The sequence below is a fragment of the Salmo salar genome, chromosome 13, assembly GCF_965601325.2.
Source record: "Salmo salar chromosome 13, fSalSal1, whole genome shotgun sequence".
Classification (NCBI taxonomy): domain Eukaryota; kingdom Metazoa; phylum Chordata; class Actinopteri; order Salmoniformes; family Salmonidae; genus Salmo; species Salmo salar.
Window position 1 is genome coordinate 5,478,899 of NC_138303.1, and position 288,358 is coordinate 5,767,256.

Below are 288,358 nucleotides of genomic sequence, written 5' to 3' on the forward strand. Positions count from 1 at the left end.
AGGTTCTACAGTAGTATAACAGGTTCTACAGTGGTATAACAGGTTCTACAGTAGTATAACAGGTTCTACAGTAGTATAACAGGCTCTGTAGTAGTATAACAGGTTCTAAAATAGTATAACAGGTTCTATAGTAGTATAACAGGTTCTATAGTAGTATAACAGGTTCTACAGTAGTATAACAGGTTCTACAGTAGTATAACAGGCTCTATAGTTTAACAGGTTCTATAGAAGTATAACAGGTTCTACAGTAGTATAACAGGTTCTACAGTAGTATAACAGGTTCTATAGTAGTATAACAGGTTCTACAGTAGTATAACAGGTTCTACAGTAGTATAACAGGTTCTGCAGTAGTATAACAGGTTCTGCAGTAGAATAACAGGTTCTACAGTAGAATAACAGGTTCTACATTAGTATAACAGGTTCTACAGTAGTATAACATGTTCTATAGTTTAACAGGTTCTACAGTAGTATAACAGGTTATACAGTAGTATAACAGGTTCTACAGTAGTATAACAGGCTCTACAGTAGTATAACAGGTTCTACAGTAGTATAACAGGTTCTATAGTAGTATAACAGGTTCTATTGTAGTATAACAGGTTATATTGTAGTATAACAGGTTCTATAGTAGTATAACAGGCTCTACAGTAGTATAACAGGCTCTACAGTAGTATAACAGGCTCTACAGTAGTATAACAGGTTCTAAAGTTGTATATCAGGTTCTACAGTTGTATAACAGGTTCTAGAGTAGTACAACAGGTTCCATAGTAGTATAACAGGTTCTATAGTAGTATAACAGGTTCTACAGTAGTATAACAGGTTATACAGTAGTATAACAGGTTCTATAGTATAACAGGTTCTATAGTATAACAGGTTCTATAGTATAACAGGTTCTATAGTATAACAGGTTCTACAGTAGTATAACAGGTTCTACAGTAGTATAACAGGTTCTACAGTAGTATAACAGGTTCTATAGTAGTATAACATGTTCTACAGTAGTATAACAGGTTCTACAGTAGTATAACAGGTTCTACAGTAGTATAACAGGTTCTACAGTAGTATAACAGGCTCTACAGTAGTATAACAGGCTCTACAGTAGTATATCAGGTTCTACAGTAGTATAACAGGTTCTACAGTAGTATAACAGGTTCTACAGTAGAATAACAGGTTCTACAGTAGTATAACAGGATCTATAGTAGTATAACAGGTTCTATAGTAGTATAACAGGTTCTATAGTAGTATAAAAGTTCTATAGTAGTACAACAGGTTCTATAGTATAACAGGTTCTATAGTAGTTTAACAGGTTCTACAGTAGTATAACAGGTTCTACAGTAGTATAACAGGTTCTACAGTAGTATAACAGGTTCTACAGTAGTATAACAGGTTCTATAGTAGTATAACAGGTTCTATTGTAGTATAACAGGTTCTATAGTAGTATAACAGGTTCTATAGTAGTATAACAGGTTTTATAGTAGTATAAAAAGTTATATAGCAGTACAACAGGTTCTATAGTAGTATAGAAAGTTCTACAGTAGTATAACAGGCTCTACAGTAGTATAACAGGTTCTACAGTAGTATAACAGGTTCTACAGTAGTATAACAGGTTCTACAGTAGTATAACAGGCTCTACAGTAGTATAACAGGTTCTATAGTAGTATAACAAGTTCTATAGTATAACAGGTTCTATAGTATAACAGGTTCTATAGTAGTATAACAGGTTCTACAGTAGTATAACAGGTTCTACAATAGTATAACAGGTTCTACAGTAGTACAACAGGTTCTACAATAGTATAACAGGTTCTACAGTATTACAACAGGTTCTACAGTAGTACAACAGGCTCTATAGTAGTATAACAGGTTCTATAGTACTATAACAGGTTCTACAGTAGTATAACAGGTTCTACAGTTTAACAGGTTTACAGTAGTATAACAGGTTCTATAGTAGCATAACAGGTTCTATAGTAGTATAACAGGTTCTACAGTAGTATAACAGGTTCTATAGTAGTATAACAGGTTCTACAGTAGTATAACAGGTTCTACAGTAGTATAACAGGTTCTACAGTAGTATAACAGGTTCTACAGTAGTATAACAGGTTCTACAGTAGTATAACAGGTTCTACAGTAGTATAACAGGTTCTACAGTAGTATAACAGGTTCTACAGTAGTATAACAGGTTCTACAGTAGTATAACAGGTTCTACAGTAGTATAACAGGTTCTATAGTATAACAGGTTCTATAGTATAACAGGTTCTATAGTATAACAGGTTCTATAGTAGTATAACAGGTTCTACAGTAGTATAACAGGTTCTACAATAGTATAACAGGTTCTACAGTAGTATAACAGGCTCTACAGTAGTATAACAGGCTCTACAGTAGTATAACAGGCTCTATAGTAGTTTTACAGGTTCAATAGTAGTATAACAGGTTCTACAGTAGTACAACATGTTCTATAGTTTAACAGGTTTACAGTAGTATAACAGGTTCTATAGTAGTATAACAGGTTCTATAGTAGTATAACAGGTTCTACAGTAGTATAACAGGTTCTACAGTAGTATAACAGGTTCTACAGTAGTATAACAGGTTCTACAGTAGTATAACAGGTTCTACAGTAGTATAACAGGTTCTACAGTAGTATAACAGGTTCTACAGTAGTATAACAGGTTCTACAGTAGTATAACAGGTTCTATAGTAGTATAACAGGTTCTATAGTAGTATAACAGGTTCTATAGTAGTATAACAGGTTTTATAGTAGTATAAAAAGTTATATAGCAGTACAACAGGTTCTATAGTATAACAGGTTCTATAGTAGTATACCAGGTTCTATAGTAGTATAGAAAGTTCTACAGTAGTATAACAGGCTCTACAGTAGTATAACAGGTTCTATAGTAGTATAACAGGTTCTACAGTAGTATAACAGGTTCTACAGTAGTATAACAGGTTCTACAGTAGTATAACAGGTTCTACAGTAGTATAACAGGCTCTACAGTAGTATAACAGGCTCTACAGTAGTATAACAGGCTCTACAGTAGTATAACAGGCTCTACAGTAGTATAACAGGTTCTATAGTTGTATAACAAGTTCTATAGTATAATAGGTTCTATAGTATAACAGGTTCTATAGTAGTATAACAGGTTCTACAGTAGTATAACAGGTTCTACAATAGTATAACAGGTTCTACAATAGTATAACAGGTTCTACAGTATTACAACACGTTCTACAGTAGTATAACAGGCTCTATAGTAGTATAACAGGTTCTATAGTACTATAACAGGTTCTACAGTAGTATAACAGGTTCTACAGTTTAACAGGTTTACAGTAGTATAACAGGTTCTATAGTAGCATAACAGGTTCTATAGTAATATAACAGGTTCTATAGTAGTATAACAGGTTCTATAGTAGTATAACAGGTTCTACAGTAGTATAACAGGTTCTACAGTAGTATAACAGGTTCTACAGTAGTATAACAGGTTCTACAGTAGTATAACAGGTTCTACAGTTGTATAACAGGTTCTACAGTAGTATAACAGGTTCTACAGTAGTATAATAGGTTCTATAGTAGTATAACAGGTTCTACAGTAGTATAACAGGTTCTACAGTAGTATAACAGGTTCTATAGTAGTATAACAGGTTCTATTGTAGTATAACAGGTTTTATAGTAGTATAACAGGTTTTATAGTAGTACAACAGGTTCTATAGTAGTTTACCAGGTTCTATAGTAGTATACCAGGTTCTACAGTAGTATAGAAGGTTCTACAGTAGTATAACAGGTTCTATAGTAGTATAACAGGTTCTACAGTAGTATAACAGGTTCTACAGTAGTATAACAGGTTCTACAGTAGTATAACAGGTTCTACAGTAGTATAACAGGTTCTACAGTAGTATAACAGGTTCTACAGTAGTATAACAGGCTCTACAGTAGTATAACAGGTTCTACAGCAGTATAACAGGTTCTACAGCAGTATAACAGGTTCTATAGTAGTATAACAGGTTCTATAGTATAACAGGTTCTATAGTATAACAGGTTCTATAGTATAACAGGTTCTATAGTATAACAGATTCTATAGTATAACAGGTTCTATAGTAGTATAACAGGTTCTACAGTAGTATAACAGGTTCTACAATAGTATAACAGGTTCTACAGTAGTATAACAGGCTCTACAGTAGTATAACAGGTTCTACAGTAGTATAACAGGTTCTACAGTAGTATAACAGGTTCTACAGTAGTATAACAGGTTCTACAGTTTAACAGGTTTACAGTAGTATAACAGGTTCTATAGTAGCATAACAGGTTCTATAGTAGTATAACAGGTTCTATAGTAGTATAACAGGTTCTATAGTAGTATAACAGGTTCTACAGTAGTATAACAGGTTCTACAGTAGTATAACAGGTTCTACAGTAGTATAACAGGTTCTACAGTAGTATAACAGGTTCTACAGTAGTATAACAGGTTCTACAGTAGTATAACAGGTTCTACAGTAGTATAACAGGTTCTATAGTAGTATAACAGGTTCTACAGTAGTATAACAGGTTCTACAGTAGTATAACAGGTTCTATAGTAGTATAACAGGTTCTATAGTAGTATAACAGGTTCTATAGTAGTATAACAGGTTTTATAGTAGTACAACAGGTTTTATAGTAGTACAACAGGTTCTATAGTATAACAGGTTCTATAGTAGTATACCAGGTTCTACAGTAGTATAGAAGGTTCTACAGTAGTATAACAGGTTCTATAGTAGTATAACAGGTTCTACAGTAGTATAACAGGTTCTACAGTAGTATAACAGGTTCTACAGTAGTATAACAGGTTCTACAGTAGTATAACAGGCTCTACAGTAGTATAACAGGTTCTACAGCAGTATAACAGGTTCTACAGCAGTATAACAGGTTCTATAGTAGTATAACAGGTTCTATAGTAGTATAACAGGTTCTATAGTATAACAGGTTCTATAGTATAACAGATTCTATAGTATAACAGGTTCTACAATAGTATAACAGGTTATACAGTAGTATAACAGGCTCTATAGTAGTATAACATGCTCTATAGTAGTTTTACAGGTTCAATAGTAGTATAACAGGTTCTACAGTAGTACAACATGTTCTATAGTTAAACAGGTTTACAGTAGTATAACAGGTTCTATAGTAGTATAACAGGTTCTATAGTAGTATAACAGGTTCTATAGTAGTATAACAGGTTCTACAGTAGTATAACAGTTTCTACAGTAGTATAACAGGTTCTACAGTAGTATAACAGGTTCTACAGTAGTATAACAGGTTCTACAGTAGTATAACAGGTTCTACAGTAGTATAACAGGTTCTACAGTAGTATAACAGGTTCTACAGTAGTATAACAGGTTCTACAGTAGTATAACAGGTTCTACAGTAGAATAACAGGTTATACAGTAGTATAACAGGTTCTATAGTAGTATAACAGGTTCTATAGTAGTATAACAGGTTCTATAGTAGTATAACAGGTTCTATAGTAGTATAACAGGCTCTATTGTAGTATAACAGGTTCTAAAGAAGTATAACAGGTTCTATAGTAGTATAACAGGTTCTATAGTAGTATAACAGGTTCTCCAGTAGTATAACAGTTTCTACAGTAGAATAACAGGCTCTTTAGTAGTATAACAGGCTCTATAGTAGTATAACAGGTTCTATAGTAGTATAACAGGTTCTATAGTAGTATAACAGGTTCTACAGTAGTATAACAGGTTCTATAGTAGTATAACAGGTTCTATAGTAGTATAACAGGTTCTAAAGTATAACAGGTTCTATAGTATAACAGGTTCTACAGTAGTATAACAGGTTCTACAGTAGTATACCAGGTTCTACAGTAGTATAACAGGTTCTATAGTAGTATAACAGGTTCTATAGTAGTATAACAGGTTCTACAGTAGTATAACAGGTTCTACAGTAGTATAACAGGTTCTACAGTAGTATACCAGGTTCTACAGTAGTATAACAGGTTCTATAGTAGTATAACAGGTTCTATAGTAGTATAACAGGTTCACAGTAGTATAACAGGTTTACAGTAGTATAACAGGTTCTATAGTAGTATAACAGGTTCTACAGTCGTATAACAGGTTCGATAGTTTAACAGGTTCTACAGTAGTATAACAGGTTCTACAGTAGTATAGCAGGTTCTACAGTAGAATAACACGTTCTACAGTAGAATAACGGGTTATATAGTAGTATAACAGGTTCTATAGTAGTGTAACAGGTTCTATAGTAGTGTAACAGGTTCTATAGTAGTATAACAGGTTCTATAGTAGTATAACAGGTTCTATTGTAGTATAACAGGTTCTATAGTAGTATAACAGGTTCTATAGTAGTATAACAGGCTCTACAGTAGTATAACAGGCTCTACAGTAGTATAACAGGCTCTACAGTAGTATAACAGGTTCTACAGTAGTATAACAGGTTCCAGAGTAGTACAACAGGTTCCATAGTAGTATAACAGGTTCTATAGTAGTATAACAGGTTCTATAGTAGTATAACAGGTTCTAAAGTAGTATAACAGGTTCTATAGTAGTATATCAGGTTCTACAGTAGTATAACATGTTCTACAGTAGTATAACAGGTTCTACAGTAGTATAACAGGTTCTATAGTAGTATAACAGGTTCTATTGTAGTATAACAGGTTGTATAGTAGTATAACAGGTTCTATAGTAGTATAACAGGTTCTATAGTAGTATAACAGGTTCTATAGTAGTATAACAGGTTCTACAGTAGTATAACAGGTTCTATAGTAGTATAACAGGTTCTATAGTAGTATAACAGGTTCTGCAGTAGTATAACAGGTTCTGCAGTAGTATAACAGGTTCTTCAGTAGTATAACAGGTTCTACAGTAGAATAACAGGTTCTATAGTAGTATAACAGGTTCTACAGTAGTATAACATGTTCTATAGTTTAACAGGTTCTACAGTAGTATAACAGGTTATATAGTAGTATAACAGGTTCTACAGTAGTATAACAGGTTCTATAGTAGTATAACAGGTCCTATAGTAGTATAACAGGTCCTATAGTAGTATAACAGGTTCTATAGTAGTATAACAGGTTCTATAGTAGTATAACAGGTTCTATAGTAGTAAAACAGGTTCTACAGTAGTATAACAGGTTCTATAGTTTAACAGGTTCTACAGTAGTATAACAGGTTCTACAGTAGTATAACAGGTTCTATAGTAGTATAACAGGTTATATTGTAGTATAACAGGTTATATTGTAGTATAACAGGTTCTATAGTAGTATAACAGGTTTTATAGTAGTATAACAGGTTCTATAGTAGTATAACAGGTTCTACAGTAGTATAACAGGTTCTACAGTAGTATAACAGGTTCTGCAGTAGTATAACAGGTTCTACAGTAGAATAACAGGTTCTACAGTAGAATAACAGGTTCTACAGTAGAATAACAGGTTCTATAGTAGTATAACAGGTTCTACAGTAGTATAACATGTTCTATAGTTTAACAGGTTCTACAGTAGTATAACAGGTTCTATTGTAGTATAACAGGTTCTATTGTAGTATAACAGGTTCTATAGTAGTATAACAGGTTCTATAGTAGTATAACAGGCTCTACAGTAGTATAACAGGCTCTACAGTAGTATAACAGGTTCTAAAGTTGTATTTCAGGTTCTACAGTTGTATAACAGGTTCTAGAGTAGTACAACAGGTTCCATAGTAGTATAACAGGTTCTATAGTAGTATAACAGGTTCTACAGTAGTATAACAGGTTATACAGTAGTATAACAGGTTCTATAGTAGTATAACAGGTTGTATAGTAGTATAACAGGTTCTATAGTAGTATAACAGGCTCTACAGTAGTATAACATGTTCTACAGTAGTATAACAGGTTCTATTGTAGTATAACAGGTTCTATTGTAGTATAACAGGTTCTACAGTAGTATAACAGGTTCTACAGTAGTATAACAGGTTCTATAGTAGTATAACAGGTTCTACAGTAGTATAACTGGTTCTATAGTAGTATAACAGGTTCTATAGTAGTATAACAGGCTCTACAGTAGTATAACATGTTCTATAGTAGTATAACAGGTTCTATAGTAGTATAACAGGTTCTATTGTAGTATAACAGGTTCTATTGTAGTATAACAGGTTCTATAGTAGTATAACAGGTTCTATAGTAGTATAACAGGTTCTATAGTAGTATAACAGGCTCTACAGTAGTATAACAGGCTCTACAGTAGTATAACAGGCTCTACAGTAGTATAACAGGTTCTAAAGTTGTATAACAGGTTCTACAGTTGTATAACAGGTTCTAGAGTAGTACAACAGTTTCCATAGTAGTATAACAGGTTCTATAGTAGTATAACAGGTTCTACAGTAGTATAACAGGTTCTACAGTAGTATACCAGGTTCTACAGTAGTATACCAGGTTCTACAGTAGTATAACAGGCTCTACAGTAGTATAACAGGTTCTATAGTATAACAGGTTCTATAGTATAACAGGTTCTATAGTAGTTTAACAGGTTCTACAGTAGTATAACAGGTTCTATAGTAGTATAACAGGTTCTACAGTAGTATAACAGGTTCTACAGTAGTATACCAGGTTCTACAGTAGTATAACAGGCTCTACAGTAGTATAACAGGTTCTATAGTAGTATAATAGGTTCTATAGTAGTATAACAGGCTCTATAGTAGTTTAACAGGTTCTATAGTAGTAGAACAGGTTCTATAGTAGTATAACAGGTTCTATAGTAGTATAACAGGTTATATATTTTGTATTACAGTCTCTATAGTAGTATAACAGTATTTACTCTCTCCAGTCTGGTAGACCTGGTGTTTTCAGTCTCTATAGTACTATAACAGTATTTACTCTCTCCAGTCTGGTAGACCTGGTGTATTCAGTCTCTATAGTAGTATAACAGGTTATATAGTACTATAACAGTATTTACTCTCTCCGGTCTGGTAGACCTGGTGTATTCAGGTTATATAGTAGTATTACAGTATTTACTCTCTCCAGTCTGGTAGACCTGGTGTATTCAGTCTCTATAGTAGTATTACAGGTTATATAGTAGTATAACAGGTTATATATTTAGTATTACAGTATTTACTCTCTCCGGTCTGGTAGACCTGGTGTATTCAGTCTCTACAGTAGTATAACAGGTTATATATTTAGTATTACAGTGTCTATAGTAGTATAACAGTATTTACTCTCTCCAGTCTGGTAGACCTGGTGTATTCAGTCTCTATAGTAGTATAACAGGTTATATATTTAGTATTACAGTCTCTATAGTAATATAACAGTATTTACTCTCTCCGGTCTGGTAGACCTGGTGTATTCAGGTTATATAGTAGTATTACAGTATTTACTTTCTCCAGTCTGGTAGACCTGGTGTATTCTGGTTATATAGTAGTATAACAGGTTATATAGTAGTATTACAGTATTTACTCTCTCCAGTCTGGTAGACCTGGTGTATTCAGTCTCTATAGTAGTATTACAGTATTTACTCTCTCCGGTCTGGCAGACCTGGTGTATTCAGTCTCTATAGTAGTATAACAGTATTTACTCTCTCCAGTCTGGTAGACCTGGTGTATTCAGTCTCTATAGTAATATAACAGTATTTACTCTCTCCGGTCTGGTAGACCTGGTGTATTCAGTCTCTATAGTAGTATTACAGTATTTACTCTCTCCAGTCTGGTAGACCTGGTGTATTCCCATGACAGCAGCTGATCCAGGGATCAGAGCCACTGTTGCTCCGTCTGGTACCTGAGGAGAGAGAACATGTACTTTAGCAGATCTCATCAGTGTGTGTAGGGGGGTTGTGTGTGTGTGTGTGTGTGTGTGTGTGTGTGTGTGTGTGTAGGGGTTGTGTGTGTGTGTGTGTAGGGGTTGTGTGTGTGTGTGGGTGTGTGGGTTTTGTGTGTGTGTGTGTGGGGGGGGGGTTGTTTGTGTGTGTGTGTGTGTGTGTGTGTGTGTGTGTGTGTGTGTGTGTGTGTGTGTGTGTAGGGGTTGTGTGTGTGTGTGTGTGTGCGTGCGGTCTGGCACCTTGTAGTGTTGCAGCGTGTTGAGTTTCCTCCAGCGCCCCTGGAAGACCGCTGTGACGTCATCGTCTGACAGAGTCAGGTGACCTGCCTGCCCCGATCGCCATTCTGACCAGACAAATCACATTTACGTCATATCATTGATTAAAAACAACCCCTTCAGGACAGAACGTATAGGTCTATGTTTGAACCCTGGTTACCTGAACGTTACGAGACTGTGCTAGCCTGGTAAGCTAACGCCTAGCGATTAGCTTGGGAAGCTAACGCGATTCTTCAGGTCTCAGGCAAGGTTACCCTGGAGCCTGGTTCAAACAACCATCTCAGACCCAGATGTCTGTTTGCAGAGTTTCCTTGTATGAATGGTGCTTTACAAACTAACTGGGTTCAGTATTCCTTACTAAAGGTTCTGGAAACCACTGAGGTCAGAACTGGTGTGTTGACCACAATCAAAACAGCACATTCATTAGAAGAGTTTTTGCTATTATATTCATTGAGGTAACAAAAGCCAGACAACTATTCCCTGATCCTTACCCAGGCCCCTGTCCCTTACCCAGGCCCCTGTTCCTTACCCAGGCCCCTGTTCCTTACCCAGGCCCCTGTTCCTTACCCAGGCCCCTGTTCCTTACCCAGGCCCCTGTTCCTTACCCAGGCCCCTGTTCCTTACCCAGGCCCCTGTTCCTTACCCAGGCCCCTGTTCCTTACCCAGGCCTCTGTTCCTTACCCAGGCCTCTGTTCCTTACCCAGGCCTCTGTTCCTTACCCAGGCCTCTGTTCCTTACCCAGGCCTCTGTTCCTTACCCAGGCCTCTGTTCCTTACCCAGGCCCCTGTTCCTTACCCAGGCCCCTGTTCCTTTCCCAGGACTCTGTTTCTTACCCAGGCCTCTGTTCCTTACCCAGGCCTCTGTTCCTTACCCAGGCCTCTGTTCCTTACCCAGGTCTAGTGAGTCTGCAGCAGGTCTCTGTGAGAAGGGAGCTCCTTTATATATCTGGTCTAGGATCTTGTCTTTGACCTGTGTGATGGTGTCGGTGTCCAACACCTTGACCGGACACGGCTGCACCTCCACACCACCCTTCACCACCAGAGTCTGACCAGACAGAGGAGATAGTGGTAAAGAGTTAGAGAGAGAGGGTAGTGTCTGAAATGGAACCCTATTCCCTATGTAGTGCACTACTTTAGACCAGGGACCCTATTCCCTATATAGTGCACTACTTTAGACCAGAGCCCTATAGAACCCTATTCCCTATATAGTGCACTACTTTAGACCAGAGCCCTATGGCACCCTATTCCCTATATATAGTGCACTACTTTAATATCAGTGGATTTAAGGTAGAGTCAGTTGTCTTCATACGAATACAGGTGACTTCTCTCTCACAGACATCAGCCACAACAAATCTATTTCAAAACTGTTCAGAGAGAGACGTACGATAGAGCAGTAGTCGATGTCCTCTCTCAGTAGATGGCTGTCGTTCAGGGTGCGCTTGGCTTTCCCCGTCACAGCATCTACTGGTCCCTTATCCACCTGGTACTTGATGGCTCTGTACAGCATATACAGGGGCTCCCCAGCCACCTCCTACAGGGGTACACAGTAGGAGAGTCAGATACACACATACAGTGGGGGAAAAAAGTATTTGATCCCCTGCTGATTTTGTACGTTTGCCCACTTACAAAGAAATGATCAGTCTATAATTTTAATGGTAGGTTTATTTGAACAGTGAGAGACAGAATAACAACAAAAATATCCAGAAAAACACATGTCAAAAATGTTATAAAATGATTTGCATTTTAATGAGGGAAATAAGTATTTGACCCCCTCTGCAAAAAATGACTTAGTACTTGGTGGCAAAACCCTTGTTGGCAATCACAGAGGTCAGACGTTTCTTGTAGTTGGCCACCAGGTTTGCACACATCTCAGGAGGGATTTTGTCCCACTCCTCTATGCAGATCTTCTCCAAGTCATTAAGGTTTCGAGGCTGACGTTTAGCAACTCGAACCTTCAGCTGCCTCCACAGATTTTCTATGGGATTAAGGTCTGGAGACTGGCTAGGCCACTCCAGGACCTTAATGTGCTTCTTCTTGAGCCACTCCTTTGTTGCCTTGGCCGTGGGTTTTGGGTCATTGTCATGCTGGAATACCCATCCACGACCCATTTCCAATGCCCTGGCTGAGGGAAGGATGTTCTCACCCAAGATTTGACGGTACATGGCCCCGTCCATCGTCCCTTGGATGCGGTGAAGTTGTCCTGTCCCCTTAGCAGAAAAACACCCCCAAAGCATAATGTTTCCACCTCCATGTTTGACGGTGGAGATGGTGTTCTTGGGGTCATAGGCAGCATTCCTCCTCCTCCAAACACGGCGAGTTGAGTTGATGCCAAAGAGCTCCATTTTGGTCTCATCTGACCACAACACTTTCACCCAGTTGTCCTCTGAATCATTCAGATGTTCATTGGCAAACTTCAGACGGGCATGTATATGCATTCTTGAGCAGGGGGACCTTGCGGGCGCTGCAGGATTTCAGTCCTTCACGGCGTAGTGTGTTACCAAATGTTTTTTTTGGTGACTATGGTCCCAGCTGCCTTGAGATCATTGACAAGATCCTCCTGTGTAGTTCTGGGCTGATTCCTCACCGTTCTCATGATCATTGCAACTCCACGAGGTGAGATCTTGCATGGAGCCCCAGGCCGAGGGATATTGACAGTTCTTTTGTGTTTCTTCCATTTGCGAATAATCGCACCAAATTTTGTCACCTTCTCACCAAGCTGCTTGGCGATGGTCTTGTAGCCCATTCCAGCCTTGTGTAGGTCTACAATCTTGTCCCTGACATCCTTGGAGAGCTCTTTGGTCTTGGCCATGGTGGAGAGTTTGGAATCTGATTGATTGATTGCTTCTATGGACAGGTGTCTTTTTTACAGGTAACAAACTGAGATTAGGAGCACTCCCTTTTTAAGAGTGTGCTCCTAATCTCAGCTCGTTACCTGTATAAAAGACACCTGGGAGCCAGAAATCTTTCTGATTGAGAGGGGGTCAAATACTTATTTCCCTCATTAAAATGCAAATCAATTTATAACATTTTTGACATGCGTTTTCTGGATATTTTTGTTGTTATTCTGTCTCTCACTGTTGAAATAAACCTACCATTAAAATTATAGACTGATAATTTCTTTGTCAGTGGGCAAACGTAGAAAATCAGCAGGGGATCAAATACTTTTTTCCCCCACTGTATATATATGACAACAAACACAAGCATTTCGCTACACCTGCAATAACATCTGCTAAACACGTGTAGGTGACAAATACAATTTGATTTGACACATTTATGTGGCGTCAGGAAAAGTTTTCAGCTTCAAACACACCTTGAGGAAGGAGTAGAGACAGATGGACATCCAGTTGGTGAGCATCTTCTCCACCACTGTCTCCGTCCTGAGAGAGAGGGAGGGAGGGAGGGAGGGAGGGAGGGAGGGAGGGAGGGAGGGAGGGAGGGAGGGAGGGAAGGAAGAGGGAGAGAGAGAGAGAGAGAGAGGGAGGGAAGAGAGAGAGGGAGGATAGAGAGAGAGAGAGAGAGAGAGAGAGGGGAGGGAGGGAGGGAGGGAGGGAGGGAGGGAGGGAGGGAGGGAGGGAGGGAGGGAGGGAGGGAGGGAGGGAGGGAGGGAGGGAGGGAGGGAAGAGGGAGAGGGAGGGAAGAGAGGGAGGGAGAGAGAGAGGGAGGGAAGAGAGGGAGGGAGAGAGAGAGGGAGGGAAGAGAGGGAGGGAGAGAGAGAGGGAGGGAAGAGAGGGAGGGAAGAGAGAGAGAGAGAGAGAGAGAGAGAGAGAGAGAGAGACAGAAAGAGGGAGGAGAGAGGGAGGGGGGGAAGAGAGAGAGAGAGGGGGAGGAGAGAGAGAGAGAGAGAGAGAGAGGAGAGAGAGAGGGATGAGAGAGAGAGAGAGAGAGAGAGGGAGGAGAGAGGGAGGAACAATGTAAAAGATAGAGGCATGGTACTGAGCTGAAGTCTGGAATCTAGTCTTCACACCTCAAAATAACTTATTCATCATGTACCCAAGGTTCACCCAACCACCTCTGTTACACGGGTTGGTCAAGGCCGTGTTAGCCCACTGAGCTAAAGAGCCCTATGGGCCATGGACAACGGGATTCACTATATATAGACCCTGGTCAAAGGGAGTTCACTATATATAGACCCTGGTCAAAGGGAGTTCACTATATATAGACCCTGGTCAAAGGGAGTTCACTATATATAGACCCTGGTCAAAGGGAGTTCACTATATATAGACCCTGGTCAAAGGGAGAGTTCACTATATATAGACCCTGGTCAAAGAGAGATCACTATATAGACCCTGGTCAAAGGGAGTTCACTATATATAGACCCTGGTCAAAGGGAGTTCACTATATATAGACCCTGGTCAAAGGGAGTTCACTATATATAGACCCTGGTCAAAGAGAGTTCCCTATATATAGACCCTGGTCAAAGAGAGATCACTATATAGACCCTGGTCAAAGGGAGTTCACTATATATAGACCCTGGTCAAGGGGAGTTCACTATATATAGACCCTGGTCAAAGAGAGATCACTATATAGACCCTGGTCAAAGGGAGTTCACTATATATAGACCCTGGTCAAAGGGAGTTCACTATATATAGACCCTGGTCAAAGGGAGTTCACTATATAGACCCTGGTCAAAGGGAGAGTTCACTATATATAGACCCTGGTCAAAGGGAGAGTTCACTATCTATAGAGATATTTCAGATGTAACCTGTGGTTCAGTTCCACCAGGACCGACCTGCGCAACATGAGTTTGGGGTTCTTGGCGACGTATTGCTTCACCAGGTCCCCCAGTAAGGTCTTCATGACATCAGTGAAGTACTCCAGCTGGTCGTGCAGGGCCATGGTCAGGAGAGACGCCACGTAACCACGGTCACGCTGGGAGAAGTTCTGCTGGGCCTCTAGGGTGTGGATGAACTGGAGTGGGGAGGAGGAGAAGAGGGGGAGGAAGAGGAGGGGGAGGAAGAGGGGGAGGGGAGGGGGAGAAGAGGGGAGGGGGAGAAGAGGGGAGGGGGAGGAAGAGGAGGGGGAGGAAGAGGAGGGGGAGGGGAGGGGAGGAAGAGGGGGAGGAGGAGGAGGGTAGGGGAGGAGGAGGGGGAGGAGAGGAGGGGGAGGGGGAGGGTAGGGGAGGAAGAGGGGGAGGAGGAGGAGGGTAGGGGAGGAGGAGGGGGAGGAGAGGAGGGGGAGGAGGAGGGGGAGGAGGAGACGAGGGGGAGGAAGAGGGGGGAGGAGAGGAGGGGGAGGGTAGGGGAGGAGAGGAGGAGGAGGAGGAGGAAGGGGGGAGGAGAGGAGGAGGAGGGGGAGGAAGAGGGGGAGGAGGAGAGGAGGGGGAGGAAGGGGGGAGGAGAGGAGGAGGAGGGGGAGGGGGCGGAAGAGGGGGAGGAGGAGAGGAGGGGGAGGGTAGGGGGAGGAGAGGAGGGTGAGGAAGGGGGAGGAGAGGAGGAGGAGAGGAGGAGGAGGAAGAGGGGGAGGAGAGATTAGGGTTTGAGAAATCTTTGTTTGTTGGTCACAGAAACGTGCTTCGCTAGAAACTCATTCAAACTGCAGTGAATGAACGTTTCTGGAAATCTATTTAGACAGCAGCAGCCCGAGTATCCCAGTCAGCCTGGAGTGATGCTCACCCTGATAAGGAACAGTCTGTTGTTGAGGAGGTTGTTGAGTTGTCCCAGCCCTTGTTCTACTGTCTGCCTGCGGGACTCTGGCAGGTCCAGGTTCTGACTCAGTGGAGCCCCCCTCTGGCCGGGGAAGAACACGCGCTCTGCATATGTTTTATAGTCCAGGAGAGGAATACCTGGTCCACCCACATCACTACTCAGATCCATCATCTCTGTCATCAGATCTGGAGAGGAGAGGAGAGGATTAGAGAAGATTAGAGAGGAGAGGATTAGAGAGGAGAGGATTAGAGAGGAGAGGAGTAGAGAGGAGAGAATAAATTAATCCTGTCTGTAAAGGAGAATGGTCCTGGTCCCAAATGGCACCCTAACCTCTCTACAGCAATACTTAGGCCCGGGTCACTCTCTTTGGGCCCCGGGTCACTCTCTTTGGGCCCCGGGTCACTCTCTTTTGGGCCCCGGGTCACTCTCTTTTGGGCCCCGGGTCACTCTCTTTTGGGCCCCGGGTCACTCTCTTTTGGGCCCCGGGTCACTCTCTTTTGGGCCCCGGGTCACTCTCTTTGGGCCCCGGGTCACTCTCTTTGGGCCCCGGGTCACTCTCTTTTGGGCCCCGGGTCACTCTCTTTTGGGCCCCGGGTCACTCTCTTTGGGCCCCGGGTCACTCTCTTTTGGGCTCTCTTTTGGGAGAGAGAGTGACCGGGGCCCAAAGAGAGTGACCGGGTCACTCTCTTTTGGGCCCGGGTCACTCTCTTTGGGCCCCGGGTCACTCTCTTTGGGCCCCGGGTCACTCTCTTTGGGCCCCGGGTCACTCTCTTTTGGGCCCCGGGTCACTCTCTTTTGGGCCCCGGGTCACTCTCTTTTGGGCCCCGGGTCACTCTCTTTGGGCCCCGGGTCACTCTCTTTGGGCCCCGGGTCACTCTCTTTGGGCCCCGGGTCACTCTCTTTGGGCCCCGGGTCACTCTCTTTGGGCCAGATAAATAGGGTTCCATTTCAGAGGCAGACTCTATTTAACTAAACAGGTTAATAGGAGTATGTAGTTTACCTGTGAACTCCTTCCTGCACTGGTCTCCCACATTGATCTCCAGAGTCTCCAGCTGAACCAGCACCTTCTTGTAGTCTCTCAGAGCCTGCTTGCTCTTCCTCCTGCACACAGAGAGAAACACTTATTTCATGTCAGTGATAACATCTCACCATTGAACCCCAAATACACTGCCATATTCTGGCCCACTGTGTGTGTGTTCGTGTGACTAACCTGTACATGAGGATAATGACCAGCACCACTAGGACCACCACAGTGGCCCCTGCAGCCAGTCCCACCTGGGCAGCCAGCGGAACAGGTGAGAGGTCTTCTGTATCATACTGCACTGTACCCAGGTCTATGTTTAGCTTCCCCATTACCACCTAGAGAGAGGGAGAGAGGGGGGAAGAGCGAGGGATAGGGAGGAAGAGCGAGGGAGAAAGAGCGAGGGAGAGGGAGGAAGAGCGAGGGAGAGCGAGGGGGGAGAGGGAGGGAGGGAGGGAGAGGGAGGGGAGGAGGGAGGGGGGGAAGAGCGAGGGAGAGCGAGGGAGGAAGAGCGAATGAGAGGGGGGAAGAGCAAGGGAGAGGGAGGAAGAGCGAGGGAGAAAGAGCGAGGGAGAGGGAGGAAGAGCGAGGGAGAGGGAGGGAAAAAGCGCGAGGGAGAGGGAGGGAGAGCGAAGGAAAGGGAGGGAGAGCGAAGGAGGGGGGGAAGAGCGAGGGAGAGGGGGAAAGAGCGAGGGAGAGGGGGAAAGAGCGAGGGAGAGCGAGGGAGGAAGAGCGAGGGAGAGGGGAGAAAAGCAAGGGAGAGGGAGGAAGAGCGAGGGAGAGCGAGGGGGAAGAGCGAGGGAGAGGGGGGAAGAGCGAGGGAGAGGGAAACACACTCATCAACTGATTTTAAAGTAACAAAAAAATCCCATGACTGAAACTTAAATCGATCTCAGACCGATTGTCTGGGGCGAAGTTAATAACCTCCCCTTTCATGTAAGAAAGTCACGACCATCATTATTTTAAGGAAAGAGAATAATTTTGTTTGACCAATTCCAGTCCCCTTGCTTAGCTATTCCTGGGTCCTCCCTGGGATCACGTTTATATAGAGGGACTGAGAAGCTCAGTTCTGACGACTTTTTAAAATGACCTTCTACTTCAAAATAAATATAAATAAAATGATGCTGAGGACTATTTAAAATATAATTTCCACTTCCAGAATGAGCCCAATAACATATTGGTAAAATTACGTTAAAGGAATAGCTCAGGATTTTGGTCATGAAATCCTTTCTCTACTTTCCCAGTCCGATGAACTCACGGATACCCTTTTAATGTCTCTGCATCCGTTACGAAGGAAGTTCGAGGTAGTTTAGCATGCTAACAGTTACCATAGACATCCAGTTATTGCGCTAACACTAGTTAGTACCTTCCCACTGCACCAAATACCCAAGTTTCAAACTCCTAATTATCCTTACACCTCTGAACACCGAAAAGCTGGTTTCTCCACCGACTGCTGGATAAAGGGGAAATCACAGGGTGTTAACAACACACACCCTCTCTTTATTGTCACAGCTCAGAGTATCGTTATAAACGTGCTCCGTAGCCATTTCCATGGCTTGGTGCGACGAATACAAGTTTTCATTTGTTAGCTACAGGAAAATATATTTTATAAAACGACAGCCAATAGAAAACACCCGCCAATTAAATCTTGTACCTTTTTAAAAGGGAAGTGATATGTCGGTTTTCAAACTGGGTTCATTTGATTGGTCATTTTCAACCGTCACTTTTGGTTTTGTTCGTTCGATTGGATCATTAACCTTTCAAACACTACGCCCTCCCCTTCTATTCCCATGCGTTTGATTGGCTAATGAGTTTGTGCCAGTGTTTCATGAAACTACATTTCCATCAAAACAGAATCTCTAAGTGCGTCGCTCCCAGCAGAGACGGAAGAGGAAGTGAGATATCTCATCTTCTCGTTCATATACAAGTAGACCAGACCCAGCTGCTATCGCATTGTTGTCTATGGAAGAGTCACCCCCTTTTTTCAAACGGTAAAGGGCCCGAGTGAAACATCTTCATTTATTCAACATCTTTGTCAAATCAGCCTTTCATTTTTTTTTGTTCTTTGATCTCTATTGCATTTGTTTCATTTGTTTTAAGTGTGTCGCTTCAAACAGCTGAATGAACAATCTTTTGGGTTACAGACAATATATTTCACAGCGGTTTAGACGGCACAATGATTCTCTACACTAAACCTTCTTGTTTTGTCACAAACTGAAAAATTAGGAAAACAATTACAATGTTTTATCAACCAGGAAACGGCAGAGCGATGTCTGCATAGTGCATCTTTAAATGGAGTTTGAATTGAAGTTAGATTTTATATTGGAACTTTAATAGATGAATATAAACTACATTAACTTTATAGTTCCTCATTCTAATTAAGGCGGTTTACAATGTAACTAGGTTACAGACCTACTAAATACACTAGGTTACAGACCTACTAAATACACTAGGTTATAGACCTACTAAATACACTAGGTTACAGACCTACTAAATACACCAGGTTATAGACCTACTAAATAAATATATGAACTAGGTTATAGGCCTACTAAATACACTAGGTTATAGACCTACTAAATACACCAGGTTATAGACCTACTAAATACACTAGGTTACAGACCTACTAAATACACTAGGTTACAGACCTACTAAATACACTAGGTTACAGACCTACTAAATACACTAGGTTACAGACCTACTAAATACACTAGGTTATAGGCCTACTAAATACACTAGGTTATAGACCTACTAAATACACTAGGTTATAGACCTACTAAATAAATATATGAACCAGGTTATAGACCTACTAAATACACTAGGTTATAGACCTACTAAATACACTAGGTTATTAGCCCTACTAAATACACCAGGTTATAGACCTACTAAATACACTAGGTTATAGACCTACTAAATAAACATATGAACTAGGTTATAGGCCTACTAAATAAACATATGAACTAGGTTATAGGCCTACTAAATAAATATATAAACTAGGTTATGGGCCTACTAAATACACTAGGTTATAGGCCTACTAAATACACCAGGTTATTAGACCTACTAAATACACTAGGTTATTAGACCTACTAAATACACTAGGTTATTAGACCTACTAAATACACTAGGTTATTAGACCTACTAAATACACTAGGTTATAGACCTACTAAATACACTAGGTTATAGACCTACTAAATACACCAGGTTATAGACCTACTAAATACACCAGGTTATAGACCTACTAAATACATCAGGTTATAGACCTACTAAATACATCAGGTTATAGACCTACTAAATACATCAGGTTATAGACCTACTAAATACATCAGGTTATAGACCTACTAAATACACTAGGTTATAGACCTACTAAATACACCAGGTTATAGACCTACTAAATACACTAGGTTATAGACCAACTAAATAAATATATGAACTAGGTTATAGACCTACTAAATAAATATATGAATTAGGTTATAGACCTACTTGCACAGCTGCGCCTAACATGCTTGAAACTCCAGTAACTGTATTTGTAAAACACTCGCACAATGGAAGGAGTAGAGAGATAAACGTGAGAGCAATGGAAAGCTGGGATACCCCTCTTATGCCATAACACATTTACCAAAACTGCTTTCAAAAGTGTTTTCCTCGATTGCATTAAGAATGGTTGTGGACTGACTGCTTGTCAGAATACACGTTTCCCTTCCTGTGGCTTTCGTAACTTAACTGTGCCTCAAGGTGAATAATTCTCTCACATAGAACACACAGCAACAAGCCAACTAGGTAAATAGGTAAACTATTATATTATGAGGTTGTCTGAGTTTGTCTTAATGACGACATTACATGTCGCACTGTACAGTATCCTGAGTGATAAAGTAGAGGCTTTGAGTGACTTTACTAGGAGCTACAGTAGGCTATACACTAGATGTTGGAACATTGCTACAGGGACTTGTTTCCATTCAGCCACAAGAGCATTAGTGAGGTCGGGTAATGTTGTTGGGCGATTAGGCCTGGCTCGCCGTTCTGCGTTCCAATTCATCCCAAAGTTGTTCGATGGGGTTGAGGTCAGGGCTCTGTGCAGGCCAGTCAAGTTCTTCCACACCGATTTCAAAAAACCATTTCTGAATGGACCTCACTTTGTGCACGGGGGCATTGTCCCGCTGAAACAGGAAAGGGCCTTTCCCCAAACTGTTGCCACAAAGTTGGAAATACAGAATCATCTAGAATGTCATTGTATGCTGTAATGTTAAAATTTCCCTTCACTGGAACACTCCAGAGAACGTGTTTCCACTGCTCTGAAGTCCAATGGTGGTGAGCTTTACACCACTCCAGCCGACGCTTGGCATTGCGCATGGTGATCTTATGCTTGTGTGCTCTGCCACGGAAACCCATGATGCTCCCAATGAACAGTTATTGTGCTGACGTTGCTTCCAGAGGCAGTGTGGAACTCAGTAGAGAGTGTTGCAACCGAGGACGGACGATTTTTACATGCTACACACTTCAGTAATTGGCGCTCCAGTTCTGTGAGTATGTGTGGCCTACCACTTCTCGGCTGAGCCGTTGTTGCTCCTAGATGTTTCCACTGCACAGTAACAGCACTTACAGTTGACCCGGGGGCAGCTCTAGCAGGGCAGAAATTTGACAAACTGACTTGTTGGAAAGGTGACATCCTATGACGGTGCCACGTTGAATGTCACTGAGCTCTTCAGTAGGGGGCCATTCTACTGCCAGTGTTTGTCTATGGAGATTGCATGTCTGTGTGTGTGTTCAGTTTTGTACACCTGTCAGCAACGGGTGTGGCCGAATCCACTAATTTGAAGGGGTGTCCACAAACATTTTTTACATTTTAGTCATTTAGCAGACACTCTTATCCAGAGCAACTTACAGTAGTGAATGCATACATTTCATACATATTTTTTTATTTATTCATTTTTTCATACTGGCCCCCCGTGGGAATCGAACCCACAACCCTGGCGTTGCAAACACCATGCTCTACAGTAGACTAACCCCTAAGGCTGTGTGTAGATACGGTAGACTAACCCCTAAGGCTGTGTAGATACAGTAGACTAACCCCTAAGGCTGTGTGTAGACTAACCCTAAGGCTGTGTGTAGATACAGTAGACTAACCCCTAAGGCTGTGTGTGTAGATACAGTAGACTAATCCCTAAGGCTGTGTGTAGATAAGGTAGACTAACCCGTAAGGCTGTGTGTAGATACAGTAGACTAACCCCTAAGGCTGTGTGTAGATACAGTAGACTAACCCTAAGGCTGTGTGTAGATAAGGTAGACTAACCCATAAGGCTGTGTGTAGATACAGTAGACTAACCCTTAAGGCTGTGTGTAGATACAGTAGACTAACCCTAAGGCTGTGTATATACAGTAGACTAACCCCTAACCCTAAGGCTGTGTATATACAGTAGACTAACCCCAAAGGCTGTGTGTAGATACAGTAGACTAACCCCTGAGGCTGTGTGTAGAAGCAGTAGACTAACCCCTAAGGCTGTGTGTGTAGATACAGTAGACTAACCCCTAAGGCTGTGTGTAGAGACAGTAGACTAACCCTAAGGCTGTGTAGATACAGTAGACTAACCCCTAAGGCTGTGTGTAGATACAGTAGACTAACCCCTAAGGCTGTGTGTGATAAGGTAGACTAACCCCTAAGGCTTTGTGTGTAGAGACAGTAGACTAACCCCTAAGGCTGTGTGTGGATACAATAGACTAACACTAAGGCTGTCTGTGTAGATACAGTAGAATAACCCCTAAGGCTGTGTACATAAGGTAGACTAACCCCTAAGGCTGTGTGTACATAAGGTAGACTAACCCCTAAGGCTGTGTGTAGATACAGTAGACTAACCCCTAAGGCTGTGTGTAGATACAGTAGACTAACCCCTTAGGCTGTGTGTAGATACAGTAGACTAACCCCTAAGGCTGTGTGTGTAGATAAGGTAGACTAACCCCAAAGGCTGTGTGTAGATAGAGTAGACTAACCCCTAAGGCTGTGTGTGTAGATAAGGTAGACTAACCCCTAAGGCTGTGTGTAGATACAGTAGACTAACCCCTAAGGCTGTGTGTAGATACAGTAGACTAACCCTAAGGCTGTGTATATACAGTAGACTAACCCCTAAGGCTGAGTATATACAGTAGACTAACCCCTAAGGCTGTGTGTGTAGATACAGTAGACTAACCCCTAAGGCTGTGTGTGTAGATACAGTAGACTAACCCCTAAGGCTGTGTGTAGATACAGTAGACTAACCCCTGAGGCTGTGTGTAGATACAGTAGACTAACCCCTGAGGCTGTGTGTAGATACAGTAGACTAACCCCTGAGGCTATGTGTAGATAAGGTAGACTAACCCTTAAGGCTGTGTGTAGATACAGTAGACTAACCCCTAAGGCTGTGTGTAGATACAGTAGACTAACCCCTAAGGCTGTGTGTGTAGATACAGTAGACTAACCCCTAAGGCTGTGTGTGTAGATACAGTAGACTAACCCCTAAGGCTGTGTGTGTAGATACAGAAGACTAACCCCTAAGGATGTGTGTGTAGATAAGGTAGACTAACCCTAAGGCTGTGTGTAGATAAGGTAGACTCACCCCTGAGGCTGTGTGTAGATAAGGTAGACTAACCCCTAAGGCTTTGTGTGTAGATACAGCAGACTAACCCTAAGGCTGTGTGTAGATAAGGTAGACTAACCCGTAAGGCTGTGTGTAGATACAGTAGACTAACCCCTAAGGCTGTGTGTAGATAAGGTAGACTAACCCCTAAGGATGTGTCTATATACAGTAGACTAACCCCTAAGGCTGTGTGTAGATACAGTAGACCAACCCTAAGGCTGTGTATATACAGTAGACTAACCCCTAAGGCTGTGTGTGTAGACACAGTAGACTAACCCCTAAGGCTGTGTGTAGATACAGTAGACTAACCCCTAAGGTTGTGTGTAGATAAGGTAGACTCACCCCTAAGGCTGTGTGTATATACAGTAGACGAACCCCTAAGGCTGTGTGTAGATACAGTAGAGTAACCCTAAGGCTGTGTATATACAGTAGACTAACCCCTAAGGCTGTGTGTGTAGATACAGTAGACTAACCCCTAAGGCTGTGTGTAGATACAGTAGACTAACCCCTAAGGCTGTGTGTAGATACAGTAGACTAAACCCTAAGGCTGTGTGTAGATACAGTAGACTAACCACTTAGGCTGTGTGTAGATACAGTAGACTAACCCCTAAGGCTGTGTGTGTAGATAAGGTAGACTAACCCCCAAGGCTGTGTGTAGATACAGTAGACTAACCCCTAAGGCTGTGTGTGTAGATAAGGTAGTCTAACCCCTAAGGCTGTGTGTGTAGATAAGGTAGACTAACACCTAAGGCTGTGTGTAGATAAGGTAGACTAACCCCTGAGGCTGTGTGTATATACAGTAGACTAACCCCTAAGGCTGTGTGTAGATACAGTAGACTAACCCCTAAGGCTGTGTGTGTAGATAAGGTAGACTAACCCCCAAGGCTGTGTGTAGATAGAGTAGACTAACCCCTAAGGCTGTGTGTGTAGATAAGGTAGTCTAACCCCTAAGGCTGTGTGTAGATAAGGTAGACTAACCCGTAAAGCTGTGTGTAGATAAGGTAGACTAACCCCTAAGGCTGTGTGTAGATACAGTAGACTAACCCCTAAGGCTGTGTGTAGATACAGTAGACTAACCCCTAAGGCTGTGTGTAGATAAGGTAGACTAACCCCTAAGGCTGTGTGTAGATACAGTAGACTAACCCCTAAGGCTGTGTGTAGATACAGTAGACTAACCCTAAGGCTGTGTATATACAGTAGACTAACCCCTAAGGCTGAGTATATACAGTAGACTAACCCCTAAGGCTGTGTGTGTAGATACAGTAGACTAACCCCTAAGGCTGTGTGTGTAGATACAGTAGACTAACCCCTAAGGCTGTGTGTAGATACAGTAGACTAACCCCTGAGGCTCTGTGTAGATACAGTAGACTAACCCCTGAGGCTGTGTGTAGATACAGTAGACTAACCCCTGAGGCTGTGTGTAGATACAGTAGACTAACCCCTGAGGCTATGTATAGATAAGGTAGACTAACCCTTAAGGCTGTGTGTAGATACAGTAGACTAACCCCTAAGGCTGTGTGTAGATACAGTAGACTAACCCCTAAGGCTGTGTGTGTAGATACAGTAGACTAACCCCTAAGGCTGTGTGTAGATAAGGTAGACTAACCCCTAAGGCTGTGTGTAGATACAGTAGACTAACCCCTAAGGCTGTGTGTAGATACAGTAGACTAACCCCTAAGGCTGTGTGTAGATACAGTAGACTAACCCCTAAGGCTGTGTGTAGATACAGTAGACTAACCCTAAGGCTGTGTATGTACAGTAGACTAACCCCTAAGGCTGAGTATATACAGTAGACTAACCCCTAAGGCTGTGTGTGTAGATACAGTAGACTAACCCCTAAGGCTGTGTGTGTAGATACAGTAGACTAACCCCTAAGGCTGTGTGTAGATACAGTAGACTAACCCCTGAGGCTGTGTGTAGATACAGTAGACTAACCCCTGAGGCTGTGTGTAGATACAGTAGACTAACCCCTGAGGCTATGTGTAGATAAGGTAGACTAACCCTTAAGGCTGTGTGTAGATACAGTAGACTAACCCCTAAGGCTGTGTGTAGATACAGTAGACTAACCCCTAAGGCTGTGTGTGTAGATTCAGTAGACTAACCCCTAAGGCTGTGTGTGTAGATACAGTAGACTAACCCCTAAGGCTGTGTGTGTAGATACAGAAGACTAACCCCTAAGGATGTGTGTGTAGATAAGGTAGACTAACCCTAAGGCTGTGTGTAGATAAGGTAGACTCACCCCTGAGGCTGTGTGTAGATAAGGTAGACTAACCCCTAAGGCTTTGTGTGTAGATACAGCAGACTAACCCTAAGGCTGTGTGTAGATAAGGTAGACTAACCCCTAAGGCTGTGTATATATACAGTAGACTAACCCTAAGGCTGTGTGTAGATAAGGTAGACTAACCCGTAAGGCTGTGTGTAGATACAGTAGACTAACCCCTAAGGCTGTGTGTAGATAAGGTAGACTAACCCCTAAGGATGTGTCTATATACAGTAGACTAACCCCTAAGGCTGTGTGTAGATACAGTAGACTAACCCTAAGGCTGTGTATATACAGTAGACTAACCCCTAAGGCTGTGTGTGTAGACACAGTAGACTAACCCCTAAGGCTGTGTGTAGATACAGTAGACTAACCCCTAAGGTTGTGTGTAGATAAGGTAGACTAACCCCTAAGGCTGTGTGTATATACAGTAGACGAACCCCTAAGGCTGTGTGTAGATACAGTAGAGTAACCCTAAGGCTGTGTATATACAGTAGACTAACCCCTAAGGCTGTGTGTAGATACAGTAGACTAACCCCTAAGGCTGTGTGTAGATACAGTAGACTAAACCCTAAGGCTGTGTGTAGATACAGTAGACTAACCACTTAGGCTGTGTGTAGATACAGTAGACTAACCCCTAAGGCTGTGTGTGTAGATAAGGTAGACTAACCCCCAAGGCTGTGTGTAGATACAGTAGACTAACCCCTAAGGCTGTGTGTGTAGATAAGGTAGTCAAACCCCTAAGGCTGTGTGTGTAGATAAGGTAGACTAACCCCTAAGGCTGTGTGTAGATAAGGTAGACTAACCCCTGAGGCTGTGTGTATATACAGTAGACTAACCCCTAAGGCTGTGTGTAGATACAGTAGACTAACCCCTAAGGCTGTGTGTGTAAATAAGGTAGACTAACCCCCAAGGCTGTGTGTAGATAGAGTAGACTAACCCCTAAGGCTGTGTGTGTAGATAAGGTAGTCTAACCACTAAGGCTGTGTGTAGATAAGGTAGACTAACCCGTAAGGCTGTGTGTAGATGAGGTAGACTAACCCGTAAGGCTGTGTGTAGATACAGTAGACTAACCCCTAAGGCTGTGTGTAGATACAGTAGACTAACCCCTAAGGCTGTGTGTAGATACAGTAGACTAACCCCTAAGGCTGTGTGTAGATAAGGTAGACTAACCCCTAAGGCTGTGTGTAGATACAGTAGACTAACCCCTAAGGCTGTGTGTAGATACAGTAGACTAACCCTAAGGCTGTGTATATACAGTAGACTAACCGCTAAGGCTGAGTGTGTAGACTCATTAGACTAACCCCTAAGGCTGTGTGTGTAGATACAGTAGACTAACCCCTAAGGCTGTGTGTAGATACAGTAGACTAACCCCTAAGGCTGTCTGTAGATACAGTAGACTAACCCCTAAGGCTGTGTGTAGATACAGTAGACTAACCCCTGAGGCTGTGTGTAGATAAGGTAGACTAACCCTTAAGGCTGTGTGTAGATACAGTAGACTAACTTTCAAGGCTGTGTGTAGATAGAGTAGACTAACCCCTAAGGCTGTATGTGTAGATAAGGTAGACTAACCCCCAAGGCTGTGTGTGTAGATAAGTTAGACTAACCCTAAGGCTGTGTGTAGATAAGGTAGACTAACCCCTAAGGCTTTGTGTGTAGATACAGTAGACTAACCCTAAGGCTGTGTGTAGATAAGGTAGACTAACACCTAAGGCTGTGTATATATACAGTAGACTAACCCTAAGGCTGTGTGTAGATAAGGTAGACTAACCCGTAAGGCTGTGTGTAGATACAGTAGACTAACCCCTAAGGCTGTGTGTAGATAAGGTAGACTAACCCCTATTGATGTGTGTATATACATTAGACTAACCCCTAAGGCTGTGTGTAGATACAGTAGACTAACCCTAAGGCTGTGTATATACAGTAGACTAACCCCTAAGGCTGTGTGTGTAGATACAGTAGACTAACCCCTAAGGCTGTGTGTAGATACAGTAGACTAACCCCTAAGGCTGTGTGTAGATAAGGTAGACTAACCCCTAAGGCTGTGTGTATATACAGTAGACGAACCCCTAAGGCTGTGTGTAGATACAGTAGAGTAACCCTAAGGCTGTGTATATACAGTAGACTAAACCCTAAGGCTGTGTGTGTAGATACAGTAGACTAACCCCTAAGGCTGTGTGTAGATACAGTAGACTAACCCCTAAGGCTGTGTGTAGATACAGTAGACTAAACCCTAAGGCTGTTTGTAGATACAGTAGACTAACCCCCTAGGCTGTGTGTAGATACAGTAGACTAACCCCCAAGGCTGTGTGTGTAGATAAGGTAGACTAACCCCCAAGGCTGTGTGTAGATAGAGTAGACTAACCCCTAAGGCTGTGTGTGTAGATAAGGTAGACTAACCCCTAAGGCTGTGTGTGTAGATAAGGTAGACTAACCCCTGAGGCTGTGTGTATATACAGTAGACTAACCCCTAAGGCTGTGTGTAGATACAGTAGACTAACCCCTAAGGCTGTGTGTGTAGATAAGGTAGACTAACCCCCAAGGCTGTGTGTAGATAGAGTAGACTAACCCCTAAGGCTGTGTGTGTAGATAAGGTAGTCTAACCCCTAAGGCTGTGTGTGTAGATAAGGTAGACTAACCCTAAGGCTGTGTGTAGATAAGGTAGACTAACCCCTGAGGCTGTGTGTAGATAAGGTAGACTAACCCCTAAGGCTGTGTGTAGATACAGTAGACTAACCCCTAAGGCTGTGTGTAGATACAGTAGACTAACCCCTAAGGCTGTGTGTAGATACAGTAGACCAACCCCTAAGGCTGTGTGTAGATACAGTAGACTAACCCTAAGGCTGTGTATATACAGTAGACTAACCCCTAAGGCTGTGTGTGTAGATACTGTAGACTAACCCCTAAGGCTGTGTGTAGATACAGTAGACTAACCCCTAAGGCTGTGTGTACATAAGGTAGACTAACCCCTAAGGCTGTGTGTATATACAGTAGACGAACCCCTAAGGCTGTGTGTAGATACAGTAGAGTAACCCTAAGGCTGTGTATATACAGTAGACTAAACCCTAAGGCTGTGTGTGTAGATACAGTAGACTAACCCCTAAGGCTGTGTGTAGATACAGTAGACTAACCCCTAAGGCTGTGTGTAGATACAGTAGACTAAACCCTAAGGCTGTTTGTAGATACAGTAGACTAACCCCCTAGGCTGTGTGTAGATACAGTAGACTAACCCCTAAGGCTGTGTGTGTAGATAAGGTAGACTAACCCCCAAGGCTGTGTGTAGATAGAGTAGACTAACCCCTAAGGCTGTGTGTGTAGATAAGGTAGACTAACCCCTAAGGCTGTGTGTGTAGATAAGGTAGACTAACCCTAAGGCTGTGTGTAGATAAGGTAGACTAACCCCTGAGGCTGTGTGTATATACAGTAGACTAACCCCTAAGGCTGTGTGTAGATACAGTAGACTAACCCCTAAGGCTGTGTGTGTAGATAAGGTAGACTAACCCCCAAGGCTGTGTGTAGATAGAGTAGACTAACCCCTAAGGCTGTGTGTGTAGATAAGGTAGTCTAACCCCTAAGGCTGTGTGTGTAGATAAGGTAGACTAACCCTAAGGCTTTTTTTAGATAAGGTAGACTAACCCCTGAGGCTGTGTGTAGATACAGTAGACTAACCCCTAAGGCTGTGTGTAGATACAGTAGACTAACCCCTAAGGCTGTGTGTAGATACAGTAGACTAACCCCTAAGGCTGTGTGTAGATACATTAGACTAACCCCTAAGGCTGTGTGTAGATACGGTAGACTAACCCCTGAGGCTGTGTGTAGATACAGTAGACTAACCCCTAAGGCTGTGTGTAGATACAGTAGACTAACCCCTAAGGCTGTGTGTAGATACAGTAGACTAACCCCTAAGGCTGTGTGTAGATACATTAGACTAACCCCTAAGGCTGTGTGTAGATACGGTAGACTAACCCCTAAGGCTGTGCGTAGATACGGTAGACTAACCCCTAAGGCTGTGCGTAGATACGGTAGACTAACCCCTAAGGCTGTGCGTAGATACGGTAGACTAACCCCTAAGGCTGTGTGTAGATACAGTAGACTAACCCCTAAGGCTGTGTATAGAGACAGTAGACTAACCCCTGAGGCTGTGTGTAGATATAGTAGACTAACCCCTAAGGCTGTGTGTGTAGATACAGTAGACTAACCCCTAAGGCTGTGTGTAGATACAGTAGACTAACGCCTAAGGCTGTGTAGATACAGTAGACTAACCCCTAAGGCTGTGTGTAGATACAGTAGACTAACCCCCAAGGCTGTGTGTAGATACAGTAGACTAACCCCCTAGGCTGTGTGTAGATACAGTAGACTAACCCCTAAGGCTGTGTGTGTAGATAAGGTAGACTAACCCCCAAGGCTGTGTGTAGATAGAGTAGACTAACCCCTAAGGCTGTGTGTGTAGATAAGGTAGTCTAACCCCTAAGGCTGTGTGTGTAGATAAGGTAGACTAACCCTAAGGCTGTGTGTAGATAAGGTAGACTAACCCCTGAGGCTGTGTGTAGATACAGTAGACTAACCCCTAAGGCTGTGTGTAGATACAGTAGACTAACCCCTAAGGCTGTGTGTAGATACAGTAGACTAACCCCTAAGGCTGTGTGTAGATACATTAGACTAACCCCTAAGGCTGTGTGTAGATACGGTAGACTAACCCCTAAGGCTGTGCGTAGATACGGTAGACTAACCCCTAAGGCTGTGCGTAGATACGGTAGACTAACCCCTAAGGCTGTGCGTAGATACGGTAGACTAACCCCTAAGGCTGTGTGTAGATACAGTAGACTAACCCCTAAGGCTGTGTATAGAGACAGTAGACTAACCCCTGAGGCTGTGTGTAGATATAGTAGACTAACCCCTAAGGCTGTGTGTGTAGATACAGTAGACTAACCCCTAAGGCTGTGTGTAGATACAGTAGACTAACGCCTAAGGCTGTGTAGATACAGTAGACTAACCCCTAAGGCTGTGTGTAGATACAGTAGACTAACCCCCAAGGCTGTGTGTAGATACAGTAGACTAACCCCTAAGGCTGTGTGTGTAGATACAGTAGACTAACGCCTAAGGCTGTGTGTAGATACATTAGACTAACCCCTAAGGCTGTGCGTAGATACGGTAGACTAACCCCTAAGGCTGTGCGTAGATACGGTAGACTAACCCCTAAGGCTGTGCGTTTATACGGTAGACTAACCCCTAAGGCTGTGCGTAGATACGGTAGACTAACCCCTAAGGCTGTGTGTAGATACAGTAGACTAACCCCTAAGGCTGTGTGTAGATACGGTAGACTAACCCCTAAGGCTGTGTGTAGATACGGTAGACTAACCCCTAAGGCTGTGTGTAGATACGGTAGACTGAACCCCTAAGGCTGTGCGTAGATACGGTAGACTAACCCCTAAGGCTGTGTGTAGATACAGTAGACTAACCCCCAAGGCTGTGTGTAGATACAGTAGACTAACCCCTAAGGCTGTGTGTAGATACAGTAGACTAACCCCTAAGGCTGTGTGTAGATACAGTAGACTAACCCCTAAGGCTGTGTGTAGATACGGTAGACTAACCCCTATGGCTGTGTGTGTAGATAATGTAGACTAACCCCTAAGGCTGTGTGTAGATACAGTAGACTAACCCCTAAGGCTGTGTGTGTAGATACAGTAGACTAACCCCTAAGGCTGTGTGTAGATACGGTAGACTAACCCCTAAGGCTGTGTGTAGATAAGGTAGACTAACCCCGAAGGCTGTGTGTAGATACAGTAGACTAACCCATAAGGCTGTGTGTAGATACAGTAGACTAACCCGTAAGGCTGTGTGTAGATACAGTAGACTAACCCCTAAGGCTGTGTGTGTAGATACAGTAGACTAACCCCTAAGACTGTGTGTAGATACAGTAGACTAACCCCTAAGGCTGTGTGTAGATACAGTAGACTAACCCCTACGGCTGTGTGTGTAGATACAGTAGACTAACCCCTAAGGCTATGTGTAGATACAGTAGACTAACCCCTAAGGCTGTGTATAGATACAGTAGACTAACCCCTAAGGCGGTGTGTGTAGATAAGGTAGACTAACCCCCAAGGCTTTGTGTAGATAGAGTAGACTAACCCCTAAGGCTGTGTGTGTAGATAAGGTAGACTAACCCCTAAGGCTGTGTGTGTAGATAAGGTAGACTTAACCTAAGGCTGTGTGTAGATACAGTAGACTAACCCCTACGGCTGTGTGTGTAGATACAGTAGACTAACCCCTAAGGCTATGTGTAGATACAGTAGACTAACCCCTAAGGCTGTGTGTAGATACAGTAGACTAACCCCTAAGGCTGTGTGTAGATACAGTAGACTAACCCCTAAGGCTGTGTGTAGATACATTAGACTAACCCCTAAGGCTGTGCGTAGATACGGTAGACTAACCCCTAAGGCTGTGCGTAGATACGGTAGACTAACCCCTAAGGCTGTGCGTAGATACGGTAGACTAACCCCTAAGGCTGTGTGTAGATACAGTAGACTAACCCCTAAGGCTGTGTATAGAGACAGTAGACTAACCCCTGAGGCTGTGTGTAGATATAGTAGACTAACCCCTAAGGCTGTGTGTGTAGATACAGTAGACTAACCCCTAAGGCTGTGTGTAGATACAGTAGACTAACGCCTAAGGCTGTGTAGATACAGTAGACTAACCCCTAAGGCTGTGTGTAGATACAGTAGACTAACCCCCAAGGCTGTGTGTAGATACAGTAGACTAACCCCCTAGGCTGTGTGTAGATACAGTAGACTAACCCCTAAGGCTGTGTGTGTAGATAAGGTAGACTAACCCCCAAGGCTGTGTGTAGATAGAGTAGACTAACCCCTAAGGCTGTGTGTGTAGATAAGGTAGACTAACCCTAAGGCTGTGTGTAGATAAGGTAGACTAACCCCTGAGGCTGTGTGTAGATACAGTAGACTAACCCCTAAGGCTGTGTGTAGATACAGTAGACTAACCCCTAAGGCTGTGTGTAGATACAGTAGACTAACCCCTAAGGCTGTGTGTAGATACATTAGACTAACCCCTAAGGCTGTGTGTAGATACGGTAGACTAACCCCTAAGGCTGTGCGTAGATACGGTAGACTAACCCCTAAGGCTGTGCGTAGATACGGTAGACTAACCCCTAAGGCTGTGCGTAGATACGGTAGACTAACCCCTAAGGCTGTGTGTAGATACAGTAGACTAACCCCTAAGGCTGTGTATAGAGACAGTAGACTAACCCCTGAGGCTGTGTGTAGATATAGTAGACTAACCCCTAAGGCTGTGTGTGTAGATACAGTAGACTAACCCCTAAGGCTGTGTGTAGATACAGTAGACTAACGCCTAAGGCTGTGTAGATACAGTAGACTAACCCCTAAGGCTGTGTGTAGATACAGTAGACTAACCCCCAAGGCTGTGTGTAGATACAGTAGACTAACCCCTAAGGCTGTGTGTGTAGATACAGTAGACTAACGCCTAAGGCTGTGTGTAGATACATTAGACTAACCCCTAAGGCTGTGCGTAGATACGGTAGACTAACCCCTAAGGCTGTGCGTAGATACGGTAGACTAACCCCTAAGGCTGTGCGTTTATACGGTAGACTAACCCCTAAGGCTGTGCGTAGATACGGTAGACTAACCCCTAAGGCTGTGTGTAGATACAGTAGACTAACCCCTAAGGCTGTGTGTAGATACGGTAGACTAACCCCTAAGGCTGTGTGTAGATACGGTAGACTAACCCCTAAGGCTGTGTGTAGATACGGTAGACTGAACCCCTAAGGCTGTGCGTAGATACGGTAGACTAACCCCTAAGGCTGTGTGTAGATACAGTAGACTAACCCCCAAGGCTGTGTGTAGATACAGTAGACTAACCCCTAAGGCTGTGTGTAGATACAGTAGACTAACCCCTAAGGCTGTGTGTAGATACAGTAGACTAACCCCTAAGGCTGTGTGTAGATACGGTAGACTAACCCCTAAGGCTGTGTGTGTAGATAATGTAGACTAACCCCTAAGGCTGTGTGTAGATACAGTAGACTAACCCCTAAGGCTGTGTGTGTAGATACAGTAGACTAACCCCTAAGGCTGTGTGTAGATACGGTAGACTAACCCCTAAGGCTGTGTGTAGATAAGGTAGACTAACCCCGAAGGCTGTGTGTAGATACAGTAGACTAACCCATAAGGCTGTGTGTAGATACAGTAGACTAACCCGTAAGGCTGTGTGTAGATACAGTAGACTAACCCCTAAGGCTGTGTGTGTAGATACAGTAGACTAACCCCTAAGACTGTGTGTAGATACAGTAGACTAACCCCTAAGGCTGTGTGTAGATACAGTAGACTAACCCCTACGGCTGTGTGTGTAGATACAGTAGACTAACCCCTAAGGCTATGTGTAGATACAGTAGACTAACCCCTAAGGCTGTGTATAGATACAGTAGACTAACCCCTAAGGCGGTGTGTGTAGATAAGGTAGACTAACCCCCAAGGCTTTGTGTAGATAGAGTAGACTAACCCCTAAGGCTGTGTGTGTAGATAAGGTAGACTAACCCCTAAGGCTGTGTGTGTAGATAAGGTAGACTTAACCTAAGGCTGTGTGTAGATAAGGTAGACTAAATCCTGAGGCTGTGTGTAGATAAGGTAGAGTAACCCCTAAGGCTGTGTGTAGATACAGTAGACTAACCCCTAAGGCTGTGTGTAGATACAGTAGACTAACCCCTAAGGCTGTGTATAGAGACAGTAGACTAACCCCTGAGGCTGTGTGTAGATACAGTAGACTAACCCCTAAGGCTGTGTGTGTAGATACAGTAGACTAACCCCTAAGGCTGTGTGTAGATACAGTAGACTAACGCCTGAGGCTGTGTAGATACAGTAGACTAACCCCTAAGGCTGTGTGTAGATACAGTAGACTAACCCCCAAGGCTGTGTGTAGATACAGTAGACTAACCCCTAAGGCTGTGTGTGTAGATACAGTAGACTAACGCCTAAGGCTGTGTGTAGATACAGTAGACTAACCCCCAAGGCTGTGTGTAGATACAGTAGACTAACCCCCAAGGCTGTGTGTAGATAGAGTAGACTAACCCCTAAGGCTGTGTGTGTAGATAAGGTAGACTAACCCCTAAGGCTGTGTGTGTAGATAAGGTAGACTAACCCTAAGGCTGTGTGTAGATAAGGTAGACTAACCCCTGAGGCTGTGTGTATATACAGTAGACTAACCCCTAAGGCTGTGTGTAGATACAGTAGACTAACCCCTAAGGCTGTGTGTGTAGATAAGGTAGACTAACCCCCAAGGCTGTGTGTAGATAGAGTAGACTAACCCCTAAGGCTGTGTGTGTAGATAAGGTAGTCTAACCCCTAAGGCTGTGTGTGTAGATAAGGTAGACTAACCCTAAGGCTGTGTGTAGATAAGGTAGACTAACCCCTGAGGCTGTGTGTAGATACAGTAGACTAACCCCTAAGGCTGTGTGTAGATACAGTAGACTAACCCCTAAGGCTGTGTGTAGATACAGTAGACTAACCCCTAAGGCTGTGTGTAGATACATTAGACTAACCCCTAAGGCTGTGTGTAGATACGGTAGACTAACCCCTAAGGCTGTGCGTAGATACGGTAGACTAACCCCTAAGGCTGTGCGTAGATACGGTAGACTAACCCCTAAGGCTGTGCGTAGATACGGTAGACTAACCCCTAAGGCTGTGTGTAGATACAGTAGACTAACCCCTAAGGCTGTGTATAGAGACAGTAGACTAACCCCTGAGGCTGTGTGTAGATATAGTAGACTAACCCCTAAGGCTGTGTGTGTAGATACAGTAGACTAACCCCTAAGGCTGTGTGTAGATACAGTAGACTAACGCCTAAGGCTGTGTAGATACAGTAGACTAACCCCTAAGGCTGTGTGTAGATACAGTAGACTAACCCCCAAGGCTGTGTGTAGATACAGTAGACTAACCCCCTAGGCTGTGTGTAGATACAGTAGACTAACCCCTAAGGCTGTGTGTGTAGATAAGGTAGACTAACCCCCAAGGCTGTGTGTAGATAGAGTAGACTAACCCCTAAGGCTGTGTGTGTAGATAAGGTAGACTAACCCCTAAGGCTGTGTGTGTAGATAAGGTAGACTAACCCTAAGGCGGGTGTGGTGCCCCTGAGGCGGGATACAGTAGACTAACCCCTAAGGCTGTGTGTGTCGAGCACCCGGCGGGGGTAAGGTAGACTAACCCCCAAGGCTGTGTGTAGATAGAGTAGACTAACCCCTAAGGCTGTGTGTGTAGATAAGGTAGTCTAACCCCTAAGGCTGTGTGTGTAGATAAGGTAGACTAACCCTAAGGCTGTGTGTAGATAAGGTAGACTAACCCCTGAGGCTGTGTGTAGATACAGTAGACTAACCCCTAAGGCTGTGTGTAGATACAGTAGACTAACCCCTAAGGCTGTGTGTAGATACAGTAGACTAACCCCTAAGGCTGTGTGTAGATACATTAGACTAACCCCTAAGGCTGTGCGTAGATACGGTAGACTAACCCCTAAGGCTGTGCGTAGATACGGTAGACTAACCCCTAAGGCTGTGCGTAGATACGGTAGACTAACCCCTAAGGCTGTGCGTAGATACGGTAGACTAACCCCTAAGGCTGTGTGTAGATACAGTAGACTAACCCCTAAGGCTGTGTATAGAGACAGTAGACTAACCCCTGAGGCTGTGTGTAGATATAGTAGACTAACCCCTAAGGCTGTGTGTGTAGATACAGTAGACTAACCCCTAAGGCTGTGTGTAGATACAGTAGACTAACGCCTAAGGCTGTGTAGATACAGTAGACTAACCCCTAAGGCTGTGTGTAGATACAGTAGACTAACCCCCAAGGCTGTGTGTAGATACAGTAGACTAACCCCTAAGGCTGTGTGTGTAGATACAGTAGACTAACGCCTAAGGCTGTGTGTAGATACATTAGACTAACCCCTAAGGCTGTGCGTAGATACGGTAGACTAACCCCTAAGGCTGTGCGTAGATACGGTAGACTAACCCCTAAGGCTGTGCGTTTATACGGTAGACTAACCCCTAAGGCTGTGCGTAGATACGGTAGACTAACCCCTAAGGCTGTGTGTAGATACAGTAGACTAACCCCTAAGGCTGTGTGTAGATACGGTAGACTAACCCCTAAGGCTGTGTGTAGATACGGTAGACTAACCCCTAAGGCTGTGTGTAGATACGGTAGACTAACCCCTAAGGCTGTGCGTAGATACGGTAGACTAACCCCTAAGGCTGTGTGTAGATACAGTAGACTAACCCCCAAGGCTGTGTGTAGATACAGTAGACTAACCCCTAAGGCTGTGTGTAGATACAGTAGACTAACCCCTAAGGCTTTGTGTAGATACAGTAGACTAACCCCTAAGGCTGTGTGTAGATACGGTAGACTAACCCCTAAGGCTGTGTGTGTAGATAATGTAGACTAACCCCTAAGGCTGTGTGTAGATACAGTAGACTAACGCCTAAGGCTGTGTAGATACAGTAGACTAACCCCTAAGGCTGTGTGTAGATACAGTAGACTAACCCCCAAGGCAGTGTGTAGATACAGTAGACTAACCCCCTAGGCTGTGTGTAGATACAGTAGACTAACCCCTAAGGCTGTGTGTGTAGATAAGGTAGACTAACCCCCAAGGCTGTGTGTAGATAGAGTAGACTAACCCCTAAGGCTGTGTGTGTAGATAAGGTAGACTAACCCCTAAGGCTGTGTGTGTAGATAAGGTAGACTAACCCTAAGGCTGTGTGTAGATAAGGTAGACTAACCCCTGAGGCTGTGTGTATATACAGTAGACTAACCCCTAAGGCTGTGTGTAGATACAGTAGACTAACCCCTAAGGCTGTGTGTGTAGATAAGGTAGACTAACCCCCAAGGCTGTGTGTAGATAGAGTAGACTAACCCCTAAGGCTGTGTGTGTAGATAAGGTAGTCTAACCCCTAAGGCTGTGTGTGTAGATAAGGTAGACTAACCCTAAGGCTGTGTGTAGATAAGGTAGACTAACCCCTGAGGCTGTGTGTAGATACAGTAGACTAACCCCTAAGGCTGTGTGTAGATACAGTAGACTAACCCCTAAGGCTGTGTGTAGATACAGTAGACTAACCCCTAAGGCTGTGTGTAGATACATTAGACTAACCCCTAAGGCTGTGCGTAGATACGGTAGACTAACCCCTAAGGCTGTGCGTAGATACGGTAGACTAACCCCTAAGGCTGTGCGTAGATACGGTAGACTAACCCCTAAGGCTGTGCGTAGATACGGTAGACTAACCCCTAAGGCTGTGTGTAGATACAGTAGACTAACCCCTAAGGCTGTGTATAGAGACAGTAGACTAACCCCTGAGGCTGTGTGTAGATATAGTAGACTAACCCCTAAGGCTGTGTGTGTAGATACAGTAGACTAACCCCTAAGGCTGTGTGTAGATACAGTAGACTAACGCCTAAGGCTGTGTAGATACAGTAGACTAACCCCTAAGGCTGTGTGTAGATACAGTAGACTAACCCCCAAGGCTGTGTGTAGATACAGTAGACTAACCCCTAAGGCTGTGTGTGTAGATACAGTAGACTAACGCCTAAGGCTGTGTGTAGATACATTAGACTAACCCCTAAGGCTGTGCGTAGATACGGTAGACTAACCCCTAAGGCTGTGCGTAGATACGGTAGACTAACCCCTAAGGCTGTGCGTTTATACGGTAGACTAACCCCTAAGGCTGTGCGTAGATACGGTAGACTAACCCCTAAGGCTGTGTGTAGATACAGTAGACTAACCCCTAAGGCTGTGTGTAGATACGGTAGACTAACCCCTAAGGCTGTGTGTAGATACGGTAGACTAACCCCTAAGGCTGTGTGTAGATACGGTAGACTAACCCCTAAGGCTGTGCGTAGATACGGTAGACTAACCCCTAAGGCTGTGTGTAGATACAGTAGACTAACCCCCAAGGCTGTGTGTAGATACAGTAGACTAACCCCTAAGGCTGTGTGTAGATACAGTAGACTAACCCCTAAGGCTGTGTGTAGATACAGTAGACTAACCCCTAAGGCTGTGTGTAGATACGGTAGACTAACCCCTAAGGCTGTGTGTGTAGATAATGTAGACTAACCCCTAAGGCTGTGTGTAGATACAGTAGACTAACCCCTAAGGCTGTGTGTGTAGATACAGTAGACTAACCCCTAAGGCTGTGTGTAGATACGGTAGACTAACCCCTAAGGCTGTGTGTAGATAAGGTAGACTAACCCCTAAGGCTGTGTGTAGATACAGTAGACTAACCCATAAGGCTGTGTGTAGATACAGTAGACTAACCCGTAAGGCTGTGTGTAGATACAGTAGACTAACCCCTAAGGCTGTGTGTGTAGATACAGTAGACTAACCCCTAAGACTGTGTGTAGATACAGTAGACTAACCCCTAAGGCTGTGTGTAGATACAGTAGACTAACGCCTACGGCTGTGTGTGTAGATACAGTAGACTAACCCCTAAGGCTATGTGTAGATACAGTAGACTAACCCCTAAGGCTGTGTATAGATACAGTAGACTAACCCCTAAGGCGGTGTGTGTAGATAAGGTAGACTAACCCCCAAGGCTTTGTGTAGATAGAGTAGACTAACCCCTAAGGCTGTGTGTGTAGATAAGGTAGACTAACCCCTAAGGCTGTGTGTGTAGATAAGGTAGACTTAACCTAAGGCTGTGTGTAGATAAGGTAGACTAAATCCTGAGGCTGTGTGTAGATAAGGTAGAGTAACCCCTAAGGCTGTGTGTAGATACAGTAGACTAACCCCTAAGGCTGTGTGTAGATACAGTAGACTAACCCCTAAGGCTGTGTATAGAGACAGTAGACTAACCCCTGAGGCTGTGTGTAGATACAGTAGACTAACCCCTAAGGCTGTGTGTGTAGATACAGTAGACTAACCCCTAAGGCTGTGTGTAGATACAGTAGACTAACGCCTGAGGCTGTGTAGATACAGTAGACTAACCCCTAAGGCTGTGTGTAGATACAGTAGACTAACCCCCATGGCTGTGTGTAGATACAGTAGACTAACCCCTAAGGCTGTGTGTGTAGATACAGTAGACTAACGCCTAAGGCTGTGTGTAGATACAGTAGACTAACCCCCAAGGCTGTGTGTAGATACAGTAGACTAACCCCCAAGGCTGTGTGTAGATACAGTAGACTAACCCCTAAGGCTGTGTGTAGATACAGTAGACTAACCCCTAAGGCTGTGTGTAGATACGGTAGACTAACCCCTAAGGCTGTGTGTGTAGATAATGTAGACTAACCCCTAAGGCTGTGTGTGTAGATAATGTAGACTAACCCCTAAGGCTGTGTGTAGATACAGTAGACTAACCCCTAAGGCTGTGTGTGTAGATACAGTAGACTAACCCCTAAGGCTTTGTGTAGGTAAGGTAGACTAACCCCTAAGGCTGTGTGTAGATACAGTAGACTAACCCCTAAGGCTGTGTGTAGATACAGTAGACTAACCCCTAAGGCTCTGTGTAGATACAGTAGACTAACCCCTAAGGCTGTGTGTAGATACGGTAGACTAACCCCTAAGGCTGTGTGTAGATACGGTAGACTAACCCCTAAGGCTGTGCGTAGATACGGTAGACTAACCCCTAAGGCTGTGCGTAGATACGGTAGACTAACCCCTAAGGCTGTGCGTAGATACGGTAGACTAACCCCTAAGGCTGTGCGTAGATACGGTAGACTAACCCCTAAGGCTGTGTGTAGATACGGTAGACTAACCCCTAAGGCTGTGTGTGTAGATAAGGTAGAGTAACCCCTAAGGCTGTTTGTAGATACAGTAGACTAACCCCTAAGGCTGTGTATAGAGACAGTAGACTAACCCCTGAGGCTGTGTGTAGATACAGTAGACTAACCCCTAAGGCTGTGTGTGTAGATACAGTAGACTAACCCCTAAGGCTGTGTGTAGATACAGTAGACTAACGCCTGAGGCTGTGTAGATACAGTAGACTAACCCCTAAGGCTGTGTGTAGATACAGTAGACTAACCCCCAAGGCTGTGTGTAGATACAGTAGACTAACCCCTAAGGCTGTGTGTGTAGATACAGTAGACTAACGCCTAAGGCTGTGTGTAGATACAGTAGACTAACCCCCAAGGCTGTGTGTAGATACAGTAGACTAACCCCCAAGGCTGTGTGTAGATACAGTAGACTAACCCCTAAGGCTGTGTGTAGATACAGTAGACTAACCCCTAAGGCTGTGTGTAGATACGGTAGCCTAAGGCTGTGTGTGTAGATAATGTAGACTAACCCCTAAGGCTGTGTGTGTAGATAATGTAGACTAACCCCTAAGGCTGTGTGTAGATACAGTAGACTAACCCCTAAGGCTGTGTGTGTAGATACAGTAGACTAACCCCTAAGGCTTTGTGTAGGTAAGGTAGACTAACCCCTAAGGCTGTGTGTAGATACAGTAGACTAACCCCTAAGGCTGTGTGTAGATACAGTAGACTAACCCCTAAGGCTGTGTGTAGATACAGTAGACTAACCCCTAAGGCTGTGTGTCGATACGGTAGACTAACCCCTAAGGCTGTGTGTAGATACGGTAGACTAACCCCTAAGGCTGTGCATAGATACGGTAGACTAACCCCTAAGGCTGTGCGTAGATACGGTAGACTAACCCCTAAGGCTGTGCGTAGATACGGTAGACTAACCCCTAAGGCTGTGCGTAGATACGGTAGACTAACCCCTAAGGCTGTGTGTAGATACGGTAGACTAACCCCTAAGGATGTGTGTAGATACGGTAGACTAACCCCTAAGGATGTGTGTAGATACGGTAGACTAACCCCTAAGGCTGTGTGTAGATACGGTAGACTAACCCCTAAGGCTGTGTGTGTAGATAAGGTAGACTAACCCCCAAGGCTTTGTGTAGATAGAGTAGACTAACCCCTAAGGCTGTGTGTGTAGATAAGGTAGACTAACCCCTAAGGCTGTGTGTGTAGATAAGGTAGACTTAACCTAAGGCTGTGTGTAGATAAGGTAGACTAAATCCTGAGGCTGTGTGTAGATAAGGTAGAGTAACCCCTAAGGCTGTGTGTAGATACAGTAGACTAACCCCTAAGGCTGTGTGTAGATACAGTAGACTAACCCCTAAGGCTGTGTATAGAGACAGTAGACTAACCCCTGAGGCTGTGTGTAGATACAGTAGACTAACCCCTAAGGCTGTGTGTGTAGATACAGTAGACTAACCCCTAAGGCTGTGTGTAGATACAGTAGACTAACGCCTGAGGCTGTGTAGATACAGTAGACTAACCCCTAAGGCTGTGTGTAGATACAGTAGACTAACCCCCAAGGCTGTGTGTAGATACAGTAGACTAACCCCTAAGGCTGTGTGTGTAGATACAGTAGACTAACGCCTAAGGCTGTGTGTAGATACAGTAGACTAACCCCCAAGGCTGTGTGTAGATACAGTAGACTAACCCCCAAGGCTGTGTGTAGATACAGTAGACTAACCCCTAAGGCTGTGTGTAGATACAGTAGACTAACCCCTAAGGCTGTGTGTAGATACGGTAGACTAACCCCTAAGGCTGTGTGTGTAGATAATGTAGACTAACCCCTAAGGCTGTGTGTGTAGATAATGTAGACTAACCCCTAAGGCTGTGTGTAGATACAGTAGACTAACCCCTAAGGCTGTGTGTGTAGATACAGTAGACTAACCCCTAAGGCTTTGTGTAGGTAAGGTAGACTAACCCCTAAGGCTGTGTGTAGATACAGTAGACTAACCCCTAAGGCTGTGTGTAGATACAGTAGACTAACCCCTAAGGCTGTGTGTAGATACAGTAGACTAACCCCTAAGGCTGTGTGTAGATACGGTAGACTAACCCCTAAGGCTGTGTGTAGATACGGTAGACTAACCCCTAAGGCTGTGCGTAGATACTGTAGACTAACCCCTAAGGCTGTGCGTAGATACGGTAGACTAACCCCTAAGGCTGTGCATAGATACGGTAGACTAACCCCTAAGGCTGTGCGTAGATACGGTAGACTAACCCCTAAGGATGTGTGTAGATACGGTAGACTAACCCCTAAGGATGTGTGTAGATACGGTAGACTAACCCCTAAGGCTGTGTGTAGATACGGTAGACTAACCCCTAAGGCTGTGTGTAGATACGGTAGACTAACCCCTAAGGCTGTGTGTAGATACGGTAGACTAACGCCTAAGGCTGTGTAGATACAGTAGACTAACCCCTAAGGCTGTGTGTAGATACAGTAGACTAACCCCCAAGGCTGTGTGTAGATACAGTAGACTAACCCCTAAGGCTGTGTGTAGATACAGTAGACTAACCCCTAAGGCTGTGTGTAGATACAGTAGACTAACCCCTAAGGCTGTGTGTAGATACGGTAGACTAACCCATAAGGCTGTGTGTGTAGATAATATAGACTAACCCCTAAGGCTGTGTGTAGATACAGTAGACTAACCCCTAAGGCTGTGTGTGTAGATACAGTAGACTAACCCCTAAGGCTGTGTGTAGATACGGTAGACTAACCCCTAAGGCTGTGTGTAGATAAGGTAGACTAACCCCTAAGGCTGTGTGTAGATACAGTAGACTAACCCATAAGGCTGTGTGTAGATACAGTAGACTAACCCCTAAGGCTTTGTGTAGATACAGTAGACTAACCCCTAAGGCTGTGTGTGTAGATACAGTAGACTAACCCCTAAGGCTGTGTGTAGATACAGTAGACTAACCCCTAAGGCTGTGTGTAGATACAGTAGACTAACCCCTAAGGCTGTGTGTGTAGATACAGTAGACTAACCCCTAAGGCTTTGTGTAGGTAAGGTAGACTAACCCCTAAGGCTGTGTGTAGATACAGTAGACTAACCCGAAGGCTGTGTGTAGATAAGGTAGACTAACCCCTAAGGCTTTGTGTGTAGATACAGTAGACTAACCCTAAGGCTGTGTGTAGATAAGGTAGACTAACACCTAAGGCTGTGTATATATACAGTAGACTAACCCTAAGGCTGTGTGTAGATAAGGTAGACTAACCCGTAAGGCTGTGTGTAGATACAGTAGACTAACCCCTAAGGCTGTGTGTAGATAAGGTAGACTAACCCCTAAGGATGTGTGTATATACATTAGACTAACCCCTAAGGCTGTGTGTAGATAGAGTAGACTAACCCTAAGGCTGTGTATATACAGTAGACTAACCCCTAAGGCTGTGTGTGTAGATACAGTAGACTAACCCCTAAGGCTTTGTGTAGGTAAGGTAGACTAACCCCTAAGGCTGTGTGTAGATACAGTAGACTAACCCGAAGGCTGTGTGTAGATAAGGTAGACTAACCCCTAAGGCTTTGTGTGTAGATACAGTAGACTAACCCTAAGGCTGTGTGTAGATAAGGTAGACTAACACCTAAGGCTGTGTATATATACAGTAGACTAACCCTAAGGCTGTGTGTAGATAAGGTAGACTAACCCGTAAGGCTGTGTGTAGATACAGTAGACTAACCCCTAAGGCTGTGTGTAGATAAGGTAGACTAACCCCTAAGGCTGTGTGTATATACAGTAGATGAACCCCTAAGGCTGTGTGTAGATACAGTAGAGTAACCCTAAGGCTGTGTATATACAGTAGACTAAACCCTAAGGCTGTGTGTGTAGATACAGTAGACTAACCCCTAAGGCTGTGTGTAGATACAGTAGACTAACCCCTAAGGCTGTGTGTAGATACAGTAGACTAAACCCTAAGGCTGTTTGTAGATACAGTAGACTAACCCCCTAGGCTGTGTGTAGATACAGTAGACTAACCCCTAAGGCTGTGTGTGTAGATAAGGTAGACTAACCCCCAAGGCTGTGTGTAGATAGAGTAGACTAACCCCTAAGGCTGTGTGTGTAGATAAGGTAGACTAACCCCTAAGGCTGTGTGTGTAGATAAGGTAGACTAACCCTAAGGCTGTGTGTAGATAAGGTAGACTAACCCCTGAGGCTGTGTGTATATACAGTAGACTAACCCCTAAGGCTGTGTGTAGATACAGTAGACTAACCCCTAAGGCTGTGTGTGTAGATAAGGTAGACTAACCCCTAAGGCTGTGTGTGTAGATAAGGTAGACTTAACCTAAGGCTGTGTGTAGATAAGGTAGACTAAATCCTGAGGCTGTGTGTAGATAAGGTAGAGTAACCCCTAAGGCTGTGTGTAGATACAGTAGACTAACCCCTAAGGCTGTGTGTAGATACAGTAGACTAACCCCTAAGGCTGTGTATAGAGACAGTAGACTAACCCCTGAGGCTGTGTGTAGATACAGTAGACTAACCCCTAAGGCTGTGTGTGTAGATACAGTAGACTAACCCCTAAGGCTGTGTGTAGATACAGTAGACTAACGCCTGAGGCTGTGTAGATACAGTAGACTAACCCCTAAGGCTGTGTGTAGATACAGTAGACTAACCCCCAAGGCTGTGTGTAGATACAGTAGACTAACCCCTAAGGCTGTGTGTGTAGATACAGTAGACTAACGCCTAAGGCTGTGTGTAGATACAGTAGACTAACCCCCAAGGCTGTGTGTAGATACAGTAGACTAACCCCCAAGGCTGTGTGTAGATACAGTAGACTAACCCCTAAGGCTGTGTGTAGATACAGTAGACTAACCCCTAAGGCTGTGTGTAGATACGGTAGACTAACCCCTAAGGCTGTGTGTGTAGATAATGTAGACTAACCCCTAAGGCTGTGTGTGTAGATAATGTAGACTAACCCCTAAGGCTGTGTGTAGATACAGTAGACTAACCCCTAAGGCTGTGTGTGTAGATACAGTAGACTAACCCCTAAGGCTTTGTGTAGGTAAGGTAGACTAACCCCTAAGGCTGTGTGTAGATACAGTAGACTAACCCCTAAGGCTGTGTGTAGATACAGTAGACTAACCCCTAAGGCTGTGTGTAGATACAGTAGACTAACCCCTAAGGCTGTGTGTAGATACGGTAGACTAACCCCTAAGGCTGTGTGTAGATACGGTAGACTAACCCCTAAGGCTGTGCGTAGATACTGTAGACTAACCCCTAAGGCTGTGCGTAGATACGGTAGACTAACCCCTAAGGCTGTGCGTAGATACGGTAGACTAACCCCTAAGGCTGTGCGTAGATACGGTAGACTAACCCCTAAGGATGTGTGTAGATACGGTAGACTAACCCCTAAGGATGTGTGTAGATACGGTAGACTAACCCCTAAGGCTGTGTGTAGATACGGTAGACTAACCCCTAAGGCTGTGTGTAGATACGGTAGACTAACCCCTAAGGCTGTGTGTAGATACGGTAGACTAACGCCTAAGGCTGTGTAGATACAGTAGACTAACCCCTAAGGCTGTGTGTAGATACAGTAGACTAACCCCCAAGGCTGTGTGTAGATACAGTAGACTAACCCCTAAGGCTGTGTGTAGATACAGTAGACTAACCCCTAAGGCTGTGTGTAGATACAGTAGACTAACCCCTAAGGCTGTGTGTAGATACGGTAGACTAACCCATAAGGCTGTGTGTGTAGATAATATAGACTAACCCCTAAGGCTGTGTGTAGATACAGTAGACTAACCCCTAAGGCTGTGTGTGTAGATACAGTAGACTAACCCCTAAGGCTGTGTGTAGATACGGTAGACTAACCCCTAAGGCTGTGTGTAGATAAGGTAGACTAACCCCTAAGGCTGTGTGTAGATACAGTAGACTAACCCATAAGGCTGTGTGTAGATACAGTAGACTAACCCCTAAGGCTTTGTGTAGATACAGTAGACTAACCCCTAAGGCTGTGTGTGTAGATACAGTAGACTAACCCCTAAGGCTGTGTGTAGATACAGTAGATTAACCCCTAAGGCTGTGTGTAGATACAGTAGACTAACCCCTAAGGCTGTGTGTAGATACGGTAGACTAACCCATAAGGCTGTGTGTGTAGATAATATAGACTAACCCCTAAGGCTGTGTGTAGATACAGTAGACTAACCCCTAAGGCTGTGTGTGTAGATACAGTAGACTAACCCCTAAGGCTGTGTGTAGATACGGTAGACTAACCCCTAAGGCTGTGTGTAGATAAGGTAGACTAACCCCTAAGGCTGTGTGTAGATACAGTAGACTAACCCATAAGGCTGTGTGTAGATACAGTAGACTAACCCCTAAGGCTTTGTGTAGATACAGTAGACTAACCCCTAAGGCTGTGTGTGTAGATACAGGTAGACTAACCCCTAAGGCTGTGTGTAGATACAGTAGACTAACCCCTAAGGCTGTGTGTAGATACAGTAGACTAACCCCTAAGGCTGTGTGTGTAGATACAGTAGACTAACCCCTAAGGCTTTGTGTAGGTAAGGTAGACTAACCCCTAAGGCTGTGTGTAGATACAGTAGACTAACCCGAAGGCTGTGTGTAGATAAGGTAGACTAACCCCTAAGGCTTTGTGTGTAGATACAGTAGACTAACCCTAAGGCTGTGTGTAGATAAGGTAGACTAACACCTAAGGCTGTGTATATATACAGTAGACTAACCCTAAGGCTGTGTGTAGATAAGGTAGACTAACCCGTAAGGCTGTGTGTAGATACAGTAGACTAACCCCTAAGGCTGTGTGTAGATAAGGTAGACTAACCCCTAAGGCTGTGTGTATATACAGTAGACTGAACCCCTAAGGCTGTGTGTAGATACAGTAGACTAACCCTAAGGCTGTGTATATACAGTAGACTAAACCCTAAGGCTGTGTGTGTAGATACAGTAGACTAACCCCTAAGGCTGTGTGTAGGTACAGGTAGACTAACCCCTAAGGCTGTGTGTAGATACAGTAGACTAAACCCGAAGGCTGTGTGTAGATACAGTAGACTAACCCCCTAAGGCTGTGTGTAGAGACAGTAGACTAACCCCTAAGGCTGTGTGTGTAGATACAGTAGACTAACCCTAAGGCTGTGTGTAGATACAGTAGACTAACGCCTAAGGCTGTGTAGATACAGTAGACTAACCCCTAAGGCTGTGTGTAGATACAGTAGACCAACCCCTAAGGCTGTGTGTAGATACAGTAGACTAACCCCTAAGGCTGTGTGTAGATACATTAGACTAACCCCTAAGGCTGTGTGTAGATACGGTAGACTAACCCCTAAGGCTGTGCGTAGATACGGTAGACTAACCCCTAAGGCTGTGCGTAGATACGGTAGACTAACCCCTAAGGCTGTGCGTAGATACGGTAGACTAACCCCTAAGGCTGTGCGTAGATACGGTAGACTAACCCCTAAGGCTGTGCGTAGATACAGTAGACTAACCCCTAAGGCTGTGTGTAGATACGGTAGACTAACCCCTAAGGCTGTGTGTAGATACAGTAGACTAACCCCTAAGGCTGTGTGTGTAGATACAGGTAGACTAACCCCCAAGGCTTTGTGTAGATAGAGTAGACTAACCCCTAAGGCTGTGTGTGTAGATAAGGGAGACTAACCCCTAAGGCTGTGTGTGTAGATAAGGTAGACTTAACCTAAGGCTGTGTGTAGATAAGGTAGACTAACCCCTGAGGCTGTGTGTAGATAAGGTAGAGTAACCCCTAAGGCTGTGTGTAGATACAGTAGACTAACCCCTAAGGCTGTGTGTAGATACAGTAGACTAACCCCTAAGGCTGTGTGTAGATACGGTAGACTAACCCCTAAGGCTGTGTGTGTAGATAATGTAGACTAACCCCTAAGGCTGTGTGTAGATACAGTAGACTAACCCCTAAGGCTGTGTGTGTAGATACAGTAGACTAACCCCTAAGGCTGTGTGTAGATACGGTAGACTAACCCCTAAGGCTGTGTGTAGATAAGGTAGACTAACCCCTAAGGCTGTGTAGATACAGTAGACTAACCCCTAAGGCTGTGTGTGTAGATACGGTAGACTAACCCCTAAGGCTGTGTGTAGATACAGTAGACTAACCCATAAGGCTGTGTGTAGATACAGTAGACTAACCCGTAAGGCTGTGTGTAGATACAGTAGACTAACCCGTAAGGCTGTGTGTAGATACAGTAGACTAACCCCTAAGGCTGTGTGTGTAGATACAGTAGACTAACCCCTAAGGCTGTGTGTAGATACAGTAGACTAACCCCTAAGGCTGTGTGTAGATAAGGTAGACTAACCCCTAAGGCTGTGTGTAGATAAGGTAGACTAACCCCTAAGGCTGTGTGTAGATAAGGTAGACTAACCCCTAAGGCTGTGTGTAGATAAGGTAGACTAACCCCTAAGGCTGTGTGTAGATAAGGTAGACTAACCCCTAAGGCTGTGTGTAGATAAGGTAGACTAACCCCTAAGGCTGTGTGTGTAGATAAGGTAGACTTAACCTAAGGCTGTGTGTAGATAAGGTAGACTAACCCCTGAGGCTGTGTGTAGATAAGGTAGAGTAACCCCTAAGGCTGTGTGTAGATACAGTAGACTAACCCCTAAGGCTGTGTGTAGATACAGTAGACTAACCCCTAAGGCTGTGTATAGAGACAGTAGACTAACCCCTAAGGCTGTGTGTGTAGATACAGTAGACTAACCCCTAAGGCTGTGTGTAGATACAGTAGACTAACGCCTAAGGCTGTGTAGATACAGTAGACTAACCCCTAAGGCTGTGTGTAGATACAGTAGACTAACCCCCAAGGCTGTGTGTAGATACAGTAGACTAACCCCTAAGGCTGTGTGTGTAGATACAGTAGACTAACGCCTAAGGCTGTGTGTAGATACATTAGACTAACCCCTAAGGCTGTGTGTAGATACGGTAGACTAACCCCTAAGGCTGTGCGTAGATACGGTAGACTAACCCCTAAAGCTGTGCGTAGATACGGTAGACTAACCCCTAAGGCTGTGCGTTTATACGGTAGACTAACCCCTAAGGCTGTGCGTAGATACGGTAGACTAACCCCTAAGGCTGTGTGTAGATACAGTAGACTAACCCCTAAGGCTGTGTGTAGATACGGTAGACTAACCCCTAAGGCTGTGTGTAGATACGGTAGACTAACCCCTAAGGCTGTGTGTAGATACGGTAGACTAACCCCTAAGGCTGTGCGTAGATACGGTAGACTAACCCCTAAGGCTGTGTGTAGATACAGTAGACTAACCCCTAAGGCTGTGTGTAGATACAGTAGACTAACCCCTAAGGCTGTGTGTAGATACAGTAGACTAACCCCTAAGGCTGTGTGTAGATACGGTAGACTAACCCCTAAGGCTGTGTGTGTAGATAATGTAGACTAACCCCTAAGGCTGTGTGTAGATACAGTAGACGAACCCCTAAGGCTGTGTGTGTAGATACGGTAGACTAACCCCTAAGGCTGTGTGTAGATACGGTAGACTAACCCCTAAGGCTGTGTGTAGATAAGGTAGACTAACCCCTAAGGCTGTGTGTAGATACAGTAGACTAACCCATAAGGCTGTGTGTAGATACAGTAGACTAACCCGTAAGGCTGTGTGTAGATACAGTAGACTAACCCCTAAGGCTGTGTGTGTAGATACAGTAGACTAACCCCTAAGGCTGTGTGTAGATACAGTAGACTAACCCCTAAGGCTGTGTGTAGATACAGTAGACTAACCCCTACGGCTGTGTGTGTAGATACAGTAGACTAACCCCTAAGGCTATGTGTAGATACAGTAGACTAACCCCTAAGGCTGTGTATAGATACAGTAGACTAACCCCTAAGGCGGTGTGTGTAGATAAGGTAGACTAACCCCCAAGGCTTTGTGTAGATAGAGTAGACTAACCCCTAAGGCTGTGTGTGTAGATAAGGTAGACTAACCCCTAAGGCTGTGTGTGTAGATAAGGTAGACTTAACCTAAGGCTGTGTGTAGATAAGGTAGACTAACCCCTGAGGCTGTGTGTAGATAAGGTAGAGTAACCCCTAAGGCTGTGTGTAGATACAGTAGACTAACCCCTAAGGCTGTGTGTAGATACAGTAGACTAACCCCTAAGGCTGTGTGTAGATACGGTAGACTAACCCCTAAGGCTGTGCGTAGATACGGTAGACTAACCCCTAAAGCTGTGCGTAGATACGGTAGACTAACCCCTAAGGCTGTGCGTTTATACGGTAGACTAACCCCTAAGGCTGTGCGTAGATACGGTAGACTAACCCCTAAGGCTGTGTGTAGATACAGTAGACTAACCCCTAAGGCTGTGTGTAGATACGGTAGACTAACCCCTAAGGCTGTGTGTAGATACGGTAGACTAACCCCTAAGGCTGTGTGTAGATACGGTAGACTAACCCCTAAGGCTGTGCGTAGATACGGTAGACTAACCCCTAAGGCTGTGTGTAGATACAGTAGACTAACCCCTAAGGCTGTGTGTAGATACAGTAGACTAACCCCTAAGGCTGTGTGTAGATACAGTAGACTAACCCCTAAGGCTGTGTGTAGATACGGTAGACTAACCCCTAAGGCTGTGTGTGTAGATAATGTAGACTAACCCCTAAGGCTGTGTGTAGATACAGTAGACGAACCCCTAAGGCTGTGTGTGTAGATACGGTAGACTAACCCCTAAGGCTGTGTGTAGATACGGTAGACTAACCCCTAAGGCTGTGTGTAGATAAGGTAGACTAACCCCTAAGGCTGTGTGTAGATACAGTAGACTAACCCATAAGGCTGTGTGTAGATAAGGTAGACTAACCCCTAAGGCTTTGTGTGTAGATACAGTAGACTAACCCTAAGGCTGTGTGTAGATAAGGTAGACTAACACCTAAGGCTGTGTATATATACAGTAGACTAACCCTAAGGCTGTGTGTAGATAAGGTAGACTAACCCGTAAGGCTGTGTGTAGATACAGTAGACTAACCCCTAAGGCTGTGTGTAGATAAGGTAGACTAACCCCTAAGGCTGTGTGTATATACAGTAGATGAACCCCTAAGGCTGTGTGTAGATACAGTAGAGTAACCCTAAGGCTGTGTATATACAGTAGACTAAACCCTAAGGCTGTGTGTGTAGATACAGTAGACTAACCCCTAAGGCTGTGTGTAGATACAGTAGACTAACCCCTAAGGCTGTGTGTAGATACAGTAGACTAAACCCTAAGGCTGTTTGTAGATACAGTAGACTAACCCCCTAGGCTGTGTGTAGATACAGTAGACTAACCCCTAAGGCTGTGTGTGTAGATAAGGTAGACTAACCCCCAAGGCTGTGTGTAGATAGAGTAGACTAACCCCTAAGGCTGTGTGTGTAGATAAGGTAGACTAACCCCTAAGGCTGTGTGTGTAGATAAGGTAGACTAACCCTAAGGCTGTGTGTAGATAAGGTAGACTAACCCCTGAGGCTGTGTGTATATACAGTAGACTAACCCCTAAGGCTGTGTGTAGATACAGTAGACTAACCCCTAAGGCTGTGTGTGTAGATAAGGTAGACTAACCCCCACGGCTGTGTGTAGATAGAGTAGACTAACCCCTAAGGCTGTGTGTGTAGATAAGGTAGTCTAACCCCTAAGGCTGTGTGTGTAGATAAGGTAGACTAACCCTAAGGCTGTGTGTAGATAAGGTAGACTAACCCCTGAGGCTGTGTGTAGATAAGGTAGACTAACCCCTAAGGCTGTGTGTAGATACAGTAGACTAACCCCTAAGGCTGTGTGTAGATACAGTAGACTAACCCCTAAGGCTGTGTGTAGATACATTAGACTAACCCCTAAGGCTGTGTGTAGATACGGTAGACTAACCCCTAAGGCTGTGCGTAGATACGGTAGACTAACCCCTAAGGCTGTGCGTAGATACGGTAGACTAACCCCTAAGGCTGTGCGTAGATACGGTAGACTAACCCCTAAGGCTGTGCGTAGATACGGTAGACTAACCCCTAAGGCTGTGCGTAGATACAGTAGACTAACCCCTAAGGCTGTGTGTAGATACGGTAGACTAACCCCTAAGGCTGTGTGTAGATACAGTAGACTAACCCCTAAGGCTGTGTGTGTAGATAAGGTAGACTAACCCCCAAGGCTTTGTGTAGATAGAGTAGACTAATCCCTAAGGCTGTGTGTGTAGATAAGGGAGACTAACCCCTAAGGCTGTGTGTGTAGATAAGGTAGACTTAACCTAAGGCTGTGTGTAGATAAGGTAGACTAACCCCTGAGGCTGTGTGTAGATAAGGTAGAGTAACCCCTAAGGCTGTGTGTAGATACAGTAGACTAACCCCTAAGGCTGTGTGTAGATACAGTAGACTAACCCCTACGGCTGTGTGTGTAGATACAGTAGACTAACCCCTAAGGCTATGTGTAGATACAGTAGACTAACCCCTAAGGCTGTGTATAGATACAGTAGACTAACCCCTAAGGCGGTGTGTGTAGATAAGGTAGACTAACCCCCAAGGCTTTGTGTAGATAGAGTAGACTAACCCCTAAGGCTGTGTGTGTAGATAAGGTAGACTAACCCCTAAGGCTGTGTGTGTAGATAAGGTAGACTTAACCTAAGGCTGTGTGTAGATAAGGTAGACTAACCCCTGAGGCTGTGTGTAGATAAGGTAGAGTAACCCCTAAGGCTGTGTGTAGATACAGTAGACTAACCCCTAAGGCTGTGTGTAGATACAGTAGACTAACCCCTAAGGCTGTGTGTAGATACAGTAGACTAACCCCTAAGGCTGTGTGTAGATACGGTAGACTAACCCCTAAGGCTGTGTGTAGATACGGTAGACTAACCCCTAAGGCTGTGTGTAGATACGGTAGACTAACCCCTAAGGCTGTGCGTAGATACGGTAGACTAACCCCTAAGGCTGTGTGTAGATACAGTAGACTAACCCCTAAGGCTGTGTGTAGATACGGTAGACTAACCCCTAAGGCTGTGTGTAGATACGGTAGACTAACCCCTAAGGCTGTGTGTAGATACGGTAGACTAACCCCTAAGGCTGTGCGTAGATACGGTAGACTAACCCCTAAGGCTGTGTGTAGATACAGTAGACTAACCCCTAAGGCTGTGTGTAGATACAGTAGACTAACCCCTAAGGCTGTGTGTAGATACAGTAGACTAACCCCTAAGGCTGTGTGTAGATACGGTAGACTAACCCCTAAGGCTGTGTGTGTAGATAATGTAGACTAACCCCTAAGGCTGTGTGTAGATACAGTAGACTAACCCCTAAGGCTGTGTGTGTAGATACGGTAGACTAACCCCTAAGGCTGTGTGTAGATACGGTAGACTAACCCCTAAGGCTGTGTGTAGATAAGGTAGACTAACCCCTAAGGCTGTGTGTAGATACAGTAGACTAACCCCTAAGGCTGTGTGTAGATACAGTAGACTAACCCCTAAGGCTGTGTGTAGATACAGTAGACTAACCCCTAAGGCTGTGTGTAGATACGGTAGACTAACCCCTAAGGCTGTGTGTAGATACGGTAGACTAACCCCTAAGGCTGTGTGTAGATACAGTAGACTAACCCCTAAGGCTGTGTGTGTAGATACAGTAGACTAACCCCTAAGGCTGTGTGTAGATACAGTAGACTAACCCCTAAGGCTGTGTGTAGATACGGTAGACTAACCCCTAAGGCTGTGTGTAGATACGGTAGACTAACCCCTAAGGCTGTGTGTAGATACGGTAGACTAACCCCTAAGGCTGTGTGTAGATACGGTAGACTAACCCCTAAGGCTGTGTGTAGATACGGTAGACTAACCCCTAAGGCTGTGTGTAGATACGGTAGACTAACCCCTAAGGCTGTGTGTAGATACAGTAGACTAACCCCTAAGGCTGTGTGTAGATACAGTAGACTAACCCCTAAGGCTGTGTGTAGATACAGTAGACTAACCCCTAAGGCTGTGTGTAGATACAGTAGACTAACCCCTAAGGCTGTGTGTAGATACAGTAGACTAACCCCTAAGGCTGTGTGTAGATACGGTAGACTAACCCCTAAGGCTGTGTGTGTAGATACGGTAGACTAACCCCTAAGGCTGTGTGTAGATACAGTAGACTAACCCCTAAGGCTGTGTGTGTAGATAAGGTAGACTAAACCCCAAGGCTTTGTGTAGATAGAGTAGACTAACCCCTAAGGCTGTGTGTGTAGATAAGGTAGACTAACCCCTAAGGCTGTGTGTGTAGATAAGGTAGACTTAACCTAAGGCTGTGTGTAGATACAGGTAGACTAACCCCTGAGGCTGTGTGTAGATACGGTAGACTAACCCCTAAGGCTGTGTGTAGATACAGTAGACTAACCCCTAAGGCTGTGTGTAGATACAGTAGACTAACCCCTAAGGCTGTGTGTAGATACAGTAGACTAACCCCTAAGGCTGTGTGTAGATACAGTAGACTAACCCCTAAGGCTGTGTGTGTAGATACAGTAGACTAACCCCTAAGGCTGTGTGTAGATACAGTAGACTAACGCCTAAGGCTGTGTAGATACAGTAGACTAACCCCTAAGGCTGTGTGTAGATACAGTAGACTAACCCCTAAGGCTGTGTGTGTAGATACAGTAGACTAACCCCTAAGGCTTTGTGTAGGTAAGGTAGACTAACCCCTAAGGCTGTGTGTAGATACAGTAGACTAACCTGAAGGCTGTGTGTAGATACAGTAGACTAACCCCTAAGGCTGTGTAGATACGGTAGACTAACCCCTAAGGCTGTGTGTGTAGATACGGTAGACTAACCCCTAAGGCTGTGTGTAGATACAGTAGACTAACCCCTAAGGCTGTGTGTGTAGATAAGGTAGACTAAACCCCAAGGCTTTGTGTAGATAGAGTAGACTAACCCCTAAGGCTGTGTGTGTAGATAAGGTAGACTAACCCCTAAGGCTGTGTGTGTAGATAAGGTAGACTTAACCTAAGGCTGTGTGTAGATAAGGTAGACTAACCCCTGAGGCTGTGTGTAGATAAGGTAGAGTAACCCCTAAGGCTGTGTGTAGATACAGTAGACTAACCCCTAAGGCTGTGTGTAGATACAGTAGACTAACCCCTAAGGCTGTGTATAGAGACAGTAGACTAACCCCTGAGGCTGTGTGTAGATACAGTAGACTAACCCCTAAGGCTGTGTGTGTAGATACAGTAGACTAACCCCTAAGGCTGTGTGTAGATACAGTAGACTAACGCCTAAGGCTGTGTAGATACAGTAGACTAACCCCTAAGGCTGTGTGTAGATACAGTAGACTAACCCCCAAGGCTGTGTGTAGATACAGTAGACTAACCCCTAAGGCTGTGTGTGTAGATACAGTAGACTAACCCCTAAGGCTGTGTGTGTAGATACAGTAGACTAACGCCTAAGGCTGTGTGTAGATACATTAGACTAACCCCTAAGGCTGTGTGTAGATACGGTAGACTAACCCCTAAGGCTGTGCGTAGATACGGTAGACTAACCCCTAAAGCTGTGCGTAGATACGGTAGACTAACCCCTAAGGCTGTGCGTTTATACGGTAGACTAACCCCTAAGGCTGTGCGTAGATACGGTAGACTAACCCCTAAGGCTGTGTGTAGATACAGTAGACTAACCCCTAAGGCTGTGTGTAGATACGGTAGACTAACCCCTAAGGCTGTGTGTAGATACGGTAGACTAACCCCTAAGGCTGTGTGTAGATACGGTAGACTAACCCCTAAGGCTGTGCGTAGATACGGTAGACTAACCCCTAAGGCTGTGTGTAGATACAGTAGACTAACCCCCAAGGCTGTGTGTAGATACAGTAGACTAACCCCTAAGGCTGTGTGTAGATACAGTAGACTAACCCCTAAGGCTGTGTGTAGATACAGTAGACTAACCCCTAAGGCTGTGTGTAGATACGGTAGACTAACCCCTAAGGCTGTGTGTGTAGATAATGTAGACTAACCCCTAAGGCTGTGTGTAGATACAGTAGACTAACCCGTAAGGCTGTGTGTAGATACAGTAGACTAACCCCTAAGGCTGTGTGTGTAGATACAGTAGACTAACCCCTAAGGCTGTGTGTAGATACAGTCGACTAACCCCTAAGGCTGTGTATAGATACAGTAGACTAACCCCTAAGGCGGTGTGTGTAGATAAGGTAGACTAACCCCCAAGGCTTTGTGTAGATAGAGTAGACTAACCCCTAAGGCTGTGTGTGTAGATAAGGTAGACTAACCCCTAAGGCTGTGTGTGTAGATAAGGTAGACTTAACCTAAGGCTGTGTGTAGATAAGGTAGACTAACCCCTGAGGCTGTGTGTAGATAAGGTAGAGTAACCCCTAAGGCTGTGTGTAGATACAGTAGACTAACCCCTAAGGCTGTGTGTAGATACAGTAGACTAACCCCTAAGGCTGTGTATAGAGACAGTAGACTAACCCCTGAGGCTGTGTGTAGATACAGTAGACTAACCCCTAAGGCTGTGTGTGTAGATACAGTAGACTAACCCCTAAGGCTGTGTGTAGATACAGTAGACTAACGCCTGAGGCTGTGTAGATACAGTAGACTAACCCCTAAGGCTGTGTGTAGATACAGTAGACTAACCCCCAAGGCTGTGTGTAGATACAGTAGACTAACCCCTAAGGCTGTGTGTGTAGATACAGTAGACTAACGCCTAAGGCTGTGTAGATACAGTAGACTAACACCTAAGGCTGTGTGTAGATACAGTAGACTAACCCCCAAGGCTGTGTGTAGATACAGTAGACTAACCCCCAAGGCTGTGTGTAGATACAGTAGACTAACCCCTAAGGCTGTGTGTAGATACAGTAGACTAACCCCTAAGGCTGTGTGTAGATACGGTAGACTAACCCCTAAGGCTGTGTGTGTAGATAATGTAGACTAACCCCTAAGGCTGTGTGTGTAGATAATGTAGACTAACCCCTAAGGCTGTGTGTAGATACAGTAGACTAACCCCTAAGGCTGTGTGTGTAGATACAGTAGACTAACCCCTAAGGCTTTGTGTAGGTAAGGTAGACTAACCCCTAAGGCTGTGTGTAGATACAGTAGACTAACCCCTAAGGCTGTGTGTAGATACAGTAGACTAACCCCTAAGGCTGTGTGTAGATACAGTAGACTAACCCCTAAGGCTGTGCGTAGATACGGTAGACTAACCCCTAAGGCTGTGTGTAGATACGGTAGACTAACCCCTAAGGATGTGTGTAGATACGGTAGACTAACCCCTAAGGATGTGTGTAGATACGGTAGACTAACCCCTAAGGCTGTGTGTAGATACGGTAGACTAACCCCTAAGGCTGTGTGTAGATATGGTAGACTAACGCCTAAGGCTGTGTAGATACAGTAGACTAACCCCTAAGGCTGTGTGTAGATACAGTAGACTAACCCCCAAGGCTGTGTGTAGATACAGTAGACTAACCCCTAAGGCTGTGTGTAGATACAGTAGACTAACCCCTAAGGCTGTGTGTAGATACGGTAGACTAACCCATAAGGCTGTGTGTGTAGATAATATAGACTAACCCCTAAGGCTGTGTGTAGATACAGTAGACTAACCCCTAAGGCTGTGTGTGTAGATACAGTAGACTAACCCCTAAGGCTGTGTGTAGATACGGTAGACTAACCCCTAAGGCTGTGTGTAGATAAGGTAGACTAACCCCTAAGGCTGTGTGTAGATACAGTAGACTAACCCATAAGGCTGTGTGTAGATACAGTAGACTAACCCCTAAGGCTTTGTGTAGATACAGTAGACTAACCCCTAAGGCTGTGTGTGTAGATACAGTAGACTAACCCCTAAGGCTGTGTGTAGATACAGTAGACTAACCCCTAAGGCTGTGTGTAGATACAGTAGACTAACCCCTAAGGCTGTGTGTGTAGATACAGTAGACTAACCCCTAAGGCTTTGTGTAGGTAAGGTAGACTAACCCCTAAGGCTGTGTGTAGATACAGTAGACTAACCTGAAGGCTGTGTGTAGATACAGTAGACTAACCCCTAAGGCTGTGTAGATACAGTAGACTAACCCCTAAGGCTGTGCAGATACAGTAGACTAACCCCTAAGGCTGTGTGTAGAGACAGTAGACTAACCCCTAAGGCTGTGTGTAGAGACAGTAGACTAACCCCTAAGGCTGTGTGTAGAGACAGTAGACTAACCCCTAAGGCTGTGTGTAGAGACAGTAGACTAACCCCTAAGGCTGTGTGTAGATACAGTAGACTAACCCCTAAGGCTGTGTGTAGATACAGTAGAATAACCCCTAAGGCTGTGTGTGTAGATACAGTAGACTAACCCCTAAGGCTGTGTAGATACAGTAGACTAACCCCTAAGGCTGTGTAGATACAGTAGACCAACCCCTAAGGCTGTGTGTAGATACAGTAGACTAACACCTAAGGCTGTGTGTAGACACAGTAGACTAACCCTAAGGCTGTGCGTGTAGATAAAGTAGACTAACCCCTTAGGCTGTGTGTAGATACAGTAGACTAACCCTAAGGCTGTGCGTGTAGATACAGTAGACTAACCCCTAAGGCTGTGTATATACAGTAGATTAACGCCTAAGGCTGTGTGTGTAGATACAGTAGACTAACCCCTAAGGCTGTGTGTAGATACAGTAGTCTAACCCCTAAGGCTGTGTGTAGATACAGTAGACTAACCCCTAAGGCTGAGTGTGTAGATACAGTAGACTAACCCTAAGGATGTGTGTAGATAAGGTAGACTAACCCCTGAGGCAGTGTGTAGATAAGGTAGACTAACCCCTGAGGCTGTGTGTAGATAAGGTAGACTAACCCCTGAGGCTGTGTGTAGATAAGGTAGACTAACCCCTAAGGCTGAGTGTGTAGATACAGTAGACTAAGCCCTAAGGCTGAGTGTAGATACAGTAGACTAACCCCTAAGGCTGTGTGTATAGACAGTAGACTAACCCCTAAGGCTGTGTGTAGAGACAGTAGACTAACCCCTAAGGCTGTGTGTAGAGACAGTAGACTAACCCCTAAGGCTGTGTGTAGAGACAGTAGACTAACCCCTAAGGCTGTGTGTAGAGACAGTAGATTAACCCTAAGGCTGTGTGTAGATACAGTAGACTAACCCCTAAGGCTGTGTGTGTAGATACAGTAGACTAACCCCTAAGGCTGTGTGTAGATACAGTAGACTAACGCCTAAGGCTGTGTAGATACAGTAGACTAACCCATAAGGCTGTGTGTAGATACAGTAGAATAACCCCCAAGGCTGTGTGTAGATACAGTAGACTAACCCCTAAGGCTGTGTGTGTAGATACAGTAGACTAACGCCTAAGGCTGTGTAGATACAGTAGACTAACGCCTAAGGCTGTGTGTAGATACAGTAGACTAACCCCCAAGGCTGTGTGTAGATACAGTAGACTAACCCTCAAGGCTGTGTGTAGATACAGTAGACTAACCCCTAAGGCTGTGTGTAGATACAGTAGACTAACCCCTAAGGCTGTGTGTAGATACGGTAGACTAACCCCTAAGGCTGTGTGTGTAGATAATGTAGACTAACCCCTAAGGCTGTGTGTGTAGATAATGTAGACTAACCCCTAAGGCTGTGTGTAGATACAGTAGACTAACCCCTAAGGCTGTGTGTGTAGATACAGTAGACTAACCCCTAAGGCTTTGTGTAGGTAAGGTAGACTAACCCCTAAGGCTGTGTGTAGATACAGTAGACTAACCCCTAAGGCTGTGTGTAGATACAGTAGACTAACCCCTAAGGCTGTGTGTAGATACAGTAGACTAACCCCTAAGGCTGTGTGTAGATACGGTAGACTAACCCCTAAGGCTGTGTGTAGATACGGTAGACTAACCCCTAAGGCTGTGTGTAGATACGGCAGACTAACCCCTAAGGCTGTGTGTAGATACGGTAGACTAAGCCCTAAGGCTGTGTGTAGATACGGTAGACTAACCCCTAAGGCTGTGTGTAGATACGGTTGACTAACCCCTAAGGCTGTGTGTAGATACGGTAGACTAACCCCTAAGGATGTGTGTAGATACGGTAGACTAACCCCTAAGGCTGTGTGTAGATACGGTAGACTAACCCCTAAGGCTGTGTGTAGATACGGTAGACTAACCCCTAAGGCTGTGTGTAGATACGGTAGACTAACGCCTAAGGCTGTGTAGATACGGTAGACTAACCTCTAAGGCTGTGTGTAGATACAGTAGACTAACCCCCAAGGCTGTGTGTAGATACAGTAGACTAACCCCTAAGGCTGTGTGTAGATACAGTAGACTAACCCCTAAGGCTGTGTGTAGATACAGTAGACTAACCCCTAAGGCTGTGTGTAGATACAGTAGACTAACCCATAAGGCTGTGTGTAGATACAGTAGACTAACCCCTAAGGCTGTGTGTAGATACAGTAGACTAACCCCTAAGGCTGTGTGTGTAGATACAGTAGACTAACCCCTAAGGCTGTGTGTAGATACAGTAGACTAACCCCTGAGGCTGTGTGTAGATACAGTAGACTAACCCCTAAGGCTGTGTGTGTAGATACAGTAGACTAACCCCTAAGGCTTTGTGTAGGTAAGGTAGACTAACCCCTAAGGCTGTGTGTAGATACAGTAGACTAACCCGAAGGCTGTGTGTAGATACATTAGACTAACCCTAAGGCTGTGTGTGTAGATACAGTAGACTAACCCTAAGGCTGTGTGTGTAGATACAGTAGACTAACCCCTAAGGCTGTGCAGATACAGTAGACTAACCCCTAAGGCTGTGTGTAGAGACAGTAGACTAACCCCTAAGGCTGTGTGTAGAGACAGAAGACTAACCCCTAAGGCTGTGTGTAGAGACAGTAGACTAACCCCTAAGGCTGTGTGTAGAGAGAGTAGACTAACCCCTAAGGCTGTGTGTAGATACAGTAGACTAACCCCTAAGGCTGTGTGTAGATACAGTAGACTAACCCTTAAGGCTGTGCGTGTAGATACAGTAGACTAACCCTAAGGCTGTGTGTGTAGATACAGTAGACTAACCCCTTAGGCTGTGTGTAGATACAGTAGACTAACCCTAAGGCTGTGCGTGTAGATACAGTAGACTAACCCCTAAGGCTGTGTATATACAGTAGATTAACCCCTAAGGCTGTGTGTGTAGATACAGTAGACTAACCCCTAAGGCTGTGTGTAGATACAGTAGACTAACCCCTAAGGCTGTGTGTAGATACAGTAGACTAACTCCTAAGGCTGTGTGTAGATACATTAGACTAACCCCTAAGGCTGAGTGTGTAGATACAGTAGACTAACCCCTAAGGCTGTGTGTAGATAAGGTAGACTAACCCCTGAGGCTGTGTGTAGATAAGGTAGACTAACCCCTGAGGCTGTGTGTAGATAAGGTAGACTAACCCCTGAGGCTGTGTGTAGATAAGGTAGACTATCTTCTAAGGCTGTGTGTAGAGACAGTAGACTAACCCCTAAGGCTGTGTGTAGATACAGTAGACTAAACCTAAGGCTGTGTGTAGATACAGTAGACTAAGCCCTAAGGCTGTGAGTAGATAAGGTAGACTAACCCTGAGGCAGTCTGTAGATACAGTAGACTAACCCCTAAGGCTGTGTGTGTAGATACAGTAGACTAACCCCTAAGGCTGTGTGTAGAGACAGTAGACTAACCCCTAAGGCTGAGTGTAGATACAGTAGACTAACCCCTAAGGCTGAGTGTAGATACAGTAGACTAACCCCTAAGGCTGTGTGTAGAGACAGAATACTAACCCCTAAGGCTGTGTGTAGAGACAGTAGACTAACCCCTAAGGCTGTGTGTAGAGACAGTAGACTAACCCCTAAGGCTGTGTGTAGATACGGTAGACTAACGCCTAAGGCTGTGTAGATACAGTAGACTAACCCCTAAGGCTGTGTGTAGATACAGTAGACTAACCCCCAAGGCTGTGTGTAGATACAGTAGACTAACCCCTAAGGCTGTGTGTAGATACAGTAGACTAACCCCTAAGGCTGTGTGTAGATACAGTAGACTAACCCCTAAGGCTGTGTGTAGATACAGTAGACTAACCCATAAGGCTGTGTGTAGATACAGTAGACTAACCCCTAAGGCTGTGTGTAGATACAGTAGACTAACCCCTAAGGCTGTGTGTGTAGATACAGTAGACTAACCCCTAAGGCTGTGTGTAGATACAGTAGACTAACCCCTGAGGCTGTGTGTAGATACAGTAGACTAACCCCTAAGGCTGTGTGTGTAGATACAGTAGACTAACCCCTAAGGCTTTGTGTAGGTAAGGTAGACTAACCCCTAAGGCTGTGTGTAGATACAGTAGACTAACCCGAAGGCTGTGTGTAGATACAGTAGACTAACCCTAAGGCTGTGTGTGTAGATACAGTAGACTAACCCTAAGGCTGTGTGTGTAGATACAGTAGACTAACCCCTAAGGCTGTGCAGATACAGTAGACTAACCCCTAAGGCTGTGTGTAGAGACAGTAGACTAACCCCTAAGGCTGTGTGTAGAGACAGTAGACTAAACCCTAAGGCTGTGTGTAGAGAAAGTAGACTAACCCCTAAGGCTGTGTGTAGAGACAGTAGACTAACCCCTAAGGCTGTGTGTAGATACAGTAGACTAACCCCTAAGGCTGTGTGTAGATACAGTAGACTAACCCCTAAGGCTGTGTGTAGATACAGTAGACTAACCCCTAAGGCTGTGTGTGTAGATACAGTAGACTAACCCTAAGGCTGTGTGTGTAGATACAGTAGACTAACCCCTTAGGCTGTGTGTAGATACAGTAGACTAACCCTAAGGCTGTGCGTGTAGATACAGTAGACTAACCCCTAAGGCTGTGTATATACAGTAGATTAACCCCTAAGGCTGTGTGTGTAGATACAGTAGACTAACCCCTAAGGCTGTGTGTAGATACAGTAGACTAACCCCTAAGGCTGTGTGTAGATACATTAGACTAACCCCTAAGGCTGAGTGTGTAGATACAGTAGACTAACCCCTAAGGCTGTGTGTAGATAAGGTAGACTAACCCCTGAGGCTGTGTGTAGATAAGGTAGACTAACCCCTGAGGCTGTGTGTAGATAAGGTAGACTAACCCCTAAGGCTGTGTGTAGAGACAGTAGATTAACCCTAAGGCTGTGTGTAGATACAGTAGACTAACCCCTAAGGCTGTATGTAGATAAGGTAGACTAACCCCTAAGGCTGTGTGTAGATACAGTAGACTAACCCCTAAGGCTGTGTGTCGATAAAGTAGACTAACCCCTAAGGCTGTGTGTAGATACAGTAGACTAACCCCTAAGGCTGTGTGTAGAGACAGTAGACTAACCCCTAAGGCTGTGTGTAGATACAGTAGACTAACCCCTAAGGCTGTGTGTAGATACGGTAGACTAACCCCTAAGGCTGTGTGTAGATACAGTAGACTAACCCTAAGGCTGTGTGTGTAGATACAGTAGACTAACCTCTAAGACTGTGTGTAGATACAGTAGACTAACCACTAAGGCTGTGTAGATACAGTAGACTAACCCCTAAGGCTGTGCAGATAAAGTAGACTAACCCCTAAGGCTGTGTGTCGATAAAGTAGACTAACCCCTAAGGCTGTGTGTAGAGACAGTAGACTAACCCCTAAGGCTGTGTGTAGATAAGGTAGACTAACCCCTAAGGCTGTGTGTAGATAAGGTAGACTAACCCCTAAGGCTGTGTGTAGATACAGTAGACTAACCCCTAAGGCTGTGTGTAGATACAGTAGACTAACCCCTAAGGCTGTGTGTAGATACAGTAGACTAACCCCTAAGGCTGTGTGTGTAGATACAGTAGACTCACCCCTAAGGCTGTGTGTAGATACAGTAGACTAACCCCTAAGGCTGTGTAGATACAGTAGACTAACCCCCAAGGCTGTGTGTAGATACAGTAGACTAACCCCTAAGGCTGTGTGTAGATACAGTAGACTAACCCCTAAGGCTGTGTGTAGATACGGTAGACTAACCCCTAAGGCTGTGTGTAGATACGGTAGACTAACCCCTAATGCTGTGTGTGTAGATAATGTAGACTAACCCCTAAGGCTGTGTGTAGATACAGTAGACTAACCCCTAAGGCTGTGTGTGTAGATACAGTAGACTAACCCCTAAGGCTTTGTGTAGGTAAGGTAGGTAAGGTAAACTAACCCCTAAGGCTGTGTGTAGATACAGTAGACTAACCCCTAAGGCTGTGTGTAGATACAGTAGACTAACCCCTAAGGCTGTGTGTAGATACAGTAGACTAACCCCTAAGGCTGTGTGTAGATACAGTAGACTAACCCCTAAGGCTGTGTGTAGATACAGTAGACTAACCCCTAAGGCTGTGCGTAGATACGGTAGACTAACCCCTAAGGCTGTGCGTAGATACGGTAGACTAACCCCTAAGGCTGTGCGTAGATACGGTAGACTAACCCCTAAGGCTGTGCGTAGATACGGTAGACTAACCCCTAAGGCTGTGCGTAGATACGGTAGACTAACCCCTAAGGCTGTGCGTAGATACGGTAGACTAACCCCTAAGGCTGTGCGTAGATACGGTAGACTAACCCCTAAGGATGTGTGTAGATACGGTAGACTAACCCCTAAGGATGTGTGTAGATACGGTAGACTAACCCCTAAGGCTGTGTGTAGATACGGTAGATTAACCCCTAAGGCTGTGTGTAGATACGGTAGACTAACGCCTAAGGCTGTGTAGATACAGTAGACTAACCCCTAAGGCTGTGTGTAGATACAGTAGACTAACCCCCAAGGCTGTGTGTAGATACAGTAGACTAACCCCTAAGGCTGTGTGTAGATACAGTAGACTAACCCCTAAGGCTGTGTGTGTAGATACAGTAGACTAACCCCTAAGGCTGTGTGTGTAGATACAGTAGACTAACCCCTAAGGCTGTGTGTGTAGATACAGTAGACTAACCCCTAAGGCTGTGTGTAGATACGGTAGACTAACCCCTAAGGCTGTGTGTAGATAATGTAGACTAACCCCTAAGGCTGTGTGTAGATACAGTAGACTAACCCATAAGGCTGTGTGTAGATACAGTAGACTAACCCCTAAGGCTGTGTGTAGATACAGTAGACTAACCCCTAAGGCTGTGTGTGTAGATACAGTAGACTAACCCCTAAGGCTGTGTGTAGATACAGTAGACTAACCCCTAAGGCTGTGTGTAGATACAGTAGACTAACCCCTAAGTCTGTGTGTGTAGATACAGTAGACTAACCCCTAAGGCTTTGTTTAGGTAAGGTATACTAACCCCTAAGGCTGTGTGTAGATACAGTAGACTAACCCGAAGGCTGTGTGTAGATACAGTAGACTAACTCCTAAGGCTGTGTGTAGATACATTAGACTAACCCCTAAGGCTGAGTGTGTAGATACAGTAGACTAACCCCTAAGGCTGTGTGTAGATAAGGTAGACTAACCCCTGAGGCTGTGTGTAGATAAGGTAGACTAACCCCTGAGGCTGTGTGTAGATAAGGTAGACTAACCCCTAAGGCTGTGTGTAGAGACAGTAGATTAACCCTAAGGCTGTGTGTAGATACAGTAGACTAACCCCTAAGGCTGTATGTAGATAAGGTAGACTAACCCCTAAGGCTGTGTGTAGATACAGTAGACTAACCCCTAAGGCTGTGTGTCGATAAAGTAGACTAACCCCTAAGGCTGTGTGTAGATACAGTAGACTAACCCCTAAGGCTGTGTGTAGAGACAGTAGACTAACCCCTAAGGCTGTGTGTAGATACAGTAGACTAACCCCTAAGGCTGTGTGTAGATACGGTAGACTAACCCCTAAGGCTGTGTGTAGATACGGTAGACTAACCCCTAATGCTGTGTGTGTAGATAATGTAGACTAACCCCTAAGGCTGTGTGTAGATACAGTAGACTAACCCCTAAGGCTGTGTGTGTAGATACAGTAGACTAACCCCTAAGGCTTTGTGTAGGTAAGGTAGGTAAGGTAAACTAACCCCTAAGGCTGTGTGTAGATACAGTAGACTAACCCCTAAGGCTGTGTGTAGATACAGTAGACTAACCCCTAAGGCTGTGTGTAGATACAGTAGACTAACCCCTAAGGCTGTGTGTAGATACAGTAGACTAACCCCTAAGGCTGTGTGTAGATACAGTAGACTAACCCCTAAGGCTGTGCGTAGATACGGTAGACTAACCCCTAAGGCTGTGCGTAGATACGGTAGACTAACCCCTAAGGCTGTGCGTAGATACGGTAGACTAACCCCTAAGGCTGTGCGTAGATACGGTAGACTAACCCCTAAGGCTGTGCGTAGATACGGTAGACTAACCCCTAAGGCTGTGCGTAGATACGGTAGACTAACCCCTAAGGCTGTGCGTAGATACGGTAGACTAACCCCTAAGGATGTGTGTAGATACGGTAGACTAACCCCTAAGGATGTGTGTAGATACGGTAGACTAACCCCTAAGGCTGTGTGTAGATACGGTAGATTAACCCCTAAGGCTGTGTGTAGATACGGTAGACTAACGCCTAAGGCTGTGTAGATACAGTAGACTAACCCCTAAGGCTGTGTGTAGATACAGTAGACTAACCCCCAAGGCTGTGTGTAGATACAGTAGACTAACCCCTAAGGCTGTGTGTAGATACAGTAGACTAACCCCTAAGGCTGTGTGTAGATACAGTAGACTAACCCCTAAGGCTGTGTGTAGATACGGTAGACTAACCCCTAAGGCTGTGTGTGTAGATACAGTAGACTAACCCCTAAGGCTGTGTGTGTAGATACAGTAGACTAACCCCTAAGGCTGTGTGTGTAGATACAGTAGACTAACCCCTAAGGCTGTGTGTAGATACGGTAGACTAACCCCTAAGGCTGTGTGTAGATAATGTAGACTAACCCCTAAGGCTGTGTGTAGATACAGTAGACTAACCCATAAGGCTGTGTGTAGATACAGTAGACTAACCCCTAAGGCTGTGTGTAGATACAGTAGACTAACCCCTAAGGCTGTGTGTGTAGATACAGTAGACTAACCCCTAAGGCTGTGTGTAGATACAGTAGACTAACCCCTAAGGCTGTGTGTAGATACAGTAGACTAACCCCTAAGTCTGTGTGTGTAGATACAGTAGACTAACCCCTAAGGCTTTGTTTAGGTAAGGTATACTAACCCCTAAGGCTGTGTGTAGATACAGTAGACTAACCCGAAGGCTGTGTGTAGATACAGTAGACTAACCCTAAGGCTGTGTGTGTAGATACAGTAGACTAACCCTAAGGCTGTGTGTGTAGATACAGTAGACTAACCCCTAAGGCTGTGTAGATACAGTAGACTAACCCCTAAGGCTGTGCAGATACAGTAGACTAACCCCTAAGGCTGTGTGTAGAGACAGTAGACTAACCCCTAAGGCTGTGTGTAGAGACAGTAGACTAACCCCTAAGGCTGTGTGTAGATACAGTAGACTAACCCCTAAGGCTGTGTGTAGATACAGTAGACTAACCCCTAAGGCTGTGTGTGTAGATACAGTAGACTAACCCCTAAGGCTGTGTAGATACAGTAGACTAACCCCTAAGGCTGTGTGTAGATACAGTAGACTAACCCCTAAGGCTGTGTGTAGATACAGTAGACTAACCCCTAAGGCTGTGTGTAGACACAGTAGACTAACCCTAAGGCTGTGAGTGTAGATACAGTAGACTAACCCCTAAGGCTGTGTATATACAGTAGATTAACCCCTAAGGCTGTGTGTGTAGATACAGTAGACTAACACCTAAGGCTGTGTGTAGATACAGTAGACTAACCCCTAAGGCTGTGTGTAGATACAGTAGACTAACTCCTAAGGCTGAGTGTGTAGATACAGTAGACTAACCCCTAAGGCTGTGTGTAGATAAGGTAGACTAACCCCTGAGGCTGTGTGTAGATAAGGAAGACTAACCCCTGAGGCTGTGTGTAGATAAGGTAGACTAACCCCTGAGGCTGTGTGTAGATAAGGTAGACTATCTTCTAAGGCTGTGTGTAGAGACAGTAGACTAACCCCTAAGGCTGTGTGTAGATACAGTAGACTAAACCTAAGGCTGTGTGTAGATACAGTAGACTAAGCCCTAAGGCTGTGAGTAGATAAGGTAGACTAACCCTGAGGCAGTCTGTAGATACAGTAGACTAACCCCTAAGGCTGTTTGTAGATACAGTAGACTAACCCCTAAGGCTGTGTGTAGATACGGTAGACTAACCCCTAAGGCTGTGTGTGTAGATAATGTAGACTAACCCCTAAGGCTGTGTGTGTAGATAATGTAGACTAACCCCTAAGGCTGTGTGTAGATACAGTAGACTAACCCCTAAGGCTGTGTGTGTAGATACAGTAGACTAACCCCTAAGGCTTTGTGTAGGTAAGGTAGACTAACCCCTAAGGCTGTGTGTGTAGATACAGTAGACTAACCCTAAGGCTGTGTGTGTAGATACAGTAGACTAACCCCTAAGGCTGTGCAGATACAGTAGACTAACCCCTAAGGCTGTGTGTAGAGACAGTAGACTAACCCCTAAGGCTGTGTGTAGAGACAGAAGACTAACCCCTAAGGCTGTGTGTAGAGACAGTAGACTAACCCCTAAGGCTGTGTGTAGAGAGAGTAGACTAACCCCTAAGGCTGTGTGTAGATACAGTAGACTAACCCCTAAGGCTGTGTGTAGATACAGTAGACTAACCCCTAAGGCTGTGTAGATACAGTAGACTAACCCCCAAGGCTGTGTGTAGATACAGTAGACTAACCCCTAAGGCTGTGTGTAGATACAGTAGACTAACCCCTAAGGCTGTGTGTAGATACGGTAGACTAACCCCTAAGGCTGTGTGTAGATACGGTAGACTAACCCCTAATGCTGTGTGTGTAGATAATGTAGACTAACCCCTAAGGCTGTGTGTAGATACAGTAGACTAACCCCTAAGGCTGTGTGTGTAGATACAGTAGACTAACCCCTAAGGCTTTGTGTAGGTAAGGTAGGTAAGGTAAACTAACCCCTAAGGCTGTGTGTAGATACAGTAGACTAACCCCTAAGGCTGTGTGTAGATACAGTAGACTAACCCCTAAGGCTGTGTGTAGATACAGTAGACTAACCCCTAAGGCTGTGTGTAGATACAGTAGACTAACCCCTAAGGCTGTGTGTAGATACAGTAGACTAACCCCTAAGGCTGTGCGTAGATACGGTAGACTAACCCCTAAGGCTGTGCGTAGATACGGTAGACTAACCCCTAAGGCTGTGCGTAGATACGGTAGACTAACCCCTAAGGCTGTGCGTAGATACGGTAGACTAACCCCTAAGGCTGTGCGTAGATACGGTAGACTAACCCCTAAGGCTGTGCGTAGATACGGTAGACTAACCCCTAAGGCTGTGCGTAGATACGGTAGACTAACCCCTAAGGATGTGTGTAGATACGGTAGACTAACCCCTAAGGATGTGTGTAGATACGGTAGACTAACCCCTAAGGCTGTGTGTAGATACGGTAGATTAACCCCTAAGGCTGTGTGTAGATACGGTAGACTAACGCCTAAGGCTGTGTAGATACAGTAGACTAACCCCTAAGGCTGTGTGTAGATACAGTAGACTAACCCCCAAGGCTGTGTGTAGATACAGTAGACTAACCCCTAAGGCTGTGTGTAGATACAGTAGACTAACCCCTAAGGCTGTGTGTAGATACAGTAGACTAACCCCTAAGGCTGTGTGTAGATACGGTAGACTAACCCCTAAGGCTGTGTGTGTAGATACAGTAGACTAACCCCTAAGGCTGTGTGTGTAGATACAGTAGACTAACCCCTAAGGCTGTGTGTGTAGATACAGTAGACTAACCCCTAAGGCTGTGTGTAGATACGGTAGACTAACCCCTAAGGCTGTGTGTAGATAATGTAGACTAACCCCTAAGGCTGTGTGTAGATACAGTAGACTAACCCATAAGGCTGTGTGTAGATACAGTAGACTAACCCCTAAGGCTGTGTGTAGATACAGTAGACTAACCCCTAAGGCTGTGTGTGTAGATACAGTAGACTAACCCCTAAGGCTGTGTGTAGATACAGTAGACTAACCCCTAAGGCTGTGTGTAGATACAGTAGACTAACCCCTAAGTCTGTGTGTGTAGATACAGTAGACTAACCCCTAAGGCTTTGTTTAGGTAAGGTATACTAACCCCTAAGGCTGTGTGTAGATACAGTAGACTAACCCGAAGGCTGTGTGTAGATACAGTAGACTAACTCCTAAGGCTGTGTGTAGATACATTAGACTAACCCCTAAGGCTGAGTGTGTAGATACAGTAGACTAACCCCTAAGGCTGTGTGTAGATAAGGTAGACTAACCCCTGAGGCTGTGTGTAGATAAGGTAGACTAACCCCTGAGGCTGTGTGTAGATAAGGTAGACTAACCCCTAAGGCTGTGTGTAGAGACAGTAGATTAACCCTAAGGCTGTGTGTAGATACAGTAGACTAACCCCTAAGGCTGTATGTAGATAAGGTAGACTAACCCCTAAGGCTGTGTGTAGATACAGTAGACTAACCCCTAAGGCTGTGTGTCGATAAAGTAGACTAACCCCTAAGGCTGTGTGTAGATACAGTAGACTAACCCCTAAGGCTGTGTGTAGAGACAGTAGACTAACCCCTAAGGCTGTGTGTAGATACAGTAGACTAACCCCTAAGGCTGTGTGTAGATACGGTAGACTAACCCCTAAGGCTGTGTGTAGATACAGTAGACTAACCCTAAGGCTGTGTGTGTAGATACAGTAGACTAACCTCTAAGACTGTGTGTAGATACAGTAGACTAACCCCTAAGGCTGTGTAGATACAGTAGACTAACCCCTAAGGCTGTGCAGATAAAGTAGACTAACCCCTAAGGCTGTGTGTCGATAAAGTAGACTAACCCCTAAGGCTGTGTGTAGATACAGTAGACTAACCCCTAAGGCTGTGTGTAGAGACAGTAGACTAACCCCTAAGGCTGTGTGTAGATAAGGTAGACTAACCCCTAAGGCTGTGTGTAGATACAGTAGACTAACCCCTAAGGCTGTGTGTAGATACAGTAGACTAACCCCTAAGGCTGTGTGTAGATACAGTAGACTAACCCCTAAGGCTGTGTGTGTAGATACAGTAGACTAACCCCTAAGGCTGTGTGTAGATACAGTAGACTAACCCCTAAGGCTGTGTAGATACAGTAGACTAACCCCCAAGGCTGTGTGTAGATACAGTAGACTAACCCCTAAGGCTGTGTGTAGATACAGTAGACTAACCCCTAAGGCTGTGTGTAGATACGGTAGACTAACCCCTAAGGCTGTGTGTAGATACGGTAGACTAACCCCTAATGCTGTGTGTGTAGATAATGTAGACTAACCCCTAAGGCTGTGTGTAGATACAGTAGACTAACCCCTAAGGCTGTGTGTGTAGATACAGTAGACTAACCCCTAAGGCTTTGTGTAGGTAAGGTAGGTAAGGTAAACTAACCCCTAAGGCTGTGTGTAGATACAGTAGACTAACCCCTAAGGCTGTGTGTAGATACAGTAGACTAACCCCTAAGGCTGTGTGTAGATACAGTAGACTAACCCCTAAGGCTGTGTGTAGATACAGTAGACTAACCCCTAAGGCTGTGTGTAGATACAGTAGACTAACCCCTAAGGCTGTGCGTAGATACGGTAGACTAACCCCTAAGGCTGTGCGTAGATACGGTAGACTAACCCCTAAGGCTGTGCGTAGATACGGTAGACTAACCCCTAAGGCTGTGCGTAGATACGGTAGACTAACCCCTAAGGCTGTGCGTAGATACGGTAGACTAACCCCTAAGGCTGTGCGTAGATACGGTAGACTAACCCCTAAGGCTGTGCGTAGATACGGTAGACTAACCCCTAAGGATGTGTGTAGATACGGTAGACTAACCCTAAGGCTGTGAGTGTAGATACAGTAGACTAACCCCTAAGGCTGTGTATATACAGTAGATTAACCCCTAAGGCTGTGTGTGTAGATACAGTAGACTAACACCTAAGGCTGTGTGTAGATACAGTAGACTAACCCCTAAGGCTGTGTGTAGATACAGTAGACTAACTCCTAAGGCTGAGTGTGTAGATACAGTAGACTAACCCCTAAGGCTGTGTGTAGATAAGGTAGACTAACCCCTGAGGCTGTGTGTAGATAAGGAAGACTAACCCCTGAGGCTGTGTGTAGATAAGGTAGACTAACCCCTGAGGCTGTGTGTAGATAAGGTAGACTATCTTCTAAGGCTGTGTGTAGAGACAGTAGACTAACCCCTAAGGCTGTGTGTAGATACAGTAGACTAAACCTAAGGCTGTGTGTAGATACAGTAGACTAAGCCCTAAGGCTGTGAGTAGATAAGGTAGACTAACCCTGAGGCAGTCTGTAGATACAGTAGACTAACCCCTAAGGCTGTTTGTAGATACAGTAGACTAACCCCTAAGGCTGTGTGTAGATACGGTAGACTAACCCCTAAGGCTGTGTGTGTAGATAATGTAGACTAACCCCTAAGGCTGTGTGTGTAGATAATGTAGACTAACCCCTAAGGCTGTGTGTAGATACAGTAGACTAACCCCTAAGGCTGTGTGTGTAGATACAGTAGACTAACCCCTAAGGCTTTGTGTAGGTAAGGTAGACTAACCCCTAAGGCTGTGTGTGTAGATACAGTAGACTAACCCTAAGGCTGTGTGTGTAGATACAGTAGACTAACCCCTAAGGCTGTGCAGATACAGTAGACTAACCCCTAAGGCTGTGTGTAGAGACAGTAGACTAACCCCTAAGGCTGTGTGTAGAGACAGAAGACTAACCCCTAAGGCTGTGTGTAGAGACAGTAGACTAACCCCTAAGGCTGTGTGTAGAGAGAGTAGACTAACCCCTAAGGCTGTGTGTAGATACAGTAGACTAACCCCTAAGGCTGTGTGTAGATACAGTAGACTAACCCCTAAGGCTGTGTAGATACAGTAGACTAACCCCCAAGGCTGTGTGTAGATACAGTAGACTAACCCCTAAGGCTGTGTGTAGATACAGTAGACTAACCCCTAAGGCTGTGTGTAGATACGGTAGACTAACCCCTAAGGCTGTGTGTAGATACGGTAGACTAACCCCTAATGCTGTGTGTGTAGATAATGTAGACTAACCCCTAAGGCTGTGTGTAGATACAGTAGACTAACCCCTAAGGCTGTGTGTGTAGATACAGTAGACTAACCCCTAAGGCTTTGTGTAGGTAAGGTAGGTAAGGTAAACTAACCCCTAAGGCTGTGTGTAGATACAGTAGACTAACCCCTAAGGCTGTGTGTAGATACAGTAGACTAACCCCTAAGGCTGTGTGTAGATACAGTAGACTAACCCCTAAGGCTGTGTGTAGATACAGTAGACTAACCCCTAAGGCTGTGTGTAGATACAGTAGACTAACCCCTAAGGCTGTGCGTAGATACGGTAGACTAACCCCTAAGGCTGTGCGTAGATACGGTAGACTAACCCCTAAGGCTGTGCGTAGATACGGTAGACTAACCCCTAAGGCTGTGCGTAGATACGGTAGACTAACCCCTAAGGCTGTGCGTAGATACGGTAGACTAACCCCTAAGGCTGTGCGTAGATACGGTAGACTAACCCCTAAGGCTGTGCGTAGATACGGTAGACTAACCCCTAAGGATGTGTGTAGATACGGTAGACTAACCCCTAAGGATGTGTGTAGATACGGTAGACTAACCCCTAAGGCTGTGTGTAGATACGGTAGATTAACCCCTAAGGCTGTGTGTAGATACGGTAGACTAACGCCTAAGGCTGTGTAGATACAGTAGACTAACCCCTAAGGCTGTGTGTAGATACAGTAGACTAACCCCCAAGGCTGTGTGTAGATACAGTAGACTAACCCCTAAGGCTGTGTGTAGATACAGTAGACTAACCCCTAAGGCTGTGTGTAGATACAGTAGACTAACCCCTAAGGCTGTGTGTAGATACGGTAGACTAACCCCTAAGGCTGTGTGTGTAGATACAGTAGACTAACCCCTAAGGCTGTGTGTGTAGATACAGTAGACTAACCCCTAAGGCTGTGTGTGTAGATACAGTAGACTAACCCCTAAGGCTGTGTGTAGATACGGTAGACTAACCCCTAAGGCTGTGTGTAGATAATGTAGACTAACCCCTAAGGCTGTGTGTAGATACAGTAGACTAACCCATAAGGCTGTGTGTAGATACAGTAGACTAACCCCTAAGGCTGTGTGTAGATACAGTAGACTAACCCCTAAGGCTGTGTGTGTAGATACAGTAGACTAACCCCTAAGGCTGTGTGTAGATACAGTAGACTAACCCCTAAGGCTGTGTGTAGATACAGTAGACTAACCCCTAAGTCTGTGTGTGTAGATACAGTAGACTAACCCCTAAGGCTTTGTTTAGGTAAGGTATACTAACCCCTAAGGCTGTGTGTAGATACAGTAGACTAACCCGAAGGCTGTGTGTAGATACAGTAGACTAACTCCTAAGGCTGTGTGTAGATACATTAGACTAACCCCTAAGGCTGAGTGTGTAGATACAGTAGACTAACCCCTAAGGCTGTGTGTAGATAAGGTAGACTAACCCCTGAGGCTGTGTGTAGATAAGGTAGACTAACCCCTGAGGCTGTGTGTAGATAAGGTAGACTAACCCCTAAGGCTGTGTGTAGAGACAGTAGATTAACCCTAAGGCTGTGTGTAGATACAGTAGACTAACCCCTAAGGCTGTATGTAGATAAGGTAGACTAACCCCTAAGGCTGTGTGTAGATACAGTAGACTAACCCCTAAGGCTGTGTGTCGATAAAGTAGACTAACCCCTAAGGCTGTGTGTAGATACAGTAGACTAACCCCTAAGGCTGTGTGTAGAGACAGTAGACTAACCCCTAAGGCTGTGTGTAGATACAGTAGACTAACCCCTAAGGCTGTGTGTAGATACGGTAGACTAACCCCTAAGGCTGTGTGTAGATACAGTAGACTAACCCTAAGGCTGTGTGTGTAGATACAGTAGACTAACCTCTAAGACTGTGTGTAGATACAGTAGACTAACCCCTAAGGCTGTGTAGATACAGTAGACTAACCCCTAAGGCTGTGCAGATAAAGTAGACTAACCCCTAAGGCTGTGTGTCGATAAAGTAGACTAACCCCTAAGGCTGTGTGTAGATACAGTAGACTAACCCCTAAGGCTGTGTGTAGAGACAGTAGACTAACCCCTAAGGCTGTGTGTAGATAAGGTAGACTAACCCCTAAGGCTGTGTGTAGATACAGTAGACTAACCCCTAAGGCTGTGTGTAGATACAGTAGACTAACCCCTAAGGCTGTGTGTAGATACAGTAGACTAACCCCTAAGGCTGTGTGTGTAGATACAGTAGACTAACCCCTAAGGCTGTGTGTAGATACAGTAGACTAACCCCTAAGGCTGTGTAGATACAGTAGACTAACCCCCAAGGCTGTGTGTAGATACAGTAGACTAACCCCTAAGGCTGTGTGTAGATACAGTAGACTAACCCCTAAGGCTGTGTGTAGATACGGTAGACTAACCCCTAAGGCTGTGTGTAGATACGGTAGACTAACCCCTAATGCTGTGTGTGTAGATAATGTAGACTAACCCCTAAGGCTGTGTGTAGATACAGTAGACTAACCCCTAAGGCTGTGTGTGTAGATACAGTAGACTAACCCCTAAGGCTTTGTGTAGGTAAGGTAGGTAAGGTAAACTAACCCCTAAGGCTGTGTGTAGATACAGTAGACTAACCCCTAAGGCTGTGTGTAGATACAGTAGACTAACCCCTAAGGCTGTGTGTAGATACAGTAGACTAACCCCTAAGGCTGTGTGTAGATACAGTAGACTAACCCCTAAGGCTGTGTGTAGATACAGTAGACTAACCCCTAAGGCTGTGCGTAGATACGGTAGACTAACCCCTAAGGCTGTGCGTAGATACGGTAGACTAACCCCTAAGGCTGTGCGTAGATACGGTAGACTAACCCCTAAGGCTGTGCGTAGATACGGTAGACTAACCCCTAAGGCTGTGCGTAGATACGGTAGACTAACCCCTAAGGCTGTGCGTAGATACGGTAGACTAACCCCTAAGGCTGTGCGTAGATACGGTAGACTAACCCCTAAGGATGTGTGTAGATACGGTAGACTAACCCCTAAGGATGTGTGTAGATACGGTAGACTAACCCCTAAGGCTGTGTGTAGATACGGTAGATTAACCCCTAAGGCTGTGTGTAGATACGGTAGACTAACGCCTAAGGCTGTGTAGATACAGTAGACTAACCCCTAAGGCTGTGTGTAGATACAGTAGACTAACCCCCAAGGCTGTGTGTAGATACAGTAGACTAACCCCTAAGGCTGTGTGTAGATACAGTAGACTAACCCCTAAGGCTGTGTGTAGATACAGTAGACTAACCCCTAAGGCTGTGTGTAGATACGGTAGACTAACCCCTAAGGCTGTGTGTGTAGATACAGTAGACTAACCCCTAAGGCTGTGTGTGTAGATACAGTAGACTAACCCCTAAGGCTGTGTGTGTAGATACAGTAGACTAACCCCTAAGGCTGTGTGTAGATACGGTAGACTAACCCCTAAGGCTGTGTGTAGATAATGTAGACTAACCCCTAAGGCTGTGTGTAGATACAGTAGACTAACCCATAAGGCTGTGTGTAGATACAGTAGACTAACCCCTAAGGCTGTGTGTAGATACAGTAGACTAACCCCTAAGGCTGTGTGTGTAGATACAGTAGACTAACCCCTAAGGCTGTGTGTAGATACAGTAGACTAACCCCTAAGGCTGTGTGTAGATACAGTAGACTAACCCCTAAGTCTGTGTGTGTAGATACAGTAGACTAACCCCTAAGGCTTTGTTTAGGTAAGGTATACTAACCCCTAAGGCTGTGTGTAGATACAGTAGACTAACCCGAAGGCTGTGTGTAGATACAGTAGACTAACCCTAAGGCTGTGTGTGTAGATACAGTAGACTAACCCTAAGGCTGTGTGTGTAGATACAGTAGACTAACCCCTAAGGCTGTGTAGATACAGTAGACTAACCCCTAAGGCTGTGCAGATACAGTAGACTAACCCCTAAGGCTGTGTGTAGAGACAGTAGACTAACCCCTAAGGCTGTGTGTAGAGACAGTAGACTAACCCCTAAGGCTGTGTGTAGATACAGTAGACTAACCCCTAAGGCTGTGTGTAGATACAGTAGACTAACCCCTAAGGCTGTGTGTGTAGATACAGTAGACTAACCCCTAAGGCTGTGTAGATACAGTAGACTAACCCCTAAGGCTGTGTGTAGATACAGTAGACTAACCCCTAAGGCTGTGTGTAGATACAGTAGACTAACCCCTAAGGCTGTGTGTAGACACAGTAGACTAACCCTAAGGCTGTGAGTGTAGATACAGTAGACTAACCCCTAAGGCTGTGTATATACAGTAGATTAACCCCTAAGGCTGTGTGTGTAGATACAGTAGACTAACACCTAAGGCTGTGTGTAGATACAGTAGACTAACCCCTAAGGCTGTGTGTAGATACAGTAGACTAACTCCTAAGGCTGAGTGTGTAGATACAGTAGACTAACCCCTAAGGCTGTGTGTAGATAAGGTAGACTAACCCCTGAGGCTGTGTGTAGATAAGGAAGACTAACCCCTGAGGCTGTGTGTAGATAAGGTAGACTAACCCCTGAGGCTGTGTGTAGATAAGGTAGACTATCTTCTAAGGCTGTGTGTAGAGACAGTAGACTAACCCCTAAGGCTGTGTGTAGATACAGTAGACTAAACCTAAGGCTGTGTGTAGATACAGTAGACTAAGCCCTAAGGCTGTGAGTAGATAAGGTAGACTAACCCTGAGGCAGTCTGTAGATACAGTAGACTAACCCCTAAGGCTGTTTGTAGATACAGTAGACTAACCCCTAAGGCTGTGTGTAGATACGGTAGACTAACCCCTAAGGCTGTGTGTGTAGATAATGTAGACTAACCCCTAAGGCTGTGTGTGTAGATAATGTAGACTAACCCCTAAGGCTGTGTGTAGATACAGTAGACTAACCCCTAAGGCTGTGTGTGTAGATACAGTAGACTAACCCCTAAGGCTTTGTGTAGGTAAGGTAGACTAACCCCTAAGGCTGTGTGTGTAGATACAGTAGACTAACCCTAAGGCTGTGTGTGTAGATACAGTAGACTAACCCCTAAGGCTGTGCAGATACAGTAGACTAACCCCTAAGGCTGTGTGTAGAGACAGTAGACTAACCCCTAAGGCTGTGTGTAGAGACAGAAGACTAACCCCTAAGGCTGTGTGTAGAGACAGTAGACTAACCCCTAAGGCTGTGTGTAGAGAGAGTAGACTAACCCCTAAGGCTGTGTGTAGATACAGTAGACTAACCCCTAAGGCTGTGTGTAGATACAGTAGACTAACCCCTAAGGCTGTGCGTGTAGATACAGTAGACTAACCCTAAGGCTGTGTGTGTAGATACAGTAGACTAACCCCTTAGGCTGTGTGTAGATACAGTAGACTAACCCTAAGGCTGTGCGTGTAGATACAGTAGACTAACCCCTAAGGCTGTGTATATACAGTAGATTAACCCCTAAGGCTGTGTGTGTAGATACAGTAGACTAACCCCTAAGGCTGTGTGTAGATACAGTAGACTAACCCCTAAGGCTGTGTGTAGATACAGTAGACTAACTCCTAAGGCTGTGTGTAGATACATTAGACTAACCCCTAAGGCTGAGTGTGTAGATACAGTAGACTAACCCCTAAGGCTGTGTGTAGATAAGGTAGACTAACCCCTGAGGCTGTGTGTAGATAAGGTAGACTAACCCCTGAGGCTGTGTGTAGATAAGGTAGACTAACCCCTGAGGCTGTGTGTAGATAAGGTAGACTAACCCCTGAGGCTGTGTGTAGATAAGGTAGACTAACCCCTGAGGCTGTGTGTAGATAAGGTAGACTATCTTCTAAGGCTGTGTGTAGAGACAGTAGACTAACCCCTAAGGCTGTGTGTAGATACAGTAGACTAAACCTAAGGCTGTGTGTAGATACAGTAGACTAAGCCCTAAGGCTGTGAGTAGATAAGGTAGACTAACCCTGAGGCAGTCTGTAGATACAGTAGACTAACCCCTAAGGCTGTGTGTGTAGATACAGTAGACTAACCCCTAAGGCTGTGTGTAGAGACAGTAGACTAACCCCTAAGGCTGAGTGTAGATACAGTAGACTAACCCCTAAGGCTGAGTGTAGATACAGTAGACTAACCCCTAAGGCTGTGTGTAGAGACAGAATACTAACCCCTAAGGCTGTGTGTAGAGACAGTAGACTAACCCCTAAGGCTGTGTGTAGAGACAGTAGACTAACCCCTAAGGCTGTGTGTAGATACGGTAGACTAACGCCTAAGGCTGTGTAGATACAGTAGACTAACCCCTAAGGCTGTGTGTAGATACAGTAGACTAACCCCCAAGGCTGTGTGTAGATACAGTAGACTAACCCCTAAGGCTGTGTGTAGATACAGTAGACTAACCCCTAAGGCTGTGTGTAGATACAGTAGACTAACCCCTAAGGCTGTGTGTAGATACAGTAGACTAACCCATAAGGCTGTGTGTAGATACAGTAGACTAACCCCTAAGGCTGTGTGTAGATACAGTAGACTAACCCCTAAGGCTGTGTGTGTAGATACAGTAGACTAACCCCTAAGGCTGTGTGTAGATACAGTAGACTAACCCCTGAGGCTGTGTGTAGATACAGTAGACTAACCCCTAAGGCTGTGTGTGTAGATACAGTAGACTAACCCCTAAGGCGTTGTGTAGGTAAGGTAGACTAACCCCTAAGGCTGTGTGTAGATACAGTAGACTAACCCGAAGGCTGTGTGTAGATACAGTAGACTAACCCTAAGGCTGTGTGTGTAGATACAGTAGACTAACCCTAAGGCTGTGTGTGTAGATACAGTAGACTAACCCCTAAGGCTGTGCAGATACAGTAGACTAACCCCTAAGGCTGTGTGTAGAGACAGTAGACTAACCCCTAAGGCTGTGTGTAGAGACAGTAGACTAAACCCTAAGGCTGTGTGTAGAGACAGTAGACTAACCCCTAAGGCTGTGTGTAGAGACAGTAGACTAACCCCTAAGGCTGTGTGTAGATACAGTAGACTAACCCCTAAGGCTGTGTGTAGATACAGTAGACTAACCCCTAAGGCTGTGTGTAGATACAGTAGACTAACCCCTAAGGCTGTGTGTGTAGATACAGTAGACTAACCCCTTAGGCTGTGTGTAGATACAGTAGACTAACCCTAAGGCTGTGCGTGTAGATACAGTAGACTAACCCCTAAGGCTGTGTATATACAGTAGATTAACCCCTAAGGCTGTGTGTGTAGATACAGTAGACTAACCCCTAAGGCTGTGTGTAGATACAGTAGACTAACCCCTAAGGCTGTGTGTAGATACAGTAGACTAACTCCTAAGGCTGTGTGTAGATACATTAGACTAACCCCTAAGGCTGAGTGTGTAGATACAGTAGACTAACCCCTAAGGCTGTGTGTAGATAAGGTAGACTAACCCCTGAGGCTGTGTGTAGATAAGGTAGACTAACCCCTGAGGCTGTGTGTAGATAAGGTAGACTAACCCCTAAGGCTGTGTGTAGAGACAGTAGATTAACCCTAAGGCTGTGTGTAGATACAGTAGACTAACCCCTAAGGCTGTATGTAGATAAGGTAGACTAACCCCTAAGGCTGTGTGTAGATACAGTAGACTAACCCCTAAGGCTGTGTGTCGATAAAGTAGACTAACCCCTAAGGCTGTGTGTAGATACAGTAGACTAACCCCTAAGGCTGTGTGTAGAGACAGTAGACTAACCCCTAAGGCTGTGTGTAGATACAGTAGACTAACCCCTAAGGCTGTGTGTAGATACGGTAGACTAACCCCTAAGGCTGTGTGTAGATACAGTAGACTAACCCTAAGGCTGTGTGTGTAGATACAGTAGACTAACCTCTAAGACTGTGTGTAGATACAGTAGACTAACCCCTAAGGCTGTGTAGATACAGTAGACTAACCCCTAAGGCTGTGCAGATAAAGTAGACTAACCCCTAAGGCTGTGTGTCGATAAAGTAGACTAACCCCTAAGGCTGTGTGTAGATACAGTAGACTAACCCCTAAGGCTGTGTGTAGAGACAGTAGACTAACCCCTAAGGCTGTGTGTAGATAAGGTAGACTAACCCCTAAGGCTGTGTGTAGATACAGTAGACTAACCCCTAACGCTGTGTGTAGATACAGTAGACTAACCCCTAAGGCTGTGTGTAGATACAGTAGACTAACCCCTAAGGCTGTGTGTGTAGATACAGTAGACTAACCCCTAAGGCTGTGTGTAGATACAGTAGACTAACCCCTAAGGCTGTGTAGATACAGTAGACTAACCCCCAAGGCTGTGTGTAGATACAGTAGACTAACCCCTAAGGCTGTGTGTAGATACAGTAGACTAACCCCTAAGGCTGTGTGTAGATACGGTAGACTAACCCCTAAGGCTGTGTGTAGATACGGTAGACTAACCCCTAATGCTGTGTGTGTAGATAATGTAGACTAACCCCTAAGGCTGTGTGTAGATACAGTAGACTAACCCCTAAGGCTGTGTGTGTAGATACAGTAGACTAACCCCTAAGGCTTTGTGTAGGTAAGGTAGGTAAGGTAAACAAACCCCTAAGGCTGTGTGTAGATACAGTAGACTAACCCCTAAGGCTGTGTGTAGATACAGTAGACTAACCCCTAAGGCTGTGTGTAGATACAGTAGACTAACCCCTAAGGCTGTGTGTAGATACAGTAGACTAACCCCTAAGGCTGTGTGTAGATACAGTAGACTAACCCCTAAGGCTGTGTGTAGATACAGTAGACTAACCCCTAAGGCTGTGCGTAGATACGGTAGACTAACCCCTAAGGCTGTGCGTAGATACGGTAGACTAACCCCTAAGGCTGTGCGTAGATACGGTAGACTAACCCCTAAGGCTGTGCGTAGATACGGTAGACTAACCCCTAAGGCTGTGCGTAGATACGGTAGACTAACCCCTAAGGCTGTGCGTAGATACGGTAGACTAACCCCTAAGGCTGTGCGTAGATACGGTAGACTAACCCCTAAGGATGTGTGTAGATACGGTAGACTAACCCCTAAGGATGTGTGTAGATACGGTAGACTAACCCCTAAGGCTGTGTGTAGATACGGTAGATTAACCCCTAAGGCTGTGTGTAGATACGGTAGACTAACGCCTAAGGCTGTGTAGATACAGTAGACTAACCCCTAAGGCTGTGTGTAGATACAGTAGACTAACCCCCAAGGCTGTGTGTAGATACAGTAGACTAACCCCTAAGGCTGTGTGTAGATACAGTAGACTAACCCCTAAGGCTGTGTGTAGATACAGTAGACTAACCCCTAAGGCTGTGTGTAGATACGGTAGACTAACCCCTAAGGCTGTGTGTGTAGATAATGTAGACTAACCCCTAAGGCTGTGTGTAGATACAGTAGACTAACCCCTAAGGCTGTGTGTGTAGATACAGTAGACTAACCCCTAAGGCTGTGTGTAGATACGGTAGACTAACCCCTAAGGCTGTGTGTAGATAATGTAGACTAACCCCTAAGGCTGTGTGTAGATACAGTAGACTAACCCATAAGGCTGTGTGTAGATACAGTAGACTAACCCCTAAGGCTGTGTGTAGATACAGTAGACTAACCCCTAAGGCTGTGTGTGTAGATACAGTAGACTAACCCCTAAGGCTGTGTGTAGATACAGTAGACTAACCCCTAAGGCTTTGTTTAGGTAAGGTAGACTAACCCCTAAGGCTGTGTGTAGATACAGTAGACTAACCCGAAGGCTGTGTGTAGATACAGTAGACTAACCCTAAGGCTGTGTGTGTAGATACAGTAGACTAACCCTAAGGCTGTGTGTGTAGATACAGTAGACTAACCCCTAAGGCTGTGTAGATACAGTAGACTAACCCCTAAGGCTGTGCAGATACAGTAGACTAACCCCTAAGGCTGTGTGTAGAGACAGTAGACTAACCCCTAAGGCTGTGTGTAGAGACAGTAGACTAACCCCTAAGGCTGTGTGTAGATACAGTAGACTAACCCCTAAGGCTGTGTGTAGATACAGTAGACTAACCCCTAAGGCTGTGTGTGTAGATACAGTAGACTAACCCCTAAGGCTGTGTAGATACAGTAGACTAACCCCTAAGGCTGTGTGTAGATACAGTAGACTAACCCCTAAGGCTGTGTGTAGATACAGTAGACTAACCCCTAAGGCTGTGTGTAGACACAGTAGACTAACCCTAAGGCTGTGTGTGTAGATACAGTAGACTAAACCCTTAGGCTGTGTGTAGATACAGTAGACTAACCCTAAGGCTGTGAGTGTAGATACAGTAGACTAACCCCTAAGGCTGTGTATATACAGTAGATTAACCCCTAAGGCTGTGTGTGTAGATACAGTAGACTAACACCTAAGGCTGTGTGTAGATACAGTAGACTAACCCCTAAGGCTGTGTGTAGATACAGTAGACTAACTCCTAAGGCTGAGTGTGTAGATACAGTAGACTAACCCCTAAGGCTGTGTGTAGATAAGGTAGACTAACCCCTGAGGCTGTGTGTAGATAAGGAAGACTAACCCCTGAGGCTGTGTGTAGATAAGGTAGACTAACCCCTGAGGCTGTGTGTAGATAAGGTAGACTATCTTCTAAGGCTGTGTGTAGAGACAGTAGACTAACCCCTAAGGCTGTGTGTAGATACAGTAGACTAAACCTAAGGCTGTGTGTAGATACAGTAGACTAAGCCCTAAGGCTGTGAGTAGATAAGGTAGACTAACCCTGAGGCAGTCTGTAGATACAGTAGACTAACCCCTAAGGCTGTTTGTAGATACAGTAGACTAACCCCTAAGGCTGTGTGTAGATACGGTAGACTAACCCCTAAGGCTGTGTGTGTAGATAATGTAGACTAACCCCTAAGGCTGTGTGTGTAGATAATGTAGACTAACCCCTAAGGCTGTGTGTAGATACAGTAGACTAACCCCTAAGGCTGTGTGTGTAGATACAGTAGACTAACCCCTAAGGCTGTGTGTGTAGATACAGTAGACTAACCCCTAAGGCTTTGTGTAGGTAAGGTAGACTAACCCCTAAGGCTGTGTGTAGATACAGTAGACTAACCCCTAAGGCTGTGTGTAGATACAGTAGACTAACCCCTAAGGCTGTGTGTAGATACGGTAGACTAACCCCTAAGGCTGTGTGTAGATACGGCAGACTAACCCCTAAGGCTGTGTGTAGATACGGTAGACTAACCCCTAAGGCTGTGTGTAGATACGGTAGACTAACCCCTAAGGCTGTGTGTAGATACGGTAGACTAACACCTAAGGCTGTGTGTAGATACGGTAGACTAACCCCTAAGGATGTGTGTAGATACGGTAGACTAACCCCTAAGGATGTGTGTAGATACGGTAGACTAACCCCTAAGGCTGTGTGTAGATACGGTAGACTAACCCCTAAGGCTGTGTGTAGATACGGTAGACTAACGCCTAAGGCTGTGTAGATACAGTAGACTAACCCCTAAGGATGTGTGTAGATACAGTAGACTAACCCCCAAGGCTGTGTGTAGATACAGTAGACTTACCCCTAAGGCTGTGTGTAGATACAGTAGACTAACCCCTAAGGCTGTGTGTAGATACAGTAGACTAACCCCTAAGGCTGTGTGTAGATACAGTAGACTAACCCATAAGGCTGTGTGTAGATACAGTAGACTAACCCCTAAGGCTGTGTGTAGATACAGTAGACTAACCCCTAAGGCTGTGTGTGTAGATACAGTAGACTAACCCCTAAGGCTGTGTGTAGATACAGTAGACTAACCCCTAAGGCTGTGTGTATATACAGTAGACTAACCCCTAAGGCTGTGTGTGTAGATACAGTAGACTAACCCCTAAGGCTTTGTGTAGGTAAGGTAGACTAACCCCTAAGGCTGTGTGTAGATACAGTAGACTAACCCAAAGGCTGTGTGTAGATACAGTAGACTAACTCCTAAGGCTGTGTGTAGATACATTAGACTAACCCCTAAGGCTGAGTGTGTAGATACAGTAGACTAACCCCTAAGGCTGTGTGTAGATAAGGTAGACAAACCCCTGAGGCTGTGTGTAGATAAGGTAGACTAACCCCTGAGGCTGTGTGTAGATAAGGTAGACTAACCCCTGAGGCTGTGTGTAGATAAGGTAGACTATCTTCTAAGGCTGTGTGTAGATACAGTAGACTAAGCCCTAAGGCTGTGAGTAGATAAGGTAGACTAACCCTGAGGCAGTCTGTAGATACAGTAGACTAACCCCTAAGGCTGTGTGTGTAGATACAGTAGACTAACCCCTAAGGCTGTGTGTGGAGACAGTAGACTAACCCCTAAGGCTGAGTGTAGATACAGTAGACTAACCCCTAAGGCTGAGTGTAGATACAGTAGACTATCCCCTAAGGCTGAGTGTAGATACAGTAGACTAACCCCTAAGGCTGTGTGTAGAGACAGAATACTAACCCCTAAGGCTGTGTGTAGAGACAGTAGACTAACCCCTAAGGCTGTGTGTAGAGACAGTAGACTAACCCCTAAGGCTGTGTGTAGAGACAGTAGATTATCCCTAAGGCTGTGTGTAGATACAGTAGACTAACCCCTAAGGCTGTGTGTAGATACAGTAGACTAACCCCTAATGCTGTGTTTCGATAAAGTAGACTAACCCCTAAGGCTGTGTGTAGATACAGTAGACTAACCCCTAAGGCTGTGTGTAGAGACAGTAGACTAACCCCTAAGGCTGTGTGTAGATACAGTAGACTAACCCCTAAGGCTGTGTGTAGATACGGTAGACTAACCCCTAAGGCTGTGTGTAGATACAGTAGACTAACCCTAAGGCTGTGTGTAGATACAGTAGACTAACCCTAAGGCTGTGTGTGTAGATACAGTAGACTAACCTCTAAGACTGTGTGTAGATACAGTAGACTAACCCCTAAGGCTGTGTAGATACAGTAGACTAACCCCTAAGGCTGTGTGTCGATAAAGTAGACTAACCCCTAAGGCTGTGTGTCGATACAGTAGACTAACCCCTAAGGCTGTATATAGATACAGTAGACTAACCCCTAAGGCTGTGTATAGATACAGTAGACTAACCCCTAAGGCTGTGTGTAGATACAGTAGACTAACCCCTAACGCTGTGTGTAGATACAGTAGACTAACCCCTAAGGCTGTGTGTAGATACGGTAGACTAACCCCTAAGGCTGTGTGTAGATAAGGTAGACTAACCCCTAAGGCTGTGTGTAGATAAGGTAGACTAACCCCTAAAGCTGTGTGTAGATACAGTAGACTAAACCCTAAGGCTGTGTGTAGATACAGTAGACTAACCCCTAAGGCTGTGTGTGTAGATACAGTAGACTAACCCCTAAGGCTGTGTGTAGATACAGTAGACTAACCCCTAAGGCTGTGTGTAGATAAGGTAGACTAACCCCTAAGGCTGTGTGTAGATAAGGTAGACTAACCCCTAAGGCTGTGTGTAGATAAGGTAGACTAACCCCTAAGGCTGTGTGTAGATACAGTAGACTAACCCCTAAGGCTGTGTATAGAGACAGTAGACTAACCCCTGAGGCTGTGTGTAGATACAGTAGACTAACCCCTAAGGCTGTGTGTGTAGATACAGTAGACTAACCCCTAAGGCTGTGTGTAGATAAGGTAGACAAACCCCTGAGGCTGTGTGTAGATAAGGTAGACTAACCCCTGAGGCTGTGTGTAGATAAGGTAGACTAACCCCTGAGGCTGTGTGTAGATAAGGTAGACTATCTTCTAAGGCTGTGTGTAGATACAGTAGACTAAGCCCTAAGGCTGTGAGTAGATAAGGTAGACTAACCCTGAGGCAGTCTGTAGATACAGTAGACTAACCCCTAAGGCTGTGTGTGTAGATACAGTAGACTAACCCCTAAGGCTGTGTGTGGAGACAGTAGACTAACCCCTAAGGCTGAGTGTAGATACAGTAGACTAACCCCTAAGGCTGAGTGTAGATACAGTAGACTATCCCCTAAGGCTGAGTGTAGATACAGTAGACTAACCCCTAAGGCTGTGTGTAGAGACAGAATACTAACCCCTAAGGCTGTGTGTAGAGACAGTAGACTAACCCCTAAGGCTGTGTGTAGAGACAGTAGACTAACCCCTAAGGCTATGTGTAGAGACAGTAGATTATCCCTAAGGCTGTGTGTAGATACAGTAGACTAACCCCTAAGGCTGTGTGTAGATACAGTAGACTAACCCCTAATGCTGTGTTTCGATAAAGTAGACTAACCCCTAAGGCTGTGTGTAGATACAGTAGACTAACCCCTAAGGCTGTGTGTAGAGACAGTAGACTAACCCCTAAGGCTGTGTGTAGATACAGTAGACTAACCCCTAAGGCTGTGTGTAGATACGGTAGACTAACCCCTAAGGCTGTGTGTAGATACAGTAGACTAACCCTAAGGCTGTGTGTAGATACAGTAGACTAACCCTAAGGCTGTGTGTGTAGATACAGTAGACTAACCTCTAAGACTGTGTGTAGATACAGTAGACTAACCCCTAAGGCTGTGTAGATACAGTAGACTAACCCCTAAGGCTGTGTGTCGATAAAGTAGACTAACCCCTAAGGCTGTGTGTAGATACAGTAGACTAACCCCTAAGGCTGTATATAGATACAGTAGACTAACCCCTAAGGCTGTGTATAGATACAGTAGACTAACCCCTAAGGCTGTGTGTAGATACAGTAGACTAACCCCTAACGCTGTGTGTAGATACAGTAGACTAACCCCTAAGGCTGTGTGTAGATACGGTAGACTAACCCCTAAGGCTGTGTGTAGATAAGGTAGACTAACCCCTAAAGCTGTGTGTAGATACAGTAGACTAAACCCTAAGGCTGTGTGTAGATACAGTAGACTAACCCCTAAGGCTGTGTGTGTAGATACAGTAGACTAACCCCTAAGGCTGTGTGTAGATACAGTAGACTAACCCCTAAGGCTGTGTGTAGATAAGGTAGACTAACCCCTAAGGCTGTGTGTAGATAAGGTAGACTAACCCCTAAGGCTGTGTGTAGATACAGTAGACTAACCCCTAAGGCTGTGTATAGAGACAGTAGACTAACCCCTGAGGCTGTGTGTAGATACAGTAGACTAACCCCTAAGGCTGTGTGTGTAGATACAGTAGACTAACCCCTAAGGCTGTGTGTAGATACAGTAGACTAACGCCTAAGGCTGTGTAGATACAGTAGACTAACCCCTAAGGCTGTGTGTAGATACAGTAGACTAACCCCTAAGGCTTTGTGTAGATACAGTAGACTAACCCCCAAGGCTGTGTGTAGATACAGTAGACTAACCCCTAAGGCTGTGTGTAGATACAGTAGACTTACCCCTAAGGCTGTGTGTGTAGATACAGTAGACTAACCGCTAAGGCTGTGTGTAGATACAGTAGACTAACGCCTAAGGCTGTGTAGATACAGTAGACTAACCCCTAAGGCTGTGTGTAGATACAGTAGACTAACCCCCAAGGCTGTGTGTAGATACAGTAGACTAACCCCTAAGGCTGTGTGTAGATACAGTAGACGAACCCCTAAGGCTGTGTGTAGATACGGTAGACTAACCCCTAAGGCTGTGTGTAGATACGGTAGACTAACCCCTAAGGCTGTGTGTGTAGATAATGTAGACTAACCCCTAAGGCTGTGTGTAGATACAGTAGACTAACCCCTAAAGCTGTGTGTAGATACAGTAGACTAAACCCTAAGGCTGTGTGTAGATACAGTAGACTAACCCCTAAGGCTGTGTGTGTAGATACAGTAGACTAACCCCTAAGGCTGTGTGTAGATACAGTAGACTAACCCCTAAGGCTGTGTGTAGATAAGGTAGACTAACCCCTAAGGCTGTGTGTAGATAAGGTAGACTAACCCCTAAGGCTGTGTGTAGATACAGTAGACTAACCCCTGAGGCTGTGTATAGAGACAGTAGACTAACCCCTGAGGCTGTGTGTAGATACAGTAGACTAACCCCTAAGGCTGTGTGTGTAGATACAGTAGACTAACCCCTAAGGCTGTGTGTAGATACAGTAGACTAACGCCTAAGGCTGTGTAGATACAGTAGACTAACCCCTAAGGCTGTGTGTAGATACAGTAGACTAACCCCCAAGGCTGTGTGTAGATACAGTAGACTAACCCCTAAGGCTGTGTGTAGATACAGTAGACTAACCCCTAAGGCTGTGTGTGTAGATACAGTAGACTAACCCCTAAGGCTGTGTGTGTAGATACAGTAGACTAACCGCTAAGGCTGTGTGTAGATACAGTAGACTAACGCCTAAGGCTGTGTAGATACAGTAGACTAACCCCTAAGGCTGTGTGTAGATACAGTAGACTAACCCCCAAGGCTGTGTGTAGATACAGTAGACTAACCCTAAGGCTGTGTGTGTAGATACAGTAGACTAACCTCTAAGACTGTGTGTAGATACAGTAGACTAACCCCTAAGGCTGTGTAGATACAGTAGACTAACCCCTAAGGCTGTGTGTCGATAAAGTAGACTAACCCCTAAGGCTGTGTGTAGATACAGTAGACTAACCCCTAAGGCTGTATATAGATACAGTAGACTAACCCCTAAGGCTGTGTATAGATACAGTAGACTAACCCCTAAGGCTGTGTGTAGATACAGTAGACTAACCCCTAACGCTGTGTGTAGATACAGTAGACTAACCCCTAAGGCTGTGTGTAGATACGGTAGACTAACCCCTAAGGCTGTGTGTAGATAAGGTAGACTAACCCCTAAAGCTGTGTGTAGATACAGTAGACTAAACCCTAAGGCTGTGTGTAGATACAGTAGACTAACCCCTAAGGCTGTGTGTGTAGATACAGTAGACTAACCCCTAAGGCTGTGTGTAGATACAGTAGACTAACCCCTAAGGCTGTGTGTAGATAAGGTAGACTAACCCCTAAGGCTGTGTGTAGATAAGGTAGACTAACCCCTAAGGCTGTGTGTAGATACAGTAGACTAACCCCTAAGGCTGTGTATAGAGACAGTAGACTAACCCCTGAGGCTGTGTGTAGATACAGTAGACTAACCCCTAAGGCTGTGTGTGTAGATACAGTAGACTAACCCCTAAGGCTGTGTGTAGATACAGTAGACTAACGCCTAAGGCTGTGTAGATACAGTAGACTAACCCCTAAGGCTGTGTGTAGATACAGTAGACTAACCCCTAAGGCTGTGTGTAGATACAGTAGACTAACCCCCAAGGCTGTGTGTAGATACAGTAGACTAACCCCTAAGGCTGTGTGTAGATACAGTAGACTTACCCCTAAGGCTGTGTGTGTAGATACAGTAGACTAACCGCTAAGGCTGTGTGTAGATACAGTAGACTAACGCCTAAGGCTGTGTAGATACAGTAGACTAACCCCTAAGGCTGTGTGTAGATACAGTAGACTAACCCCCAAGGCTGTGTGTAGATACAACAGACTAACCCCTAAGGCTGTGTGTAGATACAGTAGACGAACCCCTAAGGCTGTGTGTAGATACGGTAGACTAACCCCTAAGGCTGTGTGTAGATACGGTAGACTAACCCCTAAGGCTGTGTGTGTAGATAATGTAGACTAACCCCTAAGGCTGTGTGTAGATACAGTAGACTAACCCCTAAAGCTGTGTGTAGATACAGTAGACTAAACCCTAAGGCTGTGTGTAGATACAGTAGACTAACCCCTAAGGCTGTGTGTGTAGATACAGTAGACTAACCCCTAAGGCTGTGTGTAGATACAGTAGACTAACCCCTAAGGCTGTGTGTAGATAAGGTAGACTAACCCCTAAGGCTGTGTGTAGATAAGGTAGACTAACCCCTAAGGCTGTGTGTAGATACAGTAGACTAACCCCTGAGGCTGTGTATAGAGACAGTAGACTAACCCCTGAGGCTGTGTGTAGATACAGTAGACTAACCCCTAAGGCTGTGTGTGTAGATACAGTAGACTAACCCCTAAGGCTGTGTGTAGATACAGTAGACTAACGCCTAAGGCTGTGTAGATACAGTAGACTAACCCCTAAGGCTGTGTGTAGATACAGTAGACTAACCCCCAAGGCTGTGTGTAGATACAGTAGACTAACCCCTAAGGCTGTGTGTAGATACAGTAGACTAACCCCTAAGGCTGTGTGTGTAGATACAGTAGACTAACCGCTAAGGCTGTGTGTAGATACAGTAGACTAACGCCTAAGGCTGTGTAGATACAGTAGACTAACCCCTAAGGCTGTGTGTAGATACAGTAGACTAACCCCCAAGGCTGTGTGTAGATACAGTAGACTAACCCCTAAGGCTGTGTGTAGATACAGTAGACGAACCCCTAAGGCTGTGTGTAGATACGGTAGACTAACCCCTAAGGCTGTGTGTAGATACGGTAGACTAACCCCTAAGGCTGTGTGTGTAGATAATGTAGACTAACCCCTAAGGCTGTGTGTAGATACAGTAGACTAACCCCTAAGGCTGTGTGTGTAGATACAGTAGACTAACCCCTAAGGCTTTGTGTAGGTAAGGTAGACTAACCCCTAAGGCTGTGTGTAGATACAGTAGACTAACCCCTAAGGCTGTGTGTGTTGATACAGTAGACTAACCCCTAAGGCTGTGTGTGTTGATACAGTAGACTAACCCCTAAGGCTGTGTGTAGAGACAGTAGACTAACCCCTAAGGCTGTGTGTAGAGACAGTAGACTAACCCCTAAGGCTGTGTGTAGAGACAGTAGACTAACCCCTAAGGCTGTGTGTAGAGACAGTAGACTATCCCCTAAGGCTGTGTGTAGATACAGTAGACTAACCCCTAAGGCTGTGTGTAGATACAGTAGAATAACCCCTAAGGCTGTGTGTGTAGATACAGTAGACTAACCCCTAAGGCTGTGTATAGATACAGTAGACTAACCCCTAAGGCTGTGTGTAGATACAGTAGACTAACCCCTAAGGCTGTGTGTAGATACAGTAGACTAACCCCTAAGGCTGTGTGTAGATACAGTAGACTAACCCCTAAGGCTGTGTGTAGATACAGTAGACTAAACCTAAGGCTGTGTGTAGATACAGTAGACTAAGCCCTAAGGCTGTGAGTAGATAAGGTAGACTAACCCTGAGGCTGTGTGTAGATACAGTAGACTAACCCCTAAGGCTGTGTGTCGATACAGTAGACTAACCCCTAAGGTTGTCTGTGTAGATACAGTAGAATAACCCTTAAGGCTGTGTAGATAAGGTAGACTAACCCCTAAGGCTGTGTGTAGATACAGTAGACTAACCCCTAAGGCTGTGTGTAGATACAGTAGACTAACCCCTAAGGCTGTGTGTGTAGATACAGTAGACTAACCCCTAAGGCTGTGTGTAGATACAGTAGACTAACCCCTAAGGCTGTGTATAGATACAGTAGACTAACCCCTAAGGCGGTGTGTGTAGATAAGGTAGACTAACCCCCAAGGCTTTGTGTAGATAGAGTAGACTAACCCATAAGGCTGTGTGTGTAGATAAGGTAGACTAACCCCTAAGGCTGTGTGTGTAGATAAGGTAGACTTACCCTAAGGCTGTGTGTAGATAAGGTAGACTAACCCCTGAGGCTGTGTGTAGATAAGGTAGAGTAACCCCTAAGGCTGCGTGTAGATACAGTAGACTAACCCCTAAGGCTGTGTGTGTAGATAAGGTAGACTAACCCCTAAAGCTGTGAGTGTAGATACAGTAGACTAACCCTAAGGCTGTGTCTGTAAATTCAGTAGACTAACCCCTATGGCTGTGTGAAGAGACAGTAGACAAACCCCTAAGGCTGTGTGTGTAGATACAGTAGACTAACCCCTAAGGCTGTGTATAGAGACAGTAGACTAACCCCTAAGGCTGTGTGTAGATACAGTAGACTAACCCCTATGGCTGTGTGAAGAGACAGTAGACAAACCCCTAAGGCTGTGTGTGTAGATACAGTAGACTAACCCCTAAGGCTGTGTATAGAGACAGTAGACTAACCCCTAAGGCTGTGTGTAGATACAATAGACTAACCCCAAAGGCTGTGTGTAGATACAGTAGACTAACCCTAAGGCTGTGTGTAGATAAGGTAGACTAACCCCTAAGGTTGTGTGTTTAGATACAGTAGACTAACCCCTAAGGCTGTGTGTAGATACAGTGGACTAACCCCTAAGGCTGTGTGTGTAGATACAGTAGACTAACCCCTAAGGCTGTGTGTAGATACAGTAGACTAACCCCCAAGGCTGTGTGTAGATACAGTAGACTAAGCCCTAAGGCTGTGTGTAGATACAGTAGACTAACCCCTAAGGCTGTGTGTGTAGATACAGTAGACTAACCGGTAAGGCTGTGTGTAGATACAGTAGACTAACGCCTAAGGCTGTGTAGATACAGTAGACTAACCCCCAAGGCTGTGTGTAGATACAGTAGACTAACCCCTAAGGCTGTGTGTAGATACAGTAGACTAACCCCTAAGGCTGTGTGTAGATACGGTAGACTAACCCCTAAGGCTGTGTGTAGATACGGTAGACTAACCCCTAAGGCTGTGTGTGTAGATAATGTAGACTAACCCCTAAGGCTGTGTGTAGATACAGTAGACTAACCCCTAAGGCTGTGTGTGTAGATACAGTAGACTAACCCCTAAGGCTGTGTGTGTTGATACAGTAGACTAACCCCTAAGGCTGTGTGTGTTGATACAGTAGACTAACCCCTAAGGCTGTGTGTAGAGACAATAGACTAACCCCTAAGGCTGTGTGTAGAGACAGTAGACTAACCCCTAAGGCTGTGTGTAGAGACAGTAGACTAACCCCTAAGGCTGTGTGTAGAGACAGTAGACTATCCCCTAAGGCTGTGTGTAGATACAGTAGACTAACCCCTAAGGCTGTGTGTAGATACAGTAGAATAACCCCTAAGGCTGTGTGTGTAGATACAGTAGACTAACCCCTAAGGCTGTGTATAGATACAGTAGACTAACCCCTAAGGCTGTGTGTAGATACAGTAGACTAACCCTAAGGCTGTGTGTAGATAAGGTAGACTAACCCCTAAGGTTGTGTGTTTAGATACAGTAGACTAACCCCTAAGGCTGTGTGTAGATACAGTGGACTAACCCCTAAGGCTGTGTGTGTAGATACAGTAGACTAACCCCTAAGGCTGTGTGTAGATACAGTAGACTAACCCCCAAGGCTGTGTGTAGATACAGTAGACTAACCCCTAAGGCTGTGTGTGTAGATACAGTAGACTAACCGCTAAGGCTGTGTGTAGATACAGTAGACTAACGCCTAAGGCTGTGTAGATACAGTAGACTAACCCCTAAGGCTGTGTGTAGATACAGTAGACTAACCCCCAAGGCTGTGTGTAGATACAGTAGACTAACCCCTAAGGCTGTGTAGATACAGTAGACTAACCCCTAAGGCTGTGTGTAGATACGGTAGACTAACCCCTAAGGCTGTGTGTAGATACGGTAGACTAACCCCTAAGGCTGTGTGTGTAGATAATGTAGACTAACCCCTAAGGCTGTGTGTAGATACAGTAGACTAACCCCTAAGGCTGTGTGTGTAGATACCGTAGACTAACCCCTAAGGCTGTGTGTGTTGATACAGTAGACTAACCCCTAAGGCTGTGTGTGTTGATACAGTAGACTAACCCCTAAGGCTGTGTGTAGAGACAGTAGACTAACCCCTAAGGCTGTGTGTAGAGACAGTAGACTAACCCCTAAGGCTGTGTGTAGAGACAGTAGACTAACCCCTAAGGCTGTGTGTAGAGACAGTAGACTATCCCCTAAGGCTGTGTGTAGATACAGTAGACTAACCCCTAAGGCTGTGTAGATACAGTAGACTAACCCCTAAGGCTGTGTGTCGATAAAGTAGACTAACCCCTAAGGCTGTGTGTAGATACAGTAGACTAAACCCTAAGGCTGTATATAGATACAGTAGACTAACCCCTAAGGCTGTGTATAGATACAGTAGACTAACCCCTAAGGCTGTGTGTAGATACAGTAGACTAACCCCTAACGCTGTGTGTAGATACAGTAGACTAACCCCTAAGGCTGTGTGTAGATACGGTAGACTAACCCCTAAGGCTGTGTGTAGATAAGGTAGACTAACCCCTAAGGCTGTGTGTAGATAAGGTAGACTAACCCCTAAAGCTGTGTGTAGATACAGTAGACTAAACCCTAAGGCTGTGTGTAGATACAGTAGACTAACCCCTAAGGCTGTGTGTGTAGATACAGTAGACTAACCCCTAAGGCTGTGTGTAGATACAGTAGACTAACCCCTAAGGCTGTGTGTAGATAAGGTAGACTAACCCCTAAGGCTGTGTGTAGATAAGGTAGACTAACCCCTAAGGCTGTGTGTAGATACAGTAGACTAACCCCTAAGGCTGTGTATAGAGACAGTAGACTAACCCCTGAGGCTGTGTGTAGATACAGTAGACTAACCCCTAAGGCTGTGTGTGTAGATACAGTAGACTAACCCCTAAGGCTGTGTGTAGATACAGTAGACTAACGCCTAAGGCTGTGTAGATACAGTAGACTAACCCCTAAGGCTGTGTGTAGATACAGTAGACTAACCCCCAAGGCTGTGTGTAGATACAGTAGACTAACCCCTAAGGCTGTGTGTAGATACAGTAGACTTACCCCTAAGGCTGTGTGTGTAGATACAGTAGACTAACCGCTAAGGCTGTGTGTAGATACAGTAGACTAACGCCTAAGGCTGTGTAGATACAGTAGACTAACCCCTAAGGCTGTGTGTAGATACAGTAGACTAACCCCCAAGGCTGTGTGTAGATACAGTAGACTAACCCCTAAGGCTGTGTGTAGATACAGTAGACGAACCCCTAAGGCTGTGTGTAGATACGGTAGACTAACCCCTAAGGCTGTGTGTAGATACGGTAGACTAACCCCTAAGGCTGTGTGTGTAGATAATGTAGACTAACCCCTAAGGCTGTGTGTAGATACAGTAGACTAACCCCTAAAGCTGTGTGTAGATACAGTAGACTAAACCCTAAGGCTGTGTGTAGATACAGTAGACTAACCCCTAAGGCTGTGTGTGTAGATACAGTAGTGTGTAGATACAGTAGACTAACCCCTAAGGCTGTGTGTAGATACAGTAGACTAACCCCCAAGGCTGTGTGTAGATACAGTAGACTAACCCCTAAGGCTGTGTGTAGATACAGTAGACTAACCCCTAAGGCTGTGTGTGTAGATACAGTAGACTAACCGCTAAGGCTGTGTGTAGATACAGTAGACTAACGCCTAAGGCTGTGTAGATACAGTAGACTAACCCCTAAGGCTGTGTGTAGATACAGTAGACTAACCCCCAAGGCTGTGTGTAGATACAGTAGACTAACCCCTAAGGCTGTGTGTAGATACGGTAGACTAACCCCTAAGGCTGTGTGTAGATACGGTAGACTAACCCCTAAGGTTGTCTGTGTAGATACAGTAGAATAACCCTTAAGGCTGTGTAGATAAGGTAGACTAACCCCTAAGGCTGTGTGTAGATACAGTAGACTAACCCCTAAGGCTGTGTGTAGATACAGTAGACTAACCCCTAAGGCTGTGTGTGTAGATACAGTAGACTAACCCCTAAGGCTGTGTGTAGATACAGTAGACTAACCCCTAAGGCTGTGTATAGATACAGTAGACTAACCCCTAAGGCGGTGTGTGTAGATAAGGTAGACTAACCCCCAAGGCTTTGTGTAGATAGAGTAGACTAACCCCTAAGGCTGTGTGTGTAGATAAGGTAGACTAACCCCTAAGGCTGTGTGTGTAGATAAGGTAGACTTACCCTAAGGCTGTGTGTAGATAAGGTAGACTAACCCCTGAGGCAGGCTGTGTGTAGATACAATAGACTAACCCCAAAGGCTGTGTGTAGATACAGTAGACTAACCCTAAGGCTGTGTGTAGATAAGGTAGACTAACCCCTAAGGTTGTGTGTTTAGATACAGTAGACTAACCCCTAAGGCTGTGTGTAGATACAGTGGACTAACCCCTAAGGCTGTGTGTGTAGATACAGTAGACTAACCCCTAAGGCTGTGTGTAGATACAGTAGACTAACCCCCAAGGCTGTGTGTAGATACAGTAGACTAACCCCTAAGGCTGTGTGTAGATACAGTAGACTAACCCCTAAGGCTGTGTGTGTAGATACAGTAGACTAACCGGTAAGGCTGTGTGTAGATACAGTAGACTAACGCCTAAGGCTGTGTAGATACAGTAGACTAACCCCCAAGGCTGTGTGTAGATACAGTAGACTAACCCCTAAGGCTGTGTGTAGATACAGTAGACTAACCCCTAAGGCTGTGTGTAGATACGGTAGACTAACCCCTAAGGCTGTGTGTAGATACGGTAGACTAACCCCTAAGGCTGTGTGTGTAGATAATGTAGACTAACCCCTAAGGCTGTGTGTAGATACAGTAGACTAACCCCTAAGGCTGTGTGTGTAGATACAGTAGACTAACCCCTAAGGCTGTGTGTGTTGATACAGTAGACTAACCCCTAAGGCTGTGTGTGTTGATACAGTAGACTAACCCCTAAGGCTGTGTGTAGAGACAATAGACTAACCCCTAAGGCTGTGTGTAGAGACAGTAGACTAACCCCTAAGGCTGTGTGTAGAGACAGTAGACTATCCCCTAAGGCTGTGTGTAGATACAGTAGACTAACCCCTAAGGCTGTGTGTAGATACAGTAGAATAACCCCTAAGGCTGTGTGTGTAGATACAGTAGACTAACCCCTAAGGCTGTGTATAGATACAGTAGACTAACCCCTAAGGCTGTGTGTAGATACAGTAGACTAACCCTAAGGCTGTGTGTAGATAAGGTAGACTAACCCCTAAGGTTGTGTGTTTAGATACAGTAGACTAACCCCTAAGGCTGTGTGTAGATACAGTGGACTAACCCCTAAGGCTGTGTGTGTAGATACAGTAGACTAACCCCTAAGGCTGTGTGTAGATACAGTAGACTAACCCCCAAGGCTGTGTGTAGATACAGTAGACTAACCCCTAAGGCTGTGTGTAGATACAGTAGACTAACCCCTAAGGCTGTGTGTGTAGATACAGTAGACTAACCGCTAAGGCTGTGTGTAGATACAGTAGACTAACGCCTAAGGCTGTGTAGATACAGTAGACTAACCCCTAAGGCTGTGTGTAGATACAGTAGACTAACCCCCAAGGCTGTGTGTAGATACAGTAGACTAACCCCTAAGGCTGTGTGTAGATACAGTAGACTAACCCCTAAGGCTGTGTGTAGATACGGTAGACTAACCCCTAAGGCTGTGTGTAGATACGGTAGACTAACCCCTAAGGCTGTGTGTGTAGATAATGTAGACTAACCCCTAAGGCTGTGTGTAGATACAGTAGACTAACCCCTAAGGCTGTGTGTGTAGATACCGTAGACTAACCCCTAAGGCTGTGTGTGTTGATACAGTAGACTAACCCCTAAGGCTGTGTGTGTTGATACAGTAGACTAACCCCTAAGGCTGTGTGTAGAGACAGTAGACTAACCCCTAAGGCTGTGTGTAGAGACAGTAGACTAACCCCTAAGGCTGTGTGTAGAGACAGTAGACTAACCCCTAAGGCTGTGTGTAGAGACAGTAGACTATCCCCTAAGGCTGTGTGTAGATACAGTAGACTAACCCCTAAGGCTGTGTAGATACAGTAGACTAACCCCTAAGGCTGTGTGTCGATAAAGTAGACTAACCCCTAAGGCTGTGTGTAGATACAGTAGACTAAACCCTAAGGCTGTATATAGATACAGTAGACTAACCCCTAAGGCTGTGTATAGATACAGTAGACTAACCCCTAAGGCTGTGTGTAGATACAGTAGACTAACCCCTAACGCTGTGTGTAGATACAGTAGACTAACCCCTAAGGCTGTGTGTAGATACGGTAGACTAACCCCTAAGGCTGTGTGTAGATAAGGTAGACTAACCCCTAAGGCTGTGTGTAGATAAGGTAGACTAACCCCTAAAGCTGTGTGTAGATACAGTAGACTAAACCCTAAGGCTGTGTGTAGATACAGTAGACTAACCCCTAAGGCTGTGTGTGTAGATACAGTAGACTAACCCCTAAGGCTGTGTGTAGATACAGTAGACTAACCCCTAAGGCTGTGTGTAGATAAGGTAGACTAACCCCTAAGGCTGTGTGTAGATAAGGTAGACTAACCCCTAAGGCTGTGTGTAGATACAGTAGACTAACCCCTAAGGCTGTGTATAGAGACAGTAGACTAACCCCTGAGGCTGTGTGTAGATACAGTAGACTAACCCCTAAGGCTGTGTGTGTAGATACAGTAGACTAACCCCTAAGGCTGTGTGTAGATACAGTAGACTAACGCCTAAGGCTGTGTAGATACAGTAGACTAACCCCTAAGGCTGTGTGTAGATACAGTAGACTAACCCCCAAGGCTGTGTGTAGATACAGTAGACTAACCCCTAAGGCTGTGTGTAGATACAGTAGACTTACCCCTAAGGCTGTGTGTGTAGATACAGTAGACTAACCGCTAAGGCTGTGTGTAGATACAGTAGACTAACGCCTAAGGCTGTGTAGATACAGTAGACTAACCCCTAAGGCTGTGTGTAGATACAGTAGACTAACCCCCAAGGCTGTGTGTAGATACAGTAGACTAACCCCTAAGGCTGTGTGTAGATACAGTAGACGAACCCCTAAGGCTGTGTGTAGATACGGTAGACTAACCCCTAAGGCTGTGTGTAGATACGGTAGACTAACCCCTAAGGCTGTGTGTGTAGATAATGTAGACTAACCCCTAAGGCTGTGTGTAGATACAGTAGACTAACCCCTAAAGCTGTGTGTAGATACAGTAGACTAAACCCTAAGGCTGTGTGTAGATACAGTAGACTAACCCCTAAGGCTGTGTGTGTAGATACAGTAGACTAACCCCTAAGGCTGTGTGTAGATACAGTAGACTAACCCCTAAGGCTGTGTGTAGATAAGGTAGACTAACCCCTAAGGCTGTGTGTAGATAAGGTAGACTAACTCCTAAGGCTGTGTGTAGATACAGTAGACTAACCCCTAAGGCTGTGTATAGAGACAGTAGACTAACCCCTGAGGCTGTGTGTAGATACAGTAGACTAACCCCTAAGGCTGTGTGTGTAGATACAGTAGACTAACCCCTAAGGCTGTGTGTAGATACAGTAGACTAACGCCTAAGGCTGTGTAGATACAGTAGACTAACCCCTAAGGCTGTGTGTAGATACAGTAGACTAACCCCCAAGGCTGTGTGTAGATACAGTAGACTAACCCCTAAGGCTGTGTGTAGATACAGTAGACTAACCCCTAAGGCTGTGTGTGTAGATACAGTAGACTAACCGCTAAGGCTGTGTGTAGATACAGTAGACTAACCCCTAAGGCTGTGTGTAGATACAGTAGACTAACCCCTAAGGCTGTGTGTAGATACAGTAGACTAACCCCCAAGGCTGTGTGTAGATACAGTAGACTAACCCCTAAGGCTGTGTGTAGATACAGTAGACGAACCCCTAAGGCTGTGTGTAGATACGGTAGACTAACCCCTAAGGCTGTGTGTAGATACGGTAGACTAACCCCTAAGGCTGTGTGTGTAGATAATGTAGACTAACCCCTAAGGCTGTGTGTAGATACAGTAGACTAACCCCTAAGGCTGTGTGTGTAGATACAGTAGACTAACCCCTAAGGCTTTGTGTAGGTAAGGTAGACTAACCCCTAAGGCTGTGTGTAGATACAGTAGACTAACCCCTAAGGCTGTGTGTGTTGATACAGTAGACTAACCCCTAAGGCTGTGTGTGTTGATACAGTAGACTAACCCCTAAGGCTGTGTGTAGAGACAGTAGACTAACCCCTAAGGCTGTGTGTAGAGACAGTAGACTAACCCCTAAGGCTGTGTGTAGAGACAGTAGACTAACCCCTAAGGCTGTGTGTAGAGACAGTAGACTATCCCCTAAGGCTGTGTGTAGATACAGTAGACTAACCCCTAAGGCTGTGTGTAGATACAGTAGAATAACCCCTAAGGCTGTGTGTGTAGATACAGTAGACTAACCCCTAAGGCTGTGTATAGATACAGTAGACTAACCCCTAAGGCTGTGTGTAGATACAGTAGACTAACCCCTAAGGCTGTGTGTAGATACAGTAGACTAACCCCTAAGGCTGTGTGTAGATACAGTAGACTAACCCCTAAGGCTGTGTGTAGATACAGTAGACTAAACCTAAGGCTGTGTGTAGATACAGTAGACTAAGCCCTAAGGCTGTGAGTAGATAAGGTAGACTAACCCTGAGGCTGTGTGTAGATACAGTAGACTAACCCCTAAGGCTGTGTGTCGATACAGTAGACTAACCCCTAAGGCTGTCTGTGTAGATACAGTAGAATAACCCTTAAGGCTGTGTAGATAAGGTAGACTAACCCCTAAGGCTGTGTGTAGATACAGTAGACTAACCCCTAAGGCTGTGTGTAGATACAGTAGACTAACCCCTAAGGCTGTGTGTGTAGATACAGTAGACTAACCCCTAAGGCTGTGTGTAGATACAGTAGACTAACCCCTAAGGCTGTGTATAGATACAGTAGACTAACCCCTAAGGCGGTGTGTGTAGATAAGGTAGACTAACCCCCAAGGCTTTGTGTAGATAGAGTAGACTAACCCCTAAGGCTGTGTGTGTAGATAAGGTAGACTAACCCCTAAGGCTGTGTGTGTAGATAAGGTAGACTTACCCTAAGGCTGTGTGTAGATAAGGTAGACTAACCCCTGAGGCTGTGTGTAGATAAGGTAGAGTAACCCCTAAGGCTGCGTGTAGATACAGTAGACTAACCCCTAAGGCTGTGTGTGTAGATAAGGTAGACTAACCCCTAAAGCTGTGAGTGTAGATACAGTAGACTAACCCTAAGGCTGTGTCTGTAAATTCAGTAGACTAACCCCTATGGCTGTGTGAAGAGACAGTAGACAAACCCCTAAGGCTGTGTGTGTAGATACAGTAGACTAACCCCTAAGGCTGTGTATAGAGACAGTAGACTAACCCCTAAGGCTGTGTGTAGATACAGTAGACTAACCCCTATGGCTGTGTGAAGAGACAGTAGACAAACCCCTAAGGCTGTGTGTGTAGATACAGTAGACTAACCCCTAAGGCTGTGTATAGAGACAGTAGACTAACCCCTAAGGCTGTGTGTAGATACAATAGACTAACCCCAAAGGCTGTGTGTAGATACAGTAGACTAACCCTAAGGCTGTGTGTAGATAAGGTAGACTAACCCCTAAGGTTGTGTGTTTAGATACAGTAGACTAACCCCTAAGGCTGTGTGTAGATACAGTGGACTAACCCCTAAGGCTGTGTGTGTAGATACAGTAGACTAACCCCTAAGGCTGTGTGTAGATACAGTAGACTAACCCCCAAGGCTGTGTGTAGATACAGTAGACTAACCCCTAAGGCTGTGTGTAGATACAGTAGACTAACCCCTAAGGCTGTGTGTGTAGATACAGTAGACTAACCGCTAAGGCTGTGTGTAGATACAGTAGACTAACGCCTAAGGCTGTGTAGATACAGTAGACTAACCCCTAAGGCTGTGTTTAGATACAGTAGACTAACCCCCAAGGCTGTGTGTAGATACAGTAGACTAACCCCTAAGGCTGTGTGTAGATACAGTAGACTAACCCCTAAGGCTGTGTGTAGATACGGTAGACTAACCCCTAAGGCTGTGTGTAGATACGGTAGACTAACCCCTAAGGCTGTGTGTGTAGATAATGTAGACTAACCCCTAAGGCTGTGTGTAGATACAGTAGACTAACCCCTAAGGCTGTGTGTGTTGATACAGTAGACTAACCCCTAAGGCTGTGTGTGTTGATACAGTAGACTAACCCCTAAGGCTGTGTGTAGAGACAATAGACTAACCCCTAAGGCTGTGTGTAGAGACAGTAGACTAACCCCTATGGCTGTGTGTAGAGACAGTAGACTAACCCCTAAGGCTGTGTGTAGATACAGTAGACTAACCCTAAGGCTGTGTGTAGATAAGGTAGACTAACCCCTAAGGTTGTGTGTGTAGATACAGTGTGTAGATACAGTAGACTAACCCCTAAGGCTGTGTATAGATACAGTAGACTAACCCCTAAGGCTGTGTGTAGATACAGTAGACTAACCCTAAGGCTGTGTGTAGATAAGGTAGACTAACCCCTAAGGTTGTGTGTTTAGATACAGTAGACTAACCCCTAAGGCTGTGTGTAGATACAGTGGACTAACCCCTAAGGCTGTGTGTGTAGATACAGTAGACTAACCCCTAAGGCTGTGTGTAGATACAGTAGACTAACCCCCAAGGCTGTGTGTAGATACAGTAGACTAACCCCTAAGGCTGTGTGTAGATACAGTAGACTAACCCCTAAGGCTGTGTGTGTAGATACAGTAGACTAACCGCTAAGGCTGTGTGTAGATACAGTAGACTAACGCCTAAGGCTGTGTGTAGATACAGTAGACTAACCCCTAAGGCTGTGTGTAGATACGGTAGACTAACCCCTAAGGCTGTGTGTAGATACGGTAGACTAACCCCTAAGGCTGTGTGTGTAGATAATGTAGACTAACCCCTAAGGCTGTGTGTAGATACAGTAGACTAACCCCTAAGGCTGTGTGTGTAGATACAGTAGACTAACCCCTAAGGCTGTGTGTGTTGATACAGTAGACTAACCCCTAAGGCTGTGTGTGTTGATACAGTAGACTAACCCCTAAGGCTGTGTGTAGAGACAGTAGACTAACCCCTAAGGCTGTGTGTAGAGACAGTAGACTAACCCCTAAGGCTGTGTGTAGAGACAGTAGACTAACCCCTAAGGCTGTGTGTAGAGACAGTAGACTAACCCCTAAGGCTGTGTGTAGAGACAGTAGACTATCCCCTAAGGCTGTGTGTAGATACAGTAGACTAACCCCTAAGGCTGTGTGTAGATACAGTAGAATAACCCCTAAGGCTGTGTGTGTAGATACAGTAGACTAACCCCTAAGGCTGAGTGTAGATACAGTAGACTATCCCCTAAGGCTGAGTGTAGATACAGTAGACTAACCCCTAAGGCTGTGTGTAGAGACAGAATACTAACCCCTAAGGCTGTGTGTAGAGACAGTAGACTAACCCCTAAGGCTGTGTGTAGAGACAGTAGACTAACCCCTAAGGCTGTGTGTAGAGACAGTAGATTATCCCTAAGGCTGTGTGTAGATACAGTAGACTAACCCCTAAGGCTGTGTGTAGATACAGTAGACTAACCCCTAATGCTGTGTTTCGATAAAGTAGACTAACCCCTAAGGCTGTGTGTAGATACAGTAGACTAACCCCTAAGGCTGTGTGTAGAGACAGTAGACTAACCCCTAAGGCTGTGTGTAGATACAGTAGACTAACCCCTAAGGCTGTGTGTAGATACGGTAGACTAACCCCTAAGGCTGTGTGTAGATACAGTAGACTAACCCTAAGGCTGTGTGTAGATACAGTAGACTAACCCTAAGGCTTTGTGTGTAGATACAGTAGACTAACCTCTAAGACTGTGTGTAGATACAGTAGACTAACCCCTAAGGCTGTGTAGATACAGTAGACTAACCCCTAAGGCTGTGTGTCGATAAAGTAGACTAACCCCTAAGGCTGTGTGTAGATACAGTAGACTAACCCCTAAGGCTGTATATAGATACAGTAGACTAACCCCTAAGGCTGTGTGTAGATACAGTAGACTAACCCCTAACGCTGTGTGTAGATACAGTAGACTAACCCCTAACGCTGTGTGTAGATACAGTAGACTAACCCCTAAGGCTGTGTGTAGATACGGTAGACTAACCCCTAAGGCTGTGTGTAGATAAGGTAGACTAACCCCTAAGGCTGTGTGTAGATAAGGTAGACTAACCCCTAAAGCTGTGTGTAGATACAGTAGACTAACCCCTAAGGCTGTGTGTGTAGATACAGTAGACTAACCCCTAAGGCTGTGTGTAGATACAGTAGACTAACCCCTAAGGCTGTGTGTAGATACAGTAGACTAACCCCTAAGGCTGTGTGTAGATAAGGTAGACTAACCCCTAAGGCTGTGTGTAGATAAGGTAGACTAACCCTAAGGCTGTGTGTAGATACAGTAGACTAACCCCTAAGGCTGTGTATAGAGACAGTAGACTAACCCCTGAGGCTGTGTGTAGATACAGTAGACTAACCCCTAAGGCTGTGTGTGTAGATACAGTAGACTAACCCCTAAGGCTGTGTGTAGATACAGTAGACTAACGCCTAAGGCTGTGTAGATACAGTAGACTAACCCCTAAGGCTGTGTGTAGATACAGTAGACTAACCCCCAAGGCTGTGTGTAGATACAGTAGACTAACCCCTAAGGCTGTGTGTAGATACAGTAGACTAACCCCTAAGGCTGTGTGTGTAGATACAGTAGACTAACCGCTAAGGCTGTGTGTAGATACAGTAGACTAACGCCTAAGGCTGTGTAGATACAGTAGACTAACCCCTAAGGCTGTGTGTAGATACAGTAGACTAACCCCCAAGGCTGTGTGTAGATACAGTAGACTAACCCCTAAGGCTGTGTGTGTAGATACAGTAGACTAACCCCTAAGGCTTTGTGTAGGTAAGGTAGACTAACCCCTAAGGCTGTGTGTAGATACAGTAGACTAACCCCTAAGGCTGTGTGTGTTGATACAGTAGACTAACCCCTAAGGCTGTGTGTGTTGATACAGTAGACTAACCCCTAAGGCTGTGTGTAGAGACAGTAGACTAACCCCTAAGGCTGTGTGTAGAGACAGTAGACTAACCCCTAAGGCTGTGTGTAGAGACAGTAGACTAACCCCTAAGGCTGTGTGTAGAGACAGTAGACTATCCCCTAAGGCTGTGTGTAGATACAGTAGACTAACCCCTAAGGCTGTGTGTAGATACAGTAGAATAACCCCTAAGGCTGTGTGTGTAGATACAGTAGACTAACCCCTAAGGCTGTGTATAGATACAGTAGACTAACCCCTAAGGCTGTGTGTAGATACAGTAGACTAACCCCTAAGGCTGTGTGTAGATACAGTAGACTAACCCCTAAGGCTGTGTGTAGATACAGTAGACTAACCCCTAAGGCTGTGTGTAGATACAGTAGACTAAACCTAAGGCTGTGTGTAGATACAGTAGACTAAGCCCTAAGGCTGTGAGTAGATAAGGTAGACTAACCCTGAGGCTGTGTGTAGATACAGTAGACTAACCCCTAAGGCTGTGTGTAGATACAGTAGACTAACCCCTAAGGCTGTCTGTGTAGATACAGTAGAATAACCCTTAAGGCTGTGTAGATAAGGTAGACTAACCCCTAAGGCTGTGTGTAGATACAGTAGACTAACCCCTAAGGCTGTGTGTAGATACAGTAGACTAACACCTAAGGCTGTGTGTGTAGATACAGTAGACTAACCCCTAAGGCTGTGTGTAGATACAGTAGACTAACCCCTAAGGCTGTGTATAGATACAGTAGACTAACCCCTAAGGCGGTGTGTGTAGATAAGGTAGACTAACCCCCAAGGCTTTGTGTAGATAGAGTAGACTAACCCCTAAGGCTGTGTGTGTAGATAAGGTAGACTAACCCCTAAGGCTGTGTGTGTAGATAAGGTAAACTTACCCTAAGGCTGTGTGTAGATAAGGTAGACTAACCCCTGAGGCTGTGTGTAGATAAGGTAGAGTAACCCCTAAGGCTGTGTGTAGATACAGTAGACTAACCCCTAAGGCTGTGTGAATAGATAAGGTAGACTAACCCCTAAAGCTGTGAGTGTAGATACAGTAGACTAACCCTAAGGCTGTGTCTGTAAATTCAGTAGACTAACCCCTATGGCTGTGTGAAGAGACAGTAGACAAACCCCTAAGGCTGTGTGTGTAGATACAGTAGACTAACCCCTAAGGCTGTGTATAGAGACAGTAGACTAACCCCTAAGGCTGTGTGTAGATACAGTAGACTAACCCCTATGGCTGTGTGAAGAGACAGTAGACAAACCCCTAAGGCTGTGTGTGTAGATACAGTAGACTAACCCCTAAGGCTGTGTATAGAGACAGTAGACTAACCCCTAAGGCTGTGTGTAGATACAATAGACTAACCCCAAAGGCTGCGTGTAGATACAGTAGACTAACCCTAAGGCTGTGTGTAGATAAGGTAGACTAACCCCTAAGGTTGTGTGTTTAGATACAGTAGACTAACCCCTAAGGCTGTGTGTAGATACAGTGGACTAACCCCTAAGGCTGTGTGTGTAGATACAGTAGACTAACCCCTAAGGCTGTGTGTAGATACAGTAGACTAACCCCCAAGGCTGTGTGTAGATACAGTAGACTAACCCCTAAGGCTGTGTGTAGATACAGTAGACTAACCCCTAAGGCTGTGTGTGTAGATACAGTAGACTAACCGCTAAGGCTGGGTGTAGATACAGTAGACTAACGCCTAAGGCTGTGTAGATACAGTAGACTAACCCCTAAGGCTGTGTGTAGATACAGTAGACTAACCCCCAAGGCTGTGTGTAGATACAGTAGACTAACCCCTAAGGCTGTGTGTAGATACAGTAGACTAACCCCTAAGGCTGTGTGTAGATACGGTAGACTAACCCCTAAGGCTGTGTGTAGATACGGTAGACTAACCCCTAAGGCTGTGTGTGTAGATAATGTAGACTAACCCCTAAGGCTGTGTGTAGATACAGTAGACTAACCCCTAAGGCTGTGTGTGTAGATACAGTAGACTAACCCCTAAGGCTGTGTGTGTTGATACAGTAGACTAACCCCTAAGGCTGTGTGTGTTGATACAGTAGACTAACCCCTAAGGCTGTGTGTAGAGACAGTAGACTAACCCCTAAGGCTGTGTGTAGAGACAGTAGACTAACCCCTAAGGCTGTGTGTAGAGACAGTAGACTAACCCCTAAGGCTGTGTGTAGAGACAGTAGACTATCCCCTAAGGCTGTGTGTAGATACAGTAGACTAACCCCTAAGGCTGTGTGTAGATACAGTAGAATAACCCCTAAGGCTGTGTGTGTAGATACAGTAGACTAACCCCTAAGGCTGTGTATAGATACAGTAGACTAACCCCTAAGGCTGTGTGTAGATACAGTAGACTAACCCCTAAGGCTGTGTGTAGATACAGTAGACTAACCCCTAAGGCTGTGTGTAGATACAGTAGACTAACCCCTAAGGCTGTGTGTAGATACAGTAGACTAAACCTAAGGCTGTGTGTAGATACAGTAGACTAAGCCCTAAGGCTGTGAGTAGATAAGGTAGACTAACCCTGAGGCTGTGTGTAGATACAGTAGACTAACCCCTAAGGCTGTGTGTAGATACAGTAGACAAACCCCTAAGGCTGTCTGTGTAGATACAGTAGAATAACCCTTAAGGCTGTGTAGATAAGGTAGACTAACCCCTAAGGTTGTGTGTAGATACAGTAGACTAACCCCTAAGGCTGTGTGTAGATACAGTAGACTAACCCCTAAGGCTGTGTGTGTAGATACAGTAGACTAACCCCTAAGGCTGTGTGTAGATAAGGTAGACTAACCCCTAAGGCTGTGTATAGATACAGTAGACTAACCCCTAAGGCGGTGTGTGTAGATAAGGTAGACTAACCCCCAAGGCTTTGTGTAGATAGAGTAGACTAACCCCTAAGGCTGTGTGTGTAGATAAGGTAGACTAACCCCTAAGGCTGTGTGTGTAGATAAGGTAGACTTACCCTAAGGCTGTGTGTAGATAAGGTAGACTAACCCCTGAAGCTGTGTGTAGATAAGGTAGAGTAACCCCTAAGGCTGTGTGTAGATACAGTAGACTAACCCCTAAGGCTGTGTGTGTAGATAAGGTAGACTAACCCCTAAAGCTGTGAGTGTAGATACAGTAGACTAACCCTAAGGCTGTGTCTGTAAATTCAGTAGACTAACCCCTATGGCTGTGTGAAGAGACAGTAGACAAACCCCTAAGGCTGTGTGTGTAGATACAGTAGACTAACCCCTAAGGCTGTGTATAGAGACAGTAGACTAACCCCTAAGGCTGTGTGTAGATACAATAGACTAACCCCAAAGGCTGTGTGTAGATACAGTAGACTAACCCTAAGGCTGTGTGTAGATAAGGTAGACTAACCCCTAAGGTTGTGTGTTTAGATACAGTAGACTAACCCCTAAGGCTGTGTGTGTAGATACAGTAGATTAACCCCTAAGGCTGTGTGTGTTGATACAGTAGACTAACCCCTAAGGCTGTGTGTGTAGATACAGTAGACTAACCCCTAAGGCTGTGTGTAGATAAGGTAGACTAACCCCTAAGGCTGTGTGTAGATACGGTAGACTAACCCCTAAGGCTGTGTGTAGATACAGTAGACTAACCCCTAAGGCTGTGTGTGTACATACAGTAGACTAACCGCTAAGGCTGTGTGTAGATACAGTAGACTAACGCCTAAGGCTGTGTAGATACAGTAGACTAACCCCTAAGGCTGTGTGTAGATACAGTAGACTAACCCCCAAGGCTGTGTGTAGATACAGTAGACTAACCCCTAAGGCTGTGTGTAGATACGGTAGACTAACCCCTAAGGCTGTGTGTAGATACGGTAGACTAACCCCTAAGGCTGTGTGTAGATACGGTAGACTAACCCCTAAGGCTGTGTGTGTAGATAATGTAGACTAACCCCTAAGGCTGTGTGTAGATACAGTAGACTAACCCCTAAGGCTGTGTGTGTAGATACAGTAGACTAACCCCTAAGGCTGTGTGTAGATACGGTAGACTAACCCCTAAGGCTGTGTGTAGATAAGGTAGACTAACCCCTAAGGCTGTGTGTAGATAAGGTAGACTAACCCCTAAAGCTGTGTGTAGATACAGTAGACTAAACCCTAAGGCTGTGTGTAGATACAGTAGACTAACCCCTAAGGCTGTGTGTGTAGATACAGTAGACTAACCCCTAAGGCTGTGTGTAGATACAGTAGACTAACCCCTAAGGCTGTGTGTAGATAAGGTAGACTAACCCCTAAGGCTGTGTGTAGATAAGGTAGACTAACCCTAAGGCTGTGTGTAGATACAGTAGACTAACCCCTAAGGCTGTGTATAGAGACAGTAGACTAACCCCTGAGGCTGTGTGTAGATACAGTAGACTAACCCCTAAGGCTGTGTGTGTAGATACAGTAGACTAACCCCTAAGGCTGTGTGTAGATACAGTAGACTAACGCCTAAGGCTGTGTAGATACAGTAGACTAACCCCTAAGGCTGTGTGTAGATACAGTAGACTAACCCCCAAGGCTGTGTGTAGATACAGTAGACTAACCCCTAAGGCTGTGTGTAGATACAGTAGACTAACCCCTAAGGCTGTGTGTGTAGATACAGTAGACTAACCGCTAAGGCTGTGTGTAGATACAGTAGACTAACGCCTAAGGCTGTGGAGATACAGTAGACTAACCCCTAAGGCTGTGTGTAGATACAGTAGACTAACCCCCAAGGCTGTGTGTAGATACAGTAGACTAACCCCTAAGGCTGTGTGTGTAGATACAGTAGACTAACCCCTAAGGCTTTGTGTAGGTAAGGTAGACTAACCCCTAAGGCTGTGTGTAGATACAGTAGACTAACCCCTAAGGCTGTGTGTGTTGATACAGTAGACTAACCCCTAAGGCTGTGTGTGTTGATACAGTAGACTAACCCCTAAGGCTGTGTGTAGAGACAGTAGACTAACCCCTAAGGCTGTGTGTAGAGACAGTAGACTAACCCCTAAGGCTGTGTGTAGAGACAGTAGACTAACCCCTAAGGCTGTGTGTAGAGACAGTAGACTATCCCCTAAGGCTGTGTGTTGATACAGTAGACTAACCCCTAAGGCTGTGTGTAGATACAGTAGAATAACCCCTAAGGCTGTGTGTGTAGATACAGTAGACTAACCCCTAAGGCTGTGTATAGATACAGTAGACTAACCCCTAAGGCTGTGTGTAGATACAGTAGACTAACCCCTAAGGCTGTGTGTAGATACAGTAGACTAACCCCTAAGGCTGTGTGTAGATACAGTAGACTAACCCCTAAGGCTGTGTGTAGATACAGTAGACTAAACCTAAGGCTGTGTGTAGATACAGTAGACTAAGCCCTAAGGCTGTGAGTAGATAAGGTAGACTAACCCTGAGGCTGTGTGTAGATACAGTAGACTAACCCCTAAGGCTGTGTGTAGATACAGTAGACTAACCCCTAAGGCTGTCTGTGTAGATACAGTAGAATAACCCTTAAGGCTGTGTAGATAAGGTAGACTAACCCCTAAGGCTGTGTGTAGATACAGTAGACTAACCCCTAAGGCTGTGTGTAGATACAGTAGACTAACACCTAAGGCTGTGTGTGTAGATACAGTAGACTAACCCCTAAGGCTGTGTGTAGATACAGTAGACTAACCCCTAAGGCTGTGTATAGATACAGTAGACTAACCCCTAAGGCGGTGTGTGTAGATAAGGTAGACTAACCCCCAAGGCTTTGTGTAGATAGAGTAGACTAACCCCTAAGGCTGTGTGTGTAGATAAGGTAGACTAACCCCTAAGGCTGTGTGTGTAGATAAGGTAAACTTACCCTAAGGCTGTGTGTAGATAAGGTAGACTAACCCCTGAGGCTGTGTGTAGATAAGGTAGAGTAACCCCTAAGGCTGTGTGTAGATACAGTAGACTAACCCCTAAGGCTGTGTGTGTAGATAAGGTAGACTAACCCCTAAAGCTGTGAGTGTAGATACAGTAGACTAACCCTAAGGCTGTGTCTGTAAATTCAGTAGACTAACCCCTATGGCTGTGTGAAGAGACAGTAGACAAACCCCTAAGGCTGTGTGTGTAGATACAGTAGACTAACCCCTAAGGCTGTGTATAGAGACAGTAGACTAACCCCTAAGGCTGTGTGTAGATACAGTAGACTAACCCCTATGGCTGTGTGAAGAGACAGTAGACAAACCCCTAAGGCTGTGTGTGTAGATACAGTAGACTAACCCCTAAGGCTGTGTATAGAGACAGTAGACTAACCCCTAAGGCTGTGTGTAGATACAATAGACTAACCCCAAAGGCTGTGTGTAGATACAGTAGACTAACCCTAAGGCTGTGTGTAGATAAGGTAGACTAACCCCTAAGGTTGTGTGTTTAGATACAGTAGACTAACCCCTAAGGCTGTGTGTAGATACAGTGGACTAACCCCTAAGGCTGTGTGTGTAGATACAGTAGACTAACCCCTAAGGCTGTGTGTAGATACAGTAGACTAACCCCCAAGGCTGTGTGTAGATACAGTAGACTAACCCCTAAGGCTGTGTGTAGATACAGTAGACTAACCCCTAAGGCTGTGTGTGTAGATACAGTAGACTAACCGCTAAGGCTGGGTGTAGATACAGTAGACTAACGCCTAAGGCTGTGTAGATACAGTAGACTAACCCCTAAGGCTGTGTGTAGATACAGTAGACTAACCCCCAAGGCTGTGTGTAGATACAGTAGACTAACCCCTAAGGCTGTGTGTAGATACAGTAGACTAACCCCTAAGGCTGTGTGTAGATACGGTAGACTAACCCCTAAGGCTGTGTGTAGATACGGTAGACTAACCCCTAAGGCTGTGTGTGTAGATAATGTAGACTAACCCCTAAGGCTGTGTGTAGATACAGTAGACTAACCCCTAAGGCTGTGTGTGTAGATACAGTAGACTAACCCCTAAGGCTGTGTGTGTTGATACAGTAGACTAACCCCTAAGGCTGTGTGTGTTGATACAGTAGACTAACCCCTAAGGCTGTGTGTAGAGACAGTAGACTAACCCCTAAGGCTGTGTGTAGAGACAGTAGACTAACCCCTAAGGCTGTGTGTAGAGACAGTAGACTAACCCCTAAGGCTGTGTGTAGAGACAGTAGACTATCCCCTAAGGCTGTGTGTAGATACAGTAGACTAACCCCTAAGGCTGTGTGTAGATACAGTAGAATAACCCCTAAGGCTGTGTGTGTAGATACAGTAGACTAACCCCTAAGGCTGTGTATAGATACAGTAGACTAACCCCTAAGGCTGTGTGTAGATACAGTAGACTAACCCCTAAGGCTGTGTGTAGATACAGTAGACTAACCCCTAAGGCTGTGTGTAGATACAGTAGACTAACCCCTAAGGCTGTGTGTAGATACAGTAGACTAAACCTAAGGCTGTGTGTAGATACAGTAGACTAAGCCCTAAGGCTGTGAGTAGATAAGGTAGACTAACCCTGAGGCTGTGTGTAGATACAGTAGACTAACCCCTAAGGCTGTGTGTAGATACAGTAGACTAACCCCTAAGGCTGTCTGTGTAGATACAGTAGAATAACCCTTAAGGCTGTGTAGATAAGGTAGACTAACCCCTAAGGTTGTGTGTGTGTAGATACAGTAGACTAACCCCTAAGGCTGTGTGTAGATACAGTAGACTAACCCCTAAGGCTGTGTGTGTAGATACAGTAGACTAACCCCTAAGGCTGTGTGTAGATAAGGTAGACTAACCCCTAAGGCTGTGTATAGATACAGTAGACTAACCCCTAAGGCGGTGTGTGTAGATAAGGTAGACTAACCCCCAAGGCTTTGTGTAGATAGAGTAGACTAACCCCTAAGGCTGTGTGTGTAGATAAGGTAGACTAACCCCTAAGGCTGTGTGTGTAGATAAGGTAGACTTACCCTAAGGCTGTGTGTAGATAAGGTAGACTAACCCCTGAGGCTGTGTGTAGATAAGGTAGAGTAACCCCTAAGGCTGTGTGTAGATACAGTAGACTAACCCCTAAGGCTGTGTGTGTAGATAAGGTAGACTAACCCCTAAAGCTGTGAGTGTAGATACAGTAGACTAACCCTAAGGCTGTGTCTGTAAATTCAGTAGACTAACCCCTATGGCTGTGTGAAGAGACAGTAGACAAACCCCTAAGGCTGTGTGTGTAGATACAGTAGACTAACCCCTAAGGCTGTGTATAGAGACAGTAGACTAACCCCTAAGGCTGTGTGTAGATACAATAGACTAACCCCAAAGGCTGTGTGTAGATACAGTAGACTAACCCTAAGGCTGTGTGTAGATAAGGTAGACTAACCCCTAAGGTTGTGTGTTTAGATACAGTAGACTAACCCCTAAGGCTGTGTGTGTAGATACAGTAGATTAACCCCTAAGGCTGTGTGTGTTGATACAGTAGACTAACCCCTAAGGCTGTGTGTGTAGATACAGTAGACTAACCCCTAAGGCTGTGTGTAGATAAGGTAGACTAACCCCTAAGGCTGTGTGTAGATACGGTAGACTAACCCCTAAGGCTGTGTGTAGATACAGTAGACTAACCCCTAAGGCTGTGTGTGTACATACAGTAGACTAACCGCTAAGGCTGTGTGTAGATACAGTAGACTAACGCCTAAGGCTGTGTAGATACAGTAGACTAACCCCTAAGGCTGTGTGTAGATACAGTAGACTAACCCCCAAGGCTGTGTGTAGATACAGTAGACTAACCCCTAAGGCTGTGTGTAGATACGGTAGACTAACCCCTAAGGCTGTGTGTAGATACGGTAGACTAACCCCTAAGGCTGTGTGTAGATACGGTAGACTAACCCCTAAGGCTGTGTGTGTAGATAATGTAGACTAACCCCTAAGGCTGTGTGTAGATACAGTAGACTAACCCCTAAGGCTGTGTGTGTAGATACAGTAGACTAACCCCTAAGGCTGTGTGTGTTGATACAGTAGACTAACCCCTAAGGCTGTGTGTGTTGATACAGTAGACTAACCCCTAAGGCTGTGTGTAGAGACAGTAGACTAACCCCTAAGGCTGTGTGTAGAGACAGTAGACTAACCCCTAAGGCTGTGTGTAGAGACAGTAGACTAACCCCTAAGGCTGTGTGTAGAGACAGTAGACTAACCCCTAAGGCTGTGTGTAGAGACAGTAGACTATCCCCTAAGGCTGTGTGTAGATACAGTAGACTAACCCCTAAGGCTGTGTGTAGATACAGTAGACTAACCCCTAAGGCTGTGTGTAGATACAGTAGACTAAACCTAAGGCTGTGTGTAGATACAGTAGACTAAGCCCTAAGGCTGTGAGTAGATAAGGTAGACTAACCCTGAGGCTGTGTGTAGATACAGTAGACTAACCCCTAAGGCTGTGTGTAGATACAGTAGACTAACCCCTAAGGCTGTCTGTGTAGATACAGTAGAATAACCCTTAAGGCTGTGTAGATAAGGTAGACTAACCCCTAAGGCTGTGTGTAGATACAGTAGACTAACCCCTAAGGCTGTGTGTAGATACAGTAGACTAACCCCTAAGGCTGTGTGTGTAGATACAGTAGACTAACCCCTAAGGCTGTGTATAGATACAGTAGACTAACCCCTAAGGCGGTGTGTGTAGATAAGGTAGACTAACCCCCAAGGCTTTGTGTAGATAGAGTAGACTAACCCCTAAGGCTGTGTGTAGATACAGTAGACTAACCCCTAAGGCTGTGTGTAGATAAGGTAGACTAACCCCTAAGGCTGTGTGTAGATAAGGTAGACTAACCCCTAAGGCTGTGTGTAGATAAGGTAGACTAACCCCTAAGGCTGTGTGTAGATACAGTAGACTAACCCCTAAGGCTGTGTGTAGATACAGTAGACAAAACCTAAGGCTGTGTGTAGATACAGTAGACTAAGCCCTAAGGCTGTGAGTAGATAAGGTAGACTAAGCCTGATGCTGTCTGTAGATACAGTAGACTAACCCCTAAGGCTGTGTGTGTAGATACAGTAGACTAACCCCTAAGGCTGTGTGTAGAGACAGTAGACTAACCCCTAAGGCTGAGTGTAGATACAGTAGACTAACCCCTAAGGCTGTGTGTAAAGACAGTAGACTAACCCCTAAGGCTGTGTGTAGAGACAGTAGACTAACCCCTAAGGCTGTGTGTAGAGACAGTAGACTAACCCCTAAGGCTGTGTGTAGAGACAGTAGACTAACCCCTAAGGCTGTGTGTAGAGACAGTAGACTAACCCCTACGGCTGTGTAGATACAGTAGACTAACCCCTAAGGCTGTGCAGATAAAGTAGACTAACCCCTAAGGCTGTGTGTCGATAAACTAGACTAACCCCTAAGGCTGTGTGTAGATACAGTAGACTAACCCCTAAGGCAGTGTGTAGAGACAGTAGACTAACCCCTAAGGCTGTGTGTAGATACAGTAGACTAACCCCTAAGGCTGTGTGTAGATACGGTAGACTAACCCCTAAGGCTGTGTGTAGATACAGTAGACTAACCCCTAAGGCTGTGTGTAGATACAGTAGACTAACCCTAAGGCTGTGTGTGTAGATACAGTAGACTAACCTCTAAGACTGTGTGTAGATACAGTAGACTAACCCCTAAGGCTGTGTAGATACAGTAGACTAACCCCTAAGGCTGTGCAGATAAAGTAGACTAACCCCTAAGGCTGTGTGTCAATAAAGTAGACTAACCCCTAAGGCTGTGTGTAGATACAGTAGACTAACCCCTAAGGCTGTGTGTAGAGACAGTAGACTAACCCCTAAGGCTGTGTGTAGATACAGTAGACTAACCCCTAAGGCTGTGTGTAGAGACAGTAGACTAACCCCTAAGGCTGTGTGTAGATACAGTAGACTAACCCCTAAGGCTGTGTGTAGATACGGTAGACTAACCCCTAAGGCTGTGTATAGATACAGTAGACTAACCCCTAAGGCTGTGTATAGATACAGTAGACTAACCCCTAAGGCTGTGTATAGATACAGTAGACTAACCCCTAAGGCTGTGTATAGATACAGTAGACTAACCCCCAAGGCTGTGTGTAGATACAGTAGACTAACCCCTAAGGCTGTGTGTAGATACAGTAGACTAACCCCTAAGGCTGTGTGTAGATACGGTAGACTAACCCCTAAGGCTGTGTGTAGATACGGTAGACTAACCCCTAAGGCTGTGTGTAGATACGGTAGACTAACCCCTAAGGCTGTGTGTAGATACGGTAGACTAACCCCTAAGGCTGTGTGTAGATACAGTAGACTAACCCCTAAGGCTGTGTGTGTAGATACAGTAGACTAACCCCTAAGGCTGTGTGTGTAGATACAGTAGACTAACCCCTAAGGCTGTGTGTGTAGATACAGTAGACTAACCCCTAAGGCTGTGTGTAGATACAGTAGACTAACCCCTAAGGCTGCGTGTAGATAAGGTAGACTAACCCTAAGGCTGTGTGTAGATACAGTAGACTAACCCCTAAGGCTGTGTATAGAGAGAGTAGACTAACCCCTGAGGCTGTGCGTAGATACAGTAGACTAACCCCTGAGGCTGTGTGTGTAGATACAGTAGACTAACCCCTAAGGCTGTGTGTAGATACAGTAGACTAACGCCTAAGGCTGTGTAGATACAGTAGAATAACCCCTAAGGCTGTGTGTAGATACAGTAGACTAACCCCTAAGGCTGTGTGTGTAGATACAGTAGACTAACCCCTAATGCTTTGTGTAGGTAAGGTAGACTAACCCCTAAGGCTGTGTGTAGATACAGTAGACTAACCCCTAAGGCTGTGTGTGTTGATACAGTAGACTAACCCCTAAGGCTGTGTGTGTTGATACAGTAGACAAACCCCTAAGGCTGTGTGTAGAGACAGTAGACTAACCCCTAAGGCTGTGTGTAGAGACAGTAGACTAATCCCTAAGGCTGTGTGTAGAGACAGTAGACTAACCCCTAAGGCTGTGTGTAGATACAGTAGACTAACCCCTAAGGCTGTGTGTAGATACAGTAGACTAACCCCTAAGGCTGTGTGTGTAGATACAGTAGAATAACCCCTAAGGCTGTGTGTGTAGATACAGTAGACTAACCCCTAAGGCTGTGTGTAGATACAGTAGACTAACCCCTAAGGCTGTGTGTAGATACAGTAGAATAACCCCTAAGGCTGTGTGTGTAGATACAGTAGACTAACCCCTAAGGCTGTGTATAGATACAGTAGACTAACCCCTAAGGCTGTGTATAGATACAGTAGACTAACCCCTAAGGCTGTGTGTAGATACAGTAGACTAACCCCTAAGGCTGTGTGTAGATACAGTAGTCTAACCCCTAAGGCTGTGTGTGTAGATACGGTAGACTAACCCCTAAGGCTGTGTGTAGATACAGTAGACTAACCCCTAAGGCTGTGTGTAGATAAGGTAGACTAACCCCTAAGGCTGTGTGTAGATACAGTAGACTAACGCCTAAGGCTGTGTCGATACAGTAGACTAACCCCTAAGGCTGTGTGTAGATACAGTAGACTAACCCCTTAGGCTGTGTGTAGATACAGTAGACTAACCCCCAAGGCTGTGTGTAGATATAGTAGACTAACCCCCAAGGCTGTGTGTGTAGATATAGTAGACTAAACCCTAAGGATGTGTGTGTAGATAAGGTCGACTAACCCCTAAGGCTGTGTGTAGATAAGGTAGACTAACCCCTGAGGCTGTGTGTAGATAAGGTAGACTATCTTCTAAGGCTGTGTGTAGAGACAGTAGACTAACCCCTAAGGCTGTGTGTAGATACAGTAGACTAAACCTAAGGCTGTTTGTAGATACAGTAGAATAACCCCTAAGGCTGTGTGTAGATACAGTAGACTAACCCCTAAGGCTGTGTGTAGATACAGTAGACTAACACCTAAGGCTGTGTGTAGATACAGTAGACTAACCCCTAAGGCTGTGTGTAGATACAGTAGACTAACCCCTAAGGCTGTGTATAGATACAGTAGACTAACCCCTAAGGCTGTGTATAGATACAGTAGACTAACCCCCAAGGCTTTGTGTAGATAGAGTAGACTAACCCCTAAGGCTGTGTGTGTAGATAGAGTAGACTAACCCCTAAGGCTGTGTGTGTAGATAAGGTAGACTAACCCCTAAGGCTGTGTGTGTAGATAAGGTAGACTTACCCTAAGGCTGTGTGTAGATAAGGTAGACTAACCCCTGAGGCTGTGTGTAGATAAGGTAGAGTAACCCCTAAGGCTGTGTGTAGATACAGTAGACTAACCCCTAAGGCTGTGTGTGTAGATAAGGTAGACTAACCCCTAAAGCTGTGAGTGTAGATACAGTAGACTAACCCTAAGGCTGTGTCTGTAAATTCAGTAGACTAACCCCTATGGCTGTGTGAAGAGACAGTAGACAAACCCCTAAGGCTGTGTGTGTAGATACAGTAGACTAACCCCTAAGGCTGTGTATAGAGACAGTAGACTAACCCCTAAGGCTGTGTGTAGATACAATAGACTAACCCCAAAGGCTGTGTGTAGATACAGTAGACTAACCCTAAGGCTGTGTGTAGATAAGGTAGACTAACCCCTAAGGTTGTGTGTTTAGATACAGTAGACTAACCCCTAAGGCTGTGTGTGTAGATACAGTAGATTAACCCCTAAGGCTGTGTGTGTTGATACAGTAGACTAACCCCTAAGGCTGTGTGTGTAGATACAGTAGACTAACCCCTAAGGCTGTGTGTAGATAAGGTAGACTAACCCCTAAGGCTGTGTGTAGATACGGTAGACTAACCCCTAAGGCTGTGTGTAGATACAGTAGACTAACCCCTAAGGCTGTGTGTGTACATACAGTAGACTAACCGCTAAGGCTGTGTGTAGATACAGTAGACTAACGCCTAAGGCTGTGTAGATACAGTAGACTAACCCCTAAGGCTGTGTGTAGATACAGTAGACTAACCCCCAAGGCTGTGTGTAGATACAGTAGACTAACCCCTAAGGCTGTGTGTAGATACGGTAGACTAACCCCTAAGGCTGTGTGTAGATACGGTAGACTAACCCCTAAGGCTGTGTGTAGATACGGTAGACTAACCCCTAAGGCTGTGTGTGTAGATAATGTAGACTAACCCCTAAGGCTGTGTGTAGATACAGTAGACTAACCCCTAAGGCTGTGTGTGTAGATACAGTAGACTAACCCCTAAGGCTGTGTGTGTTGATACAGTAGACTAACCCCTAAGGCTGTGTGTGTTGATACAGTAGACTAACCCCTAAGGCTGTGTGTAGAGACAGTAGACTAACCCCTAAGGCTGTGTGTAGAGACAGTAGACTAACCCCTAAGGCTGTGTGTAGAGACAGTAGACTAACCCCTAAGGCTGTGTGTAGAGACAGTAGACTAACCCCTAAGGCTGTGTGTAGAGACAGTAGACTATCCCCTAAGGCTGTGTGTAGATACAGTAGACTAACCCCTAAGGCTGTGTGTAGATACAGTAGACTAACCCCTAAGGCTGTGTGTAGATACAGTAGACTAAACCTAAGGCTGTGTGTAGATACAGTAGACTAAGCCCTAAGGCTGTGAGTAGATAAGGTAGACTAACCCTGAGGCTGTGTGTAGATACAGTAGACTAACCCCTAAGGCTGTGTGTAGATACAGTAGACTAACCCCTAAGGCTGTCTGTGTAGATACAGTAGAATAACCCTTAAGGCTGTGTAGATAAGGTAGACTAACCCCTAAGGCTGTGTGTAGATACAGTAGACTAACCCCTAAGGCTGTGTGTAGATACAGTAGACTAACCCCTAAGGCTGTGTGTGTAGATACAGTAGACTAACCCCTAAGGCTGTGTATAGATACAGTAGACTAACCCCTAAGGCGGTGTGTGTAGATAAGGTAGACTAACCCCCAAGGCTTTGTGTAGATAGAGTAGACTAACCCCTAAGGCTGTGTGTAGATACAGTAGACTAACCCCTAAGGCTGTGTGTAGATAAGGTAGACTAACCCCTAAGGCTGTGTGTAGATAAGGTAGACTAACCCCTAAGGCTGTGTGTAGATAAGGTAGACTAACCCCTAAGGCTGTGTGTAGATACAGTAGACTAACCCCTAAGGCTGTGTGTAGATACAGTAGACAAAACCTAAGGCTGTGTGTAGATACAGTAGACTAAGCCCTAAGGCTGTGAGTAGATAAGGTAGACTAAGCCTGATGCTGTCTGTAGATACAGTAGACTAACCCCTAAGGCTGTGTGTGTAGATACAGTAGACTAACCCCTAAGGCTGTGTGTAGAGACAGTAGACTAACCCCTAAGGCTGAGTGTAGATACAGTAGACTAACCCCTAAGGCTGTGTGTAAAGACAGTAGACTAACCCCTAAGGCTGTGTGTAGAGACAGTAGACTAACCCCTAAGGCTGTGTGTAGAGACAGTAGACTAACCCCTAAGGCTGTGTGTAGAGACAGTAGACTAACCCCTAAGGCTGTGTGTAGAGACAGTAGACTAACCCCTACGGCTGTGTAGATACAGTAGACTAACCCCTAAGGCTGTGCAGATAAAGTAGACTAACCCCTAAGGCTGTGTGTCGATAAACTAGACTAACCCCTAAGGCTGTGTGTAGATACAGTAGACTAACCCCTAAGGCAGTGTGTAGAGACAGTAGACTAACCCCTAAGGCTGTGTGTAGATACAGTAGACTAACCCCTAAGGCTGTGTGTAGATACGGTAGACTAACCCCTAAGGCTGTGTGTAGATACAGTAGACTAACCCCTAAGGCTGTGTGTAGATACAGTAGACTAACCCTAAGGCTGTGTGTGTAGATACAGTAGACTAACCTCTAAGACTGTGTGTAGATACAGTAGACTAACCCCTAAGGCTGTGTAGATACAGTAGACTAACCCCTAAGGCTGTGCAGATAAAGTAGACTAACCCCTAAGGCTGTGTGTCAATAAAGTAGACTAACCCCTAAGGCTGTGTGTAGATACAGTAGACTAACCCCTAAGGCTGTGTGTAGAGACAGTAGACTAACCCCTAAGGCTGTGTGTAGATACAGTAGACTAACCCCTAAGGCTGTGTGTAGAGACAGTAGACTAACCCCTAAGGCTGTGTGTAGATACAGTAGACTAACCCCTAAGGCTGTGTGTAGATACGGTAGACTAACCCCTAAGGCTGTGTATAGATACAGTAGACTAACCCCTAAGGCTGTGTATAGATACAGTAGACTAACCCCTAAGGCTGTGTATAGATACAGTAGACTAACCCCTAAGGCTGTGTATAGATACAGTAGACTAACCCCCAAGGCTGTGTGTAGATACAGTAGACTAACCCCTAAGGCTGTGTGTAGATACAGTAGACTAACCCCTAAGGCTGTGTGTAGATACGGTAGACTAACCCCTAAGGCTGTGTGTAGATACGGTAGACTAACCCCTAAGGCTGTGTGTAGATACGGTAGACTAACCCCTAAGGCTGTGTGTAGATACGGTAGACTAACCCCTAAGGCTGTGTGTAGATACAGTAGACTAACCCCTAAGGCTGTGTGTGTAGATACAGTAGACTAACCCCTAAGGCTGTGTGTGTAGATACAGTAGACTAACCCCTAAGGCTGTGTGTGTAGATACAGTAGACTAACCCCTAAGGCTGTGTGTAGATACAGTAGACTAACCCCTAAGGCTGCGTGTAGATAAGGTAGACTAACCCTAAGGCTGTGTGTAGATACAGTAGACTAACCCCTAAGGCTGTGTATAGAGAGAGTAGACTAACCCCTGAGGCTGTGCGTAGATACAGTAGACTAACCCCTGAGGCTGTGTGTGTAGATACAGTAGACTAACCCCTAAGGCTGTGTGTAGATACAGTAGACTAACGCCTAAGGCTGTGTAGATACAGTAGAATAACCCCTAAGGCTGTGTGTAGATACAGTAGACTAACCCCTAAGGCTGTGTGTGTAGATACAGTAGACTAACCCCTAATGCTTTGTGTAGGTAAGGTAGACTAACCCCTAAGGCTGTGTGTAGATACAGTAGACTAACCCCTAAGGCTGTGTGTGTTGATACAGTAGACTAACCCCTAAGGCTGTGTGTGTTGATACAGTAGACAAACCCCTAAGGCTGTGTGTAGAGACAGTAGACTAACCCCTAAGGCTGTGTGTAGAGACAGTAGACTAATCCCTAAGGCTGTGTGTAGAGACAGTAGACTAACCCCTAAGGCTGTGTGTAGATACAGTAGACTAACCCCTAAGGCTGTGTGTAGATACAGTAGACTAACCCCTAAGGCTGTGTGTGTAGATACAGTAGAATAACCCCTAAGGCTGTGTGTGTAGATACAGTAGACTAACCCCTAAGGCTGTGTGTAGATACAGTAGACTAACCCCTAAGGCTGTGTGTAGATACAGTAGAATAACCCCTAAGGCTGTGTGTGTAGATACAGTAGACTAACCCCTAAGGCTGTGTATAGATACAGTAGACTAACCCCTAAGGCTGTGTATAGATACAGTAGACTAACCCCTAAGGCTGTGTGTAGATACAGTAGACTAACCCCTAAGGCTGTGTGTAGATACAGTAGTCTAACCCCTAAGGCTGTGTGTGTAGATACGGTAGACTAACCCCTAAGGCTGTGTGTAGATACAGTAGACTAACCCCTAAGGCTGTGTGTAGATAAGGTAGACTAACCCCTAAGGCTGTGTGTAGATACAGTAGACTAACGCCTAAGGCTGTGTCGATACAGTAGACTAACCCCTAAGGCTGTGTGTAGATACAGTAGACTAACCCCTTAGGCTGTGTGTAGATACAGTAGACTAACCCCCAAGGCTGTGTGTAGATATAGTAGACTAACCCCCAAGGCTGTGTGTGTAGATATAGTAGACTAAACCCTAAGGATGTGTGTGTAGATAAGGTCGACTAACCCCTAAGGCTGTGTGTAGATAAGGTAGACTAACCCCTGAGGCTGTGTGTAGATAAGGTAGACTATCTTCTAAGGCTGTGTGTAGAGACAGTAGACTAACCCCTAAGGCTGTGTGTAGATACAGTAGACTAAACCTAAGGCTGTTTGTAGATACAGTAGAATAACCCCTAAGGCTGTGTGTAGATACAGTAGACTAACCCCTAAGGCTGTGTGTAGATACAGTAGACTAACACCTAAGGCTGTGTGTAGATACAGTAGACTAACCCCTAAGGCTGTGTGTAGATACAGTAGACTAACCCCTAAGGCTGTGTATAGATACAGTAGACTAACCCCTAAGGCTGTGTATAGATACAGTAGACTAACCCCCAAGGCTTTGTGTAGATAGAGTAGACTAACCCCTAAGGCTGTGTGTGTAGATAGAGTAGACTAACCCCTAAGGCTGTGTGTGTAGATAAGGTAGACTAACCCCTAAGGCTGTGTGTGTAGATAAGGTAGACTTACCCTAAGGCTGTGTGTAGATACAGTAGACTAAACCTAAGGCTGTGTAGATAAGGTAGACTAACCCCTAAGGCTGTGTGTAGATACAGTAGACTAACCCCTAAGGCTGTGTGTAGATACAGTAGACTAACCCCTAAGGCTGTGTGTGTAGATACAGTAGACTAACCGCTAAGGCTGTGTGTAGATACAGTAGACTAACGCCTAAGGCTGTGTAGATACAGTAGACTAACCCCTAAGGCTGTGTGTAGATACAGTAGACTAACCCCCAAGGCTGTGTGTAGATACAGTAGACTAACCCCTAAGGCTGTGTGTAGATACGGTAGACTAACCCCTAAGGCTGTGTGTAGATACGGTAGACTAACCCCTAAGGCTGTGTGTAGATACGGTAGACTAACCCCTAAGGCTGTGTGTGTAGATAATGTAGACTAACCCCTAAGGCTGTGTGTAGATACAGTAGACTAACCCCTAAGGCTGTGTGTGTAGATACAGTAGACTAACCCCTAAGGCTGTGTGTGTTGATACAGTAGACTAACCCCTAAGGCTGTGTGTGTTGATACAGTAGACTAACCCCTAAGGCTGTGTGTAGAGACAGTAGACTAACCCCTAAGGCTGTGTGTAGAGACAGTAGACTAACCCCTAAGGCTGTGTGTAGAGACAGTAGACTAACCCCTAAGGCTGTGTGTAGAGACAGTAGACTAACCCCTAAGGCTGTGTGTAGAGACAGTAGACTATCCCCTAAGGCTGTGTGTAGATACAGTAGACTAACCCCTAAGGCTGTGTGTTGATACAGTAGAATAACCCCTAAGGCTGTGTGTGTAGATACAGTAGACTAACCCCTAAGGCTGTGTATAGATACAGTAGACTAACCCCTAAGGCTGTGTGTAGATACAGTAGACTAACCCCTAAGGCTGTGTGTAGATACAGTAGACTAACCCCTAAGGCTGTGTGTAGATACAGTAGACTAACCCCTAAGGCTGTGTGTAGATACAGTAGACTAAACCTAAGGCTGTGTGTAGATACAGTAGACTAAGCCCTAAGGCTGTGAGTAGATAAGGTAGACTAACCCTGAGGCTCTGTGTAGATACAGTAGACTAACCCCTAAGGCTGTGTGTAGATACAGTAGACTAACCCCTAAGGCTGTCTGTGTAGATACAGTAAAATAACCCTTAAGGCTGTGTAGATAAGGTAGACTAACCCCTAAGGCTGTGTGTAGATACAGTAGACTAACCCCTAAGGCTGTGTGTAGATACAGTAGACTAACCCCTAAGGCTGTGTGTGTAGATACAGTAGACTAACCCCTAAGGCTGTGTATAGATACAGTAGACTAACCCCTAAGGCGGTGTGTGTAGATAAGGTAGACTAACCCCCAAGGCTTTGTGTAGATAGAGTAGACTAACCCCTAAGGCTGTGTGTGTAGATAAGGTAGACTAACCCCTAAGGCTGTGTGTGTAGATAAGGTAGACTTACCCTAAGGCTGTGTGTAGATAAGGTAGACTAACCCCTGAGGCTGTGTGTAGATAAGGTAGAGTAACCCCTAAGGCTGTGTGTAGATACAGTAGACTAACCCCTAAGGCTGTGCGTGTAGATAAGGTAGACTAACCCCTAAAGCTGTGAGTGTAGATACAGTAGACTAACCCTAAGGCTGTGTCTGTAAATTCAGTAGACTAACCCCTATGGCTGTGTGAAGAGACAGTAGACAAACCCCTAAGGCTGTGTGTGTAGATACAGTAGACTAACCCCTAAGGCTGTGTATAGAGACAGTAGACTAACCCCTAAGGCTGTGTGTAGATACAATAGACTAACCCCAAAGGCTGTGTGTAGATACAGTAGACTAACCCTAAGGCTATGTGTAGATAAGGTAGACTAACCCCTAAGGTTGTGTGTTTAGATACAGTAGACTAACCCCTAAGGCTGTGTGTAGATACAGTGGACTAACCCCTAAGGCTGTGTGTAGATACAGTAGACTAACCCCTAAGGCTGTGTCGATACAGTAGACTAACCCCTAAGGCTGTGTGTGTAGATACAGTAGATTAACCCCTAAGGCTGTGTGTGTTGATACAGTAGACTAACCCCTAAGGCTGTGTGTGTAGATACAGTAGACTAACCCCTAAGGCTGTGTGTAGATAAGGTAGACTAACCCCTAAGGCTGTGTGTAGATACGGTAGACTAACCCCTAAGGCTATGTGTAGATAAGGTAGACTAACCCCTAAGGCTGTGTCTAGATACAGTAGACTACCCCTGAGGCTGTGTGTAGATACAGTAGACTAACCCCTAAGGCTGTGTGTAGATACAGTAGACTAACCCCTAAGGCTGTGTGTAGATAAGGTAGACTAACCCCTAAGGCTGTGTGTAGATAAGGTAGACTAACCCCTAAGGCTGTGTGTAGATAAGGTAGACTAACCCCTAAGGCTGTGTGTAGATACAGTAGACTAACCCCTAAGGCTGTGTGTAGAGACAGTAGACTAACCCCTAAGGCTGTGTGTAGAGACAGTAGACTAACCCCTAAGGCTGTGTGTAGAGACAGTAGACTAACCCCTAAGGCTGTGTGTAGAGACAGTAGACTATCCCCTAAGGCTGTGTGTAGATACAGTAGACTAACCCCTAAGGCTGTGTGTAGATACAGTAGAATAACCCCTAAGGCTGTGTGTGTAGATACAGTAGACTAACCCCTAAGGCTGAGTGTAGATACAGTAGACTAACCCCTAAGGCTGTGTGTAGAGACAGAATACTAACCCCTAAGGCTGTGTGTAGAGACAGTAGACTAACCCCTAAGGCTGTGTGTAGAGACAGTAGACTAACCCCTAAGGCTGTGTGTAGAGACAGTAGATTATCCCTAAGGCTGTGTGTAGATACAGTAGACTAACCCCTAAGGCTGTGTGTAGATACAGTAGACTAACCCCTAATGCTGTGTTTCGATAAAGTAGACTAACCCCTAAGGCTGTGTGTAGATACAGTAGACTAACCCCTAAGGCTGTGTGTAGAGACAGTAGACTAACCCCTAAGGCTGTGTGTAGATACAGTAGACTAACCCCTAAGGCTGTGTGTAGATACGGTAGACTAACCCCTAAGGCTGTGTGTAGATACAGTAGACTAACCCTAAGGCTGTGTGTAGATACAGTAGACTAACCCTAAGGCTTTGTGTGTAGATACAGTAGACTAACCTCTAAGACTGTGTGTAGATACAGTAGACTAACCCCTAAGGCTGTGTAGATACAGTAGACTAACCCCTAAGGCTGTGTGTCGATAAAGTAGACTAACCCCTAAGGCTGTGTGTAGATACAGTAGACTAACCCCTAAGGCTGTATATAGATACAGTAGACTAACCCCTAAGGCTGTGTGTAGATACAGTAGACTAACCCCTAACGCTGTGTGTAGATACAGTAGACTAACCCCTAACGCTGTGTGTAGATACAGTAGACTAACCCCTAAGGCTGTGTGTAGATACGGTAGACTAACCCCTAAGGCTGTGTGTAGATAAGGTAGACTAACCCCTAAGGCTGTGTGTAGATAAGGTAGACTAACCCCTAAAGCTGTGTGTAGATACAGTAGACTAACCCCTAAGGCTGTGTGTGTAGATACAGTAGACTAACCCCTAAGGCTGTGTGTAGATACAGTAGACTAACCCCTAAGGCTGTGTGTAGATACAGTAGACTAACCCCTAAGGCTGTGTGTAGATAAGGTAGACTAACCCCTAAGGCTGTGTGTAGATAAGGTAGACTAACCCTAAGGCTGTGTGTAGATACAGTAGACTAACCCCTAAGGCTGTGTATAGAGACAGTAGACTAACCCCTGAGGCTGTGTGTAGATACAGTAGACTAACCCCTAAGGCTGTGTGTGTAGATACAGTAGACTAACCCCTAAGGCTGTGTGTAGATACAGTAGACTAACGCCTAAGGCTGTGTAGATACAGTAGACTAACCCCTAAGGCTGTGTGTAGATACAGTAGACTAACCCCCAAGGCTGTGTGTAGATACAGTAGACTAACCCCTAAGGCTGTGTGTAGATACAGTAGACTAACCCCTAAGGCTGTGTGTGTAGATACAGTAGACTAACCGCTAAGGCTGTGTGTAGATACAGTAGACTAACGCCTAAGGCTGTGTAGATACAGTAGACTAACCCCTAAGGCTGTGTGTAGATACAGTAGACTAACCCCCAAGGCTGTGTGTAGATACAGTAGACTAACCCCTAAGGCTGTGTGTGTAGATACAGTAGACTAACCCCTAAGGATTTGTGTAGGTAAGGTAGACTAACCCCTAAGGCTGTGTGTAGATACAGTAGACTAACCCCTAAGGCTGTGTGTGTTGATACAGTAGACTAACCCCTAAGGCTGTGTGTGTTGATACAGTAGACTAACCCCTAAGGCTGTGTGTAGAGACAGTAGACTAACCCCTAAGGCTGTGTGTAGAGACAGTAGACTAACCCCTAAGGCTGTGTGTAGAGACAGTAGACTAACCCCTAAGGCTGTGTGTAGAGACAGTAGACTATCCCCTAAGGCTGTGTGTAGATACAGTAGACTAACCCCTAAGGCTGTGTGTAGATACAGTAGAATAACCCCTAAGGCTGTGTGTGTAGATACAGTAGACTAACCCCTAAGGCTGTGTATAGATACAGTAGACTAACCCCTAAGGCTGTGTGTAGATACAGTAGACTAACCCCTAAGGCTGTGTGTAGATACAGTAGACTAACCCCTAAGGCTGTGTGTAGATACAGTAGAATAACCCCTAAGGCTGTGTGTAGATACAGTAGACTAAACCTAAGGCTGTGTGTAGATACAGTAGACTAAGCCCTAAGGCTGTGAGTAGATAAGGTAGACTAACCCTGAGGCTGTGTGTAGATACAGTAGACTAACCCCTAAGGCTGTGTGTAGATACAGTAGACTAACCCCTAAGGCTGTCTGTGTAGATACAGTAGAATAACCCTTAAGGCTGTGTAGATAAGGTAGACTAACCCCTAAGGCTGTGTGTAGATACAGTAGACTAACCCCTAAGGCTGTGTGTAGATACAGTAGACTAACACCTAAGGCTGTGTGTGTAGATACAGTAGACTAACCCCTAAGGCTGTGTGTAGATACAGTAGACTAACCCCTAAGGCTGTGTATAGATACAGTAGACTAACCCCTAAGGCGGTGTGTGTAGATAAGGTAGACTAACCCCCAAGGCTTTGTGTAGATAGAGTAGACTAACCCCTAAGGCTGTGTGTGTAGATAAGGTAGACTAACCCCTAAGGCTGTGTGTGTAGATAAGGTAAACTTACCCTAAGGCTGTGTGTAGATAAGGTAGACTAACCCCTGAGGCTGTGTGTAGATAAGGTAGAGTAACCCCTAAGGCTGTGTGTAGATACAGTAGACTAACCCCTAAGGCTGTGTGAATAGATAAGGTAGACTAACCCCTAAAGCTGTGAGTGTAGATACAGTAGACTAACCCTAAGGCTGTGTCTGTAAATTCAGTAGACTAACCCCTATGGCTGTGTGAAGAGACAGTAGACAAACCCCTAAGGCTGTGTGTGTAGATACAGTAGACTAACCCCTAAGGCTGTGTATAGAGACAGTAGACTAACCCCTAAGGCTGTGTGTAGATACAGTAGACTAACCCCTATGGCTGTGTGAAGAGACAGTAGACAAACCCCTAAGGCTGTGTGTGTAGATACAGTAGACTAACCCCTAAGGCTGTGTATAGAGACAGTAGACTAACCCCTAAGGCTGTGTGTAGATACAATAGACTAACCCCAAAGGCTGCGTGTAGATACAGTAGACTAACCCTAAGGCTGTGTGTAGATAAGGTAGACTAACCCCTAAGGTTGTGTGTTTAGATACAGTAGACTAACCCCTAAGGCTGTGTGTAGATACAGTGGACTAACCCCTAAGGCTGTGTGTGTAGATACAGTAGACTAACCCCTAAGGCTGTGTGTAGATACAGTAGACTAACCCCCAAGGCTGTGTGTAGATACAGTAGACTAACCCCTAAGGCTGTGTGTAGATACAGTAGACTAACCCCTAAGGCTGTGTGTGTAGATACAGTAGACTAACCGCTAAGGCTGGGTGTAGATACAGTAGACTAACGCCTAAGGCTGTGTAGATACAGTAGACTAACCCCTAAGGCTGTGTGTAGATACAGTAGACTAACCCCCAAGGCTGTGTGTAGATACAGTAGACTAACCCCTAAGGCTGTGTGTAGATACAGTAGACTAACCCCTAAGGCTGTGTGTAGATACGGTAGACTAACCCCTAAGGCTGTGTGTAGATACGGTAGACTAACCCCTAAGGCTGTGTGTGTAGATAATGTAGACTAACCCCTAAGGCTGTGTGTAGATACAGTAGACTAACCCCTAAGGCTGTGTGTGTAGATACAGTAGACTAACCCCTAAGGCTGTGTGTGTTGATACAGTAGACTAACCCCTAAGGCTGTGTGTGTTGATACAGTAGACTAACCCCTAAGGCTGTGTGTAGAGACAGTAGACTAACCCCTAAGGCTGTGTGTAGAGACAGTAGACTAACCCCTAAGGCTGTGTGTAGAGACAGTAGACTAACCCCTAAGGCTGTGTGTAGAGACAGTAGACTATCCCCTAAGGCTGTGTGTAGATACAGTAGACTAACCCCTAAGGCTGTGTGTAGATACAGTAGAATAACCCCTAAGGCTGTGTGTGTAGATACAGTAGACTAACCCCTAAGGCTGTGTATAGATACAGTAGACTAACCCCTAAGGCTGTGTGTAGATACAGTAGACTAACCCCTAAGGCTGTGTGTAGATACAGTAGACTAACCCCTAAGGCTGTGTGTAGATACAGTAGACTAACCCCTAAGGCTGTGTGTAGATACAGTAGACTAAACCTAAGGCTGTGTGTAGATACAGTAGACTAAGCCCTAAGGCTGTGAGTAGATAAGGTAGACTAACCCTGAGGCTGTGTGTAGATACAGTAGACTAACCCCTAAGGCTGTGTGTAGATACAGTAGACAAACCCCTAAGGCTGTCTGTGTAGATACAGTAGAATAACCCTTAAGGCTGTGTAGATAAGGTAGACTAACCCCTAAGGTTGTGTGTAGATACAGTAGACTAACCCCTAAGGCTGTGTGTAGATACAGTAGACTAACCCCTAAGGCTGTGTGTGTAGATACAGTAGACTAACCCCTAAGGCTGTGTGTAGGTAAGGTAGACTAACCCCTAAGGCTGTGTATAGATACAGTAGACTAACCCCTAAGGCGGTGTGTGTAGATAAGGTAGACTAACCCCCAAGGCTTTGTGTAGATAGAGTAGACTAACCCCTAAGGCTGTGTGTGTAGATAAGGTAGACTAACCCCTAAGGCTGTGTGTGTAGATAAGGTAGACTTACCCTAAGGCTGTGTGTAGATAAGGTAGACTAACCCCTGAGGCTGTGTGTAGATAAGGTAGAGTAACCCCTAAGGCTGTGTGTAGATACAGTAGACTAACCCCTAAGGCTGTGTGTGTAGATAAGGTAGACTAACCCCTAAAGCTGTGAGTGTAGATACAGTAGACTAACCCTAAGGCTGTGTCTGTAAATTCAGTAGACTAACCCCTATGGCTGTGTGAAGAGACAGTAGACAAACCCCTAAGGCTGTGTGTGTAGATACAGTAGACTAACCCCTAAGGCTGTGTATAGAGACAGTAGACTAACCCCTAAGGCTGTGTGTAGATACAATAGACTAACCCCAAAGGCTGTGTGTAGATACAGTAGACTAACCCTAAGGCTGTGTGTAGATAAGGTAGACTAACCCCTAAGGTTGTGTGTTTAGATACAGTAGACTAACCCCTAAGGCTGTGTGTGTAGATACAGTAGATTAACCCCTAAGGCTGTGTGTGTTGATACAGTAGACTAACCCCTAAGGCTGTGTGTGTAGATACAGTAGACTAACCCCTAAGGCTGTGTGTAGATAAGGTAGACTAACCCCTAAGGCTGTGTGTAGATACGGTAGACTAACCCCTAAGGCTGTGTGTAGATACAGTAGACTAACCCCTAAGGCTGTGTGTGTACATACAGTAGACTAACCGCTAAGGCTGTGTGTAGATACAGTAGACTAACGCCTAAGGCTGTGTAGATACAGTAGACTAACCCCTAAGGCTGTGTGTAGATACAGTAGACTAACCCCCAAGGCTGTGTGTAGATACAGTAGACTAACCCCTAAGGCTGTGTGTAGATACGGTAGACTAACCCCTAAGGCTGTGTGTAGATACGGTAGACTAACCCCTAAGGCTGTGTGTAGATACGGTAGACTAACCCCTAAGGCTGTGTGTGTAGATAATGTAGACTAACCCCCAAGGCTGTGTGTAGATACAGTAGACTAACCCCTAAGGCTGTGTGTGTAGATACAGTAGACTAACCCCTAAGGCTGTGTGTAGATACGGTAGACTAACCCCTAAGGCTGTGTGTAGATAAGGTAGACTAACCCCTAAGGCTGTGTGTAGATAAGGTAGACTAACCCCTAAAGCTGTGTGTAGATACAGTAGACTAAACCCTAAGGCTGTGTGTAGATACAGTAGACTAACCCCTAAGGCTGTGTGTAGATAAGGTAGACTAACCCCTAAGGCTGTGTGTAGATAAGGTAGACTAACCCTAAGGCTGTGTGTAGATACAGTAGACTAACCCCTAAGGCTGTGTATAGAGACAGTAGACTAACCCCTGAGGCTGTGTGTAGATACAGTAGACTAACCCCTAAGGCTGTGTGTGTAGATACAGTAGACTAACCCCTAAGGCTGTGTGTAGATACAGTAGACTAACGCCTAAGGCTGTGTAGATACAGTAGACTAACCCCTAAGGCTGTGTGTAGATACAGTAGACTAACCCCCAAGGCTGTGTGTAGATACAGTAGACTAACCCCTAAGGCTGTGTGTAGATACAGTAGACTAACCCCTAAGGCTGTGTGTGTAGATACAGTAGACTAACCGCTAAGGCTGTGTGTAGATACAGTAGACTAACGCCTAAGGCTGTGGAGATACAGTAGACTAACCCCTAAGGCTGTGTGTAGATACAGTAGACTAACCCCCAAGGCTGTGTGTAGATACAGTAGACTAACCCCTAAGGCTGTGTGTGTAGATACAGTAGACTAACCCCTAAGGCTTTGTGTAGGTAAGGTAGACTAACCCCTAAGGCTGTGTGTAGATACAGTAGACTAACCCCTAAGGCTGTGTGTGTTGATACAGTAGACTAACCCCTAAGGCTGTGTGTGTTGATACAGTAGACTAACCCCTAAGGCTGTGTGTAGAGACAGTAGACTAACCCCTAAGGCTGTGTGTAGAGACAGTAGACTAACCCCTAAGGCTGTGTGTAGAGACAGTAGACTAACCCCTAAGGCTGTGTGTAGAGACAGTAGACTATCCCCTAAGGCTGTGTGTTGATACAGTAGACTAACCCCTAAGGCTGTGTGTAGATACAGTAGAATAACCCCTAAGGCTGTGTGTGTAGATACAGTAGACTAACCCCTAAGGCTGTGTATAGATACAGTAGACTAACCCCTAAGGCTGTGTGTAGATACAGTAGACTAACCCCTAAGGCTGTGTGTAGATACAGTAGACTAACCCCTAAGGCTGTGTGTAGATACAGTAGACTAACCCCTAAGGCTGTGTGTAGATACAGTAGACTAAACCTAAGGCTGTGTGTAGATACAGTAGACTAAGCCCTAAGGCTGTGAGTAGATAAGGTAGACTAACCCTGAGGCTGTGTGTAGATACAGTAGACTAACCCCTAAGGCTGTGTGTAGATACAGTAGACTAACCCCTAAGGCTGTCTGTGTAGATACAGTAGAATAACCCTTAAGGCTGTGTAGATAAGGTAGACTAACCCCTAAGGCTGTGTGTAGATACAGTAGACTAACCCCTAAGGCTGTGTGTAGATACAGTAGACTAACACCTAAGGCTGTGTGTGTAGATACAGTAGACTAACCCCTAAGGCTGTGTGTAGATACAGTAGACTAACCCCTAAGGCTGTGTATAGATACAGTAGACTAACCCCTAAGGCGGTGTGTGTAGATAAGGTAGACTAACCCCCAAGGCTTTGTGTAGATAGAGTAGACTAACCCCTAAGGCTGTGTGTGTAGATAAGGTAGACTAACCCCTAAGGCTGTGTGTGTAGATAAGGTAAACTTACCCTAAGGCTGTGTGTAGATAAGGTAGACTAACCCCTGAGGCTGTGTGTAGATAAGGTAGAGTAACCCCTAAGGCTGTGTGTAGATACAGTAGACTAACCCCTAAGGCTGTGTGTGTAGATAAGGTAGACTAACCCCTAAAGCTGTGAGTGTAGATACAGTAGACTAACCCTAAGGCTGTGTCTGTAAATTCAGTAGACTAACCCCTATGGCTGTGTGAAGAGACAGTAGACAAACCCCTAAGGCTGTGTGTGTAGATACAGTAGACTAACCCCTAAGGCTGTGTATAGAGACAGTAGACTAACCCCTAAGGCTGTGTGTAGATACAGTAGACTAACCCCTATGGCTGTGTGAAGAGACAGTAGACAAACCCCTAAGGCTGTGTGTGTAGATACAGTAGACTAACCCCTAAGGCTGTGTATAGAGACAGTAGACTAACCCCTAAGGCTGTGTGTAGATACAATAGACTAACCCCAAAGGCTGTGTGTAGATACAGTAGACTAACCCTAAGGCTGTGTGTAGATAAGGTAGACTAACCCCTAAGGTTGTGTGTTTAGATACAGTAGACTAACCCCTAAGGCTGTGTGTAGATACAGTGGACTAACCCCTAAGGCTGTGTGTGTAGATACAGTAGACTAACCCCTAAGGCTGTGTGTAGATACAGTAGACTAACCCCCAAGGCTGTGTGTAGATACAGTAGACTAACCCCTAAGGCTGTGTGTAGATACAGTAGACTAACCCCTAAGGCTGTGTGTGTAGATACAGTAGACTAACCGCTAAGGCTGGGTGTAGATACAGTAGACTAACGCCTAAGGCTGTGTAGATACAGTAGACTAACCCCTAAGGCTGTGTGTAGATACAGTAGACTAACCCCCAAGGCTGTGTGTAGATACAGTAGACTAACCCCTAAGGCTGTGTGTAGATACAGTAGACTAACCCCTAAGGCTGTGTGTAGATACGGTAGACTAACCCCTAAGGCGTGTGTGTAGATACGGTAGACTAACCCCTAAGGCTGTGTGTGTAGATACATGTAGACTAACCCCTAAGGCGTGTGTGTAGATACAGTAGACTAACCCCTAAGGCTGTGTGTGTAGATACAGTAGACTAACCCCTAAGGCTGTGTGTGTTGATACAGTAGACTAACCCCTAAGGCTGTGTGTGTTGATACAGTAGACTAACCCCTAAGGCTGTGTGTAGAGACAGTAGACTAACCCCTAAGGCTGTGTGTAGAGACAGTAGACTAACCCCTAAGGCTGTGTGTAGAGACAGTAGACTATCCCCTAAGGCTGTGTGTAGATACAGTAGACTAACCCCTAAGGCTGTGTGTAGATACAGTAGAATAACCCCTAAGGCTGTGTGTGTAGATACAGTAGACTAACCCCTAAGGCTGTGTATAGATACAGTAGACTAACCCCTAAGGCTGTGTGTAGATACAGTAGACTAACCCCTAAGGCTGTGTGTAGATACAGTAGACTAACCCCTAAGGCTGTGTGTAGATACAGTAGACTAACCCCTAAGGCTGTGTGTAGATACAGTAGACTAAACCTAAGGCTGTGTGTAGATACAGTAGACTAAGCCCTAAGGCTGTGAGTAGATAAGGTAGACTAACCCTGAGGCTGTGTGTAGATACAGTAGACTAACCCCTAAGGCTGTGTGTAGATACAGTAGACAAACCCCTAAGGCTGTCTGTGTAGATACAGTAGAATAACCCTTAAGGCTGTGTAGATAAGGTAGACTAACCCCTAAGGTTGTGTGTAGATACAGTAGACTAACCCCTAAGGCTGTGTGTAGATACAGTAGACTAACCCCTAAGGCTGTGTGTGTAGATACAGTAGACTAACCCCTAAGGCTGTGTGTAGATAAGGTAGACTAACCCCTAAGGCTGTGTATAGATACAGTAGACTAACCCCTAAGGCGGTGTGTGTAGATAAGGTAGACTAACCCCCAAGGCTTTGTGTAGATAGAGTAGACTAACCCCTAAGGCTGTGTGTGTAGATAAGGTAGACTAACCCCTAAGGCTGTGTGTGTAGATAAGGTAGACTTACCCTAAGGCTGTGTGTAGATAAGGTAGACTAACCCCTGAGGCTGTGTGTAGATAAGGTAGAGTAACCCCTAAGGCTGTGTGTAGATACAGTAGACTAACCCCTAAGGCTGTGTGTGTAGATAAGGTAGACTAACCCCTAAAGCTGTGAGTGTAGATACAGTAGACTAACCCTAAGGCTGTGTCTGTAAATTCAGTAGACTAACCCCTATGGCTGTGTGAAGAGACAGTAGACAAACCCCTAAGGCTGTGTGTGTAGATACAGTAGACTAACCCCTAAGGCTGTGTATAGAGACAGTAGACTAACCCCTAAGGCTGTGTGTAGATACAATAGACTAACCCCAAAGGCTGTGTGTAGATACAGTAGACTAACCCTAAGGCTGTGTGTAGATAAGGTAGACTAACCCCTAAGGTTGTGTGTTTAGATACAGTAGACTAACCCCTAAGGCTGTGTGTGTAGATACAGTAGATTAACCCCTAAGGCTGTGTGTGTTGATACAGTAGACTAACCCCTAAGGCTGTGTGTGTAGATACAGTAGACTAACCCCTAAGGCTGTGTGTAGATAAGGTAGACTAACCCCTAAGGCTGTGTGTAGATACGGTAGACTAACCCCTAAGGCTGTGTGTAGATACAGTAGACTAACCCCTAAGGCTGTGTGTGTACATACAGTAGACTAACCGCTAAGGCTGTGTGTAGATACAGTAGACTAACGCCTAAGGCTGTGTAGATACAGTAGACTAACCCCTAAGGCTGTGTGTAGATACAGTAGACTAACCCCCAAGGCTGTGTGTAGATACAGTAGACTAACCCCTAAGGCTGTGTGTAGATACGGTAGACTAACCCCTAAGGCTGTGTGTAGATACGGTAGACTAACCCCTAAGGCTGTGTGTAGATACGGTAGACTAACCCCTAAGGCTGTGTGTGTAGATAATGTAGACTAACCCCTAAGGCTGTGTGTAGATACAGTAGACTAACCCCTAAGGCTGTGTGTGTAGATACAGTAGACTAACCCCTAAGGCTGTGTGTGTTGATACAGTAGACTAACCCCTAAGGCTGTGTGTGTTGATACAGTAGACTAACCCCTAAGGCTGTGTGTAGAGACAGTAGACTAACCCCTAAGGCTGTGTGTAGAGACAGTAGACTAACCCCTAAGGCTGTGTGTAGAGACAGTAGACTAACCCCTAAGGCTGTGTGTAGAGACAGTAGACTAACCCCTAAGGCTGTGTGTAGAGACAGTAGACTATCCCCTAAGGCTGTGTGTAGATACAGTAGACTAACCCCTAAGGCTGTGTGTAGATACAGTAGAATAACCCCTAAGGCTGTGTGTGTAGATACAGTAGACTAACCCCTAAGGCTGTGTATAGATACAGTAGACTAACCCCTAAGGCTGTGTGTAGATACAGTAGACTAACCCCTAAGGCTGTGTGTAGATACAGTAGACTAACCCCTAAGGCTGTGTGTAAATACAGTAGACTAACCCCTAAGGCTGTGTGTAGATACAGTAGACTAAACCTAAGGCTGTGTGTAGATACAGTAGACTAAGCCCTAAGGCTGTGAGTAGATAAGGTAGACTAACCCTGAGGCTGTGTGTAGATACAGTAGACTAACCCCTAAGGCTGTGTGTAGATACAGTAGACTAACCCCTAAGGCTGTCTGTGTAGATACAGTAGAATAACCCTTAAGGCTGTGTAGATAAGGTAGACTAACCCCTAAGGCTGTGTGTAGATACAGTAGACTAACCCCTAAGGCTGTGTGTAGATACAGTAGACTAACCCCTAAGGCTGTGTGTGTAGATACAGTAGACTAACCCCTAAGGCTGTGTATAGATACAGTAGACTAACCCCTAAGGCGGTGTGTGTAGATAAGGTAGACTAACCCCCAAGGCTTTGTGTAGATAGAGTAGACTAACCCCTAAGGCTGTGTGTAGATACAGTAGACTAACCCCTAAGGCTGTGTGTAGATAAGGTAGACTAACCCCTAAGGCTGTGTGTAGATAAGGTAGACTAACCCCTAAGGCTGTGTGTAGATAAGGTAGACTAACCCCTAAGGCTGTGTGTAGATACAGTAGACTAACCCCTAAGGCTGTGTGTAGATACAGTAGACAAAACCTAAGGCTGTGTGTAGATACAGTAGACTAAGCCCTAAGGCTGTGAGTAGATAAGGTAGACTAAGCCTGATGCTGTCTGTAGATACAGTAGACTAACCCCTAAGGCTGTGTGTGTAGATACAGTAGACTAACCCCTAAGGCTGTGTGTAGAGACAGTAGACTAACCCCTAAGGCTGAGTGTAGATACAGTAGACTAACCCTTAAGGCTGTGTGTAAAGACAGTAGACTAACCCCTAAGGCTGTGTGTAGAGACAGTAGACTAACCCCTAAGGCTGTGTGTAGAGACAGTAGACTAACCCCTAAGGCTGTGTGTAGAGACAGTAGACTAACCCCTAAGGCTGTGTGTAGAGACAGTAGACTAACCCCTACGGCTGTGTAGATACAGTAGACTAACCCCTAAGGCTGTGCAGATAAAGTAGACTAACCCCTAAGGCTGTGTGTCGATAAACTAGACTAACCCCTAAGGCTGTGTGTAGATACAGTAGACTAACCCCTAAGGCAGTGTGTAGAGACAGTAGACTAACCCCTAAGGCTGTGTGTAGATACAGTAGACTAACCCCTAAGGCTGTGTGTAGATACGGTAGACTAACCCCTAAGGCTGTGTGTAGATACAGTAGACTAACCCCTAAGGCTGTGTGTAGATACAGTAGACTAACCCTAAGGCTGTGTGTGTAGATACAGTAGACTAACCTCTAAGACTGTGTGTAGATACAGTAGACTAACCCCTAAGGCTGTGTAGATACAGTAGACTAACCCCTAAGGCTGTGCAGATAAAGTAGACTAACCCCTAAGGCTGTGTGTCAATAAAGTAGACTAACCCCTAAGGCTGTGTGTAGATACAGTAGACTAACCCCTAAGGCTGTGTGTAGAGACAGTAGACTAACCCCTAAGGCTGTGTGTAGATACAGTAGACTAACCCCTAAGGCTGTGTGTAGAGACAGTAGACTAACCCCTAAGGCTGTGTGTAGATACAGTAGACTAACCCCTAAGGCTGTGTGTAGATACGGTAGACTAACCCCTAAGGCTGTGTATAGATACAGTAGACTAACCCCTAAGGCTGTGTATAGATACAGTAGACTAACCCCTAAGGCTGTGTATAGATACAGTAGACTAACCCCTAAGGCTGTGTATAGATACAGTAGACTAACCCCCAAGGCTGTGTGTAGATACAGTAGACTAACCCCTAAGGCTGTGTGTAGATACAGTAGATTAACCCCTAAGGCTGTGTGTAGATACGGTAGACTAACCCCTAAGGCTGTGTGTAGATACGGTAGACTAACCCCTAAGGCTGTGTGTAGATACGGTAGACTAACCCCTAAGGCTGTGTGTAGATACGGTAGACTAACCCCTAAGGCTGTGTGTAGATACAGTAGACTAACCCCTAAGGCTGTGTGTGTAGATACAGTAGACTAACCCCTAAGGCTGTGTGTGTAGATACAGTAGACTAACCCCTAAGGCTGTGTGTGTAGATACAGTAGACTAACCCCTAAGGCTGTGTGTAGATACAGTAGACTAACCCCTAAGGCTGCGTGTAGATAAGGTAGACTAACCCTAAGGCTGTGTGTAGATACAGTAGACTAACCCCTAAGGCTGTGTATAGAGAGAGTAGACTAACCCCTGAGGCTGTGCGTAGATACAGTAGACTAACCCCTGAGGCTGTGTGTGTAGATACAGTAGACTAACCCCTAAGGCTGTGTGTAGATACAGTAGACTAACGCCTAAGGCTGTGTAGATACAGTAGACTAACCCCTAAGGCTGTGTGTAGATACAGTAGACTAACCCCTAAGGCTGTGTGTGTAGATACAGTAGACTAACCCCTAATGCTTTGTGTAGGTAAGGTAGACTAACCCCTAAGGCTGTGTGTAGATACAGTAGACTAACCCCTAAGGCTGTGTGTGTTGATACAGTAGACTAACCCCTAAGGCTGTGTGTGTTGATACAGTAGACAAACCCCTAAGGCTGTGTGTAGAGACAGTAGACTAACCCCTAAGGCTGTGTGTAGAGACAGTAGACTAATCCCTAAGGCTGTGTGTAGAGACAGTAGACTAACCCCTAAGGCTGTGTGTAGAGACAGTAGACTAACCCCTAAGGCTGTGTGTAGATACAGTAGACTAACCCCTAAGGTTGTGTGTAGATACAGTAGAATAACCCCTAAGGCTGTGTGTGTAGATACAGTAGACTAACCCCTAAGGCTGTGTGTAGATACAGTAGACTAACCCCTAAGGCTGTGTGTAGATACAGTAGAATAACCCCTAAGGCTGTGTGTGTAGATACAGTAGACTAACCCCTAAGGCTGTGTATAGATACAGTAGACTAACCCCTAAGGCTGTGTATAGATACAGTAGACTAACCCCTAAGGCTGTGTGTAGATACAGTAGACTAACCCCTAAGGCTGTGTGTAGATACAGTAGTCTAACCCCTAAGGCTGTGTGTGTAGATACGGTAGACTAACCCCTAAGGCTGTGTGTAGATACAGTAGACTAACCCCTAAGGCTGTGTGTAGATAAGGTAGACTAACCCCTAAGGCTGTGTGTAGATACAGTAGACTAACGCCTAAGGCTGTGTCGATACAGTAGACTAACCCCTAAGGCTGTGTGTAGATACAGTAGACTAACCCCTTAGGCTGTGTGTAGATACAGTAGACTAACCCCCAAGGCTGTGTGTAGATATAGTAGACTAACCCCCAAGGCTGTGTGTGTAGATATAGTAGACTAAACCCTAAGGATGTGTGTGTAGATAAGGTCGACTAACCCCTAAGGCTGTGTGTAGATAAGGTAGACTAACCCCTGAGGCTGTGTGTAGATAAGGTAGACTATCTTCTAAGGCTGTGTGTAGAGACAGTAGACTAACCCCTAAGGCTGTGTGTAGATACAGTAGACTAAACCTAAGGCTGTTTGTAGATACAGTAGAATAACCCCTAAGGCTGTGTGTAGATACAGTAGACTAACCCCTAAGGCTGTGTGTAGATACAGTAGACTAACACCTAAGGCTGTGTGTAGATACAGTAGACTAACCCCTAAGGCTGTGTGTAGATACAGTAGACTAACCCCTAAGGCTGTGTATAGATACAGTAGACTAACCCCTAAGGCTGTGTATAGATACAGTAGACTAACCCCCAAGGCTTTGTGTAGATAGAGTAGACTAACCCCTAAGGCTGTGTGTGTAGATAGAGTAGACTAACCCCTAAGGCTGTGTGTGTAGATAAGGTAGACTAACCCCTAAGGCTGTGTGTGTAGATAAGGTAGACTTACCCTAAGGCTGTGTGTAGATACAGTAGACTAAACCTAAGGCTGTGTAGATAAGGTAGACTAACCCCTAAGGCTGTGTGTAGATACAGTAGACTAACCCCTAAGGCTGTGTGTAGATACAGTAGACTAACCCCTAAGGCTGTGTGTGTAGATACAGTAGACTAACCGCTAAGGCTGTGTGTAGATACAGTAGACTAACGCCTAAGGCTGTGTAGATACAGTAGACTAACCCCTAAGGCTGTGTGTAGATACAGTAGACTAACCCCCAAGGCTGTGTGTAGATACAGTAGACTAACCCCTAAGGCTGTGTGTAGATACGGTAGACTAACCCCTAAGGCTGTGTGTAGATACGGTAGACTAACCCCTAAGGCTGTGTGTAGATACGGTAGACTAACCCCTAAGGCTGTGTGTGTAGATAATGTAGACTAACCCCTAAGGCTGTGTGTAGATACAGTAGACTAACCCCTAAGGCTGTGTGTGTAGATACAGTAGACTAACCCCTAAGGCTGTGTGTGTTGATACAGTAGACTAACCCCTAAGGCTGTGTGTGTTGATACAGTAGACTAACCCCTAAGGCTGTGTGTAGAGACAGTAGACTAACCCCTAAGGCTGTGTGTAGAGACAGTAGACTAACCCCTAAGGCTGTGTGTAGAGACAGTAGACTAACCCCTAAGGCTGTGTGTAGAGACAGTAGACTAACCCCTAAGGCTGTGTGTAGAGACAGTAGACTATCCCCTAAGGCTGTGTGTAGATACAGTAGACTAACCCCTAAGGCTGTGTGTTGATACAGTAGAATAACCCCTAAGGCTGTGTGTGTAGATACAGTAGACTAACCCCTAAGGCTGTGTATAGATACAGTAGACTAACCCCTAAGGCTGTGTGTAGATACAGTAGACTAACCCCTAAGGCTGTGTGTAGATACAGTAGACTAACCCCTAAGGCTGTGTGTAGATACAGTAGACTAACCCCTAAGGCTGTGTGTAGATACAGTAGACTAAACCTAAGGCTGTGTGTAGATACAGTAGACTAAGCCCTAAGGCTGTGAGTAGATAAGGTAGACTAACCCTGAGGCTCTGTGTAGATACAGTAGACTAACCCCTAAGGCTGTGTGTAGATACAGTAGACTAACCCCTAAGGCTGTCTGTGTAGATACAGTAAAATAACCCTTAAGGCTGTGTAGATAAGGTAGACTAACCCCTAAGGCTGTGTGTAGATACAGTAGACTAACCCCTAAGGCTGTGTGTAGATACAGTAGACTAACCCCTAAGGCTGTGTGTGTAGATACAGTAGACTAACCCCTAAGGCTGTGTATAGATACAGTAGACTAACCCCTAAGGCGGTGTGTGTAGATAAGGTAGACTAACCCCCAAGGCTTTGTGTAGATAGAGTAGACTAACCCCTAAGGCTGTGTGTGTAGATAAGGTAGACTAACCCCTAAGGCTGTGTGTGTAGATAAGGTAGACTTACCCTAAGGCTGTGTGTAGATAAGGTAGACTAACCCCTGAGGCTGTGTGTAGATAAGGTAGAGTAACCCCTAAGGCTGTGTGTAGATACAGTAGACTAACCCCTAAGGCTGTGCGTGTAGATAAGGTAGACTAACCCCTAAAGCTGTGAGTGTAGATACAGTAGACTAACCCTAAGGCTGTGTCTGTAAATTCAGTAGACTAACCCCTATGGCTGTGTGAAGAGACAGTAGACAAACCCCTAAGGCTGTGTGTGTAGATACAGTAGACTAACCCCTAAGGCTGTGTATAGAGACAGTAGACTAACCCCTAAGGCTGTGTGTAGATACAATAGACTAACCCCAAAGGCTGTGTGTAGATACAGTAGACTAACCCTAAGGCTATGTGTAGATAAGGTAGACTAACCCCTAAGGTTGTGTGTTTAGATACAGTAGACTAACCCCTAAGGCTGTGTGTAGATACAGTGGACTAACCCCTAAGGCTGTGTGTAGATACAGTAGACTAACCCCTAAGGCTGTGTCGATACAGTAGACTAACCCCTAAGGCTGTGTGTGTAGATACAGTAGATTAACCCCTAAGGCTGTGTGTGTTGATACAGTAGACTAACCCCTAAGGCTGTGTGTGTAGATACAGTAGACTAACCCCTAAGGCTGTGTGTAGATAAGGTAGACTAACCCCTAAGGCTGTGTGTAGATACGGTAGACTAACCCCTAAGGCTATGTGTAGATAAGGTAGACTAACCCCTAAGGCTGTGTCTAGATACAGTAGACTACCCCTGAGGCTGTGTGTAGATACAGTAGACTAACCCCTAAGGCTGTGTGTAGATACAGTAGACTAACCCCTAAGGCTGTGTGTAGATAAGGTAGACTAACCCCTAAGGCTGTGTGTAGATAAGGTAGACTAACCCCTAAGGCTGTGTGTAGATAAGGTAGACTAACCCCTAAGGCTGAGTGTAGATACAGTAGACTAACCCCTAAGGCTGTGTGTAGATACAGTAGACAAAACCTAAGGCTGTGTGTAGATACAGTAGACTAAGCCCTAAGGCTGTGAGTAGATAAGGTAGACTAAGCCTGATGCTGTCTGTAGATACAGTAGACTAACCCCTAAGGCTGTGTGTGTAGATACAGTAGACTAACCCCTAAGGCTGTGTGTAGAGACAGTAGACTAACACCTAAGGCTGAGTGTCGATACAGTAGACTAACCCCTAAGGCTGTGTGTAAAGACAGTAGACTAACCCCTAAGGCTGTGTGTAGAGACAGTAGACTAACCCCTAAGGCTGTGTGTAGAGACAGTAGACTAACCCCTAAGGCTGTGTGTAGAGACAGTAGACTAACCCCTAAGGCTGTGTGTAGAGACAGTAGACTAACCCCTAAGGCTGTGTAGATACAGTAGACTAACCCCTAAGGCTGTGCAGATAAAGTAGACTAACCCCTAAGGCTGTGTGTCGATAAACTAGACAAACCCATAAGGCTGTGTGTAGATACAGTAGACTAACCCCTAAGGCTGTGTGTAGAGACAGTAGACTAACCCCTAAGGCTGTGTGTAGATACAGTAGACTAACCCCTAAGGCTGTGTGTAGATACGGTAGACTAACCCCTAAGGCTGTGTGTAGATACAGTAGACTAACCCCTAAGGCTGTGTGTAGATACAGTAGACTAACCCTAAGGCTGTGTGTGTAGATACAGTAGACTAACCTCTAAGACTGTGTGTAGATACAGTAGACTAACCCCTAAGGCTGTGTAGATACAGTAGACTAACCCCTAAGGCTGTGTGTGTTGATACAGTAGACAAACCCCTAAGGCTGTGTGTAGAGACAGTAGACTAACCCCTAAGGCTGTGTGTAGAGACAGTAGACTAATCCCTAAGGCTGTGTGTAGAGACAGTAGACTAACCCCTAAGGCTGTGTGTAGAGACAGTAGACTAACCCCTAAGGCTGTGTGTAGAGACAGTAGACTAACCCCTAAGGCTGTGTGTAGATACAGTAGACTAACCCCTAAGGCTGTGTGTAGATACAGTAGAATAACCCCTAAGGCTGTGTGTGTAGATACAGTAGACTAACCCCTAAGGCTGTGTGTAGATACAGTAGACTAACCCCTAAGGCTGTGTGTAGATACAGTAGAATAACCCCTAAGGCTGTGTGTGTAGATACAGTAGACTAACCCCTAAGGCTGTGTATAGATACAGTAGACTAACCCCTAAGGCTGTGTATAGATACAGTAGACTAACCCCTAAGGCTGTGTGTAGATACAGTAGACTAACCCCTAAGGCTGTGTGTAGATACAGTAGACTAACCCCTAAGGCTGTGTGTGTAGATACGGTAGACTAACCCCTAAGGCTGTGTGTAGATACAGTAGACTAACCCCTAAGGCTGTGTGTAGATAAGGTAGACTAACCCCTAATGCTGTGTGTAGATACAGTAGACTAACGCCTAAGGCTGTGTCGATACAGTAGACTAACCCCTAAGGCTGTGTGTAGATACAGTAGACTAACCCCTTAGGCTGTGTGTAGATACAGTAGACTAACCCCCAAGGCTGTGTGTAGATATAGTAGACTAACCCCCAAGGCTGTGTGTGTAGATATAGTAGACTAAACCCTAAGGATGTGTGTGTAGATAAGGTCGACTAACCCCTAAGGCTGTGTGTAGATAAGGTAGACTAACCCCTGAGGCTGTGTGTAGATAAGGTAGACTATCTTCTAAGGCTGTGTGTAGAGACAGTAGACTAACCCCTAAGGCTGTGTGTAGATACAGTAGACTAAACCTAAGGCTGTTTGTAGATACAGTAGAATAACCCCTAAGGCTGTGTAGATAAGGTAGACTAACCCCTAAGGCTGTGTGTAGATACAGTAGACTAACACCTAAGGCTGTGTGTAGATACAGTAGACTAACCCCTAAGGCTGTGTGTGTAGATACAGTAGACTAACCCCTAAGGCTGTGTGTAGATACAGTAGACTAACCCCTAAGGCTGTGTATAGATACAGTAGACTAACCCCTAAGGCTGTGTGTGTAGATAAGGTAGACTAACCCCCAAGGCTTTGTGTAGATAGAGTAGACTAACCCCTAAGGCTGTGTGTGTAGATAAGGTAGACTAACCCCTAAGGCTGTGTGTGTAGATAAGGTAGACTTACCCTAAGGCTGTGTGTAGATAAGGTAGACTAACCCCTGAGGCTGTGTGTAGATAAGGTAGAGTAACCCCTAAGGCTGTGTGTAGATACAGTAGACTAACCCTAAGGCTGTGTCTGTAAATTCAGTAGACTAACCCCTATGGCTGTGTGAAGAGACAGTAGACAAACCCCTAAGGCTGTGTGTGTAGATACAGTAGACTAACCCCTAAGGCTGTGTATAGAGACAGTAGACTAACCCAAAGGCTGTGTGTAGATACAGTAGACTAACCCTAAGGCTGTGTGTAGATAAGGTAGACTAACCCCTAAGGTTGTGTGTTTAGATACAGTAGACTAACCCCTAAGGCTGTGTGTAGATACAGTGGACTAACCCCTAAGGCTGTGTGTAGATACAGTAGACTAACCCCTAAGGCTGTGTGTGTTGATACAGTAGACTAACCCCTAAGGCTGTGTGTGTTGATACAGTAGACTAACCCCTAAGGCTGTGTGTGTTGATACAGTAGACTAACCCCTAAGGCTGTGTGTGTAGATACAGTAGACTAACCCCTAAGGCTGTGTGTAGATAAGGTAGACTAACCCCTAAGGCTGTGTGTAGATACGGTAGACTAACGCCTAAGGCTGTGTAGATACAGTAGACTAACCCCTAAGGCTGTGTGTAGATACAGTAGACTAACCCCCAAGGCTGTGTGTAGATACAGTAGACTAACCCCTAAGGCTGTGTGTAGATACAGTAGACTAACCCCTAAGGCTGTGTGTAGATACGGTAGACTAACCCCTAAGGCTGTGTGTAGATACGGTAGACTAACCCCTAAGGCTGTGTGTGTAGATAATGTAGACTAACCCCTAAGGCTGTGTGTAGATACAGTAGACTAACCCCTAAGGCTGTGTGTGTAGATACAGTAGACTAACCCCTAAGGCTGTGTGTGTTGATACAGTAGACTAACCCCTAAGGCTGTGTGTGTAGATACAGTAGACTAACCCCTAAGGCTGTGTGTGTAGATACAGTAGACTAACCCTAAGGCTGTGTGTAGATACAGTAGACTAACCCTAAGGCTGTGTGTGTAGATACAGTAGACTAACCTCTAAGACTGTGTGTAGATACAGTAGACTAACCCCTAAGGCTTTGTAGATACAGTAGACTAACCCCTAAGGCTGTGTGTCGATAAAGTAGACTAACCCCTAAGGCTGTGTGTAGATACAGTAGACTAACCCCTAAGGCTGTATATAGATACAGTAGACTAACCCCTAAGGCTGTGTATAGATACAGTAGACTAACCCCTAAGGCTGTGTGTAGATACAGTAGACTAACCCCTAAGGCTGTGTGTAGATACAGTAGACTAACCCCTAAGGCTGTGTGTAGATACGGTAGACTAACCCCTAAGGCTGTGTGTAGATAAGGTAGACTAACCCCTAAGGCTGTGTGTAGATAAGGTAGACTAACCCCTAAAGCTGTGTGTAGATACAGTAGACTAAACCCTAAGGCTGTGTGTAGATACAGTAGACTAACCCCTAAGGCTGTGTGTGTAGATACAGTAGACTAACCCCTAAGGCTGTGTGTAGATACAGTAGACTAACCCCTAAGGCTGTGTGTAGATAAGGTAGACTAACCCCTAAGGCTGTGTGTAGATAAGGTAGACTAACCCTAAGGCTGTGTGTAGATACAGTAGACTAACCCCTAAGGCTGTGTATAGAGACAGTAGACTAACCCCTGAGGCTGTGTGTAGATACAGTAGACTAACCCCTAAGGCTGTGTGTGTAGATACAGTAGACTAACCCCTAAGGCTGTGTGTAGATACAGTAGACTAACGCCTAAGGCTGTGTAGATACAGTAGACTAACCCCTAAGGCTGTGTGTAGATACAGTAGACTAACCCCCAAGGCTGTGTGTAGATACAGTAGACTAACCCCTAAGGCTGTGTGTAGATACAGTAGACTAACCCCTAAGGCTGTGTGTGTAGATACAGTAGACTAACCGCTAAGGCTGTGTGTAGATACAGTAGACTAACGCCTAAGGCTGTGTAGATACAGTAGACTAACCCATAAGGCTGTGTGTAGATACAGTAGACTAACCCCCAAGGCTGTGTGTAGATACAGTAGACTAACCCCTAAGGCTGTGTGTAGATACAGTAGACGAACCCCTAAGGCTGTGTGTAGATACGGTAGACTAACCCCTAAGGATGTGTGTAGATACGGTAGACTAACCCCTAAGGCTGTGTGTGTAGATAATGTAGACTAACCCCTAAGGCTGTGTGTAGATACAGTAGACTAACCCCTAAGGCTGTGTGTGTAGATACAGTGGACTAACCCCTAAGGCTTTGTGTAGGTAAGGTAGACTAACCCCTAAGGCTGTGTGTAGATACAGTAGACTAACCCCTAAGGCTGTGTGTGTTGATACAGTAGACTAACCCCTAAGGCTGTGTGTGTTGATACAGTAGACTAACCCCTAAGGCTGTGTGTAGAGACAGTAGACTAACCCCTAAGGCTGTGTGTAGAGACAGTAGACTAACCCCTAAGGCTGTGTGTAGAGACAGTAGACTAACCCCTAAGGCTGTGTGTAGAGACAGTAGACTATCCCCTAAGGCTGTGTGTAGATACAGTAGACTAACCCCTAAGGCTGTGTGTAGATACAGTAGAATAACCCCTAAGGCTGTGTGTGTAGATACAGTAGACTAACCCCTAAGGCTGTGTATAGATACAGTAGACTAACCCCTAAGGCTGTGTGTAGATACAGTAGACTAACCCCTAAGGCTGTGTGTAGATACAGTAGACTAACCCCTAAGGCTGTGTGTAGATACAGTAGACTAACCCCTAAGGCTGTGTGTAGATACAGTAGACTAAACCTAAGGCTGTGTGTAGATACAGTAGACTAAGCCCTAAGGCTGTGAGTAGATAAGGTAGACTAACCCTGAGGCTGTGTGTAGATACAGTAGACTAACCCCTGAGGCTGTGTGTAGATACAGTAGACTAACCCCTAAGGCTGTCTGTGTAGATACAGTAGAATAACCCTTAAGGCTGTGTAGATAAGGTAGACTAACCCCTAAGGCTGTGTGTAGATACAGTAGACTAACCCCTAAGGCTGTGTGTAGATACAGTAGACTAACACCTAAGGCTGTGTGTGTAGATACAGTAGACTAACCCCTAAGGCTGTGTGTAGATACAGTAGACTAACCCCTAAGGCTGTGTATAGATACAGTAGACTAACCCCTAAGGCGGTGTGTGTAGATAAGGTAGACTAACCCCCAAGGCTTTGTGTAGATAGAGTAGACTAACCCCTAAGGCTGTGTGTGTAGATAAGGTAGACTAACCCCTAAGGCTGTGTGTGTAGATAAGGTAGACTTACCCTAAGGCTGTGTGTAGATAAGGTAGACTAACCCCTGAGGCTGTGTGTAGATAAGGTAGAGTAACCCCTAAGGCTGTGTGTAGATACAGTAGACTAACCCCTAAGGCTGTGTGTGTAGATAAGGTAGACTAACCCCTAAAGCTGTGAGTGTAGATACAGTAGACTAACCCTAAGGCTGTGTCTGTAAATTCAGTAGACTAACCCCTATGGCTGTGTGAAGAGACAGTAGACAAACCCCTAAGGCTGTGTGTGTAGATACAGTAGACTAACCCCTAAGGCTGTGTATAGAGACAGTAGACTAACCCCTAAGGCTGTGTGTAGATACAGTAGACTAACCCCTATGGCTGTGTGAAGAGACAGTAGACAAACCCCTAAAGCTGTGAGTAGATAAGGTAGACTAACCCTGAGGCTGTGTGTAGATACAGTAGACTAACCCCTGAGGCTGTGTGTAGATACAATAGACTAACCCCAAAGGCTGTGTGTAGATACAGTAGACTAACCCTAAGGCTGTGTGTAGATAAGATAGACTAACCCCTAAGGTTGTGTGTTTAGATACAGTAGACTAACCCCTAAGGCTGTGTGTAGATACAGTGGACTAACCCCTAAGGCTGTGTGTGTAGATACAGTAGACTAACCCCTAAGGCTGTGTGTAGATACAGTAGACTAACCCCCAAGGCTGTGTGTAGATACAGTAGACTAACCCCTAAGGCTGTGTGTAGAAACAGTAGACTAACCCCTAAGGCTGTGTGTGTAGATACAGTAGACTAACCGCTAAGGCTGGGTGTAGATACAGTAGACTAACGCCTAAGGCTGTGTAGATACAGTAGACTAACGCCTAAGGCTGTGTAGATACAGTAGACTAACCCCTAAGGCTGTGTGTAGATACAGTAGACTAACCCCCAAGGCTGTGTGTAGATACAGTAGACTAACCCCTAAGGCTGTGTGTAGATACAGTAGACTAACCCCTAAGGCTGTGTGTAGATACGGTAGACTAACCCCTAAGGCTGTGTGTAGATACGGTAGACTAACCCCTAAGGCTGTGTGTGTAGATAATGTAGACTAACCCCTAAGGCTGTGTGTGTAGATACAGTAGACTAACCCCTAAGGCTGTGTGTGTTGATACAGTAGACTAACCCCTAAGGCTGTGTGTGTTGATACAGTAGACTAACCCCTAAGGCTGTGTGTAGAGACAGTAGACTAACCCCTAAGGCTGTGTGTAGAGACAGTAGACTAACCCCTAAGGCTTTGTGTAGAGACAGTAGACTAACCCCTAAGGCTGTGTGTAGATACAGTAGACGAACCCCTAAGGCTGTGTGTAGATACGGTAGACTAACCCCTAAGGATGTGTGTAGATACGGTAGACTAACCCCTAAGGCTGTGTGTGTAGATAATGTAGACTAACCCCTAAGGCTGTGTGTAGATACAGTAGACTAACCCCTAAGGCTGTGTGTGTAGATACAGTAGACTAACCCCTAAGGCTTTGTGTAGGTAAGGTAGACTAACCCCTAAGGCTGTGTGTAGATACAGTAGACTAACCCCTAAGGCTGTGTGTGTTGATACAGTAGACTAACCCCTAAGGCTGTGTGTGTTGATACAGTAGACTAACCCCTAAGGCTGTGTGTAGAGACAGTAGACTAACCCCTAAGGCTGTGTGTAGAGACAGTAGACTAACCCCTAAGGCTGTGTGTAGAGACAGTAGACTAACCCCTAAGGCTGTGTGTAGAGACAGTAGACTATCCCCTAAGGCTGTGTGTAGATACAGTAGACTAACCCCTAAGGCTGTGTGTAGATACAGTAGAATAACCCCTAAGGCTGTGTGTGTAGATACAGTAGACTAACCCCTAAGGCTGTGTATAGATACAGTAGACTAACCCCTAAGGCTGTGTGTAGATACAGTAGACTAACCCCTAAGGCTGTGTGTAGATACAGTAGACTAACCCCTAAGGCTGTGTGTAGATACAGTAGACTAACCCCTAAGGCTGTGTGTAGATACAGTAGACTAAACCTAAGGCTGTGTGTAGATACAGTAGACTAAGCCCTAAGGCTGTGAGTAGATAAGGTAGACTAACCCTGAGGCTGTGTGTAGATACAGTAGACTAACCCCTGAGGCTGTGTGTAGATACAGTAGACTAACCCCTAAGGCTGTCTGTGTAGATACAGTAGAATAACCCTTAAGGCTGTGTAGATAAGGTAGACTAACCCCTAAGGCTGTGTGTAGATACAGTAGACTAACCCCTAAGGCTGTGTGTAGATACAGTAGACTAACACCTAAGGCTGTGTGTGTAGATACAGTAGACTAACCCCTAAGGCTGTGTGTAGATACAGTAGACTAACCCCTAAGGCTGTGTATAGATACAGTAGACTAACCCCTAAGGCGGTGTGTGTAGATAAGGTAGACTAACCCCCAAGGCTTTGTGTAGATAGAGTAGACTAACCCCTAAGGCTGTGTGTGTAGATAAGGTAGACTAACCCCTAAGGCTGTGTGTGTAGATAAGGTAGACTTACCCTAAGGCTGTGTGTAGATAAGGTAGACTAACCCCTGAGGCTGTGTGTAGATAAGGTAGAGTAACCCCTAAGGCTGTGTGTAGATACAGTAGACTAACCCCTAAGGCTGTGTGTGTAGATAAGGTAGACTAACCCCTAAAGCTGTGAGTGTAGATACAGTAGACTAACCCTAAGGCTGTGTCTGTAAATTCAGTAGACTAACCCCTATGGCTGTGTGAAGAGACAGTAGACAAACCCCTAAGGCTGTGTGTGTAGATACAGTAGACTAACCCCTAAGGCTGTGTATAGAGACAGTAGACTAACCCCTAAGGCTGTGTGTAGATACAGTAGACTAACCCCTATGGCTGTGTGAAGAGACAGTAGACAAACCCCTAAGGCTGTGAGTAGATAAGGTAGACTAACCCTGAGGCTGTGTGTAGATACAGTAGACTAACCCCTGAGGCTGTGTGTAGATACAATAGACTAACCCCAAAGGCTGTGTGTAGATACAGTAGACTAACCCTAAGGCTGTGTGTAGATAAGATAGACTAACCCCTAAGGTTGTGTGTTTAGATACAGTAGACTAACCCCTAAGGCTGTGTGTAGATACAGTGGACTAACCCCTAAGGCTGTGTGTGTAGATACAGTAGACTAACCCCTAAGGCTGTGTGTAGATACAGTAGACTAACCCCCAAGGCTGTGTGTAGATACAGTAGACTAACCCCTAAGGCTGTGTGTAGAAACAGTAGACTAACCCCTAAGGCTGTGTGTGTAGATACAGTAGACTAACGCCTAAGGCTGTGTAGATACAGTAGACTAACGCCTAAGGCTGTGTAGATACAGTAGACTAACCCCTAAGGCTGTGTGTAGATACAGTAGACTAACCCCCAAGGCTGTGTGTAGATACAGTAGACTAACCCCTAAGGCTGTGTGTAGATACAGTAGACTAACCCCTAAGGCTGTGTGTAGATACGGTAGACTAACCCCTAAGGCTGTGTGTAGATACGGTAGACTAACCCCTAAGGCTGTGTGTGTAGATAATGTAGACTAACCCCTAAGGCTGTGTGTAGATACAGTAGACTAACCCCTAAGGCTGTGTGTGTAGATACAGTAGACTAACCCCTAAGGCTGTGTGTGTTGATACAGTAGACTAACCCCTAAGGCTGTGTGTGTTGATACAGTAGACTAACCCCTAAGGCTGTGTGTAGAGACAGTAGACTAACCCCTAAGGCTGTGTGTAGAGACAGTAGACTAACCCCTAAGGCTTTGTGTAGAGACAGTAGACTAACCCCTAAGGCTGTGTGTAGAGACAGTAGACTATCCCCTAAGGCTGTGTGTAGATACAGTAGACTAACCCCTAAGGCTGTGTGTGTAGATACAGTAGACTAACCCCTAAGGCTGTGTATAGATACAGTAGACTAACCCCTAAGGCTGTGTGTAGATACAGTAGACTAACCCCTAAGGCTGTGTGTAGATACAGTAGACTAACCCCTAAGGCTGTGTGTAGATACAGTAGACTAACCCCTAAGGCTGTGTGTAGATACAGTAGACTAAACCTAAGGCTGTGTGTAGATACAGTAGACTAAGCCCTAAGGCTGTGAGTAGATAAGGTAGACTAACCCTGAGGCTGTGTGTAGATACAGTAGACTAACCCCTAAGGCTGTGTGTAGATACAGTAGACTAACCCCTAAGGCTGTCTGTGTAGATACAGTAGAATAACCCTTAAGGCTGTGTAGATAAGGTAGACTAACCCCTAAGGTTGTGTGTAGATACAGTAGACTAACCCCTAAGGCTGTGTGTAGATACAGTAGACTAACCCCTAAGGCTGTGTGTGTAGATACAGTAGACTAACCCCTAAGGCTGTGTGTAGATACAGTAGACTAACCCCTAAGGCTGTGTATAGATACAGTAGACTAACCCCTAAGGCGGTGTGTGTAGATAAGGTAGACTAACCCCCAAGGCTTTGTGTAGATAGAGTAGACTAACCCCTAAGGCTGTGTGTGTAGATAAGGTAGACTAACCCCTAAGGCTGTGTGTGTAGATAAGGTAGACTTACCCTAAGGCTGTGTGTAGATAAGGTAGACTAACCCCTGAGGCTGTGTGTAGATAAGGTAGAGTAACCCCTAAGGCTGTGTGTAGATACAGTAGACTAACCCCTAAGGCTGTGTGTGTAGATAAGGTAGACTAACCCCTAAAGCTGTGAGTGTAGATACAGTAGACTAACCCTAAGGCTGTGTCTGTAAATTCAGTAGACTAACCCCTATGGCTGTGTGAAGAGACAGTAGACAAACCCCTAAGGCTGTGTGTGTAGATACAGTAGACTAACCCCTAAGGCTGTGTATAGAGACAGTAGACTAACCCCTAAGGCTGTGTGTAGATACAATAGACTAACCCCAAAGGCTGTGTGTAGATACAGTAGACTAACCCTAAGGCTGTGTGTAGATAAGGTAGACTAACCCCTAAGGTTGTGTGTTTAGATACAGTAGACTAACCCCTAAGGCTGTGTGTGTAGATACAGTAGATTAACCCCTAAGGCTGTGTGTGTTGATACAGTAGACTAACCCCTAAGGCTGTGTGTGTAGATACAGTAGACTAACCCCTAAGGCTGTGTGTAGATAAGGTAGACTAACCCCTAAGGCTGTGTGTAGATACGGTAGACTAACCCCTAAGGCTGTGTGTAGATACAGTAGACTAACCCCTAAGGCTGTGTGTGTAGATACAGTAGACTAACCGCTAAGGCTGTGTGTAGATACAGTAGACTAACGCCTAAGGCTGTGTAGATACAGTAGACTAACCCCTAAGGCTGTGTGTAGATACAGTAGACTAACCCCCAAGGCTGTGTGTAGATACAGTAGACTAACCCCTAAGGCTGTGTGTAGATACGGTAGACTAACCCCTAAGGCTGTGTGTAGATACGGTAGACTAACCCCTAAGGCTGTGTGTAGATACGGTAGACTAACCCCTAAGGCTGTGTGTGTAGATAATGTAGACTAACCCCTAAGGCTGTGTGTAGATACAGTAGACTAACCCCTAAGGCTGTGTGTGTAGATACAGTAGACTAACCCCTAAGGCTGTGTGTGTTGATACAGTAGACTAACCCCTAAGGCTGTGTGTGTTGATACAGTAGACTAACCCCTAAGGCTGTGTGTAGAGACAGTAGACTAACCCCTAAGGCTGTGTGTAGAGACAGTAGACTAACCCCTAAGGCTGTGTGTAGAGACAGTAGACTAACCCCTAAGGCTGTGTGTAGAGACAGTAGACTAACCCCTAAGGCTGTGTGTAGAGACAGTAGACTATCCCCTAAGGCTGTGTGTAGATACAGTAGACTAACCCCTAAGGCTGTGTGTAGATACAGTAGAATAACCCCTAAGGCTGTGTGTGTAGATACAGTAGACTAACCCCTAAGGCTGTGTATAGATACAGTAGACTAACCCCTAAGGCTGTGTGTAGATACAGTAGACTAACCCCTAAGGCTGTGTGTAGATACAGTAGACTAACCCCTAAGGCTGTGTGTAGATACAGTAGACTAACCCCTAAGGCTGTGTGTAGATACAGTAGACTAAACCTAAGGCTGTGTGTAGATACAGTAGACTAAGCCCTAAGGCTGTGAGTAGATAAGGTAGACTAACCCTGAGGCTGTGTGTAGATACAGTAGACTAACCCCTAAGGCTGTGTGTAGATACAGTAGACTAACCCCTAAGGCTGTCTGTGTAGATACAGTAGAATAACCCTTAAGGCTGTGTAGATAAGGTAGACTAACCCCTAAGGCTGTGTGTAGATACAGTAGACTAACCCCTAAGGCTGTGTGTAGATACAGTAGACTAACCCCTAAGGCTGTGTGTGTAGATACAGTAGACTAACCCCTAAGGCTGTGTATAGATACAGTAGACTAACCCCTAAGGCGGTGTGTGTAGATAAGGTAGACTAACCCCCAAGGCTTTGTGTAGATAGAGTAGACTAACCCCTAAGGCTGTGTGTGTAGATAAGGTAGACTAACCCCTAAGGCTGTGTGTGTAGATAAGGTAGACTTACTATAAGGCTGTGTGTAGATAAGGTAGACTAACCCCTGAGGCTGTGTGTAGATAAGGTAGAGTAACCCCTAAGGCTGTGTGTAGATACAGTAGACTAACCCCTAAGGCTGTGCGTGTAGATAAGGTAGACTAACCCCTAAAGCTGTGAGTGTAGATACAGTAGACTAACCCTAAGGCTGTGTCTGTAAATTCAGTAGACTAACCCCTATGGCTGTGTGAAGAGACAGTAGACAAACCCCTAAGGCTGTGTGTGTAGATACAGTAGACTAACCCCTAAGGCTGTGTATAGAGACAGTAGACTAACCCCTAAGGCTGTGTGTAGATACAATAGACTAACCCCAAAGGCTGTGTGTAGATACAGTAGACTAACCCTAAGGCTATGTGTAGATAAGGTAGACTAACCCCTAAGGTTGTGTGTTTAGATACAGTAGACTAACCCCTAAGGCTGTGTGTAGATACAGTGGACTAACCCCTAAGGCTGTGTGTAGATACAGTAGACTAACCCCTAAGGCTGTGTCGATACAGTAGACTAACCCCTAAGGCTGTGTGTGTAGATACAGTAGATTAACCCCTAAGGCTGTGTGTGTTGATACAGTAGACTAACCCCTAAGGCTGTGTGTGTAGATACAGTAGACTAACCCCTAAGGCTGTGTGTAGATAAGGTAGACTAACCCCTAAGGCTGTGTGTAGATACGGTAGACTAACCCCTAAGGCTGTGTGTAGATACAGTAGACTAACCCCTAAGGCTATGTGTAGATAAGGTAGACTAACCCCTAAGGCTGTGTCTAGATACAGTAGACTACCCCTGAGGCTGTGTGTAGATACAGTAGACTAACCCCTAAGGCTGTGTGTAGATACAGTAGACTAACCCCTAAGGCTGTGTGTAGATAAGGTAGACTAACCCCTAAGGCTGTGTGTAGATAAGGTAGACTAACCCCTAAGGCTGTGTGTAGATAAGGTAGACTAACCCCTAAGGCTGTGTGTAGATACAGTAGACTAACCCCTAAGGCTGTGTGTAGATACAGTAGACAAAACCTAAGGCTGTGTGTAGATACAGTAGACTAAGCCCTAAGGCTGTGAGTAGATAAGGTAGACTAAGCCTGATGCTGTCTGTAGATACAGTAGACTAACCCCTAAGGCTGTGTGTGTAGATACAGTAGACTAACCCCTAAGGCTGTGTGTAGAGACAGTAGACTAACCCCTAAGGCTGAGTGTAGATACAGTAGACTAACCCCTAAGGCTGTGTGTAAAGACAGTAGACTAACCCCTAAGGCTGTGTGTAGAGACAGTAGACTAACCCCTAAGGCTGTGTGTAGAGACAGTAGACTAACCCCTAAGGCTGTGTGTAGAGACAGTAGACTAACCCCTAAGGCTGTGTGTAGAGACAGTAGACTAACCCCTAAGGCTGTGTAGATACAGAAGACTAACCCCTAAGGCTGTGCAGATAAAGTAGACTAACCCCTAAGGCTGTGTGTCGATAAACTAGACTAACCCCTAAGGCTGTGTGTAGATACAGTAGACTAACCCCTAAGGCTGTGTGTAGAGACAGTAGACTAACCCCTAAGGCTGTGTGTAGATACAGTAGACTAACCCCTAAGGCTGTGTGTAGATACGGTAGACTAACCCCTAAGGCTGTGTGTAGATACAGTAGACTAACCCCTAAGGCTGTGTGTAGATACAGTAGACTAACCCTAAGGCTGTGTGTGTAGATACAGTAGACTAACCTCTAAGACTGTGTGTAGATACAGTAGACTAACCCCTAAGGCTGTGTAGATACAGTAGACTAACCCCTAAGGCTGTGCAGATAAAGTAGACTAACCCCTAAGGCTGTGTGTCAATAAAGTAGACTAACCCCTAAGGCTGTGTGTAGATACAGTAGACTAACCCCTAAGGCTGTGTGTAGAGACAGTAGACTAACCCCTAAGGCTGTGTGTAGATACAGTAGACTAACCCCTAAGGCTGTGTGTAGATACGGTAGACTAACCCCTAAGGCTGTGTATAGATACAGTAGACTAACCCCTAAGGCTGTGTATAGATACAGTAGACTAACCCCTAAGGCTGTGTATAGATACAGTAGACTAACCCCTAAGGCTGTGTATAGATACAGTAGACTAACCCCCAAGGCTGTGTGTAGATACAGTAGACTAACCCCTAACGCTGTGTGTAGATACAGTAGACTAACCCCTAAGGCTGTGTGTAGATACGGTAGACTAACCCCTAAGGCTGTGTGTAGATACGGTAGACTAACCCCTAAGGCTGTGTGTAGATACGGTAGACTAACCCCTAAGGCTGTGTGTAGATACAGTAGACTAACCCCTAAGGCTGTGTGTGTAGATACAGTAGACTAACCCCTAAGGCTGTGTGTGTAGATACAGTAGACTAACCCCTAAGGCTGTGTGTGTAGATACAGTAGACTAACCCCTAAGGCTGTGTGTAGATACAGTAGACTAACCCCTAAGGCTGCGTGTAGATAAGGTAGACTAACCCTAAGGCTGTGTGTAGATACAGTAGACTAACCCCTAAGGCTGTGTATAGAGAGAGTAGACTAACCCCTGAGGTTGTGCGTAGATACAGTAGACTAACCCCTGAGGCTGTGTGTGTAGATACAGTAGACTAACCCCTAAGGCTGTGTGTAGATACAGTAGACTAACGCCTAAGGCTGTGTCGATACAGTAGACAAACCCCTAAGGCTGTGTGTAGATACAGTAGACTAACCCCCAAGGCTGTGTGTAGATACAGTAGACTAACCCCTAAGGCTGTGTGTAGATACAGTAGACTAACCCCTAAGGCTGTGTGTAGATACGGTAGACTAACCCCTAAGGCTGTGTGTAGATACGGTAGACTAACCCCTAAGGCTGTGTGTGTAGATAATGTAGACTAACCCCTAAGGCTGTGTGTAGATACAGTAGACTAACCCCTAAGGCTGTGTGTGTAGATACAGTAGACTAACCCCTAATGCTTTGTGTAGGTAAGGTAGACTAACCCCTAAGGCTGTGTGTAGATACAGTAGACTAACCCCTAAGGCTGTGTGTGTTGATACAGTAGACTAACCCCTAAGGCTGTGTGTGTTGATACAGTAGACAAACCCCTAAGGCTGTGTGTAGAGACAGTAGACTAACCCCTAAGGCTGTGTGTAGAGACAGTAGACTAATCCCTAAGGCTGTGTGTAGAGACAGTAGACTAACCCCTAAGGCTGTGTGTAGAGACAGTAGACTAACCCCTAAGGCTGTGTGTAGATACAGTAGACTAACCCCTAAGGCTGTGTGTAGATACAGTAGAATAACCCCTAAGGCTGTGTGTGTAGATACAGTAGACTAACCCCTAAGGCTGTGTGTAGATACAGTAGACTAACCCCTAAGGCTGTGTGTAGATACAGTAGAATAACCCCTAAGGCTGTGTGTGTAGATACAGTAGACTAACCCCTAAGGCTGTGTATAGATACAGTAGACTAACCCCTAAGGCTGTGTATAGATACAGTAGACTAACCCCTAAGGCTGTGTGTAGATACAGTAGACTAACCCCTAAGGCTGTGTGTAGATACAGTAGACTAACCCCTAAGGCTGTGTGTGTAGATACGGTAGACTAACCCCTAAGGCTGTGTGTAGATACAGTAGACTAAACCTAAGGCTGTTTGTAGATACAGTAGAATAACCCCTAAGGCTGTGTAGATAAGGTAGACTAACCCCTAAGGCTGTGTGTAGATACAGTAGACTAACACCTAAGGCTGTGTGTAGATACAGTAGACTAACCCCTAAGGCTGTGTGTGTAGATACAGTAGACTAACCCCTAAGGCTGTGTGTAGATACAGTAGACTAACCCCTAAGGCTGTGTATAGATACAGTAGACTAACCCCTAAGGCTGTGTGTGTAGATAAGGTAGACTAACCCCCAAGGCTTTGTGTAGATAGAGTAGACTAACCCCTAAGGCTGTGTGTGTAGATAAGGTAGACTAACCCCTAAGGCTGTGTGTGTAGATAAGGTAGACTTACCCTAAGGCTGTGTGTAGATAAGGTAGACTAACCCCTGAGGCTGTGTGTAGATAAGGTAGAGTAACCCCTAAGGCTGTGTGTAGATACAGTAGACTAACCCCTAAGGCTGTGTGTGTAGATAAGGTAGACTAACCCCTAAGGCTGTGAGTGTAGATACAGTAGACTAACCCTAAGGCTGTGTCTGTAAATTCAGTAGACTAACCCCTATGGCTGTGTGAAGAGACAGTAGACAAACCCCTAAGGCTGTGTGTGTAGATACAGTAGACTAACCCCTAAGGCTGTGTATAGAGACAGTAGACTAACCCAAAGGCTGTGTGTAGATACAGTAGACTAACCCTAAGGCTGTGTGTAGATAAGGTAGACTAACCCCTAAGGTTGTGTGTTTAGATACAGTAGACTAACCCCTAAGGCTGTGTGTAGATACAGTAGACTAACCCCTAAAGCTGTGTCGATACAGTAGACTAACCCCTAAGGCTGTGTGTGTTGATACAGTAGACTAACCCCTAAGGCTGTGTGTGTTGATACAGTAGACTAACCCCTAAGGCTGTGTGTGTAGATACAGTAGACTAACCCCTAAGGCTGTGTGTAGATAAGGTAGACTAACCCCTAAGGCTGTGTGTAGATACGGTAGACGAACCCCTAAGGCTGTGTGTAGATACAGTAGACTAACCCCTAAGGCTTTGTGTAGATAAGGTAGACTAACCCCTAAGGCTGTGTGTAGATACAGTAGACTAACCCCAAGTCTGTGTGTAGATACAGAAGGCTAACCCCTGAGGCTGTGTGTAGATACAGTAGACTAACCCCTAAGGCTGTGTGTAGATACAGTAGACTAACCCCTAAGGCTGTGTGTAGATAAGGTAGACTAACCCCTAAGGCTGTGTGTAGATAAGGTAGACTAACCCCTAAGGCTGTGTGTAGATACAGTAGACTAACCCCTAAGGCTGTGTGTGTAGATACAGTAGACTAACCCCTAAGGCTGTGTGTAGATACAGTAGACTAACCCCTAAGGCTGTGTGTAGATACAGTAGACTAACCCCTAAGGCTGTGTGTAGATAAGGTAGACTAACCCTAAGGCTGTGTGTAAATACAGTAGACTAACCCCTAAGGCTGTGTGTAGAGACAGTAGACTAACACCTGAGGCTGTGTGTCGATACAGTAGACTAACCCCTAAGGCTGTGTGTGTAGATACAGTAGACTAACCCCTAAGGCTGTGTGTAGATACAGTAGACTATTGCCTAAGGCTGTGTAGATACAGTAGACTAACCCCTAAGGCTGTGTGTAGATACAGTAGACTAACCCCCAAGGCTGTGTGTAGATACAGTAGACTAACCCCTAAGGCTGTGTGTAGATACAGTAGACTAACCCCTAAGGCTGTGTGTAGATACAGTAGACTAACCCCTAAGGCTGTGTGTAGATACGGTAGACTAACCCCTAAGGCTGTGTGTGTAGATAAGGTAGACTAACCCCTAAGGCTGTGTGTAGATACGGTAGACTAACCCCTAAGGCTGTGTGTAGATACGGTAGACTAACCCCTAAGGCTGTGTGTGTAGATACGGTAGACTAACCCCTAAGGCTGTGTGTAGATACAGTAGACTAACCCCTAAGACTGTGTGTAGATAAGGTAGACTAACCCTAAGGCTGTGTGTAGATACAGTAGACTAACCCCGAAGGCTGTGTGTAGAGACAGTAGACTAACCCCGAAGGCTGTGTGTAGAGACAGTAGACTAACCCCGAAGGCTGTGTGTAGAGACAGTAGACTAACCCCTAAGGCGGTGTGTAGAGACAGTAGACTAACCACTAAGGCTGTGTGTAGAGACAGTAGACTAACCCCTAAGGCTGTGTGTAGAGACAGTAGATTAACCCTAAGGCTGTGTGTAGATAGAGTAGACTAACCCCTAAGGCTGTGTGTAGATAAGGTAGACTAAACCCTAAGGCTGTGTGTAGATACGGTAGACTAACCTCTAAGGCTGTGTGTAGATAAGGTAGACAAACCCCTAAGACTGTGTGTAGATACAGTAGACTAACCCCTAAGGCTGTGTAGATACAGTAGACTAACCCCTAAGGCTGTGCAGATACAGTAGACTAACCCCTAAGGCTGTGTGTAGATAAAGTAGACTAACCCCTAAGGCTGTGTGTGTAGATACAGTAGACTAACCCCTAAGGCTGTGTGTAGATACAGTAGACTAACCACCAAAGGCTGTGTGTAGATACAGTAGACTAACCCCTAAGGCTGTGTGTGTTGATACAGTAGACTAACCCCTAAGGCTGTGTGTGTAGATAAGGTAGACTAACCCCTAAGGCTGTGAGTGTAGATACAGTAGACTAACCCTAAGGCTGTGTCTGTAAATTCAGTAGACTAACCCCTATGGCTGTGTGAAGAGACAGTAGACAAACCCCTAAGGCTGTGTGTGTAGATACAGTAGACTAACCCCTAAGGCTGTGTGTAGATACAGTAGACTAACCCCTAAGGCTGTGTGTAGATACAGTAGACTAACCCCTAAGGCTGTGTGTGTAGATACAGTAGACTAACCCCTAAGGCTGTGTGTAGATACAGTAGACTAACCCCTAAGGCTGTGTGTAGATACGGTAGACTAACCCCTAAGGCTGTGTGTGTAGATACGGTAGACTAACCCCTAAGGCTGTGTGTAGATACAGTAGACTAACCCCTAAGACTGTGTGTAGATAAGGTAGACTAACCCCTAAGGCTGTGTGTAGATAAGGTAGACTAACCCCTAAGGCTGTGTGTAGATACAGTAGACTAACCCCTAAGGCTGTGTGTGTTGATACAGTAGACTAACCCCTAAGGCTGTGTGTGTTGATACAGTAGACAAACCCCTAAGGCTGTGTGTAGATACAGTAGACTAAGCCCTAAGGCTGTGAGTAGATAAGGTAGACTAACCCTGAGGCTGTGTGTAGATACAGTCGACTAACCCCTAAGGCTGTGTGTAGATACAGTAGACTAACCCCTAAGGCTGTCTGTGTAGATACAGTAGAATAATCCCTAAGGCTGTGTAGATAAGGTAGACTAACCCCTAAGGCTGTGTGTAGATACGGTAGACTAACCCCTAAGGCTGTGTGTAGATACGGTAGACTAACCCCTAAGGCTGTGTGTAGATACAGTAGACTAACCCCTAAGGCTGTGTGTGTAGATACAGTAGACTAACCCCTAAGGCTGTGTGTGTAGATACAGTAGACTAACCCCTAAGGCTGTGTGTGTAGATACAGTAGACTAACCCCTAAGGCTGTGTGTAGATACAGTAGACTAACCCCTAAGGCTGTGTGTAGATACAGTAGACTAACCCCCAAGGCTGTGTGTAGATACAGTAGACTAACCCCTAAGGCTGTGTGTAGATACAGTAGACTAACCCCTAAGGCTGTGTGTAGATACGGTAGACTAACCCCTAAGGCTGTGTGTGTAGATAATGTAGACTAACCCCTAAGGCTGTGTGTAGATACAGTAGACTAACCCCCAAGGCTGTGTGTAGATACAGTAGACTAACCCCTAAGGCTGTGTGTAGATACAGTAGACTAACCCCTAAGGCTGTGTGTAGATACGGTAGACTAACCCCTAAGGCTGTGTGTGTAGATAATGTAGACTAACCCCTAAGGCTGTGTGTGTAGATAATGTAGACTAACCCCTAAGGCTGTGTGTAGATAAGGTAGACTAACCCCTGAGGCTGTGTGTAGATAAGGTAGACTATCTTCTAAGGCTGTGTGTAGAGACAGTAGACTAACCCCTAAGGCTGTGTGTAGATACAGTAGACTAAACCTAAGGCTGTGTGTAGATACAGTAGAATAACCCCTAAGGCTGTGTAGATAAGGTAGACTAACCCCTAAGGCTGTGTGTAGATACAGTAGACTAACACCTAAGGCTGTGTGTAGATACAGTAGACTAACCCCTAAGGCTGTGTGTGTAGATACAGTAGACTAACCCCTAAGGCTGTGTGTAGATACAGTAGACTAACCCCTAAGGCTGTGTATAGATACAGTAGACTAACCCCTAAGGCTGTGTGTGTAGATAAGGTAGACTAACCCCCAAGGCTTTGTGTAGATAGAGTAGACTAACCCCTAAGGCTGTGTGTGTAGATAAGGTAGACTAACCCCTAAGGCTGTGTGTGTAGATAAGGTAGGCTTACCCTAAGGCTGTGTGTAGATAAGGTAGACTAACCCCTGAGGCTGTGTGTAGATAAGGTAGAGTAACCCCTAAGGCTGTGTGTAGATACAGTAGACTAACCCCTAAGGCTGTGTGTGTAGATAAGGTAGACTAACCCCTAAGGCTGTGAGTGTAGATACAGTAGACTAACCCTAAGGCTGTGTCTGTAAATTCAGTAGACTAACCCCTATGGCTGTGTGAAGAGACAGTAGACAAACCCCTAAGGCTGTGTGTGTAGATACAGTAGACTAACCCCTAAGGCTGTGTATAGAGACAGTAGACTAACCCAAAGGCTGTGTGTAGATACAGTAGACTAACCCTAAGGCTGTGTGTAGATAAGGTAGACTAACCCCTAAGGTTGTGTGTTTAGATACAGTAGACTAACCCCTAAGGCTGTGTGTAGATACAGTGGACTAACCCCTAAGGCTGTGTGTAGATACAGTAGACTAACCCCTAAAGCTGTGTCGATACAGTAGACTAACCCCTAAGGCTGTGTGTGTTGATACAGTAGACTAACCCCTAAGGCTGTGTGTGTTGATACAGTAGACTAACCCCTAAGGCTGTGTGTGTAGATACAGTAGACTAACCCCTAAGGCTGTGTATAGATACAGTAGACTAACCCCTAAGGCTGTGTATAGATACAGTAGACTAACCCCTAAGGCTGTGTGTAGATACAGTAGACTAACCCCTAAGGCTGTGTGTAGATACAGTAGACTAACCCCTAAGGCTGTGTGTAGATACGGTAGACTAACCCCTAAGGCTGTGTGTAGATAGAGTAGACTAACCCCTAAGGCTGTGTGTGTAGATACGGTAGACTAACCCCTAAGGCTGTGTGTAGATACAGTAGACTAACCCCTAAGGCTGTGTGTAGATAAGGTAGACTAACCCCTAAGGCTGTGTGTAGATACAGTAGACTAACGCCTAAGGCTGTGTCGATACAGTAGACTAACCCCTAAGGCTGTGTGTAGATACAGTAGACTAACCCCTTAGGCTGTGTGTAGATACAGTAGACTAACCCCCAAGGCTGTGTGTAGATATAGTAGACTAACCCCCAAGGCTGTGTGTGTAGATATAGTAGACTAAACCCTAAGGATGTGTGTGTAGATAAGGTCGACTAACCCCTAAGGCTGTGTGTAGATAAGGTAGACTAACCCCTGAGGCTGTGTGTAGATAAGGTAGACTATCTTCTAAGGCTGTGTGTAGAGACAGTAGACTAACCCCTAAGGCTGTGTGTAGATACAGTAGACTAAACCTAAGGCTGTTTGTAGATACAGTAGAATAACCCCTAAGGCTGTGTAGATAAGGTAGACTAACCCCTAAGGCTGTGTGTAGATACAGTAGACTAACACCTAAGGCTGTGTGTAGATACAGTAGACTAACCCCTAAGGCTGTGTGTGTAGATACAGTAGACTAACCCCTAAGGCTGTGTGTAGATACAGTAGACTAACCCCTAAGGCTGTGTATAGATACAGTAGACTAACCCCTAAGGATGTGTGTGTAGATAAGGTAGACTAACCCCCAAGGCTTTGTGTAGATAGAGTAGACTAACCCCTAAGGCTGTGTGTGTAGATAAGGTAGACTAACCCCTAAGGCTGTGTGTGTAGATAAGGTAGACTTACCCTAAGGCTGTGTGAAGATAAGGTAGACTAACCCCTGAGGCTGTGTGTAGATAAGGTAGAGTAACCCCTAAGGCTGTGTGTAGATACAGTAGACTAACCCCTAAGGCTGTGTGTGTAGATAAGGTAGACTAACCCCTAAGGCTGTGAGTGTAGATACAGTAGACTAACCCTAAGGCTGTGTCTGTAAATTCAGTAGACTAACCCCTATGGCTGTGTGAAGAGACAGTAGACAAACCACTAAGGCTGTGTGTGTAGATACAGTAGACTAACCCCTAAGGCTGTGTATAGAGACAGTAGACTAACCCAAAGGCTGTGTGTAGATACAGTAGACTAACCCTAAGGCTGTGTGTAGATAAGGTAGACTAACCCCTAAGGTTGTGTGTTTAGATACAGTAGACTAACCCCTAAGGCTGTGTGTAGATACAGTGGACTAACCCCTAAGGCTGTGTGTAGATACAGTAGACTAACCCCTAAAGCTGTGTCGATACAGTAGACTAACCCCTAAGGCTGTGTGTGTTGATACAGTAGACTAACCCCTAAGGCTGTGTGTGTTGATACAGTAGACTAACCCCTAAGGCTGTGTGTGTAGATACAGTAGACTAACCCCTAAGGCTGTGTGTAGATAAGGTAGACTAACCCCTAAGGCTGTGTGTAGATACGGTAGACGAACCCCTAAGGCTGTGTGTAGATACAGTAGACTAACCCCTAAGGCTTTGTGTAGATAAGGTAGACTAACCCCTAAGGCTGTGTGTAGATACAGTAGACTAACCCCAAGTCTGTGTGTAGATACAGAAGGCTAACCCCTGAGGCTGTGTGTAGATACAGTAGACTAACCCCTAAGGCTGTGTGTAGATACAGTAGACTAACCCCTAAGGCTGTGTGTAGATAAGGTAGACTAACCCCTAAGGCTGTGTGTAGATAAGGTAGACTAACCCCTAAGGCTGTGTGTAGATACAGTAGACTAACCCCTAAGGCTGTGTGTGTAGATACAGTAGACTAACCCCTAAGGCTGTGTGTAGATACAGTAGACTAACCCCTAAGGCTGTGTGTAAATACAGTAGACTAACCCCTAAGGCTGTGTGTAGAGACAGTAGACTAACACCTGAGGCTGTGTGTAGATACAGTAGACTAACCCCTAAGGCTGTGTGTGTAGATACAGTAGACTAACCCCTAAGGCTGTGTGTAGATACAGTAGACTATTGCCTAAGGCTGTGTAGATACAGTAGACTAACCCCTAAGGCTGTGTGTAGATACAGTAGACTAACCCCCAAGGCTGTGTGTAGATACAGTAGACTAACCCCTAAGGCTGTGTGTAGATACAGTAGACTAACCCCTAAGGCTGTGTGTAGATACAGTAGACTAACCCCTAAGGCTGTGTGTAGATACGGTAGACTAACCCCTAAGGCTGTGTGTGTAGATAAGGTAGACTAACCCCTAAGGCTGTGTGTAGATACGGTAGACTAACCCCTAAGGCTGTGTGTAGATACGGTAGACTAACCCCTAAGGCTGTGTGTGTAGATACGGTAGACTAACCCCTAAGGCTGTGTGTAGATACAGTAGACTAACCCCTAAGACTGTGTGTAGATAAGGTAGACTAACCCTAAGGCTGTGTGTAGATACAGTAGACTAACCCCGAAGGCTGTGTGTAGAGACAGTAGACTAACCCCGAAGGCTGTGTGTAGAGACAGTAGACTAACCCCTAAGGCGGTGTGTAGAGACAGTAGACTAACCACTAAGGCTGTGTGTAGAGACAGTAGACTAACCCCTAAGGCTGTGTGTAGAGACAGTAGATTAACCCTAAGGCTGTGTGTAGATAGAGTAGACTAACCCCTAAGGCTGTGTGTAGATAAGGTAGACTAAACCCTAAGGCTGTGTGTAGATACGGTAGACTAACCTCTAAGGCTGTGTGTAGATAAGGTAGACAAACCCCTAAGACTGTGTGTAGATACAGTAGACTAACCCCTAAGGCTGTGTAGATACAGTAGACTAACCCCTAAGGCTGTGCAGATACAGTAGACTAACCCCTAAGGCTGTGTGTAGATAAAGTAGACTAACCCCTAAGGCTGTGTGTGTAGATACAGTAGACTAACCCCTAAGGCTGTGTGTAGATACAGTAGACTAACCACCAAAGGCTGTGTGTAGATACAGTAGACTAACCCCTAAGGCTGTGTGTGTTGATACAGTAGACTAACCCTAAGGCTGTGTCTGTAAATTCAGTAGACTAACCCCTATGGCTGTGTGAAGAGACAGTAGACAAACCCCTAAGGCTGTGTGTGTAGATACAGTAGACTAACCCCTAAGGCTGTGTGTAGATACAGTAGACTAACCCCTAAGGCTGTGTGTGTAGATACAGTAGACTAACCCCTAAGGCTGTGTGTAGATACAGTAGACTAACCCCTAAGGCTGTGTGTAGATACGGTAGACTAACCCCTAAGGCTGTGTGTGTAGATACGGTAGACTAACCCCTAAGGCTGTGTGTAGATACAGTAGACTAACCCCTAAGACTGTGTGTAGATAAGGTAGACTAACCCCTAAGGCTGTGTGTAGATAAGGTAGACTAACCCCTAAGGCTGTGTGTAGATACAGTAGACTAACCCCTAAGGCTGTGTGTGTTGATACAGTAGACTAACCCCTAAGGCTGTGTGTGTTGATACAGTAGACAAACCCCTAAGGCTGTGTGTAGAGACAGTAGACTAACCCCTAAGGCTGTGTGTAGAGACAGAAGACTAACCCCTAAGGCTGTGTGTAGAGACAGTAGACTAACCCCTAAGGCTGTGTGTAGAGACAGTAGACTAACCCTTAAGGCTGTGTGTAGATACAGTAGACTAACCCCTAAGGCTGTTAGTAGATACAGTAGAATAACCCCTAAGGCTGTGTGTGTAGATACAGTAGACTAACCCCTAAGGCTGTGTGTAGATACAGTAGACTAACCCCTAAGGCTGTGTGTAGATACAGTAGAATAACCCCTAAGGCTGTGTGTGTAGATACAGTAGACTAACCCCTAAGGCTGTGTATAGATACAGTAGACTAACCCCTAAGGCTGTGTATAGATACAGTAGACTAACCCCTAAGGCTGTGTGTAGATACAGTAGACTAACCCCTAAGGCTGTGTGTAGATACAGTAGACTAACCCCTAAGGCTGTGTGTGTAGATACGGTAGACTAACCCCTAAGGCTGTGTGTAGATACAGTAGACTAACCCCTAAGGCTGTGTGTAGATAAGGTAGACTAACCCCTAAGGCTGTGTGTAGACACAGTAGACTAACGCCTAAGGCTGTGTCTATACAGTAGACTAACCCCTAAGGCTGTGTGTAGATACAGTAGACTAACCCCTTAGGCTGTGTGTAGATACAGTAGACTAACCCCCAAGGCTGTGTGTAGATATAGTAGACTAACCCCCAAGGCTGTGTGTGTAGATATAGTAGACTAAACCCTAAGGATGTGTGTGTAGATAAGGTAGACTAACCCCTAAGGCTGTGTGTGTAGATAAGGTAGACTAACCCCTGAGGCTGTGTGTAGATAAGGTAGACTAACCCCTGAGGCTGTGTGTAGATAAGGTAGACTATCTTCTAAGGCTGTGTGTAGAGACAGTAGACTAACCCCTAAGGCTGTGTGTAGATACAGTAGACTTAACCTAAGGCTGTGTGTAGATACAGTAGACTAAGCCCTAAGGCTGTGAGTAGATAAGGTAGACTAACCCTGAGGCTGTGTGTAGATACAGTCGACTAACCCCTAAGGCTGTGTGTAGATACAGTAGACTAACCCCTAAGGCTGTCTGTGTAGATACAGTAGAATAATCCCTAAGGCTGTGTAGATAAGGTAGACTAACCCCTAAGGCTGTGTGTAGATACGGTAGACTAACCCCTAAGGCTGTGTGTAGATACGGTAGACTAACCCCTAAGGCTGTTTGTAGATACGGTAGACTAACCCCTAAGGCTGTGTGTAGATACAGTAGACTAACCCCTAAGGCTGTGTGTGTAGATACAGTAGACTAACCCCTAAGGCTGTGTGTGTAGATACAGTAGACTAACCCCTAAGGCTGTGTGTGTAGATACAGTAGACTAACCCCTAAGGCTGTGTGTAGATACAGTAGACTAACCCCTGAGGCTGTGCGTAGATACAGTAGACTAACCCCTGAGGCTGTGTGTGTAGATACAGTAGACTAACCCCTAAGGCTGTGTGTAGATACAGTAGACTAACGCCTAAGGCTGTGTAGATACAGTAGACTAACCCCTAAGGCTGTGTGTAGATACAGTAGACTAACCCCCAAGGCTGTGTGTAGATACAGTAGACTAACCCCTAAGGCTGTGTGTAGATACAGTAGACTAACCCCTAAGGCTGTGTGTAGATACGGTAGACTAACCCCTAAGGCTGTGTGTGTAGATAATGTAGACTAACCCCTAAGGCTGTGTGTGTAGATAATGTAGACTAACCCCTAAGGCTGTGTGTAGATAAGGTAGACTAACCCCTGAGGCTGTGTGTAGATAAGGTAGACTATCTTCTAAGGCTGTGTGTAGAGACAGTAGACTAACCCCTAAGGCTGTGTGTAGATACAGTAGACTAAACCTAAGGCTGTGTGTAGATACAGTAGAATAACCCCTAAGGCTGTGTAGATAAGGTAGACTAACCCCTAAGGCTGTGTGTAGATACAGTAGACTAACACCTAAGGCTGTGTGTAGATACAGTAGACTAACCCCTATGCTGTGTGTGTAGATACAGTAGACTAACCCCTAAGGCTGTGTGTAGATACAGTAGACTAACCCCTAAGGCTGTGTATAGATACAGTAGACTAACCCCTAAGGCTGTGTGTGTAGATAAGGTAGACTAACCCCCAAGGCTTTGTGTAGATAGAGTAGACTAACCCCTAAGGCTGTGTGTGTAGATAAGGTAGACTAACCCCTAAGGCTGTGTGTGTAGATAAGGTAGGCTTACCCTAAGGCTGTGTGTAGATAAGGTAGACTAACCCCTGAGGCTGTGTGTAGATAAGGTAGAGTAACCCCTAAGGCTGTGTGTAGATACAGTAGACTAACCCCTAAGGCTGTGTGTGTAGATAAGGTAGACTAACCCCTAAGGCTGTGAGTGTAGATACAGTAGACTAACCCTAAGGCTGTGTCTGTAAATTCAGTAGACTAACCCCTATGGCTGTGTGAAGAGACAGTAGACAAACCCCTAAGGCTGTGTCTGTAGATACAGTAGACTAACCCCTAAGGCTGTGTATAGAGACAGTAGACTAACCCAAAGGCTGTGTGTAGATACAGTAGACTAACCCTAAGGCTGTGTGTAGATAAGGTAGACTAACCCCTAAGGTTGTGTGTTTAGATACAGTAGACTAACCCCTAAGGCTGTGTGTAGATACAGTGGACTAACCCCTAAGGCTGTGTGTAGATACAGTAGACTAACCCCTAAAGCTGTGTCGATACAGTAGACTAACCCCTAAGGCTGTGTGTGTTGATACAGTAGACTAACCCCTAAGGCTGTGTGTGTTGATACAGTAGACTAACCCCTAAGGCTGTGTGTGTAGATACAGTAGACTAACCCCTAAGGCTGTGTGTAGATAAGGTAGGCTAACCCCTAAGGCTGTGTGTAGATACGGTAGACTAACCCCTAAGGCTGTGTGTAGATACAGTAGACTAACCCCTAAGGCTTTGTGTAGATAAGGTAGACTAACCCCTAAGGCTGTGTGTAGATACAGTAGACTAACCCCAAGTCTGTGTGTAGATACAGAAGGCTAACCCCTGAGGCTGTGTGTAGATACAGTAGACTAACCCCCAAGGCTGTGTGTAGATACAGTAGACTAACCCCTAAGGCTGTGTGTGTAGATACAGTAGACTAACCCCTAAGGCTGTGTGTAGATACAGTAGACTAACCCCTAAGGCTGTGTGTAGATACAGTAGACTAACCCCTAAGGCTGTGTGTAGATAAGGTAGACTAACCCTAAGGCTGTGTGTAAATACAGTAGACTAACCCCTAAGGCTGTGTGTAGAGACAGTAGACTAACCCCTAAGGCTGTGTGTGTAGATACAGTAGACTAACCCCTAAGGCTGTGTGTAGATACAGTAGACTATTGCCTAAGGCTGTGTAGATACAGTAGACTAACCCCTAAGGCTGTGTGTAGATACAGTAGACTAACCCCCAAGGCTGTGTGTAGATACAGTAGACTAACCCCTAAGGCTGTGTGTAGATACAGTAGACTAACCCCTAAGGCTGTGTGTAGATACAGTAGACTAACCCCTAAGGCTGTGTGTAGATACGGTAGACTAACCCCTAAGGCTGTGTGTGTAGATAAGGTAGACTAACCCCTAAGGCTGTGTGTAGATACAGTAGACTAACCCCTAAGGCTGTGTGTAGATACGGTAGACTAACCCCTAAGGCTGTGTGTAGATACGGTAGACTAACCCCTAAGGCTGTGTGTGTAGATAATGTAGACTAACCCCTAAGGCTGTGTGTAGATAAGGTAGACTAACCCCTGAGGCTGTGTGTAGATAAGGTAGACTATCTTCTAAGGCTGTGTGTAGAGACAGTAGACTAACCCCTAAGGCTGTGTGTAGATACAGTAGACTAAACCTAAGGCTGTGTGTAGATACAGTAGAATAACCCCTAATGCTGTGCAGATAAGGTAGACTAACCCCTAAGGCTGTGTGTAGATACAGTAGACTAACACCTAAGGCTGTGTGTAGATACAGTAGACTAACCCCTAAGGCTGTGTGTGTAGATACAGTAGACTAACCCCTAAGGCTGTGTGTAGATACAGTAGACTAACCCCTAAGGCTGTGTATAGATACAGTAGACTAACCCCTAAGGCTGTGTGTGTAGATAAGGTAGACTAACCCCCAAGGCTTTGTGTAGATAGAGTAGACTAACCCCTAAGGCTGTGTGTGTAGATAAGGTAGACTAACCCCTAAGGCTGTGTGTGTAGATAAGATAGACTTACCCTAAGGCTGTGTGTAGATAAGGTAGACTAACCCCTGAGGCTGTGTGTAGATAAGGTAGAGTAACCCCTAAGGCTGTGTGTAGATACAGTAGACTAACCCCTAAGGCTGTGTGTGTAGATAAGGTAGACTAACCCCTAAGGCTGTGAGTGTAGATACAGTAGACTAACCCTAAGGCTGTGTCTGTAAATTCAGTAGACTAACCCCTATGGCTGTGTGAAGAGACAGTAGACAAACCCCTAAGGCTGTGTGTGTAGATACAGTAGACTAACCCCTAAGGCTGTGTATAGAGACAGTAGACTAACCCAAAGGCTGTGTGTAGATACAGTAGACTAACCCTAAGGCTGTGTGTAGATAAGGTAGACTAACCCCTAAGGTTGTGTGTTTAGATACAGTAGACTAACCCCTAAGGCTGTGTGTAGATACAGTGGACTAACCCCTAAGGCTGTGTGTAGATACAGTAGACTAACCCCTAAAGCTGTGTCGATACAGTAGACTAACCCCTAAGGCTGTGTGTGTTGATACAGTAGACTAACTCCTAAGGCTGTGTGTGTTGATACAGTAGACTAACCCCTAAGGCTGTGTGTGTAGATACAGTAGACTAACCGCTAAGGCTGTGTGTAGATAATGTAGACTAACCCCTAAGGCTGTGTGTAGATACGGTAGACTAACCCCTAAGGCTGTGTGTAGATACAGTAGACTAACCCCTAAGGCTTTGTGTAGATAAGGTAGACTAACCCCTAAGGCTGTGTGTAGATACAGTAGACTAACCCCAAGTCTGTGTGTAGATACATAAGGCTAACCCCTGAGGCTGTGTGTAGATACAGTAGACTAACCCCCAAGGCTGTGTGTAGATACAGTAGACTAACCCCTAAGGCTGTGTGTGTAGATACAGTAGACTAACCCCTAAGGCTGTGTGTAGATACAGTAGACTAACCCCTAAGGCTGTGTGTAGATACAGTAGACTAACCCCTAAGGCTGTGTGTAGATAAGGTAGACTAACCCTAAGGCTGTGTGTAAATACAGTAGACTAACCCCTAAGGCTGTGTGTAGAGACAGTAGACTAACACCTGAGGCTGTGTGTAGATACAGTAGACTAACCCCTAAGGCTGTGTGTGTAGATACAGTAGACTAACCCCTAAGGCTGTGTGTAGATACAGTAGACTATTGCCTAAGGCTGTGTAGATACAGTAGACTAACCCCTAAGGCTGTGTGTAGATACAGTAGACTAACCCCCAAGGCTGTGTGTAGATACAGTAGACTAACCCCTAAGGCTGTGTGTAGATACAGTAGACTAACCCCTAAGGCTGTGTGTAGATACAGTAGACTAACCCCTAAGGCTGTGTGTAGATACGGTAGACTAACCCCTAAGGCTGTGTGTGTAGATAAGGTAGACTAACCCCTAAGGCTGTGTTTAGATACAGTAGACTAACCCCTAAGGCTGTGTGTAGATACGGTAGACTAACCCCTAAGGCTGTGTGTGTAGATACGGTAGACTAACCCCTAAGGCTGTGTGTAGATACAGTAGACTAACCCCTAAGACTGTGTGTAGATAAGGTAGACTAACCCTAAGGCTGTGTGTAGATACAGTAGACTAACCCCGAAGGCTGTGTGTAGAGACAGTAGACTAACCCCGAAGGCGGTGTGTAGAGACAGTAGACTAACCCCTAAGGCGGTGTGTAGAGACAGTAGACTAACCACTAAGGCTGTGTGTAGAGACAGTAGACTAACCCCTAAGGCTGTGTGTAGAGACAGTAGATTAACCCTAAGGCTGTGTGTAGATAGAGTAGACTAACCCCTAAGGCTGTGTGTAGATAAGGTAGACTAAACCCTAAGGCTGTGTGTAGATACGGTAGACTAACCTCTAAGGCTGTGTGTAGATAAGGTAGACAAACCCCTAAGACTGTGTGTAGATACAGTAGACTAACCCCTAAGGCTGTGTAGATACAGTAGACTAACCCCTAAGGATGTGCAGATACAGTAGACTAACCCCTAAGGCTGTGTGTAGATAAAGTAGACTAACCCCTAAGGCTGTGTGTGTAGATACAGTAGACTAACCCCTAAGGCTGTGTGTAGATACAGTAGACTAACCACCAAAGGCTGTGTGTAGATACAGTAGACTAACCCCTAAGGCTGTGTGTGTTGATACAGTAGACTAACCCCTAAGGCTGTGTGTGTAGATAAGGTAGACTAACCCCTAAGGCTGTGAGTGTAGATACAGTAGACTAACCCTAAGGCTGTGTCTGTAAATTCAGTAGACTAACCCCTATGGCTGTGTGAAGAGACAGTAGACAAACCCCTAAGGCTGTGTGTGTAGATACAGTAGACTAACCCCTAAGGCTGTGTGTAGATACAGTAGACTAACCCCTAAGGCTGTGTGTAGATACAGTAGACTAACCCCTAAGGCTGTGTGTAGATAAGGTAGACTAACCCCTAAGGCTGTATGTAGATACAGTAGACTAACCCCAAGTCTGTGTGTAGATACAGAAGGCTAACCCCTGAGGCTGTGTGTAGATACAGTAGACTAACCCCTAAGGATGTGTGTAGATAAGGTAGACTAACCCCTAAGGTTGTGTGTTTAGATACAGTAGACTAACCCCTAAGGCTGTGTGTAGATACAGTGGACTAACCCCTAAGGCTGTGTGTAGATACAGTAGACTAACCCCTAAAGCTGTGTCGATACAGTAGACTAACCCCTAAGGCTGTGTGTGTTGATACAGTAGACTAACCCCTAAGGCTGTGTGTGTTGATACAGTAGACTAACCCCTAAGGCTGTGTGTGTAGATACAGTAGACTAACCCCTAAGGCTGTGTGTAGATAAGGTAGACTAACCCCTAAGGCTGTGTGTAGATACGGTAGACTAACCCCTAAGGCTGTGTGTAGATACAGTAGACTAACCCCTAAGGCTTTGTGTAGATAAGGTAGACTAACCCCTAAGGCTGTGTGTAGATACAGTAGACTAACCCCAAGTCTGTGTGTAGATACAGAAGGCTAACCCCTGAGGCTGTGTGTAGATACAGTAGACTAACCCCCAAGGCTGTGTGTGTAGATACAGTAGACTAACCCCTAAGGCTGTGTGTGTAGATACAGTAGACTAACCCCTAAGGCTGTGTGTAGATACAGTAGACTAACCCCTAAGGCTGTGTGTAGATACAGTAGACTAACCCCTAAGGCTGTGTGTAGATAAGGTAGACTAACCCTAAGGCTGTGTGTAAATACAGTAGACTAACCCCTAAGGCTGTGTGTAGAGACAGTAGACTAACACCTGAGGCTGTGTGTAGATACAGTAGACTAACCCCTAATGCTGTGTGTGTAGATACAGTAGACTAACCCCTAAGGCTGTGTGTAGATACAGTAGACTATTGCCTAAGGCTGTGTAGATACAGTAGACTAACCCCTAAGGCTGTGTGTAGATACAGTAGACTAACCCCCAAGGCTGTGTGTAGATACAGTAGACTAACCCCTAAGGCTGTGTGTAGATACAGTAGACTAACCCCTAAGGCTGTGTGTAGATACAGTAGACTAACCCCTAAGGCTGTGTGTAGATACGGTAGACTAACCCCTAAGGCTGTGTGTGTAGATAAGGTAGACTAACCCCTAAGGCTGTGTGTAGATACGGTAGACTAACCCCTAAGGCTGTGTGTAGATACGGTAGACTAACCCCTAAGGCTGTGTGTGTAGATACGGTAGACTAACCCCTAAGGCTGTGTGTAGATACAGTAGACTAACCCCTAAGACTGTGTGTAGATAAGGTAGACTAACCCTAAGGCTGTGTGTAGATACAGTAGACTAACCCCGAAGGCTGTGTGTAGAGACAGTAGACTAACCCCGAAGGCTGTGTGTAGAGACAGTAGACTAACCCCTAAGGCGGTGTGTAGAGACAGTAGACTAACCACTAAGGCTGTGTGTAGAGACAGTAGACTAACCCCTAAGGCTGTGTGTAGAGACAGTAGATTAACCCTAAGGCTGTGTGTAGATAGAGTAGACTAACCCCTAAGGCTGTGTGTAGATAAGGTAGACTAAACCCTAAGGCTGTGTGTAGATACGGTAGACTAACCTCTAAGGCTGTGTGTAGATAAGGTAGACAAACCCCTAAGACTGTGTGTAGATACAGTAGACTAACCCCTAAGGCTGTGTAGATACAGTAGACTAACCCCTAAGGCTGTGCAGATACAGTAGACTAACCCCTAAGGCTGTGTGTAGATAAAGTAGACTAACCCCTAAGGCTGTGTGTGTAGATACAGTAGACTAACCCCTAAGGCTGTGTGTAGATACAGTAGACTAACCACCAAAGGCTGTGTGTAGATACAGTAGACTAACCCCTAAGGCTGTGTGTGTTGATACAGTAGACTAACCCCTAAGGCTGTGTGTGTAGATAAGGTAGACTAACCCCTAAGGCTGTGAGTGTAGATACAGTAGACTAACCCTAAGGCTGTGTCTGTAAATTCAGTAGACTAACCCCTATGGCTGTGTGAAGAGACAGTAGACAAACCCCTAAGGCTGTGTGTGTAGATACAGTAGACTAACCCCTAAGGCTGTGTGTAGATACAGTAGACTAACCCCTAAGGCTGTGTGTAGATACAGTAGACTAACCCCTAAGGCTGTGTGTAGATAAGGTAGACTAACCCCTAAGGCTGTATGTAGATACAGTAGACTAACCCCAAGTCTGTGTGTAGATACAGAAGGCTAACCCCTGAGGCTGTGTGTAGATACAGTAGACTAACCCATAAGGCTGTGTGTAGATACAGTAGACTAACCCCTAAGGCTGTGTGTAGATAAGGTAGACTAACCCCTAAGGCTGTGTGTAGATACAGTAGACTAACCCCTAAGGCTGTGTGTGTAGATACAGTAGACTAACCCCTAAGGCTGTGTGTGTAGATACAGTAGACTAACCCCTAAGGCTGTGTGTAGATACAGTAGACTAACCCCTAAGGCTGTGTGTAGATACAGTAGACTAACCCCTAAGGCTGTGTGTAGATAAGGTAGACTAACCCTAAGGCTGTGTGTAAATACAGTAGACTAACCCCTAAGGCTGTGTGTAGAGACAGTAGACTAACCCCTGAGGCTGTGTGTAGATACAGTAGACTAACCCCTAAGGCTGTGTGTGTAGATACAGTAGACTAACCCCTAAGGCTGTGTGTAGATACAGTAGACTACTGCCTAAGGCTGTGTAGATACAGTAGACTAACCCCTAAGGCTGTGTGTAGATACAGTAGACTAACCCCCAAGGCTGTGTGTAGATACAGTAGACTAACCCCTAAGGCTGTGTGTAGATACAGTAGACTAACCCCTAAGGCTGTGTGTAGATACAGTAGACTAACCCCTAAGGCTGTGTGTAGATACAGTAGACTAACACCTAAGGCTGTGTCTAGATAAGGTAGACTAACCCCTAAGGCTGTGTGTGTAGATAATGTAGACTAACCCCTAAGGCTGTGTGTAGATAAGGTAGACTAACCCCTAAGGCTGTGTGTAGATACGGTAGACTAACCCCTAAGGCTGTGTGTGTAGATACGGTAGACTAACCCCTAAGGCTGTGTGTGTAGATACGGTAGACTAACCCCTAAGGCTGTGTGTAGATACAGTAGACTAACCCCTAAGACTGTGTGTAGATAAGGTAGACTAACCCCTAAGGCTGTGTGTAGATACAGTAGACTAACCCCTAAGGCTGTGTGTGTTGATACAGTAGACTAACCCCTAAGGCTGTGTGTGTTGATACAGTAGACAAACCCCTAAGGCTGTGTGTAGAGACAGTAGACTAACCCCTAAGGCTGTGTGTAGAGACAGTAGACTAACCCCTAAGGCTGTGTGTAGAGACAGTAGACTAACCCCTAAGGCTGTGTGTAGAGACAGTAGACTAACCCTTAAGGCTGTGTGTAGATACAGTAGACTAACCCCTAAGGCTGTTAGTAGATACAGTAGAATAACCCCTAAGGCTGTGTGTGTAGATACAGTAGACTAACCCCTAAGGCTGTGTATAGATACAGTAGACTAACCCCTAAGGCTGTGTATAGATACAGTAGACTAACCCCTAAGGCTGTGTGTAGATACAGTAGACTAACCCCTAAGGCTGTGTGTAGATACAGTAGACTAACCCCTAAGGCTGTGTGTGTAGATACGGTAGACTAACCCCTAAGGCTGTGTGTAGATACAGTAGACTAACCCCTAAGGCTGTGTGTAGATAAGGTAGACTAACCCCTAAGGCTGTGTGTAGACACAGTAGACTAACGCCTAAGGCTGTGTCGATACAGTAGACTAACCCCTAAGGCTGTGTGTAGATACGGTAGACTAACCCCTTAGGCTGTGTGTAGATACAGTAGACTAACCCCCAAGGCTGTGTGTAGATATAGTAGACTAACCCCCAAGGCTGTGTGTGTAGATATAGTAGACTAAACCCTAAGGATGTGTGTGTAGATAAGGTAGACTAACCCCTAAGGCTGTGTGTGTAGATAAGGTAGACTAACCCCTGAGGCTGTGTGTAGATAAGGTAGACTAACCCCTGAGGCTGTGTGTAGATAAGGTAGACTATCTTCTAAGGCTGTGTGTAGAGACAGTAGACTAACCCCTAAGGCTGTGTGTAGATACAGTAGACTTAACCTAAGGCTGTGTGGAGATACAGTAGACTAAGCCCTAAGGCTGTGAGTAGATAAAGTAGACTAACCCTGAGGCTGTGTGTAGATACAGTCGACTAACCCCTAAGGCTGTGTGTAGATACAGTAGACTATCCCCTAAGGCTGTCTGTGTAGATACAGTAGAATAACCCCTAAGGCTGTGTAGATAAGGTAGACTAACCCCTAAGGCTGTGTGTAGATACAGTAGACTAACCCCTAGGGCTGTGTGTGTAGATAAGGTAGACTAACCCCCAAGGCTTTGTGTAGATAGAGTAGACTAACCCCTAAGGCTGTGTGTGTAGATAAGGTAGACTAACCCCTGAGGCTGTGTGTAGATAAGGTAGAGTAACCCCTAAGGCTGTGTGTAGATACAGTAGACTAACCCCTAAGGCTGTGTGTGTAGATAAGGAAGACTAACCCCTAAGGCTGTGAGTGTAGATACAGTAGACTAACCCTAAGGCTGTGTGTGTAAATTCAGTAGACTAACCCCTATGGCTGTGTGAAGAGACAGTAGACAAACCCCTAAGGCTGTGTGTGTAGATACAGTAGACTAACCCCTAAGGCTGTGTATAGAGACAGTAGACTAACCCAAAGGCTGTGTGTAGATACAGTAGACTAACCCTAAGGCTGTGTGTAGATAAGGTAGACTAACCCCTAAGGTTGTGTGTTTAGATACAGTAGACTAACCCCTAAGGCTGTGTGTGGATACAGTGGACTAACCCCTAAGGCTGTGTGTAGATACAGTAGACTAACCCCTAAGGCTGTGTGTAGATACAGTAGACTAACCCCTAAGGCTGTGTGTAGATAAGGTAGACTAACCCCTAAGGCTGTGTGTAGATAAGGTAGACTAACCCCTAAGGCTGTGTGTAGATACAGTAGACTAACCCCTAAGGCTGTGTGTGTAGATACAGTAGACTAACCCCTAAGGCTGTGTGTAGATACAGTAGACTAACCCCTAAGGCTGTGTGTAAATACAGTAGACTAACCCCTAAGGCTGTGTGTAGAGACAGTAGACTAACCCCTGAGGCTGTGTGTAGATACAGTAGACTAACCCCTAAGGCTGTGTGTGTAGATACAGTAGACTAACCCCTAAGGCTGTGTGTAGATACAGTAGACTATTGCCTAAGGCTGTGTAGATACAGTAGACTAACCCCTAAGGCTGTGTGTAGATACAGTAGACTAACCCCCAAGGCTGTGTGTAGATACAGTAGACTAACCCCTAAGGCTGTGTGTAGATACAGTAGACTAACCCCTAAGGCTGTGTGTAGATACAGTAGACTAACCCCTAAGGCTGTGTGTAGATACGGTAGACTAACCCCTAAGGCTGTGTGTGTAGATAAGGTAGACTAACCCCTAAGGCTGTGTGTAGATACGGTAGACTAACCCCTAAGGCTGTGTGTAGATACGGTAGACTAACCCCTAAGGCTGTGTGTGTAGATACGGTAGACTAACCCCTAAGGCTGTGTGTAGATACAGTAGACTAACCCCTAAGACTGTGTGTAGATAAGGTAGACTAACACTAAGGCTGTGTGTAGATACAGTAGACTAACCCCGAAGGCTTTGTGTAGAGACAGTAGACTAACCCCGAAGGCTGTGTGTAGAGACAGTAGACTAACCCCAAGTCTGTGTGTAGATAAGGTAGACTAACCCCTAAGGCTGTGTGTAGATACGGTAGACTAACCCCTAAGGCTGTGTGTAGATACAGTAGACTAACCCCTAAGGCTTTGTGTAGATAAGGTAGACTAACCCCTAAGGCTGTGTGTAGATACAGTAGACTAACCCCAAGTCTGTGTGTAGATACAGAAGGCTAACCCCTGAGGCTGTGTGTAGATACAGTAGACTAACCCCCGAGGCTGTGTGTGTAGATACAGTAGACTAACCCCTAAGGCTGTGTGTGTAGATACAGTAGACTAACCCCTAAGGCTGTGTGTAGATACAGTAGACTAACCCCTAAGGCTGTGTGTAGATACAGTAGACTAACCCCTAAGGCTGTGTGTAGATAAGGTAGACTAACCCTAAGGCTGTGTGTAAATACAGTAGACTAACCCCTAAGGCTGTTTGTAGAGACAGTAGACTAACACCTGAGGCTGTGTGTAGATACAGTAGACTAACCCCTAAGGCTGTGTGTGTAGATACAGTAGACTAACCCCTAAGGCTGTGTGTAGATACAGTAGACTAACCACCAAAGGCTGTGTGTAGATACAGTAGACTAACCCCTAAGGCTGTGTGTGTTGATACAGTACACTAACCCCTAAGGCTGTGTGTGTAGATAAGGTAGACTAACCCCTAAGGCTGTGAGTGTAGATACAGTAGACTAACCCTAAGGCTGTGTCTGTAAATTCAGTAGACTAACCCCTATGGCTGTGTGAAGAGACAGTAGACAAACCCCTAAGGCTGTGTGTGTAGATACAGTAGACTAACCCCTAAGGCTGTGTGTAGATACAGTAGACTAACCCCTAAGGCTGTGTGTAGATACAGTAGACTAACCCCTAAGGCTGTGTGTAGATAAGGTAGACTAACCCCTAAGGCTGTGTGTGTAGATAATGTAGACTAACCCCTAAGGCTGTGTGTGTAGATACGGTAGACTAACCCCTAAGGCTGTGTGTGTAGATACGGTAGACTAACCCCTAAGGCTGTGTGTGTAGATACGGTAGACTAACCCCTAAGGCTGTGTGTGTAGATACGGTAGACTAACCCCTAAGGCTGTGTGTAGATACAGTAGACTAACCCCTAAGACTGTGTGTAGATAAGGTAGACTAACCCCTAAGGCTGTGTGTAGATACAGTAGACTAACCCCTAAGGCTGTGTGTAGATACAGTAGACTAACCCCTAAGGCTGTGTGTAGATACAGTAGACTAACCCCTAAGGCTGTGTGTAAATACAGTAGACTAACCCCTAAGGCTGTGTATAGAGACAGTAGACTAACCCAAAGGCTGTGTGTAGATACAGTAGACTAACCCTAAGGCTGTGTGTAGATAAGGTAGACTAACCCCTAAGGTTGTGTGTTTAGATACAGTAGACTAACCCCTAAGGCTGTGTGTGGATACAGTGGACTAACCCCTAAGGCTGTGTGTAGATACAGTAGACTAACCCCTAAAGCTGTGTCGATACAGTAGACTAACCCCTAAGGCTGTGTGTGTTGATACAGTAGACTAACCCCTAAGGCTGTGTGTGTTGATACAGTAGACTAACCCCTAAGGCTGTGTGTGTAGATACAGTAGACTAACCCCTAAGGCTTTGTGTAGATAAGGTAGACTAACCCCTAAGGCTGTGTGTAGATACGGTAGACTAACCCCTAAGGCTGTGTGTAGATACAGTAGACTAACCCCTAAGGCTTTGTGTAGATAAGGTAGACTAACCCCTAAGGCTGTGTGTAGATACAGTAGACTAACCCCAAGTCTGTGTGTAGATACAGAAGGCTAACCCCTGAGGCTGTGTGTAGATACAGTAGACTATCCCCTAAGGCTGTGTGTAGATACAGTAGACTAACCCCTAAGGCTGTGTGTAGATAAGGTAGACTAACCCCTAAGGCTGTGTGTAGATAAGGTAGACTAACCCCTAAGGCTGTGTGTAGATACAGTAGACTAACCCCTAAGGCTGTGTGTGTAGATACAGTAGACTAACCCCTAAGGCTGTGTGTAGATACAGTAGACTAACCCCTAAGGCTGTGTGTAAATACAGTAGACTAACCCCTAAGGCTGTGTGTAGAGACAGTAGACTAACCCCTGAGGCTGTGTGTAGATACAGTAGACTAACCCCTAAGGCTGTGTGTGTAGATACAGTAGACTAACCCCTAAGGCTGTTTGTAGATACAGTAGACTATTGCCTAAGGCTGTGTAGATACAGTAGACTAACCCCTAAGGCTGTGTGTAGATACAGTAGACTAACCCCCAAGGCTGTGTGTAGATACAGTAGACTAACCCCTAAGGCTGTGTGTAGATACAGTAGACTAACCCCTAAGGCTGTGTGTAGATACAGTAGACTAACCCCTAAGGCTGTGTGTAGATACGGTAGACTAACCCCTAAGGCTGTGTGTGTAGATAAGGTAGACTAACCCCTAAGGCTGTGTGTAGATACGGTAGACTAACCCCTAAGGCTGTGTGTAGATACGGTAGACTAACCCCTAAGGCTGTGTGTGTAGATACGGTAGACTAACCCCTAAGGCTGTGTGTAGATACAGTAGACTAACCCCTAAGACTGTGTGTAGATAAGGTAGACTAACCCTAAGGCTGTGTGTAGATACAGTAGACTAACCCCGAAGGCTTTGTGTAGAGACAGTAGACTAACCCCGAAGGCTGTGTGTAGAACAGTAGACTAACCCCTAAGGCGGTGTGTAGAGACAGTAGACTAACCACTAAGGCTGTGTGTAGAGACAGTAGACTAACCCCTAAGGCTGTGTGTAGAGACAGTAGATTAACCCTAAGGCTGTGTGTAGATAGAGTAGACTAACCCCTAAGGCTGTGTGTAGATAAGGTAGACTAACCCCTAAGGCTGTGTGTAGATACGGTAGACTAACCCCTAAGGCTGTGTGTAGATACGGTAGACTAACCCCTAAGGCTGTGTGTGTAGATACGGTAGACTAACCCCTAAGGCTGTGTGTAGATACAGTAGACTAACCCCTAAGGCTGTGTGTGTAGATAAGGTAGACTAACCCCTAAGGCTGTGTGTGTAGATAAGGTAGACTAACCCCTGAGGCTGTGTGTAGATAAGGTAGACTAACCCCTGAGGCTGTGTGTAGATAAGGTAGACTAACCCCTGAGGCTGTGTGTAGATAAGGTAGACTATCTTCTAAGGCTGTGTGTAGAGACAGTAGACTAACCCCTAAGGCTGTGTGTAGATACAGTAGACTTAACCTAAGGCTGTGTGGAGATACAGTAGACTAAGCCCTAAGGCTGTGAGTAGATAAGGTAGACTAACCCTGAGGCTGTGTGTAGATACAGTCGACTAACCCCTAAGGCTGTGTGTAGATACAGTAGACTAACCCCTAAGGCTGTCTGTGTAGATACAGTAGAATAACCCCTAAGGCTGTGTAGATAAGGTAGACTAACCCCTAAGGCTGTGTGTAGATACAGTAGACTAACACCTAAGGCTGTGTGTAGATACAGTAGACTAACCCCTAAGGCTGTGTGTGTAGATACAGTAGACTAACCCCTAAGGCTGTGTGTAGATACAGTAGACTAACCCCTAAGGCTGTGTATAGATACAGTAGACTAACCCCTAAGGCTGTGTGTGTAGATAAGGTAGACTAACCCCCAAGGCTTTGTGTAGATAGAGTAGACTAACCCCTAAGGCTGTGTGTGTAGATAAGGTAGACTAACCCCTGAGGCTGTGTGTAGATAAGGTAGAGTAACCCCTAAGGCTGTGTGTAGATACAGTAGACTAACCCCTAAGGCTGTGTGTGTAGATAAGGAAGACTAACCCCTAAGGCTGTGAGTGTAGATACAGTAGACTAACCCTAAGGCTGTGTGTGTAAATTCAGTAGACTAACCCCTATGGCTGTGTGAAGAGACAGTAGACAAACCCCTAAGGCTGTGTGTGTAGATACAGTAGACTAACCCCTAAGGCTGTGTATAAAGACAGTAGACTAACCCAAAGGCTGTGTGTAGATACAGTAGACTAACCCTAAGGCTGTGTGTAGATAAGGTAGACTAACCCCTAAGGTTGTGTGTTTAGATACAGTAGACTAACCCCTAAGGCTGTGTGTGGATACAGTGGACTAACCCCTAAGGCTGTGTGTAGATACAGTAGACTAACCCCTAAAGCTGTGTCGATACAGTAGACTAACCCCTAAGGCTGTGTGTGTTGATACAGTAGACTAACCCCTAAGGCTGTGTGTAGATACAGTAGACTAACCCCTAAGGCTGTGTGTGTAGATACAGTAGACTAACCCCTAAGGCTGTGTGTGTAGATACAGTATACTAACCCCTAAGGCTGTGTGTAGATACAGTAGACTAACCCCTAAGGCTGTGTGTAGATACAGTAGACTAACCCCTAAGGCTGTGTGTAGATAAGGTAGACTAACCCTAAGGCTGTGTGTAAATACAGTAGACTAACCCCTAAGGCTGTTTGTAGAGACAGTAGACTAACACCTGAGGCTGTGTGTAGATACAGTAGACTAACCCCTAAGGCTGTGTGTGTAGATACAGTAGACTAACCCCTAAGGCTGTGTGTAGATACAGTAGACTATTGCCTAAGGCTGTGTAGATACAGTAGACTAACCCCTAAGGCTGTGTGTAGATACAGTAGACTAACCCCCAAGGCTGTGTGTAGATACAGTAGACTAACCCCTAAGGCTGTGTGTAGATACAGTAGACTAACCCCTAAGGCTGTGTGTAGATACAGTAGACTAACCCCTAAGGCTGTGTGTAGATACGGTAGACTAACCCCTAAGGCTGTGTGTGTAGATAAGGTAGACTAACCCCTAAGGCTGTGTGTAGATACGGTAGACTAACCCCTAAGGCTGTGTGTAGATACGGTAGACTAACCCCTAAGGCTGTGTGTGTAGATACGGTAGACTAACCCCTAAGGCTGTGTGTAGATACGGTAGACTAACCCCTAAGACTGTGTGTAGATAAGGTAGACTAACCCTAAGGCTGTGTGTAGATACGGTAGACTAACCCCGAAGGCTGTGTGTAGAGACAGTAGACTAACCCCGAAGGCTGTGTGTAGAGACAGTAGACTAACCCCTAAGGCGGTGTGTAGAGACAGTAGACTAACCACTAAGGCTGTGTGTAGAGACAGTAGACTAACCCCTAAGGCTGTGTGTAGAGACAGTAGATTAACCCTAAGGCTGTGTGTAGATAGAGTAGACTAACCCCTAAGGCTGTGTGTAGATAAGGTAGACTAAACCCTAAGGCTGTGTGTAGATACGGTAGACTAACCTCTAAGGCTGTGTGTAGATAAGGTAGACAAACCCCTAAGACTGTGTGTAGATACAGTAGACTAACCCCTAAGGCTGTGTAGATACAGTAGACTAACCCCTAAGGCTGTGCAGATACAGTAGACTAACCCCTAAGGCTGTGTGTAGATAAAGTAGACTAACCCCTAAGGCTGTGTGTGTAGATACAGTAGACTAACCCCTAAGGCTGTGTGTAGATACAGTAGACTAACCACCAAAGGCTGTGTGTAGATACAGTAGACTAACCCCTAAGGCTGTGTGTGTTGATACAGTACACTAACCCCTAAGGCTGTGTGTGTAGATAAGGTAGACTAACCCCTAAGGCTGTGAGTGTAGATACAGTAGACTAACCCTAAGGCTGTGTCTGTAAATTCAGTAGACTAACCCCTATGGCTGTGTGAAGAGACAGTAGACAAACCCCTAAGGCTGTGTGTGTAGATACAGTAGACTAACCCCTAAGGCTGTGTGTAGATACAGTAGACTAACCCCTAAGGCTGTGTGTAGATACAGTAGACTAACCCCTAAGGCTGTGTGTAGATAAGGTAGACTAACCCCTAAGGCTGTATGTAGATACAGTAGACTAACCCCAAGTCTGTGTGTAGATACAGAAGGCTAACCCCTGAGGCTGTGTGTAGATACAGTAGACTAACCCCTAAGGCTGTGTGTAGATACAGTAGACTAACCCCTAAGGCTGTGTGTAGATAAGGTAGACTAACCCTAAGGCTGTGTGTAAATACAGTAGACTAACCCCTAAGGCTGTGTGTAGAGACAGTAGACTAACCCCTGAGGCTGTGTGTAGATACAGTAGACTAACCCCTAAGGCTGTGTGTGTAGATACAGTAGACTAACCCCTAAGGCTGTGTGTAGATACAGTAGACTATTGCCTAAGGCTGTGTAGATACAGTAGACTAACCCCTAAGGCTGTGTGTAGATACAGTAGACTAACCCCCAAGGCTGTGTGTAGATACAGTAGACTAACCCTTAAGGCTGTGTGTAGATACAGTAGATTAACCCTAAGGCTGTGTGTAGATAGAGTAGACTAACCCCTAAGGCTGTGTGTAGATAAGGTAGACTAAACCCTAAGGCTGTGTGTAGATACGGTAGACTAACCCCTAACGCTGTGTGTAGATAAGGTAGACAAACCCCTAAGACTGTGTGTAGATACAGTAGACTAACCCCTAAGGCTGTGTAGATACAGTAGACTAACCCCTAAGGCTGTGTGTAAATACAGTAGACTAACCCCTAAGGCTGTGTGTAGAGACAGTAGACTAACCCCTGAGGCTGTGTGTAGATACAGTAGACTAACCCCTAAGGCTGTGTGTGTAGATAGAGTAGACTAACCCCTAAGGCTGTGTGTAGATACAGTAGACTATTGCCTAAGGCTGTGTGTGTAGATAAGGTAGACTAACCCCCAAGGCTTTGTGTAGATAGAGTAGACTAACCCCTAATGCTGTGTGTGTAGATAAGGTAGACTAACCCCTGAGGCTGTGTGTAGATAAGGTAGAGTAACCCCTAAGGCTGTGTGTAGATACAGTAGACTAACCCCCAAAGGCTGTGTGTGTAGATAAGGAAGACTAACCCCTAAGGCTGTGAGTGTAGATACAGTAGACTAACCCTAAGGCTGTGTGTGTAAATTCAGTAGACTAACCCCTATGGCTGTGTGAAGAGACAGTAGACAAACCCCTAAGGCTGTGTGTGTAGATACAGTAGACTAACCCCTAAGGCTGTGTATAGAGACAGTAGACTAACCCAAAGGCTGTGTGTAGATACAGTAGACTAACCCCTAAGGTTGTGTGTTTAGATACAGTAGACTAACCCCTAAGGCTGTGTGTGGATACAGTGGACTAACCCCTAAGGCTGTGTGTAGATACAGTAGACTAACCCCTAAAGCTGTGTCGATACAGTAGACTAACCCCTAAGGCTGTGTGTGTTGATACAGTAGACTAACCCCTAAGGCTGTGTGTGTTGATACAGTAGACTAACCCCTAAGGCTGTGTGTGTTGATACAGTAGACTAACACCTAAGGCTGTGTGTGTAGATACAGTAGACTAACCCCTAAGGCTGTGTGTAGATAAGGTAGACTAACCCCTAAGGCTGTGTGTAGATACGGTAGACTAACCCCTAAGGCTTTGTGTAGATACAGTAGACTAACCCCTAAGGCTGTGTGTAGATAAGGTAGACTAACCCCTAAGGCTGTGTGTAGATACAGTAGACTAACCCCAAGTCTGTGTGTAGATACAGAAGGCTAACCCCTGAGGCTGTGTGTAGATACAGTAGACTAACCCCTAAGGCTGTGTGTAGATACAGTAGACTAACCCCTAAGGCTGTGTGTAGATAAGGTAGACTAACCCCTAAGGCTGTGTGTAGATAAGGTAGACTAACCCCTAAGGCTGTGTGTAGATACAGTAGACTAACCCCTAAGGCTGTGTGTGTAGATACAGTAGACTAACCCCTAAGGCTGTGTGTAGATACAGTAGACTAACCCCTAAGGCTGTGTGTAAATACAGTAGACTAACCCCTAAGGCTGTGTGTAGAGACAGTAGACTAACCCCTGAGGCTGTGTGTAGATACAGTAGACTAACCCCTAAGGCTGTGTGTGTAGATACAATAGACTAACCCCTAAGGCTGTGTGTAGATACAGTAGACTATTGCCTAAGGCTGTGTAGATACAGTAGACTAACCCCTAAGGCTGTGTGTAGATACAGTAGACTAACCCCCAAGGCTGTGTGTAGATACAGTAGACTAACCCCTAAGGCTGTGTGTGTTGATACAGTACACTAACCCCTAAGGCTGTGTGTGTAGATAAGGTAGACTAACCCCTAAGGCTGTGAGTGTAGATACAGTAGACTAACCCTAAGGCTGTGTCTGTAAATTCAGTAGACTAACCCCTATGGCTGTGTGAAGAGACAGTAGACAAACCCCTAAGGCTGTGTGTGTAGATACAGTAGACTAACCCCTAAGGCTGTGTGTAGATACAGTAGACTAACCCCTAAGGCTGTGTGTAGATACAGTAGACTAACCCCTAAGGCTGTGTGTAGATAAGGTAGACTAACCCCTAAGGCTGTATGTAGATACAGTAGACTAACCCCAAGTCTGTGTGTAGATACAGAAGGCTAACCCCTGAGGCTGTGTGTAGATACAGTAGACTAACCCCTAAGGCTGTGTGTAGATACAGTAGACTAACCCCTAAGGCTGTGTGTAGATAAGGTAGACTAACCCTAAGGCTGTGTGTAAATACAGTAGACTAACCCCTAAGGCTGTGTGTAGAGACAGTAGACTAACCCCTGAGGCTGTGTGTAGATACAGTAGACTAACCCCTAAGGCTGTGTGTGTAGATACAGTAGACTAACCCCTAAGGCTGTGTGTAGATACAGTAGACTATTGCCTAAGGCTGTGTAGATACAGTAGACTAACCCCTAAGGCTGTGTGTAGATACAGTAGACTAACCCCCAAGGCTGTGTGTAGATACAGTAGACTAACCCTTAAGGCTGTGTGTAGATACAGTAGATTAACCCTAAGGCTGTGTGTAGATAGAGTAGACTAACCCCTAAGGCTGTGTGTAGATAAGGTAGACTAAACCCTAAGGCTGTGTGTAGATACGGTAGACTAACCCCTAACGCTGTGTGTAGATAAGGTAGACAAACCCCTAAGACTGTGTGTAGATACAGTAGACTAACCCCTAAGGCTGTGTAGATACAGTAGACTAACCCCTAAGGCTGTGTGTAAATACAGTAGACTAACCCCTAAGGCTGTGTGTAGAGACAGTAGACTAACCCCTGAGGCTGTGTGTAGATACAGTAGACTAACCCCTAAGGCTGTGTGTGTAGATAGAGTAGACTAACCCCTAAGGCTGTGTGTAGATACAGTAGACTATTGCCTAAGGCTGTGTGTGTAGATAAGGTAGACTAACCCCCAAGGCTTTGTGTAGATAGAGTAGACTAACCCCTAATGCTGTGTGTGTAGATAAGGTAGACTAACCCCTGAGGCTGTGTGTAGATAAGGTAGAGTAACCCCTAAGGCTGTGTGTAGATACAGTAGACTAACCCCTAAGGCTGTGTGTGTAGATAAGGAAGACTAACCCCTAAGGCTGTGAGTGTAGATACAGTAGACTAACCCTAAGGCTGTGTGTGTAAATTCAGTAGACTAACCCCTATGGCTGTGTGAAGAGACAGTAGACAAACCCCTAAGGCTGTGTGTGTAGATACAGTAGACTAACCCCTAAGGCTGTGTATAGAGACAGTAGACTAACCCAAAGGCTGTGTGTAGATACAGTAGACTAACCCCTAAGGTTGTGTGTTTAGATACAGTAGACTAACCCCTAAGGCTGTGTGTGGATACAGTGGACTAACCCCTAAGGCTGTGTGTAGATACAGTAGACTAACCCCTAAAGCTGTGTCGATACAGTAGACTAACCCCTAAGGCTGTGTGTGTTGATACAGTAGACTAACCCCTAAGGCTGTGTGTGTTGATACAGTAGACTAACCCCTAAGGCTGTGTGTGTTGATACAGTAGACTAACACCTAAGGCTGTGTGTGTAGATACAGTAGACTAACCCCTAAGGCTGTGTGTAGATAAGGTAGACTAACCCCTAAGGCTGTGTGTAGATACGGTAGACTAACCCCTAAGGCTTTGTGTAGATACAGTAGACTAACCCCTAAGGCTGTGTGTAGATAAGGTAGACTAACCCCTAAGGCTGTGTGTAGATACAGTAGACTAACCCCAAGTCTGTGTGTAGATACAGAAGGCTAACCCCTGAGGCTGTGTGTAGATACAGTAGACTAACCCCTAAGGCTGTGTGTAGATACAGTAGACTAACCCCTAAGGCTGTGTGTAGATAAGGTAGACTAACCCCTAAGGCTGTGTGTAGATAAGGTAGACTAACCCCTAAGGCTGTGTGTAGATACAGTAGACTAACCCCTAAGGCTGTGTGTGTAGATACAGTAGACTAACCCCTAAGGCTGTGTGTAGATACAGTAGACTAACCCCTAAGGCTGTGTGTAAATACAGTAGACTAACCCCTAAGGCTGTGTGTAGAGACAGTAGACTAACCCCTGAGGCTGTGTGTAGATACAGTAGACTAACCCCTAAGGCTGTGTGTGTAGATACAATAGACTAACCCCTAAGGCTGTGTGTAGATACAGTAGACTATTGCCTAAGGCTGTGTAGATACAGTAGACTAACCCCTAAGGCTGTGTGTAGATACAGTAGACTAACCCCCAAGGCTGTGTGTAGATACAGTAGACTAACCCCTAAGGCTGTGTGTAGATACAGTAGACTAACCCCTAAGGCTGTGTGTAGATACAGTAGACTAACCCCTAAGGCTGTGTGTAGATACGGTAGACTAACCCCTAAGGCTGTGTGTGTAGATAAGGTAGACTAACCCCTAAGGCTGTGTGTAGATACGGTAGACTAACCCCTAAGGCTGTGTGTAGATACGGTAGACTAACCCCTAAGGCTGTGTGTGTAGATACGGTAGACTAACCCCTAAGGCTGTGTGTAGATACAGTAGACTAACCCCTAAGACTGTGTGTAGATAAGGTAGACTAACCCTAAGGCTGTGTGTAGATACAGTAGACTAACCCCGAAGGCTTTGTGTAGAGACAGTAGACTAACCCCGAAGGCTGTGTGTAGAGACAGTAGACTAACCCCTAAGGCGGTGTGTAGAGACAGTAGACTAACCACTAAGGCTGTGTGTAGAGACAGTAGACTAACCCCTAAGGCTGTGTGTAGAGACAGTAGATGAACCCTAAGGCTGTGTGTAGATAGAGTAGACTAACCCCTAAGGCTGTGTGTAGATAAGGTAGACTAAACCCTAAGGCTGTGTGTAGATACGGTAGACTAACCCCTAACGCTGTGTGTAGATAAGGTAGACAAACCCCTAAGACTGTGTGTAGATACAGTAGACTAACCCCTAAGGCTGTGTAGATACAGTAGACTAACCCCTAAGGCTGTGCAGATACAGTAAACTAACCCCTAAGGCTGTGTGTAGATAAAGTAGACTAACCCCTAAGGCTGTGTGTAGATACAGTAGACTAACCCCTAAGGCTGTGTGTAGATACAGTAGACTAACCCCTAAGGCTGTGTGTAGATACGGTAGACTAACCCCTAAGGCTGTGTGTGTAGATAAGGTAGACTAACCCCTAAGGCTGTGTGTAGATACGGTAGACTAACCCCTAAGGCTGTGTGTAGATACGGTAGACTAACCCCTAAGGCTGTGTGTGTAGATACGGTAGACTAACCCCTAAGGCTGTGTGTAGATACAGTAGACTAACCCCTAAGGATGTGTGTGTAGATAAGGTAGACTAACCCCTAAGGCTGTGTGTGTAGATAAGGTAGACTAACCCCTGAGGCTGTGTGTAGATAAGGTAGACTAACCCCTGAGGCTGTGTGTAGATAAGGTAGACTAACCCCCGAGGCTGTGTGTAGATAAGGTAGACTAACCCCTGAGGCTGTGTGTAGATAAGGTAGACTATCTTCTAAGGCTGTGTGTAGAGACAGTAGACTAACCCCTAAGGCTGTGTGTAGATACAGTAGACTTAACCTAAGGCTGTGTGGAGATACAGTAGACTAAGCCCTAAGGCTGTGAGTAGATAAGGTAGACTAACCCTGAGGCTGTGTGTAGATACAGTCGACTAACCCCTAAGGCTGTCTGTGTAGATACAGTAGAATAACCCCTAAGGCTGTGTAGATAAGGTAGACTAACCCCTAAGGCTGTGTGTAGATACAGTAGACTAACACCTAAGGCTGTGTGTAGATACAGTAGACTAACCCCTAAGGCTGTGTGTGTAGATACAGTAGACTAACCCCTAAGGCTGTGTGTAGATACAGTAGACTAACCCCTAAGGCTGTGTATAGATACAGTAGACTAACCCCTAAGGCTGTGTGTGTAGATAAGGTAGACTAACCCCCAAGGCTTTGTGTAGATAGAGTAGACTAACCCCTAAGGCTGTGTGTGTAGATAAGGTAGACTAACCCCTGAGGCTGTGTGTAGATAAGGTAGAGTAACCCCTAAGGCTGTGTGTAGATACAGTAGACTAACCCCTAAGGCTGTGTGTGTAGATAAGGAAGACTAACCCCTAAGGCTGTGAGTGTAGATACAGTAGACTAACCCTAAGGCTGTGTGTGTAAATTCAGTAGACTAACCCCTATGGCTGTGTGAAGAGACAGTAGACAAACCCCTAAGGCTGTGTGTGTAGATACAGTAGACTAACCCCTAAGGCTGTGTATAGAGACAGTAGACTAACCCAAAGGCTGTGTGTAGATACAGTAGACTAACCCTAAGGCTGTGTGTAGATAAGGTAGACTAACCCCTAAGGTTGTGTGTTTAGATACAGTAGACTAACCCCTAAGGCTGTGTGTGGATACAGTGGACTAACCCCTAAGGCTGTGTGTAGATACAGTAGACTAACCCCTAAAGCTGTGTCGATACAGTAGACTAACCCCTAAGGCTGTGTGTGTTGATACAGTAGACTAACCCCTAAGGCTGTGTGTGTTGATACAGTAGACTAACCCCTAAGGCTGTGTGTGTAGATACAGTAGACTAACCCCTAAGGCTGTGTGTAGATAAGGTAGACTAACCCCTAAGGCTGTGTGTAGATACGGTAGACTAACCCCTAAGGCTGTGTGTAGATACAGTAGACTAACCCCTAAGGCTTTGTGTAGATAAGGTAGACTAACCCCTAAGGCTGTGTGTAGATACAGTAGACTAACCCCAAGTCTGTGTGTAGATACAGAAGGCTAACCCCTGAGGCTGTGTGTAGATACAGTAGACTAACCCCTAAGGCTGTGTGTAGATACAGTAGACTAACCCCTAAGGCTGTGTGTAGATAAGGTAGACTAACCCCTAAGGCTGTGTGTAGATAAGGTAGACTAACCCCTAAGGCTGTGTGTAGATACAGTAGACTAACCCCTAAGGCTGTGTGTGTAGATACAGTAGACTAACCCCTAAGGCTGTGTGTAGATACAGTAGACTAACCCCTAAGGCTGTGTGTAAATACAGTAGACTAACCCCTAAGGCTGTGTGTAGAGACAGTAGACTAACCCCTGAGGCTGTGTGTAGATACAGTAGACTAACCCCTAAGGCTGTGTGTGTAGATACAGTAGACTAACCCCTAAGGCTGTGTGTAGATACAGTAGACTATTGCCTAAGGCTGTGTAGATACAGTAGACTAACCCCTAAGGCTGTGTGTAGATACAGTAGACTAACCCCCAAGGCTGTGTGTAGATACAGTAGACTAACCCCTAAGGCTGTGTGTAGATACAGTAGACTAACCCCTAAGGCTGTGTGTAGATACAGTAGACTAACCCCTAAGGCTGTGTGTAGATACGGTAGACTAACCCCTAAGGCTGTGTGTGTAGATAAGGTAGACTAACCCCTAAGGCTGTGTGTAGATACGGTAGACTAACCCCTAAGGCTGTGTGTAGATACGGTAGACTAACCCCTAAGGCTGTGTGTGTAGATACGGTAGACTAACCCCTAAGGCTGTGTGTAGATACAGTAGACTAACCCCTAAGACTGTGTGTAGATAAGGTAGACTAACCCTAAGGCTGTGTGTAGATACAGTAGACTAACCCCGAAGGCTTTGTGTAGAGACAGTAGACTAACCCCGAAGGCTGTGTGTAGAGACAGTAGACTAACCCCTAAGGCGGTGTGTAGAGACAGTAGACTAACCACTAAGGCTGTGTGTGTAGATAAGGTAGACTAACCCCCAAGGCTTTGTGTAGATAGAGTAGACTAACCCCTGAGGCTGTGTGTAGATAAGGTAGAGTAACCACTAAGGCTGTGTGTAGATACAGTAGACTAACCCCTAAGGCTGTGTGTGTAGATAAGGAAGACTAACCCCTAAGGCTGTGAGTGTAGATACAGTAGACTAACCCTAAGGCTGTGTGTGTAAATTCAGTAGACTAACCCCTATGGCTGTGTGAAGAGACAGTAGACAAACCCCTAAGGCTGTGTGTGTAGATACAGTAGACTAACCCCTAAGGCTGTGTATAGAGACAGTAGACTAACCCAAAGGCTGTGTGTAGATACAGTAGACTAACCCTAAGGCTGTGTGTAGATAAGGTAGACTAACCCCTAAGGTTGTGTGTTTAGATACAGTAGACTAACCCCTAAGGCTGTGTGTGGATACAGTGGACTAACCCCTAAGGCTGTGTGTAGATACAGTAGACTAACCCCTAAAGCTGTGTCGATACAGTAGACTAACCCCTAAGGCTGTGTGTGTTGATACAGTAGACTAACCCCTAAGGCTGTGTGTGTAGATACGGTAGACTAACCCCTAAGGCTGTGTGTGTAGATACGGTAGACTAACCCCTAAGGCTGTGTGTGTAGATACGGTAGACTAACCCCTAAGGCTGTGTGTAGATACAGTAGACTAACCCCTAAGACTGTGTGTAGATAAGGTAGACTAACCCCTAAGGCTGTGTGTAGATACAGTAGACTAACCCCTAAGGCTGTGTGTAGATACAGTAGACTAACCCCTAAGGCTGTGTGTAGATACAGTAGACTAACCCCTAAGGCTGTGTGTAAATACAGTAGACTAACCCCTAAGGCTGTGTATAGAGACAGTAGACTAACCCAAAGGCTGTGTGTAGATACAGTAGACTAACCCTAAGGCTGTGTGTAGATAAGGTAGACTAACCCCTAAGGTTGTGTGTTTAGATACAGTAGACTAACCCCTAAGGCTGTGTGTGGATACAGTGGACTAACCCCTAAGGCTGTGTGTAGATACAGTAGACTAACCCCTAAAGCTGTGTCGATACAGTAGACTAACCCCTAAGGCTGTGTGTGTTGATACAGTAGACTAACCCCTAAGGCTGTGTGTGTTGATACAGTAGACTAACCCCTAAGGCTGTGTGTGTAGATACAGTAGACTAACCCCTAAGGCTTTGTGTAGATAAGGTAGACTAACCCCTAAGGCTGTGTGTAGATACGGTAGACTAACCCCTAAGGCTGTGTGTAGATACAGTAGACTAACCCCTAAGGCTTTGTGTAGATAAGGTAGACTAACCCCTAAGGCTGTGTGTAGATACAGTAGACTAACCCCAAGTCTGTGTGTAGATACAGAAGGCTAACCCCTGAGGCTGTGTGTAGATACAGTAGACTATCCCCTAAGGCTGTGTGTAGATACAGTAGACTAACCCCTAAGGCTGTGTGTAGATAAGGTAGACTAACCCCTAAGGCTGTGTGTAGATAAGGTAGACTAACCCCTAAGGCTGTGTGTAGATACAGTAGACTAACCCCTAAGGCTGTGTGTGTAGATACAGTAGACTAACCCCTAAGGCTGTGTGTAGATACAGTAGACTAACCCCTAAGGCTGTGTGTAAATACAGTAGACTAACCCCTAAGGCTGTGTGTAGAGACAGTAGACTAACCCCTGAGGCTGTGTGTAGATACAGTAGACTAACCCCTAAGGCTGTGTGTGTAGATACAGTAGACTAACCCCTAAGGCTGTTTGTAGATACAGTAGACTATTGCCTAAGGCTGTGTAGATACAGTAGACTAACCCCTAAGGCTGTGTGTAGATACAGTAGACTAACCCCCAAGGCTGTGTGTAGATACAGTAGACTAACCCCTAAGGCTGTGTGTAGATACAGTAGACTAACCCCTAAGGCTGTGTGTAGATACAGTAGACTAACCCCTAAGGCTGTGTGTAGATACGGTAGACTAACCCCTAAGGCTGTGTGTGTAGATAAGGTAGACTAACCCCTAAGGCTGTGTGTAGATACGGTAGACTAACCCCTAAGGCTGTGTGTAGATACGGTAGACTAACCCCTAAGGCTGTGTGTGTAGATACGGTAGACTAACCCCTAAGGCTGTGTGTAGATACAGTAGACTAACCCCTAAGACTGTGTGTAGATAAGGTAGACTAACCCTAAGGCTGTGTGTAGATACAGTAGACTAACCCCGAAGGCTTTGTGTAGAGACAGTAGACTAACCCCGAAGGCTGTGTGTAGAACAGTAGACTAACCCCTAAGGCGGTGTGTAGAGACAGTAGACTAACCACTAAGGCTGTGTGTAGAGACAGTAGACTAACCCCTAAGGCTGTGTGTAGAGACAGTAGATTAACCCTAAGGCTGTGTGTAGATAGAGTAGACTAACCCCTAAGGCTGTGTGTAGATAAGGTAGACTAAACCCTAAGGCTGTGTGTAGATACGGTAGACTAACCCCTAACGCTGTGTGTAGATAAGGTAGACAAACCCCTAAGACTGTGTGTAGATACAGTAGACTAACCCCTAAGGCTGTGTAGATACAGTAGACTAACCCCTAAGGCTGTGCAGATACAGTAGACTAACCCCTAAGGCTGTGTGTAGATAAAGTAGACTAACCCCTAAGGCTGTGTGTAGATACAGTAGACTAACCCCTAAGGCTGTGTGTAGATACAGTAGACTAACCCCTAAGGCTGTGTGTAGATATGGTAGACTAACCCCTAAGGCTGTGTGTGTAGATAAGGTAGACTAACCCCTAAGGCTGTGTGTAGATACGGTAGACTAACCCCTAAGGCTGTGTGTAGATACGGTAGACTAACCCCTAAGGCTGTGTGTGTAGATACGGTAGACTAACCCCTAAGGCTGTGTGTAGATACAGTAGACTAACCCCTAAGGCTGTGTGTGTAGATAAGGTAGACTAACCCCTAAGGCTGTGTGTGTAGATAAGGTAGACTAACCCCTGAGGCTGTGTGTAGATAAGGTAGACTAACCCCTGAGGCTGTGTGTAGATAAGGTAGACTAACCCCTGAGGCTGTGTGTAGATAAGGTAGACTATCTTCTAAGGCTGTGTGTAGAGACAGTAGACTAACCCCTAAGGCTGTGTGTAGATACAGTAGACTTAACCTAAGGCTGTGTGGAGATACAGTAGACTAAGCCCTAAGGCTGTGAGTAGATAAGGTAGACTAACCCTGAGGCTGTGTGTAGATACAGTCGACTAACCCCTAAGGCTGTGTGTAGATACAGTAGACTAACCCCTAAGGCTGTCTGTGTAGATACAGTAGAATAACCCCTAAGGCTGTGTAGATAAGGTAGACTAACCCCTAAGGCTGTGTGTAGATACAGTAGACTAACACCTAAGGCTGTGTGTAGATACAGTAGACTAACCCCTAAGGCTGTGTGTGTAGATACAGTAGACTAACCCCTAAGGCTGTGTGTAGATACAGTAGACTAACCCCTAAGGCTGTGTATAGATACAGTAGACTAACCCCTAAGGCTGTGTGTGTAGATAAGGTAGACTAACCCCCAAGGCTTTGTGTAGATAGAGTAGACTAACCCCTAAGGCTGTGTGTGTAGATAAGGTAGACTAACCCCTGAGGCTGTGTGTAGATAAGGTAGAGTAACCCCTAAGGCTGTGTGTAGATACAGTAGACTAACCCCTAAGGCTGTGTGTGTAGATAAGGAAGACTAACCCCTAAGGCTGTGAGTGTAGATACAGTAGACTAACCCTAAGGCTGTGTGTGTAAATTCAGTAGACTAACCCCTATGGCTGTGTGAAGAGACAGTAGACAAACCCCTAAGGCTGTGTGTGTAGATACAGTAGACTAACCCCTAAGGCTGTGTATAAAGACAGTAGACTAACCCAAAGGCTGTGTGTAGATACAGTAGACTAACCCTAAGGCTGTGTGTAGATAAGGTAGACTAACCCCTAAGGTTGTGTGTTTAGATACAGTAGACTAACCCCTAAGGCTGTGTGTGGATACAGTGGACTAACCCCTAAGGCTGTGTGTAGATACAGTAGACTAACCCCTAAAGCTGTGTCGATACAGTAGACTAACCCCTAAGGCTGTGTGTGTTGATACAGTAGACTAACCCCTAAGGCTGTGTGTAGATACAGTAGACTAACCCCTAAGGCTGTGTGTGTAGATACAGTAGACTAACCCCTAAGGCTGTGTGTGTAGATACAGTATACTAACCCCTAAGGCTGTGTGTAGATACAGTAGACTAACCCCTAAGGCTGTGTGTAGATACAGTAGACTAACCCCTAAGGCTGTGTGTAGATAAGGTAGACTAACCCTAAGGCTGTGTGTAAATACAGTAGACTAACCCCTAAGGCTGTTTGTAGAGACAGTAGACTAACACCTGAGGCTGTGTGTAGATACAGTAGACTAACCCCTAAGGCTGTGTGTGTAGATACAGTAGACTAACCCCTAAGGCTGTGTGTAGATACAGTAGACTATTGCCTAAGGCTGTGTAGATACAGTAGACTAACCCCTAAGGCTGTGTGTAGATACAGTAGACTAACCCCCAAGGCTGTGTGTAGATACAGTAGACTAACCCCTAAGGCTGTGTGTAGATACAGTAGACTAACCCCTAAGGCTGTGTGTAGATACAGTAGACTAACCCCTAAGGCTGTGTGTAGATACGGTAGACTAACCCCTAAGGCTGTGTGTGTAGATAAGGTAGACTAACCCCTAAGGCTGTGTGTAGATACGGTAGACTAACCCCTAAGGCTGTGTGTAGATACGGTAGACTAACCCCTAAGGCTGTGTGTGTAGATACGGTAGACTAACCCCTAAGGCTGTGTGTAGATACAGTAGACTAACCCCTAAGACTGTGTGTAGATAAGGTAGACTAACCCTAAGGCTGTGTGTAGATACAGTAGACTAACCCCGAAGGCTGTGTGTAGAGACAGTAGACTAACCCCGAAGGCTGTGTGTAGAGACAGTAGACTAACCCCTAAGGCGGTGTGTAGAGACAGTAGACTAACCACTAAGGCTGTGTGTAGAGACAGTAGACTAACCCCTAAGGCTGTGTGTAGAGACAGTAGATTAACCCTAAGGCTGTGTGTAGATAGAGTAGACTAACCCCTAAGGCTGTGTGTAGATAAGGTAGACTAAACCCTAAGGCTGTGTGTAGATACGGTAGACTAACCTCTAAGGCTGTGTGTAGATAAGGTAGACAAACCCCTAAGACTGTGTGTAGATACAGTAGACTAACCCCTAAGGCTGTGTAGATACAGTAGACTAACCCCTAAGGCTGTGCAGATACAGTAGACTAACCCCTAAGGCTGTGTGTAGATAAAGTAGACTAACCCCTAAGGCTGTGTGTGTAGATACAGTAGACTAACCCCTAAGGCTGTGTGTAGATACAGTAGACTAACCACCAAAGGCTGTGTGTAGATACAGTAGACTAACCCCTAAGGCTGTGTGTGTTGATACAGTACACTAACCCCTAAGGCTGTGTGTGTAGATAAGGTAGACTAACCCCTAAGGCTGTGAGTGTAGATACAGTAGACTAACCCTAAGGCTGTGTCTGTAAATTCAGTAGACTAACCCCTATGGCTGTGTGAAGAGACAGTAGACAAACCCCTAAGGCTGTGTGTGTAGATACAGTAGACTAACCCCTAAGGCTGTGTGTAGATACAGTAGACTAACCCCTAAGGCTGTGTGTAGATACAGTAGACTAACCCCTAAGGCTGTGTGTAGATAAGGTAGACTAACCCCTAAGGCTGTATGTAGATACAGTAGACTAACCCCAAGTCTGTGTGTAGATACAGAAGGCTAACCCCTGAGGCTGTGTGTAGATACAGTAGACTAACCCCTAAGGCTGTGTGTAGATACAGTAGACTAACCCCTAAGGCTGTGTGTAGATAAGGTAGACTAACCCTAAGGCTGTGTGTAAATACAGTAGACTAACCCCTAAGGCTGTGTGTAGAGACAGTAGACTAACCCCTGAGGCTGTGTGTAGATACAGTAGACTAACCCCTAAGGCTGTGTGTGTAGATACAGTAGACTAACCCCTAAGGCTGTGTGTAGATACAGTAGACTATTGCCTAAGGCTGTGTAGATACAGTAGACTAACCCCTAAGGGAAGGCTGTGTGTAGAGACAGTAGACTAACCCCTAAGGCGGTGTGTAGAGACAGTAGACTAACCACTAAGGCTGTGTGTAGAGACAGTAGACTAACCCCTAAGGCTGTGTGTAGAGACAGTAGATTAACCCTAAGGCTGTGTGTAGATAGAGTAGACTAACCCCTAAGGCTGTGTGTAGATAAGGTAGACTAAACCCTAAGGCTGTGTGTAGATACGGTAGACTAACCTCTAAGGCTGTGTGTAGATAAGGTAGACAAACCCCTAAGACTGTGTGTAGATACAGTAGACTAACCCCTAAGGCTGTGTAGATACAGTAGACTAACCCCTAAGGCTGTGCAGATACAGTAGACTAACCCCTAAGGCTGTGTGTAGATAAAGTAGACTAACCCCTAAGGCTGTGTGTGTAGATACAGTAGACTAACCCCTAAGGCTGTGTGTAGATACAGTAGACTAACCACCAAAGGCTGTGTGTAGATACAGTAGACTAACCCCTAAGGCTGTGTGTGTTGATACAGTACACTAACCCCTAAGGCTGTGTGTGTAGATAAGGTAGACTAACCCCTAAGGCTGTGAGTGTAGATACAGTAGACTAACCCTAAGGCTGTGTCTGTAAATTCAGTAGACTAACCCCTATGGCTGTGTGAAGAGACAGTAGACAAACCCCTAAGGCTGTGTGTGTAGATACAGTAGACTAACCCCCAAGGCTGTGTGTAGATACAGTAGACTAACCCTTAAGGCTGTGTGTAGATACAGTAGATTAACCCTAAGGCTGTGTGTAGATAGAGTAGACTAACCCCTAAGGCTGTGTGTAGATAAGGTAGACTAAACCCTAAGGCTGTGTGTAGATACGGTAGACTAACCCCTAACGCTGTGTGTAGATAAGGTAGACAAACCCCTAAGACTGTGTGTAGATACAGTAGACTAACCCCTAAGGCTGTGTAGATACAGTAGACTAACCCCTAAGGCTGTGTGTAAATACAGTAGACTAACCCCTAAGGCTGTGTGTAGAGACAGTAGACTAACCCCTGAGGCTGTGTGTAGATACAGTAGACTAACCCCTAAGGCTGTGTGTGTAGATAGAGTAGACTAACCCCTAAGGCTGTGTGTAGATACAGTAGACTATTGCCTAAGGCTGTGTGTGTAGATAAGGTAGACTAACCCCCAAGGCTTTGTGTAGATAGAGTAGACTAACCCCTAATGCTGTGTGTGTAGATAAGGTAGACTAACCCCTGAGGCTGTGTGTAGATAAGGTAGAGTAACCCCTAAGGCTGTGTGTAGATACAGTAGACTAACCCCTAAGGCTGTGTGTGTAGATAAGGAAGACTAACCCCTAAGGCTGTGAGTGTAGATACAGTAGACTAACCCTAAGGCTGTGTGTGTAAATTCAGTAGACTAACCCCTATGGCTGTGTGAAGAGACAGTAGACAAACCCCTAAGGCTGTGTGTGTAGATACAGTAGACTAACCCCTAAGGCTGTGTATAGAGACAGTAGACTAACCCAAAGGCTGTGTGTAGATACAGTAGACTAACCCCTAAGGTTGTGTGTTTAGATACAGTAGACTAACCCCTAAGGCTGTGTGTGGATACAGTGGACTAACCCCTAAGGCTGTGTGTAGATACAGTAGACTAACCCCTAAAGCTGTGTCGATACAGTAGACTAACCCCTAAGGCTGTGTGTGTTGATACAGTAGACTAACCCCTAAGGCTGTGTGTGTTGATACAGTAGACTAACCCCTAAGGCTGTGTGTGTTGATACAGTAGACTAACACCTAAGGCTGTGTGTGTAGATACAGTAGACTAACCCCTAAGGCTGTGTGTAGATAAGGTAGACTAACCCCTAAGGCTGTGTGTAGATACGGTAGACTAACCCCTAAGGCTTTGTGTAGATACAGTAGACTAACCCCTAAGGCTGTGTGTAGATAAGGTAGACTAACCCCTAAGGCTGTGTGTAGATACAGTAGACTAACCCCAAGTCTGTGTGTAGATACAGAAGGCTAACCCCTGAGGCTGTGTGTAGATACAGTAGACTAACCCCTAAGGCTGTGTGTAGATACAGTAGACTAACCCCTAAGGCTGTGTGTAGATAAGGTAGACTAACCCCTAAGGCTGTGTGTAGATAAGGTAGACTAACCCCTAAGGCTGTGTGTAGATACAGTAGACTAACCCCTAAGGCTGTGTGTGTAGATACAGTAGACTAACCCCTAAGGCTGTGTGTAGATACAGTAGACTAACCCCTAAGGCTGTGTGTAAATACAGTAGACTAACCCCTAAGGCTGTGTGTAGAGACAGTAGACTAACCCCTGAGGCTGTGTGTAGATACAGTAGACTAACCCCTAAGGCTGTGTGTGTAGATACAATAGACTAACCCCTAAGGCTGTGTGTAGATACAGTAGACTATTGCCTAAGGCTGTGTAGATACAGTAGACTAACCCCTAAGGCTGTGTGTAGATACAGTAGACTAACCCCCAAGGCTGTGTGTAGATACAGTAGACTAACCCCTAAGGCTGTGTGTAGATACAGTAGACTAACCCCTAAGGCTGTGTGTAGATACAGTAGACTAACCCCTAAGGCTGTGTGTAGATACGGTAGACTAACCCCTAAGGCTGTGTGTGTAGATAAGGTAGACTAACCCCTAAGGCTGTGTGTAGATACGGTAGACTAACCCCTAAGGCTGTGTGTAGATACGGTAGACTAACCCCTAAGGCTGTGTGTGTAGATACGGTAGACTAACCCCTAAGGCTGTGTGTAGATACAGTAGACTAACCCCTAAGACTGTGTGTAGATAAGGTAGACTAACCCTAAGGCTGTGTGTAGATACAGTAGACTAACCCCGAAGGCTTTGTGTAGAGACAGTAGACTAACCCCGAAGGCTGTGTGTAGAGACAGTAGACTAACCCCTAAGGCGGTGTGTAGAGACAGTAGACTAACCACTAAGGCTGTGTGTAGAGACAGTAGACTAACCCCTAAGGCTGTGTGTAGAGACAGTAGATGAACCCTAAGGCTGTGTGTAGATAGAGTAGACTAACCCCTAAGGCTGTGTGTAGATAAGGTAGACTAAACCCTAAGGCTGTGTGTAGATACGGTAGACTAACCCCTAACGCTGTGTGTAGATAAGGTAGACAAACCCCTAAGACTGTGTGTAGATACAGTAGACTAACCCCTAAGGCTGTGTAGATACAGTAGACTAACCCCTAAGGCTGTGCAGATACAGTAAACTAACCCCTAAGGCTGTGTGTAGATAAAGTAGACTAACCCCTAAGGCTGTGTGTAGATACAGTAGACTAACCCCTAAGGCTGTGTGTAGATACAGTAGACTAACCCCTAAGGCTGTGTGTAGATACGGTAGACTAACCCCTAAGGCTGTGTGTGTAGATAAGGTAGACTAACCCCTAAGGCTGTGTGTAGATACGGTAGACTAACCCCTAAGGCTGTGTGTAGATACGGTAGACTAACCCCTAAGGCTGTGTGTGTAGATACGGTAGACTAACCCCTAAGGCTGTGTGTAGATACAGTAGACTAACCCCTAAGGATGTGTGTGTAGATAAGGTAGACTAACCCCTAAGGCTGTGTGTGTAGATAAGGTAGACTAACCCCTGAGGCTGTGTGTAGATAAGGTAGACTAACCCCTGAGGCTGTGTGTAGATAAGGTAGACTAACCCCTGAGGCTGTGTGTAGATAAGGTAGACTAACCCCTGAGGCTGTGTGTAGATAAGGTAGACTATCTTCTAAGGCTGTGTGTAGAGACTGTAGACTAACCCCTAAGGCTGTGTGTAGATACAGTAGACTTAACCTAAGGCTGTGTGGAGATACAGTAGACTAAGCCCTAAGGCTGTGAGTAGATAAGGTAGACTAACCCTGAGGCTGTGTGTAGATACAGTCGACTAACCCCTAAGGCTGTCTGTGTAGATACAGTAGAATAACCCCTAAGGCTGTGTAGATAAGGTAGACTAACCCCTAAGGCTGTGTGTAGATACAGTAGACTAACACCTAAGGCTGTGTGTAGATACAGTAGACTAACCCCTAAGGCTGTGTGTGTAGATACAGTAGACTAACCCCTAAGGCTGTGTGTAGATACAGTAGACTAACCCCTAAGGCTGTGTATAGATACAGTAGACTAACCCCTAAGGCTGTGTGTGTAGATAAGGTAGACTAACCCCCAAGGCTTTGTGTAGATAGAGTAGACTAACCCCTAAGGCTGTGTGTGTAGATAAGGTAGACTAACCCCTGAGGCTGTGTGTAGATAAGGTAGAGTAACCCCTAAGGCTGTGTGTAGATACAGTAGACTAACCCCTAAGGCTGTGTGTGTAGATAAGGAAGACTAACCCCTAAGGCTGTGAGTGTAGATACAGTAGACTAACCCTAAGGCTGTGTGTGTAAATTCAGTAGACTAACCCCTATGGCTGTGTGAAGAGACAGTAGACAAACCCCTAAGGCTGTGTGTGTAGATACAGTAGACTAACCCCTAAGGCTGTGTATAGAGACAGTAGACTAACCCAAAGGCTGTGTGTAGATACAGTAGACTAACCCTAAGGCTGTGTGTAGATAAGGTAGACTAACCCCTAAGGTTGTGTGTTTAGATACAGTAGACTAACCCCTAAGGCTGTGTGTGGATACAGTGGACTAACCCCTAAGGCTGTGTGTAGATACAGTAGACTAACCCCTAAAGCTGTGTCGATACAGTAGACTAACCCCTAAGGCTGTGTGTGTTGATACAGTAGACTAACCCCTAAGGCTGTGTGTGTTGATACAGTAGACTAACCCCTAAGGCTGTGTGTGTAGATACAGTAGACTAACCCCTAAGGCTGTGTGTAGATAAGGTAGACTAACCCCTAAGGCTGTGTGTAGATACGGTAGACTAACCCCTAAGGCTGTGTGTAGATACAGTAGACTAACCCCTAAGGCTTTGTGTAGATAAGGTAGACTAACCCCTAAGGCTGTGTGTAGATACAGTAGACTAACCCCAAGTCTGTGTGTAGATACAGAAGGCTAACCCCTGAGGCTGTGTGTAGATACAGTAGACTAACCCCTAAGGCTGTGTGTAGATACAGTAGACTAACCCCTAAGGCTGTGTGTAGATAAGGTAGACTAACCCCTAAGGCTGTGTGTAGATAAGGTAGACTAACCCCTAAGGCTGTGTGTAGATACAGTAGACTAACCCCTAAGGCTGTGTGTGTAGATACAGTAGACTAACCCCTAAGGCTGTGTGTAGATACAGTAGACTAACCCCTAAGGCTGTGTGTAAATACAGTAGACTAACCCCTAAGGCTGTGTGTAGAGACAGTAGACTAACCCCTGAGGCTGTGTGTAGATACAGTAGACTAACCCCTAAGGCTGTGTGTGTAGATACAGTAGACTAACCCCTAAGGCTGTGTGTAGATACAGTAGACTATTGCCTAAGGCTGTGTAGATACAGTAGACTAACCCCTAAGGCTGTGTGTAGATACAGTAGACTAACCCCCAAGGCTGTGTGTAGATACAGTAGACTAACCCCTAAGGCTGTGTGTAGATACAGTAGACTAACCCCTAAGGCTGTGTGTAGATACAGTAGACTAACCCCTAAGGCTGTGTGTAGATACGGTAGACTAACCCCTAAGGCTGTGTGTGTAGATAAGGTAGACTAACCCCTAAGGCTGTGTGTAGATACGGTAGACTAACCCCTAAGGCTGTGTGTAGATACGGTAGACTAACCCCTAAGGCTGTGTGTGTAGATACGGTAGACTAACCCCTAAGGCTGTGTGTAGATACAGTAGACTAACCCCTAAGACTGTGTGTAGATAAGGTAGACTAACCCTAAGGCTGTGTGTAGATACAGTAGACTAACCCCGAAGGCTTTGTGTAGAGACAGTAGACTAACCCCGAAGGCTGTGTGTAGAGACAGTAGACTAACCCCTAAGGCGGTGTGTAGAGACAGTAGACTAACCACTAAGGCTGTGTGTAGAGACAGTAGACTAACCCCTAAGGCTGTGTGTAGAGACAGTAGATTAACCCTAAGGCTGTGTGTAGATAGAGTAGACTAACCCCTAAGGCTGTGTGTAGATAAGGTAGACTAAACCCTAAGGCTGTGTGTAGATACGGTAGACTAACCCCTAACGCTGTGTGTAGATAAGGTAGACAAACCCCTAAGACTGTGTGTAGATACAGTAGACTAACCCCTAAGGCTGTGTAGATACAGTAGACTAACCCCTAAGGCTGTGCAGATACAGTAGACTAACCCCTAAGGCTGTGTGTAGATAAAGTAGACTAACCCCTAAGGCTGTGTGTAGATACAGTAGACTAACCCCTAAGGCTGTGTGTAGATACAGTAGACTAACCCCTAAGGCTGTGTGTAGATACGGTAGACTAACCCCTAAGGCTGTGTGTGTAGATAAGGTAGACTAACCCCTAAGGCTGTGTGTAGATACGGTAGACTAACCCCTAAGGCTGTGTGTAGATACGGTAGACTAACCCCTAAGGCTGTGTGTGTAGATACGGTAGACTAACCCCTAAGGCTGTGTGTAGATACAGTAGACTAACCCCTAAGGATGTGTGTGTAGATAAGGTAGACTAACCCCTAAGGCTGTGTGTGTAGATAAGGTAGACTAACCCCTGAGGCTGTGTGTAGATAAGGTAGACTAACCCCTGAGGCTGTGTGTAGATAAGGTAGACTAACCCCTGAGGCTGTGTGTAGATAAGGTAGACTATCTTCTAAGGCTGTGTGTAGAGACAGTAGACTAACCCCTAAGGCTGTGTGTAGATACAGTAGACTTAACCTAAGGCTGTGTGGAGATACAGTAGACTAAGCCCTAAGGCTGTGAGTAGATAAGGTAGACTAACCCTGAGGCTGTGTGTAGATACAGTCGACTAACCCCTAAGGCTGTGTGTAGATACAGTAGACTAACCCCTAAGGCTGTCTGTGTAGATACAGTAGAATAACCCCTAAGGCTGTGTAGATAAGGTAGACTAACCCCTAAGGCTGTGTGTAGATACAGTAGACTAACACCTAAGGCTGTGTGTAGATACAGTAGACTAACCCCTAAGGCTGTGTGTGTAGATACAGTAGACTAACCCCTAAGGCTGTGTGTAGATACAGTAGACTAACCCCTAAGGCTGTGTATAGATACAGTAGACTAACCCCTAAGGCTGTGTGTGTAGATAAGGTAGACTAACCCCCAAGGCTTTGTGTAGATAGAGTAGACTAACCCCTAAGGCTGTGTGTGTAGATAAGGTAGACTAACCCCTGAGGCTGTGTGTAGATAAGGTAGAGTAACCACTAAGGCTGTGTGTAGATACAGTAGACTAACCCCTAAGGCTGTGTGTGTAGATAAGGAAGACTAACCCCTAAGGCTGTGAGTGTAGATACAGTAGACTAACCCTAAGGCTGTGTGTGTAAATTCAGTAGACTAACCCCTATGGCTGTGTGAAGAGACAGTAGACAAACCCCTAAGGCTGTGTGTGTAGATACAGTAGACTAACCCCTAAGGCTGTGTATAGAGACAGTAGACTAACCCAAAGGCTGTGTGTAGATACAGTAGACTAACCCTAAGGCTGTGTGTAGATAAGGTAGACTAACCCCTAAGGTTGTGTGTTTAGATACAGTAGACTAACCCCTAAGGCTGTGTGTGGATACAGTGGACTAACCCCTAAGGCTGTGTGTAGATACAGTAGACTAACCCCTAAAGCTGTGTCGATACAGTAGACTAACCCCTAAGGCTGTGTGTGTTGATACAGTAGACTAACCCCTAAGGCTGTGTGTGTTGATACAGTAGACTAACCCCTAAGGCTGTGTGTGTAGATACAGTAGACTAACCCCTAAGGCTGTGTGTAGATAAGGTAGACTAACCCCTAAGGCTGTGTGTAGATACGGTAGACTAACCCCTAAGGCTGTGTGTAGATACAGTAGACTAACCCCTAAGGCTTTGTGTAGATAAGGTAGACTAACCCCTAAGGCTGTGTGTAGATACAGTAGACTAACCCCAAGTCTGTGTGTAGATACAGAAGGCTAACACCTGAGGCTGTGTGTAGATACAGTAGACTAACCCCTAAGGCTGTGTGTAGATACAGTAGACTAACCCCTAAGGCTGTGTGTAGATAAGGTAGACTAACCCCTAAGGCTGTGTGTAGATAAGGTAGACTAACCCCTAAGGCTGTGTGTAGATACAGTAGACTAACCCCTAAGGCTGTGTGTGTAGATACAGTAGACTAACCCCTAAGGCTGTGTGTAGATACAGTAGAATAACCCCTAAGGCTGTGTGTAAATACAGTAGACTAACCCCTAAGGCTGTGTGTAGAGACAGTAGACTAACCCCTGAGGCTGTGTGTAGATACAGTAGACTAACCCCTAAGGCTGTGTGTGTAGATACAGTAGACTAACCCCTAAGGCTGTGTGTAGATACAGTAGACTATTGCCTAAGGCTGTGTAGATACAGTAGACTAACCCCCAAGGCTGTGTGTAGATACAGTAGACTAACCCCCAAGGCTGTGTGTAGATACAGTAGACTAACCCCTAAGGCTGTGTGTAGATACAGTAGACTAACCCCTAAGGCTGTGTGTAGATACAGTAGACTAACCCCTAAGGCTGTGTGTAGATACGGTAGACTAACCCCTAAGGCTGTGTGTGTAGATAAGGTAGACTAACCCCTAAGGCTGTGTGTAGATACGGTAGACTAACCCCTAAGGCTGTGTGTAGATACGGTAGACTAACCCCTAAGGCTGTGTGTGTAGATACGGTAGACTAACCCCTAAGGCTGTGTGTAGATACAGTAGACTAACCCCTAAGACTGTGTGTAGATAAGGTAGACTAACCCTAAGGCTGTGTGTAGATACAGTAGACTAACCCCGAAGGCTTTGTGTAGAGACAGTAGACTAACCCCGAAGGCTGTGTGTAGAGACAGTAGACTAACCCCTAAGGCGGTGTGTAGAGACAGTAGACTAACCACTAAGGCTGTGTGTAGAGACAGTAGACTAAACCCTAAGGCTGTGTGTAGAGACAGTAGATTAACCCTAAGGCTGTGTGTAGATAGAGTAGACTAACCCCTAAGGCTGTGTGTAGATAAGGTAGACTAAACCCTAAGGCTGTGTGTAGATACGGTAGACTAACCCCTAAGGCTGTGTGTAGATAAGGTAGACAAACCCCTAAGACTGTGTGTAGATACAGTAGACTAACCCCTAAGGCTGTGTAGATACAGTAGACTAACCCCTAAGGCTGTGCAGATACAGTAGACTAACCCCTAAGGCTGTGTGTAGATAAAGTAGACTAACCCCTAAGGCTGTGTGTGTAGATACAGTAGACTAACCACTAAGGCTGTGTGTAGATACAGTAGACTAACCACCAAAGGCTCTGTGTAGATACAGTAGACTAACCCCTAAGGCTGTGTGTTTTGATACAGTAGACTAACCCCTAAGGCTGTGTGTGTAGATAAGGTAGACTAACCCCTAAGGCTGTGAGTGTAGATACAGTAGACTAACCCTAAGGCTGTGTCTGTAAATTCAGTAGACTAACCCCTATGGCTGTGTGAAGAGACAGTAGACAAACCCCTAAGGCTGTGTGTGTAGATACAGTAGACTAACCCCTAAGGCTGTGTGTAGATACAGTAGACTAACCCCTAAGGCTGTGTGTAGATACAGTAGACTAACCCCTAAGGCTGTGTGTAGATAAGGTAGACTAACCCCTAAGGCTGTGTGTAGATACAGTAGACTAACCCCAAGTCTGTGTGTAGATACAGAAGGCTAACCCCTGAGGCTGTGTGTAGATACAGTAGACTAACCCCTAAGGCTGTGTGTAGATACAGTAGACTAACCCCTAAGGCTGTGTGTAGATAAGGTAGACTAACCCCTAAGGCTGTGTGTAGATACAGTAGACTAACCCCTAAGGCTGTGTGTGTAGATACAGTAGACTAACCCCTAAGGCTGTGTGTGTAGATACAGTAGACTAACCCCTAAGGCTGTGTGTAGATACAGTAGACTAACCCCTAAGGCTGTGTGTAGATACAGTAGACTAACCCCTAAGGCTGTGTGTAGATAAGGTAGACTAACCCTAAGGCTGTGTGTAAATACAGTAGACTAACCCCTAAGGCTGTGTGTAGAGACAGTAGACTAACCCCTGAGGCTGTGTGTAGATACAGTAGACTAACCCCTAAGGCTGTGTGTGTAGATACAGTAGACTAACCCCTAAGGCTGTGTGTAGATACAGTAGACTATTGCCTAAGGCTGTGTAGATACAGTAGACTAACCCCTAAGGCTGTGTGTAGATACAGTAGACTAACCCCCAATGCAGTGTGTAGATACAGTAGACTAACCCCTAAGGCTGTGTGTAGATACAGTAGACTAACCCCTAAGGCTGTGTGTAGATACAGTAGACTAACCCCTAAGGCTGTGTGTAGATACAGTAGACTAACCCCTAAGGCTGTGTGTAGATACGGTAGACTAACCCCTAAGGCTGTGTGTAGATAATGTAGACTAACCCCTAAGGCTGTGTGTAGATAAGGTAGACTAACCCCTAAGGCTGTGTGTAGATACGGTAGACTAACCCCTAAGGCTGTGTGTGTAGATACGGTAGACTAACCCCTAAGGCTGTGTGTAGATACAGTAGACTAACCCCTAAGACTGTGTGTAGATAAGGTAGACTAACCCTAAGGCTGTGTGTAGATACAGTAGACTAACCCCGAAGGCTGTGTGTAGAGACAGTAGACTAACCCCGAAGGCTGTGTGTAGAGACAGTAGACTAACCCCTAAGGCGGTGTGTAGAGACAGTAGACTAACCCCGAAGGCTGTGTGTAGAGACAGTAGACTAACCCCTAAGGCTGTGTGTAGAGACAGTAGATTAACCCTAAGGCTGTGTGTAGATAGAGTAGACTAACCCCTAAGGCTGTGTGTAGATAAGGTAGACTAACCCCTAAGGCTGTGTGTAGATACGGTAGACTAACCCCTAAGGCTGTGTGTAGATAAGGTAGACAAACCCCTAAGACTGTGTGTAGATACAGTAGACTAACCCCTAAGGCTGTGTAGATACAGTAGACTAACCCCTAAGGCTGTGTGTAGATAAAGTAGACTAACCCCTAAGGCTGTGTGTGTAGATACAGTAGACTAACCCCTAAGGCTGTGTGTAGAGACAGTAGACTAACCCCTAAGGCTGTGTGTAGAGACAGTAGACTAACCCCTAAGGCTGTGTAGATACAGTAGACTAACCCCTAAGGCTGTGTGTAGATAAAGTAGACTAACCCCTAAGGCTGTGTGTGTAGATACAGTAGACTAACCCCTAAGGCTGTGTGTAGAGACAGTAGACTAACCCCTAAGGCTGTGTGTAGAGACAGTAGACTAACCCCTAAGGCTGTGTGTAGATACAGTAGACTAACCCCTAAGGATGTGTGTAGATACAGTAGAATAACCCCTAAGGCTGTGTGTAGATACAGTAGACTAACCCCTAAGGCTGTGTATAGATACAGTAGACTAACACCTAAGGCTGTGTGTAGATACAGTAGACTAACACCTAAGGCTGTGTGTAGATACAGTAGACTAACCCCTAAGGCTGTGTGTAGATACAGTAGACTAACCCCTAAGGCTGTGTGTAGATACAGTAGACTAACCCCTAACGCTGTGTGTAGATACAGTAGACTAACCCCTAAGGCTGTGTGTGTAGATACGGTAGACTAACCCCTAAGGCTGTGTGTAGATACAGTAGACTAACCCCTAAGGCTGTGTGTAGATAAGGTAGACTAACCCCTAAGGCTGTGTGTAGATACAGTAGACTAACCCCTAAGGCTGTGTGTGTAGATACAGTAGACTAACCCCTAAGGCTGTGTGTGTAGATACAGTAGACTAACCCCTAAGGCTGTGTGTAGATACAGTAGACTAACCCCTAAGGCTGTGTGTAGATACAGTAGACTAACCCCTAAGGCTGTGTGTAGATAAGGTAGACTAACCCTAAGGCTGTGTGTAAATACAGTAGACTAACCCCTAAGGCTGTGTGTAGAGACAGTAGACTAACCCCTGAGGCTGTGTGTAGATACAGTAGACTAACCCCTAAGGCTGTGTGTGTAGATACAGTAGACTAACCCCTAAGGCTGTGTGTAGATACAGTAGACTATTGCCTAAGGCTGTGTAGATACAGTAGACTAACCCCTAAGGCTGTGTGTAGATACAGTAGACTAACCCCCAATGCAGTGTGTAGATACAGTAGACTAACCCCTAAGGCTGTGTGTAGATACAGTAGACTAACCCCTAAGGCTGTGTGTAGATACAGTAGACTAACCCCTAAGGCTGTGTGTAGATACAGTAGACTAACCCCTAAGGCTGTGTGTAGATACGGTAGACTAACCCCTAAGGCTGTGTGTAGATAATGTAGACTAACCCCTAAGGCTGTGTGTAGATAAGGTAGACTAACCCCTAAGGCTGTGTGTAGATACGGTAGACTAACCCCTAAGGCTGTGTGTGTAGATACGGTAGACTAACCCCTAAGGCTGTGTGTAGATACAGTAGACTAACCCCTAAGACTGTGTGTAGATAAGGTAGACTAACCCTAAGGCTGTGTGTAGATACAGTAGACTAACCCCGAAGGCTGTGTGTAGAGACAGTAGACTAACCCCGAAGGCTGTGTGTAGAGACAGTAGACTAACCCCTAAGGCGGTGTGTAGAGACAGTAGACTAACCCCGAAGGCTGTGTGTAGAGACAGTAGACTAACCCCTAAGGCTGTGTGTAGAGACAGTAGATTAACCCTAAGGCTGTGTGTAGATAGAGTAGACTAACCCCTAAGGCTGTGTGTAGATAAGGTAGACTAACCCCTAAGGCTGTGTGTAGATACGGTAGACTAACCCCTAAGGCTGTGTGTAGATAAGGTAGACAAACCCCTAAGACTGTGTGTAGATACAGTAGACTAACCCCTAAGGCTGTGTAGATACAGTAGACTAACCCCTAAGGCTGTGTGTAGATAAAGTAGACTAACCCCTAAGGCTGTGTGTGTAGATACAGTAGACTAACCCCTAAGGCTGTGTGTAGAGACAGTAGACTAACCCCTAAGGCTGTGTGTAGAGACAGTAGACTAACCCCTAAGGCTGTGTGTAGATACAGTAGACTAACCCCTAAGGATGTGTGTAGATACAGTAGAATAACCCCTAAGGCTGTGTGTGTAGATACAGTAGACTAACCCCTAAGGCTGTGTATAGATACAGTAGACTAACACCTAAGGCTGTGTGTAGATACAGTAGACTAACACCTAAGGCTGTGTGTAGATACAGTAGACTAACCCCTAAGGCTGTGTGTAGATACAGTAGACTAACCCCTAAGGCTGTGTGTAGATACAGTAGACTAACCCCTAACGCTGTGTGTAGATACAGTAGACTAACCCCTAAGGCTGTGTGTGTAGATACGGTAGACTAACCCCTAAGGCTGTGTGTAGATACAGTAGACTAACCCCTAAGGCTGTGTGTAGATAAGGTAGACTAACCCCTAAGGCTGTGTGTAGATACAGTAGACTAACCCCAAGTCTGTGTGTAGATACAGAAGGCTAACCCCTGAGGCTGTGTGTAGATACAGTAGACTAACCCCTAAGGCTGTGTGTAGATACAGTAGACTAACCCCTAAGGCTGTGTGTAGATAAGGTAGACTAACCCCTAAGGCTGTGTGTAGATACAGTAGACTAACCCCTAAGGCTGTGTGTGTAGATACAGTAGACTAACCCCTAAGGCTGTGTGTGTAGATACAGTAGACTAACCCCTAAGGCTGTGTGTAGATACAGTAGACTAACCCCTAAGGCTGTGTGTAGATACAGTAGACTAACCCCTAAGGCTGTGTGTAGATAAGGTAGACTAACCCTAAGGCTGTGTGTAAATACAGTAGACTAACCCCTAAGGCTGTGTGTAGAGACAGTAGACTAACCCCTGAGGCTGTGTGTAGATACAGTAGACTAACCCCTAAGGCTGTGTGTGTAGATACAGTAGACTAACCCCTAAGGCTGTGTGTAGATACAGTAGACTATTGCCTAAGGCTGTGTAGATACAGTAGACTAACCCCTAAGGCTGTGTGTAGATACAGTAGACTAACCCCCAATGCAGTGTGTAGATACAGTAGACTAACCCCTAAGGCTGTGTGTAGATACAGTAGACTAACCCCTAAGGCTGTGTGTAGATACAGTAGACTAACCCCTAAGGCTGTGTGTAGATACAGTAGACTAACCCCTAAGGCTGTGTGTAGATACGGTAGACTAACCCCTAAGGCTGTGTGTAGATAATGTAGACTAACCCCTAAGGCTGTGTGTAGATAAGGTAGACTAACCCCTAAGGCTGTGTGTAGATACGGTAGACTAACCCCTAAGGCTGTGTGTGTAGATACGGTAGACTAACCCCTAAGGCTGTGTGTAGATACAGTAGACTAACCCCTAAGACTGTGTGTAGATAAGGTAGACTAACCCTAAGGCTGTGTGTAGATACAGTAGACTAACCCCGAAGGCTGTGTGTAGAGACAGTAGACTAACCCCGAAGGCTGTGTGTAGAGACAGTAGACTAACCCCTAAGGCGGTGTGTAGAGACAGTAGACTAACCCCGAAGGCTGTGTGTAGAGACAGTAGACTAACCCCTAAGGCTGTGTGTAGAGACAGTAGATTAACCCTAAGGCTGTGTGTAGATAGAGTAGACTAACCCCTAAGGCTGTGTGTAGATAAGGTAGACTAACCCCTAAGGCTGTGTGTAGATACGGTAGACTAACCCCTAAGGCTGTGTGTAGATAAGGTAGACAAACCCCTAAGACTGTGTGTAGATACAGTAGACTAACCCCTAAGGCTGTGTAGATACAGTAGACTAACCCCTAAGGCTGTGTGTAGATAAAGTAGACTAACCCCTAAGGCTGTGTGTGTAGATACAGTAGACTAACCCCTAAGGCTGTGTGTAGAGACAGTAGACTAACCCCTAAGGCTGTGTGTAGAGACAGTAGACTAACCCCTAAGGCTGTGTGTAGATACAGTAGACTAACCCCTAAGGATGTGTGTAGATACAGTAGAATAACCCCTAAGGCTGTGTGTAGATACAGTAGACTAACCCCTAAGGCTGTGTATAGATACAGTAGACTAACACCTAAGGCTGTGTGTAGATACAGTAGACTAACACCTAAGGCTGTGTGTAGATACAGTAGACTAACCCCTAAGGCTGTGTGTAGATACAGTAGACTAACCCCTAAGGCTGTGTGTAGATACAGTAGACTAACCCCTAACGCTGTGTGTAGATACAGTAGACTAACCCCTAAGGCTGTGTGTGTAGATACGGTAGACTAACCCCTAAGGCTGTGTGTAGATACAGTAGACTAACCCCTAAGGCTGTGTGTAGATAAGGTAGACTAACCCCTAAGGCTGTGTGTAGATACAGTAGACTAACGCCTAAGGCTGTGTCGATACAGTAGACTAACCCCTAAGGCTGTGTGTAGATACAGTAGACTAACCCCTTAGGCTGTGTGTAGATACAGTAGACTAACCCCCAAGGCAGTGTGTAGATACAGTAGACTAACCCCTAAGGCTGTGTGTAGATACAGTAGACTAACCCCTAAGGCTGTGTGTAGATACAGTAGACTAACCCCTAAGGCTGTGTGTAGATACAGTAGACTAACCCCTAAGGCTGTGTGTAGATACGGTAGACTAACCCCTAAGGCTGTGTGTGTAGATAATGTAGACTAACCCCTAAGGCTGTGTGTAGATAAGGTAGACTAACCCCTAAGGCTGTGTGTAGATTCGGTAGACTAACCCCTAAGGCTGTGTGTGTAGATACTGTAGACTAACCCCTAAGGCTGTGTGTAGATACAGTAGACTAACCCCTAAGACTGTGTGTAGATAAGGTAGACTAAACCTAAGGCTGTGTGTAGATACAGTAGACTAACCCCGAAGGCTGTGTGTAGAGACAGTAGACTAACCCCGAAGGCTGTGTGTAGAGACAGTAGACTAACCCCTAAGGCGGTGTGTAGAGACAGTAGACTAACCCCGAAGGCTGTGTGTAGAGACAGTAGACTAACCCCTAAGGCTGTGTGTAGAGACAGTAGATTAACCCTAAGGCTGTGTGTAGATAGAGTAGACTAACCCCTAAGGCTGTGTGTAGATAAGGTAGACTAACCCCTAAGGCTGTGTGTAGATACGGTAGACTAACCCCTAAGGCTGTGTGTAGATAAGGTAGACAAACCCCTAAGACTGTGTGTAGATACAGTAGACTAACCCCTAAGGCTGTGTAGATACAGTAGACTAACCCCTAAGGCTGTGTGTAGATAAAGTAGACTAACCCCTAAGGCTGTGTGTGTAGATACAGTAGACTAACCCCTAAGGCTGTGTGTAGAGACAGTAGACTAACCCCTAAGGCTGTGTGTAGAGACAGTAGACTAACCCCTAAGGCTGTGTGTAGATACAGTAGACTAACCCCTAAGGATGTGTGTAGATACAGTAGAATAACCCCTAAGGCTGTGTGTGTAGATACAGTAGACTAACCCCTAAGGCTGTGTATAGATACAGTAGACTAACACCTAAGGCTGTGTGTAGATACAGTAGACTAACACCTAAGGCTGTGTGTAGATACAGTAGACTAACCCCTAAGGCTGTGTGTAGATACAGTAGTCTAACCCCTAAGGCTGTGTGTAGATACAGTAGACTAACCCCTAACGCTGTGTGTAGATACAGTAGACTAACCCCTAAGGCTGTGTGTGTAGATACGGTAGACTAACCCCTAAGGCTGTGTGTAGATACAGTAGACTAACCCCTAAGGCTGTGTGTAGATAAGGTAGACTAACCCCTAAGGCTGTGTGTAGATACAGTAGACTAACGCCTAAGGCTGTGTCGATACGGTAGACTAACCCCTAAGGCTGTGTGTAGATACGGTAGACTAACCCCTAAGGCTGTGTGTGTAGATACGGTAGACTAACCCCTAAGGCTGTGTGTAGATACAGTAGACTAACCCCTAAGACTGTGTGTAGATAAGGTAGACTAACCCTAAGGCTGTGTGTAGATACAGTAGACTAACCCCGAAGGCTGTGTGTAGAGACAGTAGACTAACCCCGAAGGCTGTGTGTAGAGACAGTAGACTAACCCCTAAGGCGGTGTGTAGAGACAGTAGACTAACCCCGAAGGCTGTGTGTAGAGACAGTAGACTAACCCCTAAGGCTGTGTGTAGAGACAGTAGATTAACCCTAAGGCTTTGTGTAGATAGAGTAGACTAACCCCTAAGGCTGTGTGTAGATAAGGTAGACTAACCCCTAAGGCTGTGTGTAGATACGGTAGACTAACCCCTAAGGCTGTGTGTAGATAAGGTAGACAAACCCCTAAGACTGTGTGTAGATACAGTAGACTAACCCCTAAGGCTGTGTAGATACAGTAGACTAACCCCTAAGGCTGTGTGTAGATAAAGTAGACTAACCCCTAAGGCTGTGTGTGTAGATACAGTAGACTAACCCCTAAGGCTGTGTGTAGAGACAGTAGACTAACCCCTAAGGCTGTGTGTAGAGACAGTAGACTAACCCCTAAGGCTGTGTGTAGATACAGTAGACTAACCCCTAAGGATGTGTGTAGATACAGTAGAATAACCCCTAAGGCTGTGTGTGTAGATACAGTAGACTAACCCCTAAGGCTGTGTATAGATACAGTAGACTAACACCTAAGGCTGTGTGTAGCTACAGTAGACTAACACCTAAGGCTGTGTGTAGATACAGTAGACTAACCCCTAAGGCTGTGTGTAGATACAGTAGACTAACCCCTAAGGCTGTGTGTAGATACAGTAGACTAACCCCTAAGGCTGTGTGTAGAGACAGTAGACTAACCCCTGAGGCTGTGTGTAGATACAGTAGACTAACCCCTAAGGCTGTGTGTGTAGATACAGTAGACTAACCCCTAAGGCTGTGTGTAGATACAGTAGACTATTGCCTAAGGCTGTGTAGATACAGTAGACTAACCCCTAAGGCTGTGTGTAGATACAGTAGACTAACCCCCAATGCAGTGTGTAGATACAGTAGACTAACCCCTAAGGCTGTGTGTAGATACAGTAGACTAACCCCTAAGGCTGTGTGTAGATACAGTAGACTAACCCCTAAGGCTGTGTGTAGATACAGTAGACTAACCCCTAAGGCTGTGTGTAGATACGGTAGACTAACCCCTAAGGCTGTGTGTAGATAATGTAGACTAACCTCTAAGGCTGTGTGTAGATAAGGTAGACTAACCCCTAAGGCTGTGTGTAGATACGGTAGACTAACCCCTAAGGCTGTGTGTGTAGATACGGTAGACTAACCCCTAAGGCTGTGTGTAGATACAGTAGACTAACCCCTAAGACTGTGTGTAGATAAGGTAGACTAACCCTAAGGCTGTGTGTAGATACAGTAGACTAACCCCGAAGGCTGTGTGTAGAGACAGTAGACTAACCCCGAAGGCTGTGTGTAGAGACAGTAGACTAACCCCTAAGGCGGTGTGTAGAGACAGTAGACTAACCCCGAAGGCTGTGTGTAGAGACAGTAGACTAACCCCTAAGGCTGTGTGTAGAGACAGTAGATTAACCCTAAGGCTGTGTGTAGATAGAGTAGACTAACCCCTAAGGCTGTGTGTAGATAAGGTAGACTAACCCCTAAGGCTGTGTGTAGATACGGTAGACTAACCCCTAAGGCTGTGTGTAGATAAGGTAGACAAACCCCTAAGACTGTGTGTAGATACAGTAGACTAACCCCTAAGGCTGTGTAGATACAGTAGACTAACCCCTAAGGCTGTGTGTAGATAAAGTAGACTAACCCCTAAGGCTGTGTGTGTAGATACAGTAGACTAACCCCTAAGGCTGTGTGTAGAGACAGTAGACTAACCCCTAAGGCTGTGTGTAGAGACAGTAGACTAACCCCTAAGGCTGTGTGTAGATACAGTAGACTAACCCCTAAGGATGTGTGTAGATACAGTAGAATAACCCCTAAGGCTGTGTGTGTAGATACAGTAGACTAACCCCTAAGGCTGTGTATAGATACAGTAGACTAACACCTAAGGCTGTGTGTAGATACAGTAGACTAACACCTAAGGCTGTGTGTAGATACAGTAGACTAACCCCTAAGGCTGTGTGTAGATACAGTAGACTAACCCCTAAGGCTGTGTGTAGATACAGTAGACTAACCCCTAACGCTGTGTGTAGATACAGTAGACTAACCCCTAAGGCTGTGTGTGTAGATACGGTAGACTAACCCCTAAGGCTGTGTGTAGATACAGTAGACTAACCCCTAAGGCTGTGTGTAGATAAGGTAGACTAACCCCTAAGGCTGTGTGTAGATACAGTAGACTAACCCCAAGTCTGTGTGTAGATACAGAAGGCTAACCCCTGAGGCTGTGTGTAGATACAGTAGACTAACCCCTAAGGCTGTGTGTAGATACAGTAGACTAACCCCTAAGGCTGTGTGTAGATAAGGTAGACTAACCCCTAAGGCTGTGTGTAGATACAGTAGACTAACCCCTAAGGCTGTGTGTGTAGATACAGTAGACTAACCCCTAAGGCTGTGTGTGTAGATACAGTAGACTAACCCCTAAGGCTGTGTGTAGATACAGTAGACTAACCCCTAAGGCTGTGTGTAGATACAGTAGACTAACCCCTAAGGCTGTGTGTAGATAAGGTAGACTAACCCTAAGGCTGTGTGTAAATACAGTAGACTAACCCCTAAGGCTGTGTGTAGAGACAGTAGACTAACCCCTGAGGCTGTGTGTAGATACAGTAGACTAACCCCTAAGGCTGTGTGTGTAGATACAGTAGACTAACCCCTAAGGCTGTGTGTAGATACAGTAGACTATTGCCTAAGGCTGTGTAGATACAGTAGACTAACCCCTAAGGCTGTGTGTAGATACAGTAGACTAACCCCCAATGCAGTGTGTAGATACAGTAGACTAACCCCTAAGGCTGTGTGTAGATACAGTAGACTAACCCCTAAGGCTGTGTGTAGATACAGTAGACTAACCCCTAAGGCTGTGTGTAGATACAGTAGACTAACCCCTAAGGCTGTGTGTAGATACGGTAGACTAACCCCTAAGGCTGTGTGTAGATAATGTAGACTAACCCCTAAGGCTGTGTGTAGATAAGGTAGACTAACCCCTAAGGCTGTGTGTAGATACGGTAGACTAACCCCTAAGGCTGTGTGTGTAGATACGGTAGACTAACCCCTAAGGCTGTGTGTAGATACAGTAGACTAACCCCTAAGGCTGTGTGTAGATACAGTAGACTAACCCCTAAGGCTGTGTGTAGATACAGTAGACTAACCCCTAACGCTGTGTGTAGATACAGTAGACTAACCCCTAAGGCTGTGTGTGTAGATACGGTAGACTAACCCCTAAGGCTGTGTGTAGATACAGTAGACTAACCCCTAAGGCTGTGTGTAGATAAGGTAGACTAACCCCTAAGGCTGTGTGTAGATACAGTAGACTAACGCCTAAGGCTGTGTCGATACAGTAGACTAACCCCTAAGGCTGTGTGTAGATACAGTAGACTAACCCCTTAGGCTGTGTGTAGATACAGTAGACTAACCCCCAAGGCAGTGTGTAGATACAGTAGACTAACCCCTAAGGCTGTGTGTAGATACAGTAGACTAACCCCTAAGGCTGTGTGTAGATACAGTAGACTAACCCCTAAGGCTGTGTGTAGATACAGTAGACTAACCCCTAAGGCTGTGTGTAGATACGGTAGACTAACCCCTAAGGCTGTGTGTGTAGATAATGTAGACTAACCACTAAGGCTGTGTGTAGATAAGGTAGACTAACCCCTAAGGCTGTGTGTAGATTCGGTAGACTAACCCCTAAGGCTGTGTGTGTAGATAAGGTAGACTAAACCTAAGGCTGTGTGTAGATACAGTAGACTAACCCCGAAGGCTGTGTGTAGAGACAGTAGACTAACCCCGAAGGCTGTGTGTAGAGACAGTAGACTAACCCCTAAGGCGGTGTGTAGAGACAGTAGACTAACCCCGAAGGCTGTGTGTAGAGACAGTAGACTAACCCCTAAGGCTGTGTGTAGAGACAGTAGATTAACCCTAAGGCTGTGTGTAGATAGAGTAGACTAACCCCTAAGGCTGTGTGTAGATAAGGTAGACTAACCCCTAAGGCTGTGTGTAGATACGGTAGACTAACCCCTAAGGCTGTGTGTAGATAAGGTAGACAAACCCCTAAGACTGTGTGTAGATACAGTAGACTAACCCCTAAGGCTGTGTAGATACAGTAGACTAACCCCTAAGGCTGTGTGTAGATAAAGTAGACTAACCCCTAAGGCTGTGTGTGTAGATACAGTAGACTAACCCCTAAGGCTGTGTGTAGAGACAGTAGACTAACCCCTAAGGCTGTGTGTAGAGACAGTAGACTAACCCCTAAGGCTGTGTGTAGATACAGTAGACTAACCCCTAAGGATGTGTGTAGATACAGTAGAATAACCCCTAAGGCTGTGTGTGTAGATACAGTAGACTAACCCCTAAGGCTGTGTATAGATACAGTAGACTAACACCTAAGGCTGTGTGTAGATACAGTAGACTAACACCTAAGGCTGTGTGTAGATACAGTAGACTAACCCCTAAGGCTGTGTGTAGATACAGTAGACTAACCCCTAAGGCTGTGTGTAGATACAGTAGACTAACCCCTAACGCTGTGTGTAGATACAGTAGACTAACCCCTAAGGCTGTGTGTGTAGATACGGTAGACTAACCCCTAAGGCTGTGTGTAGATACAGTAGACTAACCCCTAAGGCTGTGTGTAGATAAGGTAGACTAACCCCTAAGGCTGTGTGTAGATACAGTAGACTAACGCCTAAGGCTGTGTCGATACGGTAGACTAACCCCTAAGGCTGTGTGTAGATACGGTAGACTAACCCCTAAGGCTGTGTGTGTAGATACGGTAGACTAACCCCTAAGGCTGTGTGTAGATACAGTAGACTAACCCCTAAGACTGTGTGTAGATAAGGTAGACTAACCCTAAGGCTGTGTGTAGATACAGTAGACTAACCCCGAAGGCTGTGTGTAGAGACAGTAGACTAACCCCGAAGGCTGTGTGTAGAGACAGTAGACTAACCCCTAAGGCGGTGTGTAGAGACAGTAGACTAACCCCGAAGGCTGTGTGTAGAGACAGTAGACTAACCCCTAAGGCTGTGTGTAGAGACAGTAGATTAACCCTAAGGCTTTGTGTAGATAGAGTAGACTAACCCCTAAGGCTGTGTGTAGATAAGGCAGACTAACCCCTAAGGCTGTGTGTAGATACGGTAGACTAACCCCTAAGGCTGTGTGTAGATAAGGTAGACAAACCCCTAAGACTGTGTGTAGATACAGTAGACTAACCCCTAAGGCTGTGTAGATACAGTAGACTAACCCCTAAGGCTGTGTGTAGATAAAGTAGACTAACCCCTAAGGCTGTGTGTGTAGATACAGTAGACTAACCCCTAAGGCTGTGTGTAGAGACAGTAGACTAACCCCTAAGGCTGTGTGTAGAGACAGTAGACTAACCCCTAAGGCTGTGTGTAGATACAGTAGACTAACCCCTAAGGATGTGTGTAGATACAGTAGAATAACCCCTAAGGCTGTGTGTGTAGATACAGTAGACTAACCCCTAAGGCTGTGTATAGATACAGTAGACTAACACCTAAGGCTGTGTGTAGCTACAGTAGACTAACACCTAAGGCTGTGTGTAGATACAGTAGACTAACCCCTAAGGCTGTGTGTAGATACAGTAGACTAACCCCTAAGGCTGTGTGTAGATACAGTAGACTAACCCCTAACGCTGTGTGTAGATACAGTAGACTAACCCCTAAGGCTGTGTGTGTAGATACGGTAGACTAACCCCTAAGGCTGTGTGTAGATACAGTAGACTAACCCCTAAGGCTGTGTGTAGATAAGGTAGACTAACCCCTAAGGCTGTGTGTCGATACAGTAGACTAACGCCTAAGGCTGTGTCGATACAGTAGACTAACCCCTAAGGCTGTGTGTAGATACAGTAGACTAAACCTAAGGCTGTGTGTAGATACGTTAGACTAAGCCCTAATGCTGTGAGTAGATAAGGTAGACTAACCCTGAGGCTGTGTGTAGATACAGTAGACTAACCCCTAAGGCTGTGTGTAGATACAGTAGACTAACCCCTAAGGCTGTCTGTGTAGATACAGTAGAATAACCCCTAAGGCTGTGTAGATAAGGTAGACTAACCCCTAAGGCTGTGTGTAGATACAGTAGACTAACACCTAAGGCTGAGTGTAGATACAGTAGACTAACCCCTAAGGCTGTGTGTGTAAATACAGTAGACTAACCCCTAAGGCTGTGTGTAGATACAGTAGACTAACCCCTAAGGCTGTGTATAGATATAGTAGACTAACCCCTAAGGCTGTGTGTGTAGATAAGGTAGACTAACCCCCAAGGCTTTGTGTAGATAGAGTAGACTAACCCCTAAGGCTGTGTGTGTAGATAAGGTAGACTAACCCCTAAGGCTGTGTGTGTAGATACAGTAGACTTACCCTAAGGCTGTGTGTAGATAAGGTAGACTAACCCCTGAGGCTGTGTGTAGATAAGGTAGAGTAACCCCTAAGGCTGTGTGTAGACACAGTAGACTAACCCCTAAGGCTGTGTGTGTAGATAAGGTAGACTAACCCCTAAGGCTGTGAGTGTAGATACAGTAGACTAACCCTAAGGCTGTGTCTGTAAATTCAGTAGACTAACCCCTATGGCTGTGTGAAGAGACAGTAGACAAACCCCTAAGGCTGTGTGTGTAGATACAGTAGACTAACCCCTAAGGCTGTGTATAGAGACAGTAGACTAACCCCTAAGGCTGTGTGTAGATACAATAGACTAACCCCAAAGGCTGTGTGTAGATACAGTAGACTAACCCTAAGGCTGTGTGTAGATAAGGTAGACTAACCCCTAAGGTTGTGTGTTTAGATACAGTAGACTAACCCCTAAGGCTGTGTGTAGATACAGTGGACTAACCCCTAAGGCTGTGTGTAGATACAGTAGACTAACCCCTAAGGCTGTGTCGATACAGTAGACTAACCCCTAAGGCTGTGTCGATACAGTAGACTAACCCCTAAGGCTGTGTGTGTAGATACAGTAGATTAACCCCTAAGGCTGTGTGTGTAGATACAGTAGACTAACCCCTAAGGCTGTGTGTGTAGATACAGTAGACTAACCCCTAAGGCTGTGTGTGTAGATACAGTAGACTAACCCCTTAGGCTGTGTGTAGATACAGTAGACTAACCCCCAAGGCTGTGTGTGTAGATATAGTAGACTAACACCCAAGGCTGTGTGTAGATATAGTAGACTAAACCCTAAGGCTGTGTGTGTAGATAAGGTAGACTAACCCCTAAGGCTGTGTGTGTAGATAAGGTAGACTAACCCCTGAGGCTGTGTGTAGATAAGGTAGACTAACCCCTGAGGCTGTGTGTAGATACAGTAGACTAAACCTAAGGCTGTGTGTAGATACGTTAGACTAAGCCCTAATGCTGTGAGTAGATAAGGTAGACTAACCCTGAGGCTGTGTGTAGATACAGTAGACTAACCCCTAAGGCTGTGTGTAGATACAGTAGACTAACCCCTAAGGCTGTCTGTGTAGATACAGTAGAATAACCCCTAAGGCTGTGTAGATAAGGTAGACTAACCCCTAAGGCTGTGTGTAGATACAGTAGACTAACACCTAAGGCTGAGTGTAGATACAGTAGACTAACCCCTAAGGCTGTGTGTGTAAATACAGTAGACTAACCCCTAAGGCTGTGTGTAGATACAGTAGACTAACCCCTAAGGCTGTGTATAGATACAGTAGACTAACCCCTAAGGCTGTGTGTGTAGATAAGGTAGACTAACCCCCAAGGCTTTGTGTAGATAGAGTAGACTAACCCCTAAGGCTGTGTGTGTAGATAAGGTAGACTAACCCCTAAGGCTGTGTGTGTAGATACAGTAGACTTACCCTAAGGCTGTGTGTAGATAAGGTACACTAACCCCTGAGGCTGTGTGTAGATAAGGTAGAGTAACCCCTAAGGCTGTGTGTAGACACAGTAGACTAACCCCTAAGGCTGTGTGTGTAGATAAGGTAGACTAACCCCTAAGGCTGTGAGTGTAGATACAGTAGACTAACCCTAAGGCTGTGTCTGTAAATTCAGTAGACTAACCCCTATGGCTGTGTGAAGAGACAGTAGACAAACCCCTAAGGCTGTGTGTGTAGATACAGTAGACTAACCCCTAAGGCTGTGTATAGAGACAGTAGACTAACCCCTAAGGCTGTGTGTAGATACAATAGACTAACCCCAAAGGCTGTGTGTAGATACAGTAGACTAACCCTAAGGCTGTGTGTAGATACAGTAGACTAACCCCTAAGGCTGTGTCGATACAGTAGACTAACCCCTAAGGCTGTGTGTGTAGATACAGTAGATTAACCCCTAAGGCTGTGTGTGTAGATACAGTAGACTAACCCCTAAGGCTGTGTGTGTAGATACAGTAGACTAACCCCTAAGGCTGTGTGTGTAGATACAGTAGACTAACCCCTAAGGCTGTGTGTAGATAAGGTAGACTAACCCCTAAGGCTGTGTGTAGATACAGTAGACTAACCCCTAAGGCTGTGTGTAGATACAGTAGACTAACCCCTAAGGCTGTGTGTAGATAAGGTAGACTAACCCCAAGTCTATGTGTAGATACAGAAGGCTAACCCCTGAGGCTGTGTGTAGATACAGTAGACTAACCCCTAAGGCTGTGTGTAGATACAGTAGACTAACCCCTAAGGCTGTGTGTAGATAAGGTAGACTAACCCCTAAGGCTGTGTGTAGATACAGTAGACTAACCCCTAAGGCTGTGTGTGTAGATACAGTAGACTAACCCCTAATGCTGTGTGTAGATACAGTAGACTAACCCCTAAGGCTGTGTGTGTAGATACAGTAGACTAACCCCTAATGCTGTGTGTAGATACAGTAGACTAACCCCTAAGGCTGTGTGTGTAGATAAGGTAGACTAACCCCCAAGGCTTTGTGTAGATAGAGTAGACTAACCCCTAAGGCTGTGTGTGTAGATAAGGTAGACTAACCCCTAAGGCTGTGTGTGTAGATACAGTAGACTTACCCTAAGGCTGTGTGTAGATAAGGTAGACTAACCCCTGAGGCTGTGTGTAGATAAGGTAGAGTAACCCCTAAGGCTGTGTGTAGACACAGTAGACTAACCCCTAAGGCTGTGTGTGTAGATAAGGTAGACTAACCCCTAAGGCTGTGAGTGTAGATACAGTAGACTAACCCTAAGGCTGTGTCTGTAAATTCAGTAGACTAACCCCTATGGCTGTGTGAAGAGACAGTAGACAAACCCCTAAGGCTGTGTGTGTAGATACAGTAGACTAACCCCTAAGGCTGTGTATAGAGACAGTAGACTAACCCCTAAGGCTGTGTGTAGATACAATAGACTAACCCCAAAGGCTGTGTGTAGATACAGTAGACTAACCCTAAGGCTGTGTGTAGATAAGGTAGACTAACCCCTAAGGTTGTGTGTTTAGATACAGTAGACTAACCCCTAAGGCTGTGTGTAGATACAGTGGACTAACCCCTAAGGCTGTGTGTAGATACAGTAGACTAACCCCTAAGGCTGTGTCGATACAGTAGACTAACCCCTAAGGCTGTGTCGATACAGTAGACTAACCCCTAAGGCTGTGTGTGTAGATAGAGTAGATTAACCCCTAAGGCTGTGTGTGTAGATACAGTAGACTAACCCCTAAGGCTGTGTGTGTAGATACAGTAGACTAACCCCTAAGGCTGTGTGTGTAGATACAGTAGACTAACCCCTAAGGCTGTGTGTAGATAAGGTAGACTAACCCCTAAGGCTGTGTGTAGATACAGTAGACTAACCCCTAAGGCTGTGTGTAGATACAGTAGACTAACCCCTAAGGCTGTGTGTAGATAAGGTAGACTAACCCCAAGTCTATGTGTAGATACAGAAGGCTAACCCCTGAGGCTGTGTGTAGATACAGTAGACTAACCCCTAAGGCTGTGTGTAGATACAGTAGACTAACCCCTAAGGCTGTGTGTAGATAAGGTAGACTAACCCCTAAGGCTGTGTGTAGAGACAGTAGACTAACCCCTGAGGCTGTGTGTAGATACAGTAGACTAACCCCTAAGGATGTGTATGTAGATACAGTAGACTAACCCCTAAGGCTGTGTGTAGATACAGTAGACTAACGCCTAAGGCTGTGTAGATACAGTAGACTAACCCCTAAGGCTGTGTGTAGATACAGTAGACTAACCCCCAAGGCTGTGTGTAGATACAGTAGACTAACCGCTAAGGCTGTGTGTAGATACAGTAGACTAACCCCTAAGGCTGTGTGTAGATACAGTAGACTAACCCCTAAGGCTGTGTGTAGATACGGTAGACTAACCCCTAAGGCTGTGTGTGTAGATAATGTAGACTAAGCCCTAAGGCTGTGTGTAGATAAGGTAGACAACCCCTAAGGCTGTGTGTAGATACGGTAGACTAACCCCTAAGGCTGTGTGTAGATACGGTAGACTAACCCCTAAGGCTGTGTGTGTAGATACGGTAGACTAACCCCTAAGGCTGTGTGTAGATACAGTAGACTAACCCCTAAGACTGTGTGTAGATAAGGTAGACTAACCCTAAGGCTGTGTGTAGATACAGTAGACTAACCCCGAAGGCTGTGTGTAGAGACAGTAGACTAACCCCTAAGGCTGTGTGTAGAGACAGTAGACTAACCCCTAAGGCGGTGTGTAGAGACAGTAGACTAACCACTAAGGCTGTGTGTAGAGACAGTAGACTAACCCCTAAGGCTGTGTGTAGAGACAGTAGATTAACCCTAAGGCTGTGTGTGTAGATAATGTAGACTAACCCCTAAGTCTGTGTGTAGATAAGGTAGACTAACCCCTAAGGCTGTGTGTAGATACGGTAGACTAAACCCTAAGGCTGTGTGTAGATAAGGTGGACAAACCCCTAAGGCTGTGTGTAGATACAGTAGACTAACCCCTAAGGCTGTGTGTAGGTACAGTTGACTAACCCCTAAGGCTGTGTGTAGATACAGTAGACTAACCCCTAAGGCTGTATGTAGATACAGTAGACTAACCCCTAAGGCTGTGTGTAGATACAGTAGACTAACCCCTAAGGCTGTGTGTGTAGATAATGTAGACTAACCCCTAAGGCTGTGTGTAGATACAGTAGACTAACCCTAAGGCTGTGTGTGTAGATACAGTAGACTAACCTCTAAGACTGTGTGTAGATACAGTAGACTAACCCCTAAGGCTGTGTAGATACAGTAGACTAACCCCTAAGGCTGTGCAGGTACAGTAGACTAACCCCTAAGGCTGTGTGTAGATAAAGTAGACTAACCCCTAAGGCTGTGTGTGTAGATACAGTAGACTAACCCCTAAGGCTGTGTGTAGAGACAGTAGACTAACCCCTAAGGCTGTGTGTAGATACAGTAGACTAACCCCTAAGGATGTGTGTAGATACAGTAGAATAACCCCTAAGGCTGTGTGTGTAGATAAAGTAGACTAACACCTAAGGCTGTGTATAGATACAGTAGACTAACACCTAAGGCTGTGTGTAGATACAGTAGACTAACCCCTAAGGCTGTGTGTAGATACAGTAGACTAACCCCTAAGGCTGTGTGTAGATACAGTAGACTAACCCCTAAGGCTGTGTGTAGATACAGTAGACTAACCCCTAAGGCTGTGTGTAGATACAGTAGACTAACCCCTAAGGCTGTGTGTGTAGATACAGTAGACTAACCCCTTAGCCTGTGTGTAGATACAGTAGACTAACCCTAAGGCTGTGTGTGTAGATACAGTAGACTAACCCCTAAGGCTGTGTATATACAGTAGACTAACCCCTAAGGCTGTGTGTGTAGATACAGTAGACTAACCCCTAAGGCTGTGTGTAGATACAGTAGACTAACAACTAAGGCTTTGTGTAGATACAGTAGACTAACCCCTAAGGCTGTGTGTAGATACAGTAGACTAACTCCTAAGGCTGTGTGTAGATACAGTAGACTAACCCCTAAGGCTGTGTGTGTAGATACAGTAGACTAACCCCTAAGGCTGTGTGTAGATACAGTAGACTAACCCCTAAGGCTGTGTGTGTAGATACAGTAGACTAACCCCTAAGGCTGTGTGTAGATACAGTAGACTAACCCCTAAGGCTGTGTGTGTAGATAAGGTAGACTAACCCCTAAGGCTGTGTGTAGATACAGTAGACTAGCCCCTAAGGCTGTGTGTAGATAAGGTAGACTAACCCCTAAGGCTGTGTAGATACAGTAGACTAACCCCTAAGGCTGTGTGTAGATAAGGTAGACTAACCCTGAGGCTGGGCAGTTTGTGGTTCCCCAGACTGGCTGGCTGTTTCTCAGGAGGTTCACAGTACAGGTGAGTACTGTCCAGAGTCTTGACCTCACACTCCTTGTCTCCCAGCCAGGCTACCACCTCCCCTCGGGTCATAGCACGCGTCAGGCCCTTACCCTAGGGAGAGAGACATCCAAGGGTTAGTCAGGTCCTTACCCTGGGAGAGAGAGACATGGGTTAGTCAGGTCTTTACCCTGGGAGAGAAATCCATGGGTTAGTCAGGTCCTTACCCTGGGAGAGACATCCATGGGTTAGTCAGGTCCTTACCCTGGGGGAGAGACATCCATGGGTTAGTCAGGCCCTTACCCTAGGGGAGAGACATGGGTTAGTCAGGTCCTTACCCGAGGTTGAGAGACAGCCATGGGTTAGTTAGGTCCTTACCCTGGGGGAGAGACATCCATGGGTTAGTCAGGTCCTTACCCTGGGGGAGAGACATCCATGGGTTAGACAGGTCCTTACCCTGGGGGAGAGACATCCATGGGTTAGACAGGTCCTTACCCTGGGGGAGAGACATCCATGGGTTAGTCAGGTCCTTACCCTGCGGGAGAGACATCCATGGGTTAGTCAGGCCCTTACCCTAGGGGAGAGACATGGGTTAGTCAGGTCCTTACCCTGGGAGAGAGAGACATGGGTTAGTCAGGTCCTTACCTTGGGGGAGAGACATCCATGGGTTAGTCAGGTCCTTACCCTGGGAAAGAGAGACATGGGTTAGTCAGGTCTTTACCCTGGGAGAGAAATCCATGGGTTAGTCAGGTCCTTACCCTGGGAGAGACATCCATGGGTTAGTCAGGTCCTTACCCTGGGGGAGAGTCATGGGTTAGTCATGTCCTTACCCTGGGGGAGAGACATGGGTTAGTCAGGTCTTTACCCTGGGGGAGAGAGACATGGGTTAGTCAGGTCCTTACCCTGGGGGAGAGACATCCATGGGTTAGTCAGGCCCTTACCCGAGGGGAGAGACATCCATGGGTTAGTTAGGTCCTTACCCTGGGGGAGAGACATCCATGGGTTAGTCAGGTCCTTACCCTGGGGGAGAGACATCCATGGGTTAGAAAGGTCCTTACCCTGGGGGAGAGACATCCATGGGTTAGTCAGGTCCTTACCCTGGGGGAGAGACATCCATGGGTTAGTCAGGCCCTTACCCTAGGGGAGAGACATGGGTTAGTCAGGTCCTTACCCTGGGAGAGAGAGACATGGGTTAGTCAGGTCCTTACCCTGGGGGAGAGACATCCATGGGTTAGTCAGGTCCTTACCCTGGGAGAGAGAGACATGGGTTAGTCAGGTCTTTACCCTGGGAGAGACATCCATGGGTTAGTCAGGTCCTTACCCTGGGAGAGACATCCATGGGTTAGTCAGGTCCTTACCCTGGGGGAGTCATGGGTTAGTCAGGTCCTTACCCTGGGGGAGAGACATGGGTTAGTCAGGTCTTTACCCTGGGGGAGAGAGACATGGGTTTGTCTGGTCCTTACCCTGGGGGAGAGAGACATGGGTTAGTCAGGTCCTTACCCTGGGGGAGAGACATCCATGGGTTAGTCAGGTCCTTACCCTGGTGGAGAGACATCCATGGGTTAGTCAGGTCCTTACCCTGGGAGAGAGAGACATGGGTTAGTCAGGTCCTTACCCTGGGGGAGAGACATCCATGGGTTAGTCAGGCCCTTACCCTAGGGGAGAGACATGGGTTAGTCAGGTCCTTACCCTGGGAGAGAGAGACATGGGTTAGTCAGGTCTTTACCCTGGGAGAGACATCCATGGGTTAGTCAGGTCCTTACCCTGGGGGAGTCATGGGTTAGTCAGGTCCTTACCCTGGGGGAGAGACATGGGTTAGTCAAGTCTTTACCCTGGGGGAGAGAGACATGGGTTAGTCAGGTCCTTACCCTGGGGGAGAGAGACATGGGTTAGTCAGGTCCTTACCCTGGGGGAGAGACATCCATGGGTTAGTCAGGTCCTTACCCTGGTGGAGAGACATCCATGGGTTAGTCAGGTCCTTACCCTGGGAGAGAGAGACATGGGTTAGTCAGGTCCTTACCCTGGGGGAGAGACATCCATGGGTTAGTCAGGTCCTTACCCTGGGGCAGAGAGACATGGGTTAGTCAGGTCCTTACCCTGGGGGAGAGACATGGGTTAGTCAGGTCCTTACCCTGGGGGAGAGACATCCATGGGTTAGTCAGGTCCTTACCCTTGGGGAGAGAGATATGAGTTAGTCAGGTCCTTACCCTGGGGGAGAAACATAGGTTAGTCAGGTCCTTACCCTGGGGGAGAGACATCATACAGATTAAATCATATGAAGTGATAAAACAAGTCCATGTCATTGCGTGCTGCGGACACGTCGCTTCATAAGACAGTTTTTCATCGACCCCACAGGGGATATTTGACTACCAATAAAGACAACAATAAACATACATTTAAATGTATTAACTTATCTCACCTCTACAGCGATGACCCCTCCAGGTTTGAAGCGGTAGGGTGTGTCCGGGTCGTCTCTGTTCAGAGCGAACAGCTCGGGGTTGGGGTAGTAGGAGAACGTCTTCCCCGCGACGCTCTCAAACGCCACCTTAACGTTGTCCAGCTCAAACCACACCCCCATGACCTTAGTGTCAGGGGTCACACGCGGGGTCAAACAGGTCATCTCAGAGGAAGAGACCACCGTACAATGCTCCTGCTTCAGAGAGAGCAAGCGAGAGCAGGAGAGGGAGAGGGAGAGGGAGAGAGTGAGAGGGAAAGGGAGAGAGAGAGAGCGCTAGAGCGAGAGGGAGAGAGCAAGAGGGAAAGCGAGAGAGAGAGAGAGACAGAGAGAGAGAGACAGAGAGAGAGAGAGCGAGAAGTTAGTTGGGGTCTGAATCAGTAATCACATTACTATGAGTCCAGAAGATTCCCATTTGATTTATTTGACCATTTAAAACCCCCATTCAACCCCGTGGATACACTGCATTTAAAACCCCATTCAACCGCGTGGATACACTGCATTTAAAACCCCATTCAACCCCGTGGATACACTGCATTTGAAACCCCATTCAACCCCGTGGATACACTGCATTTAAAACCCCATTCAACCCCATGGATACACTGCATTTAAACCCCCATTCAACCCTGTGGATACACTGCATTTAAAACCCCATTCAACCCCGTGGATACACTGCATTTAAAACCCCATTCAACCCCATGGATACACTGCATTTAAAACCCCATTCAACCCCGTGGATACACTGCATTTAAAACCCCATTCAACCCCGTGGATACACTGCATTTAAAACCCCATTCAACCGCGTGGATACACTGCATTTAAAACCCCATTCAACCCCGTGGATACACTGCATTTAAAACCCCATTCAACCCCGTGGATACACTGCATTTAAAACCCCATTCAACCGCGTGGATACACTGCATTTAATACCCCATTCAACCCCATGGATACACTGCATTTAAACCCCCATTCAACCCTGTGGATACACTGCATTTAAAACCCCATTCAACCCCGTGGATACACTGCATTTAAAACCCCATTCAACCCCGTGGACACACTGCATTTAAAACCCCATTCAACCCCATGGATACACTGCATTTAAAACCATCCAGGACAACACAACAGAAGCAGAACAACACATGTCCCCTGTGGGCCTCTTGTTCAGGCTGGCAGGTAAAGGCTTACTGATACATCAACTACACAACAATACAAATGGCTGCGTTTACACAGGCAGATCAATTCAGATGTTTGGTCCAAATTATTGGCAAAAGAGACTGATCTGATTGGTGCCAAATTAGTGAAACATATCAGAATTGGGCTGCCTGTGTAAAGGCAGTATCAATCCGGGCTTTACCTTTGGAACGGTGCTGTTGAAGACCAGTTGGTTATTCCTCCTCCTCCTCCTCCTCCTCCTCATCGGCGGGTTCTCTTTAGGCTCCACCCACACAGTTATCATTGGCTGCTGGACCACGTACAGGCTACGCCCAATCACCTTTATACTACGCCCACCCCTGGAAAAAAACATTAATTTAATAACATACATGAAGGGAACTCTCGTGCGCCAGCTGTGTGGTTAGTGAGAAAGTGCATGTTGCAAATGTACGCTCCCTTACTAGACGTCCGACTACGTCCGATAAATCCGCGGACGGCGTCGGGCCGCTCACAGGGGCCGGATCTTCCAGGAAGTCATCGAACGGAGTCTCTCGGACCTTCCGTTTCCGTTTAATAAAATTTACAAAATTTGGTCATTTCTTTGCAGTCCCGGATTATTCCACGAGAGGGCGAACGGAATCATATTGCAAATGTAACATATATCACCAATCACGACACGGCTTTTTCTCCTAAACGGAAAAGAATTCGAAGACGAAACTCGGTCTGCGTGGGTTTGGCATAATGGGCCCCGAACAGGATGGAGTCGAGGCCTCGAAGCTTTTCGAGTTAAGGCTATTTTTCTGGGATTAAAAGTCAAACAGGAAAATAGAGTGCTGATTTGACCGCTTCACATCAAACTACATGAGCCTACGGTGTCAGGAGAAAAGGAACCATGCATTTACCAATTTTCATTTCAGAGAAATTGTACAATGACACATTGGTGATATTCAACAATAGGAGGTTTTATTTCCGAAAAAGTTACATATCCAGTTGCAGCGTGTTCAGATGAGTCCGTTAAGGCGGGTTTCGGAGCTCTGCAAGATTTCTGTGATTTTCTGTGATTTTCTGAAACAACACACACTTGTTCAACCCTCTGTAAATAAGTCAGTTCTTAACATAAAGACCTAAAACTCAATATTCTATAAGAGCCTAACGTTCAGATTCCTGTGTCAACCAGAAGTGCCTTAAAATGGTGTCATAGGGGCTGTTTTGAAGGGTTAAAAAGGTCAGATCTTTCCACAACTTCATATGTGTGACTAGGCAACCCTCATGAACTGTAATTCAGTCATATATCCCATCAGATGTCAAAGAAAAGCTCTCTCACACACACACACAGCAAGGACGGAGTGACACAGTGCGGTGCTTAAAGACACAAAGAGCCTGCAATGGCATTACCATTATCTCTAGGCTGTGCCGAGTTCAATGAGACGCCCCGCTTGACCGTAGCTCGTTCGGTCTGAGCGCAGTGACCGTGAGAAAACTAGGCCCAAAATGATGCCTGCACCAATATGTCAAGTGCTTTTGGGTGACAGTGAGAGAACCGTTAGGGTTAGAAGCACAATTCAACCTCAGGAGCGTTCCTGAGGTCCTCCCGATCTGTGCAAGCCTAACCTTGACCCTATGGCATTAACCCTTCACAGTAAAAAGAAGGTGTTTAGATCAAAAAGTGTGCAATGACTTCTCTCCCCATAGGAATGAATTGACAATTCTCCTAAATTCAACCTGAAGTCTATGTGGGTTATGAATGCCTTATGAACCTGTCTTCTATAACAATCCATCAGGCTACTGTGAGGTCTACCTGTGTCGATTCTAAGGTTCCTGGAGCAACCGGAAGTTGTTAATATCACCCTAGAGCTATTGTCATTTAAGCAACCTGCAGATAGTGAAAATCACGCAACTCAACCATCTGTCATTCAGTCAATTCTTAAGGTAGAGACTTCATATTCAGGATTCTGTTTATGTCTACCCCAAAGACAACGTGTGTGGAGCAAGCGCTTCCTGTGACAACCGGAAGTTGTTAAAAACAGCCTAGAGCTATTGTCATTTAACCTGCACATAGTGAAAATCACGCAACTCAACCATCTGTCATTCAGTCAATTCTTAAGGTAGAGAGTTCATATTCAGGATTCGGTTTATGTCTACCCCAAAGACAACGTGTGTGGAGCAAGAGCTTCCTGTGACAACCGGAAGTTGTTAAAAACAGCCTAGAGCAATTGTCATATAAAACGCACATAGTGAAAATCACGCAACTCAACCATCTGTCATTCAGTCAATTCTTAAGGTAGAGACTTCATATTCAGGATTCTGTATATGCCTACCCCAAAGACAACGTGTGTCTATTCTTTTTGCAAAAAAACTAAAACAGACACACAATTTGGCCATAGGTACATAGTGTGGGGCTTAGAGGCTTATACCGCCTTCAAGAGTTATTTTCGTTCAAACGATTCAAGAACCGTCAGACCTAGAGCTCCAAAATTTTAGAAACCTGTTCTAGAGCTCAAGTCGATAGTGCACGGGGATTTATGTGGCTCTAGAAGGTTCTCAGACCGAGAAACCGCCTCGTGCATTTGCAATATGTTCAATTCATTTTGAATATCACGGACATGGCGACATGTAGAAATGTCCCAGAGTCGCAAGACTAGGTGCATTGAAACCGCCTCGGCCCATAGAGACGGACCCCAATGTCTCTGTCCGATAGCTCTTTCAGGGACCCCGTAGTAACGCCCTGAAAAAGTGGATTTTCAGCACCAATTAAGGCCATTGCTCGGGCACCGAATGACCTATCGAGCCGAAACTTGGGATTCGGGGTCGCCTCACATAGGCCTACACATATTGTCAGAGCTGGTCCCGCAGCTATAACGTAACTATGTGTTTTATGTTTTTTTATGGTTAAAATTGAAAGCACTGTGAATTATGGGCCTTCTCTGACATATGTGATAGTTGGCTTCTATACGAGTTGGAAAAAGTGGATTTGGTGTCAGATGGTATCAGTTTGGTGTCAGAATGACATCTAATTGACTGATGGATGCTGACTGCTGGGTGACGAGCAATGGAGAGGAACCACAGTCACTGCCCGGCCATCCCGAGTTCATCGGGCCAGTCAATTATGCATTTCTGCAGTATTTTTGAGCATGCATAAATTCGTGATGCTAAATGCCCATTGAATCATATTGCAAACGTAACGCGCAATATTGCAAATGTAACGTGCATTTGCAACATGATTGAACAGCAAAAAATATCACCAAAGTTGACATGATGAATCATATTGCAAACGTAACGCGCAATATTGCAAACGTAACGTGCATTTGCAATATGATTCAACAGCAAAAAATATCACCAAAGTTGACATCATGAAATCAACACAATGAGCGATAGAGAGGAACCACAGTCACTGCACGGCCATCCCCAGTTCATCGGGACAGTCGATTATGCATTTCTGCAGTGTTTTTGAGCATGCCAAATTCGTGATGTTAAGGCCCATTGAAACATATTGCAAATGTGCATCCATGCACATGGTGACCCGAAATGGGTTACCAGGATTATTTTTTTACAAGGGTTTTAAATGCCTTTAGGGGGGTGCAAGGGGTCCACGGTTGGGTAGGGAGCACCTTCCATCAGTGCCAATCCAGTATGGGGCGCCCCTAGTCATTTTGGACATTTTTCAAAAAATTGCTAAAAAACGACAGTCCCACTTCTCTCATGTCACCATCAAGCCATGGAGAGGAACCACAGTCACTGCACGGCCATCCCCAGTTCATCGGGACAGTCGATTTTGCATTTCTGCAGTGTTTTTGAGCATGCCAAATACGTGATGTTAAGGCCCATTGAAACATATTGCAAATGCACATCCATGCACATGGTGACCCGAAATGGGTTACCAGGATTAATTTTTTACAAGGGTTTTAAATGCCTTTAGGGGGGTGCAAGGGGTCCACGGTTGGGTAGGGAGCACCTTCCATCAGTGCCCATCCAGTATGGGGCGCCCCTAGTCATTTTGGACATTTTTCAAAAAATCATATTGCAAATGCCCATCCGCGTATTTGCAATATGATTCAACAGCAAAAAATATCACCAAAGTTGACATGATGAAATCAACACAACGAGCGATGGAGAGGAACCAGGAGCATTCCTGAGGTCCTCCCGATCTGTGCAAGCCTAACCTTGACCCTGTGGCATTAACCCTTCACAGTGAAAAGAAGGTTTTTAGATCAAACTGTGTGCAATGACTTCTCTCCCCATAGGAACACATAGACTATTCTCCAAAATTCAACCTGAAGCCTATGTGGGTTATGAATGCCTTATGAACCTGTCTTCTATAACAATCCATCAGGCTACTGTGAAGTCTACCTGTGTCGATTCTAAGGTTCCTGGAGCCACCGGAAGTTGTTAAAAACAGCCTAGAGCTATTGTCATATGGCCAACAAGCAGATAGTGAAAATCACGCAACTCAACCATGTGCCATTCAGTCAATTCTTAAGGTAGAGACTTCATATTCAGGATTCTGTTTATGTCTACCCCAAAGACAACGTGTGTGGAGCAAGACCTTCCTGTGACAACCGGAAGTGATTAAAAACAGCCTAGAGCTATTGTCATATAAAACGCACATAGTGAAAATCACGCAACTCAACCATCTGTTATTCAGTCAATTCTTAAGGTAGAGACTTCATATTCAGGATTCTGTTTATGTGTACCCCAAAGACAACGTGTGTGGACCAAGAGCTTCCTGTGATAACCGGAAGTTGTTAAAAACAGCCAAGAGCTATTGTTATATAAAACGCACATAGTGAAAATCACGCAACTCAACCATCTGTCATTCAGTCAATTCTTAAGGTAGAGACTTCTTATTCAGGATTCTGTTTATGTCTACCCCAAAGACAACGTGTGTTGAGTAAGAACTTCCTGTGACAACCGGAAGTGGTTAAAAACAGCCAAGAGCTATTGTCATTTAACCTGCACATAGTGAAAATCACGCAACTCAACCATCTGTCATTCAGTCAATTCTTAAGGTAGAGACTTCATATTCAGGATTCTGTTTATGTCTACCCCAAAGACAACGTGTGTGGAGCAAGAGCTTCCTGTGACAACCGGAAGTTGTTAAAAACAGCCTAGAGCTATTGTCATATGGCAAACCAGCAGATAGTGAAAATCACCAACTCAACCATCTGTTATTCAGTCAATTCTTAAGGTAGAGACTTCATATTCAGGATTCTGTTTATGTCTACCCCAAAGACAACGTGTGTGGAGCAAGAGCTTCCTGTGACAACCGGAAGTGGTTAAAAACAGCCTAGAGCTATTGTCATATAAAACGCACATAGTGAAAATCACCCAACTCAACCATCTGTCATTCAGTCAATTCTTAAGGTAGAGACTTCTTATTCAGGATTCTGTTTATGTCTACCCCAAAGACAACGTGTGTTGAGTAAGAACTTCCTGTGACAACCGGAAGTTGTTAAAAACACCCAAGAGCTATTGTCATATGGCCAACCAGCAGATAGTGAAAATCACGCAACTCAACCATCTGTCATTCAGTCAATTCTTAAGGTAGAGACTTCTTATTCAGGATTCTGTTTATGTCTACCCCAAAGACAACGTGTGTTGAGTAAGAACTTCCTGTGACAACCAGAAGTTGTTAAAAACACCCAAGAGCTATTGTCATATGGCCAACCAGCAGATAGTGAAAATCACGCAACTCAACCATCTGTCATTCAGTCAATTCTTAACCTCTCTAGGCTAGGCGGGACGAATTCGTCCCACCTACGTAACAGCCACTGCCAGCCTGTGGCGCGATTTTCAAAACCTTAAAAATCCTATTACTTCAATTTCTCAAACATATGACTATTTTACAGCCATTTAAAGACAAGACTCTCGTTAATCTAACCACACTGTCCGATTTCAAAAAGGCTTTACAACGAAAGCAAAACATTAGATTATGTCAGCAGAGTACCAAGCCAGAAATAATCAGACACCCATTTTTCAAGCCAGCATATAATGTCACCAAAACCCAGAAGACAGCTAAATGCAGCACTCACCTTTGATGATCTTCATCAGATGACAACCCTAGGACATTATGTTATACAATACATGCACGTTTTGTTCAATCAAGTTCATATTTATATCAAAAACCAGCTTTTTACATTAGCATGTGACGTTCAGAACTAGCATACCCCCCGCAAACTTCCGGGGAATTCGCTAACATTTTACTAAATTACTCACGATAAACGTTCACAAAAAGCATAACAATTATTTTAAGAATTATAGATACAGACCTCCTCTATGCACTCGATATGTCCGATTTTAAAATAGCTTTTTGGTGAAAGCACATTTTGCAATATTCTAAGTACATAGCCCAGGCATCACGGGCTCGCTATTTAGACACCCGGCAAGTTTAGCACTCACCATAATCATATTTACTATTATAAAAGTTTGATTACCTTTTGTTGTCTTCGTCAGAATGCACACCCAGGACTGCTACTTCAATAACAAATGTTGGTTTGGTCCAAAATAATCCATCGTTATATCCGAATAGCGGCGTTTTGTTCGTGCGTTCCAGACACTATCCGAAATAGTAAAGAAGTGTCGCGCGCATGGCGCAATTCGTGACAATAAAATTCTAAGTATTCCATTACCGTACTTCGAAGCATGTCAACCGCTGTTTAAAATCAATTTTTACGACATTTTTCTCGTAGAAAAGCGATAATATTCCGACAGGGAATCTCCTTTTCGGCAAACAGAGGAAAAAATCCCAAAGGCGGGGGCGGTCGGGGTCACGCGCATAAGCCAGTGTCCCTTGATCGGCCACTTGAGAAAGGCGATAATGTGTTTCAGCCTGGGGCTGGAATGACGACATTCTGTTTTTTCCCGGGCTCTGAGCGCCTATGGACGACGTGGGAAGTGTCACGTTAGAGCAGAGATCCTTAGTAAATGAGTAAAAAGACAACGTGTGTTGAGTAAGAACTTCCTGTGACAACCGGAAGTGGTTAAAAACAGCCTAGAGCTATTGTCATTTAACCTGCACATAGTGGAAATCACTCAACTCAACCATCTGTCATTCAGTCAATTCTTAAGGTAGAGACTTCTTATTCAGGATTCTGTTTATGTCTACCCCAAAGACAACGTGTGTTGAGTAAGAACTTCCTGTGACAACCGGAAGTGGTTAAAAACAGCCAAGAGCTATTGTCATTTAACCTGCACATAGTGAAAATCACGCAACTCAACCATCTGTCATTCAGTCAATTCTTAAGGTAGAGACTTCATATTCAGGATTCTGTTTATGTCTAGCCCAAAGACAACTTGTGTGGAGCAAGAGCTTCCTGTGACAACCGGAAGTGGTTAAAAACAGCCTAGAGCTATTGTCATATAAAACGCACATAGTGAAAATCACGCAACTCAACCATCTGTCATTCAGTCAATTCTTAAGGTAGAGACTTCATATTCAGGATTCTGTTTATGTCTACCCCAAAGACAACGTGTATTGAGTAAGAACTTCCTGTGACAACCGGAAGTGGTTAAAAACAGCCTAGAGCTATTGTCATTTAACCTGCACATAGTGAAAATCACTCAACTCAACCATCTGTCATTCAGTCAATTCTTAAGGTAGAGACTTCTTATTCAGGATTCTGTTTATGTCTACCCCAAAGACAACGTGTGTTGAGTAAGAACTTCCTGTGACAACCGGAAGTTGTTAAAAACACCCAAGAGCTATTGTCATATGGCCAACCAGCAGAAAGTGAAAATCACGCAACTCAACCATCTGTCATTCAGTCAATTCTTAAGGTAGAGACTTCTTATTCAGGATTCTGTTTATGTCTACCCCAAAGACAACGTGTGTTGAGTAAGAGCTTCCTGTGACAACCGGAAGTTGTTAAAAACAGCCTAGAGCTATTGTCATATGGCCAACCAGCAGATAGTGAAAATCACGCAACTCAACCATCTGTTATTCAGTCAATTCTTAAGGTAGAGACTTCATATTCAGGATTCTGTTTATGTCTACCCAAAAGACAACGTGTGTGGAGCAAGAGCTTCCTGTGACAACCGGAAGTGGTTAAAAACAGCCTAGAGCTATTGTCATATAAAACGCACATAGTGAAAATCACGCAACTCAACCATCTGTCATTCAGTCAATTCTTAAGGTAGAGACTTCATATTCAGGATTCTGTTTATGTCTACCCCAAAGACAACGTGTGTTGAGTAAGAGATTCCTGTGACAACCGGAAGTGGTTAAAAAAAGCCTAGAGCTATTGTCATTTAACCTGCACATAGTGAAAATCACGCAACTCAACCATCTGTCATTCAGTCAATTCTTAACCTGTTGGGTCTAGGGGGCAGCATTTGCACGTCTGGATAAAAAAAATGTACCCGATTTAATCTGGTTACTAATCCTACCCAGTAACTAGAATATGCATATACTTATTATATATGGATAGAAAACACTCTAAAGTTTCCAAAACTGTTTGAATGGTGTCTGTGAGTATAACAGAACTCATTTGGCAGGCAAAACCCTGAGACATTTTCTGACAGGAAGTGGATACCTGATGTGTTGTATTGACTTTAAACCTATCCCATTGAAAAACACAGGGGTTTAGGAATATTTTGGCACTTCCTATTGCTTCCACTAGATGTCACCAGCCTTTACAAAGTGTTTTGAGTCTTCTGGAGGGAGATCTGACCGAACAAGAGCCATGGAACGGTGATGTCCCATTAGACACCTGGCGCGCTACTTCATGTTGGGTACCCTCGTTCCAATACGTTATAAAAGGCTATGCATTCGTCCACCTTGAATATTATTCATGTTCTGGTTAAAAAAGGCCCTAATGATTTATGCTATACAACGTTTGACATGTTTGAACGAACGGAAATATATTTTTTCCCCTCGTTCATGACGAGAAGTCCGGCTGGCTTACATCATGTGCTAACGAGACGGAGATTTTTGGACATAAATGATGAGCTTTTTTGAACAAAACTACATTCGTTATGGACCTGTGATACCTGGAAGTGACATCTGATGAAGAGAATCAAAGGTAATGGATTATTTACATAGTATTTTCGATTTTAGATCTCCCCAACATGACGTCTAGTCTGTATCGCAACGCGTATTTTTCTGGGCACAGTGCTCAGATTATTGCAAAGTGTGATTTCCCAGTAAGGTTATTTTTAAATCTGGCAAGTTGATTGCGTTCAAAAGATGTAAATCTATAATTCTTTAAATGACAATATAATATTTTACCAATGTTTTCTAATTTTAATTATTTAATTTGTGACGCTGACTTGACTGCCGGTTATTGGAGGGAAACGATTTCCTCAACATCAATGCCATAGTAAAACGCTGTTTTTGTATATAAATATGAACTTGATAGAACTAAAAATGCATGCATTGTCTAACATAATGTCCTAGGAGTGTCATCTGATGGAGATTGTAAAAGGTTAGTGTATCATTTTAGCTGGTTTTATGGTTTTGGTGACCCTGTCTTTGACTTGACAAAACATTACACACAACTCTTGTAAATGTACTGTCCTAACATACTCTAAATTTATGCTTTCGCCGTAAAACCTTTTTGAAATCGTAAAACGTGGTTAGATTAAGGAGATGTTTATCTTTCAAATGGTGTAACATAGTTGTATTTTTGAAAAATTTGAATTTTGACATTTATTTGGATTCAAATTTGCCGCTCTTGAAATGCACCTGCTGTTGATGGAGTGCACCACGGGTGGCACGCTAGCGTCCCACCTAGCCCCAAGAGGTTAAGGTAGAGACTTCTTATTCAGGATTCTGTTTATGTCTACCCCAAAGACAACGTGTGTTGAGTAAGAACTTCCTGTGACAACCGGAAGTGGTTAAAAACAGCCAAGAGCTATTGTCATTTAACCTGCACATAGTGAAAATCACGCAACTCAACCATCTGTCATTCAGTCAATTCTTAAGGTAGAGACTTCATATTCAGGATTCTGTTTATGTCTAGCCCAAAGACAACTTGTGTGGAGAAAGAGCTTCCTGTGACAACCGGAAGTGGTTAAAAACAGCCTAGAGCTATTGTCATATAAAACGCACATAGTGAAAATCACGCAACTCAACCATCTGTCATTCAGTCAATTCTTAAGGTAGAGACTTCATATTCAGGATTCTGTTTATGTCTACCCCAAAGACAACGTGTGTTGAGTAAGAACTTCCTGTGACAACCGGAAGTGGTTAAAAACAGCCTAGAGCTATTGTCATTTAACCTGCACATAGTGAAAATCACTCAACTCAACCATCTGTCATTCAGTCAATTCTTAAGGTAGAGACTTCTTATTCAGGATTCTGTTTATGTCTACCCCAAAGACAACGTGTGTTGAGTAAGAACTTCCTGTGACAACCGGAAGTTGTTAAAAACACCCAAGAGCTATTGTCATATGGCCAACCAGCAGAAAGTGAAAATCACGCAACTCAACCATCTGTCATTCAGTCAATTCTTAAGGTAGAGACTTCTTATTCAGGATTCTGTTTATGTCTACCCCAAAGACAACGTGTGTTGAGTAAGAACTTCCTGTGACAACCGGAAGTGGTTAAAAACAGCCAAGAGCTATTGTCATTTAACCCGCACATAGTGAAAATCACGCAACTCAACCATCTGTCATTCAGTCAATTCTTAAGGTAGAGACTTCATATTCAGGATTCTGTTTATGTCTAGCCCAAAGACAACTTGTGTGGAGCAAGAGCTTCCTGTGACAACCGGAAGTGGTTAAAAACAGCCTAGAGCTATTGTCATATAAAACGCACATAGTGAAAATCACGCAACTCAACCATCTGTCATTCAGTCAATTCTTAAGGTAGAGACTTCATATTCAGGATTCTGTTTATGTCTACCCCAAAGACAACGTGTATTGAGTAAGAACTTCCTGTGACAACCGGAAGTGGTTAAAAACAGCCTAGAGCTATTGTCATTTAACCTGCACATAGTGAAAATCACGCAACTCAAACATTTGTTATTCAGTCAATTCTTAAGGTAGAGACTTCATATTCAGGATTCTGTTTATGTCTACCCCAAAGACAACGTGTGTGGAGCAAGAGCTTCCTGTGACAACCGGAAGTTGTTAAAAACAGCCTAGAGCTATTGTCATATGGCCAACCAGCAGATAGTGAAAATCACGCAACTCAACCATCTGTTATTCAGTCAATTCTTAAGGTAGAGACTTCATATTCAGGATTCTGTTTATGTCTACCCCAAAGACAACGTGTGTGGAGCAAGAGCTATCTGTGACACCCGGAAGTGATTAAAAACAGCCTAGAGCTATTGTCATATAAAACGCACATAGTGAAAATCACGCATCTCAACCATCTGTTATTCAGTCAATTCTTAAGGTAGAGACTTCATATTCAGGATCCTGTTTATGTCTACCCCAAAGACAACGTGTGTGGAGCAAGAGCTTCCTGTGACAACCGGAAGTTGTTAAAAACACCCAAGAGCTATTGTCATATGGCCAACCAGCATAAAGTGAAAATCACGCAACTCAACCATCTGTCATTCAGTCAATTCTTAAGGTAGAGACTTCTTATTCAGGATTCTGTTTATGTCTACCCCAAAGACAACGTGTGTTGAGTAAGAGCTTCCTGTGACAACCGGAAGTTGTTAAAAACAGCCTAGAGCTATTGTCATATGGCCAACCAGCAGATAGTGAAAATCACGCAACTCAACCATCTGTTATTCAGTCAATTCTTAAGGTAGAGACTTCATATTCAGGATTCTGTTTATGTCTACCCAAAAGACAACGTGTGTGGAGCAAGAGCTTCCTGTGACAACCGGAAGTGGTTAAAAACAGCCTAGAGCTATTGTCATATAAAACGCACATAGTGAAAATCACGCAACTCAACCATCTGTCATTCAGTAAATTCTTAAGGTAGAGACTTCTTATTCAGGATTCTGTTTATGTCTACCCCAAAGACAACGTGTGTTGAGTAAGAACTTCCTGTGACAACCGGAAGTTGTTAAAAACACCCAAGAGCTATTGTCATATGGCCAACCAGCAGAAAGTGAAAATCACGCAACTCAACCATGTGCCATTCAGTCAATTCTTAAGGTAGAGACTTCATATTCAGGATTCTGTTTATGTCTACCCCAAAGACAACGTGTGTGGAGCAAGAGCTTCCTGTGACAACCGGAAGTTGTTAAAAACAGCCTAGAGCTATTGTCATATGGCCAACCAGCAGATAGTGAAAATCACGCAACTCAACCATCTGTTATTCAGTCAATTCTTAAGGTAGAGACTTCATATTCAGGATTCTGTTTATGTCTACCCCAAAGACAACGTGTGTGGAGCAAGAGCTATCTGTGACACCCGGAAGTGATTAAAAACAGCCTAGAGCTATTGTCATATAAAACGCACATAGTGAAAATCACGCATCTCAACCATCTGTTATTCAGTCAATTCTTAAGGTAGAGACTTCATATTCAGGATCCTGTTTATGTCTACCCCAAAGACAACGTGTGTGGAGCAAGAGCTTCCTGTGACAACCGGAAGTTGTTAAAAACACCCAAGAGCTATTGTCATATGGCCAACCAGCATAAAGTGAAAATCACGCAACTCAACCATCTGTCATTCAGTCAATTCTTAAGGTAGAGACTTCTTATTCAGGATTCTGTTTATGTCTACCCCAAAGACAACGTGTGTTGAGTAAGAGCTTCCTGTGACAACCGGAAGTTGTTAAAAACAGCCTAGAGCTATTGTCATATGGCCAACCAGCAGATAGTGAAAATCACGCAACTCAACCATCTGTTATTCAGTCAATTCTTAAGGTAGAGACTTCATATTCAGGATTCTGTTTATGTCTACCCAAAAGACAACGTGTGTGGAGCAAGAGCTTCCTGTGACAACCGGAAGTGGTTAAAAACAGCCTAGAGCTATTGTCATATAAAACGCACATAGTGAAAATCACGCAACTCAACCATCTGTCATTCAGTAAATTCTTAAGGTAGAGACTTCTTATTCAGGATTCTGTTTATGTCTACCCCAAAGACAACGTGTGTTGAGTAAGAACTTCCTGTGACAACCGGAAGTTGTTAAAAACACCCAAGAGCTATTGTCATATGGCCAACCAGCAGAAAGTGAAAATCACGCAACTCAACCATCTGTCATTCAGTCAATTCTTAAGGTAGAGACTTCTTATTCAGCATTCTGTTTATGTCTACCCCAAAGACAACGTGTGTTGAGTAAGAACTTCCTGTGACAACCGGAAGTGGTTAAAAACAGCCAAGAGCTATTGTCATTTAACCTGCACATAGTGAAAATCACGCAACTCAACCATCTGTCATTCAGTCAATTCTTAAGGTAGAGACTTCTTATTCAGGATTCTGTTTATGTCTAACCCAAAGACAACGTGTGTTGAGTAAGAACTTCCTGTGACAACCGGAAGTTGTTAAAAACACCCAAGAGCTATTGTCATATCGCCAACCAGCAGAAAGTGAAAATCACGCAACTCAACCATCTGTCATTCAGTCAATTCTTAAGGTAGAGACTTCTTATTCAGGATTCTGTTTATGTCTACCCCAAAGACAACGTGTGTTGAGTAAGAACTTCCTGTGACAACCGGAAGTGGTTAAAAACAGCCAAGAGCTATTGTCATTTAACCTGCACATAGTGAAAATCACGCAACTCAACCATCTGTCATTCAGTCAATTCTTAAGGTAGAGACTTCATATTCAGGATTCTGTTTATGTCTACCCCAAAGACAACGTGTGTGGAGCAAGAGATTCCTGTGACAACCGGAAGTTGTTAAAAACAGCCTAGAGCTTTTGTCATATGGCCAACCAGCAGATAGTGAAAATCACGCAACTCAACCATCTGTCATTCAGTCAATTCTTAAGGTAGAGACTTCTTATTCAGGATTCTGTTTATGTCTACCCCAAAGACAACGTGTGTTGAGTAAGAACTTCCTGTGACAACCGGAAGTTGTTAAAAACAGCCAAGAGCTATTGTCATTTAACCTGCACATAGTGAAAATCACGCAACTCAACCATTTGTTATTCAGTCAATTCTTAAGGTAGAGACTTCATATTCAGGATTATGTTTATGTCTACCCCAAAGACAACGTGTGTGGAGCAAGAGCTTCCTGTGACAACCGGAAGTTGTTAAAAACAGCCTAGAGCTATTGTCATATGGCCAACCAGCAGATAGTGAAAATCACGCAACTCAACCATCTGTTATTCAGTCAATTCTTAAGGTAGAGACTTCATATTCAGGATTCTGTTTATGTCTACCCCAAAGACAACGTGTGTGGAGCAAGAGCTATCTGTGACACCCGGAAGTGATTAAAAACAGCCTAGAGCTATTGTCATATAAAACGCACATAGTGAAAATCACGCATCTCAACCATCTGTTATTCAGTCAATTCTTAAGGTAGAGACTTCATATTCAGGATCCTGTTTATCTCTACTCCAAAGACAACGTGTGTGGAGCAAGAGCTTCCTGTGACAACCGGAAGTGGTTAAAAACAGCCTAGAGCTATTGTCATATAAAAAGCACATAGTGAAAATCACGCAACTCAACCATCTGTCATTCAGTCAATTCTTAAGGTAGAGACTTCTTATTCAGGATTCTGTTTATGTCTACCCCAAAGACAACGTGTGTTGAGTAAGAACTTCCTGTGACAACCAGAAGTTGTTAAAAACACCCAAGAGCTATTGTCATATGGCCAACCAGCAGATAGTGAAAATCACGCAACTCAACCATCTGTCATTCAGTCAATTCTTAACCTCTCTAGGCTAGGCGGGACGAATTCGTCCCACCTACGTAACAGCCACTGCCAGCCTGTGGCGCGATTTTCAAAACCTTAAAAATCCTATTACTTCAATTTCTCAAACATATGACTATTTTACAGCCATTTAAAGACAAGACTCTCGTTAATCTAACCACACTGTCCGATTTCAAAAAGGCTTTACAACGAAAGCAAAACATTAGATTATGTCAGCAGAGTACCAAGCCAGAAATAATCAGACACCCATTTTTCAAGCCAGCATATAATGTCACCAAAACCCAGAAGACAGCTAAATGCAGCACTCACCTTTGATGATCTTCATCAGATGACAACCCTAGGACATTATGTTATACAATACATGCACGTTTTGTTCAATCAAGTTGATATTTATATCAAAAACCAGCTTTTTACATTAGCATGTGACGTTCAGAACTAGCATACCCCCCGCAAACTTCCGGGGAATTCGCTAACATTTTACTAAATTACTCACGATAAACGTTCACAAAAAGCATAACAATTATTTTAAGAATTATAGATACAGACCTCCTCTATGCACTCGATATGTCCGATTTTAAAATAGCTTTTTGGTGAAAGCACATTTTGCAATATTCTAAGTACATAGCCCAGGCATCACGGGCTCGCTATTTAGACACCCGGCAAGTTTAGCACTCACCATAATCATATTTACTATTATAAAAGTTTGATTACCTTTTGTTGTCTTCGTCAGAATGCACACCCAGGACTGCTACTTCAATAACAAATGTTGGTTTGGTCCAAAATAATCCATCGTTATATCCGAATAGCGGCGTTTTGTTCGTGCGTTCCAGACACTATCCGAAATAGTAAAGAAGTGTCGCGCGCATGGCGCAATTCGTGACAATAAAATTCTAAGTATTCCATTACCGTACTTCGAAGCATGTCAACCGCTGTTTAAAATCAATTTTTACGACATTTTTCTCGTAGAAAAGCGATAATATTCCGACAGGGAATCTCCTTTTCGGCAAACAGAGGAAAAAATCCCAAAGGCGGGGGCGGTCGGGGTCACGCGCATAAGCCAGTGCCCCTTGATCGGCCACTTGAGAAAGGCGATAATGTGTTTCAGCCTGGGGCTGGAATGACGACATTCTGTTTTTTCCCGGGCTCTGAGCGCCTATGGACGACGTGGGAAGTGTCACGTTAGAGCAGAGATCCTTAGTAAATGATAGAGATGGAAAAGAAGTTCAAGAAATGGTCAGACAGGCCACTTCCTGTAAAGGAATCTCTCAGGTTTTGACCTGCCATTTGAGTTCTGTTATACTCACAGACACCATTCAAACAGTTTTGGAAAATTTAGGGTGTTTTCTATCCATATGTAATAAGTATATGCATATTCTAGTTACTGGGTAGGAGTGGTAACCAGATTAAATCGGGTATGTTTTTTATCCAGCAGTGTCAATACTGCCCCCTATCCTAAACAGGTTAAGGTAGAGACTTCTTATTCAGGATTCTGTTTATGTCTAGCCCAAAGACAACTTGTGTGGAGCAAGAGCTTCCTGTGACAACCGGAAGTGGTTAAAAACAGCCTAGAGCTATTGTCATATAAAACGCACATAGTGAAAATCACGCAACTCAACCATCTGTCATTCAGTCAATTCTTAAGGTAGAGACTTCATATTCAGGATTCTGTTTATGTCTACCCCAAAGACAACGTGTGTTGAGTAACAACTTCCTGTGACAACCGGAAGTGGTTAAAAACAGCCTAGAGCTATTGTCATTTAACCTGCACATAGTGAAAATCACTCAACTCAACCATCTGTCATTCAGTCAATTCTTAAGGTAGAGACTTCTTATTCAGGATTCTGTTTATGTCTACCCCAAAGACAACGTGTGTGGAGCAAGAGCTTCCTGTGACAACCGGAAGTTGTTAAAAACACCCAAGAGCTATTGTCATATGGCCAACCAGCAGATAGTGAAAATCACGCAACTCAACCATCTGTCATTCAGTCAATTCTTAAGGTAGAGACTTCATATTCAGGATTCTGTTTATGTCTACCCCAAAGACAACGTGTGTTGAGTAAGAACTTCCTGTGACAACCGGAAGTGGTTAAAAACAGCCTAGAGCTATTGTCATTTAACCTGCACATAGTGAAAATCACTCAACTCAACCATCTGTCATTCAGTCAATTCTTAAGGTAGAGACTTCTTATTCAGGATTCTGTTTATGTCTACCCCAAAGACAACGTGTGTTGAGTAAGAACTTCCTGTGACAACCGGAAGTTGTTAAAAACACCCAAGAGCTATTGTCATATGGCCAACCAGCAGAAAGTGAAAATCACGCAACTCAACCATCTGTCATTCAGTCAATTCTTAAGGTAGAGACTTCTTATTCAGGATTCTGTTTATGTCTACCCCAAAGACAACGTGTGTTGAGTAAGAACTTCCTGTGACAACCGGAAGTGGTTAAAAACAGCCAAGAGCTATTGTCATTTAACCTGCACATAGTGAAAATCACGCAACTCAACCATCTGTCATTCAGTCAATTCTTAAGGTAGAGACTTCTTATTCAGGATTCTGTTTATGTCTACCCCAAAGACAACGTGTGTTGAGTAAGAACTTCCTGTGACAACCGGAAGTTGTTAAAAACACCCAAGAGCTATTGTCATATGGCCAACCAGCAGAAAGTGAAAATCACGCAACTCAACCATCTGTCATTCAGTCAATTCTTAAGGTAGAGACTTCTTATTCAGGATTCTGTTTATGTCTACCCCAAAGACAACGTGTGTTGAGTAAGAACTTCCTGTGACAACCGGAAGTGGTTAAAAACACCCAAGAGCTATTGTCATTTAACCTGCACATAGTGAAAATCACGCAACTCAACCATCTGTCATTCAGTCAATTCTTAAGGTAGAGACTTCATATTCAGGATTCTGTTTATGTCTAGCCCAAAGACAACTTGTGTGGAGCAAGAGCTTCCTGTGACAACCGGAAGTGGTTAAAAAAAGCCTAGAGCTATTGTCATTTAACCTGCACATAGTGAAAATCACGCAACTCAACCATCTGTCATTCAGTCAATTCTTAAGGTAGAGACTTCTTATTCAGGATTCTGTTTATGTCTACCCCAAAGACAACGTGTGTTGAGTAAGAACTTCCTGTGACAACCGGAAGTGGTTAAAAACAGCCAAGAGCTATTGTCATTTAACCTGCACATAGTGAAAATCACGCAACTCAACCATCTGTCATTCAGTCAATTCTTAAGGTAGAGACTTCATATTCAGGATTCTGTTTATGTCTACCCCAAAGACAACGTGTGTGGAGCAAGAACTTCCTGTGACAACCGGAAGTTGTTAAAAACAGCCTAGAGCTTTTGTCATATGGCCAACCAGCAGATAGTGAAAATCACGCAACTCAACCATCTGTCATTCAGTCAATTCTTAAGGTAGAGACTTCATATTCAGGATTCTGTTTATGTCTAGCCCAAAGACAACGTGTGTGGAGCAAGAGCTTCCTGTGACAACCGGAAGTGGTTAAAAACAGCCTAGAGCTATTGTCATATAAAACGCACATAGTGAAAATCACGCAACTCAACCATCTGTCATTCAGTCAATTCTTAAGGTAGAGACTTCATATTCAGGATTCTGTTTATGTCTACCCCAAAGACAACGTGTGTTGAGTAAGAACTTCCTGTGACAACCGGAAGTGGTTAAAAACAGCCTAGAGCTATTGTCATTTAACCTGCACATAGTGAAAATCACTCAACTCAACCATCTGTCATTCAGTCAATTCTTAAGGTAGAGACTTCTTATTCAGGATTCTGTTTATGTCTACCCCAAAGACAACGTGTGTTGAGTAAGAACTTCCTGTGACAACCGGAAGTTGTTAAAAACACCCAAGAGCTATTGTCATATGGCCAACCAGCAGAAAGTGAAAATCACTCAACTCAACCATCTGTCATTCAGTCAATTCTTAAGGTAGAGACTTCTTATTCAGGATTCTGTTTATGTCTACCCCAAAGACAACGTGTGTTGAGTAAGAACTTCCTGTGACAACCGGAAGTGGTTAAAAACAGCCAAGAGCTATTGTCATTTAACCTGCACATAGTGAAAATCACGCAACTCAACCATCTGTCATTCAGTCAATTCTTAAGGTAGAGACTTCATATTCAGGATTCTGTTTATGTCTAGCCCAAAGACAACTTGTGTGGAGCAAGAGCTTCCTGTGACAACCGGAAGTGGTTAAAAACAGCCTAGAGCTATTGTCATTTAACCTGCACATAGTGAAAATCACTCAACTCAACCATCTGTCATTCAGTCAATTCTTAAGGTAGAGACTTCTTATTCAGGATTCTGTTTATGTCTACCCCAAAGACAACGTGTGTTGAGTAAGAACTTCCTGTGACAACCGGAAGTTGTTAAAAACACCCAAGAGCTATTGTCATATGGCCAACCAGCAGAAAGTGAAAATCACTCAACTCAACCATCTGTCATTCAGTCAATTCTTAAGGTAGAGACTTCTTATTCAGGATTCTGTTTATGTCTACCCCAAAGACAACGTGTGTTGAGTAAGAACTTCCTGTGACAACCGGAAGTGGTTAAAAACAGCCAAGAGCTATTGTCATTTAACCTGCACATAGTGAAAATCACGCAACTCAACCATCTGTCATTCAGTCAATTCTTAAGGTAGAGACTTCATATTCAGGATTCTGTTTATGTCTAGCCCAAAGACAACTTGTGTGGAGCAAGAGCTTCCTGTGACAACCGGAAGTGGTTAAAAACAGCCTAGAGCTATTGTCATATAAAACGCACATAGTGAAAATCACGCAACTCAACCATCTGTCATTCAGTCAATTCTTAAGGTAGAGACTTCATATTCAGGATTCTGTTTATGTCTACCCCAAAGACAACGTGTGTTGAGTAAGAACTTCCTGTAACAACCGGAAGTTGTTAAAAACACCCAAGAGCTATTGTCATATGGCCAACCAGCAGAAAGTGAAAATCACGCAACTCAACCATCTGTCATTCAGTCAATTCTTAAGGTAGAGACTTCTTATTCAGGATTCTGTTTATGTCTACCCCAAAGACAACGTGTGTTGAGTAAGAACTTCCTGTGACAACCGGAAGTGGTTAAAAAAAGCCTAGAGCTATTGTCATTTAACCTGCACATAGTGAAAATCACGCAACTCAACCATCTGTCATTCAGTCAATTCTTAAGGTAGAGACTTCTTATTCAGGATTCTGTTTATGTCTACCCCAAAGACAACGTGTGTTGAGTAAGAACTTCCTGTGACAACCGGAAGTTGTTAAAAACACCCAAGAGCTATTGTCATATGGCCAAACAGCAGAAAGTGAAAATCACGCAACTCAACCATCTGTCATTCAGTCAATTCTTAAGGTAGAGACTTCTTATTCAGGATTCTGTTTATGTCTACCCCAAAGACAACGTGTGTTGAGTAAGAACCTCCTGTGACAACCGGAAGTGGTTAAAAACAGCCAAGAGCTATTGTCATTTAACCTGCACATAGTGAAAATCACGCAACTCAACCATCTGTCATTCAGTCAATTCTTAAGGTAGAGACTTCATATTCAGGATTCTGTTTATGTCTACCCCAAAGACAACGTGTGTTGAGTAAGAACTTCCTGTGACAACCGGAAGTTGTTAAAAACACCCAAGAGCTATTGTCATATGGCCAAACAGCAGAAAGTGAAAATCACGCAACTCAACCATCTGTCATTCAGTCAATTCTTAAGGTAGAGACTTCATATTCAGGATTCTGTTTATGTCTAGCCCAAAGACAACGTGTGTGGAGCAAGAGCTTCCTGTGACAACCGGAAGTGGTTAAAAACAGCCTAGAGCTATTGTCATATAAAACGCACATAGTGAAAATCACGCAACTCAACCATCTGTCATTCAGTCAATTCTTAAGGTAGAGGCTTCATATTCAGGATTCTGTTTATGTCTACCCCAAAGACAACGTGTGTTGAGTAAGAACTTCCTGTGACAACCGGAAGTGGTTAAAAAAAGCCTAGAGCTATTGTCATTTAACCTGCACATAGTGAAAATCACTCAACTAAACCATCTGTCATTCAGTCAATTCTTAAGGTAGAGACTTCATATTCAGGATTCTGTTTATGTCTACCCCAAAGACAACGTGTGTGGAGCAAGAGATTCCTGTGACAACCGGAAGTGGTTAAAAACAGCCTAGAGCTTTTGTCATATGGCCAACCAGCAGATAGTGAAAATCACGCAACTCAACCATCTGTCATTCAGTCAATTCTTAAGGTAGAGACTTCTTATTCAGGATTCTGTTTATGTCTACCCCAAAGACAACGTGTGTTGAGTAAGAACTTCCTGTGACAACCGGAAGTGGTTAAAAACAGCCAAGAGCTATTGTCATTTAACCTGCACATAGTGAAAATCACGCAACTCAACCATCTGTCATTCAGTCAATTCTTAAGGTAGAGACTTCATATTCAGGATTCTGTTTATGTCTACCCCAAAGACAACGTGTGTGCAGCAAGAACTTCCTGTGAAAACCGGAAGTTGTTAAAAACAGCCTATAGTTTTTTTCATATGGCCAACCAGCAGATAGTGAAAATCACGCAACTCAAACATCTGTCATTCAGTCAATTCTTAAGGTAGAGACTTCATATTCAGGATTCTGTTTATGTCTAGCCCAAAGACAACGTGTGTGGAGCAAGAGCTTCCTGTGACAACCGGAAGTGGTTAAAAACAGCCTAGAGCTATTGTCATATAAAACGCACATAGTGAAAATCACGCAACTCAACCATCTGTCATTCAGTCAATTCTTAAGGTAGAGACTTCTTATTCAGGATTCTGTTTATGTCTACCCCAAAGACAACGTGTGTTGAGTAAGAACTTCCTGTGACAACCGGAAGTTGTTAAAATCACCCAAGAGCTATTGTCATATGGCCAACCAGCATAAAGTGAAAATCACGCAACTCAACCATCTGTCATTCAGTCAATTCTTAAGGTAGAGACTTCATATTCAGGATTCTGTTTATGTCTACCCCAAAGACAACGTGTGTTGAGTAAGAACTTCCTGTGACAACCGGAAGTGGTTAAAAAAAGCCTAGAGCTATTGTCATTTAACCTGCACATAGTGAAAATCACGCAACTCAACCATCTGTCATTCAGTCAATTCTTAAGGTAGAGACTTCATATTCAGGATTCTGTTTATGTCTACCCCAAAGACAACGTGTGTGCAGCAAGAACTTCCTGTGAAAACCGGAAGTTGTTAAAAACAGCCTATAGTTTTTTTCATATGGCCAACCAGCAGATAGTGAAAATCACGCAACTCAAACATCTGTCATTCAGTCAATTCTTAAGGTAGAGACTTCATATTCAGGATTCTGTTTATGTCTAGCCCAAAGACAACGTGTGTGGAGCAAGAGCTTCCTGTGACAACCGGAAGTGGTTAAAAACAGCCTAGAGCTATTGTCATTTAACCTGCACATAGTGAAAATCACTCAACTCAACCATCTGTCATTCAGTCAATTCTTAAGGTAGAGACTTCTTATTCAGGATTCTGTTTATGTCTACCCCAAAGACAACGTGTGTTGAGTAAGAACTTCCTGTGACAACCGGAAGTTGTTAAAAACACCCAAGAGCTATTGTCATATGGCCAACCAGCAGAAAGTGAAAATCACGCAACTCAACCATCTGTCATTCAGTCAATTCTTAAGGTAGAGACTTCTTATTCAGGATTCTGTTTATGTCTACCCCAAAGACAACGTGTGTTGAGTAAGAACTTCCTGTGACAACCGGAAGTTGTTAAAAACACCCAAGAGCTATTGTCATATGGCCAACCAGCAGAAAGTGAAAATCACGCAACTCAACCATCTGTCATTCAGTCAATTCTTAAGGTAGAGACTTCTTATTCAGGATTCTGTTTATGTCTACCCCAAAGACAACGTGTGTTGAGTAAGAACTTCCTGTGACAACCGGAAGTGGTTAAAAACAGCCAAGAGCTATTGTCATTTAACCTGCACATAGTGAAAATCACGCAACTCAACCATCTGTCATTCAGTCAATTCTTAAGGTAGAGACTTCTTATTCAGGATTCTGTTTATGTCTACCCCAAAGACAACGTGTGTTGAGTAAGAACTTCCTGTGACAACCGGAAGTTGTTAAAAACACCCAAGAGCTATTGTCATATGGCCAACCAGCAGAAAGTGAAAATCACGCAACTCAACCATCTGTCATTCAGTCAATTCTTAAGGTAGAGACTTCTTATTCAGGATTCTGTTTATGTCTACCCCAAAGACAACGTGTGTTGAGTAAGAACTTCCTGTGACAACCGGAAGTGGTTAAAAACAGCCAAGAGCTATTGTCATTTAACCTGCACATAGTGAAAATCACGCAACTCAACCATCTGTCATTCAGTCAATTCTTAAGGTAGAGACTTCATATTCAGGATTCTGTTTATGTCTAGCCCAAAGACAACTTGTGTGGAGCAAGAGCTTCCTGTGACAACCGGAAGTGGTTAAAAACAGCCTAGAGCTATTGTCATATAAAACGCACATAGTGAAAATCACGGAACTCAACCATCTGTCATTCAGTCAATTCTTAAGGCAGAGGCTTCATATTCAGGATTCTGTTTATGTCTACCCCAAAGACAACGTGTGTTGAGTAAGAACTTCCTGTGACAACCGGAAGTGGTTAAAAAAAGCCTAGAGCTATTGTCATTTAACCTGCACATAGTGAAAATCACTCAACTCAACCATCTGTCATTCAGTCAATTCTTAAGGTAGAGACTTCTTATTCAGGATTCTGTTTATGTCTACCCCAAAGACAACGTGTGTTGAGTAAGAACTTCCTGTAACAACCGGAAGTTGTTAAAAACACCCAAGAGCTATTGTCATATGGCCAACCAGCAGAAAGTGAAAATCACGCAACTCAACCATCTGTCATTCAGTCAATTCTTAAGGTAGAGACTTCTTATTCAGGATTCTGTTTATGTCTACCCCAAAGACAACGTGTGTTGAGTAAGAACTTCCTGTGACAACCGGAAGTTGTTAAAAACACCCAAGAGCTATTGTCATATGGCCAACCAGCAGAAAGTGAAAATCACGCAACTCAACCATCTGTCATTCAGTCAATTCTTAAGGTAGAGACTTCTTATTCAGGATTCTGTTTATGTCTACCCCAAAGACAACGTGTGTTGAGTAAGAACTTCCTGTGACAACCGGAAGTGGTTAAAAACAGCCAAGAGCTATTGTCATTTAACCTGCACATAGTGAAAATCACGCAACTCAACCATCTGTCATTCAGTCAATTCTTAAGGTAGAGACTTCTTATTCAGGATTCTGTTTATGTCTACCCCAAAGACAACGTGTGTTGAGTAAGAACTTCCTGTGACAACCGGAAGTTGTTAAAAACACCCAAGAGCTATTGTCATATGGCCAACCAGCAGAAAGTGAAAATCACGCAACTCAACCATCTGTCATTCAGTCAATTCTTAAGGTAGAGACTTCTTATTCAGGATTCTGTTTATGTCTACCCCAAAGACAACGTGTGTTGAGTAAGAACTTCCTGTGACAACCGGAAGTGGTTAAAAACAGCCAAGAGCTATTGTCATTTAACCTGCACATAGTGAAAATCACGCAACTCAACCATCTGTCATTCAGTCAATTCTTAAGGTAGAGACTTCATATTCAGGATTCTGTTTATGTCTAGCCCAAAGACAACTTGTGTGGAGCAAGAGCTTCCTGTGACAACCGGAAGTGGTTAAAAACAGCCTAGAGCTATTGTCATATAAAACGCACATAGTGAAAATCACGCAACTCAACCATCTGTCATTCAGTCAATTCTTAAGGTAGAGACTTCATATTCAGGATTCTGTTTATGTCTACCCCAAAGACAACGTGTGTCGAGTAAGAACTTCCTGTGACAACTGGAAGTTGTTAAAAACACCCAAGAGCTATTGTCATATGGCCAACCAGCAGAAAGTGAAAATCACGCAACTCAACCATCTGTCATTCAGTCAATTCTTAAGGTAGAGACTTCTTATTCAGGATTCTGTTTATGTCTACCCCAAAGACAACGTGTGTTGAGTAAGAACTTCCTGTGACAACCGGAAGTGGTTAAAAAAAGCCTAGAGCTATTGTCATTTAACCTGCACATAGTGAAAATCACGCAACTCAACCATCTGTCATTCAGTCAATTCTTAAGGTAGAGACTTCTTATTCAGGATTCTGTTTATGTCTACCCCAAAGACAACGTGTGTTGAGTAAGAACTTCCTGTGACAACCGGAAGTGGTTAAAAACAGCCAAGAGCTATTGTCATTTAACCTGCACATAGTGAAAATCACGCAACTCAACCATCTGTCATTCAGTCAATTCTTAAGGTAGAGACTTCATATTCAGGATTCTGTTTATGTCTACCCCAAAGACTACGTGTGTGGAGCAAGAACTTCCTGTGACAACCGGAAGTTGTTAAAAACAGCCTAGAGCTTTTGTCATATGGCCAACCAGCAGATAGTGAAAATCACGCAACTCAACCATCTGTCATTCAGTCAATTCTTAAGGTAGAGACTTCATATTCAGGATTCTGTTTATGTCTAGCCCAAAGACAACGTGTGTGGAGCAAGAGCTTCCTGTGACAACCGGAAGTGGTTAAAAACAGCCTAGAGCTATTGTCATATAAAACGCACATAGTGAAAATCACGCAACTCAACCATCTGTCATTCAGTCAATTCTTAAGGTAGAGACTTCATATTCAGGATTCTGTTTATGTCTACCCCAAAGACAACGTGTGTTGAGTAAGAACTTCCTGTGACAACCGGAAGTGGTTAAAAACAGCCTAGAGCTATTGTCATTTAACCTGCACATAGTGAAAATCACTCAACTCAACCATCTGTCATTCAGTCAATTCTTAAGGTAGAGACTTCTTATTCAGGATTCTGTTTATGTCTACCCCAAAGACAACGTGTGTTGAGTAAGAACTTCCTGTGACAACCGGAAGTTGTTAAAAACACCCAAGAGCTATTGTCATATGGCCAACCAGCAGAAAGTGAAAATCACTCAACTCAACCATCTGTCATTCAGTCAATTCTTAAGGTAGAGACTTCTTATTCAGGATTCTGTTTATGTCTACCCCAAAGACAACGTGTGTTGAGTAAGAACTTCCTGTGACAACCGGAAGTGGTTAAAAACAGCCAAGAGCTATTGTCATTTAACCTGCACATAGTGAAAATCACGCAACTCAACCATCTGTCATTCAGTCAATTCTTAAGGTAGAGACTTCATATTCAGGATTCTGTTTATGTCTAGCCCAAAAACAACTTGTGTGGAGCAAGAGCTTCCTGTGACAACCGGAAGTGGTTAAAAACAGCCTAGAGCTATTGTCATATAAAACGCACATAGTGAAAATCACGCAACTCAACCATCTGTCATTCAGTCAATTCTTAAGGTAGAGACTTCATATTCAGGATTCTGTTTATGTCTACCCCAAAGACAACGTGTGTTGAGTAAGAACTTCCTGTAACAACCGGAAGTTGTTAAAAACACCCAAGAGCTATTGTCATATGGCCAACCAGCAGAAAGTGAAAATCACGCAACTCAACCATCTGTCATTCAGTCAATTCTTAAGGTAGAGACTTCTTATTCAGGATTCTGTTTATGTCTACCCCAAAGACAACGTGTGTTGAGTAAGAACTTCCTGTGACAACCGGAAGTGGTTAAAAAAAGCCTAGAGCTATTGTCATTTAACCTGCACATAGTGAAAATCACGCAACTCAACCATCTGTCATTCAGTCAATTCTTAAGGTAGAGACTTCTTATTCAGGATTCTGTTTATGTCTACCCCAAAGACAACGTGTGTTGAGTAAGAACTTCCTGTGACAACCGGAAGTTGTTAAAAACACCCAAGAGCTATTGTCATATGGCCAAACAGCAGAAAGTGAAAATCACGCAACTCAACCATCTGTCATTCAGTCAATTCTTAAGGTAGAGACTTCTTATTCAGGATTCTGTTTATGTCTACCCCAAAGACAACGTGTGTTGAGTAAGAACTTCCTGTGACAACCGGAAGTGGTTAAAAACAGCCAAGAGCTATTGTCATTTAACCTGCACATAGTGAAAATCACGCAACTCAACCATTTGTTATTCAGTCAATTCTTAAGGTAGAGACTTCTTATTCAGGATTCTGTTTATGTCTACCCCAAAGACAACGTGTGTTGAGTAAGAACTTCCTGTGACAACCGGAAGTGGTTAAAAACAGCCAAGAGCTATTGTCATTTAACCTGCACATAGTGAAAATCACGCAACTCAACCATCTGTCATTCAGTCAATTCTTAAGGTAGAGACTTCTTATTCAGGATTCTGTTTATGTCTACCCCAAAGACAACGTGTGTTGAGTAAGAACTTCCTGTGACAACCGGAAGTTGTTAAAAACACCCAAGAGCTATTGTCATATGGCCAACCAGCAGAAAGTGAAAATCACGCAACTCAACCATCTGTCATTCAGTCAATTCTTAAGGTAGAGACTTCTTATTCAGGATTCTGTTTATGTCTACCCCAAAGACAACGTGTGTTGAGTAAGAACTTCCTGTGACAACCGGAAGTGGTTAAAAACAGCCAAGAGCTATTGTCATTTAACCTGCACATAGTGAAAATCACGCAACTCAACCATCTGTCATTCAGTCAATTCTTAAGGTAGAGACTTCATATTCAGGATTCTGTTTATGTCTAGCCCAAAGACAACTTGTGTGGAGCAAGAGCTTCCTGTGACAACCGGAAGTGGTTAAAAACAGCCTAGAGCTATTGTCATATAAAACGCACATAGTGAAAATCACGCAACTCAACCATCTGTCATTCAGTCAATTCTTAAGGTAGAGACTTCATATTCAGGATTCTGTTTATGTCTACCCCAAAGACAACGTGTGTCGAGTAAGAACTTCCTGTGACAACTGGAAGTTGTTAAAAACACCCAAGAGCTATTGTCATATGGCCAACCAGCAGAAAGTGAAAATCACGCAACTCAACCATCTGTCATTCAGTCAATTCTTAAGGTAGAGACTTCTTATTCAGGATTCTGTTTATGTCTACCCCAAAGACAACGTGTGTTGAGTAAGAACTTCCTGTGACAACCGGAAGTGGTTAAAAAAAGCCTAGAGCTATTGTCATTTAACCTGCACATAGTGAAAATCACGCAACTCAACCATCTGTCATTCAGTCAATTCTTAAGGTAGAGACTTCTTATTCAGGATTCTGTTTATGTCTACCCCAAAGACAACGTGTGTTGAGTAAGAACTTCCTGTGACAACCGGAAGTGGTTAAAAACAGCCAAGAGCTATTGTCATTTAACCTGCACATAGTGAAAATCACGCAACTCAACCATCTGTCATTCAGTCAATTCTTAAGGTAGAGACTTCATATTCAGGATTCTGTTTATGTCTACCCCAAAGACTACGTGTGTGGAGCAAGAACTTCCTGTGACAACCGGAAGTTGTTAAAAACAGCCTAGAGCTTTTGTCATATGGCCAACCAGCAGATAGTGAAAATCACGCAACTCAACCATCTGTCATTCAGTCAATTCTTAAGGTAGAGACTTCATATTCAGGATTCTGTTTATGTCTAGCCCAAAGACAACGTGTGTGGAGCAAGAGCTTCCTGTGACAACCGGAAGTGGTTAAAAACAGCCTAGAGCTATTGTCATATAAAACGCACATAGTGAAAATCACGCAACTCAACCATCTGTCATTCAGTCAATTCTTAAGGTAGAGACTTCATATTCAGGATTCTGTTTATGTCTACCCCAAAGACAACGTGTGTTGAGTAAGAACTTCCTGTGACAATCGGAAGTGGTTAAAAACAGCCTAGAGCTATTGTCATTTAACCTGCACATAGTGAAAATCACTCAACTCAACCATCTGTCATTCAGTCAATTCTTAAGGTAGAGACTTCTTATTCAGGATTCTGTTTATGTCTACCCCAAAGACAACGTGTGTTGAGTAAGAACTTCCTGTGACAACCGGAAGTTGTTAAAAACACCCAAGAGCTATTGTCATATGGCCAACCAGCAGAAAGTGAAAATCACTCAACTCAACCATCTGTCATTCAGTCAATTCTTAAGGTAGAGACTTCTTATTCAGGATTCTGTTTATGTCTACCCCAAAGACAACGTGTGTTGAGTAAGAACTTCCTGTGACAACCGGAAGTGGTTAAAAACAGCCAAGAGCTATTGTCATTTAACCTGCACATAGTGAAAATCACGCAACTCAACCATCTGTCATTCAGTCAATTCTTAAGGTAGAGACTTCATATTCAGGATTCTGTTTATGTCTAGCCCAAAAACAACTTGTGTGGAGCAAGAGCTTCCTGTGACAACCGGAAGTGGTTAAAAACAGCCTAGAGCTATTGTCATATAAAACGCACATAGTGAAAATCACGCAACTCAACCATCTGTCATTCAGTCAATTCTTAAGGTAGAGACTTCATATTCAGGATTCTGTTTATGTCTACCCCAAAGACAACGTGTGTTGAGTAAGAACTTCCTGTAACAACCGGAAGTTGTTAAAAACACCCAAGAGCTATTGTCATATGGCCAACCAGCAGAAAGTGAAAATCACGCAACTCAACCATCTGTCATTCAGTCAATTCTTAAGGTAGAGACTTCTTATTCAGGATTCTGTTTATGTCTACCCCAAAGACAACGTGTGTTGAGTAAGAACTTCCTGTGACAACCGGAAGTGGTTAAAAAAAGCCTAGAGCTATTGTCATTTAACCTGCACATAGTGAAAATCACGCAACTCAACCATCTGTCATTCAGTCAATTCTTAAGGTAGAGACTTCTTATTCAGGATTCTGTTTATGTCTACCCCAAAGACAACGTGTGTTGAGTAAGAACTTCCTGTGACAACCGGAAGTTGTTAAAAACACCCAAGAGCTATTGTCATATGGCCAAACAGCAGAAAGTGAAAATCACGCAACTCAACCATCTGTCATTCAGTCAATTCTTAAGGTAGAGACTTCTTATTCAGGATTCTGTTTATGTCTACCCCAAAGACAACGTGTGTTGAGTAAGAACTTCCTGTGACAACCGGAAGTGGTTAAAAACAGCCAAGAGCTATTGTCATTTAACCTGCACATAGTGAAAATCACGCAACTCAACCATTTGTTATTCAGTCAATTCTTAAGGTAGAGACTTCATATTCAGGATTATGTTTATGTCTACCCCAAAGACAACGTGTGTGGAGCAAGAGCTTCCTGTGACAACCGGAAGTTGTTAAAAACAGCCTAGAGCTATTGTCATATGGCCAACCAGCAGATAGTGAAAATCACGCAACTCAACCATCTGTTATTCAGTCAATTCTTAAGGTAGAGACTTCATATTCAGGATTCTGTTTATGTCTACCCCAAAGACAACGTGTGTGGAGCAAGAGCTATCTGTGACACCCGGAAGTGATTAAAAACAGCCTAGAGCTATTGTCATATAAAACGCACATAGTGAAAATCACGCATCTCAACCATCTGTTATTCAGTCAATTCTTAAGGTAGAGACTTCATATTCAGGATCCTGTTTATGTCTACCCCAAAAACAACGTGTGTGGAGCAAGAGCTTCCTGTGACAACCGGAAGTGGTTAAAAACAGCCTAGAGCTATTGTCATATAAAAAGCACATAGTGAAAATCACGCAACTCAACCATCTGTCATTCAGTCAATTCTTAAGGTAGAGACTTCTTATTCAGGATTCTGTTTATGTCTACCCCAAAGACAACGTGTGTTGAGTAAGAACTTCCTGTGACAACCGGAAGTGGTTAAAAACAGCCAAGAGCTATTGTCATTTAACCTGCACATAGTGAAAATCACGCAACTCAACCATCTGTCATTCAGTCAATTCTTAAGGTAGAGACTTCATATTCAGGATTCTGTTTATGTCTACCCCAAAGACAACGTGTGTGCAGCAAGAACTTCCTGTGAAAACCGGAAGTTGTTAAAAACAGCCTATAGTTTTTTTCATATGGCCAACCAGCAGATAGTGAAAATCACGCAACTCAACCATCTGTCATTCAGTCAATTCTTAAGGTAGAGACTTCATATTCAGGATTCTGTTTATGTCTAGCCCAAAGACAACGTGTGTGGAGCAAGAGCTTCCTGTGACAACCGGAAGTGGTTAAAAACAGCCAAGAGCTATTGTCATTTAACCTGCACATAGTGAAAATCACGCAACTCAACCATCTGTCATTCAGTCAATTCTTAAGGTAGAGACTTCATATTCAGGATTCTGTTTATGTCTACCCCAAAGACAACGTGTGTGGAGCAAGAGATTCCTGTGACAACCGGAAGTGGTTAAAAACAGCCTAGAGCTTTTGTCATATGGCCAACCAGCAGATAGTGAAAATCACGCAACTCAACCATCTGTCATTCAGTCAATTCTTAAGGTAGAGACTTCTTATTCAGGATTCTGTTTATGTCTACCCCAAAGACAACGTGTGTTGAGTAAGAACTTCCTGTGACAACCGGAAGTGGTTAAAAACAGCCAAGAGCTATTGTCATTTAACCTGCACATAGTGAAAATCACGCAACTCAACCATTTGTTATTCAGTCAATTCTTAAGGTAGAGACTTCATATTCAGGATTATGTTTATGTCTACCCCAAAGACAACGTGTGTGGAGCAAGAGCTTCCTGTGACAACCGGAAGTTGTTAAAAACAGCCTAGAGCTATTGTCATATGGCCAACCAGCAGATAGTGAAAATCACGCAACTCAACCATCTGTTATTCAGTCAATTCTTAAGGTAGAGACTTCATATTCAGGATTCTGTTTATGTCTACCCCAAAGACAACGTGTGTGGAGCAAGAGCTATCTGTGACACCCGGAAGTGATTAAAAACAGCCTAGAGCTATTGTCATATAAAACGCACATAGTGAAAATCACGCATCTCAACCATCTGTTATTCAGTCAATTCTTAAGGTAGAGACTTCATATTCAGGATCCTGTTTATGTCTACCCCAAAAACAACGTGTGTGGAGCAAGAGCTTCCTGTGACAACCGGAAGTGGTTAAAAACAGCCTAGAGCTATTGTCATATAAAAAGCACATAGTGAAAATCACGCAACTCAACCATCTGTCATTCAGTCAATTCTTAAGGTAGAGACTTCTTATTCAGGATTCTGTTTATGTCTACCCCAAAGACAACGTGTGTTGAGTAAGAACTTCCTGTGACAACCGGAAGTGGTTAAAAACAGCCAAGAGCTATTGTCATTTAACCTGCACATAGTGAAAATCACGCAACTCAACCATCTGTCATTCAGTCAATTCTTAAGGTAGAGACTTCATATTCAGGATTCTGTTTATGTCTACCCCAAAGACAACGTGTGTGCAGCAAGAACTTCCTGTGAAAACCGGAAGTTGTTAAAAACAGCCTATAGTTTTTTTCATATGGCCAACCAGCAGATAGTGAAAATCACGCAACTCAACCATCTGTCATTCAGTCAATTCTTAAGGTAGAGACTTCATATTCAGGATTCTGTTTATGTCTAGCCCAAAGACAACGTGTGTGGAGCAAGAGCTTCCTGTGACAACCGGAAGTGGTTAAAAACAGCCTAGAGCTATTGTCATATAAAACGCACATAGTGAAAATCACGCAACTCAACCATCTGTCATTCAGTCAATTCTTAAGGTAGAGACTTCTTATTCAGGATTCTGTTTATGTCTACCCCAAAGACAACGTGTGTTGAGTAAGAACTTCCTGTGACAACCGGAAGTTGTTAAAATCACCCAAGAGCTATTGTCATATGGCCAACCAGCATAAAGTGAAAATCACGCAACTCAACCATCTGTCATTCAGTCAATTCTTAAGGTAGAGACTTCATATTCAGGATTCTGTTTATGTCTACCCCAAAGACAACGTGTGTTGAGTAAGAACTTCCTGTGACAACCGGAAGTGGTTAAAAAAAGCCTAGAGCTATTGTCATTTAACCTGCACATAGTGAAAATCACACAACTCAACCATCTGTCATTCAGTCAATTCTTAAGGTAGAGACTTCTTATTCAGGATTCTGTTTATGTCTACCCCAAAGACAACGTGTGTTGAGTAAGAACTTCCTGTGACAACCGGAAGTTGTTAAAAACACCCAAGAGCTATTGTCATATGGCCAAACAGTAGAAAGTGAAAATCACGCAACTCAACCATCTGTCATTCAGTCAATTCTTAAGGTAGAGACTTCTTATTCAGGATTCTGTTTATGTCTACCCCAAAGACAACGTGTGTTGAGTAAGAACTTCCTGTGACAACCGGAAGTGGTTAAAAACAGCCAAGAGCTATTGTCATTTAACCTGCAGATAGTGAAAATCACGCAACTCAACCATCTGTCATTCAGTCAATTCTTAAGGTAGAGACTTCATATTCAGGATTCTGTTTATGTCTAGCCCAAAGACAACGTGTGTGGAGCAAGAGCTTCCTGTGACAACCGGAAGTGGTTAAAAACAGCCTAGAGCTATTGTCATATAAAACGCACATAGTGAAAATCACGGAACTCAACCATCTGTCATTCAGTCAATTCTTAAGGCAGAGGCTTCATATTCAGGATTCTGTTTATGTCTACCCCAAAGACAACGTGTGTTGAGTAAGAACTTCCTGTGACAACCGGAAGTGGTTAAAAAAAGCCTAGAGCTATTGTCATTTAACCTGCACATAGTGAAAATCACTCAACTCAACCATCTGTCATTCAGTCAATTCTTAAGGTAGAGACTTCTTATTCAGGATTCTGTTTATGTCTACCCCAAAGACAACGTGTGTTGAGTAAGAACTTCCTGTGACAACCGGAAGTTGTTAAAAACACCCAAGAGCTATTGTCATATGGCCAACCAGCATAAAGTGAAAATCACGCAACTCAACCATCTGTCATTCAGTCAATTCTTAAGGTAGAGACTTCTTATTCAGGATTCTGTTTATGTCTACCCCAAAGACAACGTGTGTTGAGTAAGAACTTCCTGTGACAACCGGAAGTGGTTAAAAACAGCCAAGAGCTATTGTCATTTAACCTGCACATAGTGAAAATCACGCAACTCAACCATCTGTCATTCAGTCAATTCTTAAGGTAGAGACTTCATATTCAGGATTCTGTTTATGTCTACCCCAAAGACAACGTGTGTGGAGCAAGAGATTCCTGTGACAACCGGAAGTTGTTAAAAACAGCCTAGAGCTTTTGTCATATGGCCAACCAGCAGATAGTGAAAATCACGCAACTCAACCATCTGTCATTCAGTCAATTCTTAAGGTAGAGACTTCTTATTCAGGATTCTGTTTATGTCTACCCCAAAGACAACGTGTGTTGAGTAAGAACTTCCTGTGACAACCGGAAGTGGTTAAAAACAGCCAAGAGCTATTGTCATTTAACCTGCACATAGTGAAAATCACGCAACTCAACCATCTGTCATTCAGTCAATTCTTAAGGTAGAGACTTCATATTCAGGATTCTGTTTATGTCTACCCCAAAGACAACGTGTGTGCAGCAAGAACTTCCTGTGACAACCGGAAGTTGTTAAAAACAGCCTAGAGCTTTTGTCATATGGCCAACCAGCAGATAGTGAAAATCACGCAACTCAACCATCTGTCATTCAGTCAATTCTTAAGGTAGAGACTTCATATTCAGGATTCTGTTTATGTCTAGCCCAAAGACAACGTGTGTGGAGCAAGAGCTTCCTGTGACAACCGGAAGTGGTTAAAAACAGCCTAGAGCTATTGTCATATAAAACGCACATAGTGAAAATCACGCAACTCAACCATCTGTCATTCAGTCAATTCTTAAGGTAGAGACTTCTTATTCAGGATTCTGTTTATGTCTACCCCAAAGACAACGTGTGTTGAGTAAGAACTTCCTGTGACAACCGGAAGTTGTTAAAATCACCCAAGAGCTATTGTCATATGGCCAACCAGCATAAAGTGAAAATCACGCAACTCAACCATCTGTCATTCAGTCAATTCTTAAGGTAGAGACTTCATATTCAGGATTCTGTTTATGTCTACCCCAAAGACAACGTGTGTTGAGTAAGAACTTCCTGTGACAACCGGAAGTGGTTAAAAAAAGCCTAGAGCTATTGTCATTTAACCTGCACATAGTGAAAATCACACAACTCAACCATCTGTCATTCAGTCAATTCTTAAGGTAGAGACTTCTTATTCAGGATTCTGTTTATATCTACCCCAAAGACAACGTGTGTTGAGTAAGAACTTCCTGTGACAACCGGAAGTTGTTAAAAACACCCAAGAGCTATTGTCATATGGCCAAACAGCAGAAAGTGAAAATCACGCAACTCAACCATCTGTCATTCAGTCAATTCTTAAGGTAGAGACTTCTTATTCAGGATTCTGTTTATGTCTACCCCAAAGACAACGTGTGTTGAGTAAGAACTTCCTGTGACAACCGGAAGTGGTTAAAAACAGCCAAGAGCTATTGTCATTTAACCTGCAGATAGTGAAAATCACGCAACTCAACCATCTGTCATTCAGTCAATTCTTAAGGCAGAGGCTTCATATTCAGGATTCTGTTTATGTCTACCCCAAAGACAACGTGTGTTGAGTAAGAACTTCCTGTGACAACCGGAAGTGGTTAAAAAAAGCCTAGAGCTATTGTCATTTAACCTGCACATAGTGAAAATCACTCAACTCAACCATCTGTCATTCAGTCAATTCTTAAGGTAGAGACTTCTTATTCAGGATTCTGTTTATGTCTACCCCAAAGACAACGTGTGTTGAGTAAGAACTTCCTGTGACAACCGGAAGTGGTTAAAAACAGCCAAGAGCTATTGTCATTTAACCTGCACATAGTGAAAATCACGCAACTCAACCATCTGTCATTCAGTCAATTCTTAAGGTAGAGACTTCATATTCAGGATTCTGTTTATGTCTACCCCAAAGACAACGTGTGTGGAGCAAGAGATTCCTGTGACAACCGGAAGTGGTTAAAAACAGCCTAGAGCTTTTGTCATATGGACAACCAGCAGATAGTGAAAATCACGCAACTCAACCATCTGTCATTCAGTCAATTCTTAAGGTAGAGACTTCTTATTCAGGATTCTGTTTATGTCTACCCCAAAGACAACGTGTGTTGAGTAAGAACTTCCTGTGACAACCGGAAGTGGTTAAAAACAGCCAAGAGCTATTGTCATTTAACCTGCACATAGTGAAAATCACGCATCTCAACCATTTGTTATTCAGTCAATTCTTAAGGTAGAGACTTCATCTTCAGGATTATGTTTATGTCTACCCCAAAGACAACGTGTGTGGAGCAAGAGCTTCCTGTGACAACCGGAAGTTGTTAAAAACAACCTAGAGCTATTGTCATATGGCCAACCAGCAGATAGTGAAAATCACGCAACTCAACCATCTGTTATTCAGTCAATTCTTAAGGTAGAGACTTCATATTCAGGATTCTGTTTATGTCTACCCCAAAGACAACGTGTGTGGAGCAAGAGCTATCTGTGACACCCGGAAGTGATTAAAAACAGCCTAGAGCTATTGTCATATAAAACGCACATAGTGAAAATCACGCATCTCAACCATCTGTTATTCAGTCAATTCTTAAGGTAGAGACTTCATATTCAGGATCCTGTTTATGTCTACCCCAAAAACAACGTGTGTGGAGTAAGAGCTTCCTGTGACAACCGGAAGTGGTTAAAAACAGCCTAGAGCTATTGTCATATAAAAAGCACATAGTGAAAATCATGCAACTCAACCATCTGTCATTCAGTCAATTCTTAAGGTAGAGACTTCATATTCAGGATTCTGTTTATGTCTACCCCAAAGACAACGTGTGTTGAGTAAGAACTTCCTGTGACAACCGGAAGTGGTTAAAAAAAGCCTAGAGCTATTGTCATTTAACCTGCACATAGTGAAAATCACGCAACTCAACCATCTGTCATTCAGTCAATTCTTAAGGTAGAGACTTCTTATTCAGGATTCTGTTTATGTCTACCCGAAAGACAACGTGTGTTGAGTAAGAACTTCCTGTGACAACCGGAAGTTGTTAAAAACACCCAAGAGCTATTGTCATATGGCCAACCAGCAGAAAGTGAAAATCACACAACTCAACCATCTGTCATTCAGTCAATTCTTAAGGTAGAGACTTCTTATTCAGGATTCTGTTTATGTCTACCCCAAAGACAACGTGTGTGGAGCAAGAACTTCCTGTGACAACCGGAAGTTGTTAAAAACAGCCTAGAGCTATTGTCATTTAACCTGCAGATAGTGAAAATCACGCAACTCAACCATCTGTCATTCAGTCAATTCTTAAGGTAGAGACTTCATATTCAGGATTCTGTTTATGTCTAGCCCAAAGACAACGTGTGTGGAGCAAGAGCTTCCTGTGACAACCGGAAGTGGTTAAAAACAGCCTAGAGCTATTGTCATATAAAACGCACATAGTGAAAATCACGGAACTCAACCATCTGTCATTCAGTCAATTCTTAAGGCAGAGGCTTCATATTCAGGATTCTGTTTATGTCTACCCCAAAGACAACGTGTGTTGAGTAAGAACTTCCTGTGACAACCGGAAGTGGTTAAAAAAAGCCTAGAGCTATTGTCATTTAACCTGCACATAGTGAAAATCACTCAACTCAACCATCTGTCATTCAGTCAATTCTTAAGGTAGAGACTTCTTATTCAGGATTCTGTTTATGTCTACCCCAAAGACAACGTGTGTTGAGTAAGAACTTCCTGTGACAACCGGAAGTTGTTAAAAACACCCAAGAGCTATTGTCATATGGCCAACCAGCATAAAGTGAAAATCACGCAACTCAACCATCTGTCATTCAGTCAATTCTTAAGGTAGAGACTTCTTATTCAGGATTCTGTTTATGTCTACCCCAAAGACAACGTGTGTTGAGTAAGAACTTCCTGTGACAACCGGAAGTGGTTAAAAACAGCCAAGAGCTATTGTCATTTAACCTGCACATAGTGAAAATCACGCAACTCAACCATCTGTCATTCAGTCAATTCTTAAGGTAGAGACTTCATATTCAGGATTCTGTTTATGTCTACCCCAAAGACAACGTGTGTGGAGCAAGAGATTCCTGTGACAACCGGAAGTTGTTAAAAACAGCCTAGAGCTTTTGTCATATGGCCAACCAGCAGATAGTGAAAATCACGCAACTCAACCATCTGTCATTCAGTCAATTCTTAAGGTAGAGACTTCTTATTCAGGATTCTGTTTATGTCTACCCCAAAGACAACGTGTGTTGAGTAAGAACTTCCTGTGACAACCGGAAGTGGTTAAAAACAGCCAAGAGCTATTGTCATTTAACCTGCACATAGTGAAAATCACGCAACTCAACCATCTGTCATTCAGTCAATTCTTAAGGTAGAGACTTCATATTCAGGATTCTGTTTATGTCTACCCCAAAGACAACGTGTGTGCAGCAAGAACTTCCTGTGACAACCGGAAGTTGTTAAAAACAGCCTAGAGCTTTTGTCATATGGCCAACCAGCAGATAGTGAAAATCACGCAACTCAACCATCTGTCATTCAGTCAATTCTTAAGGTAGAGACTTCATATTCAGGATTCTGTTTATGTCTAGCCCAAAGACAACGTGTGTGGAGCAAGAGCTTCCTGTGACAACCGGAAGTGGTTAAAAACAGCCTAGAGCTATTGTCATATAAAACGCACATAGTGAAAATCACGCAACTCAACCATCTGTCATTCAGTCAATTCTTAAGGTAGAGACTTCTTATTCAGGATTCTGTTTATGTCTACCCCAAAGACAACGTGTGTTGAGTAAGAACTTCCTGTGACAACCGGAAGTTGTTAAAATCACCCAAGAGCTATTGTCATATGGCCAACCAGCATAAAGTGAAAATCACGCAACTCAACCATCTGTCATTCAGTCAATTCTTAAGGTAGAGACTTCATATTCAGGATTCTGTTTATGTCTACCCCAAAGACAACGTGTGTTGAGTAAGAACTTCCTGTGACAACCGGAAGTGGTTAAAAAAAGCCTAGAGCTATTGTCATTTAACCTGCACATAGTGAAAATCACGCAACTCAACCATCTGTCATTCAGTCAATTCTTAAGGCAGAGGCTTCATATTCAGGATTCTGTTTATGTCTACCCCAAAGACAACGTGTGTTGAGTAAGAACTTCCTGTGACAACCGGAAGTGGTTAAAAAAAGCCTAGAGCTATTGTCATTTAACCTGCACATAGTGAAAATCACTCAACTCAACCATCTGTCATTCAGTCAATTCTTAAGGTAGAGACTTCTTATTCAGGATTCTGTTTATGTCTACCCCAAAGACAACGTGTGTTGAGTAAGAACTTCCTGTGACAACCGGAAGTGGTTAAAAACAGCCAAGAGCTATTGTCATTTAACCTGCACATAGTGAAAATCACGCAACTCAACCATCTGTCATTCAGTCAATTCTTAAGGTAGAGACTTCATATTCAGGATTCTGTTTATGTCTACCCCAAAGACAACGTGTGTGGAGCAAGAGATTCCTGTGACAACCGGAAGTGGTTAAAAACAGCCTAGAGCTTTTGTCATATGGACAACCAGCAGATAGTGAAAATCACGCAACTCAACCATCTGTCATTCAGTCAATTCTTAAGGTAGAGACTTCTTATTCAGGATTCTGTTTATGTCTACCCCAAAGACGACGTGTGTTGAGTAAGAACTTCCTGTGACAACCGGAAGTGGTTAAAAACAGCCAAGAGCTATTGTCATTTAACCTGCACATAGTGAAAATCACGCATCTCAACCATTTGTTATTCAGTCAATTCTTAAGGTAGAGACTTCATCTTCAGGATTATGTTTATGTCTACCCCAAAGACAACGTGTGTGGAGCAAGAGCTTCCTGTGACAACCGGAAGTTGTTAAAAACAACCTAGAGCTATTGTCATATGGCCAACCAGCAGATAGTGAAAATCACGCAACTCAACCATCTGTTATTCAGTCAATTCTTAAGGTAGAGACTTCATATTCAGGATTCTGTTTATGTCTACCCCAAAGACAACGTGTGTGGAGCAAGAGCTATCTGTGACACCCGGAAGTGATTAAAAACAGCCTAGAGCTATTGTCATATAAAACGCACATAGTGAAAATCACGCATCTCAACCATCTGTTATTCAGTCAATTCTTAAGGTAGAGACTTCATATTCAGGATCCTGTTTATGTCTACCCCAAAAACAACGTGTGTGGAGTAAGAGCTTCCTGTGACAACCGGAAGTGGTTAAAAACAGCCTAGAGCTATTGTCATATAAAAAGCACATAGTGAAAATCATGCAACTCAACCATCTGTCATTCAGTCAATTCTTAAGGTAGAGACTTCATATTCAGGATTCTGTTTATGTCTACCCCAAAGACAACGTGTGTTGAGTAAGAACTTCCTGTGACAACCGGAAGTGGTTAAAAAAAGCCTAGAGCTATTGTCATTTAACCTGCACATAGTGAAAATCACGCAACTCAACCATCTGTCATTCAGTCAATTCTTAAGGTAGAGACTTCTTATTCAGGATTCTGTTTATGTCTACCCGAAAGACAACGTGTGTTGAGTAAGAACTTCCTGTGACAACCGGAAGTTGTTAAAAACACCCAAGAGCTATTGTCATATGGCCAACCAGCAGAAAGTGAAAATCACACAACTCAACCATCTGTCATTCAGTCAATTCTTAAGGTAGAGACTTCTTATTCAGGATTCTGTTTATGTCTACCCCAAAGACAACGTGTGTGGAGCAAGAACTTCCTGTGACAACCGGAAGTTGTTAAAAACAGCCTAGAGCTTTTGTCATATGGCCAACCAGCAGATAGTGAAAATCACGCAACTCAACCATCTGTCATTCAGTCAATTCTTAAGGTAGAGACTTCATATTCAGGATTCTGTTTATGTCTAGCCCAAAGACAACGTGTGTGGAGCAAGAGCTTCCTGTGACAACCGGAAGTGGTTAAAAACAGCCTAGAGCTATTGTCATATAAAACGCACATAGTGAAAATCACGCAACTCAACCATCTGTCATTCAGTCAATTCTTAAGGTAGAGACTTCTTATTCAGGATTCTGTTTATGTCTACCCCAAAGACAACGTGTGCTGAGTAAGAATTTCCTGTGACAACCGGAAGTTGTTAAAAACACCCAAGAGCTATTGTCATATGGCCAACCAGCATAAAGTGAAAATCACGCAACTCAACCATCTGTCATTCAGTCAATTCTTAAGGTAGAGACTTCTTATTCAGGATTCTGTTTATGTCTACCCCAAAGACAACGTGTGTTGAGTAAGAGCTTCCTGTGACAACCGGAAGTTGTTAAAAACAGCCTAGAGCTATTGTCATATGGCCAACCAGCAGATAGTGAAAATCACGCAACTCAACCATCTGTTATTCAGTCAATTCTTAAGGTAGAGACTTCATATTCAGGATTCTGTTTATGTCTACCCAAAAGACAACGTGTGTGGAGCAAGAGCTTCCTGTGACAACCGGAAGTGGTTAAAAACAGCCTAGAGCTATTGTCATATAAAACGCACATAGTGAAAATCACGCAACTCAACCATCTGTCATTCAGTCAATTCTTAAGGTAGAGACTTCATATTCAGGATTCTGTTTATGTCTACCCCAAAGACAACGTGTGTTGAGTAAGAACTTCCTGTGACAACCGGAAGTGGTTAAAAAAAGCCTAGAGCTATTGTCATTTAACCTGCACATAGTGAAAATCACGCAACTCAACCATCTGTCATTCAGTCAATTCTTAAGGTAGAGACTTCATATTCAGGATTCTGTTTATGTCTACCCCAAAGACAACGTGTGTGGAGCAAGAACTTCCTGTGACAACCGGAAGTTGTTAAAAACAGCCTAGAGCTTTTGTCATATGGCCAACCAGCAGATAGTGAAAATCACGCAACTCAACCATCTGTCATTCAGTCAATTCTTAAGGTAGAGACTTCATATTCAGGATTCTGTTTATGTCTAGCCCAAAGACAACGTGTGTGGAGCAAGAGCTTCCTGTGACAACCGGAAGTGGTTAAAAACAGCCTAGAGCTATTGTCATATAAAACGCACATAGTGAAAATCACGCAACTCAACCATCTGTCATTCAGTCAATTCTTAAGGTAGAGACTTCTTATTCAGGATTCTGTTTATGTCTACCCCAAAGACAACGTGTGTTGAGTAAGAACTTCCTGTGACAACCGGAAGTTGTTAAAAACACCCAAGAGCTATTGTCATATGGCCAACCAGCATAAAGTGAAAATCACGCAACTCAACCATCTGTCATTCAGTCAATTCTTAAGGTAGAGACTTCTTATTCAGGATTCTGTTTATGTCTACCCCAAAGACAACGTGTGTTGAGTAAGAGCTTCCTGTGACAACCGGAAGTTGTTAAAAACAGCCTAGAGCTATTGTCATATGGCCAACCAGCAGATAGTGAAAATCACGCAACTCAACCATCTGTTATTCAGTCAATTCTTAAGGTAGAGACTTCATATTCAGGATTCTGTTTATGTCTACCCAAAAGACAACGTGTGTGGAGCAAGAGCTTCCTGTGACAACCGGAAGTGGTTAAAAACAGCCTAGAGCTATTGTCATATAAAACGCACATAGTGAAAATCACGCAACTCAACCATCTGTCATTCAGTCAATTCTTAAGGTAGAGACTTCATATTCAGGATTCTGTTTATGTCTACCCCAAAGACAACGTGTGTTGAGTAAGAACTTCCTGTGACAACCGGAAGTGGTTAAAAAAAGCCTAGAGCTATTGTCATTTAACCTGCACATAGTGAAAATCACGCAACTCAACCATCTGTCATTCAGTCAATTCTTAAGGTAGAGACTTCTTATTCAGGATTCTGTTTATGTCTACCCCAAAGACAACGTGTGTTGAGTAAGAACTTCCTGTGACAACCGGAAGTTGTTAAAAACACCCAAGAGCTATTGTCATATGGCCAACCAGCAGAAAGTGAAAATCACGCAACTCAACCATCTGTCATTCAGTCAATTCTTAAGGTAGAGACTTCTTATTCAGGATTCTGTTTATGTCTACCCCAAAGACAACGTGTGTTGAGTAAGAACTTCCTGTGACAACCGGAAGTGATTAAAATCAGCCAAGAGCTATTGTCATTTAACCTGCACATAGTGAAAATCACGCAACTCAACCATCTGTCATTCAGTCAATTCTTAAGGTAGAGACTTCTTATTCAGGATTCTGTTTATGTCTACCCCAAAGACAACGTGTGTTGAGTAAGAACTTCCTGTGACAACCGGAAGTTGTTAAAAACACCCAAGAGCTATTGTCATATCGCCAACCAGCAGAAAGTGAAAATCACGCAACTCAACCATCTGTCATTCAGTCAATTCTTAAGGTAGAGACTTCTTATTCAGGATTCTGTTTATGTCTACCCCAAAGACAACGTGTGTTGAGTAAGAACTTCCTGTGACAACCGGAAGTGGTTAAAAACAGCCTAGAGCTATTGTCATATAAAACGCACATAGTGAAAATCACGCAACTCAACCATCTGTCATTCAGTCAATTCTTAAGGTAGAGACTTCATATTCAGGATTCTGTTTATGTCTACCCCAAAGACAACGTGTGTTGAGTAAGAACTTCCTGTGACAACCGGAAGTGGTTAAAAAAAGCCTAGAGCTATTGTCATTTAACCTGCACATAGTGAAAATCACGCAACTCAACCATCTGTCATTCAGTCAATTCTTAAGGTAGAGACTTCATATTCAGGATTCTGTTTATGTCTACCCCAAAGACAACGTGTGTGGAGCAAGAACTTCCTGTGACAACCGGAAGTTGTTAAAAACAGCCTAGAGCTTTTGTCATATGGCCAACCAGCAGATAGTGAAAATCACGCAACTCAACCATCTGTCATTCAGTCAATTCTTAAGGTAGAGACTTCATATTCAGGATTCTGTTTATGTCTAGCCCAAAGACAACGTGTGTGGAGCAAGAGCTTCCTGTGACAACCGGAAGTGGTTAAAAACAGCCTAGAGCTATTGTCATATAAAACGCACATAGTGAAAATCACGCAACTCAACCATCTGTCATTCAGTCAATTCTTAAGGTAGAGACTTCTTATTCAGGATTCTGTTTATGTCTACCCCAAAGACAACGTGTGTTGAGTAAGAACTTCCTGTGACAACCGGAAGTTGTTAAAAACACCCAAGAGCTATTGTCATATGGCCAACCAGCATAAAGTGAAAATCACGCAACTCAACCATCTGTCATTCAGTCAATTCTTAAGGTAGAGACTTCTTATTCAGGATTCTGTTTATGTCTACCCCAAAGACAACGTGTGTTGAGTAAGAGCTTCCTGTGACAACCGGAAGTTGTTAAAAACAGCCTAGAGCTATTGTCATATGGCCAACCAGCAGATAGTGAAAATCACGCAACTCAACCATCTGTTATTCAGTCAATTCTTAAGGTAGAGACTTCATATTCAGGATTCTGTTTATGTCTACCCAAAAGACAACGTGTGTGGAGCAAGAGCTTCCTGTGACAACCGGAAGTGGTTAAAAACAGCCTAGAGCTATTGTCATATAAAACGCACATAGTGAAAATCACGCAACTCAACCATCTGTCATTCAGTCAATTCTTAAGGTAGAGACTTCATATTCAGGATTCTGTTTATGTCTACCCCAAAGACAACGTGTGTTGAGTAAGAACTTCCTGTGACAACCGGAAGTGGTTAAAAAAAGCCTAGAGCTATTGTCATTTAACCTGCACATAGTGAAAATCACGCAACTCAACCATCTGTCATTCAGTCAATTCTTAAGGTAGAGACTTCTTATTCAGGATTCTGTTTATGTCTACCCCAAAGACAACGTGTGTTGAGTAAGAACTTCCTGTGACAACCGGAAGTTGTTAAAAACACCCAAGAGCTATTGTCATATGGCCAACCAGCAGAAAGTGAAAATCACGCAACTCAACCATCTGTCATTCAGTCAATTCTTAAGGTAGAGACTTCTTATTCAGGATTCTGTTTATGTCTACCCCAAAGACAACGTGTGTTGAGTAAGAACTTCCTGTGACAACCGGAAGTGATTAAAATCAGCCAAGAGCTATTGTCATTTAACCTGCACATAGTGAAAATCACGCAACTCAACCATCTGTCATTCAGTCAATTCTTAAGGTAGAGACTTCTTATTCAGGATTCTGTTTATGTCTACCCCAAAGACAACGTGTGTTGAGTAAGAACTTCCTGTGACAACCGGAAGTTGTTAAAAACACCCAAGAGCTATTGTCATATCGCCAACCAGCAGAAAGTGAAAATCACGCAACTCAACCATCTGTCATTCAGTCAATTCTTAAGGTAGAGACTTCTTATTCAGGATTCTGTTTATGTCTACCCCAAAGACAACGTGTGTTGAGTAAGAACTTCCTGTGACAACCGGAAGTGGTTAAAAACAGCCTAGAGCTATTGTCATATAAACCGCACATAGTGAAAATCACGCAACTCAACCATCTGTCATTCAGTCAATTCTTAAGGTAGAGACTTCATATTCAGGATTCTGTTTATGTCTACCCCAAAGACAACGTGTGTTGAGTAAGAACTTCCTGTGACAACCGGAAGTGGTTAAAAACAGCCTAGAGCTATTGTCATATTAACCTGCACATAGTGAAAATCACGCAACTCAACCATCTGTCATTCAGTCAATTCTTAAGGTAGAGACTTCATATTCAGGATTCTGTTTATGTCTACCCCAAAGACAACGTGTGTGGAGCAAGAACTTCCTGTGACAACCGGAAGTTGTTAAAAACAGCCTAGAGCTTTTGTCATATGGCCAACCAGCAGATAGTGAAAATCACGCAACTCAACCATCTGTCATTCAGTCAATTCTTAAGGTAGAGACTTCATATTCAGGATTCTGTTTATGTCTAGCCCAAAGACAACGTGTGTGGAGCAAGAGCTTCCTGTGACAACCGGAAGTGGTTAAAAACAGCCTAGAGCTATTGTCATATAAAACGCACATAGTGAAAATCACGCAACTCAACCATCTGTCATTCAGTCAATTCTTAAGGTAGAGACTTCTTATTCAGGATTCTGTTTATGTCTACCCCAAAGACAACGTGTGTTGAGTAAGAACTTCCTGTGACAACCGGAAGTTGTTAAAAACACCCAAGAGCTATTGTCATATGGCCAACCAGCATAAAGTGAAAATCACGCAACTCAACCATCTGTCATTCAGTCAATTCTTAAGGTAGAGACTTCTTATTCAGGATTCTGTTTATGTCTACCCCAAAGACAACGTGTGTTGAGTAAGAGCTTCCTGTGACAACCGGAAGTTGTTAAAAACAGCCTAGAGCTATTGTCATATGGCCAACCAGCAGATAGTGAAAATCACGCAACTCAACCATCTGTTATTCAGTCAATTCTTAAGGTAGAGACTTCATATTCAGGATTCTGTTTATGTCTACCCAAAAGACAACGTGTGTGGAGCAAGAGCTTCCTGTGACAACCGGAAGTGGTTAAAAACAGCCTAGAGCTATTGTCATATAAAACGCACATAGTGAAAATCACGCAACTCAACCATCTGTCATTCAGTCAATTCTTAAGGTAGAGACTTCATATTCAGGATTCTGTTTATGTCTACCCCAAAGACAACGTGTGTTGAGTAAGAACTTCCTGTGACAACCGGAAGTGGTTAAAAAAAGCCTAGAGCTATTGTCATTTAACCTGCACATAGTGAAAATCACGCAACTCAACCATCTGTCATTCAGTCAATTCTTAAGGTAGAGACTTCTTATTCAGGATTCTGTTTATGTCTACCCCAAAGACAACGTGTGTTGAGTAAGAACTTCCTGTGACAACCGGAAGTTGTTAAAAACACCCAAGAGCTATTGTCATATGGCCAACCAGCAGAAAGTGAAAATCACGCAACTCAACCATCTGTCATTCAGTCAATTCTTAAGGTAGAGACTTCTTATTCAGGATTCTGTTTATGTCTACCCCAAAGACAACGTGTGTTGAGTAAGAACTTCCTGTGACAACCGGAAGTGATTAAAATCAGCCAAGAGCTATTGTCATTTAACCTGCACATAGTGAAAATCACGCAACTCAACCATCTGTCATTCAGTCAATTCTTAAGGTAGAGACTTCTTATTCAGGATTCTGTTTATGTCTACCCCAAAGACAACGTGTGTTGAGTAAGAACTTCCTGTGACAACCGGAAGTTGTTAAAAACACCCAAGAGCTATTGTCATATCGCCAACCAGCAGAAAGTGAAAATCACGCAACGCAACCATCTGTCATTCAGTCAATTCTTAAGGTAGAGACTTCTTATTCAGGATTCTGTTTATGTCTACCCCAAAGACAACGTGTGTTGAGTAAGAACTTCCTGTGACAACCGGAAGTGGTTAAAAACAGCCAAGAGCTATTGTCATTTAACCTGCACATAGTGAAAATCACGCAACTCAACCATCTGTCATTCAGTCAATTCTTAAGGTAGAGACTTCATATTCAGGATTCTGTTTATGTCTACCCCAAAGACAACGTGTGTGGAGCAAGAGATTCCTGTGACAACCGGAAGTTGTTAAAAACAGCCTAGAGCTTTTGTCATATGGCCAACCAGCAGATAGTGAAAATCACACAACTCAACCATCTGTCATTCAGTCAATTCTTAAGGTAGAGACTTCTTATTCAGGATTCTGTTTATGTCTACCCCAAAGACAACGTGTGTTGAGTAAGAACTTCCTGTGACAACCGGAAGTGGTTAAAAACAGCCAAGAGCTATTGTCATTTAACCTGCACATAGTGAAAATCACGCAACTCAACCATCTGTTATTCAGTCAATTCTTAAGGTAGAGACTTCATATTCAGGATTATGTTTATGTCTACCCCAAAGACAACGTGTGTGGAGCAAGAGCTTCCTGTGACAACCGGAAGTTGTTAAAAACAGCCTAGAGCTATTGTCATATGGCCAACCAGCAGATAGTGAAAATCACGCAACTCAACCATCTGTTATTCAGTCAATTCTTAAGGTAGAGACTTCATATTCAGGATTCTGTTTATGTCTACCCCAAAGACAACGTGTGTGGAGCAAGAGCTATCTGTGACACCCGGAAGTGATTAAAAACAGCCTAGAGCTATTGTCATATAAAACGCACATAGTGAAAATCACGCATCTCAACCATCTGTTATTCAGTCAATTCTTAAGGTAGAGACTTCATATTCAGGATCCTGTTTATGTCTACCCCAAAGACAACGTGTGTGGAGCAAGAGCTTCCTGTGACAACCGGAAGTGGTTAAAAACAGCCTAGAGCTATTGTCATATAAAAAGCACATAGTGAAAATCACGCAACTCAACCATCTGTCATTCAGTCAATTCTTAAGGTAGAGACTTCTTATTCAGGATTCTGTTTATGTCTACCCCAAAGACAACGTGTGTTGAGTAAGAACTTCCTGTGACAACCGGAAGTGGTTAAAAACAGCCAAGAGCTATTGTCATTTAACCTGCACATAGTGAAAATCACGCAACTCAACCATCTGTCATTCAGTCAATTCTTAAGGTAGAGACTTCATATTCAGGATTCTGTTTATGTCTACCCCAAAGACAACGTGTGTGGAGCAAGAACTTCCTGTGACAACCGGAAGTTGTTAAAAACAGCCTAGAGCTTTTGTCATATGGCCAACCAGCAGATAGTGAAAATCACGCAACTCAACCATCTGTCATTCAGTCAATTCTTAAGGTAGAGACTTCATATTCAGGATTCTGTTTATGTCTAGCCCAAAGACAACGTGTGTGGAGCAAGAGCTTCCTGTGACAACCGGAAGTGGTTAAAAACAGCCTAGAGCTATTGTCATATAAACCGCACATAGTGAAAATCACGCAACTCAACCATCTGTCATTCAGTCAATTCTTAAGGTAGAGACTTCATATTCAGGATTCTGTTTATGTCTACCCCAAAGACAACGTGTGTGGAGCAAGAGCTTCCTGTGACAACCGGAAGTGGTTAAAAACAGCCTAGAGCTATTGTCATATGGCCAACCAGCAGATAGTGAAAATCACGCAACTCAACCATCTGTCATTCAGTCAATTCTTAAGGTAGAGACTTCATATTCAGGATTCTGTTTATGTCTACCCCAAAGACAACGTGTGTGGAGCAAGAGCTATCTGTGACACCCGGAAGTGATTAAAAACAGCCTAGAGCTATTGTCATATAAAACGCACATAGTGAAAATCACGCATCTCAACCATCTGTTATTCAGTCAATTCTTAAGGTAGAGACTTCATATTCAGGATCCTGTTTATGTCTACCCCAAAGACAACGTGTGTGGAGCAAGAGCTTCCTGTGACAACCGGAAGTTGTTAAAAACAGCCTAGAGCTTTTGTCATATGGCCAACCAGCAGATAGTGAAAATCACGCAACTCAACCATCTGTCATTCAGTCAATTCTTAAGGTAGAGACTTCATATTCAGGATTCTGTTTATGTCTAGCCCAAAGACAACGTGTGTGGAGCAAGAGCTTCCTGTGACAACCGGAAGTGGTTAAAAACAGCCTAGAGCTATTGTCATATAAAACGCACATAGTGAAAATCACGCAACTCAACCATCTGTCATTCAGTCAATTCTTAAGGTAGAGACTTCATATTCAGGATTCTGTTTATGTCTACCCCAAAGACAACGTGTGTTGAGTAAGAACTTCCTGTGACAACCGGAAGTGGTTAAAAACAGCCTAGAGCTATTGTCATTTAACCTGCACATAGTGAAAATCACGCAACTCAACCATCTGTCATTCAGTCAATTCTTAAGGTAGAGACTTCTTATTCAGGATTCTGTTTATGTCTACCCCAAAGACAACGTGTGTTGAGTAAGAGCTTCCTGTGACAACCGGAAGTTGTTAAAAACAGCCTAGAGCTATTGTCATATGGCCAACCAGCAGATAGTGAAAATCACGCAACTCAACCATCTGTTATTCAGTCAATTCTTAAGGTAGAGACTTCATATTCAGGATTCTGTTTATGTCTACCCAAAAGACAACGTGTGTGGAGCAAGAGCTTCCTGTGACAACCGGAAGTGGTTAAAAACAGCCTAGAGCTATTGTCATATAAAACGCACATAGTGAAAATCACGCAACTCAACCATCTGTCATTCAGTCAATTCTTAAGGTAGAGACTTCATATTCAGGATTCTGTTTATGTCTACCCCAAAGACAACGTGTGTTGAGTAAGAACTTCCTGTGACAACCGGAAGTGGTTAAAAAAAGCCTAGAGCTATTGTCATTTAACCTGCACATAGTGAAAATCACGCAACTCAACCATCTGTCATTCAGTCAATTCTTAAGGTAGAGACTTCTTATTCAGGATTCTGTTTATGTCTACCCCAAAGACAACGTGTGTTGAGTAAGAACTTCCTGTGACAACCGTAAGTGGTTAAAAACAGCCAAGAGCTATTGTCATTTAACCTGCACATAGTGAAAATCACGCAACTCAACCATCTGTCATTCAGTCAATTCTTAAGGTAGAGACTTCATATTCAGGATTCTGTTTATGTCTACCCCAAAGACAACGTGTGTGGAGCAAGAACTTCCTGTGACAACCGGAAGTTGTTAAAAACAGCCTAGAGCTTTTGTCATATGGCCAACCAGCAGATAGTGAAAATCACGCAACTCAACCATCTGTCATTCAGTCAATTCTTAAGGTAGAGACTTCATATTCAGGATTCTGTTTATGTCTAGCCCAAAGACAACGTGTGTGGAGCAAGAGCTTCCTGTGACAACCGGAAGTGGTTAAAAACAGCCTAGAGCTATTGTCATATAAAACGCACATAGTGAAAATCACGCAACTCAACCATCTGTCATTCAGTCAATTCTTAAGGTAGAGACTTCATATTCAGGATTCTGTTTATGTCTACCCCAAAGACAACGTGTGTTGAGTAAGAACTTCCTGTGACAACCGGAAGTGGTTAAAAACAGCCTAGAGCTATTGTCATTTAACCTGCACATAGTGAAAATCACTCAACTCAACCATCTGTCATTCAGTCAATTCTTAAGGTAGAGACTTCTTATTCAGGATTCTGTTTATGTCTACCCCAAAGACAACGTGTGTTGAGTAAGAGCTTCCTGTGACAACCGGAAGTTGTTAAAAACAGCCTAGAGCTATTGTCATATGGCCAACCAGCAGATAGTGAAAATCACGCAACTCAACCATCTGTTATTCAGTCAATTCTTAAGGTAGAGACTTCATATTCAGGATTCTGTTTATGTCTACCCAAAAGACAACGTGTGTGGAGCAAGAGCTTCCTGTGACAACCGGAAGTGGTTAAAAACAGCCTAGAGCTATTGTCATATAAAACGCACATAGTGAAAATCACGCAACTCAACCATCTGTCATTCAGTCAATTCTTAAGGTAGAGACTTCATATTCAGGATTCTGTTTATGTCTACCCCAAAGACAACGTGTGTTGAGTAAGAACTTCCTGTGACAACCGGAAGTGGTTAAAAAAAGCCTAGAGCTATTGTCATTTAACCTGCACATAGTGAAAATCACGCAACTCAACCATCTGTCATTCAGTCAATTCTTAAGGTAGAGACTTCTTATTCAGGATTCTGTTTATGTCTACCCCAAAGACAACGTGTGTTGAGTAAGAACTTCCTGTGACAACCGGAAGTTGTTAAAAACACCCAAGAGCTATTGTCATATGGCCAACCAGCAGAAAGTGAAAATCACGCAACTCAACCATCTGTCATTCAGTCAATTCTTAAGGTAGAGACTTCTTATTCAGGATTCTGTTTATGTCTACCCCAAAGACAACGTGTGTTGAGTAAGAACTTCCTGTGACAACCGTAAGTGGTTAAAAACAGCCAAGAGCTATTGTCATTTAACCTGCACATAGTGAAAATCACGCAACTCAACCATCTGTCATTCAGTCAATTCTTAAGGTAGAGACTTCATATTCAGGATTCTGTTTATGTCTACCCCAAAGACAACGTGTGTGGAGCAAGAGATTCCTGTGACAACCGGAAGTGGTTAAAAACAGCCTAGAGCTTTTGTCATATGGCCAACCAGCAGATAGTGAAAATCACGCAACTCAACCATCTGTCATTCAGTCAATTCTTAAGGTAGAGACTTCTTATTCAGGATTCTGTTTATGTCTACCCCAAAGACAACGTGTGTTGAGTAAGAACTTCCTGTGACAACCGGAAGTGGTTAAAAACAGCCTAGAGCTATTGTCATATAAAACGCACATAGTGAAAATCACGCAACTCAACCATCTGTCATTCAGTCAATTCTTAAGGTAGAGACTTCATATTCAGGATTCTGTTTATGTCTACCCCAAAGACAACGTGTGTTGAGTAAGAACTTCCTGTGACAACCGGAAGTGGTTAAAAAAAGCCTAGAGCTATTGTCATTTAACCTGCACATAGTGAAAATCACGCAACTCAACCATCTGTCATTCAGTCAATTCTTAAGGTAGAGACTTCATATTCAGGATTCTGTTTATGTCTACCCCAAAGACAACGTGTGTGGAGCAAGAACTTCCTGTGACAACCGGAAGTTGTTAAAAACAGCCTAGAGCTTTTGTCATATGGCCAACCAGCAGATAGTGAAAATCACGCAACTCAACCATCTGTCATTCAGTCAATTCTTAAGGTAGAGACTTCTTATTCAGGATTCTGTTTATGTCTACCCCAAAGACAACGTGTGTTGAGTAAGAACTTCCTGTGACAACCGGAAGTTGTTAAAAACACCCAAGAGCTATTGTCATATGGCCAACCAGCATAAAGTGAAAATCACGCAACTCAACCATCTGTCATTCAGTCAATTCTTAAGGTAGAGACTTCTTATTCAGGATTCTGTTTATGTCTACCCCAAAGACAACGTGTGTTGAGTAAGAGCTTCCTGTGACAACCGGAAGTTGTTAAAAACAGCCTAGAGCTATTGTCATATGGCCAACCAGCAGATAGTGAAAATCACGCAACTCAACCATCTGTTATTCAGTCAATTCTTAAGGTAGAGACTTCATATTCAGGATTCTGTTTATGTCTACCCAAAAGACAACGTGTGTGGAGCAAGAGCTTCCTGTGACAACCGGAAGTGGTTAAAAACAGCCTAGAGCTATTGTCATATAAAACGCACATAGTGAAAATCACGCAACTCAACCATCTGTCATTCAGTCAATTCTTAAGGTAGAGACTTCTTATTCAGGATTCTGTTTATGTCTACCCCAAAGACAACGTGTGTTGAGTAAGAGCTTCCTGTGACAACCGGAAGTTGTTAAAAACAGCCTAGAGCTATTGTCATATGGCCAACCAGCAGATAGTGAAAATCACGCAACTCAACCATCTGTTATTCAGTCAATTCTTAAGGTAGAGACTTCATATTCAGGATTCTGTTTATGTCTACCCAAAAGACAACGTGTGTGGAGCAAGAGCTTCCTGTGACAACCGGAAGTGGTTAAAAACAGCCTAGAGCTATTGTCATATAAAACGCACATAGTGAAAATCACGCAACTCAACCATCTGTCATTCAGTCAATTCTTAAGGTAGAGACTTCATATTCAGGATTCTGTTTATGTCTACCCCAAAGACAACGTGTGTTGAGTAAGAACTTCCTGTGACAACCGGAAGTGGTTAAAAAAAGCCTAGAGCTATTGTCATTTAACCTGCACATAGTGAAAATCACGCAACTCAACCATCTGTCATTCAGTCAATTCTTAAGGTAGAGACTTCTTATTCAGGATTCTGTTTATGTCTACCCCAAAGACAACGTGTGTTGAGTAAGAACTTCCTGTGACAACCGGAAGTTGTTAAAAACACCCAAGAGCTATTGTCATATGGCCAACCAGCAGAAAGTGAAAATCACGCAACTCAACCATCTGTCATTCAGTCAATTCTTAAGGTAGAGACTTCTTATTCAGGATTCTGTTTATGTCTACCCCAAAGACAACGTGTGTTGCGTAAGAACTTCCTGTGACAACCGTAAGTGGTTAAAAACAGCCAAGAGCTATTGTCATTTAACCTGCACATAGTGAAAATCACGCAACTCAACCATCTGTCATTCAGTCAATTCTTAAGGTAGAGACTTCATATTCAGGATTCTGTTTATGTCTACCCCAAAGACAACGTGTGTGGAGCAAGAACTTCCTGTGACAACCGGAAGTTGTTAAAAACAGCCTAGAGCTTTTGTCATATGGCCAACCAGCAGATAGTGAAAATCACGCAACTCAACCATCTGTCATTCAGTCAATTCTTAAGGTAGAGACTTCATATTCAGGATTCTGTTTATGTCTAGCCCAAAGACAACGTGTGTGGAGCAAGAGCTTCCTGTGACAACCGGAAGTGGTTAAAAACAGCCTAGAGCTATTGTCATATAAAACGCACATAGTGAAAATCACGCAACTCAACCATCTGTCATTCAGTCAATTCTTAAGGTAGAGACTTCATATTCAGGATTCTGTTTATGTCTACCCCAAAGACAACGTGTGTTGAGTAAGAACTTCCTGTGACAACCGGAAGTGGTTAAAAACAGCCTAGAGCTATTGTCATTTAACCTGCACATAGTGAAAATCACTCAACTCAACCATCTGTCATTCAGTCAATTCTTAAGGTAGAGACTTCTTATTCAGGATTCTGTTTATGTCTACCCCAAAGACAACGTGTGTTGAGTAAGAGCTTCCTGTGACAACCGGAAGTTGTTAAAAACAGCCTAGAGCTATTGTCATATGGCCAACCAGCAGATAGTGAAAATCACGCAACTCAACCATCTGTTATTCAGTCAATTCTTAAGGTAGAGACTTCATATTCAGGATTCTGTTTATGTCTACCCAAAAGACAACGTGTGTGGAGCAAGAGCTTCCTGTGACAACCGGAAGTGGTTAAAAACAGCCTAGAGCTATTGTCATATAAAACGCACATAGTGAAAATCACGCAACTCAACCATCTGTCATTCAGTCAATTCTTAAGGTAGAGACTTCATATTCA

The 288,358-nt window shown here is 44.5% G+C and overlaps 2 protein-coding genes across 2 annotated transcripts; both read right to left on the reverse strand.

Annotated features, from left to right (window-relative positions):
* Positions 1-9,696: 9,696 nt before the first annotated feature.
* On the reverse strand, positions 9,697-230,425 carry LOC123739586 (plexin-B3-like). Its single transcript, XM_082959676.1, has 11 exons — positions 230,408-230,425; positions 230,136-230,294; positions 16,894-17,042; positions 16,684-16,784; positions 15,651-15,868; positions 14,768-14,946; positions 13,349-13,415; positions 11,423-11,569; positions 10,930-11,083; positions 9,990-10,107; positions 9,697-9,724 (listed from the first exon to the last, which is right to left on the reverse strand). The coding sequence occupies exons 1-11, from the start codon at positions 230,423-230,425 to the stop codon at positions 9,697-9,699; spliced, it is 1,338 nt and encodes a 445-aa protein (XP_082815802.1).
* Positions 230,426-231,972: 1,547 nt separating this feature from the next.
* Positions 231,973-234,325, reverse strand: LOC145859989 (plexin-B3). The gene is made up of 6 exons (XM_082959678.1): positions 234,300-234,325; positions 233,990-234,146; positions 232,600-232,833; positions 232,388-232,423; positions 232,086-232,164; positions 231,973-231,977 (listed from the first exon to the last, which is right to left on the reverse strand). The coding sequence occupies exons 1-6, from the start codon at positions 234,323-234,325 to the stop codon at positions 231,973-231,975; spliced, it is 537 nt and encodes a 178-aa protein (XP_082815804.1).
* Between the last annotated feature and the right edge of the window lie 54,033 nt (positions 234,326-288,358).

Excerpts from the sequence above, each read along its gene's own strand:
- LOC123739586 (XM_082959676.1), bottom strand. Across the intron at positions 11,570-13,348 it reads GTCTCTACTCCTTCCTCAAG|GAGGTGGCTGGGGAGCCCCT; the intron begins GTGTGTTTGAAG and ends GTACCCCTGTAG. Across the intron at positions 9,725-9,989 it reads TACAAGGTGCCAGACCGCAC|GTACCAGACGGAGCAACAGT; the intron begins GCACACACACAC and ends CTCTCTCCTCAG.
- LOC145859989 (XM_082959678.1), bottom strand. The coding sequence starts at position 234,325 with ATGACTTCCTGGAAGATCCGGCCCCT. Across the intron at positions 232,834-233,989 it reads TCAACAGCACCGTTCCAAAG|CAGGAGCATTGTACGGTGGT; the intron begins GTAAAGCCCGGA and ends CTCTCTCTGAAG. Across the intron at positions 232,424-232,599 it reads GAGGGGTCATCGCTGTAGAG|GGTAAGGACCTGACTAACCT; the intron begins GTGAGATAAGTT and ends TCTCTCCCCCAG.